Below are 279850 nucleotides of genomic sequence, written 5' to 3' on the forward strand. Positions count from 1 at the left end.
TTGCCTCATCACCTCATGTCTCGGATGGATGCATTTAAATTGATGGGAGTCCTGTGCCCGACATGTGCCTATGAATATTATGCTGGGAGCTCATATGCTGCGGGACTTCGTCTCGGCAGCTCTACTGACGTTAATAAGTGCGCGGTTGGTTGAGTCAGGTTGACCTGCTTAGGTTCCGATCTGGCCACTGGATGGATCAGAGCAGGTCTCGCGGCACACCGGCACGTGACGTGAAGCAAGGCGCGCAGAGTCTCGCACCAGGTGGGCTGATATCACTAGCTGGACGGTCAATCCACGTGGTTTGTTCATTGCCTCGGAACGGATGTTCATCCGACTGTGCAGACTTGGTGGTGGTGGCTCACCTGCTTCTCCTGCTCGAGCGTACGTTTCAACGCCAACTCATTGCCGCGGTTGCGTCAAAATGATGAAGCGAAATGTGCTTGACGCATTGTTCATCAGCTCATCGCAGTAGTCGGCAAGAGAAATCTCAGTACTCCAACTCCCCGAAATGCTTGTTCTATAGTCTAGAGTAGTAATCTTGTGATTTGTTCATGACACAACTTGACACGGTTTGGGTTTGCCACAGGAGAAGTTTCTGTTTTGGCAGACTTGAGACAAGCTCGATCAACCACTAAAATACAACAGTAAAGTATTGGATAACGGAGTATTACTAAAATACTAGTACGCTGTACACGGCATTATTTCCCTGGAGATGGAGCACCGTGGCCGGTGCAACCGACGCACGCACGCACGGTGACGCCCCTCCCTGCGTCGCAATGAATTGAGGGCTCATGGGCTTGGGGATCTCCAACCTGTCACGGTGGGTGACGGGGTGGTCGGTCGCGAGCGCACGAGGAGGCGGCCCTCTCATACGCACGCCGTTTCTCCCATCCCCCGCAACTCCGCAAGCATTCCTCCCTCCCATCCACCACCCGCCTCCGCGCGCCGCGTGCCCTCAGCCTCCCTGTATATTTACCACGCACCAGTGCACCACGCCGAGCAGGCCAACGCCCAGCTACACCACGCAGTCACATCCGCCTCAACGCACCAAGCTCTTCCCGTGCGCGTGTGGTAGGCAGAACGTGCGCGGCGATCTCGACGAAATGGACGTCGCGGCAGACGCGACAGCTTGGCCGCCGGGGTGGTCGCTGGTCCGCGGCTACTTCTCCCCGGCGACGCTTTTCCTCCTGCTCAACGTGGTCATCGGCACCATCGCGCTCACCTCCCGCGCGTCCCACCGCCGCCGCCAACACCACCACGACGAGCACTACAAGGCACAGCACCACCATGACCACCATGATGAGCCGCAGCGCTGCCATGATCAGTACGCTCCACCGCCACCCGCGCCGCTCGAGCGCACGTCGTCGGTCATGGAGCGGCTGCGCTCCTTCGGCCTCTACCGCTTCCGCTCCGGCGACTTCCCTCCCGAGTACAACCTCTCCGCCGCCGGCGCCAACGCCATCTGCGACGAGAGCGAGAAGCAGCAGGCGCAGTACACCCGGAGCCGGTCGGAGCCTGCTGCTCGGCCCGCGCCGCCGCCGGTGGAGAAGAGAGGCAAGGCGGAGAACGCTGCCGCCGCCGGCGCCGCCAGAGCGAAGGTGGCGGTCAAGAAGTCGTCGAGCTCGGAGGTGAGGAAGCTGGAGCGCGCCCCGGCGCAGGCACAGCGGCAGGTACTGCAAGTGCAACGCGCGCAGCCGCCGCCGCCGAGGGCGCCGGCCCCGGCACCGGCACGCGCCGTGATGTCGGCGGCGAGGGAGGAGGTGGAGACCGCGCAGGTTGGGCTCGCCACCGCGAGCAGCGTGGACGCGAGGGCGGACGACTTCATCAACAAGTTCCGGGAGCAGCTGCAGCTGCAGCGGCTCAACTCGCTGCTCAACTACAACGAGATGCTCAACCGCGGCACGTAGCTCGATCGCGCGCGCGCGCTCTCAAACCGCGGCGCCGGTGCAGATGCAAAAGGCGGCTCGGCGACCCATGCGTTTAGAGTGGTCACTGTGTACGCGTTGTTTGTAAACGGCAATTAGTTTTCAATTTTGGGTGTTTTTGAAGTTCATTTATGTCGTGTATGTTCGACTCAGGTAGTACTCGAATTTGCCCGACTCGAGAGTCGTGGTAACGAGGCTCTCAGCGTCTGAATCTGTTCCGTGTATAATTCAAAGCGGAAAGTCTAGATTAAAGTCTCACTGAAACAATCAAGTATGGGATGTGTTTGGCAGAACAGCCCGTTCCCCTCTTTTGGTTAAGGCTTCAGAACGTCGTCTTCTATCTGTTTGGGCCCTTTCACCGTTTTCACGTACGCTTGATGTACCTGGGTTCAGAACTCGGATGACTAAAACCGAAAGCAAAAATAAAAGGCTGGACCATCCTCCATAAACTTTGGTAGTGAGTTAGTGGCTGCGGCCAATCGCTGGTTAGGCAGGACAGGAAAGCAGGCGAGACTCGAGAGGAAACTGAAGAGGAAGGTTTTCGTTGGGGTCGGAGTAGAAAACTCCGAACCCCTTGCACCCAGTTCCCTAGCCTATCCAGTTCAACAAACGGCCCAATCGTTCTCATGGTCCAAATAACGGCAGCCCATCTTTCGGGCTGCATTGCTTGTCACCGAAATAACCGGGCCGCATAAATAGCTTGGATTGGGATAATCGTTCAGCTACAGGCAGAGTGCAGTTTCTCATAAATCGCGGGTAAACGGAAGCCGGAGGAGCTCCGGCGGATGAGGCGGCGGGGAACAGATGCTGCGACCTGCTGGCTGCTGCTATCTGGTGACCCATGGAAGCGATCCAACTCGGACTAATCTTGATACGGGTCCAGAGCTTTTCCATGTCCCGGCTTGGTCGACGCGAGCTTTTGCCACGGAAAGGAGTTGTACGAGCTGTTGGATGAACGGTTTGTGTTGCGTAGGACATTTTTTTCCAAACAGGGAGCTGTATCATATATCATCATTCACCAGCGTGAGCGCGACTAGTAACCAAGGCCCGCTCCGGCTGCTTGCATGCAAATTCAGTGTACCTGTTCGGATTTGTCCTTTAGAACCAAATTGAAACGATCATTATCGTCTCTCGGTTTCCACTTCGAATCTTCAACACGAGCTTGCTCAATTGTATGGTTCGTGACTAGTACGATCGATGAACATCCAGTCACGAACGCATCTGACATACGGTTCAAATTCGCATCTACTCGCCGGGCCGGCGAAAGCCGGCAGAGTTTTATTAAGAAAGGGAGAGTATATAGTGCAAGGCACAGATTACAACTTACTTAGTTAGCCACATCTCTGTCCGAAACAACACAATTCGCATCTCTACTCGATCGAGTATATATGGTATGGGCTCGTCTGAATAATTGTTGAAATCTCTACCAACTATACAGTGGCTGCTGAGTGCTGACGTCCTCGTTCTCATATTTCCGGCACCAATCTCGCCGTGGCGACAGCAAGCAAATTAGCAAAAGACCATCGTCCTTGATCAACTCCGGCGGTAGGTACGGGCCTGCGGCCAATTCAGGGAGGCGAGACTCGAGAGGAATCGTAGGCTAGGCAGTCAGACGAGAGAAAGCTCGGAAATATGGTTTTGGCGGAGTTCGGAGAATAAAACTCCGAACCCCCTGGAACCATACCAATTGTTGTTCCTAACCTCCATTGGTTGTCTCTGATATAACTGCACCGGCATAAAAAGCCTATAATGCTATCAAGGATGGTAATTCCGGCACATCTCGATCGCCTGGATTGGATCAGTACAGACGGTTCAATTCCCAGACCCTAGAGTCTCACTATGGTGCTCTCTACTACTACTACTGGTAGTAGAAAAAAACTCATCGGTTGATCTCATTTGATCAAAGGATTTAAATCTATTTGTACTACCACCCAATTAGCGGTAGAAGAAATGTGAAGAGACATTATTGTAAAAAGAAAATGTGAAGGGGTATAATTGTCATTTAGTAGCGATGGACATTTTCTCTCTTTTTTAAGCTTTTTCGATGGAATATGACCGATGCCAGTGGAATGGATGACCACAAATTGATCTAGATGAAATGTAAATGACAAAAATTACCCCTAATCACTCTATTGGTAAATTACTAATTTATCCTTAATAACAAACGGTTTAGATCATTTCTACTTGCAGTATAATACTAGCATAATATAATTTTATTTTGTTTCAGTAGCATGTTTGCCTAAACTATCCTGGAAACGGAATGCAGTCACTATGGGGCTAGCTCTATCAGCTAGTACTGATTTGGACCAAAGACCTGAAGGTAGTATTTTTAAGCAGATTCAGGAGGTGTATAATCAGTTTGATTCTTGTTCAATCTCGGTCTACACAAGATCATGTCACAAGGTAGCAAATTGTTTTGCTGCTTTATGGTGTTAATGTGCTGCCGGTTAACGCACGGGAGTTCTGGTGCAATACACACCAAAGATTTGTAACGGTCCAAGTAGTTAATTGAAGCCTCATTTCAAAAAAGAAAGAAAGAAAGAAGTTTGCCTAAAAGATCTTGAGAAAGAAAAAGGAACTCATCCGAGGAGAAAAACTTGACCAGGAGGCTCAATAAAATGAGTGATACAATGTGGGAGAAATTGGCGGCTCGCCGATTCGTTAAAAAAAAATGTGGGAGAAATATCGTAATCATGGCATCACCTTTTCTATCTTGCTGTCTTTCTTTACATTGGATCTTACACCACTAGAAGGCAAAGTAGTCAAGAAAGGAGGTCACGCATTCCCTTCTTTCTCATAAACAAACAAACATCTCTTTTTGTGCAGGAGTATATTTTTGTTTATGTTTCATCTTCCATCTGGACTAACATAAATTTGCTGGACCAATGGTCGGTAGGCCTCGAAGGCTAGATATGCATAATTGCATATCAAGATCTGGATCTTATTAGCAAAGTGACGAAAGATCAGATCAGTCCAAGATCTTCCCCTGTCATCTGCTTTCTGCGTCGCAACAGATTTCCTGTATTATTAATCGAACCAATGCATGCTTCCTGCATCATCGCAGAATGTGATTCGAAGCAAAGTTATGGCTGTCATGGATTGGTCAATCAAGGGAAAGGAGATGGCTGTCGTCGAACCTTTGGCTGGCCCTTCCCCGGACCAACTGCAGCAGCCGAATCAAATTGCTGTCATTCATGCACTACAAGTAGTACTAGGCACTACTGCTGGTGTAGGGTATCTCGTACTGTTTTGTGCCAAGTTGATGTTCCTAGAATTGCATCTTCTGATCAAGTATAGATAGCAGGAATCTTGCAGAAAATTCTCCGCAATTTCATAATTAACAAACAGCCCAAATCTTTGCAGGAACTAGTAGTAATCTGGATAGCTTCTTGCATCCACATTATTTGCAGCTTATAGATTATTCGATCATGAGCAACACTGGAGCCTGCACAGCCTGAAGCCCGAACAGATCGAACATTGTGTCATTGAGTATCGATCTCAGCCTGTGGAATCATGAAACTTCATCCAGGCAGAACAAATCTAGCGTGTTAATTAGGTGTACTCGTTTGCATCTTATCCCCTTCAAGAGAATAAGACTAACATTATGTCACTCGACTAATGTTTGGTTATTACTTATTAGTGTTAGTAACGTCACCGATATCGACGTGAAAGAAATTGTCTTGTTAAGCCATAGGTCCGGCCAAAGGTGGTTCAATCGAGTACTATAGACTACTAGTACGATAGACAGCTCTTGGGGAGGACGGAGGATACTCTGTCAAATGTCAATGGAGGGATGATCCATGTTACTATGTCGTGGTCTTACAACTCACCGGTTTGATACGTGTCAGAAACAGACAAAGGAGATGACAATGAGCAAGCAACGCTCAATGTTGCCATCGTGTCTTCTGGCGCCAAATGACGCCGTAATACGGCGGGAAATTTCAAAGTAGACACTGTTTTGCTGAACTCACCAGTCTCCCTAGACCAATACGGACATGGATTGACAATTTCTCTCGATTCCCGAAGAAGTGAAGAGAGAACACGTTTTACACATGTACTAGAAGAACACATCACCTCCTCATATCTCAATTTTATCTCCATACCTGAAGCAACATGGATCGCCAAACCGGCAAATTAAGCCATATCCAACCACGTGAATCACACCATTGTTTGAGATGAGCAACGCAAATCGTGATCACAAGGGAAAAAAATTGCTACGTGGTGTGATTCGCTCAGCCGCGGTAGTGTTGCAGCAGCCGGTTAGCCTCGCGCACGCCGCTCAGGTACGCGGCGTGCGTCGTTGAGTAGTGCGTGCGGTGCGTCGCCTCGCCGGCGAACAGCAGTCGCGGCGACGGCGGCCGCTCGTCGGCGGCGGCGTCTGGCCCACGTGGCAGCGGCTCGGCCATGCGATCGAGGTCGTCGCCGCTCGATCCGACGGCCACGTAGCTGTATGACCCGAGGAAGAGCGGGTCCGTGGCCCACCCGCTCCGCTTGATCCTCCTCACCCTCCACCGTGGCGCCGCCGGGAGGAAGGAGTCCAGCGTGGCGTGGGCCCCGCGGATGACGTCGTCGTCGGGGAGGGACTCGAGGTGCGCCGCCTCCCGGCCGGCGAACCACGCCAGCGCCACGGTGGAGCCCGCGTGGACGGGGCAGATCGACTCCGTGCCGCGCATCCACCACGGGATCTTGGACACGTGTCCCCGGAATGCCATGTGCAGGAACGGGAAGCCCGCCGCCGCCGGCTGCACGCCGGCGACGTCCTCCGGTTCCGATGGCGCCACGGCCTCCACCTCCATGAACAGCTTGTTCACGACGCCGAAGCCGAGGCGCGCGACGGCCTCGCGCTTGAAAGGCGGGAGCGGCGGGTCGAAGGCGATGGCGGCCGCGCCAACGCCGGCGGTGTCCTTGTTGCCGAGGCTGGCCTTGAGGACGCCCAGCGAGACCGTGAGGATGACGTGGTCGGCGGTGAGCGGCGGCGCGCCATCCGCGAAGTGGAGGCGGACAGGGGTTCCGCCCCACTTGAGACGGCGGAGACGGAGTCCGAGGCGGACGGTGCCGGGCGGGAGCGCGGCGGCGAGGCGCTCGACCACGCGGGAGTAGCCGCCGGGAATCGTGACGTGTTCGCCGGGGAAGTCGCGGTACTCGCCCTCGGCGGTGAGGTCGAGGTCGCCGAGGTCGTCGGCGGAGGTGTCGGTCCGCTCCCGGTTGATGTGCATGGCGAGCAGCGCCTCGTCCACCTCCTCAAGCTCCTTGCCGCCGCCGCCGCCGCCGGCGGCAGACCGCGCCGCCTGGTACGCCCGTAGGCCACGGCGCAGGTACTCCTCCACGCCGCCTCCACCACCAGCCTCGCCGGCGCGTGCGACCTCCATCATGCCCCTGTACAGCTCCTCGATCGGGCCAGCCACCGTGTCCGCGTCGACGACCTCGCCGCCCTCTGCGACGGTCAGCACGCGGTCGGGGAAGCCGTCCATGCGCTCGTACGGGAGACCACCACCCTCCTCCCCGAGCGCACCGGCGTCGCGCGCCAGCGCGTACACGGGGCTCCCGACGACGCCCTGCACCCACGTGGCGCCCATCTCGACCCGGTGGCCGGCGAACTCGGACGTGAGGATCCGGCCGCCGACTCGGTCGCCGGCCTCCACCACCGCCACCTCGAACCTGTCCCCGCCCGCGCCGCACAGCCGGTGCGCCGCCGCGAGGCCCGATATCCCCGCGCCCACCACCACAACCCTCGGCTTCTTCGCCACCATCGCGAACGAAACCGCGCGCACGGGTGTGCGGCTACGCCTTCTTCGTCGTAGCAAAACCCAACCGCCTGCGCGCGTCGATGCAGCCAGAGCCAACCAACACTCCAGCTGTTATAAACGAGGAGCAGACAGAAGAGTGGAGCAACGCAAGCAAGTTGACACTTGACATAGCTTAGGTGCGCAACAGCCAACAGCGCAAGCAACGTGACGGTCCGGCTGCATTTGAGCGCAAAGTGTCGTGTTAGCGCGCGCGTCGCGCACGAGTCGTGGCGTACGTTCGTGCGCGCGCGCGGTTGGGCCATGGAATCGGATGCGGTTGTGTTGCTTTCGAATGGGATCTTCATTCTTAAGCTGCTGCGAATCTGCGAGTTGTGGTTTCCTGATTAGTGACTGCTACGGCGGATAGCAATCCGCATACCGGCCGGTTTCTCTGTTAAAATGCTCAATGATGCATGGTTACGTTAGACACACATGCACCGGGGCCCTGTGGCGGCTTTAATTTCGTCCTAGTGGAGTCGCCGTGTACCGAGCCGGGCACCGCCGCTCGTGCAACAACGACTCCACGAATCCATGGCTGGTTGGCGACCGGGCGGCCGGCTGGATGATCCTAGCGGACTCGCGGTAATCGAGCTACAATGTGCAGGTGCATAGTGAAGACCTGCTGTTTAGATCCAGTGACACAAGGACCGAAGGACGGACGGTTTGTCTACTTGTCTTCGTCATGGTCATGCATGCTTACTTTCTCATCGACGGCTAGACTTGCGTACGCCAGCTATAAAAGACTCAGCCTCCGAGGCTCCGAGCCTTCGGTCATATTTAAACTTGCTAAGCTACGGAGTGGAGTACTCCGTATATATGTAGACTGTTCTTACATCTTGTACGACATGAGTAAATCTGCTGCCAATTATTAAGAACATGTCTTATTCTTCACATGTCACCACAGAACAAATTACTCCTACTTACTGTAAGGACTAAATCTGATGCCGATTCTGAAAAGAAGAGGGGAAAAGTAGGAACATGTCGCACTGTTCACCTCATCGCGTTGTCACTCGCTGCTGAACCAGTGTTGCATGATACTTACAGTTATAGCTAAGTTATTGACGTTGTTTGCATGTACAGTAAGTATATGCCGGGCACGGCGGCTGACAAAGTTGCTAGCTCTCGGCTCTCGCATCAAAAGAAACGACGTCGACCTTCTTTGTCGTTTAAGAAGCCTACAACACCCATCTGTGTCGGATGCTCTACTCGATTTACCTACTCGCTGCTTCTTAACTTGCTTAATTACCCTGCAACAAATTAATTACTCCGTAGTCTGTGATGATAAGTTTGTTTAGTTATAGTATAATCGTACGTAAACACATTTTAAATTAAGCAGCTTGAAATGCACAATGCTTTGTCTTTTATCCAAGTGGCGCTTCTGATTTTTTGAAGAAAAAAAAACATAATCGACATTTGTAAGTATAGGAGCCCTATCCAAAATGTGGAACTAGCGCGTACTAGTACAAAGTAGTACTACTCGGTAAAAAAAAAAAAAGTACTACTGCCTTTGTACCTAAATAAGTACAGCTTAGGCCGAGTTTAGTTTCAAATTTTTTTCTTTAAACTTCTAACTTTTCTGTCACATCGTTCCAATTTCATTCAAACTTTCAATTTTAACGTGAACTAAACACATTTTTATTAACGTTGTTTGCATGTACAGTAAGTTATAGCTAAGTTACTATTGTTACTGTTACTTTACATTTTTTATTATCATATAAGATCAAGTAAATTAAACTCGAAACATCCCTGCAAGGCATGCATATGTATTACATTGTTCATACTGTAAATTACAAGCATTATAGTAAGAGAAATTTTACAATCCTTGAGAAAAGTATCTTAAGATACCTAAATTTTACACAAAAAATTTGTTACATTGAGGTATTTAGTATCTAGATATATCAAATTTTACACTAAAAAATATGATACCTCTATGTATCTTTTCAAAGATGGTAAAATTACCCTTATACTAATGTACTAAACTTTGTTGAATGAACAGCACAACAAACTAATGCTGCAGTGTATGCAGACCTAAAAAAATAATGGGCCATGCAAGTTTTTAACTTAAAGCATGTCGCGTTGGCTGGCGCTGGTGGGTTGGCACATATGAGTGGATCTAACGTACGTGCAGAGAACCTCAGGTCCTCGATAGTCCATACTCCACTGGATCCCTGTGAGGAAGTGAAGAGGTGGAAGGGGAAAGAAGGGAAAGGTAAAGAAGAGTAGGGGTTTGAAGGAGAAAGAAGAAAATGAGCCTTCTCTAACCTGATGCTACTCCTACTATACTAAGGCTGTGTTTAGTTCGTGTGTCAATTTTTTTTAAAGTATATAGACACACATTTAAAGTATTAAACGTAGACTAATAACTAAACAGATTACATATTCTGCCTGTAAACTGCGAGACGAATCTATTAAGCCTAATTAATCTATCATTAGCAAATGTTTACTGTAGCATCATATTGTCAAATCATGGCGTAATTAGGCTAAAAGATCCGTCTCACGATTTACATGCAAAATGTGCAATTGATTTTTTTTCTGTTCACATTTAATGCTCCATGCATGTTTCTAAACATTTAATGTGACGGAAAAATTAAAAGTTTGAAGAAAAGAGTTTGAATCATAACACGGCCTAACCTGATGCTACTCGTGATTGTCAGTGGCTCAGTGTGACAGTGTGTCCTGGTCACCGTTTTCGCAGAAGGGAAAAAAAATAAGGAAAGATGAGACCTGGGTACTGTTCCTTCCTGAAGATCCGAACAAATACTTGCTGGCACGAATTAAGAAAAACACACGCACGTGTGGTCGACAGCGCTGCATATAGCATAGCAGTGGCTCGCAACAAACTAGATTTGACTTGACTTGGCTCGGTTAGGGAAACAAGCTAAAACTTGAGCTCAGCTCAGCTCGTTTTCTGGCTCGCGCCAGTCTAAGCTGGCTTGCAAGCCTTTCTGGTTGAAATACTTCTTCATATATATTTTATAATCATTAAAAAAATAAAAGTAAAATTTAAATAAGTTTATACATTCAATTCTTCAAAATCTTAATGATAAATTGTATGTTGACAAATAATAACTCTATAACCAAATAAAATAATCCATATAAACACATAATCGCCTAGACACATGAGCCAAACAAGCTGCTCACGAGCCAGCTTGGACTCGGTCAATTCAGCAATGAGCTGAAAAAGAGGCTTGGGCTTACCAGCCCACCGAGCCAACCAAGCTCGAGCCAAGCCTGAGTTGAGCTCACGAGCCCAAGCTTTTTTCCACCCCCAGCTGCAAACCCCCGTAAAAATCATGCCTGCCGTTCCCCCAGCATCTCTGGTTCGCCTTCGGTCCAGTACATTGATCGCGCTGTCATGATCGCGCTCTCATCGAAAAAAGAGTGCAAGGATCAACCATTCAAGGAGCACGATGAAACGCCCGTGCAACTTACAGAAAATTCAATGCTGAAAAATCAAAGAAAATTCAGTGCTGGGCCACGCGGCCAAAGTACTCCAGTGAGTAGTGACCGGTCGACGCGCATGCATCAGAGCGAAAGCGGACCGCTTTTGGAAATTTCCAAAATTTCAGACCCATCGGCAAATCAATATATCGACCAAAATTTTTGAATTTTGTCAAATGTTTATTGAATCTGATGAAAGTAGAGTGTGAACCTAAATGGCTATCTTCTACTGAAAAGAGTGAAATCTTGTGTTGTCAGCATTAATTGTTCGGTTATGCTGCAGACCAATATTTAAAATTACCGATGCATGCATGGTTATTTGAAGTAACAGGTGTGTTTATGACAATTTGAGAAACAAGTGTTAGAAGGCCAAATCTACCTGTTGAATCGAGCAACCTGTATTGACATTTCGAGAAGTCCACTTCATCCAAAACTGTCAATAATAACGATAAGTCAATAAGTAATGGACATAAAAGAATCAAAATGCTGAAAGTCACATCTATCATATATTCCATACAAAACAGTTTTACCTTGATTTCTTTGCGTAGATCCTCAAGACTCTCTAGTATATGGTGGATTCACATTTAGAAACCTCTAGTATAATGAATTCAGAACAACGGATCAAGATTTGCTTGTAATACAAAACAAAAATTGGAAACAGGGGAGAAACCTACCTCACAAACAGAAGGATGAAACACGTGGAGCCAAATAGTAATGATCAGAGTGATCAATCCAGCACCTATAGGGAGAATAATGTCCGGGGCACATTCCCAAACACCTGGATCAGGGCAAATGCCGATGCCACGGTATACAGGGAAAGGACAAGTACTGTAGCTGAAACGATGTTAAACCAAACCCATTCCCTTGAAACGGAATGAGCTAGTGCAGCTGTTGGCAGTGCATACAAGAAGAACGCGCAGGCATTCACAGCGAGATATCTCCTGGTAAATTCAGGGATATCAAGCGTGTTTGCTGATACAGCGACAAAGGAAGCAGAGAGTAGATCACCCATAGCATAGTTACAGACGTGCCTCATAAATTCCAGCTGGTCCTGAAACAGGAATAAGAAGACCATGATAATGTCAGATAAATAACACTTTATGTGGTGACTGGTAAAGTACATCAGGTCTTTAGTTTAATTCTCTTATCTCTTCCTGTTATCTGCTGTAAGTAATATGACATCTTTAGTAATATGACTCTGTTATAGCTTTGACATGTATCAGTAAATTGGTGAGCTATAAATACATAGCACCCCACCAAAGGGTTGTCAACAGGAACAGTAGTTTTTTCATTGACAGTAACAGAGAAACTAACCCTCTCTCTGTTAGTGAAGTCAGGGACTTCCTCAGGTTGCACCAGTGCCTGCGCCATTGTTCTTTGAATAGTCTAGAGAGAGAAACAAGGAACAACATATTAAGCAGTTGCAGTTGAGCAAAATCTACTGAAATCATATTCCTAGTGGTACACCATGCAAACAACATATTGTCCAAGAGCAATGCATTATATGAGAACAAAGCACTCTATCAACTGAAAAGAGAGTATATGATCGCACAAATGCATAGTACATCATCAGTTGATCAGAAAAAAAATAGACCGAGTACATCATTGGGAAAATAGGCAGTATATCAACTGGAACTGGAAGAAAGCACATACAACATCAAATTCCTTATTGATGAAGCAATTACCAGAAACTTTGGATTGCTAATCTTCCATCCAATGTGGGGTGGCAGCGTGAGAGGTTGTATGACATGAATAAATTTTGAAGTGCAGGACCTAGGTACCAGATAATGAAAATACTTTTGTAAATTTGAATTTCAACAAAGATACACGGGAACTAAGGTTCTTATTGACACAGGATCACATCTATCCATTTACTTTTTTGAACTAACTCTAAGATCCATACAGTTGAAAAGCTATTGTCATCACCAAATTCTGAACCTGCAACTATTATCACAACATCAACTACCGATCAATCCGTAATTCAGTAGTTTCATAGCATCTAGTGAAAAAGAAGAAGAAAAAATGTACACCAGAACCAATTCAACAAACTGTCCACAGTTTCTCCCCCAATTACACGAAACCCTAGTGATTTATCACATCAATCCATTCAAAACTACCATATCCACATCAGCATGGAAAATCACACCGGAAGGGAGGAACGCGGTGAGGAGGAAATCATAGAATAGAACCAAATGGTTGGAGAAGGAAGATGGAGAGGGATGAGACGAACCTGGGGAGAGTCGGTAGCGCAGGGGTGTGGATGCGAGCGTCGCGAGCTGCCACGCGGGGAGGTTGTCGAATGGTGAGAGAACTCCTCCAGTCCTCCTATCGACGGGGGGTATGAGAAGAAGTTGAGGTTAAACCCTATTCGGAGGATGAGGAGAGGGAGTAGAGAAGAGAAAGGAAGAAAACCTGCGTGTCCGACCGAGGAACGAGGCGGCGCCCGTTTACCTCTCGCGCGACGGTGGAGGAAGGCCGGCGCCGGAGCCGGAGACGGAGCCGGCGGCGAAGGCGGCGGCGGCCGTCACGCGACGGGAGGATGGCGGCGCAAGCAGAGTATGTCGCGTGCAGCGCAACGCTGCGTCTGGGTGGGGTCGAGGAATATTCCCACCCCGGCCAACCAAACATATGAGGATATCAATAGGCCGTAAGGGAATTCCAGTTTGGAATAAGTTCACCTTAGGTCCCTTAATTTGTCATCTAGTCTGGATTTTGTCCTTGAATCGAAAAACTAGATATAACCTATCCCGCAACTTACAAACCAGTGCACACGAGCTCTCTCGGCTGTATTGTCCCCGGTTGATGTGGCACCTATGTGACTAATTTTAACTAGGTCTTTGTCCCACATGGCATCAACGTGGCAATTTGAACTGGAAGATAACAAAAACCGTGGGCCTATATGTCAGTTACACCCAAAAAATAAAATAGTGGGCCCACGTGGGCCCTACATTTCATTCTCACTCCCCTCCTTTTCTCTCTCCTGGGCGGTCTTCTTCCTCCTCTCTCTCTTCTCCACTCTCGTGCACTCGCTTCGACCAGTCACTCAACTCCCGCCGGCCCCCGCGCGCCGCTCTACTCTCGCCCTATCGCCGAAGGAGCCAAGGAGCTGTGCAGCGGTGGGGGCGGCGAAGATGACCTTGACGGGGTCTAGCTCTCCCGCCCTATCTCTTCAAGGAGATAGAGTGAGGGGGAGGAAGTGGGACCCATTTGATATGTGGGTCCCACTTTTTTATCTAGTTCGACTCATATTTGGGCCTCTATGTTTTGTTTTAATTCTATAGTTTTCAATTTTGCTCCTTTTATTTTCTTTTAGAATTAAACTGTCACGTAAGCTACATTAATGTCACGTTTTACGAAAACTTAGTCAAAAGAGCCACATAGGCGCCATGTTAATTAAAATCAGAGAGACTTCGTTTGCACTGGTTTTGTAAGTTGGAGGATGGAATATGGATTGTATTTGGATTTTCGGTTCAAGGATGAAAATCAAACAAGGTGAAAATTGAGGGACCAATGTGAACTTATTCCTTCCAATTTTGGTCAAGAACGGGATGATAACACGTGTACTCGATACCGGGCCAAACGAACGAGCCTAGCAATCTCTATTCCTTCCCCTTTTAACTCTCTGCGCTGAAAAAACATGCTAACCAGTTCGTTTGCACTGGTAAGTTGAGATGGAATATGGATTGTATTTGGATTTTCGGTTTAAAGATGAAAATCAAACAAGGTGAAAATTGAGGGACCAACGTGAACTTATTCCTTCCAATTTTGGTCAAGAACGGGATGATAACACGTGTACTCGATATCAGGCCAAACGAACGAGCCTAGCAATCTCTATTCCTTGATTCCTTCCCCTTTTAACTCTCAGCGCTGAAAAAACGTGCTAACCAGTTCACCCGGTTCAACTCTTGACACGAATGTATAACATTTACCACATTGTCATGACTTCATCAATTTTGGAATATATGTTTTTTCTTTTAAAAAAATAACATGGTATTCCTGCCATTAAGGTAAAACTTACTACTTGCTCGTGTTTTTTTGGCGGAAAAAGTACACCGAAGGTCCCTTAACTTTTCACCGAATTATAAAATCATCCTCCAACCGCAAAACCAAATACAAGACATCCTTTAACTTACAAAATCGTTCATTTTAGGTCCCTCAGTGGTTTTGATCCCGGTTTCGTTCGACGTGGCAGCTGAGTCAGCGTTGGACCACGTGGGCTCCACATGTCAAGCTGCCACGTCATCATCCTCTCCCTTGCCACCGGCACGACGCTGCTCGCGCTCTCCCTCGCGCGCGCCACGGAGGAAGCGGCAGCGGCGACCGTCTAGGCCGCGCTCGATGCCCTCCGGACGCTCACCCTGTCCTCCGCGCGTACCTCCGCGGGTCTGCTTCCGACAGGTGGCAGCCCAACCCTCGCCTTCCCCTCCACCGGCGCGCCGCCCCCGCTCGCGCTCGAGCTCCTCCCCGTGCCGGAATCCGCCCCCGACTTCCCCTCCCACCTCGAGCACGAGCTCAACCGCAACCCATGGGCCGCCGCCGCTGCAACCGCAACCGCGTCCAAACATGATGACACTCTCTCTCGTGGCTCGATCTTCTGGTGAGGGGGATAACTCTCGCTTTAATCGAGTGCGACGTTTGCGACGTGGCTACCAACCAGAACAAGTCCAGGACATCGTGCAATCGCTACACCACAAACGATGTCATACCAACCGTGACGCGCGGTTGATGATCCCTGCAATGCAAACGAGAGAACACTGCAAGAACAAGATAAGATGCAATCTAAATATTGCGAATAGGTAATTAAGCACAAATGAATAGTTGCGATTGAAGTGGTAGATTTAATCGACCCGGCAAATCAACACACCAACTATTGGGGGCTCTGAATCAATAGTCGCCGACTAATCGAACGAGGACTAGAGACAAGGTGAATGGCACTTGGCAAAATTCAACTAAACAAAACCCAATTGTTTTTGAGGATGTACAAAGCTATTTATAGAGGAAAATAAAGCTAGGGTTAAGTGCTAATTCGTGGAGGTGGAGGGAGACACTTCCGAGATGGGTCTAGTCTATTGCAAGGCCCAAGACCTAAGTTCGGTTTCAGCAACAGCACTGTTTTGTTTTGGCGATTCCCGTTGACTCGAGATGAATTTGGACATGAGACCGGATGCGTTTGAAAGGTAGCGAGATAAGCTTTCCACGAAGTCTAAGATCACCCAAATCGGAGTTGGCATGAAGGCGCTAGGTCCGTTTGAAGTCAGTGCTGTCTCCGGAGGCCGAACTGGACCTGGACTTGGAATTATCATTGGAACGTGTGAAGTTATGTGCGTATCCGATGAAGTGATGTCCTCATCAGAACACGAGCTCGACGAGCCACCGGTGCTCTTCGCCACGCTCTACGAGCTGCCGCCGCCAGCGGTGGGGGGTTAGCACTGTTTGTCCGGATCCACATGGCCACGTGCGACCGCGCGGTGTCTGCCTCACTGATGAGGGAGCTCGTCGCGCTGCTGTCCGGCGATGGCACCGACGCCATGTCCGGGTGAATCCGAGGACGCGGCGGTGCACGCGGCGCTGGAGGAGAGGATACCGCAGAGGGACTCGTGGAAGCCATTCTAGGCAAGGGGGATCGACGACCTAGACAGCCTGTGCCCTCTCCTCTTTTCTTCCCAAGCCGACGGCGATGGCGGTGGCACACGTGCTGGTGTTCCCGGTCCCGACGCAGGAACGCCTCGCCGCCGCCGCCATATCTCCGCGGCTCTGTTTCCGGCCCCGGCGCAGGGCCGCCTCGGCGTCTTAGCCACCACTGCCGCCGCCATATCGCCGCGGCTCCGTTTCCGGCCCCGGCGCAAGGCCGCCTCGGCACCTTAGCCACCGCCGCCGCCGCCATATCGCCGCGGCTCCGTTTACGGCCCCTGCGCAGGGCCGCCTCGACGCCTTAGCCGCCGCCGCCGCCATATCGTTGCGGCTCCGTTTCCTTTCCATGCCCGACGGCCTCCCCGACGATGACCTGCGCCTCGTCGATGGCCTCACGGAGCTCATGGACGGCCTGCGGACGACCGGCAGCACCACGTACTGGCCTTGGAGATGTGGTCCGCCGCCGCCGCGCTCGCCTCGGAGCATGGAGGGGGAGAGCTCGCCGGCCTCCCCACCCCCCTCTCAAACGGCCTCGCTTTTTCCTCTCCCCCTCGGCGGGACTCGACGAGGATGCGGAGGTGGCGTTCTCCCTTCTCCCGCGTCGTCGTCGCCACCGCCGCCACTGCGAGCCGACTCCCTTCTCCAGCGTCGCCGCCACCGCCGCCGAATGTCCTCTCCCACCTCGCCCCGACGACCTCCCCACCCGTCGGGCATCCTGCAGAGAGGAGAAAAGTGAGTGAGAGAGTAAGAGAGGAGGAGGAAGGGAGAGAGGGGGAAAGAGAGAGTGTGCTGACTGTACATCCTAACATGTGGGGCCCACGTGAGTCCCACGCTGACTCAGCCGCCACGTCAGACAAAACCGGGGTCAAAACCACCGAAGAACCTAAAGTGAACGGTTTTGTAAGTTGAGGGATGTCTTGTATCTGGTTTTGCGGTTGGAGGATGATTTTGTAATTCGATGACAAGTTAAGGGACCTTCGGTGTACTTTTTCCTTTTTTGGCAGTTGAGGGCCTTTGAGGCCCATTAAGGCGCATCGTGGTAAAAATGTAAAATGATGTCTTCTATCTAAACAGCTTGTGTGTGCTCATCCTGTCTGGTTACCAAAACTTATTGCTTGCTCGTGTTTCTGTGCAGTTCAGAGTAGAAATTAAAATGGATTATCCTGTCGAAGCAATCCCTTGACCGTTCGATGTGGGCTAAACTGGCCGCATAAGTTCACTATTTAGAACATACTATGCGCATACTAACGCTATGGCGATATAGTAGAACCCATGTTATTAAAATTTTATTTCATTAAAAATACTCAGTTAATTTAATTTAGGTTTGCTTTTGTGATTTTTTTAAGCAAGATTGCCATATTGATTAGTTGGCAGTTATAGTTAATCTTGCTCCTTTTTTTTTTCAAAACTAAAGCATCAGATGTCAAAGGTCCAGATAGCTGAAATATATGGGAGCTAGCTCATGATATGATACAAAAGCAGAAATCTAATTTTATATATGCATTATATATTGACTTCATATATCATATATTAGTTATACATTGCAATATGACCAAAGTTATGGATCACATCAATCACCACATTTAGCACTGACAAAACAAATGTAGAAAGTTACTCCCTCTGTCCTATAAAATACCAATCTAGTATCAGATATGACATATCCTAATACTACGAATCTTATACACGGAGATCAGTATTGTAGTATTAAGTTGTGTCACATCTGGTACTAGATTAGTTTTTTATGGGATAGAGAGAGTAGAAACGATTCAGTTTACAAAACCAATTGGCCTTGACTTTTAGGCTAGTAAAAAACTATTGTAAAAAGAATATGATACAACACCAAGTCAATACTTCTACGATTGCCGCTTGAGGCCAATCTCACCAATAAATACGCGGTAGACCTCTTGGAGCTCAACCTCCGTGGCAGTTCCAACACCGTCCCTCCTCAACAGTGCCCCCAAGTAATAATATGATTCAAAAGAAATTAGAGTATTATACTCAAATTTCTGAAGAAAGTGCAGGATAAAATAGGGAATGCATAGTGAAAATAAACATATGATTCCTATATATAAACAATTTCAGTGATACATCAATGCTGAAAGTTCGACATAAAATAGAAACAAGTACAAAAATATTTCAGAGTTTAGTGTGGTGATTACGTTTAAACTTTGCATGCTCCAAGATAACAAAGAAAGTGTGTATACACTAATCAACCTGTACACATACTGTGACATGAAAGCTCTATGACTTTAGTGGGTTGATTCTTCCATGGATCCTGCATGCACAAATAAAGCAAGAATAAGTGATTAGGAGCTGAATGCAAACATCAAGCATACCAGCAAAATAAAACTAATTAATCATATAATCCTAAAGGCAAGCAAACTACATCCAGCGCACCAGGATTAATGCATACACCTAGCAGTACCAGGCCATCAAGATTGATATCTTGCAAATTGTATACCTAATGTGGTTACAAGTTCGTCTGAATTAAAGAAATTTTACGTTGTGATTTAAACATATATACCAGTTGCAAAGTGAAATGTTCTAACCGGGAAGAAAAAGACTAATTGAAATGAGAAACAGATGTGAAAAACTCGATCTGATGTTGAGGAGGCTAGACGCTGGTAGCAACATTCTGAGATTAAATTCAACAGCAATATATGAATTAGTTGATTCAACCGTAACTGTTGTCATACAGATTTAGTTTATTACTCTCTCCGTTTTAGACTATAAGTCGTTTTGACTTGATCAAAGTCAAACTACTTTATATTTTATGTTTGATCAAGTTTGTAAAAAAAGGTACCATTTTTAGGAGTTGGCTTGTTGTTTTGGTTGTGCTCTCAGTCCTTGTGAAAGTCTAGCTATCTCTATCTCAGGCTGAGCTCCTGCTTTTGTTCTTTGATTTAGAGTTGTTTTAGAGCTGGTACTTAGAATCCTGAGTTTTATTCTGAAGGTCTGAGGCTGTGCCCTCTCTGTGCTGTAAAACTGTGACTGGGTTTTACCCAGCGCACCCCCCGTTTGGGCTTTCAATATAAGCTGGGTATCTGACCTTTCTCTAAAAAAACTTTGACCGAAGTTAAACGACTTATAATCTGAAACAGAGGAAGTAGTGTTTAAGTATGAAATGTTAGTTGACAGAAACGTGCCACACATCCTACTTAACTGGTGATATTTACTCTCCAACATCAAAAGAATCAACACATTACGAGGGAGAAAGCAGAAACCACATGAAACTCACCACAAAAGAACCATGAAGCATCATATGACTAATATAAACACACAAAGTTGCTTTAAGATATATTATAATAGAATACACCTCTAAATCCAAAAGTTATCTAAAGAAGACGGTAGCCAGAAGTGCCCTATTTCTAAAGTGGGCACAATTTTGATAAACTTGAAGAACCCTTCTTAGCATACTTTGTTCAGGCTAGGGCTGACATCCTTCCTGTTGGAATTCTGTTGACGTTATTACTTTCATCAGGGAGTCCCATCGCATATTTCACAATTGCTACAGTCCTAAGGAATGGTGTTGCTATCCACATCAATATGAAGAAGGGCTGCATGACTACAATTATGGACAGTGCCACCAACAATTCGTACTCCTTGAGCGCAGTAACTATGCCAAAAATGTAGAGAAGCACCGTCGTAGCCATGTATAAAGTCTGCAAAGAAAGAAATAACAGGTAAAGTGAGCGACCATTCACTGGGACTCCAAGATAAGAAAATCAAAGAAAATTATACATGATTGAGGTACAAACTAAACAACTACTACTAAATAACAAGGGAAAATTGGTTCTATCACATCAAAGATTATAGAAATATGATGATAACCAAACTTCATGGTGCACTATAATAATAGCACCGAAAGATGATGAAATTTACTAGTAGCATTCTGCCATTCCATCTGCTGACCTAAACATTGGAGTGAGTGTATGCAGAAATAAGAATAACATGGTGTATTTGACAATAACTCCAACGATTAAACTACCAACAAAATAAGGTAGCACTGCCACAGGGTGAGATAACAAAATGAATCAGCAAATGACAATGGAAATGAACCAATCACCAGCTCGCTGAATAGTTACACAGCACACGCCAGAACTCACTAGCAGCTGAAAAAGTAGCAATCAATTCCCACATAGACACTAAAGAAAGGAAATTTGAAAACTCCATTTTTCTCCTTGAGTCGATCCAATGATCCTCCGATGAAACAAAGCCAGAACCAAAAATGTAATCATGCAACAGCATACATATTGCAAGGAGGAAACAAAACACTTACGTAAACAACTCGGATCAGGGCAGCCAGTAGAGCGTTGTTGACGACCAGGCCATCTGGCGGAGCGTAGCGTAACCCGCCCAATATGCGGACCTTCGTCGGCTTGCCAGACTTCATCTCCGGCCGCCGGCTTATTCCTTGTTTCTTTCCAACACTCTGCTTCCTCTCTTCTGCTCTCCTCTTCTCGCTGTGTCGCGAAGGATGTGGTGTGGTGTGTGGGTGGGGATCCGATCGATCTATATCAAAGATACGGAGAATAACAGAAACGGACACGGATGCCGGATCCGAAACGGAGTTTCTCTTCATCTCCTCTCCCAGCTCGGTAAACCGTCGATGGCAGCAAGGAATCCAAAACGGCATGGAGAATCACACGGGAGGAAGAGGAAGGGGAGAGAGAACGAGGCAGCAGCAGCGTTGCCTTTCTCTCTCGCGCGAGCGCGACGGAGGAGGAATGCCGGCGCCGGCGCCGGCGCCGGAAGGAAGGCGGCGCGAGCAGTATGCCGTGGGCCGTGGGCCGTGGGGTTGGGTTGGAAGGAGGAAGGAATAAGTTCACCTAAGGTCCCTTAACTTGTCAAAGAATCCGATTTTCATCCTCCAACCGGAAAAAATACAACAGGTCCGTCAACTGTAAAAACCAGTGCAGATGAGGTCCCTCGGCGGTTTTGGTTCGGTGTTCATTTGACGTGGCATTGACATGGCGCTAACGTGGCAATTCGATCTAAGAAAAATAATAAACCCCGTAGAACCCACATATCATTTTCATGCACAAATTATAAAAAAAAATGGTGGGATCCACGTGGACCCCACATGCCATTCTCACCCCTCCTCTTCATCCTCCTACTCCCCATCTCCCCTCTCCTCTCTCTCAGGCGCGACGGAGAGGGAGCAGCGCGCGGTGGCGCCGGCAGGAGAGGAAGGAGCGGCGCACGCCATGTGTGAGATCACGTCGGCGGTCAGCTCTTGGAACTGCTCTCCGACCTCCACCTGCACCATCCGCTCGCCGTCGGCCGCAGCCGCCGTGGCACGAGCCTCCCACGCCCGGATCTCGCACATGTGCATACTCCGCCATCGTCTTGGTCATCATCTTGAGCTTGTCCATGGCGAACACCGAGTGCACGATACGGCGGTGGCGCGCCCAGTCGTCGCCGTTGATGAAGGCAAGGCCGTTGCCGAACAGCGCCAGGATGCTCGCCCCGGGGTCTGGCTTGGCGTACAGCCCCGTCCGGTCGGCGAGGATCTCCTTCACCATGGCGTAGTCGCCGACGCAGAGCGCCGGGAAGGGGCCAGTCCACGAGACGAACACCTTGCTGTAGCGCAACATCCAGGCGTGGTAGTGCGGCAGCACGCGCGGAACGACGTCGTGGCAGCGCCGATCGAGCACATCACCGCTCGCCGCCGCGCGCATCGCATTCGCTTCGCCGATGTTGCCGACCAAGAACTGGTATGCCGGCCCGCGGACACCCTGTTGCCCGAGCGCCCTCCCCACCGCATACGGCCTCCACACCAGCTGTGCCATCACCGTCCACAGCAACGTCGAGACGACAACCACCACCAGGTCCACCACCGCGACGGCGACGATGACGACTGGCCTGGTAGATGCGTCCATGGTCGCCATGGGAACCAATGCGCCAAGCTTGGAGCTCAGCTTTGTGGCAAGAAGAACAAATGAACAAACGGTGTATATATAATACTCCCTCCGTTTCATAGTCAACCTTGGCTCACGAGAGCGTTGCCCATGGCGGCGCGGTGTGTCCACCTTGCCCATCGAGTCGAGGTGCGCAATCTCCTTCGACGTCGAGGACATCAGCTCGCCCAGCTCCCCCGACGCCATCGACGGTGGTGTCAGCCCCCTCGGCGTCCCTGCTGCGGCTGTTTTCCCGACCTCGCCGTTCGCCGCACGGCGCCGGGAAATGGCGGTGCAAACCAAGAGTAGCACCAGAGCCAGTAGAGCCGCAGCCTCGCCGCCTACGGTAATGGCCGCGACCACCGCGCCGGAGAGGGGATCCCGCCGGCCATCACCACAGTCGGCTGCGGCGAGCTTCCTGCCCCTCTGCTCTACCCCGCCGCTCCACCCGCAGCCCGCGGCTGCCCCACTCCGCTGACAGCAGCGACTGGGGAGCATCGGACAGCCTGGCGACGCTGACGGCGCCCGACGGGAGCAACGCCTGGAGAGAGATGAAGAGGGGAGATGGAGAGAGAGGGAGGAGGAAGAAGACGATGGGTCAGAATGACATGTGGGGCCCATGGCCTTACCATTTTTAATTAATTTGTCTGTGAAATTGAGATGTGGGTTCCAACGGGTTTATTATTTTTCTCAGCTCGAATTGCCACGTAAGCGCACGTCAATGCCATGTCAAATAAAGACCGAGTCAAATTAGCCACGTAGGCACTACGTCAGCCAAAACCGTCGAGGGACCTCACCCGCACTGGTTTTGACAGTTATGGATCCACTTTATCTGGTTTTCCGGTTGGAGGACGAAAATCGGATTTGTTGACAAGTTAAGGGACCTCAGGTGAGCTTATTCCGAGAAGGAATATTTAGAATAAGTTTATTTAAGGTCCCTTAACTTTACACCAAATCCGATTTTCGTCCTTAAACCAAAAAACCAGATACAACTGGTCCCTGAACTGTCAAAACATGTGCAAATGAGGTCTCTCGGCGGTTTTAACTGACATGGCGCTTACGTGATTGGTTTGACTAAGTCTTCGTCCCATATGACATTGACGTGACATTACGTGATTGGTTTGACTAAGTCTTCGTCCCATATGACATTGACGTGACATTTACGTGGCAATTTGATCCCGAGAAATTCCGTACGAGAAAATAATGAAAACTACAAACCCACATGACAGCTAAAAAAAATAGTAAGACCCACGTGGATCCACATGTTATCCTCAGTTCCTCACTCCTCCTTACCTCCCTCTCTCCTCTTCCTTTTCTGGGAAATTTAACTATTTGCCGTGATATGGCAATTAACAATTTGGCACTCACTGTTTATAATATGTGGACCCTTGCGTGCATAAGGAACATGCTCGTCAATTCCGATGTTCTTCAAGGCAGTGTCCAGTTGGCGTAAGAACTTCGGAACACCTTTCCATATTGTCTCATGAAAGTAACTCATACCAGCCCTCATTTCATCTTGAGGAGTTGGCTGGGTTGTTCGGATCTTATCAGTTCTAAAGCCTGCTTGAATCTGAAAAAATAAGAACATATTCTGATTTATCTCATTAATGCATCTAACTTTTACCAGTAAAGTTGTGAAGTAAGTCATCTACATCTTAGGCTACTGGAGCTAGCTTATGTTCAACATATACGGTGATGGTGAAGCCAACAGATAGGGTAACAGATGCAGTTTATAGAATCACCTTGATATGGCTTAGGATATCTTGTTTGAAAGCCTAAATCCCAGTGACGCTGACCTATTTTTAACATCAAAATCATGAGGAAAACAGGAATCCCCAAATAATCAATACATAGTTAGATATGGCAGGGACCAATCAGCGATCGTTTCCGCTACACGTACATGTAGAAAAATCACCCTTAGAAGAGTGAACATTTAACATCAATCAACCATGGAAAACAGGATTTCATGTATTTTCATCCAAACTAAACAGCAATTTGGATGGAGTAAATCACTTATATATGTGAAAGAAGATAAGCGCTGAATGATTAAGAGATCAAATTTCGCCCTGACAGAAAAATATATTACTTTGATTCATATGGCATGAAAAGAAAATAAGAGAAGGTCTGAAAACTGGATCGATCTGTAAGATATGGAAACTATTTCTTGGACTGAGAAACAGCCCCAATGCTTTTGAGACTTTCACCGGTTTGTAATATCACAGAAATCATTAAGCTGTTGCATTATACTCCATCGTTCTGTGTCGACCTACTGTATCTATCCTATAGCTATTCGACCTACTGTATCTATCCTATAGCTAGCCAACGAAAATTAGTAGCAGTTAACTGTTGAGCGTAGTAAGCAATGGAGGTGATGCCATGGTGCCCAATTCTGAACGTTCAAGCTTTGAACAGGAGAATCTAGTTTTCCCAATCGATCTTAAAACTAATAACAAACTGCATCCATTTTATATCGGACAAACATCCGTGTGCTCAATACCATATCACACTGGCATGGAAGAAACCTATGAAACGGCACAAACGATTTTCTGTTTGCCTTTTCTAAATGGTGACAGACTGTCGACGATGCCACAGCGGGACGGGGTGGTGGCAGGCCGGGATTCAGGAGGTGGTGGAGGCGCGGAGGAGACCGGGCAGGAGGCAAGCGACTGACGTTGATCTGGCAGCGCGCCGCAGAGGGATGGGCGAGTGGACGGGATGGGCGTCAGTGTCCCGGCGTCACGGTTCGGTGGCGGCGGTGGCTGAGAGGGCTGAGGAGATCACGGCGGTGGGGAATCGGCGCAGAGGGGCCCCCGCTTGAGACGAGGAAGGCAGGCGGCGATTACGGCGCTGGGTCAGGGGGCGGCGTGAGAGATCGAGGCGGAGAGGAGGGATTGAGGGCGTGAATGGCTGGCAGTTGCGGAGAACGGGGAACGCGAGGCGTGGGGGTGCAGCGAAGAGGAGGATGGCGCGGCGATGGGGGCGCCGGCGGTGGAGGCGCGGCAGGGCGCTGCAAGAGGTGGGAGGCGCGGCGAAGGATGAGGGGGATCGGGAGCGGCGTCGGCGGTTGGATGGCAAGCGCGAGCGACGCGGGGAGGAAAGCGAATCGCGGAGGAGGAAAACCAGAAAAGCGACGCGTGCGATGCGATCGATATCTCAACACCGTCCGATGTCCCGATCCGATGGCTCACGTTCCGCGTGTCTGTCAGGGTTGAAGTAATTTTTAAGTAGTAGAGATATGGTGGTGTTGTTTCTTCTAAGGACAACTTCCTGTTTCGTCTTATTCTAAAAGGAAAAATGAGATGCTGCACTTTTAGTTTCTGATATGATTCGCTGCATGTTCTGTTCTTGACTCTTGAGTAGTGTTCAATCAACGGTTCCAGAGCTGGTTCGCACGTTCAGTAAGTGGAAGATCAAGAGTTGATTTTTTACACCGTGTCAATAGACTCCATCGTTTCGCTTATCTTTAGCTTATTCATTCATATAAATTATTAGCAAATAAAATATAATTAATTTATATGTAAAATTTATTTCTTAGCGATGAAAAAAACACAGAAAATCAATTTAAAAATTTAAATTTTAATCAATAAGCATAGCATAATCATCTTGCCGATCTTGAATAATGCTTTACTTTTGCTGATGAAACAAACATTGGCAATTTTTTGGAAATTTTCTGTTTGAGCAATTTTTTGGAGAACTCATGGTGGAAGTTTCTGGAATTTGATGACAAATGCATTGTGATCCCAGGGACACCATCTCCCTTGGCCCATGTAATATTTTCCCTTTTCTCTTTCGTAGAGGCGATGGTCGATGGATAACCGATGACAACATTTCCCAGATTGAGATTAATTTAATTATATCGTTACTACTACGGATGCTTTTACCTTTTTGCTTAGTGAGGTGATTAGCATGTGTATACTTGTAGACTTTCAGTTAGGACTAGGAGTCATGAGTATACAGTAATAGGCTACTATATGGTAGGATGATATTTTCTGTCCAGACTAATATTTATTATCATCTTGTTTGAGATATTTATGAGCTTTGCCAACAGCCCCTGGAATCTAAACAAGGCCTCAGTCTCTGTTCTGTCATACAGTAACTACTATGGCTAAACGTAATTAATTATAAGTTCACAATTTATAGGTTCAATATTTCCTATGTATCAAGTATACGAGTATTTTTCAAATATCTCCTACCTTTAACATACTAGCATTAATCTATAAAGCCAATCCAATTGCATGTGATGTTTGTGTATACATGAGAGAGAATCCTCCACCCATTTACACCAATGGGGATTATCTGTAGTACTGCATATGCAGTAGCTGCCACTGACATGTGGGACCGGGTCCACCTGTCAGTGGTAGCTACTGGCCTACTACATGTGCAGTACTGCAGAGGATTCATATCTCATTTACACACCATATCTCTATTCGTAGTTTCATATAAGAGACTTCTCCATATAAACATTATAGATATAAATCTGGTACTTTAGGTTAATTGATGCCATTTTAAACCATACTATTTTTTAAAAAAGTTGTTAAAAATATATATCCATTTAGTTTTTTTACCAAACTTTAATAGATACATAAGATATCCTGTCAAAACTTCGCAATACTGCCAAATTGGTAAGGTTTATTTTGGCTAATACAATCTAAACAATCCCTTAATCACCTCAAAATTTTGTATTTTTTATCCTAATAAAATGTTGTATCATCGTCTGCCATATAACGTATCAGCTATTGATAAAATCTGAATTTAAAATTTTAATTTTAGAGTTAAGTTTATAATATTATAATATAGTTTTTTTTATATTGACTTTTAAATCATTAAAAACATGTATATCAGCTCTTAGCTAATCGATAGGGTTATCACAGTTTTCTCATGATTAATTAAGTATTTATTTTTTAAAAAAAATGGATTAGTATGGCTTTTTAAAAATAACTTTCGTAGAGAATTTTTTTTTAAAAAAAGACATACTCCATCTGTTTCAGATTATAAGATGTGTTGACTTTGGTTAGAGTCACTACTTTAAGTTTGACTAATTTTGTAGAAAAAGGTAGTAATATTTTTAATCAAAAACTAATATATTATAAAAATTTATTTAATTATAGATTTAATGAAACTATGCTGGTGTTGTAAATATTACTATTTTTTCTATAGAGTTAGTTAAATTTAGAGTAGTTTGATTTTGACTAAAGTCAAAACGACTTATGACCTGTACGGAGAAAGTACCATTTGATAATTTAAAAAACGTGTGTGCAGAAAACTGAGGGAGATGAACTTTGAACTTATATCGGAAAGAACACAGCCGGCGGCAAAGCAGATGGAAATCTCCGGCACAAGCAGAAAACAGAGCCATCCGCGCTTGACTTGGCGCCTTGTGCAATCTGGGCCAGCCGGCCAGGCGGCCAGCTCATCAACACAGGGATCAGAAGTTCAGAACAAAACTATCATCAAATTGCAGTTGCAGGGTATCCTTCCGCCTTAGAACACTAGGCGGACATTACTACAACCCAATATTGGTATGCGGAAGATGACACTAACGGTTGGTAGTGGACTAACGCTTCAGATGATACTACTACAACTCAATATTAGCACGTCCCACCTTCTGTGTATTACTGACGTTAAATGGAACTTCAGCAAAGAAGGAAGGCAAAATTTACTATAGGACACGTAAAAATTATGTAATTAGCTGAGGGACATCGCGAAAACGTGGCACTGCCCCAAAATACTACAAAAACTGTGCAATTTGCTGTAGGACACTAGACACATTATTTTATCATTTTCCAGCTGAAAGTGGTGAGAATATTTTTGAAATGTCCAGATTGCCACCGCACGTCACCACACACACAAAAAAAAAATCTCTATTAGGATGGCCGGAGGGGTGCGGCGAGCAGCCGGAGGGCCGGCGCGAGCGGCGGGGCACGGCCTGGCGGCGGCAGTGCCGGTGTGACGGGGGCGCGGCCGAGAGGAGGAAGAGCTCGACCCTGGCATTGGCTCCGGGCACGGCGGACCGAGGATGGCACGGCGACGTGGCGCAATGTGGCTGAACGTGCTGATGAAGCCTAGAGGGGGGGGGGGGTGAATAGGCTGTCCCTGAAAACTTAAAAACAAATCGCAATGGTAAAATTCAAACAGACCCGGAACTTCCTGGTAAGGAACACCGGAACTTCCGGTCTGCCAGGCCCGGAACTTCCGATGTTCTTAGGACATGAAATTCCGGGTAACAGAACAAGGATGAAATTCAAATTTCGAAACAAGAGACTAAGCCAATCTTCACAAGATGAAGCACAGGTGTTCTAAGCAGAGGATAGATCACAGAAACATCCATAGAAACATCACAGAAAAGACAAGAGCGATTTTTTCCCGAAGTTCGGATCTTGCGATCCTACTCTCCGTTGAGGAGCTCCAAAGAGCTGGGTCTCGATTAACCTCTTGCCTCACTTGTGCAAAAACCCCAGAGGAAATCCGCAGCTTTCAACCCCAAACACTCCTAGGCAAATTTCTAGAATTGAGTGACCACCAAGATCGAACTCAACCAACTTCTAGAAATCCGCCACAAGTGTGGGTTGCTCTACTTGGAAAGCCTCTAGAATCTCAGCACAAGAACTTCATTAACTTACCTCGTTCCCTATCGGAGGAGAGGAGATCCTTCACAAACTTACCCGGGACATCCACAATATGCAACGGATTCTCGCGGGCGACACCTAACCGTCTAGGAGATCATCTCCAAGAGTAATAAGCACCGAGATGACAGCCCACGAGATATTCCAAGTGCTCACCCAAGATCCTAGTCTTCACACCTCTCCAAATCTTCTTCTCTCCCTCTCAATCTCTCCTTCTCACAAGAATTAGGCTCAAGATTGAGTGGAGAAGGCAAGAAACACTTGGGAGAGGCTAGCAACAGCTCTAGGGTCCAAAAGTGAAAGTGGAATGGCCAAAGAACGAGCTGGATATGTATAACGGCTAGGTGACGTCATCTAGCCGTTACTCACAATTTTGAATTGGAAACTAGACAGGAAGTTCCGGACCTAGAAGACAGGAACTTCCGGACTACACTTAGGAAAATCTTTTTCACAAGACAGGAACTTCTGGACCTAGAAGACAGGAAGTTCCGGACTTGCATTTTTGGACAGAGGGAGTATTTGCAAAAATAACTCCTAGGGAAACTTGTCACTTGGTTCAACCTAAGAGCACTTGACATATCTCAGAGCACCACCTGGAACCCCCTCTTAATAGTATGGTTTTTCCTAAAAACTCGATTGCAATAAATAAACTATCCTATGCACTCCTCGAGTTCCGGTCCGCTTTGATTTTATACTTTTGGGGGGTCTCCAAGCATCCATCTTCCACACCTTGGACTAATGCACCTGAAAGTAGCTCAATAAACTCATTAGTCCCTTAACCACATTTGTCATTAATCACCAAAACCCACTAGGGGGATTAATGCACTTTCAATCTCCCCCTTTTTGGTGATTGATGACAACATGGTTAAAGCTTACAAAAAATTGATATAAATTTTGTTTTGAATGGTTAGAGGTGAATGAAACTCCCCCTTAGTGTATGCATATGGAAGATATGAGTGAAACTCATATGCATATATAAAAGGGATCAACCATGGAGAGTTTCCTTCAACCCTACTCATTCGTGGGATGCAAATACACAGAAGAGTAAATATGATGTGCAAATGATATGACAAGGTAAGCACTCAAAAAGAATAAAATCAACATCACATCACAAACATGAAAATAAGACACTCATAGCATAACGGAAATGTAATATATATAAAGAGCAGCTAAGAGCATCTAACAGTCATTACATAGGTCCAAACACATAGGAAGAAAATATTACATGTCCATAAGTCCATAAGAGAGATAAATAGAGCAAGGAGGCAAAGAGCTGCCAGGTCCGGAACTTCCTGGTAAAAATATCCGGAACTTCCGGATAACCAGATAGAGCAGGTAGCAAGCAGCAAAAACAAAAATGTGACCCCCTTCGATTGTAATTTTCTCCCCCTTTGGCATCAAAGCACCAAAAAGGGGCAAAACCACAAGGGAAGAAGAGGATCAAGCCTCATCATCATCGCCATCGAAAGCAATGATCTCGGTGTCGCCGGAGTGAGGTGAGTCAATGTCTTGCTCGGCGGTATCCACTGCTTCATCTATATCAGTGGGAACTTCCTCAGTGGGTGCATCTGACTCAGGCTCAGGCACATCATCACCACCATCATCACTGCTGTCCTCAGAGTGGGAGGACTGCTCATTGAAGGAGTGAGCAGTGCCAGAAGGACCCTCACCACTAGCAATGTCTCTCGCAGCCTCGTAAGCAGCAAAGGGGTCAACAAACTCCTCATCATCTAAAATATCAGAGACCTCCTTGCCTGCCTCAATCCGGTCCTCCTTCTGACGCCTTTCTATCTTCTTTACCTTCTTTGCTGTCTTGGCACACATGCAGAAGATATCCTGAAGAGCCTTCTTTATGAGAGAAGACCCAGAGCGCTGTGGTGCAGCAGAGGAAGAAGGAGCAGCCGAGGATGAAGCACGAGTCGCCCTGGCAGAAGGAATAGCTGGTGTAGAGGGAGCATGAGGACAGAAACACTTGTGCTGGTTGTCCTTGAAGTAACAAATCCCAGTCTTTGCCTCAATCATCTTCATGATATAAGAAGCATAGATGCAACCCCTCTTTGGCTCACACACTGTCTCATAGATCTCATTCCAGATAAGCTTCATGATGCTGAAATTAGGCTTGTTGTAGCGCATGCGACTGAGGAGAAGCACATGCCTACCCGGAAGAGCTGTAGCATCTCCCACCTTGGGGAGCAAGGACCATCTGAAGATAGAATATAGCACTCTATAGGATGGAAGCAACCCACGAGTAGTCCCCAAACAATCCTTGGGAGCATCCTTCTCATGCATGAACGTAGTGCTGGTCACTGACAAGGCATCCTCTTCAAAGATATGTGGACGACTCAGGTCATCATCATCTAGCTCCAAAGCTGCAGCAAACTGAGCCATAGAGACCTTGTACTGCTGCCCCTGAATGGTCCACTTCACAAAATGAATTCCTTTCTTGGTGGTGCCGAAGAAAGCGGTGGAGTAGAACTGACCAATCACTTCCTCATTCCAGGAATACTGCAAAGCTATCAGATCTGCCACATGCTTGCGCTCACACACCCTTCGCACCTCATTGAATACAGAGTTGTTCTTTGAGGACATGTATTGTCAGTTAAGCCACTTCATCTCTACCACTGGATGAGATCTTCCCATAATAACTGAATTGTACCAATCAACCTGCACCAAGGTCCTGAATCTGTCATCCTGAGAGTCAGCAGTCATTGTATCAGGACTCACCATTCTATCCTTTGCACACTTGAGCAAATTCTTCAGATAGTTCACCCTCGGACGCCTAGGATCAGGATCAACAGCCCTCTTCTTGTAAAGCCTCAAAGGATTGCTCTCAGAACCAGGCTCATTCTCATTGCCACCATCATCTGACTCAGATGCAGCTGGAGAGGGAGAGCGGGGAGCATCATGAATGACAATGCTACCAGCCCTCCTGGAATGAATCAGAATCTGACTCCCACTGTAAAAATCTCCAACTTTTTCTTTGCCCAATCTCCCCCTAGGACCACGAACCGGAGGACTCGAGTCAGTGGGAACATCTTGTGACAGCTTCTGTCTCTTCTCACGAGGCATACTGACCACTGCAACAAGGATCAACAAGGTTGGAGTGCAATGGTTAAAAAAAAAGGTGGAATCAATGATTGCAGGCTGGCTGGACAGAGACCGGAAGTTCCGGGCTCAAGAACACCGGAACTTCCGGCCTGCAAATAGGATGAATAGCGGTCTCAAACAGGCCAATGCATGTGATCAAATCCAACAGATCGATGATCTACAAGGTAGCAGGAACAATTATATCGAAAAGGTTTTCTCCCTAGGTTCACATATTTAGAGATCGGGGCAAAAACATGATGAACCAAAAGAGAAGATCAAAAGTGCTACCTTGAGTTGAGGAAATCGCAAATCGATCGCGGGATGAACCTTCTAGCCACCAATGTGGTTGATTCCACGGAGAGGAATCAGATTTCCACGGTTGGAAGTGAAAATCACCGAAAGGAGCACTGTAGTGGCGGCTAGGGTTTGGGAGTCGGGGTGGAGAATAAGTGAGGAGAGAGATGGAGGTCTCGGGCTCCCCCTAGGTATATATAGCCCCGACCCCCGGAAGTTCTGGACTGGGGTGACCGGAACTTCTGGATTGACAAAACAGTGGGCAGACAGTCCCAATTACAAAGGATAGATGAGAATTCAACGATTAGAATTAGAAACCTATGGACATATAGAGACTTATGATGCATATGACCAGCCAACAATCAACAAAACATAACAATGGTCAATATACATCACAAGAGGGGGATAAAAACCAAATTTTCGCAAGAAAAACACACACAAGAATTTTCACAAAATTTTCACAAAAGGGTTTTTGGAAATTTGGGGAAATGTTTGAGCTTTATTCCTGGTATCAAGACCAACTTCTACACAAGAAGTGATCTCAAGACACAAAAGCTCCTTTTTTTTTAATTTACATTTTAGTGATACATGTTTGGCTATGTATTAGCCAACCACCTATCACCTAATATTGCGAGAATCTAAGATATTGAGCTCACTCCTAAGCTCACAAAATCTTTTCTCATCTAAAGGCTTGGTGAAAATTTCGGCTAATTGGCTTTCGGTTCTCACATGGGTAAGGCATATGTCTCCTTTAGTCTCATGATCTCTCAAGAAGTGGTGGCGAATGTCTATGTGCTTAGTTCTTGAGTGTTGAACGGGGTTGTTGGCTATTTTGATGGCACTCTCATTGTCACATAGGAGTGGAATCTTGGAGAAGTTATAGCCAAAATCTTTTAGGGTTTGTTTCATCCAAAGGAGTTGGGCACAACAAAAACCGGCGGCAACATATTCAGCTTCGGTGGTGGATAAGGCAATGGAATTTTGCTTCTTAGAGGACCAAGAAACAAGGGACCGCCCAAGGAATTGACAAGTCCCGGTTGTGCTTTTTCTATCAACCTTACACCCGGCATAATCCGAATCGGAATAGCCCAAAAGCTCAAAGTCACAACCCTTAGGATACCACAAGCCAAGATTAGGAGTATGAACTAAATATCTTAGAATTCTCTTGACGGCAATCAAATGGCACTCTTTAGGCTCCGCTTGAAAACGGGCACACATACAAACACTAAGCATGATGTCGGGACGAGATGCACATAAGTAAAGCAAAGATCCTATCATGGAGCGATATACCTTTTGGTCCACACATTTACCATTATCGTCGAGGTCTAGGTGGCCATTAGTAGGCATGGGCGTCTTGATAGGTTTGGCATCCTCCATCCCAAACTTCTTGAGTATGTCTTTCACGTACTTGGTTTGAGAGATGAAGGTGCCCTCTTGTGATTGCTTCACTTGTAGCCCGAGGAAGAAGGTCAACTCGCCCATCATAGACATCTCGAACCTTTTAGTCATGATACTACTAAATTCTTCACAAAAAGAGGCATTAGTAGAACCAAAAATTATGTCATTGACATAAATTTGGCAAATGAATAAATCCTTTTCAAACTTTTTAGTGAAGAGAGTAGTGTCCGCCTTTCCAATTTCAAAACCATTTTTCAAAAGAAAATCTCGGAGACATTCATACCAAGCTCTAGGGGCTTGTTTAAGCCCATAGAGCGCTTTGTGGAACTTGTACACATGATGTGGGAATTTTGGATCCTCGAATCCCGGTGGTTGCTCCACGAATACTAACTCCGAGATGGGTCCATTGAGAAAGGCGCTCTTGACATCAATTTGATATAACCTGAAATCATGGTGAGCGGCATAGGCTAAAAGGATTCGAATTGACTCAAGGCGAGCAACGGGTGCGAAGGTTTCACCAAAATCGAGACCCTCGACTTGGGTGAACCCTTGCGCAACTAACCGGGCTTTGTTCCTTACAACCACCCCATGTTCATCTTGCTTGTTGCGAAAGATCCACTTGGTGCCGATGACATTTTGCTTGGGTCTCTCCACCAAAGTCCATACTTGGTTGCAAGTAAAGTTATTCAACTCCTCTTGCATAGCCATAACCCAATCCGATTCACCAAGCGCATCTTCCACCTTAGTTGGTTCCAAAGAAGAGACAAACGAGTAGTGTTGACAAAAACTTGCGACACGAGAGCGAGTAGTTACCCCTTTTCTTATGTCACCAAGTATGTTGTCGACGGGATGATCTCTTTGGACAGTGTGATGTATCCTTGGATGGTGCACTAGGCGGACCTGAGCCTGATCAGTATGCTCTAAAGTGCCCGCAGCATCGATCCCATCCACTTACGCCGTTGGCACGTCTTCACTACCACTGGTCCGGAGGTTCCTGACTAGAGAACCCGGAACTTCCGAGCCTGGAGATGTCCGGAGGTTCCGGTCAATAGGACCCGGAACTTCCGGCTCAGTAGACACAGCACTTGTAGGGCTATTGGATGTTGATGACGGAGGTTGATCCCTATCTTCTTGGTCATCCTGCGTCTCGACTGGTCGTATGTCTCCAATAGCCTTAGTACCTATAGCTTAACTTGGATCCACATCAGCTACAACATGTACAACAACTTGCTCTCCTTGGGAGCCATTAGATTCATCAAATGTCACATCCCTAGTGACTTCAACAATACCGGAGGTTTTGTTGAAGACACGATAGGCATGTGCATTTGATTCATAGCCAAGTAAGAATCCCTCATCCACCTTAGGTGAGAACTTAGATGAGCGAGGCCTCTTACTCAAAATAAAGCATTTGCTCCCAAAGACACGAAAATATGAAACATTAGGCTTCTTACCACTCAAGAGCTCATATGAAGTTTTCTTTAGGATCTTGTGGAGGTACAAGCGGTTGATGGCATGACATGCGGTACTCACGGCCTCCGCCCAAAAGACATCCGAAGTCTTGTACTCATCAAGCATTGTCCTTGCGGTTTCAATGAGGGTTCGGGTCTTTCTCTCAACAATGCCATTTTGAGGAGGATCATAGGGAGCGGAGAACTCGTGCTTGATGCCTTCTTCATCTAGAAATTCCTCCACTTGAGTGTTCTTGAATTCTCCACCATTGTCGCTTCGCACCCTCTTGATAGTGAGATCATAGAGGTTTTGGGCTTGCTTTGCGAAACGCTTGAAGACGTCTTGAGCTTCGCTTTTGTCATGGAGAAAGTACACCCAAGTGAAGCGGGAAAAATCATCAACGATGACAAAACCATACTTGTTACCTCCAATGCTTATGTAGGCCACGGGACCAAATAAGTCCATATGAAGAAGCTCGAGTGGTCGTGTTGTAGTCATGATGTTTTTGATAGGATGCGGACTCCCAACTTGCTTCCCGGCTTGACAAGCACTACACACACGATCCTTCTCAAAAGAAACATTAGATAGACCAAGAATATGTTCCCCTTTTAGAAGAGATGCCAAATTCCTCATTCCAACATGGGCTAGCCTACGGTGCCATAGCCAACCCAAAAAGGATTTAGCAATCAAGCATGCCTCCGGATTCACTCTATCCACGTCGAAATCAACGAGATAGAGATCACCCTTTAGAACACCCTTGAATGCTATGGATGAGTCATCTCGCCTAAAAACGGTCACATCCACATCGGTAAACAAGCAATTAAATCCTAACTTACACAATTGAGAAACGGATAGTAAATTGTAGCTCAATGAATTGATAAGGAGGACATTAGATAAAGATTGATTCTTGGAAATGGCAATCTTACCGAGACCCATTACCTTTCCTTTACCATCATCTCCAAAGACAATATTTTCACGACTTCCACCCTCCTCATCAAGACTTGTAAACATACTCCTTTCTCCCGTCATATGATTGGTGCAGCCACTGTCCACAACCCAACTTGAACCACCAGAGGAGTATGCCTACAAAAAGAAATCAAGCTTGGGATTTAGGAACCCAAACTTGTCTAAGTTTGGGTCCCTTGATGTTAGTTACCAAAGCCTTAGGCACCCACACACAAGTTCGGTACTCATCATTGTAATTCCCATTAAAGTAAGCAACCACTTTGTCCTCTGAATTTTTGGAAATTACATATGAATCATAGTAAAGACCCTCTGGCCGAAACTTCCTGGTATTATACCCGGAACTCCCGGTCAGCCCCTTCGGCCTATCAGAAGCCCGGAACTTCCTGTCAAAATGTCCGGAACTTCCGGGTGTCTGACCAGTGAAGGGACAAGTCTCCTCACTTGCTTGTGGAGCTTTACCTTCTCTCACAAACATCAAGCATTCTTTCTCATTTACCACCACACGTTTAGACACAGGACTTCCACCCGAAAACCCGAGTCCGTGTCCATCCTTATTAGGATGAGCGGTGATGGTCTTGTAAAGGGCATCTTTTGAATGGTATGTCTTTTTCATGCATCCATATTTCACCAATGTGCCCAACCTCTCATTCTCTTTCTTAAGAGCTTGCATAGCATCAACATTAGTAGCATAAGAATTCAAATCAATATTATAACTCCTAGCACAACCATTGCTAGTAGAAGGGTTGGAAGGATTAGAAACCACATTTGGTTGAGAGGTACTATTCCAAAGAGTGTCAAATCGAACTTCAAGATCTTTATGACTTTTGTCTAAATTAGCAAATTTCTCTTGAAGAGTTTCATTGACATCCCTAAGGCTAGCTAAAGAACCATTAGCCAAATTAAGCTCATTTTTAGCACATTCTTTAGCTAAGCTCTCCTCTAAGGAAAGGTTTCTTTTCTTCTCAAGAATAAGCAATTCTTCTTGCCTTTCGAGTGATTGTTCTTTACTATCCAAAGCTCTCATTAATTTAGCCAAATGTTGCATAACGAGTTTGCCAAAGCTCTTAAGCACATCATCTAATTCATTATCACTTTCTTCATCACTAGAATCATCATCAAGAGAAGTGTGAGAGGGCTTTTGAGTCATCACCTTGCGGCCTTGGGCCATGAAACATGAGTAGTGGTAGGAATCGTCGTCGTCATCACTCAAGTTGTTGAAGAGACGCTCCTTGCTTAAAGAGGATGACTTGAAGGCGACGGTAGCAACACCACCCTCTCCTTCAACCTTGTCTTTTGGCTTGGGCTTGGGCTTGGCCTCGGAAGCTTCTTCATCTTCGGAGTACTACACTTCCGCCATGTGTGCCTCCGCCACATGAGCACGCTCCGGCTTCTTCTTGCCTCCCTTAGCCTTAGCTTCATTTGACTTGGGGCAATCGGCAATGAAGTGGCCATATTCGCCACAATTGAAGCAAGCTCTCTTTGATTGCCTCTTTCCCTTGTCATCATCCTTCCTTCCTTTCCCATAGCCACTCTTGCGAAGAAAATGCTTGAATCTCTTGACAATAAGAGCCATCTCTTCATCTTCACTTTCTTCACAACTTGACTCTTCTTCTTGTTTTGCCTTCAAAGCCACTTCTTGATTTTTGATCATGGCGGCATTCTTCACCATTTGCCTCACTTCACGAGTTTCCTCTTCTTGCATCTCATGAGACACAATTCTTCCAAGAATGTCACTAGGGGTGAGCCTCTTGAAGTCTTTCCTCTCATGTATCATTGATACAAGAGTGGGGTTCCTTGGACCAAAAGCACGGAGAAGTCTCTTGACCACAAAGTGATTTGTCATATCCTCACTTCCAAGTCATTTAATCTTGTTGACAAGAATTCATCCTATCATACATCTCTTGTGGTGTCTCCTTGTCATCCATCACAAATCTTCCTAGCCTTCCTTCCAACAATTCAATCTTGGCCTCACGAACGGCGGGTGATCTCTCATGAGCCAATTGCAAAGTGTCCCATATCTCCTTGGCCTCCTCAAGTCCATCCACTTTGTTGAACTCCTCCGGACTCAAGGCGGAGAGAATTGCATTGGAAGCTTGAGCATTGCGGTGGATGAGTTGCTCTTGCTTCGAAGTGAGCTCCATGTCATCATGGGGTACATCAATACCTGTACAAACAACTTTCCAAATACTTGGATGCAAAGAGATTAAATGCCACTTCATCTTGTGCTTCCAAGCGGCATAGTGTGTCCCATCAAAATGAGGTGCATGCCCGGAAGGCACGGAGACGAAGTTATGAGAAGGAACATTAAGTTTGTTGTAATCAAAGTGAATAGTAGCCCCCTTTGATGCAGTCTCCTTGGTGCTGGAAGCGTCTCCCTTGTCCCCTTCATCCATCTCTCTATTTCCCTCTTGATGCGACATCGGATCACTCCAAGCGGTGAAGCTTGAATCAGGAGCAAAAGGCTCTAATACCAATTGAACGTGCTGATGAAGCCTAGAGGGGGGGTGAATAGGCTGTCCCTGAAAACTTAAAAACAAATCGCAGCGATAAAATTCAAACAGACCCAGAACTTCCTGGTAAGGAACACCGGAACTTCCGGTCTGCCAGGCCCGGAACTTCCGGGTAACAGAACAAGGATGAAATTCAAATTTCGAAACAAGAGACTAAGCCAATCTTCACAAGATGAAGCACAGGTATTCTAAGCAGAGGATAGATCACAGAAACATCCATAGAAACATCACAGAAAAGACAAGAGCGATTTTTTCCCGAAGTTCGGATCTTGCGATCCTACTATCCGTTGAGGAGCTCCAAAGAGCTGGGTCTCGATTAACCTCTTGCCTCACTTGTGCAAAAACCCCAGAGGAAATCCACAGCTTTCAACCCCAAACACTCCTAGGCAAATTTCTAGAATTGAGTGACCACCAAGATCGAACTCAACCAACTTCTAGAAATCCGCCACAAGTGTGGGTTGCTCTACTTGGAAAGCCTCTAGAATCTCAGCACAAGAACTTCATTAACTTACCTCGTTCCCTATCGGAGGAGAGGAGATCCTTCACAAACTTACCCGGGACATCCACAATATGCAACGGATTCTCGCGGGCGACACCTAACCGTCTAGGAGATCATCTCCAAGAGTAATAAGCACCGAGATGACAGCCCACGAGATATTCCAAGTGCTCACCCAAGATCCTAGTCTTCACATCTCTCCAAATCTTCTTCTCTCCCTCTCAATCTCTCTTTCTCACAAGAATTAGGCTCAAGATTGAGTGGAGAAGGCAAGAAACACTTGGGAGAGGATAGCAACAGCTCTAGGGTCCAAAAGTGAAAGTGGAATGGCCAAAGAACGAGCTGGATATGTATAACGGCTAGGTGACGTCATCTAGCCGTTACTCACAATTTTGAATTGGAAACTAGACAGGAAGTTCCGGACCTGGAAGACAGGAACTTCCGGACTACACTTAGGAAAATCTTTTTCACAAGACAGGAACTTCCGGACCTGGAAGACAGGAAGTTCCGAACTTGCATTTTTGTACAGATGGAGTATTTGCAAAAATAACTCCTAGGGAAACTTGTCACTTGGTTCAACCTAAGAGCACTTGACATATCTCAGAGCACCACCTGGAACCCCTCTTAATAGTATGGTTTTTCCTAAAAACTCGATTGCAATAAATAAACTATCCTATGCACTCCTCGAGTTCCGGTCCACTTTGATTTTATACTTTTGGGGGGTCTCCAAGCATCCATCTTCCAAACCTTGGACTAATGCACCTGAAAGTAGCTCAATAAACTCATTAGTCCCTTAACCACATTTGCCATTAATCACCAAAACCCACTAGGGGGATTAATGCACTTTCAGTGGCTACGCCGGCGGCTGGACGGAGGTAGTTCGGCGTTCGCAGCATGGACCCGAAGGCGACGACATTGACATCGAGGGCATGGCGTTGCTATAGCCCTGCTTCTGGGGCACGCGGTGGCAGCCGTCGGAGGAGGAGGCGGCCAGCCGGCACGACGAGCCGCCGATGCTCGCGCGCGGACAGGCTGGACACGCTCCGGCCGTACGTGACGAGCACCGCCGCCGGCAATGACGCCCTGCGGATCGACCCTCCCGCCGAGGATGTGTCGTTGCTTCCATGCTGCTGCACGCTGGTTGCCGTCGCCGAGAAGGACATACTGAGTGAACGCGGCCGCCAGTACACAGCCCAGCTTCGCGGCGGCGGTGGTGGGCGCGAGGTGACGTTGGTGAGTCGGAGGGCGAGAACCACTACTTCCACCTGTACCGGCTGGCGCGCGCTAGCACCTGATGGATCGTGTCGCGGAGTTCATCTCGCCGGCCAGTTGCCTTCAGACGGAGGAGCTTCATCTCCATGGCGGCCGCCGCCGCATTTTTGCATCATTTCCCCGGCGATGGCAACACTCCGGCGGCATCATCAGGTGTTCCCACATATCAGCTCGTCCTGTCAGGGGTGCTCTGGCGTGAGGCGGTACATCCTGCGCCACAGGAAGACGCAGCAGGCCCCGACCCCTGCGCACGACCGTGCAACGCCGCCCCAGCTGAGGTGCCGCACTGGCCCGCGCCTCGCTGCGCCGGTGCCCTCGGTTGAAGAAAATGCAACGAGAAAGAGAGAAAGAATGAGAGAAAGAGAAAAGATAAGGAAGAAAAAAGAAAAAAAAATTGAAGGGTAGAACTGTACTTACATAGGTGTTTCTCTCTCCAATTCCTCCAGATATAATAAAATAATCTGACAGGTGTCCAACAACTAATTACTGGGTTTTTGTGGTGTCCTTTAGCAAATTCACGTTCTTGCGAGTCCACCAGCTAATTACACATATTTTGGATATCCTGTAGCAAATTTTGCCAAGAAGGAAAGGGGCAAAGGGACAACCTTCACTTCCCCTTCTTGTCTGTAGTCTATAGAGTCATGCATCTTACTCGTTTCATTAACGTGGCGCTTAGTTTCTTGAAAGAGAAAAGACGCGGCACTCGCGCTTCTAGCACAAAAGATAACTTGTATGCAGGGAACTGGATAGAGTGACAGATAACGTTATATGGTGGAGTAAGGGTCCTCTGCAGTACTGCAACGAGGATTTGAATTGTATAAGGTGTGTGCAGCACAAAAGTATTTGTTTTTATGAGCAGTATGGTTGGATATTATGAAGTGGAGGCTATATTTTTTTAGAGAACGTATAGTGGTAGATATCACCCATGGGCATCAAAGTAGGTTTAATAATATCGTCAACTTGCTAGCTGTAAAACATCCACATCATCTATAGTCTGTTAGTATAGGCTGCTCATATAACAATGGTCTTTATTACTATCATTTACGATAACAACTGATATATTTTTTTAATTGATATGGGTCTCACTAATTACTGCATTCTTCACTGTTGTTCCAAGCATGAGCCAATCTCCATCAGACTTATTTATTTCTTCATTGTACAGCGTGCTGCAGCCGGGCGATAATTATATCGTCAGCTCGCATTCTCTCTACCATTCTCTCCTCTAGCACAGCAGTGAAGCCAACGTGTCGTGCTATCGCCAGCCCAGGTTGGTCTATTAGACATACTCTCACATATCGTTAGACAACGTAAGACACGATGACGATAACATAAATATCTGAAAGGTTTTTGAAACCTTATCTGGAAGGGAAAAATTGGTGTGCTCAGTTTATGCTTCTATCATACATGTTTAGGTAGAAGGCTGTTTTAAACAGAAATTATATCTAGGAGACAAGGCACACTTAAAAGATACTGGATATGAAAGGAGGGGTCACATATCGATATATATTGAGATGTGGTGAGGCTCGAACCTAGTCGACTAACCCACCAACTTATGATGCCAGGACTCATTTTATTCTTTCTCAAGAGACACTAAAAGCAGAAAGGAAAAATACTACTTTCTCCTAACAAAACAACTCATTTTATTCCAAAGAAAAACCGATAAATGCCGTTGTTGTAATCTAGCTCGCTCCCAACTCCCAAGCTCCAGCTACTTCACAAGCATATCAGTTCGACGCCACCGCTCTCGAGTCTTTTTCTGATGTGGTCTTCAACAACTCACGCAGCTCCGGCTTTACATGTATCAGGCCTAGAAAGACAACCAATGACACACTTGAAAGATCAGTGTATTGGAGTTAGATAAACTCAATTTTCTGAAGATGATTGTGTGTCTGTGTTTTTACTTTCTGTATTTTCATTGGACCCAACAAATCACTCTTCAGCCAACAATCATCAAATTTATGTCTTTTTTTTAAAAGAAAGCTAGCGTGATTTTAACAAAGCTCGGCGCACTTAGCCCCATTATTCTTTTCAGGTTCTTTTCTGATTTTTGTCACGGATTATCTGCTTCACGCTTCTTAAAAATACAATTTCTTTTAAAAGAAACTCTTAGAGCATTATTTAAGCCACTTGTTTTAAGTTATTTACAAAGTTTTTTAAAAAATATTAATTTATCATGTTAATCAAGTAAAGCAAAAATTAGTTTCAAATACTATGAATTCATACATAATGCAACGCGCCGAGACAGAGAGCTAAAAGTAAACAATATTAATTTTCTATCGTTCATACATACTATCCTAAAAAGGAATCTAGGACTGTATGTGACACACTCTAGTACAATGAATCTGGACTGAGGTATATGTAATATTAGGATGTGTCACATCCAATATTAAGTAGGTTGGTTTTTATGGTACGAAGAGAGTACTAGATTGCCACTGAATTTGCTTGTTCTTGCTCCTGCCAGCCTATTTTCATGTCACTAGTCAATTTATTTTCAAAGGAAGCCAATTTACCAATAAATTTAAAAGAGAAACTAGCATTACTTTTATGACATTTGAAAGTTCTTATTGTATTTCGCGATAATTTCGCATTTCAGAGTAACATGGAGTACACGTGACTACTTACAATATAGAGCGTCATCTGCGCTCATATACTTCATTTTACTTCAGATTATATCGCATATGATTCACTATTACAATTTTTTTTCTTATACAAACTTTTCTCGCCTATAATAATTAACCACATTGCTGTAAAGCCTGTAATAGCATCATGCATCATCACTTCTATTGATATGTAACAGACTATTATTTACCACAATTGCAAAAGTAAATGGTTTGATCATGTAATAAATTCACTTACACACAAAGCAGTTGATCAATCAATCCAGACAGAAGCTTAGACCCTTTGCCCGTCTTCTTACCCTCCTTGGCATTGCTGGAGGTGGCCACGGCAGCGACGTCGTCGTCGATGATCTTCCCGGTCACCACCGGTGGCACGGGCAGGTTCTCCTCTGCGGGCCCCTCGAGCTGCCATTCCCCGTTCTGGCCGAGCACCATGCCTTTGTTCCTCTCCACCCACCATGACTCCGGCACAAGGTTGCTGTCCTTGAGGAAGCCGCTCGACTTGTTCACCAGCGCGACGCTGCGCTTCACCTGGAGCTTGAACTCGCCGTCCTTCCCGTCCCAGCCGGCCACCGTGTGCAGGATCCCCTGCAGGTTGTGGTAGTCGCCTGGGCTGGTGTCTCGCTTCACGTAGGGCGACTTCTTGGAGTCGACCTGGAGGGTTTTGCCGACGTTGGCGTAGCCGAGGAGGCCGCTCGGGTAGAGCGGGATGAGGTCGGGCATGTTCCTGACGTGCAGCGCCCGCAGGTTGGGCTGCTCCTCGAACTGCTTCTTGAACTCCGGGTTCCCGATCTGCGGGCTCCCGAACACCACGGCGGTCACCGGGATGTGCGCGCCGTCGCCGACCTTGGAAACGCCGTTGACGACGATATCGAACGCGCAGAGCGTGGCGAGCGACGCGCCGAGGCTGTGCCCCGTGCAGACGACGCTGAGGCTCTCGTTCCTGTACCTCGCCACCAGCTCGCGCACGGCGGCGAGCATCTGGTCGCGGGCGCTGTACTTGGAGAAAGGGGAGCGCTCGTCGGTGGAGCTGTAGATGAGGTACCACCCCTTCATGACGCGCGACCGGCCGCGCCCCGGGTGCCCCTCGGGGAGGATGTCGTCGTGGTCGACCAGGTCCGGCTTGAGCACGTCGACCCACTCCAGCGACCGGATGGTGCCGCGCCACGCGACGTAGATGACGCGCTGGCCCGAGGCGGCCGCCGCGGAGTCGTTGGACACGGCGACGTAGCCGATCCAGTTGGACTCCTTGCTCCACGCCTCGCGCGACATCGAGTACACCATGCTCCCCGGGAACGCCGTGGCGTCGGAGGTGGCGTAGAGGTAGGCGGCGACGGAGAGGTCGCCGGCGGCCGGGAACTGCGTACGGTCGAGGAGCGTGGCCCTGGAGAAGCGGCAGGAGCCGCAGTACCTGGAGTGGGAGTCGGAGTTGAAGGAGTCGTAGGTGACCTGGCAGAGGTCGCCGCAGAGCAGGATGAGGCGGCGCAGCGTGAGGTCGAGCGGGTCGAGGAGGCCGTCCCAGTGGGCGGAGCCGAGCAGCTCCGGCCACGGCCGGGAGCCGGCCCCGACGTTGCTGGACAGTAGGACTCCCTGGCTCTTGTCCATGTTCGTAGCAGCAGCGTGCTGATCCGCCGCTCGGTAGGGTGTCGGGGTGTGAGTGACTGTGTGAGGAGAAGAAGATTAGGTGGAGTGTGTGTACTGGGTTGAGTGACTCGCGCGGGAGCGGATATAGCGAGCGGAGACTGGACAACTGGAGGAGAGTGACCGCGTGAGTGGACTGGTGGGCGCGGGAGAGGTGCAGCGTGTGATTAAAACCATTCGTGTAAACTGTACGCGGCGGCATGGCATTAACGTTGGCCGGTGACAGTTCGGGCCCAAGGCCCGCACAGCGCTTTCATTGCACCGATGTAAGTATAGTAAAATTGAGTTTACTATAACAAATGTACTGACATGGACATATTTAAACTTTGTAAATTTGATTTAACTCATGAATATAAAATTTGAGTTCATGGTTCTTCTTCTTCTTCTTGCTGGGCACAAACCGCACATACTTCTAAAACAGTGCTACTGCTTTCTCTGTCTGGAATCTTTGGCGATCTTTCGAGTTCCGACTTCCAACTATAGCAGTACATTGATTTACACGAGTTGCTCGCCTCCAAATTACTCCCTCCGTCCTATAATATAAGAGATTTTAAGTTTTTGCTTGCACTGTTTGACCACTCGTCTTATTCAAAAAATTTTGAAATTATTATTATTTTTTACTTAGGTACTTTAAGCACAACTTTTTGTTTTTTATATTTGCACAAATTTTTTAAATAAGACGAGTGGTCAAACAATACAAACAAAAACTCAAAATCCCTTATATTATGGGACGGTGGGAGTAAGTCCAAACGAGATGGGTCCTTTACCAGACAACGATGAGGTATCTGAACTATAGCAGTACTATTCTTCGGAGGCAAAATCCTATCAAAACCGATGTGTGGCTTCCCCTAGTTCAGTATCTGAACGCCCATTATCAGCCGTAGGACAGTTCCAACTTGCCACAGACAGCGATGAGGTAACCCCACAGACAGCGATGAGGTAACCCCGGACGATCGACCAGGATCAATGTTACACACTAACGACCCTAGGAGCACTATTATTAAGTCTCATCCACACTGTCACTATGGCCTAATGGACAATTATATAGAGAGCAGTTTGAAAGCAATCAAACAAGTGAAGTGATCAGAGACCTAGAAGAATCTTGTCCTGCCGTGTCCTTCAATGAGTTCAATTACCAACGGATTAATCGGAGTTGTAAAGTGAGTCCCAGCCGGTTGACACCAGACAGACAGAATAATCAGAAAATATGCACGCAGAGAAACCGTATAAAACTCTATGTGCATATGGGCCTAAGGCCCAAAATGGTGGTTAATGTTGGGCTTCAAGCCCAACCAAAAGCCGAGGAGGACTCCGACTAGGCCTTGGCCATGCTGGACGGCGGTGCACGTTGGCCAGCGTGCCCAGACGCTTCGACAAGGTGGGGCCCGCAGGAACAAATCACGCTGTCACGCCGATCTGGGCCGTCCGATCCCGCCACGTGGACGACGGAAACCCCCTGGTCTCTCGAACATGGCGGATCAAATCGGGGACGAGACGACGACGCAAAAACAAAAGGCCGCTAATCTGACAGGAAACCCAGATCGCCTGATTCGCTGGGGGTGGGGCGACGAAACTTGCGCGATCTCCCCTCTCCTCTCCTCCGCTCGAATCTGCGGTACGCACGCCTCCCTCCTCCTCCTCCTCCTCCTCCTCACTCCTTCCGGCCCCGATCCTATAGCTCCTCCGCTCGCCGCGGGGATCTGCCTACGACGAGGCCCGGCACCCCCGCCGCCGCCGGATCGTGATTTGGCGCTTCAGACCCGTGCGTAGCGTGTAGGATCAATTGGCGCTCCACGTTCCCCGATGTTGCCGAATTTTCAGAGTTTGTTGGGTAGATTGACCCCCGCTACCTCCACTGTGGAGGTATGCAGAGCTGCCCGTGCGAGGAGATCGGGTTTGTCGATTAGTGTTCTGTCGAGAGAGCTAGGACTAGGATCTTCGTAGTGTTGTTGTTTAAGAAGTGATACAGTACAAAGCTCGTTTCTGCCTCAGTTCTTCTAGGGAGCTTACATGTAATGATCAATGTGTCTGAAACATGATTTTTTTTTTCAGAGATGTAGGGTTGGTTTTTGGACTAGAAAGGGTTCTGGTGAAGTACATATGATCCAATTGGCGATGTTCTATCACTGCCTTTTATGTTTTTACTGCTTACTAGAATAGTAGCTCATGGAGCTAGATCCTTCTAGTATTTCCAGAAAATTGGAACAACATAATCTTTCTAGAGTTAATCTTTTGCTAATTCGAATAGCAGGATAGTGTTTGCCTATTTGGCATATCTACTAACTATAAATTTCACCTTGTAGTTGATATCAGCTTTAGCTTTGTCAGCATCTGATTGATTTTAGATTGGCAAAGTATCTGGCCTTTGTTGCTGGTAACTTAGGAAATATAGAAGTGACAGTTAATGCCATGAATTTGTTGTTTTAATTTCTAATCTAAATCGCAAAACTAAAAGAGAAGATAAGTATGCGGCCAGTGAAGAAAGGGTTTAATGGTGATGCATACCCCATTTATCTAGGGAACTTGAGAAAACAGATACACGACAGATTGTCCATAGAATATTCTTCTGAGTATATTTTATTGACTCAATTACTTACCTACAGCAGGCTTCTTCTACAATCTCAAACATGGTTGTTGCAAATGGTAATGTCGACACGGAGGAAGGAACTCTTGAGATTGGGATGGGTATGGATCTTCTGCTTGATTCACAATAACCATATATGGACTGAGTCTAGCTTGTAAGTAGCCTAGTATTGATATTGTCGAACTACTCACACTTTGTAAGTTTTTCTTTTAAAAATGCAGAGTACAGGACAGTCTCTGGAGTTGCTGGTCCTCTAGTCATTCTTGATAAAGTGAAGGTAATCATATCTTGTGATGGCTATTTCATATTGTTTTACATGCAAATATAATTTTGATTATTTCAGATCACATTCACATTCCATATAATGTGTTGGTATTTCAGGGTCCTAAATACCAAGAAATTGTCAATATACGATTAGGAGATGGCACAACTAGGCGTGGTCAAGTGCTTGAAGTCGATGGGGAGAAAGCTGTTGTTCAGGTATGTACATATTTGTTTCATAGTGGCAATAAATAATTAAGATAGCATGCATTCTTTTAACATGTTGCCAATTCATTCGTGTGGTTATATTGTTATTAAAAAAAGTTGATTCCTTCTTCATCACTTATTAATATAACTGTTTTTCAAAATTCTATTAGTATATTATGACAATTTGATTGGAAAGCAGATGGTGTACACTGTTTATGCAATCTTTTAATCATTTTACAGATAATTAGCTGAATTGCCTGTATTTTGTCAGAACCATCTTAGATGGCAGTGATACAAGTATGTGATGCCTAACACAAATATTAAGTTTACAATTTTTATATTTCTTATGGTAGTATAAGCATCACCGAGCAGTTGTCTTCGTCTTTACTTTTGTCTTCAGGTTGCCTCAAACTTTTGAGAGTAATGTGAATGTCAGTCTAGATGTTATTGTGCAGTTGTTACCTACCTCTCTTTCACTCATGAAACTTTTGAAATCACTGGCAGGTTTTCGAAGGAACATCTGGTATTGACAACAAATACACAACTGTACAATTCACCGGTGAGGTAATATTCTTTTTCCCCGTGAATTTGTGCTAGTATGTAGTGTCACTGTTTAAAATAGTGACCAGGATCTCTGGCATTCACTAAATAAAGTTGTCAATCCTTGGATTAGAAACCGGCTGGCCCCCCACCATTAGCCATTGGCTTGTTCCCACATACAGTGTTTTAGTCATTGAAATTTTCGAAGTGATTCACTCTGAATTTTGTTCATTCTACTTTCCTCGTGAACTTTTTTCAGGTTCTAAAAACTCCAGTGTCACTGGATATGCTTGGACGTGTCTTCAATGGTTCTGGGAAACCTATAGATAATGGCCCACCGATTTTACCAGAGGCTTACTTGGATATTTCTGGTAGGTGCTAGCTGCTTTTGATTATTCATAAGATTTGATTATGGTGTAAATCAAATGCTTAGATTTTGACATCGGGTTTGCTGGTGCAGGAAGTTCTATCAATCCCAGTGAACGAACATACCCTGAAGAAATGATTCAGACTGGGATATCTACAATTGATGTTATGAATTCTATTGCCCGTGGTCAGAAGATCCCTCTGTTTTCCGCTGCTGGTCTCCCACACAATGAAATTGCCGCTCAGATTTGCCGTCAGGCTGGTCTGGTAAAGTGTTTAGAGAAGAGTGACAATATCTTGGAGGTATTTTTGTCTAAACTACATAATATTCATCATACCTAACTGGAGTATCATTTCCATGTTGCATTCTGGGTACTGTAGCAAGTTATAGGCATTACTTCTTACTTAGTTCTTGCAGTAAGTAGCCATAGATAATTGACAAAAAGCTTGTGATCTTTGTTTCTAATTTATAAGAAGTGACTAAATATATTTGATGCATACTTAGTTTGTCCTACATGGTGAAGCTAGCTACAAAAAGATTGTTATCAGTCATTGCAATTTAGTGCAGTTTTCTATTCTGTTATTGCTGTATGCTGAATAACATTTTGACATTCACACTTCTTCCTTAATGTTATCTATCTAATATAACAATTTATTATAGAGTTCCGAGGATGAAAATTTTGCGATTGTCTTTGCTGCTATGGGAGTAAACATGGAGACAGCACAATTTTTCAAGCGTGATTTTGAGGAAAATGGTTCAATGGAGAGAGTTACCTTATTTCTTAATCTGGTATATCTGCATTACCTTTGTTCTTTCTTTTCCTTCACTATGCTGCTCTAAGGAATTTGCAAGATCTATAACTTACTCCTTGATTTTGTATTTTTTGTTCATAGGCAAATGATCCAACTATCGAGCGTATTATCACCCCAAGAATTGCTCTCACCACAGCAGAATACTTGGCATATGAGTGCGGGAAGCATGTTCTTGTCATCCTGACTGACATGAGCTCATATGCCGATGCGCTTCGTGAAGTAAGGGCCTTTATCTTGCTGTATGCTATTTCCTAGTGTTTACATTAGAAACATGGTGGGAATTCTCTGCTATCACTTTGAGCTAAAATGGACGTTTTGAAAGATGATAATTCTGAAAAATGTTGTCTTGCCTTACCTGTTTGAAGGGGGAAAACGAGCACAACATAGGTTTATACAGAGAACCTAGATGGTTAGATCTAAGCAAGTTATGATCTGTTGTTTGTTGGGCTCTAGACTATTTTGTCTGTCATCGATGATCGGTAGCTAGGTATCGTATAATTACATTAACACAGATACAGAGTTATTCTATTCACTATTGCAGGTCTGCAGCTATACTAGTTATATGCTTTAAACAACAACTCGTTGTAAATTTCGATTCAGAAATATTGGTTTGAGCTAATTTGAATAATTAAATAATATTGTATTGAATAAATGCTTTAATATTGTTTTTCTACATATGCTTGCTCCTTTTTTTTTTTTGAAATCTAGTCCTTTTAATACCACGGTTTATGCTGATTTCTTAAGTATTATATCATCCAAGTCACCTCTACTTACCTTTTCTCTGTCTTTCCTCACATCAGGTTTCTGCAGCTCGAGAGGAAGTACCTGGACGGCGTGGTTATCCTGGTTATATGTATACTGATTTGGCAACTATCTATGAGCGTGCTGGTCGAATAGAAGGAAGAAAAGGATCAATTACGCAGATACCCATTTTAACCATGCCTAATGATGGTTAGTTATTTAAATGTGCTTACATTTTATGATAAATCATTTTGCGAACTTGCACTTTTTCCTTTTTTAATTTGAAGTATGTATGTTAATTGCACAGAAAAACATAGTGAATCAGTTTTATTAATAGAATAAATGTTACATGGATAACTGATATTAGATGCTGCCGGCAACTTTCTGACTCATTAAGTCGTGCTGTTGTAGATATTACACATCCAACTCCTGATCTTACTGGTTATATCACTGAGGGACAGATCTACATTGACAGGCAACTACATAATCGACAGGTATTCCACATTTTCACAGTTTCCTGCTAAACTTTGTTTGATGACTTCTAAACCGAAAATTTGGATTCCTGATTACAACAAAAGAACAAGAGAAGACTTAATTAGCTATTTATAGTAAAAGCATAAATAGTTGGCATATCAAAAGTTCTCTCTGATCTTATTGCTGATTTCAATTTGGCAGATCTATCCACCGATTAATGTCCTTCCTTCACTCTCCCGGCTCATGAAGGTAAGGTTTTTGGCAATAAAGAAAGCTGCCGCACTCTACATCCTACTTTAGAGTATCGTCAATATAAGGTTGATAATTTGCTTATAACTTGACCGGATCTCTTGCAGAGTGCTATTGGTGAAGGCATGACTCGCAGGGATCATTCTGATGTTTCGAACCAGGTCGGTTGGGCGTTCATAGCCTATGTTCTGCACAAACTACCTTAACCGAGTATATATATGGAGTATTTACTCGGATGTGTTTGTTTCAGCTGTATGCCAATTACGCCATAGGCAAGGACGTACAGGCGATGAAGGCAGTGGTTGGAGAGGAAGCGTTGTCATCAGAGGACCTGGTAACCCTCATGCATGACCTGACACTGTTATTCTTAAATTCCTTAATTATTTTAAGTTTTAACCTCCTAATCAACTGATCTATGAAAAAAAATGACAGCTGTACCTCGAGTTTCTTGACAAGTTCGAGCGGAAGTTCGTGACACAAGGAGCATATGACACACGCAACATCTTCCAGTCGCTTGACCTCGCCTGGTCACTACTGCGCATCTTTCCCCGAGAGCTGCTTCACCGTATACCAGCGAAAACCCTTGACCAGTATTATAGCCGTGATGCCTCCCACTGATCTGCAAAGGGTCGTGTGTAATAAGAAAAAAAACCATCCCGGACTCCCACTTCTTCTCTTTCATTTTTGCCACCAATGCATTCATTATTTTTTGTGTAAAAAACACGAATTATCTAGTGATGTGGGCTTCCATCATTGTTGTCCCAAGCACACCATGTATCATATTTATCTTCATTTTTGGAAGAAAATGTATTATTTTCTTGCCGTGGAAAAATGAATAAGTGAGGACGAGTGAGCTAGGGATTTGGTTAATGTAAGAACACAATGAAATAAGCCATTTGCCTCATGGTTTTCGCCTGTCAATTGAGTTTCAGACCCTCTTGGCTTTGTGTCTTTGTGCTCAGAGTTGTTTGTGGTTTAGCCCGTTAAGATCCATCCATGTGAACTTTGTTTCATGTGCGCCCAGCTAAAAAGATGAGTAAATTTCATAAAACTACAACTATAGCATAAAAACGATATAGTTCCTAGATCTTACTACAATGATAATATGGAAAATTATCACAATACTATATGGGAAATTGTTACAAAACTACAACTTTTATGTCATATGTTGCTACAGAACATGTAGGTGACAACAGTAAGTTTGGGCTACGTAAAAGTTACAGTTTTATAAAAATTTCTCACTATATTATTGTAGCAAACTAAAACAGGTCGCTAATGTTTGTTTGCAGTAAACTAGTAGTTTTGTCAATGTAATTGCGGTTTTCTGAAATTTACTCAGAAAAGAAAGATCTCGTGTATGAACTGTGGCGCTCTATTTGCCCCGAATAATTCCAAACAGGGACTCTAAGGACTAAGATTTGCCATGTGCATGCTCAATGTTTAAGGCGCAGTGTAGTCATAAGGTAGGGTTCCTAGATCTTACTACATGTTCCACAATGCTGGATGGTCATACTGACTTTAAGGTGGACCCCATATGTTGATAGAAAAAATATTTAATCATTTGTTTTATATTATAATTTAGTATATAGAAGTACTCCCTTCGTTTTTTAATAGATGACGCCGTTGACTTTTTCTCACATGTTTGACCATTCGTCTTATTCAAAAAATTTACGTAATTATAATTTATTTTGTTATGAGTTGTTTTATCACTCATAGTACTTTAAGTGTGATTTATATCTTATACATTTGCATAAAATTTTTGAATAAGACGAATGGTCAAACATGTAAGAAAAAGTCAACGGCGTCATCTATTAAAAAAGGGAGGTAGTATAAATTAAGATTGTAGATTCTTTAATCTCTACTATTATAAAAATTGAAGATGTTTTTGCCGGTGTTTTGGTACGTCATCCGTGTATTGGTCGGTTTTTAAGTTCGTTTGTTTTTTAAATACATATCCGTATTTGAGTCGGTTTTTAAGATTGTTCACTTTTGTTAATACAAAAGGAATCATATAAGAAATCTGTTTAAAAAAACTCGCATGCTAACTTGAGACGATCGGACTCCTAACTGCAGCTCGTGATTTTCGTATATATATATATATACCCAATTCATACTCATTTAAATTGGGTATATACTCAATTTCAACAATGGTGCCCGGGCACCATGGAGCACCAAACAAATTTACTATATATATATATATATATATATATATATATATATATATATATCTCCAAGCGAACTCCCACAGTGAATTTCATTTTAACTAAACCATACAACAATAATAAGATTAAAATAGACTTCACCCGTTGCAACGCACGGGCATTTTTTCTAGTGATAAAAAGTCATTAAAATAAAATGATATTTATGTATTTTTTTAATCTATGATATTATAAAAATTGAAGATGTTTCCGTGATCCGTCATCCGTGTTTGAGTCGGTTATAAAAATTGAAGATGTTTTCGTGGTTCGTTATCTGTGTTTGAGTCGGTTTTAATTTTATGTTTTGGTTTTAATCTATATCTCTTCTCTTCTCTATCTCTATCTCTTCTCTACTATTATAGAAAATAAAGATGTTTTTGTCGTATTTTGGTACGTCATCCGTGTATTAGTCGGTTTTTAAGTTTGCTTGCTTTTAAAAATACAAGAGGAAGTTTACAATAATTTTGCAAGCATACGGCATACTGCTCCGCATGGAACAAATGGACACATATTTACGATGGAGCTTGCACACACACAAGCTAGCAATACCGGGAATCAGTGACAAATGGATGGGAAGATGGAGAAGAATGCAGACTTCTTATTAGCTTATTCCTGCCCTTCTTTTGCTTTAGTACGTCGTTTATATATGAGCCGGTTTTTAAGTTTGTTTGTTTTTAGAAATACATATAAATCGTTCACTTTTGGTAATACATAAGGAATTATATAAAAAATCTGTTTTAAAAAAAACTCGCATGCTAACTTGAGACGATTAGACTGCAGCTCATAATTTTCTAAAAATATATATACCCAAACGAACTCCCACGGTGACTTCACCCGTTGCAATGCACGGGTATTTTTTCTAGTAAGATAAATGGTTAAACCTTATATGTGAAACCAGAGAGAATATATGGCACCAATCTATAAATCCTAAGTCGTCAAATATTGGTAAAAATAGAGGTCCCAAGTCGTCTAAAGGTCGGCAAAAATATGGGCAAGGAGGTTGTAGTTCCTAATGAAGTCGATTTTGAAGCATCGTTCTTAGTCTTACTTATGGACGAGATACCTCATTTATATTTTGTTTCATTCTTCTTATAGTATTTTGGTATATGTAGCCTACGACGAATCGACGATTCTTTGCTTAAAAACAGCTTTGCCGAACCAAAGCAGTAAAGCACAAACTCTGTTTTCGACTCTGCTTCTTTTATTATTACTTTTTATTTTATTTTTTTTTTTAAAAAGAAACTCCGTTCCTTCTAAACCCATCGAGACTTTGATATTTTCCTCCGCTAGCTTTCCGCCCTTTGCCCCCTTCCCCCGCCGCAAGAATAATCGGGAGGAGAAACCCAAACCCCCTCCTCCTCGGCGGCGGCGGCGGGCGGCGGCGCGAGCACGGTTGGGGAAATCCATCGAGCACATGGCGGCCACCTCCGTCGTGCGATCGAAGCGCAGGCTCGCCCTGCCCTACCTCCACCGCCTCCTCCACTCCGGCCCCGCGACCCCTTCCCCCAACCGCTTCCTCCGCCACGCCTCGCCGGTGCCCCGCGACCCCGACCACTCCCCCTTCCTCCGCCTCCCCGACGCGCGCGTCTCCACGCTCCCCACGGGCCTCCGCGTCGTCACGCAGGCCTACCCGGCCGCCACGCGGATGGCCTCCGTCGGCGTCTGGGTCGACGCCGGCAGCCGGTTCGAGCTGCCCGGCACCAACGGCACGGCGCACTTCCTCGAGCACATGGCCTTCAAGGGCACCACGCGCCGGCCCACCGCGAACGCGCTCGAGGTGGAGATCGAGAACATGGGCGCGCGCCTCAACGCCTACACCTCCCGCGAGCAGACCACCTACTTCGCCGATGTGCAGGGGCGGGACGTGCCCATCGCGCTCGACGTCCTAAGCGATATCCTCCAGTACCCGTGCTTCCCCGCGAATGCCCTCCAGCGCGAGCGCGGCGTCATCCTCCGCGAGATGGAAGAGGTGAGCTGTCGCACCCTTTCGCTGCTTTGTCCCCTTCCTTGCCGTCTAATGCAATTCCTTAATTTAATAGTCGATGTGAAACTTGATATCCTTGTCGCACGAGTGTAGAACACCCTTATTTGTAGGTGGCAAATGTTTTTCTTCTGCATTTTTGGTATTGTTCTCGGCTATTGCAGCAAAGGAAGTGCATTTGGTTTGGATAGTATCTACTATAACTCTCAGGTTGCACGTTATGGGTATGGATGATTGTATATTTCACTATTTCAGCATTGTTTTGCAGTGTACATGTAGAGGTTGGTGTCTTTAGGCACAATTATTTTTTTTTTCCTTAAAGAAAATATGTTTCCTGCTCTGATAGTGTGATGGTTGGTATTGTTTATATTAGCCTTGTGGTGTTGGCCAAGATGATAAGTATGCTTGAACACTGATTGTCTGAATGTAGCGGTTCCTAGTTTTTAAATAACTTCCTGAATGCATACTGTGGTTTAGTGCAATTAGCTTATCAAATCCATGCTTGATCCCGTGCAATTAGCTTATCAGATCTAATATACAATATATATATTGTGTTTCGTGGATGCTTGATCTGTGCTTACATGTGTTTATGGTTAGACAGGTGCAAGGAATGATGGACGAGGTGATATTTGATCACTTGCATGCCGCAGCATTCCAAGGTCATCCGCTGGGTGACACAATACTAGGTCCTGTAGAGAATATTAAATCGATCTCTAAGAAAGATTTGGAGCAATACATTACAACTCACTATACCTGTCCTCGAATGGTACTTGTCAGCCAGTTCTGAAATTTACAGGCATTGATTTGTTATCACCGAGCATCTCTAGTGCTGAATGTTTTATTTTGCCTGGTTGGTTTAGGTTGTGTCTGCTGCTGGAGCTGTCAATCACGATGAGGTTGTTGATCAAGTGAGAGAATTTTTTACAGGATTCTCTACTGACCCAACTACTGTAGATCAACTTGTTGAAGCAAATCCAGCTATTTTTACTGGATCTGAGGTCCATTTTCAGCTGTCAAGATGTTATTAGTCATTTTTAGCCTTTTTGGATTGATTTTATCTTTTGGACTTATTCCCTACTTTTCTATATCATCCTTAGGTCCGTGTGGAGCAACCAGAGATGCCTCTAACGCACTTTGCAATTGCTTTCAAGGGTTCATCATGGGCTAACCCTAGCTCAATTCCTCTTATGGTGATCCAAAGCATATTGGGAACTTGGAATAGGAGCGTTGGGGTTGGGAACTGCTCAGGGTGAGAAGATTTGCATTGATTGATTATGCTTAGTTGATCAACAATTTTCTTGCCTTGTTGTGTTGTTGCTAATCTGCTGCATAAGGCTCATATGATCTATTGGAACTGCAAGGTCTGCTTTAGCTCGTGGTATCAGCAACGGTAATTTAGCTGAGAGCATGATTGCATTCAACACTAACTACCGAGATACAGGATTGTTTGGCATCTGCACTATTGCTCAGGTAAATTTGGTTTATCAATCTTTTCAATTGTTCAGCTAGCTGGAACATTAAATTAGTTTTAGTAAAGTATGCTACATTTTCCTTATTTCTTGATGCCAATCAGTAATAATACTAGCTATGTTCACTATTAATTTCACATACATTATAAAAAAACTGAGGTACGCACTGGATCAAAAATTCCCTTTTATAATGTTTTCTTACATTTTGTGAAATATGATTGCAGCCGGATTCCCTATATGACCTATCACAGTTAATAATGCAAGAATTTAGAAGACTTGCATTTGAAGTGTCGGAAACAGAGGTTGCTCGTGCTCGTAATCAGGTTGCTTATCCATCTCAAGTTGCTAATTCAGAGTTTTTACCCATTGAGTCATTTCTACTGTGAATTTGTGGTGTTAGACAACATTTTTCTAGAAGGCAAATCAGACAGTAGATTCTCCTACATTATTAGTAGGCAAAATTTTGCCTTTTTAATATTCCTAGACTCTTTCCTTTTTGTTTTTTCAATAACTCATCTTCATTTTCACTAGACAATACCATGATATCTGCTATGCTCATGTTGCTCTGATGTAGGACAATAGCAAGAAAGTTGATTTCAACCTGATGATCAGTCGTTGTAACTTCACTAGACCTGTTTCACTTTCCCTTAAATGACACTGATAGTTAATGGTTAGTTTTATATTTATATGTATGATATGTCTTTATGCAGTACGAGTAATCATTAAGTACGAACTCTGCATAGTTTCATGGCTGATACATGTTTTTTTATAATATATGCCAATTAACTTGCATCTAGAAATATTTATGTTATACTAATTGTGAAGTGGTGAATTATTTCCTACATTTTAGCACCAACCTAAAAGCCAGGTCTGGTGCCTTGGTAGTTTTTCTGTTTTATCTTTCTTGGCCTGTCTGTAAGCTATGTATTGTATCTGTTAAGGAGAACTGCATTCAGTGAAGCGGATGGATAACAGCTAACATTTATTTAATTTCAGTTGAAATCTGCTCTTTTACTTCACATTGACGGATCCACTGCTGTTTCTGAAAATAACGGCCGTCAGGTATGTTGAATGAAATATTTTCTTAAGTGCCCATGTTGCAATTGCTACTATTTTTCCTAACTATGTATATTCCCTCGACCATCTGGATCAGATGCTAACGTATGGGCGAGTAATGCCATTCTTAGAGCTTTTTGCTCGCATTGATGCTGTTGACCGTGATACAGTAATGGAAACAGCTAAGGATTTCATAATTGACAAGGTAAAACTCGGCATCTTCCTAGTAATAATCTGGAGTGCATCTTTGCTATTGCTGTCTCAACAAGCTATACGGAAGATTCATGCACTCACATGACTTGTTTGACAATCTTCAGGATATCGCCCTAGCTGCAGTGGGACCGCTCACGAATTTGCCGGAGCTTAGTTGGTTTCGCTCACATACATACTCGGATGATGAATTTAGTTCAAGAACGTTCTTGCAGGATGCACAGAATAATTGAAGCTCCGGTCCTGGTAGTGTTGTTGTAGTAACTCAAGCTCACCCAAGAAATATTCGATCGTAGGAAGCATCAAGCATTTTAGTTATTTGTTAGATGTTCTCTATTTATTTGATGCTATTTTGCAAATAACTCCCTTCGTTCGGATTGTAAACTCCTTCCGTTCACCTTTTACTTTCTTAGCATACAATTGCGTCAAAATTCTAAATATAAAAAAGAAAAGAAACTTGACATAACCAAAAGGCCAGACAAAAGAGGTACAGCTGAACACAACACATTTAAGTACACCTGCAGTGTTAACTAAAAAATGTTCTGTTCTCTCTCGACCTAAAATAAACCAATTTTATATAAGTATGTTTAGATTCATTTATAAAAATTAGTTTATTTTAGAACAGAGAGTAACATTTATTTTGTTGATTGGTTTATTTTAGAATAAAAGGAGTAGCAATGTGGCATTCATTTTTGCTGATGTGGACTAGAGAGAGAGAGAGAGAGAAGATTGTTTGAAAAAAAAATTACGCTGTTGGTTGTGTAATATCTATTCTTGAAACCTAAATTGCAACTTCGTTTTTCCACATCATTAGAAAAATATGGATCATAGGATGCAACAAAACATATAATACCTGCCGTTAGATATAAAGAAGGCAGTAAAACTATAAAGGAGTGGTCAAAGGTGATTCTTCCACATATCCTCTTGGATATTTACTGGGCCATCGTTGTCAGAAAGCCCCAACCCGCATATTCGTTTTCCAACTAAAAACGTATTTTAGCGCTAAATTAAAGTACGATATAACAAATATTACACACAACAACGCCGCACATTGCGAAAATACATGTATTCCAGTGACTTCCCCCCTCCCTCCCTCCACCCCTCCACATGGTTTCCTTTTCTGGTACCGCATTACTTTTGTATTTTAGTAAATTTATACACATAAAGTTTATACACCTCAAGTTTACACATCTAAAGTTTAGAGACCAAAAGTTTATAAGTCAAAAGTTTATATATCCGATTCAAATTTGAATTTGAATTCAAATATTTTTTTTATATATAGTATTTCTATACATCTAAAGTTTATACACCTAAAGTTTATAGACCTAAAGTTTATAAGTCAAAAGTTTACATACCCGTTTCAAATTTGAATTTGAATCATATCCGATTCAAATTTGAATTTGAATTCAAATATTTTCTATATATAGTATTTCTATACATCTAAAGTTTATACACCTAAAATTTATAGACCCAAAGTTTATAAGTCAAAAGTTTACATACCCGATTCAAATTTGAATTTGGATTCAATTTTGAATTCAAATTCAAATTTGAATTCAAATATTTTCTATATATAGTATTTCTATACATCTAAAAGTTTATACATCTAAAGTTTATAGACCCAAAGTTTATAAGTCAAAAGTTTACATACCCGATTCAAATTTGAATTTGAATTCAATTTTTTTATATATAGTATTTCTATACATAAATTTTTCTAACTTTTTGTTTTTTTAAAAAAAATTTGTGTGGTGTACTGTAATAGGAAGAGAAGAAGAGGAGGAGGAAGGAGGGAGAAGAGGGAGGAGTATAGGGGGAGGGGGGGGCGAACTGATCACCCAGCGCGATCGCTGGCGATCGATCACCCATTAGAAGGGCCCTGTTCGATGAGTTAAGTTCCCACATTGTAGAGACCGGGTTAGGATTGCATAAGGGTAACTTATGCAATTGCAATGTAATAACTTATACCTCCTTCATACTCATACAGAAAGTCGTTTAGGACAATGTTTAAGTCAAACCTTGGGAATATAAATCATGAATAACTCTCAAATTGTTGAGTTTGAATATGTAAAAATTATATGAATAGATTTGTCTTGAAAAATACTTTCATAAAAGTATACATATATCACTTCTCAATAAATATTTTTATAGAAACAAGAAGTCAAAGTTATGTTTTGGAGACCGTGTCGCTGTCCAAAACGACTTCCTTTATAAGTATGGAGGGAGTACAAAATTTTCACATAATTATAAAAAATGCATAAGGGTACATGTGATTAGTGAGGCATGTGAATGGGACGTCGGGGGTTTAATTCCCATGCGCGCACGGTAAATTTTACTCCTCCCGCGCTTCCTCTTGACAAATATTTAGCAACTATAAAAATTTAATTGGTTTTTTTACTTTAAAATGTGAATGAAAAGTTTGCATTAAATTACCTTAAGTGTTTTTTTGTCATAATAATATTGTTTATTACATATCAAAATTAATATACTTTTGGAAAAGTGCCGGTATTGTGGTGGTGGGATGCATGACTCCAGTTACTACTACTAATCAAATCTTGGTACCATGACCATAAATATTACACACATAGGGATACGAGTACACTTTGAATTGAAACCACCTCTTTAAGTGTATCTTAAGGGTGTGTGAATATAGAGCAGTGATATGTGCTCACACGTGTTTTTCATGTAATAATAAAGAGAATAGATTTTTTATTCTATCTAGACTTCCTGCTGATTTTATTTTCTACCATTGACTTTCCGTCTTTCCTTAGCCATGTTCTTTGTTTACATTGTTATTTTTATTATAAATTTTGTCTAATAATTACTATATATGTAAACATTTATATATTTAATAAAGTGATATTCTATCCGTAAAAAAAAGTCAACCTCGTACTATGTCTAGATTTGTTGTACTATGTTGCCTTTTTTTTAAGAACGGAGCGAGTAGTTATAGTCGCGTGAAATGCATAATGTACTAGTATTGTATATTGAATATTAAGCTATTTCTCTCTCTACAAGTTTATGGGAATGTTATATGTCTAAGGGCCCCTTTAAATCGTAGGAATGAAAAAAACGGAGGAATAAGAAAAACATAGGATTCTGATATGAATGTAAATGTAAAACAGATGATTGCAAAACACATGAATGATCGTTTGATTGGACCACAGGAAAAACATAGGAATCGGATAAGAGAGATATACTCAAAGAATTTTTACCAAGAGGTTGGACCTCTTACTAAGTTTCCTCCTAAACCTATATGCAACAAGCCATTCCATAGGAATTTTGTAGGATTTGGAAAACTTCAATCCTTTGAATCAAAGGGCTACATAGGAAAATTTCGTGTAGCATTTCAATCCTATAAAATTCCGTCATAATTCCTCTGATTCAAAGGGCCCTTAATATTTGTGCATGCCCTGAAGCTGCTGCTAACTGCAGGAAGCCAGGAAGGCCCCCAGCTGAAGGCCAGACCAATGAGACCAGTGAGCCAACATATGGTGACAGAAAAAAATTACTCCTTTTCCCCAAGTAAATTAAATATACATGGGGCAGAGGCGCAGAGCCATGCAGCAGCAGCATCGCCCGGCCGCCCGGCCATGTTCCGCTCGCTCGTTCAGACTGACGCTCGGATAAGCAAAACAAGCACCGATCACCCACACCCATCTCCCGGCCATTTCTGCTCGCTCTCTCAGATACTACATGCAAAACAAGCACCGATAACCCAGTAGGAAACGCTGAAGAATTAGGTTTTGCTTCGTTGCTGCAATTAATGGCAGAAAAGACACGAGCGCTACCGGCTTTAAGCAGAAACATCCGTACGCGACTCCGGTGAAGGAAACTGTGAATGCGTGAAATCCTTTGGCTCCCGTCTCCTTGACAGTAAAAACCAAGCACGGGCCGGTGCGCACGGGTGCGCAAATGGGCTCACGCCGCACGCGACGCGTTCCCGCGCCCTCCTCTCCGTCTCCTCTCCCTCTCCCGCAGTCTCTTCCCCACGCAGCCACGCGCGCGCCCATTAATCGCTCACGCACTTGCACGTTGCACCATCAACTCCTCTGCTCCCAGCTTGCTGGATACACGAACAAAGTCCCGTTTGCTTCTGGGTCGAACACAACAATGGCGCTGCGTTCTTCTGCTGCATACTACATGAACAACTAATTTGCTTCTCCCTTCCGTTCTGTTTGCATCATCTGCCTTGCACACACGCACAACAAAATGGCGCTGCGCGTGCTCTTCTTGATGCTGTCAGCGTTCCCCGCGAGCTGCCTCGCCGTCGCTGCTCCGATCAGTCCCGACGCCGTGCCATTGCTCGCCTTCAAGTCGGCGTGCGCCGACCCTGCCGCCGCGCTCGTCTCCTGGACGGAGGCCTCCGACCCCTGCTCCGACAGGTGGCGTGGCATCACTTGCCGGAAGCCTTCGCCGCCGACGTCGCCGTCGCCGTCGTCGTCACCTCCTCGCGTCCGTCGCGTTGTTCTCGAAGGCCTCCGCCTCGGCGGGGATGCTGGAGCCGTCGCCGCGCTCGCTGGCCTCCCTATGCTCTCGTTCCTTAGCCTCAAGAACAACTCGTTTACGGGCTCTCTCGGTGACGTCGACTTCTCCACCTTGGCGCCGCACCTCAAGCTCCTCTATCTCTCCGGCAATGGCTTCTCCGGGCGGTTTCCGGAGTCCGTGCTACGGCTTCGCCATCTGCGCCGTCTCGATCTCTCTGGCAATCGGCTTACCGGCACGATTCCGCCGGAGATAGGACACCGGCTCCCTTCCCTCCTGACGCTGCATCTCGCGCGCAACTCGCTCGTCGGGCCCTTGCCGGCCTCGCTGGGAGCAATGTCCAGGCTTGCGAAGCTCAACGTCTCCGGTAACCACCTCCAGGGGCGGATCCCCAAGCGCCTCGCCGCCGTCTTCCCCGCGTCTTCTTTCGCCGGCAACCCTGAACTTTGCGGTGCCCCGCTGCGCCGCCGGTGCAATGGGCAGCACCACATGGTGTACGGCGGCGGCGGCGGCGGCGGCGGCGCTGACACGTCTCACGAACCGAAGAGAGGGAGGACGAGGAGCAATGACCGGTGGATGGTGGCGATGATCATGGCGGCGGTGGGCGCAGCAGTGGCATCGCTGGTCGCCGCGGCACTCTGCGGCGTACTGTGGCTGAAGGACAAGAAGCCGGAGAGGCCGCGCGCCAGCTCACGCACCAGCTCGATGGCGCGGGAGGAGACGGTGCGCTTCGACGGCTGCTGCGTGGAGTTCGACGTGTGCACGCTCATGCGGGGCGCCGCGGAGATGCTGGGCAAGGGCGCGACGGCGACGACGTACCGCGTGGCCATGGGAGGCGACGACGTCATCGTGGACGACGCCGGCGTCGTCGAGGAGGGCAAGGCTGGCGAGGTGGTGGTGGTGAAGAGGATGCGGCGGAGGGAAGGCGCGACCCGGGAGGACGAGCGGCGGAAGCGGGAGCTCGCGCGGGAGATGGGCACGTGGCGGCACGCCAACGTCGTCAGCCTTCGCGCCTTCTACGCGTCGGCAGACGAGCTCCTCCTCGTCTTCGACTACGTTCCCAATGGCAGCCTCCACAGCCTCCTCCATGGTCAGTAACCTCTCTCCTGACTCCTCTCTCATGGCTTCTTCTCATCAATGTCTAAATGATGACGATGGCAATGGATTCTTTCAGAGAACCGAGGACCGGCGCGTGTTCCACTGGAGTGGCAGACGAGGCTGAAGCTGGCGCAGGACGCGGCGCAGGGGCTCGCCTACCTCCACGGCGTCTCCGGCGGCAAGCTCGCCCACCGGCACCTCACCTCCTCCAACATCCTCGTCGACGCCGGCGGCAACACGCGCGTCTCCGACTTCGCCCTGCTGCAGCTGCTCGTCCCGGCCCCGGCGGCGGACGAGGCCGCGCAGAAGCAGGACGTGAACGCGTTCGGGGTCGTCCTGCTTGAGATCCTGACGGGGCGGTCGCCGGAGGACGGCAACGTGGACCTGGCGCTGTGGGCGCGCACGGTGGTGCGCGAGGAGTGGACCTCGGAGGTGTTCGACGTGGAGCTGCTTCCGAGCAGGGGCGGCGCGGAGGATGAGATGGTGGCGCTCCTCCATGTGGCGCTGCTGTGCGTCGCTGACGACCCCGGCGAGCGGCCGAGGATGGCGGTGGTGGCCAAGATGATCGAGGACATCAGGGACAGGGGGAGCAAGAGGAGCAGGTACTCGGCGTCGCCGTCGCAGGTTGGCCACTCCTACGAGTCATCCCCTTCCATCTCGGAGGACACCACTAGGTCCACCAATGCCTCAAGCTCTTGAAGCTGTAATGACATAGTTTCCAGCTTTCCTTCCCAAAAAATCCAATGGATGTTGTTAGCAAGAGGTGCTGCCGTTTAGATGTTAGTTTTCTGCCATCATGATTCTGTGGCATGTGACATGTCAGGTACCTGTGATCAATGGAAATTATCAACTCCTTTTGTTTTCTGTCCAACGAACGTAGACAGGGCCAAATTTTTATTACAATTCAAACATGCAGGGAATAAGTTCAATTTAGGTCCTTGCATTTGTTGCCGAGTTTGAAATTCATCCTGAACTATAATAACAGATATAACGTGTCCCTCAATTTACAAAACCAGTGTACCCGAGATCCTAGGCAGAACAATGCCCAGTTTCAGTTGATGTGGCGGCTGAGTCAGCATGGGACCCACATGTCAAGGCAATTCAATCTAAATTTTTTAAAAATTGGTGGACCTCACATGTTAGTAACATATCATCTCCTTCTTCTCACTGTTTCACTCCCTTTTTCTCGGCGGGAGCAGGACGTCAGCGTAGAAGGAGGGCGTCGACGACGTGGAAGTAGGCACTGCAAGCAACGCACGAAGACAAAAGGTGTGGGCGGCAGCGACTGGTAGTGGCATGAAGGAGGAAGTCAGCGTCAGCGGCGGAGGTCGTCATCGCCCAAGGAGCCCATGGCCACTGCGTGCGCGTGCACTTGCCTGCCCCTTCGAGACGGCCCTCTTGGCGGCAACGTGGTCAAGGACCTAGCTGAAGTGCTCCGTAGGAGATGCCTGCCTCAGTGCCGAATGAGTGGCGAGTAGGCGGAGGGCCTCCCGCAAGTTACCTTCCTTGCAAAGCTACCTTAGGGAGGGCCCGACGTTGGCAGGTGGGAGCTTCCAATGAGGGATTGGATGGAAGGGAAACACCTTGTTGGTTCTCAAAGGCGAGCACCCAGTCATGGTGGAACGACAATATCTGTCGCCGGAGTGCATCCGACCACCACCAATGACTGAATCTGAGTAGCTGGAGTCAGCCCTTGTTGCCCGAGGAGTTGCGACAAAAGAGCAGCGGAGAGGGCATCGTCGTTCCGAGCGGATGGACGTGTCACGATAAGGTCATCATGGGGACCCTCAATACCAGGATCCCCCTGCCCCTCAACTAGAAAGGGATCTCTCTCGTCATGAACCACATCAGCTGAAACCGTCATTCAAACCGTCTTAAGACCTTATTTATACCTGTTTTGAAAGTTGAGGAACACGTTATATGTGGTATTGCGGTTTAGGGACAATTTTGAGACTCGACGACAACCTAAGAGACCTAAAGTGAACTTGTTCTAACATTCAGCCTTCTTCTACGACACATTTGGCCGCTCCGAGTGGTGCGGCAAATAGAGACTTCGTTAATATGGTTCCCGTACAGGCTACACCTTCAAAAGCCCTCCGTGACCGGCGAAGAAAAGTTATCCGTTGAATGCCTTCGGCGAAATGGTCACTTACGTCTTGCTCCCACTCCCAGACTCCCAGTAGTCTGGATGAAGCGCCAATCCGCGCGGCGCGCCCGTGCATTAGCGAAGACAGGAGTGGCAAACTGGCAGCGCGTGCGCGCGAGCGATTCGTCCAGAGTATCAGTTTCAACCCCGGCCCAAAAGTTTAGCTGCGTCGCTCAAGGCCATGCGCGGCAGGGCTGTGAGGGAGAGAGACGTGACGAGAAGCCCGGATCCGCCTGGCACGTTTTGGGCCCGAAATTTCCCCTGCCTCACACTCGTGTCAGTCACACCACACACCTGCCGGGGTCCGGTGTGACACAGGCGCACGTCCAGCCAGGCTTATCCTCCTCACGGTGGCAACCAAACAGCCTCAGAATCCCTGCAACGATTGTGATTTATGAACTTGCGTTTTCATAGCTCGACCGCCTTGTAATTTGTTGGCCACTCGAGCTCAAGTTAGATCACCAACTATGGTCAGTTGCATGCGTAACCGGGTAGCGAGCAGATCCAGCGGAAAGAGAGAATATCTGTCTCAAGATGCTGATCATGTTGCAACAAAAATTTCAGCTTAATTTCTTATGATCGGTTCGATTTGTAATATGTGAGTATTTTTCAGTTGTTCCTATATCGATCACTTGTCCATTCAGTAGCTGCAGCCTGCAAGTTCTGATGAACTCGATGCATTTATGCATGTATGAGAATATTCTGTCCCCCAGCGTGGAATAGGATTCACTCGCATTGATCATTAATTTGATCCACATCTTTGACGATTAGACCTTACTGAGTACCTGAAGATACGTATGTGATAGTTGAGCTAATGATATTTGACACATGGAACTCAATAGAAAATACTTGAACCTGAAAATTCCTTTTTGGAACGATAAGACTCCAGGAAAATCTAGCCAAATATTTGTGTAGGTTCTACAGATGCTAGACGAAGAAAAATCTTCCCACGAAGTATGGTTACCATACATGTTGTTTTCATCTCGTCCATAATTATCTGAGGCCAAGCACTATTTTTCCCCCTTCCTCGTTTTTATTGAGAATCATATCACTCCACTTGGTTAGTGCAATCTTTTCTTGTTATTATGTGATTTTCTTTAGTTTTTTTGTGTGCCATGGCTTCTCGCTTTGTGACACCACTAGGTACAGTGGTACACTACTGGGCAAAGTTGTTTGTTTGTTCCATAAATAACTTTGTGGCAGCACTTGATACTCTCAGTCCCACTGACCATATTGTTTATTTGTTTGTTTGTTCCATTAACAAATGGACATGCTATGCGCACAAACCACTTGCATTGCGTAGTACATGGTCTCTGCAGAAACAAGGACGGACAACGGCCGGGGAGTCGGGGACCATGAAATGAAACTAGGTTATAATGTATATTTGGTTTTAGTTGAAAAAAATAGTTCCTCAAGTGGTGTCTAGATACATTTTTAAAAAATACATAAAAAAATTTATAGGATATGCTCAAATGCTCAATATATAATATCCCCTGGGTTATAAAGCAGACCTATGCATTAAATAAGGCAATTGCTACAATGAATTAGGTATATAGTAAGCGTGTGTTTAGTTCACGAAAAGAAATTTTTTTTGTCACATCGGACGTTTAACCGGATATCGGAAGGGGTTTTCGGACACGAATGAAAAAACTAATTTCATAACTCGCATGAAAATTACCGTGAGACGAATTTATTAAGTCTAATTAATCCGTCATTAGCACATGTGGGTTACTACAGCACTTATGGCTAATCATGGATTAATTAGGCTCAAAAGATTCGTCTCGCGATTTTCCATGCAAACTATGTAATTAGTTTTTTTTATCTATATTTAATGCTCCATGCATGTGTCCAAAGATTCGATGTTGATGTTTTTGGGCAAAATTTTTTTGGAACTAAACAAGGCCTAAGAGAAGACATTAGCTTTAGTCCCACTCAGTTAGGAACCAATGAAGCAATGAGGGAGAGGGGGGGGGGGGGGAGAGAGAGAGAGTGAAATTATCATTATTTATTTCTTAAAGCCAAGTTTTATATATACTAGTAATCGTGCACGTGCAAGGCACGTTTTAGAAAGATAAAATGTTGACATAAAATCTTTTATAATATAAGCTTACACGAAGATGAACTCTTTGACGATTCTTTCAGATCAAATCACATATGTTGCTGAATTCCATAACTCTATTTCTAAGTGATTAAGAACTGTCGGGAATAAACAGTGTCCACCCTAGAGAAGCATGCACTGAAGATGTGCAATATTAGTCACAACATCTGCAGTTGGCCTTAGTATATTATCATCATCCAATAATTATTTTTCCTGGTACAAAAGGAGTAGATGAAGACAAGAAACTAATTACCAGAGATAACCACCTTAGTAAATTATCCTGGAAACTCTTAAATCCAAACGATTATAGATAAATGAACATAGTAATAATGTTATAGGCTTTTCAACCATGTACATCCTCAGTTTTCCTATGCAGCTGGTCGTTAATAATTAATAAAACATGTGAATCGACAAAAAGCATCATACCAAAAGATTCTATAAATGTGCAAAAAGTCAACATGGTGAAAGAAAGAGTATAAACTCACATGCCACATTCCATACATGGTGAAAGCAAGACTATAAACTCACCTATGCCACATTTCTTGCTAGGAGCATATGCTCTGTTCATATATCATGAGAGAATGGTCAGTACTCAGTAGTACAAATAACAACCAATCCCATAGAATAATTCTATGTTCATGCATCAGTGTAACTTCAGTTTTACATTCAATAAGGAATACTTATCTAAAATGAGGACTAAAATGAGAGGATTAGGGTTATACTCATCATTTACTTTCTGGTAAACAAAAAATTGTAAATATCCAGTTGGATACATATGTTTTTCTCAAGGGAACAACTAATGATGCCATGAAAACTTTTTCCTCACACTTTCCTCCCTCTGAAGATAACACCCCCCAGGCCCGATCTGAGCAGTTAATATTGCTAATAAAAGAATGCATGGGCCATGGTTCCAATGTTATACGGAAACATTAACATAAACTATTGAAACTGAATGGTGAGCTATTTCTGCAGTATAAAATTCACATTTATATGTGCATAGATGAATGAACAGTACATATTTGAAAGCATGAATGTTACATGTGAAGCAATTGCAGAGCAGTAAATTGAGTGCTTTGCAAATAAATTTCCTGCAAAAAGAAGAAAAGTAGCAACTGAACACCCATATCAAAAAGAGTTATGGGTTGAACCATATCACTCTTACATCAAAATTATGTGGAGAAAGCATACCTTTTGACCCAAAATTCTTAGTATTTGTTTTAGGTAACTTATTAATGCCCATACAAACTAAACTGAAGGAAGTTCTTTTTACCTGGTGAGCTTATCAACCACCCCAAATATCATTTTTCAGAGTTCTTGCCCCAATAGAGAGAAACAATATGAAAGTATATTTACAATGACTAATGTTACATATTGGAAAAGGAATCGAATGGCAATGCACATGCATATATCTATATCAAAATCATTGCACGGAGATATATCAAAATATTCATACTAAAACGAGCAACAAAAATAATTTGTGTGAATTAAAATAAAAAAGTGGTTTAGATAGTTAATTGTGGATTGAAGAAATAAATATAAGGATGCAATGGCATCACATATTCATTTTATATCTTCTATTATTCAGCATAGGAATGGTTTCAGATTTTTCAGGTTTTACAGATAGAAGCAATAACAATATTCCAATATAAACACAAGAGGAACACTCTTACTTGTTGGTGACATCTATAAACGGGAGGCACCAGGGTGTCAATTTAGCTTTCTAGCGTTCATGTCCTGCTTATAAAAATCATCCCAGCATTGTTGTTTGCCTGAATTAGCTGTAGAAAATATTATTGAATGGATACACAAATTATCTCTAGAAAAAGTCTGCACTACAAAACATAGAAACATGATGTAGTATATCAATTTTAACATATAGAATCAATAAATCACACTAATCTGCTCTGCTTGCTGTGCCTCACAGCTCATAACGACAACAACCGCACATTTCTTCGGAAGTTTGATCATTGCAAACATGTCATATGCTCTCTGTAAATGTAATGTGCATGGGTGTCATATCAGGTTGCCATTCAAAATTCATATAACAAAAATTATACTGCACCACTGTGAGTTTATGACTTACATATTTATGCTAACTGTATCCAAATGAGATTATAAATCATTTTCAGCTTACCTCTAATAGTAGTAGAGGCAGACCAATTTATTGCTCCATATGCTTCCTTTCTTCTGCTAGGACCGCTACCTGTACTCTCAATTCTTTTGAAGCACTCATTCCTTTTGTCAGCAGTGAGGGAGGGATACTTCTTTCTAGCATGTTTTCTACTTAATTTGAGTCAACTTAAATTTTAGTTTCTACATGATGATATTCCATACCTTTTTTTTGGGGAGGAGGAGAGGTGTGGTAAGCAGAACAGAACAGAACATGACCGAAGAGGGAAAAGATCAGCTATAGGAAAGCATATTACCAGTGACATAATTGCAGGAGGCTGACTTGACCAGCCTCCTTTTCTGCCTCCACCAATTGTTATTTAAATGCATTCTTTTATCAGCAAGCACCCATTGATCTTGCAATTCATGCATTAGAAAACAAAATTAACTACTACTCAAATACAGCTGACAATAACAAATTAGCTAGCTGCATATTATATTTTCTAGCTCTTCGGCTCCTGACCATTATGCATGAACCATGCTTGCGCCCTTGCGCAGAATAAAGGCTTACATTTTTGCATAGCAGAAAGGCATGATTCTTTGCCTCAATTATTTTTTCACATCATGATTAGTGGCAAGCAATATTAAACAGTAAAGGAAAATATTCACATTGTTCACAGTGACTAATACAGTATCAAGTTTGAAAGAAATACAAAGAAATCTCCTAGAGAAAACTCACATAGATTACATAAGCAACCTGTACCACTAATGAAAACATCCAATAACACTTAGAGCAAAACATTGGTTATAATTAGCAGTTATTCAGTCAAATTGTCCCAATATTTCTGGATTGGTCTTTAGATGAAAAATCACATGTTACTCGTAATGTAGCAGCAAGCAACTTGACTGCAGCTTCTCCATACTTTTCACCATTTCTACAACTTGACTGCCTGGTGCTGTTTGACAGCTTCCAACTCTTGGAGAATCCCTCGTGATTTAGCATCAAGCATGACATAACATGAATAGTATCAGCAGTCACCGCAGCATCGTGGTACCATGGCCACCTGTGGGCGACAGCAATTATAAGCAAAATCGTGGCAAATTTGTAGAAGATTTGCAATCAAAATTGACACTAAACCAAGAGATTGTTAGGGTAAATACCTAGGGTTGATGAACGTCTCTGTGACGACAATCAGGCAGAAGTCAAGGGCCACAATATGGTGTTGAAGAAGGTGGTGGTCTGGCAACCTGGACGTTGGCCTCGGCAGTGAAGCTACAAAGGGGCACAGGACAGCGACTACACGGTGGAGTGGACTGCGATCTGGCGGTGAGGGGCCCATGCGGTGAACACAACAATGGAGCCTGCTGCAGACTCATGGCGGAAGGGCTTAGGGTTGGAGGGCCTCGGCGGCGGAGCAGCCAGATCCACATGATCTCGGGGTGGTGGCCTTGGCAGTGGAGCGGCTGGATCGGGCCATTTGGCAATCAAGCGTTGATCGCTGAAGTCCGCTGCTTTGCATCGAGCGAGGGAGATCGCGATTGAGGTCTGAGCACATAGAAACATATCAAACTTCAACAAAAATGGAAAATTATGGTCACTTGTTTTTAGATCGTGTTCGTACGGAGAAGATTAGGGATTAGGGAAAGAGACAGGATTTGAAGGACTTACTTGATGAGGGGCCGAGGCCTGCTCCGGCGGCGGCTCCGAGTGAGAGTTCGGCGGAGCTCCGGCAGAGCTCCGGCGAGGATGCGGCGGAGTGGCGGCAGCGAGGAGGAGGCGTGAGCGAAGAGGTCGGCCGTGTCGGTGGGGATGGGGAAGAAGCAGGACCCGGAGGTGGGGAAGAAGAAGGACCCGCCGGCGGCTACGGCGTGGCGCGGAGGAGCGGCGGCAGCGGGGAGGAGCTCCTGCCAGGACGCGGGGAGGAGGAGGAGCGAGCGAGGAGGAGAAGCGTGGTCTTCGGGGCTGCGGGTGGATGAGGAGCGATGTCTTCGCGCGTGCAATCCTCGGGTGCCAAATCGTGCGATGGAAAAAGTTGCGCGCGGATGGACGGCTCAGATTAATCCGGGTGATTTGGCCTGTAGCATTGGAGGGGGCAACTCCTCCTTTTTATATTAGTATAGATATAGATGAATAGCTTATCATAGAAACTACTATATGATAACTTTTATAATGATGAGGCATGACATATAGAGTTATATGGATAACTTTTTATAGATATTGTGGATGCCCTTATATTTTAAAATGGACGAAGTATTTTGTATTGGAAGGAATCACACAACTATAATACACAACATTCCTGATGAAAAAGGTTTAAAATGATCCACCCAACAATCGCCACGCTAGACAATTATGAGCCTACTAGAAAAATGGTAGTAAACAATGCCACAATCATAGCTCAAATTCTACACGAATATGAAACAAATATTTGAATTTGGTTGTGCTTTTTCTAGGGCACCTGCGAGGTAAGTATTTTTAGGTGAGAAATATAAAAGTACTTAAGCAAATGCCAAACAGTTACTGTGCTAGCTATAATTGACCAATTTCCATCCTACAATAGTAAGTGTATCCTAATATTTAGATGCGATTCATCCCATCAGGGATGGAAAACAATTGATTCTATTAATGCTTTCCTTCAGTGGCAATGACTTTTTCGTAGAATAGCTTGCTTCTTAAACCGCGCTATTGTGGTCTGGTTGAATTTTGCTCCTTTTACTTTGTAGCCAAGGGAGGAACTCAAACGGAAAGAGAAAGATCACCTACAAGTAAGGCTGGCCTGACCATAGTTGTACTAAAAAAATGCACTTCTATACGCAGTATTGCCAATTAAATTTAGCAAAGAAAAACGGTTTTTCTATGTACGAGCAACTGAGCAGCCGGAAGGAGGTTTGGTGGAACAGCGACATCCGGCCTCCCACCCCACGGGTTCCGAGAGATTCTTTGGCGGTAGGTGATCCCAACCAACGTCGTCCTGGCCCCACGCCCCAGATCCACCAAACCACACACGGCCGTCGCTGACTCACCGATGCACCATCGCCAACCGTACTCAGCGACCCCGCGCGTCAGTGGGCGGATCGGACCGACGAGCCGCGCTGCTGTGTGCACTGTGCAGCGCCCACCCCCGCGACCCACGTGTTCCCGTCCCCGCCCATGCTTGAATCTGGTTACGCTAGATCCCTCCCTCCGTCCGCGGTCGCGGTCGCTAGCGCCGCGCTGTTTTGGCGACTAGTTCCGTCGTACCGGGCGTTTGCCGCTGCCACGCCGAGGTGAGGTGGAGTCCCCGACCCCCGGTGGAACGGACGCCGCAAAAAATGCGTCCTCGCGCGCGCGCTGCCGATTTCCCTGCGCGCACAAATTTTCTGCGGGGAAAGCGATAAGGCTCCCGCCGCACCGGCGGAGCGGAGCTCGCCCGCGCGTCGTGCCCGCAGCTCTCCCTCTCCCTCGAGTCACCCCCTGATACCGCTCCTCCCCGCATGTTCCCACGGGCGCCACGAGCGACGTGCCCGATTCTGTGGCGGGGCCTTATATACCGGCACCGGCTCGCCTCCTCGTCCATCCAAACGCCATCCGCTTCCTCCGCCTCCCGTTGCAAATAACTGTGTCAGCGCCCACGTCATCACCGGTCGGAGGGGGAAAACATCTCCCGTGTTGTCCACCTCACTCCACAATAACTTGGCGGCTGCTCGTCACCGGAGAAAGAAAGAAAAACGCCTGTTTTTTCCCCCCTCTCACAAAGCGCCGATATATATTAGCCAACCAAATCACTCCGTAACCGAGCACCCAAACCACACAGCCGCTCTTCTCGGCAGGAGTGGAGGCCCTCGCCGGGGGACTTCCATTTCCACCTCCAATCTCAGGATGGAGCGCGCACGCCGCCTCGCCAACCGCGCGCTGCTGCGCCGCCTCCTCGCGGCGGCGGCGTCCACCACGTCCCCGGCCCCGTCCCGCGGCATCTCGACCCTGGCCAAGGCGCCCGGGGCGGGGTCGCGCCCGCGCGCCCCGCGCCCGGCGCCCCACCAGTACACCACGGGGCGGCCCGTGTCGGCGTCGGCGCTGCAGCCGAGCGACACGTTCCCGCGGAGGCACAACTCGGCCACGCCGGCGGAGCAGGCGGCGATGGCGTCGGAGTGCGGGTTCAACACCCTCGACGCGCTCATCGACGCCACCGTCCCGGCCGCCATCCGCGCGCCGACGATGCACTTCTCCGGGAAGTTCGACGCCGGGTTTACCGAGTCCCAGATGATCGACCACATGCAGCGCCTGGCGGCCATGAACAAGGCCTACAAGTCGTTCATCGGGATGGGGTACTACAACACCCACGTCCCCGCGGTGATACTGCGCAACCTCATGGAGAACCCCGCGTGGTACACGCAGTACACGCCGTACCAGGCGGAGATCGCGCAGGGCCGCCTCGAGTCGCTGCTCAACTACCAGACCATGGTCGCCGACCTCACCGGCCTGCCCATGTCCAACGCCTCGCTCCTTGACGAGGCCACCGCCGCCGCCGAGGCCATGGCCATGTGCAACGGCATCCTGAAATCCAAGAAGAAGACCTTCCTCATCGCCTCCAACTGCCACCCGCAGACCATCGACGTCTGCCAGACGCGCGCCGCTGGGTTCGACCTCAACGTCATCGTCGCGGACGCCAAGGACTTCGACTACAGCAGCGGTGATGTGTGCGGAGTGCTCGTGCAGTACCCCGGCACGGAGGGGGAGGTGCTGGACTACGCGGAGTTCGTCAAGGACGCGCACGCGCACGGCGTCAAGGTGGTCATGGCCACCGACCTGCTCGCGCTCACCTCGCTGCGCCCGCCCGGTGAGATCGGCGCCGACATCGCCGTCGGCTCCGCGCAGCGGTTCGGCGTGCCCATGGGGTACGGAGGCCCGCACGCCGCGTTCTTGGCCACTTCCCAGGAGTACAAGCGCCTCATGCCCGGCCGTATCATCGGCGTGAGCGTCGATTCCAGCGGCAAGCCCGCGCTCCGGATGGCGATGCAGACCCGGGAGCAGCACATCCGCCGCGACAAGGCCACCAGCAACATCTGCACTGCCCAGGTACACGCACGCAACGCACGCCACCCGTTCACCAAATTGCCAGATAGCGACAGAGACGATAAGAGATACGATGAATTTAGTAAACAAGCACTTTTTCGTAGAGGAGTCAGTAGTGATAAAGATGCCTGTGGTTTATACTCTGTAGGCCTTGCTCGCCAACATGGCAGCGATGTATGCTGTCTACCATGGTCCCGAGGGGCTAAAGGCAATTGCCGACCGTGTACACGGCCTGGCTGGTACCTTTGCCCATGGACTGAAGAAGCTCGGAACAGTGACTGTGCAGGAACTGCCGTTCTTTGACACTGTCAAGGTCAAGGTCGCTGATGCGAATGCGATTGCCCAGGAGGCCTGCAAGAACGAGATGAACCTTCGTGTTGTTGATGCAACCACGGTTCGCTTTCTGTCGACATTTTCCGTTCTATTGCAACCGAGTTAGTTGATGTTGAGTGTTGAGCATTAAATTCAAGCTGTGATGTTGCAGATAACCGTGGCCTTTGATGAGACCACAACCTTAGAGGATGTCGACAAGCTGTTCAAGGTGTTCAATGGTGGCAAGCCAGTAAGTAATCATTCAATCGGCGCAAAATTTGTGTGCTTGATGTGAAATTGGATCACAATATTAAAACATCGTGTCGTTATAATCATTTTTAGGTGAACTTCACTGCTGAATCCCTCGCATCAGAGGTGTCAAGCTCAATTCCGAGTAGCCTTGTGCGCAAGAGCCCTTACTTAACACACCCGATCTTTAACATGTATGTGATGTTAAAAGGCATGCTGCTTTTCTTCACTGATTTCTTGCGGTGTTAAGATAAAACTGAACTTATGTTGTGGGCTTCCAGGTACCATACAGAGCATGAGCTTCTCCGATACCTGCACAAGTTGCAATCCAAGGATCTTTCACTGTGCCACAGTATGATCCCTCTTGGTTCTTGCACTATGAAACTAAATGCTACAGTGGAGATGATGCCCGTCACCTACCCCAGCTTTGCAAACATGCACCCATTTGCACCTACTGAACAAGCCGCAGGATATCATGTGAGGGGAATTCACCATTTATTTAGTTTCTAAATGCAAACTGTTCATCAGATGATCTGAAATGGCTTGTTTTGTGATGAAGGAAATGTTTGATGACTTGGGCGATCTGCTGTGCAAGATCACTGGCTTTGATTCTTTCTCTTTGCAACCAAATGCTGGTGCTTCAGGGGAGTATGCCGGATTGATGGTTATCCGTGCTTACCACAGGGTAAGTCATCATAAATAAGCTGGCATAGCTCTCCTGTTTTGTTTCACATTTTATATTTACAAACCATGTTATAAAAACTGCAGGCAAGAGGAGACTACCACCGGGACGTCTGTATCATTCCTGTGTCAGCCCATGGTACAAATCCTGCAAGTGCTGCTATGTGTGGAATGAAGATCGTTGCTGTTGGAACTGATTCCAAAGGTAACATTAACATCGAGGAGTTGAGGAAAGCTGCTGAAGCAAACAAGGACAACTTGGCTGCTCTTATGGTACTGTTCCTTTTGCTCTGTAAATGTTATCATTTATCAGGTCTTCTGGTAGTAATGTGGAATGCCTATGGTCTTTCTGGTCAACTATTCACTGTGTTAGAGCTAGTTTTCTAATACTATACTATCACTGCATCACCTTTTCGCTATATTTAGTGTGTTGCTTAAAGTCATAAGGCTATTTCTGTACTTTTTGTTGCTTCTAATATATATTAAGATAGAAACCAGATAGCTGCTCCATAACATGGTCCCTATAGTGGCTGTATAAATTCAATAATTTGAAGTTAATTGACATATATAATAGAAACAAATCCCCGGTTAGTTTAGTTTATCTATTTCCATATAGGCTAGAGCCCGCAGGTGATTTGTGAATAAGATTTTTATTATGGGCATAGAAACATAATAGTTCACTCAGGATGATTTGATTTATAAAACAAGTTTTTGAAATATGTTGGCCTTGTGCATAGAGTAACGGAATGTTGCGTGGTTGCTCTGTTCATCAGGTTACCTATCCTTCGACCCATGGAGTCTATGAAGAAGGCATTGATGAGATATGCAGGATAATTCATGAGAACGGTGGACAGGTATACATGGATGGGGCTAACATGAATGCTCAGGTTAGTTCTTTGCAGTTTATCATGCCAGCAGTCTAGCACGCTCTTTCTGAAATTGCTCTCTTCAAGTCTTTTTACAATTTTGATGGATTGGAACGCATTGTGGTGAGGCTCTATAAATTGTATAGATGGCTTTTTGACATGGTGATGATTAAAAAAAAAACCAATTAGTTGTGCCTATGAATTATACTAAACATGTTTAGTAACAAGTCTATTTTAATTCAGTTCCAAACACAAGTATACCTTGTTTTGAAACAAACACATAAGTACCAACTTTCATTTTCATGTTTATCTTTCAATAATGGTGATTGAATGACCCTTATCCAATTAATTATGCTGAGCTATGTTATCTTCAATAAAATATGATAAGCTTTCTCCAAGTTCATCTGATCCCAATTGAGAACTTCTGTTATAGTAATTTCAAACAACCCCATCTGTCGAGCCAAAAATATTCAATACACTCCCTAACTTACAGAAGTTGTCTTTTTACAGGTCGGATTGACAAGCCCTGGCTTTATTGGAGCAGATGTTTGCCACCTTAACCTTCACAAGACATTCTGCATTCCACATGGTGGGGGTGGTCCTGGAATGGGTCCTATTGGTGTTAAGAAGCACTTAGCACCATTTTTACCATCTCATCCAGTGGTAGGTGCTCTGAATTCAATCTGCTGATAATCTAAACAGACTAATGCTCAATGCCCAACTCTTACCTTGAAATATTAGACAAGATTGATACAGCACATAATGCCAGGCGACCGTAGAAAATTTCCATCTTTACTTTCTTACAGAATTAGGCAAATTATACGAAATCATGTTACACTCTACAACGAGTCTTTTATATTTTTCAGAGGATTCCACACAAACATACATTTCCCTATGTCATCAACAATGCTGTGTTGATCTTTAAAAAGTAGTTTATTTGTAATCCTAACTCCTGCAACTCGAGAACTATTGCTGGTTTTATTTTCTCGCTTTCTTGGTGCCACATTAGCTTAGGTGGGTATGCTAAGTGCCACCTTATTTTCATTTCATATTAACCTAAACTCCTGAAGCAAGAGTTGCCTGCATCATTTTCATATCAAAAGCATAGTAGGGTGATATTATGTAAAAACTGCGGTAGAAGTTTTTGTTGATGATAAAACTACAAAACCACATTTGGTACTAAAACCAGAAGAGTTCGTTCATAATCCCATCATTCTTTTTAACCAAAAAGCAGATGCTGCTTCATTAACCAGACTAATTCTGTAATTATCAGATCACCACTGGTGGCTTCCCTCTCCCTGAGAAAACCGACCCTCTTGGTACCATTTCTGCTGCCCCATGGGGATCAGCGTTGATTCTGCCAATTTCCTACACATACATAGCCATGATGGGTTCTAAGGGTCTCACTGATGCTTCAAAGATTGCAATCTTGAATGCAAACTACATGGCAAAGCGTCTGGAGGTATATTTGTTACTCGTGATCACTTACCCATTGCTACCTAGTTTGATTGTGTTTGAACTAGTTTTCTAAGTTTTACCATGTTACTTGTACAGAAACACTACCCAGTTCTTTTCCGTGGAGTCAATGGAACTGTTGCCCATGAGTTCATCATTGATTTAAGAGGATTTAAGGTATCCAACATAGTTACGTTGGCATTTGGACATTGAGTTATGCATTTCAATTTTGTTAATTGGATATTGAAACCTTTTGCAGACGACTGCTGGTATAGAGCCAGAGGATGTTGCAAAGCGTTTGATGGACTATGGATTCCATGCACCTACTATGTCATGGCCTGTTCCAGGCACACTTATGATTGAACCCACTGAAAGTGAAAGCAAGGTAAAACACTAAAACACCTATTATATTCCTTGCCATTGTACCAACCATTCTTTTATATGAGCTTAATGTCACATTATTTATCTCGCAGGCCGAACTAGACAGGTTCTGTGATGCTCTAATCTCAATCAGGGAGGAAATTGCAGAGATCGAAAGTGGCAAAGCAGATGTGAACAACAATGTCCTCAAGGTAAAATACCAGTATACTGCTATCTGTTTTCATATATTAGATTGTAAGTTCGTAACACCTATCTATCTATATACGGGCAATTGTATTCTTACCCCCAATTCTTATAGGTTATATAAGATGTTAGTAGACCCTGTTCAATCCTAGTCCTCATGCTGTTTGCAATTTTGGAGATGCATACATTAGCATGGTCTAAACTCAACTTCAAACATGAGGCGGCTGCATAGCTCTTGCATCACCAGGATGTTGACATGTGATTCTTGTTTTGTTTCGTTGTTTTGCAGAGTGCTCCTCACCCGCCCCAACTTCTGATGAGCGACTCATGGACTAAGCCGTACTCCAGGGAGTACGCTGCGTTCCCTGCAGCGTGGCTTCGGGGCGCCAAGTTCTGGCCAACAACATGTACTTGCTTGCTTCTGTGTCTCCAAAAGATCGCTCTTTGCTCAACACAATTTGACACCAACCTAATCTCTATTCTACCGTGTCTGCGCTCTTACCAGGTCGCGTGGACAATGTGTACGGGGATCGCAACCTCATCTGCACTCTGCAACAGGGATCCCAAGTCGCAGAAGAAGCTGCAGCTGCTACCGCATGATCTTCCAATAATCACCCAGATTTGTAAAACAGCACCAAGAAGTCATAATGCTTCCTGTAGGAGGGAAGCATGTTCTCTTCTCGTTCAGCTTCTGAACTTGTATATAGCTTTGTGAGTTGTGACAGCTCCTGATTCTCTCCTCAGCTGCCACCTTCTCCTGTAATTCTGTACTTCATTGCTTCCCCATTCCCGTTCAAAGGTGAAATTAGCTTTATTGACTAGCATTGCTACACTGCTGAATACAGGAAAAAAAAGTTATGATCCATCTTGCGCATGCGCTCTATCCATATAGGGAAATAAAAAGAAAAATAGGAAAGAAAATGGTGGCTATTACTCTATTAGCTTATGTATTCATCCATAAGAATATTTATGAATATTTAGGGATGAGTGATGACATTTCCTATTGAACGGAGAATGAGTGGCACCAGTTGAGGCAGTTCTGTCATATGGGCCTATTTATGCTTCATCTTTACAGAGGAAGCAGAAGTGTTAGAACTAAACAGCAGGATTGTGTTACTCATCAAGATGCTACTGAATAGTTGTGTTACAGAGATAGTACTGAATAGTTGTGTTACAGAGATAGCACTAGACGTCTCCTATCACCTCCTACTCGTTTGTACTTGATTCCATCTGTTTCACAGTATAAATACAAGTCTACCAAACCAGAAATTAAGAATACAAGAATTGACTCTCATTTGATTTCTTTAAGATGTTCATATGTTTTGAGACTTCAACTTGGTCATACTTGAAAATCGATCAGCTCTACGCATTAGTACTGTTTGATCCTTATTTGAAAATATTTTCATGGCAGTTTTTTTAGACATACTAACTTTGTACTCCTTCCAACTAAGAAAAAAATAGTTCTTCCGACATCAAATATTATTTGACTAGAGGGAATAGTTAGCACCAACATATTGAGAAAACAACAACCCTCCAAATTTGAAGTAGGAATTTCTAACGGCATTTGATTTATACAAAACGCTCAAATATTTGAAAGGAAAGAAATATGATTCTCCAAAACAAAGTCCGGATAGGATGGGATACATCGGGCCATTTTGGTTTTGCTACTTTACCAAATTATTGATAGCGATAAATCTTGGACAAATTTTGTTACTATCAAATTTTGATAGGATAAGGTTGTCTTATCTCAATTGATTTGGCAATGTTGGCTTTAATCCAAACGATTAGAAGCTATTAAGGCAAGTTTTGGTATAAATCCAAACAAGAAATTGGACATTCTGCCACTTCCAAGAGTGGATTTCGCCACAATGCCATTTCACGGAATGGAGTGGTTAAAATGCCACCCACAAGAGATGCCAAATATTTGTTTTGCCATTTGGGCCAATTATTACCATTTCCACCTAATTTTGCACCCGGTCTTACCAAAATGCCCTTCGGTCGGTTATACCAAACTGAGTTGGTTGAGTCATTCCGACTCACCGCCGCCTTGGCCTCGCCTCGGCGTTGGGATGCGGCCGTGGTGCGCTGCGCAGATGATGGGGAGAACGATGCGGCCGTGGAGCGGGTGGGTGACGACGACAAGGTTCTTCGGGCGCGTGGCAGCCTCCCCGCTCGCGTCGTGGTGACGGCGTCGGCAAGGTAGGTTGGAGCATCGAGATCGTCATGCTCAAGTGTTTTTCCGCTTTGATTTGCTTTGCTGAGTTCGTTTGAAACCGATGTGTGTGCTTGCGCGTGCGTGCGCTGTGTTTGCAGGTCTTGAAGCGGAGGGGCATCGTCCTGCCCGTCGGCCGTTACGGCTCCGGTGGCGACGCGGCGAGAGTGCGCAGGGCGACCGCACCGGCGCCGGCGCCGACACAGGACGCCGCCTCCAGCAAGAATGGAGCGCTTCTCATCGTCGCCGACGACGACACACCTGTCTCACAGAACAGATCGGTCGTTACCGGCGTAGACAAACCTGCCACCGCCGCCGCCTCCACGCCGCTGGTGACCATACCGAAGCTCCCAACGCCAGACTCCCCCGTGATCCTTCCATCCGTAGATAGGCCGCAGCCGGAATTCGTCATCCCAGACGCGGCGTATCTAGGAGCTCCAGCGCCGCCGCTCTCCTCTCCTCGCCGATGGCCGCGAGTAGCGTCGACAGGGGCACAGCAGTGGCAAGGCTGTCACGCTGCGTGGCTATCTCCCGTCGCGCCGCTCTCCTCCTTCTTGTCGGCTGCCGTCGCTCTCCTCCTTGTCGGCGGCCGTTGGGCTAGGAGCTCCTGCGGGGTCTACTTCATCGGATTTTTCTAGAGCGGGGGCAGCGATGTCAACGACCCTTGCGTCGGCGCAAAAGGAGGCAGGCGGCGGCGAGCACCCGGATGGCGATAGTCACTCGGAGGGGTATTTTGGGAAGGCTAAGTGCGAAAAATGATGAAAATCCTGTGAAATGGTGAATATGGCAAAGCAGCGGTTTGGTATTGGTTCAAAGTGGCATTTTAACGACTCCATTTCGTGGAATGGCATTACGCCGAAACCCACTCTTGGAAGTGGCAGAATGTCCAATTTCTCAATCCAAACTGGCTTCATGTTTATCTCTGGGCCTGTTCACTTTGATGCTATTTTCAACTATACCATTTTTTAGCAAAGTTGAAAAAAAAATTTTACGTTTAGTTTGTTGCCAAATTTGGTCAATACATAATAAATTCAACCACAATTTTGACAATATTACCATCTTGATTTATTTTGGCTATAATTTGAACAGGACCTCCATTTTCTCTTAGTTTCGACCATTTGCCATTGACTCTGTCCTTTTCTAGTCTTCTTAATGCATTGATCCCCTGTCCTCTTGCCAAAAGATGGCAGTGCTCGGAGAGTATATTTATTAGAGCAAGTTTAATAGTATAGCTAACTATTAGCTCTAATTTATCTATAACCAATCTAATAGTTCATTCATACCATAGTTACATACTACACTATTAATATCTGGTCCCACCTATCATACGCACACGGTGTTTTGGAGTCCGTGCTACAGCTGGCTACAGATCTGTAATCCGCTGCTTTTCTCTCTCCTTATTTATCGCCTGCTGTTGTACATCCTCTTAGGGCAGTCCCAACTCATAGTGTTCATAAGCAGTGTCTATGGTGCATGTCAATAAGACATCACAATAGAAACTACACTCTACAACCCATGGTTTCTTAAAGTGGACCATTAATAAATACATCATCTCTCTTCTCTACCAATCATATTTATTCTTCATCTATTATGAAGACACTATTCTCTCCCAATGCAAAACTTGATAGTGTCTAGTGCATAGGTTCTCGTGTTGAAGCTGTGTCTTGTATGAGACCCAGTTTCTTCCTCTCTTCACTCTCTCTCTCTTAATTAATATAGTGTCACATAAGGTAAAAGTTCTACATGATAATGTAGTTAAGCCATAGACACCATGTTAGGTGGTGGGTTGGGATTGTCCTTAAGCAGGTGTGCAAGGAGTCGAAGGTCATGCGTAGACCAACCAACCAAATTAAAACCGGTGAGCCAATCATTTTGCAGCGAGGGCGTGTTGCCACGGTGGATCTGTGAATGATTGATTGGATGACGCCAAGCGGTAAATCGTATCGAACCCACTCACGCATCTGCCGGAACTTGATCCATCCACAGCAATTTCACGGACACCCCAGACCCGCCAATCCGGCAATTCCCCACTTCGACGGCATTACCGCACCCACCGCGCCGCCGCGAGCTGCAAGGACGTACGCCGAGGAGGCAGGCCCCCGCCACTCGATGGTTCGCCGCCGGCGGCACGGCCGATGGACTCCTCCCGCTCCTCCAACTCTCTCGTAAGTCGTAGTAGCGCGCCCCCCGCGGCTCGCCGCCGCAGCATTTCATCTGGGTCTTCTGTTTTCCCCTCTTGTGGGTCTCGTGCTCGTTCTGATCTGTTTACGTCCTCGTCTGCGGAATTGCGGATTTGGTAGGATTCGAGGAGCTCTCTGACGCTGGGGGAGCTCGCGTGCGCGGCGCTGATTCCGGTGCTCGCCCTGGTGGACGCGGTCGTGTTCGCGGCGGCGCAATGCTTCCAGAAGCGCCCGCCGGGGCTGCTGCCCGCTACCCTCGCCGCCCGCGCGCGCCGCCGCGCCGGTGGCCGCCTCACCTTCCGTGAGCTCGCCGTCCTCGCCGACGAGTCCCGCTGCTGTAAGTACAGGGCCCGAGGGCCTGCCCACCCCTGTCCAGCTTCTGCGTTTTCATCTGTCTCAAATGGTATCGGCTTGTGATCGCCGGCAGTCTCGGTGAACGAGGTGGAGGCACTGTACGAGCTCTACAAGAAGATAAGCTGCTCCATCGTCGATGACGGCCTGATCCATAAGGTTAATTTCTAGGCCATGAGAGCGAACGTAGAGGCTCATTTTTCTATTCCTTTAATAATATAATAGATGATAAACTATTCTTCTTCTTTTACAGCACATTTGGTGAGACGTGTACTCCTTTGATTCTTTTTAGCCCATTGGTTCAGTTTGGTCGATCCATACTGCAGAATTGAAACTATGGTTACGATGCTAGTAGATTTCGGTTTACTAAAGTCTGTAACTCTTCTACTTGCTAAAAGGAAAAGGACACTGGAATTCTTCATTTTAGTTATTCAACAAGGAAAAAGAATAAACTAACAAGTCTTCTGAACCAATTAGGACGGGTTAACCAGGTTGCAATCCAGTAGTTTAGTATGGTGCCCTCATTCATGTTGAAAAGGACTTGCTAGTTAGTAATTTACGGAGAGCAGAAAAGGAAAATTGACCGAAATGTCAAATGTTTACATGGAGAGTAGACATGTAAAACATCAGAGATAATCAATCCTAGAAAGATATGCCGCAACTAGCCCCAATAGAATTTCTATAATTGTACGCTTGTAACTGGATGATATCTTCCAGGTGAAGATTTTACAGTGGAAAATGTTAGTGTTACCTTTTTTTGGTCACTAACTGTGAATGTTTGTACTTGTTTTTTCAGGAAGAGCTGCAGTTAGCCTTGTTTAGAACACCGGCTGGAAAGAATCTTTTTCTAGATAGAGTAAGTGAAAAAGGCTTGTTCTCGAACTCCTCTCCACTCAAATACCGCCCTTTTTACCTATTTGGGCATTTGGCTACTGAAGCATTTTGTTTTGAGTTTCCTAGGATGACCAACTAATTGACAGACTCTCATAGTTTTATCCGTATCAAATGCTTTATCGAGATTCTTTCACGAGATCTAGGGTTTTGCTCTTGCTAAGAAGGGTATCATTTTACTTGCTTTGAACACATACTTTGAGCTCTACGTATGATGCAAAGAATTAAATAGGGAATGATGTTCCTCGCAAAGTAAAGATCTTAATTCAAACCCGTTGTTCTTGTTACCTACTGTATTATTTGTTAGGCAATGCTTTGTGGTAATGTCAAGACACAAGCTCTGATTACATATTATGATTAAAACAAATTCAATTTCTGAATTTTTTTTTTGCTACCATTTGAGTTAGCTTTTCTTCTCCATTTAGGTTTTTGATCTGTTTGATGAAAAGAAAAATTCTGTTATTGAATTTGAAGAGTTTATCCACGCAATAAGTGTATTTCATCCTAATGCTCCTCTTGAAGACAAAATTGATTGTAAGTGTGCTTCATCTTGGTGATCATCAAGAATTTCTTTATATGTTGAATTATATATCAACCATTAATTCTTTTGGGGGTTTTGTGCTTCTTTCAGTTTCATTCAGATTATATGATTTGAGGCAAACCGGTTTCATTGAACGTGAAGAGGTATGCTCTATTGTTTTGGAAATACATCAGTTTGACTTTTGAACAGATATGTTAAGCCATTGATTAATCTTGTATGAAGTTTATTGTGTGAGAACTTTTGGTACTCAAGACTTTTCCATATCAGTGTCAGTCTTTCTATCCCCCAGCTTGGAGGTAGCATCATTTGATCATTTCTGTTCGCATGTTTGCCAATTGCTAAATAATTGGAATCCTTCGAGTTTCATATTGAACCTTTTCACGAATTACTGAAACTGGTGACAGCTTTTGTCATCTTCAGGAACCACGCTATCATCTTGTAATTCTTGTAGTTTCCTTGTGAAACTTGATGAACAAACTATATAAAGTCACGACATGAAATAAATCATAATTAGTCTTGACTCTTAAATGTAAGGAATTCTGAAATGTAGACAAGCCAGCTCTGCAGCATATGCTTCCAGTGTGAAGTTAAAACTAATCACAAAGCTCCTCCTTTTCTTTTCGCGTTCAGGTAAAACAAATGGTTGTTGCTACCTTATTGGAGTCAGAGGTGCAGTTGTCTGATGATCTTGTGGAAGCCATACTAGACAAGGTATTAACATTTTCTTCTCCTTGAGCCCTTTTTTGTTTATTCACCTAGCACTAGGAATCTCTAATTGAGTTATTCTGCAGACATTTGAGGATGCTGACACTGACAAGGATAACAGGATTAGCAAAGAAGAGTGGAAAGCTTTTGTACTGAAGCACCCGTCTGTTATAAAGAAGATGACCCTGCCTACCCTGAAGTAAGGATACTGCTTTTGGTTCCTGCTTTTTCATCAATTTTTCTTATTTTCATGCAATATGGTTTGCCTTGCACTATGCTAAAATAGCCAACGATACATCGCCATGGTATAAAGAAGCATTCTGATTTAGTTTTGCCTGGCAGGGATACTACAGCGGCGTTCCCCAGCTTCGTTTTCAATACACAAGTTGAAGACTAGGGGTGAATAAGGTGACACACACGTTGGTTGTTCAGCAACATAAAGATGATAGGGTGTCAGGTGGGAAAAAAGACAGCTCCGCAAAATCATGTGGTTCTCTCAAGTTCTCAACAAAAGAGAGACTGAGGCATGCATTGGATTTGGATATATCACCAAGACACCAACCAGGGTGCTCACTGCTCAGTCAGTCGGTCAGCCACCATTTCAGTGCTAGAACAGTAGGCAAGCTGTTAGCGGAGAGGTCAATTTCAACACTCTCCGAAGTCTGTTTATAAAAGTCGACATGTGTATCACATTATATTCATTCGTTCCATGATACATTCACATTGTGCAAATCTGACAGCGACATATCCACATCCACAGTGGTTCATTGTGTTAAATGGACGTGTTGCTATTTATTTCAACTTGTAGCCCGAATTGGCCAATTCATCGAAGGTCACGATTTTTTTTCTCTAAACAATTCCAGCAAGATCACTCCCATTTTTAAAGGAATAGAACCAATTCCATCATGATCATCAGTTCATCACGATGCACTTGAAATCAAGGAAAGGTTCATCACCGTTCTAACCATCTGAAAATTCTACACACAATTTAAAGAACAATAGAACACCGACCAACCGTCAACATAATTAAAAAAATTATGAAGCTATCTAAATTAAAAAAATTATGAAGCTAAAATTACTCAACTTCTAGAAATCTTGGAACTGGAGTTGTGCTAGAGAGCAGCCTAACCAGCTCCAGCCTCAAGCTGTCGGCATGGCCGTCCATCTCCACCGCCGCGCGAGCGAACGGACGGCTGAATCTCCCGCCACGGCAAGAAACAAGCGGCTCCGCCTATCACTGGCACATGGAGGCCTCCTTGCCAAGCTGGATGGAAAACGGTGGAACCCCTCTTCCAGCAGCAACAGCAAGAAACGTGCAAGTCCGCAATCCGGCGTGTGCGCTTACCATTTGCGCCGCCCATCGCGTCCAGCTAGCGCCTGGCGCGGCTGCAGATGCAGCTGCTGAGCTGCAGGTGCATGCACCTTTCCCACCCCACACCACACCTCCCTCTCTCCCCTTCGTCTTCCTCTATAGCCCGCGCCTCCCTGTCCCCGAGTCCGAAGCCCGAATCCGAAGCGAAGTGAGCTCAGCCCCGAGTCCCCCCTCCCTCGCCGGATCGCGCGGGCCGCCTACCTCCTCCCGTCGCACCAGCTACCGCGGTGAGTTGCTCCCCTCTCGATCTCTGCTCTGTTAGGTTCGGTTGGTTCGTGGCCGTGCTGGCTGCGGCAGTGTTGGGGAAGGACGGGGTTTACGATTCGATTTTCCCTCTGTTGTGTTTGTGTTTTTCTTTTCCCAGCGAGGATGAAACTGTTACACATGTGTGGTTATGTGGTATCGAAGCAGATCGAATAATTGATCCGGAATGTATAGGAGTAGTACTTTTGTTCGAATCGACATAGGCGTTTACTAGTTTGTGCGGTTGGGTGCAAACAAATTTTGTAATGGCTAATAAGGTTCTCGCCGCGGCGGTAACTCTGCCCCTTGCGTGAGCTGAGCTCAGAAGATGATGCCACCAAGTGCACTAATGACTCATGTATTCTTGATGATCTTTGTTGAAGTAGTTTACTATTTGGGGTAGTATAAAGTCTAAAACTGCCATTTGGTGCTAATCAGGGCCGTTGTAGCTGTTTCTTTTTTCATTTTTATGCCTTGATGCTCTCCTTGAGAATTGAGATACTACAATAATTGTACTAGCCAAAAAGGGATTAGGAGTTTGAAAGATGATGAACTGGGGAAGGACTAAAGTTTGTAATGAATGGCCGCATAGGTAATGATTTGATCTGTGGAGAATTTGCAAAGGAAGTTAACAAAGTTTGTTCTATTCAAGAAATTGTTTTGCTCTCATCTCTTTTTCCATATTCAACATCTTTTATTAGATTTTATTGTGACATGACATTTTGTTTGTGTATTTGTCATAACAGAGGTACCAAACTGGATATATGATTGAGTCTTCATCTATTACTTTTTGTCGTGAAGTATGGGGGCCTAAATTTTTGTCATTAATTTCAGGGAATGTGAAGATCTTGCGATGGAAGCTAGTCAAATCTGATTTCGTTTAAGTACAAGTAACATCAATGGCACCAAACAAAATTTCCTCAATGGATGCTGGAGCAGCTTTTGATGACGAAGATGCTAGTTCCAGCAATTCACTGCAGGAGTTGTGGCCAGTTGGCGAGATAGATCCTAAGAGAGCAAGATTTCCTTGTTGCATTGTTTGGACTCCTCTTCCTATTGTCTCGTGGCTTGCTCCTTACATAGGGCATGCTGGAATCTGTCGAGAGGATGGGACTGTCTTGGATTTTGCTGGTTCAAATCTGGTGAGCATGGATAATTTTGCATATGGTTCTATTGCGAGGTATCTCCAGCTTGACAGAAAGAAGGTATGCATGATTCGAATATTTTTCATTTCTTCATTTGGAATGGTGTACATAATTCAACCTACTTGATAGTAGTTTATTCATCCAAAATGGCAACCCTCATAGCTATAGGATCCATGAAAACCCTTGTTGACTTAAAAAACACACACTACTAGTATGTTATTTCGACATTTACTTCCTGTGTCAATAGCTTCAAAATGATTTGTGTTGCTGTTGCAAGAAAACAATCTGAACTTCCTCTCTACTTAAGTTGCTTGAAACAAATTTTTCATGATCTTACTGTTCTTTAAAGAGAACATTTTCCAAGCTAATTCCTAAATATAGAAATCTTTAAACAGTGGGCTATTTAAGTAATGATAAAACATATTTTAAAATTTCCATGCTTGAGAAAAAAGTGAAAGAAATATAAAAATCATGAGTTGGGGACACTGAACCTGGGGCTTCAGCCAGAGCCAGGTTTCACAGACTGATCATGACAGTACATGGTTAGAACAAGGGCAATTGGGCAAAGGCTGAATATTACTAGCGTTTGCTCATGAAAATCTGTTGATCAATTCCAATGTTTATTTAATGATAGCAGTGTTAGTGTGTTATTTACAAATAACTAGTCAAAAACATCAAATATGTGCTGAAGTTGCATAAGATGTTTTTGTATCATCTTAATCCATAGATAAACTTCTTGTCAATTGTCATTTCATTAAAAAAAATAGTAGTGTCATTTCAAATAGGTTAGTTTTCTTGACACTCTGTATGTTCTTTTTTTCTCTTGACTAGTGTTGCTTTCCTGTTAATCTCGCGACACATGTATGTGAGCGGTCCTACAAGCATGCAGAAGCAGGAACGGCGATTTCCTGGGACGACGCTCTGCAACTGGGCATGAGAAGTTTCGAGCACAAGTTCTATAATCTGTTCACCTGCAATTGCTACTCATTTGTGGCAAACTGCTTGAATCGGCTTGCCTACAATGGCTCCGTGAAGTGGAATGTGTTGAATGTGGCTGCTCTTGTTTGGTTGCGTGGCCAATGGGTGGATAAAATGTCTGTTGTTCGTTCATTCTTTCCTTTTCTAACTGTGACATGCGTTGGCATTTTAATGGCTGGCTGGCCTTTCCTAATAGGGATGGCAGCCTTCTCTTCTCTCTTGATTGGATGGTTTGTATTTGCTGTATACTGCATGAAGGATCTAGTGTGCTGACTCTTTTAAAGAACATTGGCACTGAATCCTGTGATGAATTATGGAACGAACCAAGAACTTACTGAAATGATTCATTCTCATGATTATCATGGAATAAATCACTCCTTCTATTGAACTTGAAAGAAAACACCTGTTACCTACGCTACGATGTGCTACATGTTATGATGTCCTCTGTTTTTGGTGATCCTAGATCTAGTTGGTTGCATCTTGCAAATGGTGCACTCTCCTTGTTCTTATTAGGTTTTTTTTTTTTTACGGAATTGCTAAAGTTCCGTCGACAGAAAATCTAACCTCAAATCTTGCAAATTTTGGATCACAGGATATGCAAATATGGCGAGCAAATATTTTTATTACTATTATAAAAGTTTCAAAATATGATTTTTTATTTGTTTACAAAGTTTATGAATGGAATTTTTTAGGTTATGCATACAGTTTATGAATGAAAACATTTTATATATAAAGTTTATAAATGGAATTTTTTATTTATGCATAAACTTTGTGAATGGAAATTTTTTATGTAAAAGTTTATGGATGGATTTTTTATTTATGCATAACCTTTATGAATGGAAATATTTTATGTATAAACTTACTGAATATTTTTTTTATTTATGCATGCCTAAAATTTTTGAATAGAAATATTTTTAGGGTTAATTGGATCCATGCCACTGTAAATGTGGCAAATTAGAAAAATACCACTACTATTTACGATATCGGTTAGGTGCCACTAGAATTTTGGAACATTGGATCCATGCCACCCCCGTCGCCTTTTCCGTCGTTCCCCCGTTAATTTCCTAACTCCGTGGTCTGTGCCGCCGTGGGAGCTGCCGGGACTCGACGCCACCACCGGGACATCGTCTTCGTTGCCGTCGAACCGGAGCACGCCGGAGCAAGCCATGGCGCCACCGTCGTCGCCTTGATGTCCTCTTCAAGAAGCCTCAAGAACCTCAGTCGGAGACACGAGGAATGGGGAGATCGGCCTTCATCTTCTTCACCTCCGGTGCCGTTCCCATCGTTGATTTCTGCAACGCCGGTTGCCGCAGCTGCGGACCTCGTTCCTCGCGCGGTTGCCACCGCGCATCACCACCTTTCTTGCCGGACGCCGTTGAGGAAGAGGAGCTCATCCTCGCCGTGCATCTCCATGTCCTCCACGAGCAGCTCCTCGTCCTCCATGGATTGCGTGCGTAGCGGCTTGGTCGGGGAGAGCCCTGCCGACGAGCTGCTCTGGTGGCTTGCCGCCTCGGCTCCCCCGGCGACCACCATTTATGGCGGCAGCGGTACACACAACAGCAGCAGCAGCAGCACAAGGCCGCCGCGACGCAGCCCCCCCCCCCCCCAACGACGGCGCGGCAGTTGACGACTCGGGGGCGGCGCGGCGGGTCGCGGGCGGCACTCCGGCGCCCGCCGGGAGCGGGAGCGGGAGAAGCAGCAACGGAACCCCGCAGCGGCACTCTGGCAGTGGCGGCGGCACGGGGAGCGGGAGCAGCAGCGGGCGAACGCCGTGCCGTCGCTGCCAAGCTCGGCGCGGACGCTGCATTGTACACGCACGGCGACGTCATCGTCAAGGAGGATGTTGCCGCGGCCGTTGACCTCGCCATTGCCCGCCATGGCCGCCTCGACGTCCTCTACAGCAACGCCGGATCATAGGAGCACAGGCTCCGGCCTCGCTCGGCGTGCTCGACATCGACGAGTACGACCGCGTCATGGCTATCAATGCCAGGTCCATGTTCGCATGCCTCTGTCATGGCGGCATGGCGGCGTGGATCCAGCCTCTGCACGATCAGCACGGTGGCGTGGCGGCCACGACGCCGGCCGGCAACTCCGCCGCTCCGCCTCCTCGACCCGTAGGCTCCGCCGTCCATGACTTCGGCAAGCTGTTGTTCGACCACTCGGCGTCGGTCTCCATCCTCGCCGGCCGTGGCCGCAGCCGCGCCAGCTCCCTGACCTCCGCGACCTCCCTGCGACCGTCCTTGGCGGCGGCGACTGCGCCCGCTCCCCGCTCCCGTCCTCGCTGGCAGCCCCCGCGCCCTCCGCGACCGTACTCACCGGCGGCGGCCGCGGTCGCACCTGCTCCCCGCGCTCGCTACGTCCTCGCCGGCGGCCACCTCGTCTTCTTGCCCTCGCCGTGCCGACGTGAGATTAGAGGATGACGACGTGAGAGAGAACGACGGAAATAGTGACGGAGTGGCATGGCTTCAATTTTAAAAATTTGTAGTGGCACCTAGCCAATAACACAAATAGTAGTGGTATTTTTCTGATTTGTCATATTTGCAGTGGCATGGATCCAATTAACCCTATTTTTTATGTATAAAGTTTATGAATGGAATTTTTTCGTTTACGTAAAAAGTTTCTAATGATAACTTTTTATTAATACATAATCCAAAATACAAAGTTTTACATTTTTAGTATACTTGTATTTGAAAGAACAGGTGTCTAACAATCTAAGAAGATGTTTTGTGAGAATAATTAAAGTTTCAATATCAAATACTAGAAAATTGGATTTTCTATATAGTTTTTTCAATATAATAATTTTTTTCGTAATATTTACTAGTGTTATTTAGTAATATAATGGAGGCAAAGCTAATACTCGTGTGGAATCATGCGGAATAACCAATTTTACATCCTCAAATTAATCATGCAAAAAACGTCAGAAACTGTAATCATGCACGCATGCAGGAGCTTTTTCTCGATAATGATACAATCCGGTCTACCGGGCGGGGGAGCAAAAATCAGGCGCTCCCCCCGCCCCCACCCCCGCGCGCGGTGCATACCGCTGGGCCCTACCACAGTGTCTGTCCCCTTATGCAACAAATCAATCATATATTTGGGAAACACTTTATTAAGGTAATTTGGTTTATTTTTTGTTCCACTACAAATGTTTCGCCTAGTATACTCACAATGTTTCACGTTTCACTATGTATATATCTAATGTTACAGTGAACTGAAATATTCCATTCCAACAAAAAAAAACCCACATATTTTAGAAACCCCCTATTAAAGGAATTTGTTTTATATTCTGTTCCACCGAAAAATATTTCACCTAGTGTACTTATAATGTTTTACTATGTATGGATCAAATATTACAGTGAACTGAAACATTCTTTCGCTATTTGCTGAAACATTGTTTTTATATAAGGTGAAACAACACCCGATTTAAACGAGTGAAACATTTTCGATCTACTTAGTGAAACAATTCCGATATACCTAGTGAAACATCTTGCAACATTTAGAAATAATTCAATAATAAGCTAATTTTTTTTCGTCGGAATATATCCATGTGTGGTCTTATTTTAAAGATTTAATTGCAATGAATTTAATGGTGTAATTGGATCATAATTTGAATAAGTAATTTAAAAGAAAAATTAGTTTAAAATAGTTTTGCACGTAAATCGGACGCTGAAGTCATCGCCCGAACCGTAGAGTCGTCCGCTTTTTCTGTATCGAATTGTTACGGCTGGCTTCGGAAAGTTGTGCTCCCTCTGCCCGGGTGCCGAAACACGCGGTGCTAATTACATGCACATGCATGTGCAGCCGAGCGAGCGACAGCTATATATATCGGACTGCGCTCACGACGAGCGAACACTCGCGACCAGGGTTTACGATTTAGACCTACCCTTCCGTTTCGGGCACCGGCGAAATTTAGAATTTCGTAAAATCCGGTAGAAAACCGGTAAATTCCGAACAAATTTTATAAACCAAAATTTAAATATAAATTCTCTGAGTTTGTTGATAATTTCTCGAAAATAGATCGGTTTTGGCGAAATTCCGATCAAAATCATTGAAATTTCTATCAGTAATATGTAATTTGGACCAACTACTAACTAACCTAATACATGCAATCCGGCCCATGTAAGTGTTTTCCTTTTTTTCTTTCCTGATGTAAGTTTCAGTAAATGCAGACAATACATCATTTATTTCGAATATTTATATTCCAATAGGTTCTATAAATATCATAGTATTTATAAGATTTTATTTGTTTTTTCTTTTTTTTATCAATTCAAATTTGAATTTAGATGAAACTCCTCGAAATCTCAGACGGTTTCTACTTTCGAGCCTCGTTGGAATGTCGAAATTGTGTGTGTGGCTAATGGGCGATCGATCGCTCCCCATCCCCCTATACGCTCTCTTCTCCCTTCCTACCTCCTTCCCTTCTTCTCTTCCTACTACACCATAAATTTTTAAAAAAAAAATAAAGTTGGAAAAAATTATGTAAGAAGTACTATATATAAAAAAATATTTGAATTTAAATTTAAATTTGAAACTGGTATGTAAACTTTTGACTTATAAACTTTGGTCTATAAACTAATATTTGAATTCAAATTCAAATTTGAATCAGGTATGTAAACTTTTGACTTGTAAACTTTGGGTCTATAAACTTTAAGTGTATAAACTTTAGATGCATAGAAATACTATATATAAAAAATATTTGAATTCAAATTCAAATTTGAATCGGGTATATAAACTTTTGACTTATAAACTTTGGGTCTAAGATGTATAAAATACTATATAAAAAAAATATTTGAATTTAAATTCAAATTTAAATCGGATATATAAACTTTTGATTTATAAACTTTGGGTGTATAAAATTTACTAAAATAGAAAAGTAATACGGTACCAACAAAGCAAATCGCGTGGAGGAGAGGGGGGCGATCGCTAGGGGCAATCGATCGCCCTTAGCAATCTCGCCTTTCGACACGTACGTTTTGAAACAAAGGAGCTCTACCATCCAGTCCATCCTTCCTCCTGTGACGACAACGCCGGCGGCTGCCAAAAGGCGTCAGCGACGTGCAATCCCCAGCGCTGCAAGATCTTTGTCGTTAACCTGCTATATGAATTCACCAATTTCATTTTCATATTCCTATGCTTGTAATGTATCACGCGTTGTACGACTTCCCATCCGAGTTTTCCGTCCAGATGACCAGATCACGGCCACGGCCACCCGCGACCTCGACGACGCGGCGCTGGCGGCTCCGACGATCATCTCCCCTGCCATCGACGTCACACTTCACGTCAACAACCGGCGGGGCACGGCGAGATGCTACCGCGGCGGCGAGGCGGCGGTGAGCTACGAGGGCTTCACCGTCGCGTCCGGCACCGTGCCGGGCTTCTGCGTGCCGGGGAAGAGGGCACGGGAGATGCCGTTCCTGGCGTCGGCCGACGGCGTGGGTCTACCTCAGCGGCTTCGCGACCGCATGGCGGTGGAGAGGCGTATCGGCGCCATGCAGCTGGAGGTCGAGGTGAAGCTGTTCGGGCGCGACGACGGCGGCACGGCGCCCAGGCATGTCGTGCGGGCTGAGGATGGATGAAGCGCAGCTGCCGGACACGGCACATTGCACGGTGTTGGCTTTTGCAGAATTGGTTCTCTCAACCCTTGTTCGGATAACTCAAGATTAGGATCAATCTTTTACAGTGGTCAAAGGGAAATTAAACTCAAAAATCTCTGCCGATCTATAAAGGGATCGCCAAAGGGATTTCCTCTGGTTCAAGAGAATACCGCATGCAGGTGTTCCAATTGGTTAGCGTATTTCTTGTATCAGACAGTAATTGCATTAATAATTACTTCAGCTTGGTCGATCGGAAATTAGTAAGGCAGCTTCAACAAAGATTTGGTCGTGCACGCTATTTTTCTATTATGTGTTAATTAAACCATAATTTATACGAAAGACAAATGTGTAACACCGATCGTGCCGAATATCTTCAACACCCGTATAAAAATAAACAAGAAAAAAAATGTAGCATGCATGACATGTGCAGTGGCGTATCTTAGAATTTTTATATGAATAATCCAACTTTTACATGTGCCTGTGTGTTAGATATCCTGAATATTTTTCTTGGTCTCTTGACCAGCACAACATTCACGTGGCCGTATCTCAGCCATCATTAAATGATTGGATGGCTACGGAAGTGTTGTTAGTTAAAGAGCAAACTGTACATGCGCATTGGATAGATTTTACCCAAAGAAAAATAAGTACTCTCTTCGTATGAATTTTGAACAAGCACCTGGTCAAACTAATGCCAGGAGTACGGAGTACCGTTGTCTTAAATATTGTGATTGATTACGTGAAAATCAATTTTAGTTACAACAGAAATAAATGACAATAAGGTACAAATGCACGATAACAAACTGACAATTTTTTTCGAGGACCGAGAACTTATTATTAAGGGGCCCCATCGTTTGGACATAAGCTGATAATATGCCATATGACGTATTAGAAAAAAAATATGAGTAAAACTTTTATATGTGTCCTTAGTGAGTTAAAAGTCAATGTTAAAAAAACAAACTTTGAAGAAAAAACTTTACAATCAACTTCAAATTTAAGTTTTAAAATTTAAATTTTGACATTGGTTGATTCTATGTAGGGGCAAACGAGGTGGAGTGCAAGCCAGGGCGGATGTATCCATTAGGCAGGGTGGGTCGACCAACCCAGCTACGATACGTGTCGCCTTACCCCCCTCCCCCCTCTCCCAAAGACCCCCCCTACCCCCTTATAGTAAGTCTTGGGCCATCAAAATTAGGTATATAAGGTGTGAACGTCCAACAGATTAGCTTATCTCTTCACAATGCACGCATGCCACAAACAATGATCGAGGCAATTATGCGATTGAACTATAAATACGGATGTGTTGTGTTTAATTGCTCTTATCGAGTGAACATCTCCATTCTACGCCCTATATATATTTGAAAGCTACATCCGCCCGACAAAGATTGTACATAGTGACAATAATGATGACACTATAGTTTTGACCAGCCGAGCATAATATATGGCAACAATAGGAGAAAATAAAAAAACACACGTAGAAAAGTGAATCCACCACTAATAACTTGATACAAATCAACTTAGTAGTTGCATATCCTTCACTCCACTTTTGACTTCTGAGAACTAAGATAAAAAAAAAATACTATTGCTGCTTGCACTCCCAGGTCGCTCACCCTGCAATCTAGCAACTCTGCCAGCCTTCCGTTCAAAATAGAGGGATAACAATGGATATAAAAGCATCTAACGTTCTAATACCCCAGTAGAAGAAACGACACTAGAATGCTTTATGCTTCTTCATCACTATATTCATCGTCATCATCCTCTTTATCATCCACCCAAGAAACACCATAATCCTCGTCTTGAACAGCCTCTCCAGTGAACCAAGAAACAGCATGTGGTATGATCTTGTCCCTGAGAGTAGATCTGGCAACATGGGCAAGCTAATTTATAACCAGATAATATATACGGGAAGTATGTTGTTTCATAAATAATTTGAAGAATTGTGTATTTCAGTATAACGTATCATGCATAATAACACAATAGTATCGCTTCTCCTTTAGTAAAAAAAACAACTCTAATCGGTTAAGAATGCAGTGGAGCATAATAACTTACGCAATGTCATAATCTCGTTCCATTTGATTCTGCAATTCTTCAGCCTGTTAAGCAGCAGCAGTGAAAAAGGCCATAAGTTTGGGCATAATGTTTCAGGAATCAATGTATACAGAATAATTACTTGTTCAACTTACGGTATTTTCGTCAATTTTTGCATCATCCTCTGGAACTTGAGGGGGGCTGAAGAAGTTAAAGAAGCTCTCATATTCTTCAGTCTTTGTTATAGGTTTAGTGCTCTCTGAACTCTCCTTCGTTAGCACCTCCTGTGTCAAACAATTTCCTGGATGCCATTCGATTTCAGTCCTAAGAAATAAAGCGGTCAGGGAATATTTCAAATAGGAAATGCACGAGAGATTCTTTTTCATCCTAATAAAAACACAAATTTGCAGAAATAAAATGATATATACCCAATTGCTTTCTCTAGGATGGGTTCATCATCTTCATCGATCATGTGGTATGTTTTAGTCAGCACTTGATTTTTAAAGAAGGGATTTGTATCGAAAAAGAATTCGAACTTAAAACCCTTTGGATCATCAATTCTGCACCATTTGATGTCCTTAAGGTACTTTAGAGCTTCCTCATCGCTCTCATGGATCTGGCAATGGAAAAGGAAAAAAATATCCATTACAAGAATCATTGGCACTTCATTATCTAAAAAAAATGGCACTAAGCAAATCAGCACACTGAACAAATAAATAAGCTTAAGTTCTAATGAGACCATGAGAACATAAACATTGATAAATTGGAAAGTGGGAATTTACAAACTAGAAAAGCCTCTCACCTCCTCAGCAAGAATCTCATTGTTCTTCATTGCTTTGAGCCAAAAATCTGGAACACCCTTTTCCTCTGCATGGAACCATCGTGAGATTATAGAAAAAACTAAAAGGGTACCCAATCTATCAATAACCCCAGACGTGCCCAGAACACCTATAGTATGAATAAGAATGATATATCACCTCTTTCTTCAGTCTCGCCCTCTACTTCAAGAACACCACTCACAATTTCAAAACGCTGGAAATTTGCAAGCACAAAAAAGTATTGAAAACTCAGAAACATAATTCAAGATATCTTTCTTAAAGAAGAGCTGCTTGTACACAAAACAGACAACTCTTTTTGAAAAGAAAGATAAGTGGGGTAAGGCTAGATTACGCTACATTGCAACAAAAAAGTATGTGTTATACCTTTGAGTACAATGGTCCATAAAGCTTATGATATTTAGCTTCTAGAGCAGATTTTTCCTCCAAGAACTTCGCTTCTAGTTCATCATGTTGGCTCTGAAATATTTAACATATTTTAGAAATTTTAGATATGTGGAATAAAGTTTGTAACAAATATAACACTATCAACTACATAACAGTAAAAGGCTAAGGTAAAAAAAATCTTTTTACGAAATCAATGGATATCGCTAGCATACGAGCATAATTTGTACTTTCTTAGAGAATAGAAGCAACTAAGGATAATAAAGGATAAAGCATCTAATCCAACCGTTTTATACCTGTGAACATAACAGTACTAAAATATGCATAAGCAAGCTTCTGCAACAGAGGGAATTAATCACGCAAAAACTCTAGTCAATCTCACATTTCATTGAGGATATTGTCACTATGTACGTCGCAATGGGTTTGCATAATAAACAGTACGATGAACGAAAATATGCCGTGAACATCACCACCTCGAAGCTCTCTCTAGTCTTAGCAGTTCTGTTTTTACCTGAATCTCTATGAGCACATCGACGCGCTTCCTGACCACGGGCGCCAGGCTTTCGAGCACGTCAACATGTTGCTCCGCCAACGCCTGCAGCTTGTTCTGCACAGATGACACGCATATCACCGAATCAACAAAAACCACCATTGCACGATCGCTCCGATTGAAACCCAGCAAAGCACACCGAAAAAAAAGAGATCATCACAGCGAGAGAGGAAGAGGTTATACCTTCAGTGTCTCCACGAGGCTGGCCTTTTCCTCTGACGAGAGCTCTACATCAGAAACCCGCCGCCGCAAACAGTTAGCCGTAAACCCAATCACAGAATCACCCAAAGAAAACAACAACAATGCAACAAAAAGCGAAGCAGGGGAGAGGTGAGTGCTCACCGATCCCGCTCATGGCTTCTGCGATGGCAGATGGCGGTGATGAACTGATGATGCTCTCCGGCGTGAGGCGGCGAGTTCTCGAGCGAGGCTTCGGATTAGTCGAGCGAGGCGTGGGCGGCGTAAGCCGCGGAAGGTGGTGATAAAGGGTGGGGGAAGTGACAGAGCGGACGGCCCAGATCTCGCGGGAGGGAGACATGGCCGAACGGGATGCGGGTTCGCGCTCGTGTGGAGTTTGGACTTGCCGCCGCGAGTTCGATTAGGGCCGTTCGGGCCTTTTTCTCTGGTGGATTGTGTGCCTTGTGTGCCTAATAAGCCCGCGGATTTTGTATTTTTGTGCCCGCCGCGCCAGGAGACTACTCGTAGCGGATGAGATCAGTTACCGTGGTATTCGGCCGAGGTTTCCCATGCGTACCGGACTACCAGGCCTTGCTTCTTCCGTAGCTTACGTGTAAACGACGACCACCCCCTGTGCCAAATCAATCCCCGGTTGGGATGAATGTATTACAGTAGATTTGTTTTTCTGGGATGCATATATCTTCTTTTCTGTCATACGTCTCGTGCAATCGTATCGTATCAGAAATCCTGTTCTAACCGATATGTTCGGCACTTTGCATGGATTTTGCTATATCTCCTGTCAAGATCTCAATAGCTTCCACCTTCCCTAGATCTTGATCGACCATCAAACTGAATTTCGGACGAAGAAAATCAGTCAGCCATGGACAGCGAGGAGGACCCTTTGTTGAGGTTAATGAACAAAGTCAGCTTCCTGTTCTGGATGACACTGTTACCAGTTTTTCTGCTAGGGATCTTCGTCGGCGCCCTTCTTTCCAAAGAATGCGAGAAGGCCAAGTACACCATGGATCTCGCCGCCGTCGAGGGGATGGACGTCGCCGCCGTCAGCACGGTTGTCTCCCCCGCGTTCAACCTCAAGCTGCGCGCCGAGAACCCGCGCGCCTTCCGGCCATGGTGTCTCGACCGCGGGGACGTGGTGGTGTCCTACTCCGGCGTTGCACTCGCGTGGGGGCGCGTCCCGGGCTTCTGCGTGAGGAGGAGGGCGATGGCCGAGCTCACGGTGGTGCCCTGGGGCAAGGACGTCCGCTTGTCGGAGGATCTACGCGACCTTCTTGTCTCAGAGTTGCAGCATGGCACAGCGAAGGTTTCCGTCGAGATGAAGCTGCACTACTACGCTAATTTCGGCATGGCTGCCTTCGCGCCCAGCTCTGGGACGACGTCGATTTCACAGGAGCTTCTCCTGGACTCCTGGGAGGACAACATGAATAGCAGTTTGCTCAAGACGAAGGCTGGTCTCCCGGGAAGACAAGATGAATAATATAGTTTATTCAAGATGACTCCCTGATGAGTTATTCTTTCTTTGTTGCGTTTTCTTTTGTGAACCCAGCTTAATTTTTGCTTCTTCTAATTATTCCCTCTATCCCAAAATATAAACATTTTTATCTATAAATCTGGATAACTGTGTGTCTAGATTCGTAGCCAAAAGTTGTTACTACCTCCGTTTTTTAATAGATGACGCCGTTGACTTTTTTTCACATGTTTGACCATTCGTCTTATTTAAAAATTTTATGCAAATGTATAAGATATAAATCACACTTAAAAGACTATGAGTGATAAAACAACTCATAACAAAATAAATTATAATTACGTAAATTTTTTGAATGAGACGAATGGTCAAACATGTGAGAAAAAGTCAACGGCGTTATCTATTAAAAAATGGAGGGAGTATATTTTAGGACGGAGGTAGTAATATATTCTTCTAATTATTCCCTCTATCCCAAAATATAAGCATTTTTATCTATGAATCTGGATAACTGTGTGTCTAGATTCGTAGCCAAAAGTTGTTATATTTTAGGACGGAGGTAGTAATATATTACCTTTCATGTTATAAGTTATTTTATTTTTTAAGTCAAATTTTATATTGATCAAATGTATAAAAAAATATAGCAGCGTTTTTTTACACAAAACAAATATATTAAATGTTATTTTTAAAGAAACTAGTTTGATGTTGTAGATGCTAAATTTCGATGTAAACTCATTCAAACTTAAACGACTTATAATATGAACGGAGGAAGTATTTCGTATGCGCAACATGTTTTTTTAAGTAAATTAAGTCAACATTATTCCTCGGCAAGGAAGTAGTATTAGAGATCAGAAAAGTTGCTGTGAGCATGTATAACACAACACGTTGACAATAAAGTTTGCCTAAGGGCGCCACCATGGTTTGCCTAATCCACTAAAAATTGAGCTATTTACCATCCTCTTGGTGCCTCCTGGGTCTAAATAAAACATGTTCAGCGAGGTTTAAACGTTGAAGGGTATATTTTTTTTTTGAGGAGTTTTACAATTTTTGAGGGGAGGGGTGCTGCACTGCCCTTCCGGTGGATGAAAACAGGAGCGGCGGCAACCTCCGCCTCCACCACCACTAAACTCGTTGGCAACCTCCGCCTCCCTAGCTGCCCTCCTCCCTATCTCGGCGGTATAGCCACCACCTCCCACAGCCCTACCTGCCCTCCCACCCAAGCTTGTCAAGCTGATTTGAGCTGTCCGGTGACCTTTGCCTCCCATAAGCTTCCAAGTTCGTTGCCCGGATTCTAGCTCGCCAATGCTAGCGAATTTCACCTCTTGCGCAGCCTTCCTCCCAAGCTTGTAAGTTGGATCTGAGCTAACCGATGACCTTCTGCTTGTTGAGTTGTGATTCAAATTCATTTGCATTTAATAAAGGCCAGCTTTACATATATATCTATTATAAGCCGCCGTGCGGCGTTGTAACCTCACCCCCGATATAGTGAAGATATTTTACTGGCTGACGCCTGTGATTTTTTTCTCTCCTATTTTGGGAGGGTTTTCCATGTTAAATCTCGTGTCTTCTGTGATTAATATATTGTTATTTATCGTTTGTTTGCCTATCGTTTCCTAACACTGCTAGGCCCACCTCATGTCGGACAAATGCGATGAATGGGCAAAGGATGTGATTCCCATCGTATGTCTTGGGAAGGGAAGGACCTCTCCACAACTGCATCAAGTTATTCCCCATCGTGCCCTATTAATTAAACAGTTAGATTTTATTTGGTACTCTCTCCGTCCCAAAATATAACAACTTTTAGCCATCGGGATTTGTCCCAAAATATAACACTTCTCCACCAACATTCTCTTCTCAACCAATCACAACTCTCAACTATTCACTTTTCCCACCTAACTTCACTACTCATCCAATCACAACCCTCCACCATTCACTTATATCTATTTTCTTAATAACCGTGTCTAATTCTAAAACTTCTTATATTATAGGACGGAGGGAGTACATGACAACAATACCACCTGAAGGATTGTAAAAATTCTTGATTTTCTATACAATGTATGTACACACTCTCTTTGTCCCTCTCTCTTGGCTGGTGGTTGCCAATGAAAATAATTGCAGAGGATCCAGCTAAAGAGGAGCACAGGAAGTTGTTGCTGATGGAGGGATAGGCAGCCAAGAATGAGCCGGATGTAGCGTTGAACTCATTTATGCCCTTGACTTGGACGACTTCCACCTCCCATGAGCCAAGCACCTATCCTAGCTGCTCGCTAGGTCTCGTGTGATCCCAGCTACTCACAAGGCCTCCGTTGTCCCCGTGGTAGACCCCGTTGGTCTCTCGCTCCCCCTATTGCTCATGAAGCCCTTGCCATCCCCTAACTCTTTCAACACCCGATGCTCCTGCGGTCCCTGATCTGCCATCCCTTTGTATGTCCCAGCCGCTTGATTTACCATTACTCTATCGTGGATTAAGGACAGCAGAGTGAGAGTGGAGATGCCTGTCATTGGAGGTGGAGTAGAGAAAGATAATAGCAGAGTCAATGCCACTCATCAGAGATGAGGAAGAGGAGAATCTATTGTGAGAGGAAAAACAAATTATCAATATGGCGAAACCAGGTACTCTCAAAGATGATAGAAAATCTCTTTTATAAAAATATTAAAATGTCAAATTGTTGTTAGAGGTCAGGTGATGGTATTTTCTAGATGCCAAAGCGTATAATTTCATAAGAAACGAGGAATAGCTGTGGTGCATTCATCAATAACTGTTCAATTCATCAAAATTTGATCTCAATAGAATATAATGATCATAATGATGATTTTCCACGTATAAGGTAACATAAACAGCATCCATTTTGGTCAGTGGACAATGGCACAATAATTTAATTTACCTAATAAAAATAATAAACTAAAAAAATACACAAGGGACTAGTAAACTAATGATGTTGGCCCTTGGGCTAAACTTTGAGGGTTTGGCCCATATTCAGCCATCCAAATCGACGATCCAGTAGTAGGACTCCCAACCGGGCCAGCCCAGCTGCAAGGCGATATCCAGCTGAGCCACGCCTAGCCTTCGTTCCGCCGACATGAGCCGGAACAGCTCCTCCGGCACACCCACCCCATCGCTCGTCGCGTTCACCGCCACCGTCGCGGAACTCCTCGCCCCCAAGCGGAAGCCGGGGGTGCTCCCGTGCGCCAGGGGGACGCCGGCGTAGGAGACCTTGACGCTGCCGCCCTCTCGGTACTGGTCGCCGCAGGCGTCCCCGTTGTCGAGACGCAGGAGTAGATCGAAAGCCGGCGATGCCGCCGCTCCTGGGGCCAGAGATGGCTCCAGTCCCCTGACGCCGACGAGCTCGACCGAGCTACTGATTGGCTTGTTGAAGATAACAGCGGTGTCGATTGCTTGGCTGGCCTTGTAGGTTATCCGCATGACAAGAAAAGCAAAAGCGCCATGGCTAGCTTGTAGCCTAGAGTGGGTTTACATACGTCGACGGCACCGTGAGAATCATCAGTTTCTTCGTGATCCTTAGCCGGCGCCATGGCGGATAGGTCGGAGGTCAAACGGTGAAACTTGCTTTGGAGCCGAACGAAAAAGTTGTGGTTGGTATCGTCTGGCCGGCGTGAAATTTAAGCCAGCTGTAAACATGTTGCGACTTGCGACGGGCTCAAGAGTCCAAACTCCACACCTACCCGGTCATGTACAGGGCTCTATAATATCATATCGTTGGAGAACCGATGGGCAATTGGTCCGTCCAATACATGAATACAACAAAATTTACCAAAACAAAGGACGTGAAAATAGAGGCGTGGGGAGGTCGTGTGGAAGTGGGATGACTTAAAAAATATTCGAGGCGCCTAGAAATTGGATGCCCGATTTTTTCAAAAATCGGGCGCTGTTTTATCAAGCAGATCGAGTATGTTTCAGTAAATAGATCGAAAATGTTTCAGTCTTTTGAAAAGCTGAAACACAACCAAATCACCTCATGAAACATTTTACTACAACGTATGAAACAATGGTTTCTAAAAAATCAAACGTTGTTTCACCCTATAAAAAACAATGTTTCAGCAAATAGCGTAAAAATATTTCAATTCTTAGAAAAAGTAAAACACGGTCAGATCGTTAGATGAAACAATTTGGTTCAATGTATGCAACAAACGACTTGAAGCTATTGCAACACTTAAACCCTGTGTACATCAACAACCCACGTGTCCATCAAATTAAAATTATTAAAACAATATCGAAATCCACTGCAATATTTGATCCATGCATAGTGAAACATCACGAGTACATTAGCTGAAATATTGTTAGTGGAATAAAAAATAAAACAGATCCCCCTTAATAGGGTGTTTATGTTATATTCGAGTAACTGTTGCAACGGGGTGCGCTGTGGTGGGGACGCGCGGGTGCGCGTGGTGGCGGCACGTGGGTGGCGGGCGCGCGCGATGCCTGATTTTGTTGGTGCACGTAGGGCGCCCGATCTCGGGCGTTTTCCAAAAATATTTTCAATCCCTTTTATATATGTTAATTTCATGAGCGTCTTCTTTACAGGTTAATTAATTATGGTTTAATTAATGCATAACAAAGAAAGCAGTGTGCATGACCAAATCTTTTTGAAGCTGCATTACTAAGGATGTGTTTGGATGGAGGGATAGGATCGGATAGGATCTGGCCGCCCAAATTTTGAGGTTGTTTGGATGGAGGGCAGCAGTGGGATATGGCCACCACATAGGGAATATTCCCTTTGGATACCGGCTCTGTGCATCCGGCCGATTCAGCCGGATGGGGTGGCCCAGGCTCGAGCGACTCGCGCCTCCGCATGCGCTCACCTCCTCTCCATCCCTTTCCCTCTTTTCTTTCCTCTTTCTCACTGATTTCTTCCGGCAGCACACCAGGCGGACTCGAGGGCGGAGTGGGAGACGGGCGGCGAGTTTGGGCGACCGTGGGCTGCGACTCCCAGCGGCTCGGGCGGCGATTCCGGGTGGCCGCAGGCGGCGAATCCCGGCGGCGGCGCCGGATGCGAGCTCGGCGGCGGCGGCGGGAGGCGAGCTCCACGGTGGCACTGGATGCGACGGCTAGCCCGGCGCGTGCCGGAAACCTTTTTTTTTCCTATTTCTTTGTTATTTTTCTTTTTTTTTCTCTATGTTGATTTGTATATAAATATATATTATATGAATTTGTGATTTGTTTAGGAATTTGTGATTTGTTTTGGAATTTGTGATTTGTAGTATATATGAATTTGATGGGGGTATACTCACCCTCTCTACAGTGAAAGGTGACTACACCTGCTCATCCACCTACTCCCTTCAACCAAACAAAAAATTGTATCACCAAATCCAACTTTATCCCTACGACCAAACAAAAAACTGGATCGCCATATTCACTTAACCAAACAAAAAACTGGATCGCCATATCAAACAAAATATGGACCGCCATATCCCATCCAACCTTGACCGTGAACCAAACACACCCTAAATATTCCGACCAAGCTGGAGTAAAATTATCAATGCCATTAATGTCTGATACAAGAAAGAGTGCTATTGAAAACTTGAAATCATGTAACTAGCTAACTAATTGGAACACCTGCGGTATTATCATGAAACAGACGAAATTAATCCCTTTGGCGATCCCTTAACCCGTAAAAGATTGATCTGAATGTTCTATTATCCGAACAAGGGTTGAGAGAACCAATTCTGCAAAGCCAACACCGAGCAATGCGCCGTTTTCGGCAGCTGCGATTCATCCATCCTCAGCCCGCACGACATCCACGTCGGCCTGGGCGCCGTGCCGCCGTCGCGCCCGAACAGCTTCACCTCGACCTCCAGCTGCATGGCGCCGATACGCCGCTCCAGGGCCATGCGCCCGCGAAGCTGCTGAGGCAGACCCACGCCGTCGGCCGACGCCAGGAACGGCACCTCCCGTGCCCTCTTTCCCGGCACGCAGAAGCCCGGCACGGTGCCGGACGCGACGGTGAAGCCCTCGTAGCTCACCACCGCCTCGCCGCCGCGGTAGCATCTCGCCGTGCCGCGCCGGTTGTTGACGTGAAGTGTGACGTCGATGGCAGGGGAGATGATCGTCGTGCCGGCGGCGCTGGCTCCGGCCGGCGCCGCGTCGAGGCCGTGGATGGCCGTGACTGGACGGAGAACTCGGACGGGAAGTCGTACAACGCGTGATACAAGCATAGGAACATGAAAGCGAAAAACATGAGTTCATATAGCAGGTTCACGATGAGGATCTTGTGGCGCTGGCGGTTGCACGCCACGGACGTCTTTTGGCAGCTGCCGGCGTCGTCGTCGCAGGAGGAAGGAGGGTGGAGCTCCATGGTTTCAAACCGTACTAGTACGTAATAACGTGAATACGTGATGGCTTTTTCCTATGGTGGATCCTTGTGTGCGCGTAAAATACGCCCGCGGCTTTTGTGCCCGCTGTGCCACGAGACTAGTCGGAGCGTATGAGAGTTGCCGTGGTATTCGGCCAAGGTTTTCCCATGCGTACCGGGCCGAGTCTTCTCCCGTCCTACGTGTAAACGACGTCACGACGATCGACCCCCCTGGGCCCTGGCCCCTGTGCCTATCGCTGGATAGGGTAACCACAATTTATAAAATGTTAGCCTTAAAAAATTAAATGTTATAACTTTAGCTATTGTGGGAGCACACATTAAGATCCATGCAATCCAAAAGAGTCTTAAGCTTAAGATGTGATCACACAAAAATATAAAATTATTTTTTCACTGTTATATTCATTTCTCTAGCTTTCTGCCTTGCATGGGATGGTTAGGAATTGATTTTTTTTTTCTTTGGTGGGATTCAGTGGGACCCATCTTATATTCTACCAAAGACTTAAACATTGTAGGCATTGCCATAACTATTACTTCTTATGGTGGGTCTCACTCTTATTGTCAATGCAACCATAGATACCCTTACAGTAAATTTGAAATGCACCTCGTTCTATTTGAGATGCATATCTTCCTTTCAAGATACTAGCTCGTGCTTATAGTCGTGAAGGATTTATTTACTACTTTGGATGGTGACATTTTGCTCACGTTTATAATCTTGGTGTATTTATAGTGAGTTTTGCGTTCTCTTTACACTGCTTTGAGCTAGTGCTAATTGGCAGATCCAATTACCTTTTTAATGGTGTATCCAATACTATTGACATTACTAGATCGGTGTGAAAATATGTTATAATAATATGTACTAATTTTTATTTTAAATATATAATATATGTAACTGTCTATTATTGTATTATAAAGCTAGATAGCTCCACCACATCTGTTCTAGAAGCTAGAAATTTTTACATTAATCGAGAGAGATTTTGACCATTATATTATAGTGGTCTAAATTGTAGCGGTATGATCGATCAATATAGACATATAGTTGTATACATCAAATCCAATTCTCCCTAAGGTATGTATAATGGTGTTTATTAACGTCTCTCTCCGTTGCCATGTAAGTAACTTTGGAAACATGGAAGAGAGAGATAATAGGAAGCAGAATATCGTTCCTACGCATGACAACAGCTCAAAGTCTACGCTTAGCATTTATTAAAGAAAATTTTGTTGCACGTGTGTAGAGAAAATGAAAGGAGTAATAAAAAAACATTTTGGTGTACTAATGGTTAAGAGGTTTTGTTGTGTTAACTAGTGTAGAAGGATAGTCTCTAAACGAGTATATATTAACTAAGAGATAATATTAGATTCTATGTTGTATATGTCCTAAATTTGCGTATAAAAGTTAGCTAGTTTTTAACTAATAAATTAATAGTACATGTTTTCTTATAGAAGAGTCAAAGTTACACCTTATTCTCTCTCAAAAGAAAGTTAGGTCTTATCTTAGGACTATATCATTGTCCTAGGCGGTGGTAGATGGTATAGAGATGGAAAACTATTCTACACTCTTGTGAGGACGTCAAATTATTATTTGTGTATCACTTAAATATTATAAAAAATTAATATATGATAGATCATTGTACAAACATGCATGCAATGTCAAATCTAGCTTCTACATGTTACAACAGAAAAAACAAATTTGACTATGAATATACGTTAGTTGTAGTTTAATTTGTTTTTTATTGCAATTTGTGAAACTTAAATTTTAACTTGTATATTTGTGGAGTGATATATTAAAGAAAATCATAACTATTTAAGTGATATGCAAACAATGAGAAGATATCTTCTCAAGAGTTTAAAAACCACTCTCTTATAGACATAGGGCATCGAACGTTTGAACACCTGCATGAAGTATTAAATATAGGTTAAAAAATAACTAATTGCACATGTTGCGACTAATTTGCGAGACGAATCTTTTAAGCCTAATTGCTCCATGATTTGACAATGTGGTGCTGCAGTAAACATGTGCTAATGATAGATTAATCTCACGGTTTACTAACGGATTTTGTAATTAGTTTTTTTATTAGTGCCCGGACACCCTATATGACACCCTATATAATACCCGATGTGATACGCCAAAACTTTACACCCCTAAATCTAAACACCCTACAGTATAGGAACATTTTGAGAAACAACAGTGACAGAAAAGGAGAGAGGAAACGACCATTTGGGGATGTGTGGCCAACATGTGGGGTAGGACTTACGATAGCAAAGGTGTTGCAGAAATATTGAAGCAAGATCTCTAAGTATTTTGTTAAGAATGATAAAATTGCCTTAAAGCAATCTACGCCATCTAAAAGTGATGGATAGGTAATTAATAAAATTGAAAAGAAAAAACGATAATTCACATCTAGACAATTCTGTAATTGGAACATTGCAATGATATTGGCAGGGGGATAACACAACCATATAAATCTCATTACCACGTCTATCGAGAACTAAAACTATTAAAATGAAAATCTGATCGAGAAAGATACTACTATTTGCCATGGCATTGGCATGGCCACATATAAACCATATAAAGTTACTGCATCCAACGAGGTGCAATGTCTGATACCCAATTCTGGGTAGCGAACACTCTGCACGGTGTCACGTCTGACGGCTCCGCTCCCTGCGTCGTCACCTTGCACCACATCCACGTCGGCATCTCGCTCTCGCGGTCGAACAACTTCACGTCGACCTCGAGCTCCACGAAGCCGGCGCGCTGCTCTGCCGCCATGCGATCGTGTACCTCATTGGGCAGCGTCACGCCGTCCGCCCACGCCACGACCGGCACGTCGAGCGCGTCCCTGGCGCCGACGCAGAAGACGCGCGTCCGGCTCGCCGCGACGGTGAAGCCGGCGTAACGCACCGCCGCCTCGCCGTGGCGGTAGCATCGGCCCGGCGCGCGCCGGTTGCTGGCGTGCAGGGTCATGTTGACGATGGTGGAGAGGGGCTGCGCCGCCGCCGCCGCCGCCGCGTCGAGGCCCTCGGCGCTGTTGATCTGGAGGGAGAACTTGGGAGGGAGGTCGAAGAAGATGTAGTACAAAAACGGTGTCGAGGCCAGAGCGAGCAGGACGTACAAGACCTTGAGCATCTCACGCCTTGATGCCTTCGCCGCCCTCGACTTCTTGGCGACGCCATCTCCTTGGATGGGAGGAGGCTGAGGCTTCATAGCTGACCGGCCGGTGACGATATGATATTGAATTATTGATGGCTCGCTCTCGTGTTCACGACGACCCCCGTGCCAAGCGCCGATCAAAATCTGTTTATTTTTTCTTTTGTTCTGATGATCTTCCATCTCGTTTCTATTTGAGATGCATATGTCTTCCCTTCTGTCGTATGTCTCGTACGAACGTATCGTATCCTACCCAAAATCCTGTTCTAACTGATACGTCCGGCACATGAATACATCTCTTCGGTTCGGGCGTTCGGCCCTTTTATCATGCGTGAAACAGAGTCTGCGCGTAGGCACGCCAAAATCCCTGTCAAGATCTCTATAGCTTCCACGCTTCCTAGCTCTTGACCATCAAGCTGAATCGATCTCCGACGAAGAAATTAGCCGGACATGGCGAGAACAGCCCTCTACGGCAGCAAAGAGGTGGACCCCTTGTTGGTGCTACAGACCAAAGTCATGATCCTGTTCTATGGTACGGTGACGATAGTTTTAGTGCTGGGGATCCCGGCCGCTGCCCTTCTTTCTAACGCCGCCGAGAAGGTCAAGTACACCTTGGATCTCGCCGCCGTCGAGGGGATGGACGTCGCCGCCGCCACCACGGCCGGCGGCGGCGGCAGTACGGTCATCTCGCCCGCATTCAACCTCACGCTGCGTGTAGAGAACCCACGCACCTTCCGGCCATGGTGTCTCGACCGCGGGGACGTGGTGGTGTCCTACTCCGGCGTAGCACTCGCGTGGGGGCGCGTCCCGGGATTCTGCGTGCAGAAGAGGTCGACGGCCAAGCTCACGGTGGTGCCCTGGGGCAAGAACGTCCACTTGTCGCAGGAGCTACGCGAACGCTTTGTCTCAGAGCTGCAGGAGGGGACGGCTAAGGTCTACGTCGAGATGAAGCTGCACTACTACGCTAATTTCTGTATGACTGCCTTCTCGCCTAGCACTGGGATGGTGGGGATTTCACAGGAGCTTACGCTGGGAGGACGAGATGAATAACAGTTTGGTCAAGGGTGAAGACTGATAGATTGTTGTTTCTTCGTTGTTTACGTTTTCTTGTTTGGTATCAGCATAACTTTTTTTTTCCTTTTCTAAATTTGAACATATTAATTCATATTTTTAGCATGTAATCTCCAAAGTAAATAGAATGGAAAACATTATTCTTTGGCAAGGATATGGAGTAATAACAATTTGATTTATAGCATTGAAGGTTTTCGTTTTTTAATTTTGTTGCATCGAAAGTTGTCAGTTAACTTTGGTAACACCCATATCTCGCTCTCCATTCAATCGAACTCACCTCGTCTTCTTTGAACGTGATTCACTTAGCCAGACACTGCCAATTGACCATCTTACCTTTCATATGAGAATATTACGTAATCCCTCCGTCTCTTAAGCGCAACATGAGTTCCGTGTCCAACTTTAATTATTTGTCTTATTTAATTTTTTTTATAATTAGTATTTTTATTGTTATTAGATTATAAAACATTATTAGTGACTCATATTTTTTAGTTTTCTCCAAAAAAAAATTAAATAAAACGAATAATCAAAGTTGGACAAAAAACTTATGGCTGCGCTTATTTTGAGACGGAGTAAGTAGTAATCAATTGATCTCCCTCCCACCTAGTTACACCTTACAAATTATCTAGACTAATATAAAAAAACACGAGTTGTTTAATGCAATTAACACCACCGATTGTAATTAGCGCTGGATTAACCTGCGGTTGCAATTAGCACCGGATTAACACACGTCTCGCTCCGAAAAAGAAACTGCACGCCAAAAAGAACGAAAAATAATAACGCACGCAAAAGAGGATAACCTCCGCCGCCGGAACCGGATCCTCTCACGTTAGGAAACCAACGTCAGAGGACAGTAGTTCTTGCTTTTGCTTCATTGTAGGGTGCCGCAGTCTCTGTTCTCTGGCGCGTGAAGGGGATTGGTTCATCGAGGCGGCGAGCGAGGAAGCGCCAAGCAAACGAATCCTGAGACAAATCAACCTGAAACTTTATTCGATCGACCCAAGAAACTCAAGATCAACGAATACATAAGCTATCTGCGCTACTCCAACCTTGACAACAATAAATCATAAATGGCATTAAGCTAGTGCAGAGCAGAAAAAAAATCATAATAATGTGTGAGCTCGACGGCTTTAATTAATTAGTTCCTCGCCGGCGAGTGGTACGGGCTCGGCGTTCCGTACGACGGGTCAGCATCGGCGTTGGGTGCGGCGGCTGGCCAGGGTGCGGCTTGGGCGCCGGCTTGGTCGACGACGCGGCTGGCAGATGGGCTTGCAGATGGTCGCCGACGCGCACACCGGCGACGCGCAGTGGGTCTTGCCGGCGACGGCAACGAAGGTTCTCTCCGACAGCTGCATGATCCTCGACGGCTCCTGATCGGGGCATGCCGCGTTATGTTTCGCCGCGCTGTGGAGCTGAGCCACGCTGTCGGCGCCGCGGAGGTCGGCGGCGAGCGGCACGCTGAATGCGCCGGCGCCGTCGAGCTTCCCGGCTGCTTCATGTCGTACTCGCCGTCAGCGCTGTTCTTGCACTTGATCGCCACACGGAGACCTGCACACAAATATATACACTTGACTTAACAATGGCAAATCGAACAAGATCGGGCTGTTGTCGTCTTCGTAGGCTGCGTTAATCCGGTTTGGATGTGAAGGACGAAAATTCGACTCGGCGACAGTGACCGCTTCCTTGATAGCCGTCTCGATGAATCGATCACCTTCGCGCGCGAGAGAACAGAGGTTGCGGCACCCCACAATGAAGCAAAAGCAAGAGAGGCGTTGGATGCTTCAGGGACGGTGGATGAAGAAACTACTGCCCTCTGACGTTGGTTCCCTAACGTCAGAGGATCCGGTTCCCCGCCGCCCGCCTCACCAGCCACGCCGCCGCGCCGGCGTGACTTCCCACCTCGCCTCACCCGACCACCCCGCCTCCTCCTTTCGCCGCCTCGGCAGCGCCCCTCCACTGTCGCCGACCAGGGCACCGCCGCGCGCCGCCTCCGCATGGCCAAGCCGGCCGCACGAGCGCCGCCTCCGCCGTCGTCTCCCGCCGGTCTCCCGGGACCCTGGGACAACATCGGCAGAGCTCCCTCTTTCCGCCTCCTCCTCTGCTCGTTGCTCGGCTGGAGAGCCACCGAAGCCACCGCCTGGTCCTCCTTCCCGGCCACCGATTCCCGGCTCCGGCTCCTTCGCCCCTCCGGCCTCCGCCATCGCTGCGCCGGCCGCCGTCCCGCGCCCCGCACCCCTCGCCGCGCCTCGCCCTCCACTCGTGCGCGCGTGAAGAAGAAAGAGGAACGAGAAGAGGAGAAATCGAGAAGAGAAGAAAAGGGACACTGTCAGGTGGGACCCATGTTTCTTTAATTAATCTTGCACAGTAATCATCCTCTTAATCCTGCCTTATTATCTCATTGACATGTGGGTCTGGTTGCACAAATTCTTGATTAAATCCATATCTATACTCTATACCAATAATCTACTGATATAAAAAGTACCAGTTCATTACCAATCCCGCAATCTTTTAGACCCACTCTCGCGTGGGTCTCACCTATCATCCCTAAGAAAGAAACCGCACCGCGCACAAAAAAAAAAAGAATCGCTGCGAAAGAAAGAAACCGCACCACACCTCGCCATCCCCATGCCGCGCCGCCCACCGGAACGAATGCACGCCGCCGCTCCGCCCGCCTTATCTCACCGGCAAATCAATCCACTGCATCCACCGGTCGCCGCCGCCGGTGCCGTGATCCCAGAAGATTATGTGGCGCCGCCACATCCATCCCCGACAACATGTTCTTCTCCCACATCTTCATAAACCTCCCAGTAACATCCCTCGCACGTTTCAAGGCAGTTTGTTGCTCGTGGCACGCCGCCGTCGACGACCCCGCCTTGGTCCGCTGCCACCTTGAGCGGTCACGCGCGAGGCAGCCGCCAACATCGTCCTTGCTCGCCGTCGCGAGCACGAAAGATATATGGGACGATGAAGCGCTCTCCAACTCCGAGGTTGTCAGCTTCCACCAGCTAAGGCTTACCCTGCGAGCGGCGGCTAGACCGGGAGCGAGAATGGTGGCTGCGCCGCCGCTAGACATCACCGCCGAGACTGATCCGATGCTCCACAAGTCTATCCCTAACGGCGGCCGTATCACCCGCCATATCATCCCCATCCACTTCGACGGCCTTGTCGCCTTCGCCACCAACGGCAAGGCCATGTTCGTGTGCAACCCGGCCACCCAGGAGCTCGTCGTGCTGTCGCCCGGCAGCGGCAGCGGCCCATGCCCACGGTCTACAGAATCAATGGCAGCGGTCGGCTTCGACCTGTGGCGGAACAGGTACATCGTCGTCAGGTGCTTCTACCGCAAGTCCCACAACGATCCGCCGGTCTACGACATCAGACACGAGATCTTCACGCTCGGCGCAGGCGCCGGCGATGGATGGCAGCGCATGCAAGACCCGTCGCGTGCCATCAGTCCCGGCGGGAGGAGACCCGCCGCCTGCACGCGCGGGGGTTCCTTCTACTGGTTCATCAAGGAGTCTTAGCTGTGCGCGCTGCTGTGGTTCAGCCTGCGAGACGAGGCGTTCGACGCGGTCCCGACCTCTCCGGGCTGCACGGCTTGCGACAACGACGACCGTCTCGCGGACCTCGCCGGTGAGCTGCGCTACGTGCATCGCGTCCGCACGAGCGTGGCCACCCACGAAGTTTGGATGGCGGCGGTGGTTGATGACGATGACCAGGAGTGGTGGCTGCGATACCGAGTGGACCTGTGGCACAACCCGTGGGGCGTGCGCCGCCGCCGCAGCGGCGGCGGCAACGGCCAACGCTGGTTCCACAGCTTCGGCGCCACGGTGGCCGGCAACGTTGGTGGCCATGTTGTACAAGGAGCTGTGGTGGCACATGGAGCGGCGCAAACCGGTGGTGAAAGACGTGAAGGTGCAGGGGAGTCGGTACAGCTGTGAGTCGGCTCATCTTGAAAATAACTTACACACGTTGACATGTTTAGTCAGTGTTTGTTACTGCTTCAGACATATGCAAAAGGAAAAATGTCAGTGTACGGAAGAAAAAATGGCATAGAGAAAGGCATGGGGGTAGGGGGTTTATTTTTACAAATTCAAAATAAATTTGATCAAACAAGAAATCTTTAAGTACATACAGAACCTCAAATTGATATGGTAAGCTCGCCAACATGTGAAAAGATAACCAATAAGGATTGATATGAGACTTACTATCAACATCTTCAGGATTACAATAAGATTACATTGCCAGAACATAGTTTTTTTTATGATTTATGTTATCACATACTAACCCTCATGATTGATTTAGACGATAGATGTATATGGTCAATATATGTCGACGTGCCTTGCACGTGCACGCTCACTAGTCAAAAAAAAAAAAAAGTCACACCGTACTAGACACAAAAAAACTCCCGTCCTCAAGTGTTGGAGGCATCTTGGGCACCCTTCATCCCTACCGCAGCTGGCGGCGTCGCTACATCTGTCCATCCCCGGATGCCCCCATCATTAGCGGTGAAATCACCTTAGGTCCTTAGCGCATCACTTGATAAGCCCCACGGCCCTGCTCTCGTGAAGATGCGTTCTAATCTCTCAATGAATATACTACCCCTTTTCTTGCATGTCAATGAAATGGTTATAAAACTTTTTAAAAAATCGATAACATAAATTAATATGCAATATATCACTGCACAAATATGCAAGTACAAATTTGACTTCTGTAAATTATAGAAAAATAAAAAATTAAACTCTAACTAGTATATGTATATTCACAGTTAAATTTGTTATTTTTGTTACAATTTGTAGAATACAAATCCGAATTTGCATGTTTGTCGAGTGATGTATTACATATTAATTTATCTTGTCATTTTTAAAATTTTTTTATAACTATTTAGTTCACCTGGGTGCTTAAATACTAAGTATTTCATTCATCCAAAATCTCTTATATTTTAGGACGAAGGGAGTATGTCTGATTTAGGCCTAGTCCTTTCTTCAACTACAATTACAACTTCCTCATTTACCGTTAGCACGCTTTTCAAGCTGTTAAATGATATGTTTTTTTAAAAAACTTTTTATATAAAAGTTTCTTTAAAAATAAAAAAACTATTTTTAAATGTATGATAGTTAATACTTAATTAATCATGTGTTAATGAGCTTTCTCGCGGTTGAAAAGCTTCTCCAACGTGAGCAAAGGAATGGGGCCTTAGACTTAGAATTGTGCGAGGATTTCGAGGCAGGGGGCGCTTGTTCACATATATTGTGTCGCTTACAGCAAGTTTAATAGTGTAGCCAACTATTATCTTTAAAAATTAGATGTCTTTCATGATCTATGGATGAAACAGTTACGTATGAATATGAACTATCTCATTATTAATATCTGACCCAACTCTCATACATACACAATGTCTCAAGGCAGTATTGTAGCTCCCTCTTCTCTTCTATTCTCCTCTTATTTATCTAAACACAAATATGATGTGATGATTTTAAAAGCACGTTTACATCACTTTTTATACTTGTTTTTTCCAAAAAAATACTAGGGATCGGGTACCCGATACGGCGTAAAAAAAATCAGGCACACCCCACGCGCGCCTCCGCCTCGCCTCCCACGCGTCCCTACCACTCACGCCTCGTTGCAACTAATCTCCCACATATCAAGGAAACGCCCTATTAAGGAAATCCGTTTCATTTTTTGTTCCACCAATAATGTTTCAGCTAGTATACTCATGATATTTCACTATGTATGGATAAAATGTTGCAGTGGATTTTTATACTGTTTCATAATTTCATCTTAATGAATACGTGGTTTGTTGATTTACACATGGTTTAAGTGTTTCAATGGCTTTAAATCATTTGTTTTATACGTTGAACCAAATTGTTTCATTGATCTTACCGTGTTTCACTTTTTTAAGAATTGAAACATTCTTTCGCTATTTGCTAAAACATTATTTTTTAATAAGGTGAAACAGCGCCCGATTTTTTGGAAACTGTTATTTCATACGTTATAGCAAAATGTTTCATGAGGTGATTTGGTTGTGTTTCAGTTTTTTACAAGATTGAAACATTTTGGATCTACTTAGTGAAATATGTTTGATCTACTTGGTGAAACGCAAAATCTATTTTGAGAGCGCTCTCGGTTTAGCTCTATAGCGCGACGCATCTCAGAGCCGTCTAACTATGCACGTCGTCATGATGTCCATCCACGTGGGTGTCTTTTTTCCTTTCAAATAAAGTTCACGTGGGTGTCTTTTTCCTATTCAAATAAAGTTTCCTCTCAAATTACTTATCTGAGCTACAATCCGATTACACAATTGTGTTCGTTACAATTAAATCTTCACAACAAGATCTTACATGATTATGTTACGATGAAAAAATATTTATATTTGTAAATTACTTTTATTATATACATAAGTTACTTTTATCATATATATATAAGTTACTTTTAGATTTGACTAAATTACTTCTTAGACATATAAAAGTAAATTCAATAAAGTCTAAAAGTAATTTACATATATTCTAAAAGTAACTTAAAACAAAACGGAAGTAACTTTGTCACGACATTAGAAGTAAATTCGTTGTATGGATAAAATATGACTTTTTAGTTAATTCCATAATTTGTGCTGATTAATTTAATTTCTAGATAGAATCATGTTTTTATCTCTACAACGGATTTACTTCAAATGACATGCCAAAGTTACATTCATTTTGTTCTAAGTTACTTCTATAATATATATAAATTATTTTTAGACTTACTGAATTTACTTTTATAGTTTATAGTTTAAGAAGTAACTTAGTGAAATATAAAAGTAATTTAAACATATCATAAAAGTAATTTGTGATTTTTCATAAAAAATATAATCATGTGAGATCTTGTTGTAAAGATTTAATTGCAACGAACACAACAGCGTAATCGGACTATAAATCGGATAAGTAATTTAAGTTTCTAGAAGAAATAGCTTCAGCGTGAATAGTAAAAGCAAGTATTGATTGCTACTACGCATAATAATATTCTCGATCGAAGGGACAGAGGCGACGAGTGTCGAGAAGGGAAGGATTTTCAATCATTTAGCCGCTCCATAGACTTTTAAGCTTAGTATGGAATTGGCTGGATTAGATCCTAATTGTCCTTGAAGAAGAAGGCGGAAGACTTAAACCCTTCATTTCCTAATTTTTGGTTCGGCTCTCCTAAAGAATTGACTTCCAAGAGCCACATATTATACAATTTCTTTATGGGACTAACTAAGAAGTTGTCGACAGTTTTTGAGGTCCAAAACTTTCAAATTTTTTGACTATAGAATTTGTCATCAATGGTTATAGGGGAACAATCCACACTAGTACAAACCATGAATTTTAGTGTCCAAGCTGATTGAACAACAAGAAATTGGCCTACATGTAGAAAGGAAAAAAACTTTCAAATTCAAAAGTAATATGCGCTCCTAAAAAAATTGCAAATCATAATTTTATACAATGTAACTACCCTATAACTATCGTGTAACTACTCTATAACTAGTGTGTAAGTGCTATGTAACTAGGGTGTAAGTGTTATGTAACTACTCTATAATTAAGATATAAGTGATATATAACTAGGGTGTAAGTGATATATAATAAAAAAGAGTTATTGCTAATAAGAAGGTGCATGGCTTAGCTTAACGTGTGCATTATGTTCGATGACTGCCTTGCCCATGCGATTTTTTTTTATTCTGGGTGTATATGTTGCACGAATCCTAGAGCGCATCTAATGGCTAGAAAATCGAAAGTTTTCCAAACAAAAAACTGTCAACAGTTTTTTAGCAAGAAACTTCTCTAAGAAGGAAAAAAAATACATAGATATTGAGTGTACTAGTAGCTTTTTTTTGGAAAGAATGATGTCTCTATTTAGCACTATTCAGCTAGCACTCTCGGTGTAGTCGCGTCCTTGCTGAAACTATTTTTAAAATTTGCAGGCGCCTCGATGCCTTTTCCGTTGTTTGGCTCGTAGCCTCGTACGTGTGCAGAGTAATTACCTTTTTTTTAATCTATAAACACCCATAACTTTCTGCTTAAATAACAGATAACCTTAACTATGAGCTTAAATAACATAACCTTTGGAAAAAAAAAGGTTGTTGCTGTGAGGAAACGCTATCCATGAATAAAAAGTTCTCTAGGAAATTTATTCGTAAGGAACTAAATTCAAACTCAGGACTTCCCATCTTTCTTTTCTTTTCCTTTTCTTTTTTGGCGAGGATCCATCATTATTAGCCTTTTGTTATCTAAGCACTAATCACCCTACATATCGTCGTCAGCAACAACGACGATCCCAACTTGCGGCCCATCGAAATCACAAATCCACACTCCAGGAGTACGACTCCCGGCCTGGCCCGCCCAGCTGCATGCCGATCTCCAGCTGCGCCACGCCCATCCTTTGCTCCGCCGCCATGAGCCGAAGCAGATCCTCCGGCACGCCCGCCGCCTCGCTCGTCGCGTTCACCGCCACCGTCAAGGCCTCCCTCGCCCCGAGTCGGAAGCTGGGTATGCTCCCGTACGCCAGCGGGACGCCGGCGTAGGAGACCTTGACGCTGCCGCCCTCTCGGTGCCGGTCGAGGATGTGGTCGTTGTCGATGCGCACGAGCAGATTGAACGCCGGCCGCGAGGCAACTCCTGGACCTGGAGCCAGAGCCAGCACTGGCACCAGCCCGCTGACGCCGACAAGCTCGATGGAGCTCTCGATCGGCTTGTCGATGTTAACAACAGCGCCGAATGCGCCGAATGCCTGGTAGATTATCCAAAAACCAAGAAAAAACCAGAAGCTAAGCAGGAAGTAATTGGACGGGAACAGCACCGCCATGGCTACCTCGTACCATAGACTCGGCTCGCATTCGTCCACCCCGTGAGATGTATCAGCTGCGTCGTGGTCCTTAGCCGCCATGGCGATAGATCGGGGAACCTGATAACCGAACAAAACGGTGTAGGGCTTATTAATTACTGTCTGTTCTAACATGCAGTTTCCTTTATTAAGGCCAACTTTTGAGATGGATTAGGCCCAGAACTCCGTCAGATCACACGCGTAAGGTTCCGTAACACGTGTGACCTATCTCTCTGATAGGGAGATAGGGAGATTTACGCTGATACTACGAGACCTACGACTACGAGGAATCTATCCAATATTGATCGGTTCTTATGTTCACTGGACGAGTACTCCAATTCTTCATCCTGGAAGGAGCATCTCGGGAGTAAATTGTCGACAAGATGAGAAAAGTTTCAGGTGATCTTGATTCAACTACGACGGTACTGAACAAATAAATAAATAAATTTCATAAAACTACAAATACTTTGATCAAACTATCACAAAGCTGCTATGTGTTAATGTGGTTTATTGCAAGGCAAGCAGACACACAAGCAGACAAGCGGAGACTCTGCCAGATCTGTCTACATATTTACGTTTCGAAAGTGACCAGTAGAAAAATTGCCATCACGTTGTGCATTACACAAAATCTGTATAGAACCTATGATATTAATCAAGCTATTCTCTTTCTGGACCGGACAACATACATCGGGTCTGTTCGTCCAGGATTAGGAGATATATCAACAGCCTGTAAAGAAAACAAAAACCGTTCATGCCATGGCTCTAGTTTGTGCGCAGAGAATCAGCAATTATAGAACTATAAATACGGTTGATGGTTTATCTATCATTGAAATGTGAATGCTTAACTTGGTTTGCAATGCTTAGCTGGCCATTTCAGTTCTTGCTACGAACACACTTGTTGAAAGGACAAGTAAATATAAGGAGTACTTTTGGATGCCCTTTTAACTATTCAAGTGTGGAAAAATGATTTCAGTAAGTAAATGCTTTACCTCAGGAGGTTCAAAATCTCCAGCATAATGGAAGTAAGCCCCAACTATCCAAGCGTGATCAGCATCACCGGTTGACGTCCATATAGATATAGCCTTTGTCCAAAAGCAGCGATTTGAAAAACTACACCCGAAGTTAAAAAAAAGTTCAGGATTGTTTTTATATAAACATCTAGTAAAGAGGATTATATAAAAGAAACAAGGGATACTAGTAAATCACATTAATCATGATAATGAAGTTACTATATGTATTACCTCATTATGGCCAATCCACTTGGTTTAAGTATTCGTCTCATTTCCTTGAAAACATCAATTGGTTTTGTCAAGTAGTCTACACTAACCTATAACCCACACACACAAACTATGCTGTCAGATCATAGAAGCAATCCAATAGGCGCCAAAATATAATATTAGTTGGCTACTTGTGCCATATGGGCTATAGCATTTTGAAATAATAAAAAATTGTTCATTTATCAAGGCTGAACTTATCATGTAAAAGAAATAGTACCACGTTGGTTATAACATCAAATGTGTTATCCTCAAAAGGAAGCTTCGGGTTCACATTGAGGTCTTGCACAACGTACTCTGTTAACACCTATTTTCAGAGTGAAACAAAAAGAAACCATTGTCAAAAATGGAATATATCTAGATGATCCAACTCTGTAAGTAGAGGATGAACCGCTGCTATCAATGATCACTAGTTCTATGTAGATTAAACATGCCGGATACACTATCACTTTTCAGAAAAACAAACCTCAATTTGCTAAAGGCACATACCGGATTCCTTTTCAATTCATCTTCATTCATACCCATCCCCACAATCTTCTCTTGTTTGTACCCAGGTGGATAATGGCTCACCTTTATAAGGTATAACTAAACTGTAAGAATTGCAGGGGACATTGCAAAGAAAAATGTTAACTTGAGACACCAAAAGTCCTACCCAGCTGCTGCACATGTCCAGGATGGCCACCCCAGGAGTGTTGCTTGGAGGAAGAACTTCTGAGTAGTATTTCGTGAGAGCCTCGATTGCTTGGTCATCAATGTGAGTCACATAACGGGGAGCCGAGTAGAACAGAGCGTCTGATGATCTGCCAAGTGATCACAATGCATCAATTCAGGCATCCACTAGCTGCCCAATCTATTTACCTGGTTACAGTGCTGCACATATGAGAAGTTGGTAATAGTAGGAACACCACCAATTGGCTACCCGAATACTGAAAAGATTTGACTTGAGCTGCATGAATGCTCTGCTCTGAGCTAGAGCTACTCACTCATCGAAGCGGCTGAAGTCTTCGGCCTTGAATGGGAACTCATCCGGCCACTCAACATTCTTCAAAATCTACAAGCAGCACGCCGTGATTGACATCAGTAGACCTCACACGCGATCGCAAGGGGAAAAAATTGCAATAAATGGACTATGGAATACGACCTGTTCGACCGGGGAAACCCCCTGCCTCGGCCGAGCTGAGGCCACGAACGAGCGTGACGGGGCGCCGCCGGAGGCCATGCGGGCGAGCTGGTCGACGAAAGCGGCGCCGAGGCCCAGGAAGACGCGCCGCGGCCGCGCGGCCTGCGGGGCCACGGGAGCGCCACGGGCACGGTGGGCGGAGGCGCGGGCTCGGGGCGTCCTAAGACGGGGCCTTCTCAGGGCGAGGAGTTCATGGGGGCGTGGCGCGAGCGTGGCCATGGAGGTGGGCGGCGGCCGCGGCGGTTAGGAAAGGGAACACGAGGCGAGGTCGCCATGGGTTTATGCTCGCGCGCGCAGGGAGCGCTTCGTGGCGCCACGCGCGTCGCAGAGACGCGGATCAGCGGATGCATCGTTGGTGGATTGGGGTTGGTCTGGTTCATTGGCTCCTGTGAGCTGCTGCCATGTGGGCCCTGCCCTGTCCGTGAGACTGTTCTCCCATAAACCGAGCGATGAGTGTGTTTGCCTTCCCAATTGGCCAACTTCTTATGCATTCCGTTCAGTTATGCGCAATCTAACATGATAGTCGTATCCCTTTTAGAAAATGATAGTACTCCATCCATAGGTTACAATGCGTTTTTGACTTTGGCCAAAGTCAAATTTTTTAAAGTTTAATGTTTATAGACAATTATAGTAATATTTATAATATTAAATTAGTTTCATCAAATCAATAATCGAATATATTTTCATAATAAATTTATCTTCGGTTAAAAATGTTACTACTTTTTTCTACAAACTTGGTCAAAGTTAGAGCAGTTTGATTTTGACAAAAGTCAAAACGTCTTGTAACCTGAAATGGAGAGAGTGGTAGGTTAGTCCCTCTGTCTTAAAATAAACAAGTCTTATATAACACAAATATATCGAAACTTGTAATACTTAATGATCTATTCTTTTTCTTTTTGTCCTAGTAGTAGTTGACTAAATCTCGGCAGTACCCACAATTAACCATGTCTTATACGGAATCCGACCTCGGGTATGGAGGGAATTCCGGATAAGGAAATATAAATAGAGTTCTACATGGAAACGACAAAGACTACTCGGATTATATCCATATTGGTTTCCCTAGTTCTACTTGAACAAGGGGACACCTATGGGTATAAATACAAGGCCTCTTAGGAGGAGAGGGGACACGGAACGATAGATCAAGACACAAGATCAACATACAAGGCAACATGCGCCAAGACAAGACGCCGGATATTGACTTCAGAGATAAGCATGGCTAGTCCCCTATGGTGTCCGCAGATACTGTCAGGAGATACATAGCGCTGTCTTTGATCTCGCCGGATGCGGATTCGAGGAGGAAGGCTACCCTGTTGTCGATTACGAGTCAGCATTTCAGACCGCTAAGTTGACAACAGTTAGATATGCTACCCTAAATATTGTACTAGTGTGATTATGGTGAATAAAAGTAACGACCGGCTTCGGCCAACAGGAGTAGGGTTATTATCTGACAATTCAGGGGCCCGAACCTGTATAAAAATCCTCGTCCCCATCTCTTTTATTATAATCTCGCATATATTCTAGTACCAACGATTCTCATACTATGCAAATACTGAAATCGCGACATCAAACGTCGACACTAGGATCGTTTAATTTTTTGGAAAAAAAGAGAGTAGACCATTATAACAGTAAAATGCTAGTGCTACTGACCAACCACGGCTTACATAAAAATTAGAAAAAGGGTTTGTTGGAACCATGCCACTCTAATTTTGTAAAATTTGAGATATGTCACCCGTATCTCAATGACATATAGGACCCACATGAGTTAATGACATGTGGGTCAGGGTGGCATATCACAAATTTTATAAAATTTATGTGGCATGGTTCAAATTTTCCCTAAAAATTATGGGTAGTAATTACTGCCTTATTGCCACTTTGCCAGTAATTAGTAAAATGATTGGTTGTGAAATGGTACCTTGCGGCTGCGAGAGTGCGGGACTGAACAACCCAAGCTTACATAAAGAGGTTATTGCCACTGGTACAGCAAACCAGAGCAAATTACATTATAGGTTTCTTCTATGCTCTGAAAAGACTGATCTCATTTTAATTGACCATCAGCTAAAAACTTCGTATCTGTCGGTTTCTGCTTATGGCAGCTTGAATATTCTGATATTTGAAAAAGGTAATTGCTGCATATATAAAACTTATGTTGTAGACAAACATGATCATGTATGATTGGTTTGTTATCTGTTATTCTAGCAATCTAGCATACTAGTAATCTGCAGATGATTGATGCTTCGATTTATGGTAGTAATCTGCAGGTGTTTAAAGGTCATGTTGGTAGAGGCGCGGCCCTGTTTTGTTCAGAAGAACATACTGTAGTTCATAGTAACTGAAGATGGTCACTTCCCCCAGAGAAATGTTTACCATGGTAATACAACTCTACAAGGGCACTCTGTAGTATGTTCCTGTAAACTTATTTTAAAATCCCGAACTTATACAAGGATACTCTGATAACTGAAGATGGTAGACATGAAATCAACTGAACTTATGCTCCAGTGTATGCATGCTGATATTTGCTAGAGCAAGATTTCCCATTTCAAACAAGATCAGCATGTCCTGTCTGCATAAGTATAGTTTGGGCATTTGGTAACTAGAACAGCTTATCATACTTGGCCCTTGGGTCCCCCCCCCCCCCCCCCCCCCTCCCTCGGTGAAACAACTGAATTCATACCTGGTTAAGTGGTGATGCTGCTAGCTTGTTAAGTTGTACCTGGTTAAGTTGTACTCAACTTTCAGTGTATCATTGCTTGATGCATTTCAGTACCAACCACCAAGGAGCACAGCACATTCGTTGGCTACCCATCAGAAAGAAAAGAAAGGGTGCGGCACAGCACAGCCATGCAAACGCCACAAGGTGTGAAATCTTGGGACCTACTGTACTATCAGTTCCAATAAACCAAAAAAAATGCTGATGCCAACTGCGATGCCGACGCACATGATTGCGAGACCTCTGTCCGGCCACACATAGGGTGTGCAAGGCACGGCAAGGCAGTGTACTTTTAAGCCGTTTCTCTGCTGTCTTTTTTCTCCTCCCAGACAAGATGAATATGTTACTTGATGCACTGAACTACCCCCTTTGAACCGTTCATGGGTACGAGATAGACAACCCAGGATAGCAGCTCATGACCTTGTAAGCGATGATTATGCGTCAGGATTACTATTTATATTGGATGTGACAGCTGATTAGATCAGAGACTGCGATTAGTTTAGTATAGTAGCTGCTTGCATTACAAAAATTGCAGAACAACCGACACGGGATATCGCCTTCCAGATCTGTCCCTGGAATCCATGGAAGTAGCTCCAACTCTTGCCTCAAGTTTAGTTGTTGTCTCTTCTGAGAAATTTACCTGGCCACATCTTCTTTCTTCTTCTACTGCATATGTTGCGTTTACTCTGTGCTCCGATGCATTCTCAGCGAGGCAAAAACAAATCGGTCAGGCTAATTTCGCGTTGGTTGCAGAGCTTGCTCAAGCTGTCGAGCACAAGCTAGCTCGCGTAACCATCGGAAAGCGACTAGTTTGGACGCAAGGTTGGTATAGTAACCTAATCAAACTATGATGGAATCGCGGTCAGAATTTTGCAGCTGCTTTTTTATTAAGACCTAAGTGACTGATATTACTACTACCCTGTCATGGACCATCCTTTTCTATGTCTAGGTTGCTGTTTTCCCTGGTACACTTCATTTAAGAAGCAAGAGGGGCCAGCATATAATTCAAGGTTGGCATGCACACGAAATTTCCTGCCAGAAAATAACGCAAGAAAATGCTTATATAAGACAGTCTTGACCATAATTTCGTAATTGCACTTGCATTATCTAATTAAAAGAGAAGAAGGATAGGTTTCATTGTTTTTGACTAAATGATTTTTTAGGGGTAATATCTTGTCCAGAACAGGTTAAATGTCCACCATTGCTTTATTCTGTGGGCAACTAACTACTTTAAATTCAGCCCCACAAGAAAAGTTCATAAAGCTATCACTTATGTGTGTTTGAGGCTTGCAAGAAAGAAGAACCAGCTTGCATGATTGGATAATCAGTAGTGACCACAGCATGTCCCACTGTAGTGTAGGTCCAGCCATTTTTTTTTCTCATGGTAATTATTAGCCTATCTTGTGTAACTCATGCAGAAACAAGATGTAAGAGATGTAAACTTCCAGCAAGAGACGGCGAAAGACAAACAAATTGCTTCCAAGATACTCCTAACTTCCAAGATAAATACATGCGTCACTCTAGTACAGTTCTACTTGTACACTGGCAATTTATATTTTTTTATTTTTCTCCTTAAATACACATAACAGAGGAGTATTAATCACTCTGAACAAGTGGATCCTGATTGTCAGTGTCCACCAGCTAATCACCCAGTGACCCAACTACACAAGGTTATTTTCTTATCGTTTTATTCTTAACTTCTTTTTTTATGAACATTATCTCGTTCCAAACCTCACCTCCTACACTCCCTCCCCACCCACCACGGGGATCAGGGATGCGCATCATGCATCGGACGGTGTATAATTGTACACGTGGAAGGTGGCCTGTGGGGCCACCGCGGCCAGGAAGATCCTGGCCGTCGCTTCCTGCGACACCAACGCCGCTTCCTTCTCCACGAGCGCCGCCGCCACCACGTCTCCGGCGGCGCCGCCCCCGGCGGCCACCATCCCTATGATGGCCGCCTGCACGGGGCCTAGTGTCGGATTATACGCCGCGGACTCCAGGCATCCTCCGGCGTACACCTTCCCTTCGCCGTCCGCCACGGCGAATCCCGACGGGCACTCGCTATACGGCGCATGCGCCGCCCGCGCGGCCGCCTCCGCTGCCTCCCTTAGGCGCGCCTCTAGGTCACCGTGGGCGAAGCCATTGGCGACGGCGGCGGGTTCGCCGAGAGGGTTGTCGTGCGGTTCGAGGACGAGGGGGACGTGCTTGGGGAGGAGATCATGGGGCCCGAAGGGGCGCGGGAGGAGGGACGCCACCGTGCGCCACTCGGGGGCGCAGCCGTCCTCGGTGTCGGAGGTGACAATGATTCGGATCCCACCGGCGCCGCGGATCTCCTGGAGGAACTGGCGGCAGTGGCCGCAGGGCATGTGGGAGACGGCGACGGCGCGCAGCTCCGACTCCCCCGCGGCGGCCGCGTTGACGACGAGGAACTGCTCGGCGTGGACGGAATGGGACAGCGGGAGGCCCCGGAACTCGAGGTTGACGCCGGCGTAGACGCGGCCGCTCGCGCCAAGGCCCACGGCGCCCACGGGGAACCGCGAGATCGGGGCACGCGCGCGCCGCATCGCGGAAGGGACGAGCAGCGGCAGCAGGTCCTCCACCGTCTCCACCCCGGCCGCCGCCGCGGCGCGCTCGGCCTCCTCCGCGCTCATCACGAACCCCAGCAACTCCACCGCCGGGGCAGCGTCAGACTTCGGCGCCACTTTCTCCTCCCCCATTGCTTGAGATCTATCTCTAATCCGTGCAATTTAGTGTACGATTTCGCTGCCTTCTAATCGCGTTTAGCACTTGTGCTTAGACGTTTCCTCAAAGTGTGGAGGAGATGAGAGAAGAGGAGGGGAGGGGGAGGCTTACTGGCCGTGGCGTGAGGGTATTTATAAAGGACACGAGCGAATTGTTTTCTGCTCTCTCTCTCTCTCTCTCTCTTTTTTATGCAGCTTTCGAGAGGAAAACGATGCACAGCGATAAATCTCACCCGCTAGGTTGCAGTCGACGTGTCACGGTGCGGTCTGACCACTCTGCCATGTTGGCAGCCAGAATGATATGGTTGCTAGACAACCAAACAAGTGTTGGTGAGGGGACTGGAAAATATGAGACAAAAAACATTTCATCAAATGGCTTATACAAGTTTGGTACTACCAGAATTCCCATCGATTGTGCAAATAAATTGCGTTCAATTATGTCTGCCAAACTTGGCCGGTGATATTTAATCAGACGGTCCAAATGATCGTCCGTTTGCTACCTACCTAATCAGACGAGAAATGCACGGTGCGATCCGAAAATACAAAGACGGTCCGTTTCAAAGAAGAAAAGAAAAACTAAGACGTCGCTGCTTTCGCGGTCCTTTCCTTGCAAATGTGCGGCTTACAGTTACAGTAGCATGGATGTTGATGGGGGAGGTCTGGTCCATAATACTTCTACGTATATAATTGAAACAGCTCTCATCATGGAATTGTTAAATTTCCTGGGTATCATGCTGCATTTGGTTGCCAGCCTCGTATGATTCACGTTCTCGTGTAAACTATTGTTATGCGGGGCATGTCCATGCAGATCCGATTGCGCCGTCTCGCGTCCAATCTGATCGCTTTCTTCCTCCGAGCGAAAACGATGCCGTGTGACCATTAGACGAAGAAGAAACCAGGGCACGCTTTGCACGCCCGGTGAGTGTCTCACTGTTTGGAATGATCAGCAGCTAATGAAACTACGACACGATGTGTTAAATGCTGTCTGATCAATGAGAAATAAAACGTGCTCGGTTAAGCGAGGTGAAAGAGATGGGTTGCATTTGGGGATTGGAAAGAAAATCAACCGCTTGACAGGAACAACTACTGAAGAAAACTTTGTAACTCAGGAAAGGGAAAGGGCTGTTTAAGAATTAATCACGGTTGCATTATCTCGATGAATGTCCGGATGAATGCAACGTCTCATCGTGTTCAAGTTAGGGCATGGTGTTGACGGGGGAGTATGTGTGTCATCAGTGTACGTGTGCTTTCGAACAAAGCTGTCATTGACAGGGACGCCTCACTCTCTCAGCACACAGAGATTGCAAGAAAGCCAGTGAACCGTGCATCGGACTTGCACTAAGCTGATGCAACAAAAGGGCAATGCACTTGGCAAAGCAAGCGCGCACATTGGGAGACGTGGATTTGTGGCATGTGACTCTTCGCCGTGAGATTGCTTAGCCCTGCGTGCAAGCAAAGCAGAGCAGGGCCCTGTTTTGAGAATTGTTAGATCGTCTAAAATAACAGAGCAATTGAAGATTTGTAGATGTGCTCGCCGATCCGTAAAGACTAGTAGCGTTCGAGAAATTTTCATAGGTTAGAGGGTATTAGCACCTCACTCTTACTCTTTGGTACTCTGACCCATAGAACACATTGTATAATTGGTTGGGAGAAAATGAACTTATCATAGTACTACATAATTCCTACACCAATCAAAAAAAAAAAGAATTGTTTAACGTGCTATCAGATTTATATAGCCCAACCTGCAACCTCTTCTTGAAAACCACCTTCTTCTTTGAGTTCAAAGCGTGACACGTTATGCTCTAGTAATTTTTGCCATTCCGCCACCCACTGTAATCCATCTAGTGATTGGTTGCCAACGAGAGGAAAAAAGGTCAGGTTTCAACAAACTGATGGGTGAAAATGCCCAGATGGTACAGTTTTACGGTATCAAATCCTTAAGAATCTTAAAGTTGTTCTTGGGAAGCTTTTTTAAACCTTAAGGAATGTCCCCTCATTTACCTAAAACCATTCAAATAGTTATGAAAAATTCTTTTAAAAAACTTACAAAATTTATACAACATACATATATCATTCCACAAAATTTTAAGTCAAACTCAACAGACACATTGAGATAAAAAAAGACTAGCTATATTGGGCTTTTAAAGGAGTAAAGATATTCAGATATGAATAGTAGTGGTATAATTCATATCTGGATTTGTTTTTTTTCTCAATGTGTATGTCGAATTTGTACTTCAATTTTGTGAAATACTATATGCCATTGTCTCTACATTATCAAAATATTTTAAATTTTTTATAACTATTTATATTGAATTTGAAAGAAAAAGATATGAGACGTCCTCCACTCACGTTATTCTTTTGACATTCTTCGTAGTTCCTCTTGCTTCGAATCCCACCCATATAATGCAAGTGTGCGAGCAACCAAACAGGCCTACAGTTTCTCATTGATAACTAGCATCTCGTTAATACCTTCCATATGAGCATTGGACCATGAAGTTGCATTCCGGGATTCAGACTGCTCGAGGCACCCATAACAATCAAATAAAGATATCACGATGGCACAAAATATTCCTGCTTATCTGCGTTTTGAAGACACCCTCTCTGCCGGATAAGTTATTATTCTCTGTTCCGGCCTGAAATTTATCTATACTTTTTCCCATTAATACCTGATCTGATCTTTTCGTTCTCAATCCGAGAAGGATAAAGAGATTCGCCGATATGATGTATGCACGATCGGTCACTCCGTCCTTCCTTCGTCGTGCCGTCTTATCTCTCATCTCGACGCAGCGTTCGCCGAAAGCTAGCCCCGGCCGCCGGTTAGCCAGTTGCTAGTTGCTACGCCGAGCCGGCGAGGTGCTGTGTTTTTCTTTTTCCTTTTTTTTTTCTTCTGAAGCCGCGCGCAACGTCTCGCACCATAAAACCTCCGGGTTCCGCCGTTCCGATCGGTGCGTGGGTCGGTGGCGATCGCATCTGGGATCAAACGCCCGGCACGCAGCGCAGGCACACTTGCACATCGGAGCGAGCAACCGAGCAAGTGCATGGATGCGTTCTTCCGCTACTCTTATACACCGGAAACTGTATTCTGGTTACCGTGATATTGCGGCTTCTCTTTCGAGCCGTCGTTCTCGCAGTAGAACAAGAATCCGTGCCCGGTCGATCGGTGAACCTGGGTATCAAGACGGAGGTAGTTGTAGATTCCAGATTTCCTGAATCCCGATGTTGGGTATCCTGTTCGCCCACTATTTGTACGGTCCGCTGTCCGCAGCCGTTCACTGGCAATTGGCGTGCACTTGTCATGCTTAGCAGTCTGCCTCGCATGGCACTGGTGATAGCAGAAAACTTCTCCTACAGCGTACTAGTTCTGAGCCAGGACCAGCGCGATACCACGGTAGAATATTAAGGGATCGGGAGATATGGGAGCATGTTCTTTTGCCACGTCAGAAGGACTGACGTGGTAAAAAGGTTCACATTCTAAAAATAAGTTTTCGAAGGTTTTATTGCTAAAACCAAAGAAATAAAAAGGTTGAAAAAATTAAAAAAAATCTCACAATTACAACTACCGTCTTTTTTTTTTACCCTAAGAACTTAGTCGTCTGCTTGACTGATTTTGAATTTTACAATTTGATTTTAGAATTAATTTCTTTGTCACTATCGGTGCCCACCATCTTTTCATGTTTACGAATGATACAAATAAAAATCCAGTTAAATTTGTCTTTCAAAGTCAAAATTCAAAATCACTTTTCACTATAATCCAAATATAATGCTCAGTTTGGAACACGATCAAATGTCCTGTGCGTGAAATTGTCGTAGTCACATTTCTTGCCCCTCTCCAATACCATTTGTTTATGCTTTCTTAATGCGTGTATAATGGGGCACAGGTAGGTAGTTCCATAGTGTCGTGGAAGTGGTAACTATAAGTTATGATTTACAGCTGTTGCAGGTATAAGAAAAATATTTTCCGGTTCTTTGACACGAGAACCACGTTGTTTTTATTAACCTCCTCCATTCTTTATCCTAACTACGTTTAATTTGTGAATCAGTAAAAATATCCTTTTGGCTCTCTGTGAAAGACTTCAAGTCAGTCGCAACAGATACTTAAAATGAAAAAGGAAAAGTCGCAACAATTAGCTGGTTTTGATTACTTCCAACTTCCAAGAAGGCAATAACCAAAATTTTTCTCCCATGGCCCTGCTAGTTAGCTGCCACGCAAAGTAGAAAACACAACACTATACACAAAAAACATACTACTAAACAGAGCATCTCCCATGGCCCTGCTAGTTAGCTGCCACGCAAAGTAGAAAACACAACCCTATACACAAAAACATAGTAAACAGAGCATGTAACTCTTGTTTCCATTGACACTCCCTATTTGACACAATCTAGAACTGCATACTGACAAGATGGTTTATTTACCTTGCATCAGGTTCCGGCACATTCAGCACCAAGCAACAAGCCACAAGCGAACGTACGTATGAAATGCAACGGATGCAGAGTGCAGACGTTTTTAGTTCTTGATTTAATGATTTCCCGCCCATTCTAAAAGAATCTTTTGCCTTGACGGCTTCACCTGATCACCTCCTAATTCCTACACCTCAATCCCAGACACCAGCATCGGAATAGGAACGGTGGAAGCGATGCGACGGCCTGATCCGGCGACTGGCTTGCGCTTTGCGGCCGTCTCGCTGATCCTGTGCACGGCCAACATCTGTGCGGTGGCCAGACGGTCGTCGTACGCGCTCCTGCTCGACGACGAGGAGGACGGCGGCGGAGGCGGTGACGGCTCGGCGTCCTTCTCCTTCTTCCCGCAGACGCAGCCGCGCGGGCTGGTGTACGGGTTCTACGACGAGAGTTGCCCCGACGCCGAGGGGATCGTGTCGTCCACCATGCGGGAGCTCTACCTCGCCAACCCCAACGTCGCCGCCGCGCTCGTCCGCCTCTTCTTCCACGACTGCTTCATCCACGTACGCGTGCTCCGCGCGTCGCGTCTCATTCACAGTCATGGTGTCCTTTCTACACTCGCACGCTTGACACAACCAAGGTGTTCCCTTCCCCGTGACGCGCGTGCAGGGCTGCGACGCCTCGGTGCTCCTGGACCGCATCAACGGCGACAAGTCGGAGAGGGAAGCGGCCCCGAACCAGTCGCTGAGAGGCTTCGGCGCCGTCGACAAGATCAAGGCGAGGCTGGAGGCGGCGTGCCCGCGGACCGTCTCCTGCGCCGACATCCTGGTCCTCGCCGCGCGGGACAGCCTCGTCCTAGCGGGCGGGCCGAGCTATCCCGTGCTCACCGGACGCAGCGACAGCGCCAGGGCCTTCTACGACGAGGTGGGCGCGCGCATCCCGTCGCCGAACGCCACCTACACCGTGACGCTCGATGCGTTCGCCCGCCGCGGCTTCACCGAGCGCGAGACCGTCGCGCTCTTAGGTCCGTCCCGTTCGTCCCTCCGTCTGTCCATTGGCGCTCGCGCGCATGCATATGCATTTGATTTTTGTTGGCGCTGTAGCAGGAGCACATAGCATCGGGAAGGTGCATTGCAGATTCTTCAAGGACAGGATCGACAACTTCGCCGGGACAGGCGAGCCTGACGACACCATCGACGCCGACATGGTCGAAGAGATGCGCGCGGTGTGCGACGGCGACGGCGCCGCGCCGATGGAGATGGGGTACTACCGGCAGGGGAGGGAGGTGGGTTTCGGCGCGCACTACTACGCGAAGCTTCTCGGTGGACGGGGCATCCTGCGGTCGGACCAGCAGCTCACGGCGGGGAGTACCGTGCGGTGGGTGCGCGTGTACGCGGCCGGGGAGCGCGGCGAGGAGGTGTTCCGCGAGGACTTCGCGCACGCAATGGTTAAGCTTGCCGCGCTTGAGCCGCTCACCGGGTCGCCCGGCCACGTCCGGATCCGCTGCTCCAAACCCGTGGAGTAGTTCAGACTTCAGAAGTTCAGAGCTTTGGCTGTAGGTACTACTCCAAGGTAGTACTGCTGGACTAGTGTTGACATTCAACCTCGCTCTTGTTCAGAACAGCAGGACTACAGGACACCTGATCAGTGATCACTAATATTTTGTATAGTACTCCAGTATTTATGCTGGCCTAGAAACACGACTTCCAAAATACAGGACACGGCGTCTACTCTTATTTCTACCCTTTTATTCATAAAGTGATTTATGAAAACCCTGTATCTTGAGGAGTAAAAAAACACCGGGCATTCACATTTTACAAGAAAAAGCCTCTCTCAAAACAAGCACCCGCAACGTCATGTTACAAGCTTGGCATATAATGTTATACTCTCTCCATCTACTTTTGATAGTCATAATTCCAAATCTGAAAATTTTATTTTTATAAGCATATTTCAATCCAACAACTTATCATCTTAATGATTTTCTCGAATTTAATGCATGACTCTCCATTCTTTCACACATGATTGGCTATATGGGCTTTGAGAAATGTAAATATTAATGAATCGTTTGTTTACGAGGAATGACTAGTAGCATGCTTAAATGAATGATAAGTAGAACTACTTATCCTTGGTCTGTGTGTCAAGATGAAATATGACTATCAAAAGTAGATGGAGGGAGTATTTTTTAAAAAAAGAATGCAAGGGCATATAATGTTATAATAACAGCTCTAAATATACGGCTGGAATCAGCTAAAACAGAGAGGTTATTTTTCTGTCCACCTCGGTTCTCGATTCAAATGGTGAGATCTACTAATAATCCAAATGCATGAAACGGAGCATAGGTATAGATCAACTATTCCCCCAATAAGATGTGAAAAACTGAAAAATTCTGCCTAATTAACCCTACATTGTTTGAGTTTTGACCGTATGAAATGCTATGTGATTAAAAAAATAGATAAAACGAACTGCTCTGCCATAACTTTCCTCCAATGTTTTTGAACGAAAAAAATATTCTTGAAACTTTCCTCCAATGTTCAGTCTTACTCTTACAGTAACTGGGAAAACCAGTTCTGCAAAGCCAGCACAGTGCACGGTGCCGTGTCGGGTGGCTGCGCTTCATCCATCCTCAGCCCGCAGGATATCCACGTCGGCCTGGGCGCCGAGCCGCCGCCGCGCCCCAACAGCTTCACCTCGACATCCAGCTGCATGGCGCCGAGTCCGCTCTATGGCCGTGCGGTCACGAAGCTGCTCGGGAAGGCCAACGCCGTCAGCCCACGCCAGGAACGGCATCTTTCGGACCCCTTTCCCCGGCACGCAGAAGCCCGGCGCGCGGCCGGACGCGACGGTGAAGCCCGCTGCGGTAGCATCTCTCCGTGCCGTGCCGGTTGTTGGCGTGCAGTGTGACGTTGAAGACAGGGGAGATGGTGGACGCGCCACCAGCGGCGGCGGCCGGCGTGGCGAGACCGCGCACAGCCGTGAGTTGGACGGAAAACTCGGACGGGCGGCTGTAGAAGACGTAGTAGAAGGGGAGCACGATGGCGAAGACCATAAGGCCTTGTTCAGTTACGTCCGGATTCAATCTGGAATGACAAGTATATCAAGAAATTTATGATAAATATAATGAGATATTGGGATTTATTCTGGGTCGGGAATCAATTTACTTATGATAGAGAACAACAAAATATCCGGATTAGTTCCACACCTCTTGACTAGTGGATTGATTATCGGTCTCTTCCTATCTCTATCATGAGTAAATTGGTTCCCGGTCCACAATAAATCCCGGCCTCTCATTGTATCTATATAAATTTTTTACTATACTTGTCATTCCCGACCCGAATTAAATCCGGGCGTAATCGAACAAGACCTAAAGGAGCAATCTCTTATCAAGCTCGAGATGATGATCCTGTCACGAGTGCGCTATTTTGCACTTGCCGTCTTCGTCAGAAGATTGGCGGTGCTCCGTAGTATTTGGCTCGAGATCACGTGAAGCTCTTCTCATCTTGTCGACGATTTACCCCGGGATATTTCCCCGGAAATTGTAGATTTGTAGTATCATCCTGGGAATACATGAAAACGGATCAATATGGGATAGATTGCTCGTTGGTCTCGTATCTGCGTAAAATCTCTCTACGCTGGTGCCCACGTGTTACGGGATCAGTTATGTGCCGTATGGTGGAGACTCTCCTATGCCGGCATCCCCCTGGCGTATGGGAGCACTCCCAACTTCCGGCTTGGGGCGAGGAAGGCTTTGACGGTGGCGGTGAACGCGATGGGCGAGGGGGCCGGCGTGCCCGACGATCTGCTTCGGCTCATGTCGGCGGAGCGAAGGCTTGGCGTGGCGCAGGCGCGCAGCTTGAGATCAACCTGCGGCTGGGCTGGCCCGGTTGGGAGTTGTACGGCTGGGAGCGTTGATTTTGATGGGCCGCGCGGTGGGAGTTTCGCGGTTTAGAGCAAGTTTAATAGTACAGCCCACTACTAGCTCCAATTTATCTATAGCTAATCTAATAATCAATTCATACAATAGTTGCTTACTATACTATTAATATATGGTCCCACCTGTCATACACACATTGTGTCTTGGAGTCCGTGCTGCTACTGGCAACATATATGTAGCCCGCTACTCTTCTCTCTCATCTTTTATCTCGTTAAAATATGTTTACAGTTAGCTAATAGCCTGCTATTGTACCTGCTCTTACGGCTCGGGTTGTGGTTGTTAGAGCAGGTACAATAAACCCTACAAGCCGGCGACAGCATGCACACCCTGGCAAAAAAGAGTGAGCTGGACAAAAAAACGGAGCAGAGGCAGCGTGAGCCGGCGACTATTTAGTTGCCGACTGCACACGCACTTCAAGAAATGCAAAGCACCAACGACTGGCCTCCGAAATGGCTAGACACTATGTGAAGCAGAAAATGCTACATGTTGGAAAGATGGTGGGTCCCATAAAAAATAAAATATTTATGTTATAGTATTTCCTATTGTATAGGCATTAGCTACAACGTTTACTATAGATGACATGGCTATTTTTTGAAGCCAACAGTGGGCTGCATTATTGACCTTGCTCTTACTGATGTGTTCTCCCCCATTTTCCCAACCCACCTATCACGTTTTTCGCGCGCACATTTTTCAAACTACTAAATGTTGTGATTTATGCAAAAGCTTTCTAATTAAAGTTGTTTTAAAAAAATCATATTAATATATTTTTTTAAAAAAGTTAAGAAACTGTCTATTCATTTGTCGGTGATTTCGTAGACTAATTAGTCCAGGCCTATCAACTTTCACGATGGACTAATTAGTTCACGTTAAAATTGGAAGTTTGATTGAATTTGAAACGATGTGATGGAAAAGTTAAAAGTTTATGTGTGTAGGAAAATTTTGATGTGATGAAAAAGTTGAAAGTTTGAAGAAAAGTTAGCAACTAAACCAAGCCGTTATCTGGTTTCTCTCTTAAATAAGATGCACTGCAGTAGGTTGTAAACGATCACACTTTGTCAATTTTCTTTTGTGCGTTGTACTATTCTTTTTCTTGTTCGGGTTAAGATCTACTGCAACTACGTTCAAAATTGTACCCGATCAAAACTTTACAATTTATATATATATATTTTAGAAAATTATAGTGTGACTTTTGGTCATTACATGAAGAAAGAATGCGCACGGCCATAATTTTAGGCACGAGCTAGGATGTGATCCTAGATTGACAGAGTTACATAACCACGAGTGGCGGAGGCAGGGCCTGGCCAGCACGGGCAGCTGCCCGGGCTCCATGCCATCGCAACACACATTGCTCCACAGCATAAATATCATTTACTCATTAATTGCTTACATAATTACCTTGCTTCCTGGTTCCAAGGAAGGTTAATTAGATGACTAGCAAACAAACAAGCAAAGCAAGGGCAAAATCTTCATATTGCTAAATATAAAGCCCAAGCAAAGAGTTGTACCACATTCCTAATCTTGCTTTCCTAATCTATAGTAGCCCCGTACTCTTAACTCATTGACAATAAACAACCAACATTTCATTGATAAATTGTAACTTGGCAACAATCAACTTTAAGTCTATGATAAACGTACAATTTTCTATATATAGTTTTTATCTCTTGTTAGGCTTGCCCAGGCTCAAGAAAATTTCTGGCTCCACCACTGACCACGACTTAACCGCAACAACTAGCTAGTACTATCTTCAGTGTGAAAGTTTTGTGACGTTGAGTGTTCATTTTACTAGGAAGTGATCTCTGATCTAGTTTTTGTTAGTACAATGTGTCAACTTTCGAAAATGCTCATTATGGAGAGACCGAGGCGGAGGGGCTTCTATCGGGCGGCTGCTGACCACTCACTCGCCATACGCAGCGCAGAAACTAAAAGGGTTACCATTTCCCCCATCTCCCCTATCTCTGCCCTACCATGGACTTCTCCGGCGGTAGCACCAATGGCGGCGGAGTCGCGTCCAGGAGGATGCAGGCCGAGCGGTGGCTGGATATTGCGGGGAAACTCCTCGCGGCGTGGGACCTTGTCGGCTGCAAGCGGTTCATAGAGCAGACGGTGGAGACGAGCTCCTCGCCGTCACCAATGTCCTCTTCTCCTCCCAGTCGCTCCTCCACTCGAGCCACGCTGACCCGCTCGCCATCCTCAGCTTCCCCCGACACCAACCACGCCGACCACGCCGCAGTATCCTGCGCCTACCGCCGCCTCGCGCTCCTCTCCTCAGGCAGGGCAGCAACCCACCCGGGCACCGACGTCGCCCTCAGTCTCATCCACGACGCGTACGCCATCCTCTCTGATCCCAACCACCACCCGTGGCCCCCCTCTGCTGCCCTCGTCCCCCACCCTCATGTTACCTCGTCCTAGCCAGCCGTCGTGACCAAATCCCGGAGTTCTAGACGGCGTGCCCCTTCTGCTACTACGTCTACCAGTACCAGCACGAGCTCGTGGGTTGCTAACCACCAGAGTGGAGGTAGATCTAGATTTTCCTCTTAATTTTTTAATGTTTCACTCTATGTACCATGATGTTTCATCAGTTTAGATTGAAATGTTGCAGTGTTCGATGGTGTTTTGTTCTTTTTTTTATGTACTCAGATTTATTCATGTTTCAATACATTCGAAAACATTGTTTTATACGTTGTAGCAAAATGTTTCATTGTGTGTTTTGATTGTGTTTCAGCATTTATAGCATTGAAACATTTTTAAATTCGTTGGTATTTCATTCTTTTTCTCGATGTACTCGGATTTGTTTCATGTTTTAATACATTTGAAACGTTGTTTTATACATTGCAACAAAATGTTTCATGGTATGATTTGATTGTGTTTCAGCATTTTAAGAGATAGAAACATTTTCGATCTACTTGATGAAACAACGCCCGATTTTTGACAAACAAATCGGGTGCCCGATTTGTAGGGGGTGCGGTCAACTTCTGTTGTTAAAATGTATTTCGGTTTAAACCATATATGGTGTTAGTGTCTCATTGGTTGCTCTAAAAAGTCAATGCCAAAAATTTAAATTTTCAAACTTAATTTAAAATTTGATTTTAAGATATTTTTAATGTAGTTTTTTTAGCATTGGCTTTTAAGATGTATAAAAGTTTTACCTATAAATTATTATTTATTCCCTAAAGTTTTTAGACGCTAAGCACACATATATAAAAGTTTTATCTATAAATTAATTTTAATTTTTACCTACTCAAGCTCAACAAGAACTATTCGGATCATATCTAAACTTGCCTCATTGGACAAGGGAGCACCCGATGGTATAAATACAAGACCCCTTATAAGTAGAGGGAACACATGTAGACAGAACATGTAAGACAAGGCAATATAGATCTAGATAAGCACAATGTAGAAAATACAATGGCCGACATGAAGGATATAGAGACAATTCCAATCTCGCCGAGTTCATATCCGCGAAAGTTTGACTAGCAGCTAGCCATCAACCACATGTGAGAGCTCCATGCCACCACTAAGCCGCCAGAGACTAGATTAGGTTAGCTCAAATATTGTACTCGTGTGATGCTGATATATAAATGTAATACCATCTTCGACCAACAACAGTATAGGTATTACCTATCAGATAAAAGGCCCGAACATGTATAAAAAATCATGCCCACCGTCATTTTTAACTTGTCACGTATACCTTGGCACCAACGACCTCCATACTCTACAAATATCATAGGCCAGGGGCGGATCTACAGTAGAAGGGCCGGTGTCAGGCGACACCGACGACTTTCGGCAAAACTTATAACAAAACTGCTATCTATTTATTATAACACCATGATCTAAATATAATTAGCATACTACAACACTGATAGACATGTCATGACACCAACGAATTGATTTTCTGGATCCGCCACAGTCGTAGGCGGGTATAACCTGTCGACAATCATCTTGGTGACAATAGTAATAGCGAAAGACTTCACGTTTCATTCAGTCGGGGAAATTCTTTTCAGCCTTGTTTGAATTGTACATTAGCCTTGTTTGAATGACTTGCTCTAATTAAACTACACTTAGCTAAACTTAATGTTTAATTTATTTTAAATGCTGAAATATCCGATCGATCATTCATTAAAAAAAAAAAGCAAAGCCTAAGTTGATGTAACGGGGCCTAGCTAGAACAGGCCAGAGCGCGGTGCTTGACTAGTTGACTGCGCTGAGACTTCTACCCACGCACAGATAACTGCCCCTGAACATGCACAAGAGTGGATTTTGAACTCTTGACAACAGTTCTCTCGTTGTAAATAGTTATATTTTTTTAAAAAAATATATATATTAACATGTGATATATGTGGAGATTATGGATACCCCATATCTACATGACAGTTATAATTTAGTCGGATATACGGTACCAAATATAGATAGAATATCTCTATGAGGACTCGGGTTAGATTCTAAACTTGTATGTCAAGGAAATACCCGAGATCTTAGTCGGTTACGATTGTATTTTATCTATAATCCCATATTCCGTTAGGATATGGACTGTATTTTGTAAAGCGGACCTCTTCTCCTATATAAGGAGGGGTATGTGTGCCTCTCGGGGCAAGATTCTTTTTTCCAGTTTATACAATCAATAACATACTCGGCGGAATCATCCCCGGACAGGAGTATGGTATTACTTCTTAAATAAGAAGGCTTGAACCTGTATAAAATTCCTTGTCTCCAAACCCAGCCACTTTCCTAGCTTGATAGCCACCCCCTTTTATTATTGCCGAAATCTTGTTTCGACAGTTGGCGCGCCAGGTAGGGGAAGCGTCAAGTTTTTGCTGACTAAGTGCGATGGGTTCTGTCTCCGGCATCGACGACTTTGCCTTCCCTCCCGGGCAGGCGTTCCGGTTCGGCAGCCTCAACTTCATCACCAACGACTTCGGCAAGATCTCTCTCCTTGACTTGGATTCGAACCAGTCGGGAAGAGATCAGGTCCCCACGCCGTTCGGTATTCCGAACTCGGCCGAGGCCTACTCCAAGATCATCTCTCCCGAGTCGGCTTCAAACCACTCGGACAAGATCCAATCTACTCCTCCGCGACCAGATCAAGACGACGGGTCCTATCCCTCAATCCTGATGAAACTTCCTGATGATTTGGCTGCTGTCTTCACAGCTAAGACATCTCCCACTCGAAGATCTAGGCGAGCTCCGGCTTCGGCCCCGATCCAATCTAGATCCAGGGAGGTTGGCGTTATACTTCAACCTCTTGGGACAGTCTCGACGGAAGAGTTGGATAGCTACCTCAGCTCCCCTGGCGTCAGTTCTCGACCAACCGAGATCCTCGACTACGACGACTTCGGCTACCACTACGACCACGGCGACCTCGACAACTTCGACGACAGCTATGAGGATAACTACACGCCCCTCTTCTTCAGCGTATTCATGGCTGACAACGAAACGGAGGAACAACGCCGAGCCCGAGAAGCGGACCAAGATCGCGCACGGCAAGAAGCTGAACGTCGCCGACTGGAGGAAGAGCGACAGCGACAGGAGTGAGAACGAGTACAGCGTGAGCAACAAGATCGCGAACGGATTGCAAAGGAGACTGAAGATCGACGGCAACGCGCCTTGGAATCTGGGCGCCGAGCGAGAGAGCTCATTGGGCAACAAGACGTCGACGGAACAGCGGTCTTTCGCACCCCCAGCAGAACGCGGTTGCAGCAATCACTCTCCTCGACGCCCTCCTCAAGGAAGACACACTTAACCAAGCTGATCATGTTGTCAACATCTTGAACCAGACGAAGACCATGATCGCTGCCTCGGTTCCAACCAACTCTGCAAGCACCCGCACACCGACTGGTAGCCGAGTCCCTCATCTTCGATCTCAAGACTATCACCAGCCAAGCCTCAGCATTGCCGGCGCCGGATCTAGTCGCAGGAGCAGGGGACACGATGAACGGTCTGTTCGTTCGCCTCCCGAACGATATAGGGAGCGTCGAGTTGAACGACCACACTCCCCACATCGAAGGCGCCCCATCGATCTTCGCGACACCATCAATCAGTGCTGCGCAGCAAGAGGCCATCATTCACCGGATCGCTACGACGACGATGTGGACGGAGTTGCTGCCTTCACAAGCGATCTGCGTCGAGTGGATTGGCCAGCCGGCTGGAATCGAGAAATATGACGGCACCACCAATCCTGAGTCTTGGCTCACCGTCTATGGTCTTGCAATCCGCGCAGCAGGAGGAGACAGCAAAGCCATGGTGAATTATCTACCTGTGGCCTTAGCGGATTCTGCCCGGTCATGGCTCCACGGGCTACCCCGCGGCACGATTGGATCATAGGCAGAGCTACGCGACCACTTCATCGCCAACTTCCAAGGCACTTTTGAACGGCCTGGTACACACTTCGATCTCTACAACATCATTCAGAAGTCTGGAGAGTCTCTTCGAGATTACATTCGACGCTTCTCTGAGCAACGCAACAAGATCTCCGACATCACCGACGACGTCATCATTGCCTCCTTTACTAAAGGCATTCGGCACGAGGACCTAGTCGGCAAGTTCGGACGCAAACCTCCCAAGACGGTCAAGCAGATGTTTGAAAAAGCCAATGAGTATGCCAAAGCCGAAGATGCTATCACGGCGTCCAAGCAGTCGGGCACCACTTGGAAGCCAAAGAAGGATACGCCGACCGCAAGAGGGAGTGGAAGTAACAACCACAAGGATCGCAAGCGTAAGCCCGAAGAACTTGTGGCAACAACCTCTCCGTCTTCCCGACAACGTTCCCGCGTCAACACCTTCGACAAGATAATGAACTCCCAATGTCCGCATCATCCCAACTCCAACCACGTGGCCAAAGATTGCTTCGTCTATAAACAGTTTGCGGAGCAATACGTCAAGAACGCACGTAAGCCCTCAGACGGAGATCAAGGCACATCAAAGAAGAAAGATGATGAAGACGATGCCCCGACTGGTTTTCAAGATCATCGCAAAGAACTCAATCACATCTTCGGCGGACCCCTGGCTTATGAATCTAAGAGAAGGTAGAAGCTAACAGAACGGGAGATCAATGCGGTTCAGCCTAACACGTCCCAATACTTTCGGTGGTCAGAGATAGCAATTAAGTTCGACCGCTCGGATCATCCCGACCGAGTGGTCCACCCGGGGCGGTACCCTCTGGTACTAGACCCAGTGGTTCGCAATGTCAAGCTCCGACGGACTCTCATCGATGGTAGCAGTGCACTCAACATCCTTTTCGCTAAGACCCTGGACGATATGCAGATTCCTCGCACAGAATTAAAGCCGAGTAATGCACCCTTCCATGGTGTTATCCCAGGATTGTCAGCTACACCACTCGGCCAGATCACTCTTCCTGTTACCTTCGGCACTCGGGAGAATTTTCGCACAGAAAACGTTTGTTTCGAAGTTGCTGATTTCGAGACAGCATACCATGCTATACTCGGACGACCGGCTCTAGCCAAATTCATGGCTGTCCCACACTACACCTACATGATGATGAAGATGCCTGGTCCTCGAGGGGTCATATCACTACGAAGCGACATTAAGCAAGCCGTCACATGTGACAAAGAAAGTTGCGAGATGGCCCAAACCCACGAGATCACTCTCGCTCGCGAAGAGATCCGACTGGCTGCCACCACGGCAAGCGAAGGAGAGATGCCTGCGACCAAGCTGACGAAGACCGAAGAAAGCGATGCTAAGACGAAAAAGATCCCCTTAGATCCCTCTGATCCTGATAAGACTGCTGTAATAGGCACTGAGTTAGATTGTAAATAGGAAAGCGCGCTCATCACCTTTCTTCAAAATAATAAAGATATCTTTGCATGGAAACCATCCGATATGCCTGGTATTCCTAGAGAGGTGATTGAGCACTCTTTACATGTTAAAGAAGACGCCAAACCCATCAAGCAACGACTCCGCCGTTTTGCACAGGACAGGAAGGATGCGATCAAGGAGGAATTAACCAAGCTGTTAGCAGCGGGCTTCATTAAAGAAGTCCTTCATCCCGACTGGCTGGCTAACCCAGTCCTGGTTCGGAAAAAGACGGGGCAATGGCGCATGTGTGTCGATTATACTGACCTCAACAAGTCTTGTCCCAAAGATCCTTTTGGGTTACCTCGCATTGACCAGGTAGTTGACTCAACGGCCGGCTGCGAGCTACTTAGCTTTTTGGATTGTTACTCGGGATATCATCAGATCCGACTAAAAGAATCCGACTGCTTGAAGACCTCATTTATTACGCCCTTTGGGGCCTACTGCTACATCACCATGCCCTTTGGATTGAAGAACGCAGGAGCAACCTATCAACGCATGATTCAGAGATGTTTCTCAACTCAGATCGGCCGTAATGTTGAAGCTTATGTTGATAATGTAGTCGTCAAGACCAAGCAGAAGGATGACCTGATCGCGGATTTAGAAGAAACTTTTGCAAGCATTCGTGCTTTCAGGATGAAACTAAACCCTGAAAAGTGCATCTTCGGAGTACCGTCAGGAAGTTGCTCGGATTTATGATATCTAAAAGAGGCATACAGGCCAACCCGGAGAAAATCAACGCCATCCTCAACATGAAACCGCCAAGCTCCTAAAAAGACGTCCAAAAGCTGACTGGTTGCATGGCGACGCTCAGCCGGTTCGTCTCACGACTCGGTGAGCGGGGGATGCCCTTTTTCAAGCTGCTGAAGAAGACTGACAATTTGCAGTGGGGACCCGAAGCACAAAAAGCCTTTGAAGACTTCAAAAAACTTCTCACCACTCCACCAGTTTTGGCCTCGCCACATCCACAAGAGCCGCTACTGTTATATGTGTTGGCGACCTCTCAGGTTGTGAGCACGGTCCTGGTTGTCGAGCGTGAAGAGGAAGGCCATGTTCAAAAAGTCCAATGACCAGTCTACTTCATTAGCGAGGTTCTAGCCGACTCCAAGACAAGATATCCACAGGTTCAAAAGTTATTATATGGTGTCTTAATTACCGTCAGGAAATTATCTCACTACTTTCAAAGTCACTCGGTCACGGTGGTCACATCGTTTCCACTCGGGGATATACTTCATAACCGTGAAGCAAACGGACGGATTGTGAAGTGGGCCTTAAAATTGATGTCTTTGGACATATCGTTCAAGCCACGAACTTCGATCAAGTCACAAGCTTTAGCTGATTTCCTTGCCGAGTGGACCGAGCGCCAAGAAGACATGCCAGAGGAAAAGATGGAATATTGGACTATGCATTTTGATGGGTCGAAGAGGCTTACAGGCACTGGAGCTGGGGTTGTTTTAATTTCCCCGACTGGAGAAAGATTGAGCTACGTATTGTGGATACATTTTTCTGCGTCCCATAACGTGGCGGAATACGAGGCACTACTCCATGGATTAAGGATTGCCATCTCTCTAGGCATTCGCCGATTAATCGTCCGTGGAGACTCTCAGTTGGTTGTTAATCAAGTCATGAAAGAGTGGTCCTGTTTAGATGATAATATGACCGCTTATCGACAAGAGGTACGCAAGTTGGAAGATAAATTCGATGGACTCGAGCTCACCCATGTCCTCCGACATAACAATGAGGCAGCCGATAGACTGGCCAATTTTGGTTCAAAACGGGAAGCAGCCCCTTCAGATGTGTTCGTCGAACATCTTTACGAACCAACCGTGCCCAGAAAAGAAACAATTGAAGCCATGGACACTCAAGGTGTAAGCATGATCGAAGCCGACTGGAGAGAACCTTTCATAAGATTTTTGACCAAACAAGAACTCCCTCAAGACAAAAGTAAAGCCGAGCGGATTTCCAGGCGCAGCAGACTTTACATTATTCACGAGACTGAGCTGTACAAGAAAAGTCCATCAGAAATACTGCAGCGCTGTGTGTCTTTGGAAGAAGGGAGACAATTGTTGAAGGATATACATTCTGGTATTTGTGATAATCATGTTGCTGCACGGACTATTGTCGGCAAAGCTTACCGGCGAGGTTTTTTCTGGCCTACAGCTGTGTCTGATGCTGACAAGATTGTGCGGACATGCGAAGGTTGTCAATTTTTTGCCTGACAAATTCATCTGCCAGCCCAAGAGTTGCAAACCATCTCGTTGTCCTGGCCGTTTGCGGTCCGGGGGCTTGACATGGTCGGCCCGTTTAAAAGGGCAGTCGGCGGCTACACGCATCTCTTTGTGGCTATCGACAAATTCTCCAAGTGGATTGAGGCTAAACCGGTCATCACGATCACAGCAGATAAAGATAGGGATTTTTTCATCAACATTGTGCATCGGTTTGGGGTACCTAATCGGATCATCACTAATAATGGCACTCAATTCACTGGCGGAGCATTTAAAGACTTTTGTGAAGACTTCGGCATTAAAATTTGTTATGCCTCCGTGGCACACCCCATGAGTAACGGACAAGTCAAGCGCGCTAATGGCATGATACTTCAAGGGATCAAAGCATAAGTTTTCGACCGACTACGTCCCTATGCTGGCAAGTGGGTAGATCAGCTGTCGTCCGTACTTTGGTCTTTACGCACTCCCAGTCGGGCTACCGGCCAGTCGCCGTTCTTTTTGGTTTATGGTGCAGAAGCAATGTTGCCAAGTGAAGTGGAATTTGAATCACTACGAATTCAGAACTTCAACAAGGAGTGTTATGAAGAGGGCCGAGTAGACGACATCAATCGACTAGAAGAAGCCCGTGAAGCAGCTTTAATTCAGTCGACTGGGTATTTGCAAGGGTTGCGCCGTTATCATAATCGGAATGTTCGATCGCGAGCCTTTTTAGTCGGCGACCTGGTTCTGAGGAAAATTCAAACCACACAGAATCGGCATAAATTATCTCCCTTATGGGAAGGACCGTTCATAATTACTGAAGTCACTCGGCCAGGTTCTTATCAACTCAAGCGCGAAGATGGTACTCTCATCAACAATTCTTGGAATATTGAACACCTTCGTCAATTTTATGCTTAGGCATTTCGTTTGTATCTTTCCTCTTTGACTGCTAACTTCAATTTTTTCCTTGAAGTTTTCAGTCGGGGGGCTACTATGATAATAATGGAGTGTGATTTTTATCAATTCAATTTGCTTACTTGATTCATCATTGCCCTGTTTGGTCTTTCGACTTAGTCAATGACGACTGAAGATTTTTAATAGCTTTTGCGGGTTTTAGGCTCAATAAGGCTTGACAAAGGCTTTTAAGAAATCAGAAGCTAAGTATGGAACACCAAGCATAGCATAAATTCATCAGTATTGTACAAATTGAGCCTCCATCATCATTAATCATCAAAATCATTGTTATATCAATCAGTATCAGTTTTTTCATCATCAGAATTATCAGACCCGGTCGGCCGAAGGTCGACATCTTGGAATCTCTCAACCACGTCAGCAGCAATCTTGTCAGCGGCTTTTTGCGCATCATTGATGAGGTCAAGAGCAGCTTCTTTGCTCGTCCCGTCTGCAAAGCCATCAATGGCATCAATGTCAACTCTTGGATAAAAGGATTTGGTCATCACCAATGCCAGACTTGCTCCCATACTTCCAGCTTCTTTGATGTTCTTGAAGTAAGTATCCGGAGCGACTCTCAGCTTGTCGAAGATTTCGGCAGCATCAAGTGTACTCGGACCGGCGTTATTGAAGAACATGGCTTGGATGAGTGGAGTAGCGGCATTAGCGACTTTGTCCCTGGCCCCTTCAAGCCTATTGATCTTGTCAACTAAGACATCAAACTGTGCCTGGGACTTGATCTTGCAGTCTGCATCAACAGATTCACATTAACGAATCAGCATATAGAAGATAATGGCTTTTGAGGTATTGATTATTGGTACCTTCAACCTCCTTTAAAGCTGAGTCCCTCTGTCTTGCCAGTTCTGCCTTATCATTTTCCAGAGTTTGAATCTGCTTCTCCAGTTGAGACATCTTGGCAGCTTGCACTACATTGACTCTGGTTAATCAAGATTACAAAGATAACAACATAAGTTAGTTGGGCAGAGTTTGTGCGTACCTTTTGATGAGCCGCTCAGTTCAAAATTGGATTCCTGGAGCTCAGCAATCCGATCCCTCAGATCATGTTCATTCTTCCTGGCAAGTTCTTTTGTCTCGTGCAGTTGATTCCTGGTGGCTTCGAGGGCCCCGAGATGAGGGACTAACCTCTCTAAGGTTGCCGTTTTAGCTTCGTTCCTAAGATGAATCCTCTGCAAGACAGTTTAATTAGCCCTTGAACTAAATGGCAAACGAGATGGTTGAGATCATGCGCCAAAGAGCTTACATTTATAATGCGGGTTGCCTGACCAAGCGCCTTTTTCAGTAGGCATAACTCTTCGTCCTCTTTTTGCTTATTTATCACAATTCCTTGAGGCTGCATGTTGTCATCCCACCACTTGACCAGAATAGGAGGGCGCGAATCCTCAGCTGATCGTATCCGGAGGATCTCTTCTTCATCACCAATCATTGGCCCTAGTGTATCCATGAATAAATATGAAGCAATCAAATAAAGTCTGTTGCATCGAGATGATTTCAGATAGCGTGTTTACCTGTGATGATTCCCGGTCGGGGACGAGTGGACTCTTGTGTCTTCACAGGAGATCTGGTTTCTGGGTCATTGTCAGCATCCTTTCCAGGAGGACTGTTTGTTTGAGCTTCAACCTCGGGAATCTTTTGGTTTGGCCTTGTATCCGACTGGTTTCCAATCGGGGACTCCTGGTTAACTCCGACTCTAGCTTCGGCCGACTGGCTTGCAGTCGTGGGTTCGTCGCTGGGTTCTACATTGTCGCTGGCCTGCGGATTATCACTCGGGTGATGTTTTGCAGTCGGCCCGGTTTCTTTTGAGGAATCCGCTTCCATGTTAGTTGGGTCAGAGTCTTTCTCAGAAGGATCTATGTCAGATGGTTTCCTACAAGTTTTGCCATCAGTGTTATTTTCATGATGAGAGAATATTAATACAAGGAAGATTGTTATATGATTTGTACCTAGAAGACTTTCTGATTTTTGGTACAGGACGACTGGAGGTTTTCTTCTTTGGATTAGTTGGCTTCGGAGGTCTTCCGGTCGCTCCTTTATCTCTGAGCTTTCCGGTATCATCGGCTTCGTCGTCACTTAGAACCAGCTTCCTCTTGCGAGAGTCTGACTGGCCGACTGGATCAGAAGCACTTGGTTGAGTTTCAGACCGAATTTTTGGTCCTCCGCTTCCCTGACTAGTTTGGCGGCGAGGTGATTTGTGCTGGGAGATTGGAGGATCAGACTTCATCAATGCGAACTCCTGAGCATAAATGTCAAGCAATTTAACAAGAGACGAAATCATGTTTTTAAGGAAGGTTGGAACGTTTGAATACATACCGGTGGAGGAGGATTGAATGCATTGAACGGTATGACTGGCAGCAAGTGTGAATAGCTGACAACGATAGCATTTGAGAAGATCTTATACATCATTTCCTTCATGACCTTGAAGTTAAAAGAATCTGGATCTTCACGGTTTGGGTCGTGCTTGCCGTCAAATTCGAAGGCTGTGCGAGATCTCTCTTTGATTGGAGCTAACCGACACTTGATAAAGTGCCGGGTGATCTGTTCTCCTTGAAGGCCTTGTTCTTTTAGCTTTATCATCCTCTCCATCAGTTCCACTGCTTGTGCAGCTTCATCTCCCATTGGCAGTGAGTTCCAAGTATCCCGATAAATTGGAGGAAGACAAGAGTACTCGGGGAGAGCAGGCTCAGGGTTTTGAACATAAAACCAATTTGTGTGCCAGCCTTTGTTTTAGGTTTTGAAGAGCATAGAGAAGTATTTTTGGCTTAAGGTTCCCCTGAGTTGGAAACCAGCCCCCCCAACAACACATGGTTTACTCTTGTCTGGCTGCGGTTTAAGGAAGAACATGCAGCGGAACAAGGCGAAATGTGGCCTAATACCTAAAAAGGCTTCGCAGGCATGAATGAAATTGGCGATGTGAACTATGGAGTTTGGGTTCAGATGATGCAGGCTGATTCCATAGAAATTCAGAATTCCCCGAAAAAATCTTGAGGTTGGAAGGGAGAAGCCGCCATAGAAGAAATGAGCAAATACCACGATTTCATGCGTATCCAGGGTTAGGAATGCTTCGCCGAATGCCGGTCGCCACCCGATGATCTCCTTCGCTGGAAGAACGCCGTGCGCCACCATCTCCTTCAGATTATCTTCCGTCACATCGGAGGGTGCCCACTGACTCTCGAAGCTTTCTCTTTCTTCCGCCATGAATGTGAACTGGATGGTTTGATTTGGTCCGAGATACGGCTGGAAAGGGATGGGGAATCAGAGCGGTGGACGCAGGAAGAAATTTCGTGAAGTTTTTAGGGATGGATTGGAGCGGATTGATGAACCCTAGTTTGGCCGGCGCAATTTTGTACTGTAGCAGGAAATGGGGAAAAAGGCGAGAGTCTCGGCGGGGAAGACGAAGAGACGTTTTATTTCACTTCGGTGCTATTAGGGTATTGGGAGTGCTAACAGGCCTAGGCCTGCACAGTACTTCAGCCCAATTTTATTTCCAGCGTGGCCCGTTGTGATCCTTAGGGACTTAGGCATTTTTTGCTTTAGCAATTTGTGCTCACAATGATGTGGCCCGATGCTGTTAATATCCTTTTAAATGCGGTTTGATAATTCTTTGGAATTAACACGATGCAAACAAAAGGTGCCCGACAGAAAGGTGTTATACCGCTTTTGTAAGCTTTATTAGGCTGCAAAAGCTGTTTGGGTTGATTTGAGATGACTGGTTTATTAATAGTCATTCTCTTAGCATGTTATATGCTTAATTTGGTTATGGTGAGAGTCATAGCTTAGGCTATTAGACTCGTTGATTACCATGATTTTTTATCATGTTTGGTGGATCATTTTAAGAGTTTCTTACTCGGATTCCTATCAAATATGCCTATTTTTGGACCTTTTGAGTGTTCATCACTCGGCCCTTTTTGTATTTTTTATCCTTGATATGTTCGAGTTGAGAAGCAGTCGGCTGGGTATTTTACTAAGTACCATGCATGCTTCACTATAAAACCACTCGATTCTTGACTATATGTTTAGTTTTTCAACTAATCACATAGTCGGGGGCTACACCTTATTAGGTGCATCTACTCGATGCACCATGTTTTATTTTCGCCCTTCGCAGTCTTTGATTTTAGCACTCGGCAAGCTGGAGCAAGTTGAATTGAAGCACTCCGACTACTGTTTTTTGAAGGCTATTTTGTCAACTGCGAAGGTCTTGGGGGCTACTGTGGAGATTATGGATACCCCATATCTATATGACAGTTATAATTTAGTCGGATATACGGTACCAAATATAGATAGAATATCTCTATGAGGACTCGGGTTAGATTCTAAACTTGTATGTCAAGGAAATACCCGGGATCTTAGTCGGTTACGATTGTATTTTATCTATAATCCCATATTCCGTAGGATATAGACTGTATTTTGTAAAGCGGACCTCTTCCCCTATATAAGGAGGGGTCTGTGTGCCTCTCGGGGTGAGATTCTTTTTTCCAGTTTATACAATCAATAACATACTCGGCGGAATCATCCCCGGACAGGAGTAGGGTATTACTTCTTAAATAAGAAGGCCTGAACCTGTATAAAATTCCTTGTCTCCAAACCCATCCACTTTCCTAGCTTGATAGCCACCCCCTTTATTATTGCCGAAATCTTGTTTCGACAATATATCATAAACATGTTAAGTTAAAATTCAATTTCTACATGTCGCAACGAAAAGAACAAATTTGATACGTTAATTAGATGTAGTTTTTATTTTTTGCAAGATATATAAGTTGAATTTAAACTTGTTTGTGGAGCGGTATAGTACATATTAATACATATTCTCATATTTTGTTTTCCAATTTTTTTATAATTATTTAAGTGACATATAAATAATGAGGGGATATCCCTTTCGGAGTTTAGAATAGTTCCATTATCTTTAAAAAAAGAGAGTTTAGAATAGTTTCTCCACATGCACGGATGCACTATTGCACCAGTCCACTTCCCTGCACATGCACCAAACCACCAATTGCGCCACCAGTCTGTCCAGCACGGCAGCACCTCGTCGGCCGGCTGCGCGGCGCGCGCGACCTTTCGTTTGTGCGCATCAGCACATGCCCGCGTTGCACGTACAAGCAAGCAACAAGTCGCAGCAAGCAAACGAATAGCAGACGGCGACGTCGATATATCGATGCCGCTAATCAAATGAGCCCGTGGGAGAGGGGTCGTCAGCGGTCAACGGGTACGCACCGGAATTCCACAAGCCGGACAACGGGACAAGCTAAGCTTAATTGGCTCTTTGTAGCGCATGTGCGTTCTAGCGGCCAAGTTTTTCCAAGCGAGCACGACTCGTAGACGTACGATACGACGCGACGACCTAGCGTATGGGTCCTTCGCTTGGTTAGGCCGCCTGACCAGATCGCGACCCCTCGCATTCAGGTACGTATAGCAGGAGTAGCTAGCTGTAGTCCAGCAGCTGCCGGCCGGCTGGCTGGCCGGGCCGGGAATGCAAGTTGCTGGCCCGTCAGTCAAGCACGCTTGGCTGCGTAGTGCGTTGGTGGACTAGCTAGTGGTGGAAATTGTAACTCGATCGATAAGCTAGCTAGTTCATCGAGGACGTGCGAATCGGGGAACGGGATGTGCCAAACTGGAGTCTGGATAGTGCTAGGAGCTTGCATGTGTAGGAACGAGTGTGTGTGGGTGAAGGCAAATGGTTGGTACATTGCAGGAAAGTTGTCCAATAAATTAGATGCATTTGTACGTTAGCGTACGGCGTACCGCTTATATATAGAGTAGTGATGGTCCTCTCAGTTGCAAATAAGGCGGATATGGCTAAGATGGGTTTCGCTCCCATGCTTTCAGTGGCCGTGCTCCTTGGAACCTTGGCAGCATTTCCTGCAGGTAATGCAACTAATTAAGATGTCTCTCTGCAGACTGCAGCCATTTAGCATTCCCCTATATATATACTACTACGTACAGCGCCACGTACAGGCTTGCGCATATGTACTGTCCATTGGGAGCCTAAAATTGACTGAACTAATTATTGGGTCTTTGTTGCACACTTGCATCTGTTTCTCGACAGCGGTACACTCCATCGGCGTGTGTTACGGCGTGGTCGCCAACAACCTGCCCGGGCCGAGCGAAGTCGTGCAGCTGTACAGATCCAAGGGGATCGATTCGATGCGCATCTACTTCGCGGACGCCGCCGCCCTCAATGCACTCAGCGGCTCGAACATCGGTCTCATCATGGACGTCGGCAACGGCAACCTCTCGAGCTTAGCTTCCAGCCCCTCCGCCGCAGCCGGTTGGGTCAGGGACAACATCCAGGCCTACCCGGGCGTCTCCTTCCGCTACATCGCCGTCGGCAACGAGGTTCAAGGCAGCGACACCGCGAACATCCTCCCGGCCATGCGGAACGTCAACAGCGCGCTGGTGGCGGCCGGCCTCGGCAACATCAAGGTATCCACGTCGGTCAGGTTCGACGCGTTCGCCGACACCTTCCCGCCCTCCAGCGGCAGGTTCAGGGACGACTACATGACCCCGATCGCGAGGTTCTTGGCCACCACCGGCGCGCCGCTGCTGGCGAACGTGTACCCCTACTTCGCCTACAAAGACGACCAGGAAAGCGGGCAGAAAAACATCATGCTCAACTACGCCACCTTCCAGCCGGGCACGACGGTGGTGGACAACGGGAACAGGCTGACCTACACGTGCCTCTTCGACGCGATGGTCGACTCCATCTACGCCGCGCTGGAGAAGGCCGGCACACCGAGCGTCAGCGTCGTCGTGTCCGAGAGCGGGTGGCCGTCCGCCGGAGGGAAGGTTGGGGCCAGCGTGAACAACGCGCAGACATACAACCAGGGGCTGATCAACCATGTCCGAGGCGGCACGCCCAAGAAGCGCAGGGCGTTGGAGACTTACATATTTGCTATGTTCGACGAGAACGGCAAGCCTGGGGATGAGATCGAGAAGCACTTTGGGCTGTTCAACCCCAATAAGTCGCCATCGTACAGCATTAGTTTCTAAGGGGATCGTACAGACTGATATATATTTTTATATGGAATAAGTTGCTCCCGTGATAGGCCAAACGCAAGCATGGGAAGCAAGCATAGTGCCGTGTGGTGTCCATGCATCTTTCCCAATTTGTGAAATATATACTCCCAGTGAATTTTAAGCGATACTGTTCGCGTCCAGCGAACATCCGCGGAAAGGCTAGCGGGCGTCGGGCGAACGTCCGCCCGCTAGCCTTTCCGGAGGACGCACCAAAGACTGTCATGTCACGCGGATCAAATGCTTCGTGTACGTACGTATCGGTACAACTTCATCTCCGCCAGCACCTGAGCCGTTCCGTTCTTCACGTGAGGCGCCGGCGCGCGTACATCCTCCGGTAAGCCGACTCCCCTGCGGCCCTGCACCACGGCACTACCGTGAACTCCGCTGCCGACCTCCTCCGCGCGCAGAACCCCGGCACTTTTCCCCCACGCGAGCGCCACGCCGGACTACCGGAGTAGTAGACCGCCACCTCCCCGCTGTTGGCGCACCACCGCCGGAAGTAGCGCGTGGGTTCTCGACGCGCACCGCGAGGTTAAACGCGGGCGAAACCGTGTGCCCGACAACCGTTTTCGCGTCCATGTATCCAGCCCGTCTGCGGCGTCGAAGGAGGCGAGATCCATGGTGATCGTGGTCACTTTCTCCCCGTCGGAGAGACCAGCGCCATGCATGGTGCCGCTGCCATTGCCGTCACGTACGCCATCGCGATCGGTCGTCTTTTGGGACGCGCGTCTCGCCACCGGATCGTTGCCGTACGTCCCATACGAAGGCCGGTTTGGGGCGTCGTCATCGTCGTCGATGGCTTTTTTCTCCATGGACTATCGGGAGTTAGGCAAGAGAATTTGTGAGATCGATCGAACGTGTCTTGGGGAGGTAATTAAGTTATCCTGGCGGCCGGCCCCGGCGGTGGTCTAGTTCTTTAAGTAGATTCTTTCGTCCATCTCATCGTAACCCAATCTATCTATCTATCTATCTATATATCTTAAATAATTAAAAGATTTGGATTTTTCCAATCATCACCTAATTTTTTCCATATACGCGCTATTTTTTCGTCTGTATATACTTAAAAAAAATTACTCCGTGCTTGTGTCCGCCTTGCTCATGATCCCCTTCGTCCCCTGCACAACTTTCGTCCCTCTCTCCGTGAGAAACGGATCGAATCAGATACAAGCACGGACACATGAACAAATCAACCCAAATTCCCTACCCAAAACCCAATCATATAAAAAAAATCGGAACAAAAACTTCTTGAAAAATCAAGATCAAGAAGAAAATAAAGATAAATGGAGTCGGAGAAGAGAAAAAATAAATTGTACACCGATCAGGTAGAAGGGGAAAATCGCTCTGTTCTTTGGGGTGGACGCACAGGGAGTGCCCTCGCTCGATCCGTGCCATCAGCACCCAATCCGGGCTTGATCCACGTCGCCCCCGTCCAATCCGATCTTCTCCAATCTCCACAAACACGCCTCTTATTCAGAACTCCAACTGGCACCAACAAGCTCCAGCTGCCAGATCCGGCCACAAGAGCTCAAGGTTGGCTAAGTCCAGAAGGTAGGAAGAGGGCGGGGAGAGAGGAGAGCTCGAGGAGATTACCAAATCTGAAAGCTCGAGACGCCGCCGTGTCACGCCCGGAATTTCTATCCAAAATTCCAAACGCTTACATGTGTGTGAACCCTCGTCCAGGAATCAGCCGAGGCATACAATAACAAATTGATAATAGACTACAATTATTACTCTAATTAATAAGCGAATAAAATGTCATTACAGAGGTAGATAGTTCCTCTCAATCAATAAAGATCTAAGCAGCGGAAAAAAAAAGAAATAAACAGCGCAGACGACTCCACTCCACAGGCAGCTTGACCAGGGCTACACCTAATCCTCCACACCATCAGCATCACTGTAGAACTCCTCCTCTGATGAATGATTGCAAGGTGAGTATATGACATACTCAGCAAGCCACGCAGCAATTATGCAAGTGCACAGGATAACAAAGGATGGCATAGTAGGGTTTCATTTGCATAAACAGCATTTTTTTAAAAAAAACATTTCAGAATTTAATAAAACAGTTAAGTAATAATTAAACAATATTAATCCAACGCTATACAACATACCCTGTTGCATAGGCCCAACCATTCTGAACAACCATCCCGGCTGCACAGTTCTTTCTCCAAACCAGGAATATACCATTCCAAACCAGGAACTAATCAAATTATTACCAGTCATAGTATCTTTTATTATGATGAGAGGTGTGAGACTAATCACGAAAGACATTGTTAGACCCGCCCATAACCGCGGGCACGGCTATTCGAATAGTTTTACTCTGACCAGAGGTGTACCACTGTACCCACAAGGCACAGCCCCACGACATGTCACCATGCGCCTTGATACCACCACGGTACCTCAGAAAGGAGCTGTGACAGTACCCCTCGCACAACACAATCCACCACAGCGCACCGTTCCTGGATCATAATCACCCCCTTATAAATAAGGCATGGACTCCCCAGCGACCCACGTGGGTTTATCTCCGCCACTTCTCAGTCTGGTGCCCCGCAATGAACCATGCTATACAAAAGGTAAAGCCGTTGCCCACGCTGGCTTGTGGTTGGCACGGTTAATGTTTCACAACCGAAACTCGTGAACCGGTCCTTAATTGTCATGAGCACGACCATCAAAACCATGTGCTCACAACCCACCATTATCAGGTTTTAGTTGGCAAATTAATTAATTAACCAATCATGATTAACCATCATGAGTCATCATTAAGCCATCATTAAATAATAGTGAGTCATAAGTTATCCCAATAGTGTGCTAAAGTTTCTAAGCATGGCTAAGCAATCACATCTAATATCTAGCTGAACCAATATATAAAGCTCAACTAGTCAGTTTATAATAACCCAAGGTATCAAGGAATAAAGTAATCAAGAACAAAAGGGCTATAACAAACAATAGGTTAATTCCACCCAATGACATTCGAAAATAATTACAATAGTTGAATAGAAACAATAGCTTTAAACGGGATCAACATGCTCAAAGGGTTGTTGGGAATCTGTGTGACTTGCCTTGCTGGCCTTGGAACTCTTCAAATTCTTCTCCTGCGAAAACGGACTCTCCGGAAACGTCGGAATCTAAACAGAAAAGAGCAAAACACCAAAACAGCACATAAACAAGCATGAACAGTACATGTGGATATTTTTAACATGTAGATCTCAATTTTAGAAAAATTTAGAGACTTGAACCAACTAAATCCGAGCTAAGATGAATTAGTTATGAATTTTTAAAGATTAAATCGGATTAAAACACTTATATGGATTTTAATTGAATTATGACGCAATAATGAATTATTTTTGAAAAGGAAAAGAGGATTTATTGCGTCAGCGGCTAGGGTTTGCGGTGGACCGGGTGCACGGCGACGGTTCACGAGATTGGACGGCCGAGATCGATCCATCCAAAACGAACGGCCGAGATCGACCGGTCCACGGCCGGACCACGGCGGACGGCATCGATGGCGTCAGCGGTGACGTCATCTCCGGCGGCGGCTCGGGCGCGCAAGCTCGCCGGCGAACGACGGCGCGACGACGCGAACGGAGAGCACCTACGGGTAGCGGACGGCACGGCGAACTCACCGGTGACCAAAGAAGCGGCGGAAGAACAATGGATGGCGACAGCGGCGAAGAAGAAGCGGCGGCGACCTCCGGCTTGATGACGGCGACGGTGTTCCGGCGGTCGATAGCGACGGCGGAGGGGCGGACGAGGACCACGACGGCGGCCTCCCCGAGCGACGGCGACGACTGGAGCGACGGCGGCGCACGGCTGGAGCGGCGGCGATGACGGCGGCGCGAGGACTCATGGCGCTAGGGCTCTACGGACGACGAGAGGCGAAGGCGAGGGTGGCGGCGGGCAGCGGAGACACCGGGGATCCTTTTATAGGGGCAAGGACATGGCGGCGAAGGCTCACGGCGGCCGGCGACGAGAAGGAAAGTCTAGGGTTTGGAGGAGAGAGATGAATCCGATTCGACCTCGAATCCACGAATTTCCAAACGATTTTAGCCGATAATTCCAAAAGAGAAAAGATAGAGGAGATCGAGAAGATCATTTCCCCTCTATCGATTTCATCGGAAACGGAAAGGATCGGTCGGATTTGGAAGGAGACGGCGGCGGCGCGGCGCTAGGGTTTCGGGCGACGGCGGCGCGAGGAAGACGAAGAGTCCGACAGGTGGGCCCCACCTGTCAGCGAGCGGGAGCGCGCGCGCGAGCGGCGACTCGGCAGCGGACTGCGCCGGCTTGGGCCAGAGAGAGAGAGAGAGAGGGTTTTGGGCCGACTTTCGGCCCAAAGCCAAAAGAGACTTTTTAAAACTTTTTCCAATTTAAATTATTCATGAAATGCAATTCCATTTATTAAAAATACTTCCTTAGCTCAAATAAATCCCAGAAAAATCTAGGAATTATAGAATTAAGCAAAGTATTTAATAAAATTTTATCTGGCCCCATTTTATATTGGAATTTATTATTTTAAAAAAATTAGATCTTCTCTTCTAGGCTTTTAAAATCATTTCTAATAATTCCAATTAAACAACAATTTATATTTTTAGGATTTTTAGGATGTGACACGCCGTCGCCGCAATAATCTTCCTCCTCTTTTCCTGTTGTTACCGGCGTCGTCTTCTCACAGGCCGCCCCACCGCCTCCCTGCACAAGCTCCGAGAATCCCATGCACCCTCTCCTCCCTCCGGCTGCCAGATCGGCTGGCCACGAATCCAAAGTCACCAAGCAACGCAGATGGATGCATTAGTGGCGGCGGGCTGAGGGGAATATCGGTGGCGATGAGGACGAGAAAAGAGGAAGAGGGGAAAGAACGGCTCACACGGATAAATTATCGGAGCGGCGATTCTGTTTCTTTTTTCCTTTTTTTTCTTTTCTCTAACCACTCACGCTCACGCGGATAAGGACGGGGGCAGCGAGCTGACGGGAATCACACCAGCGAAGAAACGACGCTCCTTTTTTTTTATTTTTTCTTTTCTCTTTTTTTTTCTTTTTTTCTTTTCTCTTAGGAAAAAGTACGAATTACCCCCCAAACTATCGTGGTCGTCCGAATTACCCCCCTGAACCACAAAACCGGATATTCTTCACCCCTAACTATGCAAACCGGACGAATTACCCCCCTCGACCCAATCCGCGGTGGTTTTGGTCTACGTGGCGTACGCGTGGCAGTCCAGTCAGCAATTTATTTATTTAAAAAATATGGGACCCACTTGTCATACTCCTATTTCACTTTTTTTCTCTCTCTCTCTTCTCTCTCTCTTTCACTCTTCCTCTCTCTCTTCTCTCACTCTATCTCACGTGCACAGCGGCAGGCGGGGGGCGGCGGTGGCGGGAGCTCGCGCTGCTCGAGCGAGGCGAGGCGGCGGTGGCGGAGGAGGCGAGCGGTGGCGGGGTACGGCGGAGGAGGCGAGTGGCGGGGAGGACGGCGGCGGGGTGCGGCAAAGAAGGGGGAGCTCGCGCTGCTCGAGCGAAGCGAGGCGGCGGCGGGCGTCCTCCAGCGCGCGCTCCGCCGCCGCGGCTTCCTCGCGCGCCCGCTCCCGCGCCGCGTCCGCCTTCTCCAGCGCACGCCTCACCTCTTCCCGCTGCTCCTCCTCCTCCCCTCCTACTGCCGCGGCCGCGGCGCCGCTGTCGGACGCCGCGACGACGACGACAGCAGGGCCGATGAAGAGCTGCAGCTTCGTCGTCGTCATCGTCGTCGCGTGTTGCTCATGGGAGGAGGAGCCGGTGGTCGTGGAGTTGGACGAGAACGCGGCGGCCAACGGCGCCGTGGTGGACGCCGGGAGGAGCTGCAGCTCAGGCGGCGGCGGCGGATGATGATGATGATGTCGCAGCGCCGCGGGACGGATGACCGGCAGCGTCGTCACCACGGGCATGACCTCGCCGCTCACCCGTCCAGAGTTACACGCATCCTGGTGCTCTATGAAGCTCTCCACCCTGCAACCACACACACACAACCACCCCCAAACCAAACCACCGCCATTAGCGCACACTAACCATACCACTTAACCACCATCTCATCACCAAACACAACAAAAATACGGCAATCGATCCGATCGACTGATCGATCATCTGTACATGTAGATCGATCGAAAGCAACGCATCAATCGAACACGACACACACTAACCGATCGCCTCGTCCCCTCTCCGCCGCCTCGCCTCCTCCGCCGCCGCCTCGCCTCGCTCGAGCAGCGTGAGCTCCCACCGCCACCTTGCCTCGTCGCCGCCGCTGCACCCCGCCGCCGCTCACCGCCTCATCCCTCGCCACCGCTCGCCGCCTCCCGCCTGCCGCTGTGTGCGTGAGACGGAGAGGGAGAGAAGAGAGAGAGAGGAAGAGTGAGAGAGAAGAGAGAGAACGGGGAAAAGTGCAATATGAGTATGACAAGTGGGGTCCACCTATTTTTTAATAAATAAATTGCTGACTGGACTGCCACGCGTACGCCACGTAGACCAAAACCACCGCTGATTGGGTCGAGGGGGGTAATTCATCCGGTTTGCATAGTTGGGGGTGAAGAATGTCCGGTTTTGTGGTTCAGGGGGTAATTCGGATGACCGCGATAGTTTGGGGGGGGGGTAATTCGTACTTTTTCCTTTCTCTTACTGCTTACAGTATAATTGTGACATATGAACATTAGATTAATTCGTGGATTAGTACTTTTCAGAAAAATCTTTTGTTACGGCATGTTTGCGTGTACAAGAATACTTCTAATTGACTAATTCAAATGTTAATATGATATTTTATATGATAGTGTAGAGATAACTCACCTAACTAAGTAAAAGGTGCTCATACACAAATCCATAAAACCAAACAAACAAAATATCTTCCAGACCGTTTCTCTTATGGAAGGAACCAAATAAAATGTTTCTCTTATGGAAGTAACCAAATAAAATGGTATATTAGCTAGACTAAATAAATACAAGCAACCAAATAAAGGAGGCATGCATATCCTCTTGGCCATATCAAACTCAGGCTAATAAATACAAGCAACCAAATAAAGGAGGCATGCGTATCCTCTTAGCCATGTTAAACTCGGGTTGTATAAGGGAGATAAGCCAGGCTAAGGAGATATGAACTACCAAACACACAGGAAGGACGGGGTAGCTTTTGTTGATGATGCTGATGGTTCTTCATTCAAGGATGTTCTGGTCGAGTATTGCTTGACGAACTTCTATTCCACCCTACTGTAAAAAACATATTTTTTCAACTGTCACGCTTTATTTTGTTTGTCGGCTACGTGGACCACGTTGAATCGTGCGCTTGAGTCATCCAACGCATTAAATCACTTCGGTAAGGACCCCGAAAGTTAGAAGGAATTAACCCACCTTGCTATCCACTTACCAATTCGATCCAATCGTTCACCATGCACACACCTGCTCCACCCTTATCCCTTATTCGTTTCTCCCATCTCTCAGTCGATGATGGGTAGGTACTGGCGCCTGCTGGTCCCCTCCCTCGATCACCTATCCCTCGTTTACGCGTGACACGATCGGTATGCACATGATTTCGCGTACGGTTTTAGAAATGCTACATAATAGTTGAGAAAGGGCGAGTAGTTTTTATCCATCCTATTATTATTGATATTCTGATCAATACTTAGCCTAATAAATAATTTATCTGTCTTTTATCTATAGCTCCGTAGCGAAGCACAGGCATTTTGCTAGTATATACCTATATATCTATATCTATACCTATATATACCTAATTAAAAAATACGCAAGGTTTCTGGTAGTAAATTTTGTCCGTCCTCCGGTTTATCAACGCGAACGATCCGTTTTGACCGTGCATTTGACGAGTCCGATTGGAAGTTGCCTCACTAAAAATATTCATATTATTAAATTTTATCAACACCCTATGACACAAGCATCACAATTCCCAGTTGGTTAGCCAACGAAGCTTTCTGAATGGTAGGTTTGGAGTTCGACTCCCACCACCCCTTAGTTTTCTGCTGCTTATCCTCTCTCCTATTTTTCCTTTTTCTCTCCTAAGCTGATTATATTTTTTTAAAGTACATCCATATATTTAAAATTCATATTAAACCAACAATATATGTAATTTCTTATTGTGCTTTTCTACACTTTATCATCTCCTCTTATTAATTTTTTTTTAAAAGTATGTCCTATTTTTTCACTACTAAAAAAATCATTTGTTGCCACGAAAAAAATTGTGGCATCAATACTAAAATTGTGGCAATAGATACATGTTGCCACAATTTTAAAATCGTTGCTAGCCGTGGTAATAAATAGCGTGGTAATAGGTTATTGCAACGATTTTTATTTAGTGGTAATAAATTTAGATCTTGCCACACTCATATTGCAACACTTCACATCGTTGTGATAAACATTATTGCCACCGCTCCATATGTGGCATTAGTTTTACGTACCAAATTAAAACTTCAAATATTAATCTAGCATCCTATCTATTTATCTATTTATTTTTTTATATCGTGTCTTGGCTAGAATTCGAACCCCAGACCTATCCTTCATGCGTGCTCTCCTTTATCAACTCACCTAGGCATCAATTCTGTTGGAAAATGTATATCGTTCCATTTGAGCCTACCTAACTGAGATTTGAATCATAAATTTGAATATCTAAAAGATTTCAAATGAAAAAGTTATCACCTACAAAATTGTAGATATCGTTGAGAGCTATAATTTCCATATAAAATTTGTCTCAATCCTTGTCCATATGAAAAAATTAAGTTAAATTATGAGACGACAATTTTTTATTGCAACGAATTTGTTGATCGTGGCAACAAAAAATAGTGAAAAGTACCAAGTACTATGTTAATTGCCACAAAAATTAAAATTGTGACGATAGATCATGTTTTTTTGCAACAGCACGATTTTTTGTGGCGACATCTTACTTTCTATTGCTACAAAAGTACTAAATAAAACATCGATTGTAGATCGTTGCAATAAAATATAATTATTTGTCACAGAAAAATTATCATTGCAATAGTGCAATATATTGCTACGAATTATTTTTTGTTGTAATAATTTGGTGGCAATAACTCAATTATCTTGTAGTGTTTTTTCTCTCTTCTAAGCTTGATTATTTTTTTTAAAAGTACATCCATATGTTTAAAATTAATATTAAACCAGCAATATTTTTAATTTCCCACTGTGTTTTTTTACCACCTCCTCTTATTAATTCATTTTGAAAAGTACGTCCATGTGATTGCAATTAATATGAAACCAGTAATATATATAATTTCCTACTGTGTTTTTTTATATTTTATCACCAACTTTGTATTTTTTTTTATTGATAACCTAAGGAATATCTTTCAAATGTCATGATGAAATTCATGTTAAACCGGCATATATATATATATATATATATATATATATATATATATATATATATATATTTCTACTATATTTTTCTATACATTATCATCTTTTTTATAAAAAAAACCTAGCATTTTATCATCGATAACACAAAGAATAGTTCTTACAATTTGAAGGAACCTATTCTTCCAATTTGATGAAAATTCTAATGCAATTTTTTTAAAGGTATACATATAATAGCATACATTTTTTAAATATGTATGATCAAATTAGATTTATGATTGGCTACAATGCAATCCTGATCGAATTAGAATACAGATCTGGTGGCTTGTCTTTCTCAATGCCTAGGTGGATCCTTGGTTATCTTCATATTAGTGTTATCATTAACAAATTTGAATTGATATCATGTTTCTCCTCACGTGATAAATCATATTCAGCTTTAGTAACACACCATTTATTAGTTCGAAGAGATATTTGCAATTAAGTGAAGCAAGCGCTAGAAGATAGCTTGCCATGTGGGTCAACATCATGATCCATGATATCAAAATACTACACATGCAAGACGTCATGAAACTAAACAATTAGTTTCACGGGCATTTTTTCTTCTAGTATAATAAAAAAATACGTAAGGTTTTCGTATTTTTTTTCGTCCGTAAAAAAAATTTCGCCCGAGGTTAAAAATAATTGTCCGTCTCCGATTTTTTATCTGTTGTCCTCGCGCGAAAAAAAAAAATCATCCGTTCACACGCACGCGCTCGCTCGGAGTTGGGTCCGCGTTAAGCGTTTCCTCTGCACCCAGCGTCGCTGCTGATCTTTTCTCTGGGCCAGCTGGGCCATCTGCCCACAGCCCCCAACTGCAAGTCTAGCACACCTCCTCAACCGGCACCAACATGAGCCAAACTGCCCTAGCCATCACAAAGCTTGTGCATGACGCGATTATCAGTGCATGCACATGCGTGAACACGGTGAAATAATATTCATTAGATGATTTCAAAAATAAAATTCTATACTTTTTCTATTTTTATTTTTTTTCATAATGTAATACAAATCTTTTCACCCAATATCTCAGACCATATGAAAATTGGCTCTTCTCTGAGCATAGTGCTGATTCTTCCTATCATCAAGGTTTACTCTAAATTCTCTTGTTCATTCTTAGTCACCAGACCATCGGATCCAACCACCTAGCGCAGGTAAGCCACGAGACGAGTAACAAGGCAAGGTGAGCGGCTCAGCGAAGTGGTATGAGAAGCTAGCCGAGGCGATGCTACGTTGTTTGTTTTTACTTTTTTTTATTTTCTATACTCTGGTTTTACTAACTTATCATGGTAAAAATAAATTTAATGAGATATTCTACATGATGTAAGTAGATTTTATAAAATTTATCGACCCGTGCATTTTTTTTATATAACTTTTGTGTTGTGCTTTCTTTTCCTGAAGCACTTTTAGCTATTAATTGATTGTTTTTCACTGATTCACTGGTTGTGTATGTAATAGATTTTATTAAAATTTAGATAATAAAATAGTACACATCTTTTTATTAAAACCAACAAGGGTGGGTTTAATTCACCATCCCAGGCTTATCAGGTCCATGGAGTGATTTCAGCCAATTCCTTGTAGTGAATACGAATCATTAGACCAAGTAACAGTACGTAAATTGACCTTCAGATCTCTATCATATGTTTCATCTATCATGTGTACTAGACCCACATAAACATTTTTAAAATAAATATCCCCAAATCCCATGTCAATCATCTGTCTCACCACTATTGTATAAGTAAAGAAAAAAAACAAATCATGCAATAAATAGGAGTAATATACATATAATTTGGATATCCCATTGCAAGGCACAGGCATATTTGCTAGTCTATTATTATATTATTAAAACAGCCTTAAAAGGAGGCACCACGTTCGTTGTGGGGGCTAAAAATTCCCACATTAATCGGAGAAAAAGAAAAGGAGAGTCCAAGTAGAAATACAATTTAAAAATAGCTGAAATTCGGAATTAAAAATAAGGAACATTAAAATAAGAGTCCATATAAGAATTCAATACGAAATTAATTAAAATTTGAAATAAAAATAAAATAAAATCCGAAATTATAAAATAAAAGGAGAGTCCAAATAGGAATACAATCTAAAAGTAACTAAAATTCAGAACTAAAAATAAGGAATATTGAGATAAGAGTCCATATAGGAACCCAATATGAGATTAATCAAAATTCGAAATAAAAATAAAATAAAAATCCGAAATTAGCAAAAAAAAAGAAGAGTCCAAGTAGGAATACAATTTAAAAATTAATGAAATTTGAAATTAAAAATAAGGAATATTGAAAGAAGAGTCCATAAAAGAATCCAATACGAGATTAATTAAAATTCGGAATAAAAAATAAAAAAATCGAAATTATAAAAAGGAAAATAAAATAAGAGTTCAAGTAGGACTACAATTTAAAATTAACTAAAACTCAAAATTAAATATAAGAAATATTGAAATAAGAGTACATATAATAACCAAATAGTATATTAATTAAAATTCGGAATAAAAATAAAATAAAATACAAAATTAGGCAAATTAAAAAGAGAATTAAAGTAGGAATACAATTTTGAAACAACTGGAATTGAAAATAAAAAAATAAAAATATCAAAATAACAAAGTACGAAAAATAAAATAAATTCTAAAATCAGAAAAAGAAAAATAAGATTTCAACTAGGAATACAATTTATAAATAACTATAAAAAAATTAAGACTATTGAAAGAAAAGACCATCTAAAACACATAACGAGATTATTTAAGTAAGAGGCCTATAGAGGAGCAGAGTGTTGGCGGTTGATGAGACATCTAAAAACTATTAATAAAACACCAATTAAAAGACGATTAAAAGGAAAGACAAAGCAATCGATCAAGGCGGTTGGTGGGGATTTCTAGAAAGTAAAAAAAATAACCCCAATGATAATCATATTTGATTTTTAAAATCTCAAATACAATAAAAATAAGAGTCAGCAGGCGGGTCGTATAGGAGTACAATGGCAGAGTCGCCGATGGTTGGTGGGTCTTCTAGAAAGTAAAAAATAAATTCCAACGATAGTTATGTTCGATTTTTACAATCCTAATGACAATAAAGAGTATGCGGCGGACGGGTCGTAGAGGAGTACAGTGGCAGCATTTGACGGGATTTCTATAAGTTATAAAAAACATGAAACCCAACGAGAGAATAAACTCAAAAAACTATAAGGTCCAATTTTTAAAGGCCCGGGCTTCTAAAAAGTAAATAAATAAATAAATAAACCCCAATAATAATCATGTTTGATTTTAAAATCTCAATGACAATAAAGAAGAGCGGCAGCAGACGAGCTATACAGGAGTACAATAACAAAGTCACTGACATTTTGGCGGAACTTCTAGAAAGTAAAAAAAAATGAACTTAAACGATAATTATGTTTGATTTTTAAAATAGCAATGACAATAAAAGAGAAGATGCAGTGGATGGTCATAGAGGAGTATAATGACAGTGTTTGACGGGACTTCTATAAATTATAAAAAAGAAGCCCAACATGATAATAAACTCTAAAAACTATAAGTTTTTAGATCCAATTTTAAAGGTTCCAAGGAGAATGAACAGAAACAGTGGTAGATCAAGCAAGCTAATAAAGAATAATATGACAGAAGTAAGAGGTAGCAACTGGTGTGACTTTTAAAAATTATAAAATTAAAAACAAGGGGATAATAAGGTTTGGTCTTTCAAAAGACCGAGATAACTATTTAATAAATTTTAAGTAAAATCATATTATAAAATATATAATTTTATATGGGTGCTAGCTGCGCAATTGCGCGGGCCACCCAACTAGTTTGGATTAAAGCTACCACAAAATTTGGGTATCGTTGGGTTAACCCTAACCGTCAATCTTACAGTACTACTAGAGATATCCAGTTCCATAAGGCTGAGGCCATGTTTCTTTCAGCTTAGAATTATTATAATCCAGATTATTGAGAGTAAGCTGAAAGAAACATACAACTTATTAAAGTAGCTTATTATAATCTGGAGCCCAGCTTATTATAATCTGATAAGCTCATTTAGGTGAGCTTTTCCCAGATTATTGAGTGAAAAATTACCCACCATGCCACCCTACTCCCTCTTTAGACTTGCAAACCCAATAATCTAGACTCTAATAATCTAGGAAAGAAACAAATAACCGCTTATTCTACTACAGATTATAACAATCTAGCTTATAGTAATCTGACTCAATAATTTAGATTATAATAATCCCAAGCTGAAAGAAACAGAGCCTGAGTGCTGACGACTTATTATCAATACTGGACTGGGCTAGTCCACAGTGCGTGTCACGTTGTGTTGGGCTTAAAAGGGCCCAACAGCCCAGCTATATATGGGCTTGTGCGGCAGCTACGATGTCACGCGAGTTGCGATAAAATTTCGTGTAGAGCAATTAGGAACGAACAGAAAACCGGTGACCACTCTGTGATTTTGTCGATCACAACACCGCGTGAATTCATGAGATGTACACTACTCTCACACAATGCCATTGCCACACCGTTGCTTCTGCGCGTAGACCAAATCGAGTTAGCAACAATACACATACTCCATTGCTTCATGTCAATTACTCCTATATGCACCAACGACCAAGACAGATGACGTGTTCTATAAATGCTGGGGATAGATCAGGTGAGCAAACACACGTATATATAGTTCCACACATACTCTGTCTCTGTGCGTGACTTCGCTCCTGCCGTGGCAATGCCCCAACCCCTCTTGATGCTTTCTACTCCAGAGTCCACTACAGAATAGCGCCTTTTGTGCATGGGAACAAGGAGCCACACGCCTGTGCAGCCAAAACAATGGCTCTGCTTTTGAGATTGTAGCTACTACATTGGCGGTGGGAGTGGGCAAGCACATTTCAGCTACTAGCAGTACTCTCCCATACTCCTACCACACATGAGGTATGCGTAATGACTTGGCATTTCGAGTTTTTTTTTGGACTTTCCGTATTTATTGTGGGCGGCAAACCATTGTGCACGCATTAGTAGAAAAATAATACTACTGCCTCCGTTTCATATTATAAAACTTTTTAACATTATCCATATTTATATATATGTTAATGAATCTATATATATGTATGCTTAGATTTATTAATATTTATATGTATGTGGACAATGCTAAAAAATCTTATAACCTGAAACCGATGAAATACTACTGTAATTGATGCGGAAGACCCAATAGTCAAAACTCAAACTGAAAGCGTCTAATTCACGTTCTTGCCCCTTCTTTTCACAAGTCGACACAACACTGAACTAGCAAAACGTATACATAACTAGTAGGTACAAGTCATATAGCTCTCTTTCTACCATTTTCTCTGATCAATAATTTGTGATTTGTGAGTTATAGTGTAAGCTTTCTTCGTATATTTAGGATTTGAAGTGTCAAAGACCATCTATATATTCTCCATGTTCATATTCAACTTACCAATAGTTAGGTAGGCATTTATCTATTACTCCATCCGTTCCAAAATTTAAGTCACAACCACACTTAATCGAAAGACTAAGAAACAATTATTATCACCTCCTAATTTAAATCACCCTAATAAATAAAATACATGCACCCAATAGAATTAGAGATCTTGAGGGTCAATAATTTAAAAAAAATCATAATTTAATCTAGAAGAGGTACTAATTAATTGTATGCATACATGCACGCCTTAGGGCAGTCTCAACCCATAGTGTCCATAAGTAGTGTCTATGGTGCCATGTCAATAAGACATCATAATAGAAACTACACTCTACAACCCATGGTTTCTTAAAGTGGGCCATTAATAAATACATCATCTCTTTTCTCTACCAATCATATTTATTCTTCATATATTATGAAGACACTATTCTCTCTCAATACAAAACTTGATAGTGTCTAGTGCATAGGTTCTCGTGTTGAAGCTGTGTCTTGCATGAGACCCAGTTTCTTCCTCTCTTCACTCTCCCTCTTAATTAATATAGTGCCACATAAGCTAAAAGTCCTACATGGCAATGTAGTTAATGCCATAGACACCATCCTAGGTGGAGGGTTGGGACTGCCCTTATATTATGAAACATCTAAAAAAAAGTAGTTGTGCCTTATACTCCATCCATCTCAAAATATAAGGTATTACCACTCAACATAAAGACCAAGAAAACATTTAATCTTCTTCTTGATTAGATCACATTGATACATGCAAGCAATGTGATTGGGAAGTTTGATGGTATAAGATTTAAAACAAATCAATTTTATAGGACCAATAGATGCTAGTTAATGTATGTATGCATGCACACCTTTTATTATACACCTTTTATTATGAGATATGAGAGAAAAGTGGTTGTGCCTAATATTTTTGGATGGAGGAAGTATTATGGAACAGAAGGAGTACTTGGTATGAATACAGCGTATTTTGGCTTCTACTAGTACTCTTAATGATGAAAGTAGTCCCAACAAAATAAATGGTCCTACTTACATATTCTTTTTTTTTTTAAAAAAAGAGAATGCTCGAACGGCATAGTCAAAAGTTAACAACATTATATTAAAAACTAAAGGTATTATAAGCATGTTTAGATATTTTGAAAGTACAGACTAAGAATATATTATATTTTGAAATAAAGATAATATAAGCATTTTTTTAGTTTTTTAGTACAAACAAGAAAAGAAAACTATGATGCCTTTTATTAAATAAGAATGGTTGTAAAGGGGGAGATGGAGAAAGTAATACTCTGTGAATACTTATATTTTTATAAAAAAATAAAAATGCTTATAGTTTAAAACGATGGAAATAGTGTTCAATGTGCGTGGTTATTTTAAATATTTAGGGGCAACAGTAAATGTGCGCGCCTTAAAGCAGGTACAATAGAGACTATAAGCCAGCTATAAATATATTTTAAAGAGATAAGGGAAAAGAGAGAAGAGCAGCGAGCTACAGATTTGTAGTCAGCTGCAGTACAGACTCCAAAACGTAATGTGTGTATAATAGGTAGGACCAAGTATTAATACTATAGTAAGCAATTATTATATGAATTGACTATTATATTAGCTATAAATAATTTGGAGCTAGTAGTTGGTTATATTATTAAACTTCTTATTATCAAGCTAATGGCTCTCGATTGTAGAGGGCGCAATACAACATCAATGGAGCATGAGATTTTGTTCTACAGCTTTTAAGTTAAATCCATCTTGTTTACAGATAAAAAGAAGTGCAAGGGGCTAATTTTGGCGACCCCTCCCCCATCTTTCAAGCCTCACCGCAACATCCCACCAGTGAATCGCCAGAGCGCGCGCGGGCGGCAGTGAACCGAAACCACCAAGCGCATGGGAGGGAGGGAGGGATCAGCAGAGCGCCACCGAGCGGTCAGGCCCAAATCAACCCAAGCGCAAGCGGCAGTAGCAGCCAGCGCGCGCGTAGCCGCCCACGCACGCAGCAGCAGCAGCCACCCGATCGACCGGATTCAAAACTCGAAACGGGAAGAGTCGAGACGAGAGAGAGAGAGAGAGAGAGAGAGAGAGAGAGAGAGAGAGGGAGAGCCATTCGGCGCGGCGCCCGCAGGGAATCCCGATGCGGGGGGAGGAGAGATGGCAGGAGCAGCCAGCCCTCGCCTCCCACCCGTCGCGTGCCACCTTGCGCCCGCGCGGTTGGCCGCGCCTCGGCCTCGCCCCGACGGGCGTTGGCTCCTCCTGCCCACCTGCACCCGCCTCAGAGCTCGCACGCCACTTGGCGCGCCGCGCCCCCGTCTCCGCGTCTCCGCCCGTCCTCCCTCCTATAAAAGACCAGGGAGCGCGGCCCCCAACCCTAGCCGCCTCCGCCGCCGCAGCGTCCTCGCCTCCTCCTCCTCCTCCTCCTCCTCCAATTCCTCCTCTTCCTCCCTCCACCTCGACCTCCGCCGCCCGTCCCACCGACATGGCCGGGGTCACCAGCAAGCGCCGATCCTCCTCCGCCTCCACCTCCTCCTCCTCCGGCGACGGCGCCGCCGTCTCCGACCGGCCGCGGGGGGTGACCCGGAAGCGCAGGTCCGGCGGCCGTTGCCCCCGCCCCGCCGCCTCCCTGAGGCCGGCCGCGCCCCGACCCTCCTCAGTGAGTGCCTCGGAATTCACGGCCTCTCCTCCTGTTCCGCGGTTTTGCTTGGTTTCTCCGTATATGCGTGGAGATGGTGGGCCGTTGGTGTTGTCGGGGAGGCGCCGTGGGCTGGAGGCCCAGGCGAGAGAGGGGCGATCGTCGGCTCGTTCCACTGGTCCCAACGTCGCCGGATTATAAAATTTTGGTTGGAAGAAGCTCGCAGATGTGTTGATCTTCCTGGGCGATTTGGAGCCCTGATTTGCTCGATTGGGGAAATCTGATCAACGAATTTCCTCGATTCCAGTAGCTGACTCGAATACCATGATCAGATTTGAGCGATCTATGTGTACGGTGTTTGATCAATCGACATTTTTTTTAGGAAAAACTTGGCTCTCGTTTTTGCTTCAGGCGTGATCCGTATTGCTTAAGTCATAGGTTATGGCAAGGAATAATTGGGGCGGTTCTTTGTCGGATTCCTGACAGCGATAGCTCGTTCCAGGGTAGTTTCTTTTTTTGTCAGTGATGATTAGTATAAGTGTATAACATCCATGTTCCTGGGTCAATCAGAGATGGATTTCGTGGTCCACGTGCCGTGTCACGTGACACATGAATAGACGATTTGCTGTGGCGCCCTGTGGGCTTAATCTTTGCCCTTTTCAGGGTAGTAACAATCGCATAATCAGTGGATCGTCTTCGTCAATTTGTTGATTTAGTTATGTTAAGTATTTTGGGGTGTTCGGTGCTCTTTTTGTTGTATTTATATGTTAGGAATGCTGAAAAGTTGGTAGAAATTGTCGGTATTTGTGTATGCTCTCAGCAGCTTGCTGCATCACAAAGTTGGTAGGAGTTGGCAGTACATGCCATGCCATGTCAACTCGCCATGGTTTGCCGTACAAGTGAATCTTCGATGGGAACTGATACATTCTGGCCAGAACATGGAGCATAGAAGTGATTACATTAGTCATCACACTAGCTGATACATGAAAGTGCCAGTATAGTATAAGGTTTACATTTTGGACCTTAGGTTAGTTCTTGACCTCTAATGTCCAGGTAACCCTCCATTTTAGATAAATGCTTGTTTTTGTCTCCATGTTTTATGTCAACACTGGACCATATGAAATCTCTACTTCTTAAAAAAAAACTGTGGGGGAATTTTCTTCCCTGTTTGTAAAGAGCGATGCACGTGCAAGAACTAGGCACAAATCGGGGATATGTGTTCTTAGTGGAGTAATTTCTATTACTAATGGTGGGTATAACTGGTGTAGGAAGGTATGGATAGTACGGTAATGAAATGTTAGTTATACATACTGACAAACACTTTTCTGATTATTTTAACCTGGTCATCATGCAAGCAAGTGTGGTGAAACCATTTGCAAATAGAAAAGGGGGTTGACTGTGTATGGTCCATGAATTCAAATCTGCCACACTTCATGTATTCTGCCTAAATGGACTTCATCTTCTGATGATAGGTAAACATGTTGGATTTGAATAGAGCTATCCTTGATTCAGATGTAAGATTTATGCAGAAAACAGAGTGACTATTTCTTTTCTTCATGGAAAAGGGCAGATTTATTCGAACGTAATTCACATTTCTGAATTGCAAGCTTCTCCAATGTTTATGTAGCACCACACTGCTGGATTGAGAGTAATTCTGCAAAAGGAACTACGGTACAGCGACGTAAGCCAGCTAGGGAGAATTGTTCTCCCGAAGGTCTGTTCTGATGCAAACCTATGACATGTTCCTTTTTTGGGGGGGTATTTGCTTCAGTACACCTCTTAATAATTATGTGAATCTTTAATGTCTATTAATGATAAAAGTGAACCATCTTAATCAAGAACCAGTTAGGTGAACATCATTGGTTTTTGGTGGCAGCATGGATGGTAAAATCATGTAGGATTTCTGGTGGCATCCAATAAGAAAATAGAGAACAAGGATCAAAAGTGCAAACATTAGTTCTTGAATAAAATGAGCTTCTCTTGACGTGAATAGCATGAATATACTGGTAAATACTTGGGGATGATGAATCTGTAAATTAGCACTACTTGTCACAGATCAAATGTTTGTGCTATAAGCAGAAAGAATATGCTGATAAGTACTTGGAGATGACAGATCTATATAATATTATATTCCCTATAGGTTGACAGCATTAGGTCTTTGTTTTAAACCATAGAGATCAAATCTAATTTTTATTCAGATTCATCCCTTTGTTAGTAAAACTAATGTTTCTTCATATTCACAAACTCTTCTCATATAGGATTACTGAAGCAAACCTGTCTTTTTATACACCTGACACTTGTCTCTGATGAATGAATTCCTCAGAAAGAGGCAGAGGCTTACCTACCAATTCTGACATCAAAGGATGGCAAGAAAAGTTTATGTATGCATGATTTGCAAAATGCACAACTCTGGACCTTCAAGTACAGGTTGAACAGTTTGTCTATTTGGCTTTAAATTTGTTGTTACCATGGCTTCCTCTGCCAATAACCATCTGAGTCATACTTTATTTTCAATGATGCATTAATTTCAACTTTATTGTATGTATGAATTCTCTTAACGCTTTGATATTAGGTTGTTTCCTCTTAATGAAATGTATTTTCTTTAGTGTGTTTGCGCCTATTTTGCCATATCCAACAAGAAATTAGTTCTTCTATATTGGGTAGACTTTGAAAAATAATACGGTTGCAACATGTATATGGATTCTGTTAGGAATGTTGTTGTTTTATATACCATCCTCATCTCTTTGAATTTACTCACATTTATTTGTTGAGCTTTTTATGTCCTTGGGAAGGTAGCAAACCTAACTCTGTACATTTTGAATGATGGTTTTTTTAGATAATGGAATAAAATTCCAGCATTTGCTCACAGAGCTAGAACCAATTATTACAAAAATTGGGAACAAACCGATCACATCACAACGAAATATGAAGGACACAACCAAACTGATAGAGGCATACACCAGCATAAAAAACCACAACTTATTGAATTCTATTTGTGATCCTCCAGCCGAAGTTTGTGAAAAGTTACATAACCATTGACTCAAGATGGCGACATGCAACTTTTATTAACTTGATATCTTCATCACACTTTTGTAGTGGAACCTAGGACCGGACCGGCCAATATGTTGCCTGAAAAGCACCTGCATATAAAATTCAGATGGTATTTTATCAAAAACTATATCATTTATGCTCAACTATAGAGTCCAACATAAAGCAGATGCTCCTACAAGAATGAGTTTTTTTGGTTTTTTTATCAACCCTCACAAGCCAATTTTCAAAAATATGAGAAATACTATGAGGAATATATAAACCAGAAGAAAACTGCGATGCTCTCCAAAGGAATTTTGCATAGTGACACTCCACGAAAAGATGATGGATAGTCTCATTTTTCATGCAAAAGCAACATCTCATACTACCATTCCAATTCCTCTTACCAAATTGTTCTTAGTCAAAACCACCCCTTTTAAGTTTTAACAAGTACCACATAAAAATCTTAATCTTAAGAGGCATTTTAAGTTTCTAGATAATCTTCAAAAAATGTTTTTTTCTGTTCACTAAAAAATGTCCCCTTTTTTTCTGTTTATACTAAAAAAAAGTTATTTCCGCAGTAAGTTGCACATGTATAGCGTCACAATGAATCATCTCCTATACAGGTATTGGCCCAACAACAAGAGCAGGATGTATGTACTTGAGAATACCGGTGAGTACCTCATTTCATTTTTTTCCTTTTTCTGTTAAACGTTATAGAACAATGTTCTTATATTCCTTCCCTCCTTTTAAACACCAGGGGATTATGTCAGAACCCATGATCTTCAACTAGGAGACTCCATTGTGATATACAAAGATGATGAGAATAACCGATTTGTAATCACCTTCTCTCATAATTATTTAATCAGCCTACTCTTTTATGCTCATTACATATGATAATTTATAACTTGTGAAGGTCATCGGAGCAAAGAAGGCAGGTGATCAACAAGCTGCCACTGTGCCACAAGTTGACGAGCATATCTCTACCCTCTTCCCCATTTTTCCAATTGCACAAGTCGATGACTATCTCTCTCCCATGGCACCACAAGTTGATATCTCTGCCTTCGTGCCACATGCTGATGAGAACCATGAGATATTTGACGGGATACTGAATTCTCTGCCAGAGATACCAGTAGCCAATGTGAGGTATTCTGACTTCTTCGACCCATTCGATGATGGTATGGACATGGCAAACACTCTGAACGCCAACGCCAACCAGTCTGCTAGTCTGCATGTCACTGATGATAAGTCTGGGCATTCCTTGATTCCCAACCCAAAGTCTGGGCCTCACATGTGAGACTGACAGGGAAGTGGTATTTCATACCATGGTCAGTTTGTATGAAGCTCAGAAACCCCTTCCCTGGCGCCATTGTTGTACATCCAAATAATTGGTGTCCTTATTTTGACGCTGTATATGCTAACTGCTACATGCAGTTTTATGTGTAAAATATTTTGTTCACAACCCAACTGGAGGTTTAATCAGATGAAACATTGTAACTCTGTTCAGTTCAGCTCAGAAATGTAATTGTTTCTTTCAGTATGTCCATTGATTTGCTGGAGCTAGAACTGTAGGAACCTAAAGCGCCAAGTTTCTTTCTAGATTTACTGGATTTACTGATCACCAAATCGATCGGCTGTTTGGTTTTCCTTGCTACATGTGAATCATAGTACGCACGAAGTCTTTGCTCCACGCACTCCTAGCCTAGTAGTTATGTTCTTAGCATTCCAAATATTGCAAACGCTGTGTGTTAATTTCCCCTTCCTTCAGTTCGAATGCGTCACACACCGGTTAGTACATCGAATTCAAAAGATTTAATAGAGACCTGAGAGCGCTGTTGCTCGTCAATTATTTTCAGAAATAAAACTGGAAATGTGTTCGTTCATCGCACGAGTAGTTATTTTGATGGCAAATTTTGGTATAGAAAAGTAATTTCCCCTGACTCTTTATATGGCAAATTTTGATTTTACTACAACACCTTTAAAATTTATGTAATTTGCTGATAGGCATAAAAAATGTCATAGTTGAAGGGAAAAAACTGGTAATTTGCTAGATGACATTTTTGGATCCATTGGGGAGAGAAAAAAATATTAAAAAGAGGAGAATGCGCTTAGGTCCACAAGTTTTGAACGATGTTGGAGTAAAAATATTGAAATTATGCGACTCTCATTTTTTGCCATCACATAAATGCATTGTTAGCAAGCATCATATTCTGTCTTCAGTATTCACTCTAGTGTTATAGTCTCGTGGGTTGGGAACTAATCCTTTTATGAAAAACAAAACTACGGATTGCCACATGATTAATTAAGTACTAGCTAAAAGAACTCGAAAATGATTTTTTTAGTGAAAATTCAAAAATGAAGCAATATGATTTTTTAAAGCAATTTCCTATAGAAAAACTTTGCACACGCGCACACTCATCCCTATGAACACACGCACGCAACCCTACCCCTATGAGAATGCCGTTGAATCCTAGAAAATTCGCTCTCATGGAAAGTCGAACCTAGAACATAAGGTGCTATTGAGACTCTTGTAACCACTAGGCTACATGCCTTTTTGTATAGATAAACGAAGGTCACATATAATCTTATCTTTAAAATGAATAGAAAAAATGTTCGTTAAAGATAAAACTATAGGACACAACCCATCATCACAGTTGAGATCTTATTTGTGATAGACTGATAGGTTAAAGTACAAACTGATAGAGAATAACTATGTCGACTCGAGACCTTAACACCCGTTAAAGACGAAAAGTCATTTGTGATAGGTGTAATTTAACCACCCATCGAATATTACTCGAGTCACCTTTGATTGGTTGTTATGTGTGACAGGTGCACCCTCACAGGTGTAGAGACCGGGGTTAATATAAATCCATTATTTTTAAAAAAATGTGTGACATGCGTCTCCACCCTACCCCCTCCCCCCGCCTCCTAACTTCTCTTGTTTCCCTTATCACCATTCTTGACACAGGCTCCATTGTTTTCGTCCTTCCATATGGCTTATACGTCGGTCCTCCATTCATCGCCGGTCCTCTGTCGGCCGTGACCATCCCATAAGCCTAGGGGAACCCTCTTCCCCCCACCTCTCCCCTACCACCTTCCTCCAACTCTAACCCCAAACCCTAATGGGTTGGGGACATCACCGTCTCATCGGACTTGCGCAACTCATTGGCGTTAGAGGAGAAAAAGATTTGTATGAATCTTGGTGTGGATCCGACGATCCAAAATTTGATAGAAATCCTTCCTTTCCTCTAAAATTCTGTCATATGAAGATTAGCAATTTTGTAATTTCTTACAGGTTCACAACCTGCTAGGTAAAATGTAATGGTCCATGCATAATAGTTCCAACACCTAAATTTAACTCTAGGAGTAAGTCTGTAGTAGAGTTGTAGAACATCTTAAACCTAGCTCCACCTCTTTAGTTTATTTTGTGAGAGCGCTTCACCCAGTTTTACTCTTATTTTAGGTAGACCTAAAACTATTTGGCTGGGCTCTAGCTCTAAAAAATGTAGAGCTGGAGCTGGAGTCGTACCAAATAGGCACTATATCTTGTAATATGTGAAAAGAAAATTAAGCAACTCAGAGATTGCAAGTGTTGCATACATTACATAGAAGTAGCAGATAATGATTTGCCTACCATCACATTGCCTTTCTTCAATAACTAGATTTATACTACTTGCAAAATGTTAAAGCAAGCTGCAACCTTGATGTAGGGATTATTTACTTTATAGCCAAAATTAACTCTACTAAGTTTTGACTTTACTCAAATTTAGGAATGTAACCATCTAAACGTTGTTAAAATTTGTTTACACTGTCTGGTAATTCTAGAATCTTTTCTACCCAAAATATTGACAAAATTAATAAACTGAAAAAACTTACACTTCTCAACCTTACTGACAACACCAACTTTTGAAAGGCTGATTTAGGGCATCAACACTAAGGCTATATTTGGATAATGGAAAATGAGAGGTGGGATTGAGATTGGAAAATGAATGAAAGGTTAGAATTAAATGAAAGAGAAAGAATGAATGGTTAGGATTTAAATATATCTTTTGGTGGGTGAGAAATTATTTCCTTAACCCATTAGCCAAACAAGGCCTAAGGACGAAAACGTCTAGAAGATCGGATCTTGTCCTCGCCCATCAGGCCTTCCTCTGTAATATCTCGTAACTTGAGGGATCCCTACAGATAAATCCCAGCATTCCCAAACCCCAAATGCTAGCCCCACCTGTCATACGCAAACAGATGGCATTCCTCCACAATATCTCACAGCTCGAGGGACTATTCCGCATAAATCTGCACAATCCCCAAATAAACCCAAAACCCCCTGTGTTCGCTGTTCGCCTCTCCCCTCGCCTCCCGCGCGCCGCCGCCTCATATCCCTCGTGACCTCGTCGCCGATCACCGCCGTCTCTTCCCTCGACGGCGAGCACATCCAATCGGCAAAACCAGCTCGACGGACACCACTACCTCCGCCAGCTCAATCCATCAAACCCTAGAGCATGGTGTCGGAGGGCGATGCGAGTGCCCCGGTGGCGGCGGCGGAGGGGAGGAAGCCCCGTCACAAGGGGAAGCACGACAAGCCGAAGCCGTGGGACGATGACCCCAACATTGACCACTGGAAGATCGAGGAGTTCGACCCCTCCTGGAACGAGGGCGGCATGCTCGAAGTCACCTCCTTCTCCACGCTCTTCCCCCAGTACCGAGGCAAGTCACCTCACCCCACACACCCATCCGCGCTCTCCTGGTTTCTTCCGCGATCGGCGATCGATTGGTTTTGCCTGGTTGTTAGTGAGGCGAAATCGAAGTCCATATGATGTTTGGATTGACGAGGTTTTTCTTGTTCGGATGCAGAGAAGTACCTGCAGGAGGCGTGGCCGATTGTGAAAGGCGCACTGAAGGAGTTTGGGGTCGCTTGCGAGCTCAATCTGGTAGACGGTCAATGATTAGACCTGTTTGGTGAGGTCTCCAGTTCATTCTGTGGTAAAGATTTGAGACATCTCTTGATGTTGTACAGGTGGAGGGATCTATGACCGTTTCAACCACAAGGAAGACCAAGGATCCCTACATCATCATTAAGGCCAATGAACTGATAAAATTGCTATCGAGGAGTGTCCCTGCTCCTCAGGTATTATTCTCTTTGTATCCACTGCACTGAGTCCTTTAGGTTATAAGAAAATGTTGTTGAAAATGTGAGAGCTAACTTAGATCTCTATTCAGTATACTATGCCATTCCCGCATGCTACTAATATTGTGTTTCTCACCCATTGATTGCTTTGTGTGAGACTTGTTACCTCGCTAAGCCTCTACTGAATTTTGCAGGAAATTAAAATACTCAATGGTGAGATGAGCTGTGCTATTATTAAGATTGGTAGTATCATACGGAACAAGGTAGACTTCCTCTCATGGTTTAACATCAATTTGCCTTCTAATACTAACTATGACCAAGTCATGGTTCCTACTGTAAACTTCTGTCTGTTGTCAGTTGCAAATATCCCCACTCAACATAGCCTGTAAAGACTAGCTTTTGTTAGTCATGAAACACAAGTGCATAAGGGTGTTGGAGAACCTTCTCAACTCAATCGCTGTTTCGAAATAGCAACAGCATGTTACTGAATGATTCGCACGATGCAATTTGTCAAGAGGGTCACCTTGTAGTTTGTAGCATTGTATTTTCATATTAGGACTCCGTTCCTTGACACAACATCTAGCTATTATGATGTTTATGGATTTGCTAGTTATATAAAAAATACATGATCTGAAGCCCTGCATCACATATTCACATCATAGGTTCTGTGCTAACTTGTCTGTATTGTCTTGCAAATACAAAAATGCAAACTGGTCTGAGGAGCTAAAACCTAGGTTTCTTTAATTAGTCTGATTTAACTTAATGTGTAATTTTTTACATGCTTATAGCGTGTCATCTAGTAAACAACATAATCATCGTCTCTTCATGCTATTTTGTTGATCACTCTGTCTTGCTGAATTTAGTTTACTCTACAGCCTGCTAATAATGTGCCATCTGTAGGAAAGATTTGTTAAAAGGAGAGAACGTCTTCTGGGGCCTAATTTATCTACTCTCAGGGTAAACTTCTTGTCATATGTTCAATTTTGATATATCTCATTATTGGAAGGTTAAAAAAGTTAAAGAAAAAACATTCCTTTGTTTACGTACTGTTTTATGTACTGCAGGCCATAGAGATTTTGACTGGCTGCTACATCTTAGTTCAGGTTTTCCAACTTTTTTATTTTATGTGCTAATTGTGGGATATCCTTTTTACTCTATACCTCAAAGGATTTGACTACTATTGTTATGCTGTTTTCATCATTAAAAGGGAAACACTGCTGCTGCTATGGGTTACTGGAAGGGATTGAAACAAGTTGTGAGGGTTGTGGAGGACTGCATAAAGAATGTCAAGCATCCTGTGTACCACATCAAGGTGGCTGGTTTCGTTTCTCAGATGTTTGATTGAAGGATGTTCCTACAGAACTATTGTTGATTAGTGATTACTTACAATTGTTATTTATCTACATAGGAACTCCTAATTAAACGTGAGCTGGCCAAAAATCCTGCGCTAGCCCATGAAAGCTGGGACAAGTTTCTCCCGAAATTTAAGAAGTAAGGAACTTGCATCCTCTTCATTAAGGGGGTTAGTGCCCCTGATAGTTATTTCACATGTCTTGTACATCATTATTTTTGCTTTTCCTCAGGAAAAATGTCAAGCAAAAGAAACCGTTAACCAAGGAGAAGAAACAATACACACCCTTTCCACCTCCTCAGCAACCTAGCAAGGTGAAGTAATTTCTTTTATTTAAACTTGTTTGTAGTGTCATTCTTGTACTGTTTGTTGTACTGGTTTTCACCAGCTTATGAGTTGCGGTGATTAGCAGTCCATGGATTCCTGCAACTTACGTATTTATGCATGTTGCTCCCCTCACATCATTGTATTTGTATAGAAGATACTAGCATTTCATATTTTGCTACATGATAATTTGGAGAAAACAGCATCCATGGGCTATGTATTTTTTTCCCATATTATCTGATGATATGGTGTAGTGCAAATGTAGCTTCTGCTGGATATTTTCTTTTGTGTATTGCAATACCATTTTACTGAACTTTTCATCCTGGGTGTTGTAGATTGACCTTGAACTTGAGAGTGGTGAGTATTTCATGAGTGACAAAAAGAAGTCAGCAAAGGAATGGCAAGAGAAGCTGGAAAAGCAATCGCAGAAAGCTGAAGAGAACAAAAGAAAGAGAGAAGCTGCATTTGTTCATCCAAATGTTAGATATTTGTGTTTGTCAATTTGTGTATTCTCAGGATTATCTTCCTAATTTTACTTCTAAATAATAACAATTTGTTTCAGGAGGACATTGCAACTCCGTATGAATCTGCCAAGTCCATCATCAACAATGGCGAAATTGCTGATATGGCAAAGTCCTTAAAGGTAAACATTGTTTTGTGCTTATTAATTTCTTCGGAGTGTAGCTTGTTTACTGTAACTAGAATGGTCATCTCATAATTGTGAATCTGCTCGCTTTGCAGAAGAAAGCAAAGGAATTTAGAAAGAATGAAGAACAGGAAAATGTGAGACTCGAGTCTTATGTTGCAAGTAGTGAAGGATCACGCCCAAAAAAGAAGCACAAATTGTCCAAGTATTCGCAACCTGAATGAACCATAACCCCCTGTTAGTGCGATAACTTTATTCTATTCGTATCATGCCCATTAGCTTCTCATTCGAAGTTTAGGATGGCGACTGAAGTTGGAAAAACAAAATTTGTGCCTTTTGGCTGTCTGCTGCTTGTAAAAGTAGCTCTGATCTATTAGAAGTATAATCTTGTTGTTTTAGTTTCAGCATGTTTATTTGTATGGTAGTAGCTGAGTAGAAGTCACATGTGTGTTGCATGGCGTGATTGCTAGCTTAGTGGTTGTGCTGCATGGCTTAGTGAGTAGAGAGATTGGCAGTGAGTAGTGGCTGATCGTGTTGCCAGGAGGTGAGAGTACATCTAGCTAATTAGTTAGCCATGCATGCAAATGTGGTGAAGGGATCAGCACACGTCCAGGAGCAGGAAGCGGTCGAACGCTGCATGCACGTATCGGCGATTGACCAGGAGAATTCTGTTAGACGTGGGTGAGTTTATTATCTAGGATTCTTGCATTTCTTTAGGCTTAAGCAGGTAATGTGCATCTTTAAAAAGAGATCAATGTAATCAGTTTCAAAACAAAAAAGAGTGCTACGCACTTGCAAACTCTCCGTCTCTCTGTCTTCTAAAGTTCTTGTGAGATTCAGTGAGTGAATAGCTTTGATTTCCAACATGATCTGCCTGGGTTGTGTAACTGTTTGTGCGCAACTGATATCAGGCGTCAAACTCCATCATAGGAACATATGAGCACAATTTTGGCATACCCTATTACTACTGTCAGTCTGTCACTACCTTTTGGTTATACATCAGGAACATCTTGGACTACACATATCTATACTACTTTAAATGCTAGTAATGCCTCTAACACTGACGTGGGCTCCTCAATGTTGGGTAAAACTCTTGCTCCCTAATTCAAATGCTCTCAATCTCCAATCCCCAGTCGGACCTTTGATTTTGTGGTAACGCACGAGCAAATCAGCTAGTTTTCCTCATATAATTCATCACAGTTGTACGAGGATGAGGAGCATATGCTGCTTTCTTGCTGTGTATTTCATTCCCCCGGATCGTTAATTACATGAGATCCTATTTTAGGACGCCTCTCCGTATACAATTGTAGAAAAAAGAGTAAAATGCACCAGCGGTCCTTAAACTTGTCAAGAGGTTTCACTTAGGTCCACGAACTTGCAAAGAGCACATCGAGGTCCCTAAACTTGGTTTATTGTATCATCCCAGTCCAAAGCCGCGTTTGACCGTGGTCTTGCCTACGTGGCACGCCACGTGGACGATGACATGGAATTTTTTTATTTTTTCTCCCTTCTCCCTTCTTTTTTCTCTTTCTTCCTTGTCTAAAAGACGAAAATGCCTCGTACACATCATCGTCCGTGTCATCGTCTTTCAATAAAAGAGAAAAAAGAAGGAAGAAGGGAGAAAAAAATAAAAAAAATTTCATGTCATCGTCCACGTGGCGTGCCACGTAGGCAAAACCACGGTCAAAAGTGGCTTTGGACCTGGATGATATGTGCGCTTTGCAAGTTCGTGGACCTAAGTGAAATCTCCTGATAAGTTTAAGGACCACTGGTGCATTTTACTCTAGAAAAAATATGAATAGTTTGCAAGCAAATATATACTTCCTTTGCCCTAAAATAACTTTATTTCTAGCATATGCACCATTTATCTTAAAAATAAGTTTACTTCTATCCCTTTACTTATCATCCGCAAGTCGATGAGTTTTATTCCTTAATATTCATTACCTACCATATACATATAATCACTCATAAATACTGTTTTTTTCTATTAATGTCTTTTCTCCACCTTGTTTTGAACACCCAAGACTAGATATGGAGTTATTTCGGGATAGAGGGAGTAAAATATTTATGGAGTTATTTCGGGATAGAGGGAGTAAAATATTTTTTTTACCATGACACCAATAATTAGCATAGTGCTATTGTATTGCATTGTTTTGTAACTTAAAAAAAAGTACAGGATTGAGGTAAACAACTAATATAAAAGTGCTTTGGAAAATGTGCCCGCCCTATATTCTTAGGAAAAATAAAGCCTTAAATTTTTAAAGTGCGTGAAGTCAGTCCTGTTCTTTCTACCCGATGAGCGCTTTGCCTGTGTTAGCTTATTTGGCTGCATGCATCGGTTGAGTCAGGCTAGTCTAGCCTTGGGTCGAGCCTTGTGCTCTAGTGAGTTGGGTACTAATTATATATCATAGGCTTAATACATATGTGCATTACAAGAATACATTTGCATATCAAGAATTAGTGATGATATCCTGATATTCGTGATGATACCTACAGTTATCAGTTATGATGCTTGTCAGGTACCAGGTACCGATGAAGATTCAGCGGTGATCAGTGATGATACCTTACGTATCCGTGATTAAAAAAAATGATACTTACGGGTACCAATAAATGTTATAGAAGTTAACTTCTATCCAAAGGAAGAAAATGTCTGATTGATGCGCCGATTTTGATGAGGTGTCATGCCTGTGGTTGTATCATGACATATCTTCATGGTACAAGGTATCATCTCACCTTTGTGGTACTTGGAGGTGTCACGAGTTATTTTACTTGGGGCCTGTTCACTTTGATGCTAAAAAAATCTTACCAAATTTTGGCAATGTTGCTAAAATTTTAGTAGAATTTCTTATATAGTTACTAAAATTTGGCAGCAAACTAAATGTAGCCACTTTTTTGGCAACTTTATCAAAATTTGGTAAGGTTGAAAATGACATCAAAGTAAACATGCCCTTGATGTGTAATTGTATTTGTTGGAACAAAATCTAACATGCATGGCAAGGGTTCCTGTCTTCATTGGGAAGAGCCCTAACTTAAATACCGGGAAGAAGGGGAGAGGATCAAAGTGAGGTTAACAGTGGATGGAATGGATCCCGCCATCACTTTGCCCTTGGAGGGCATTTTATTCATAAGCGACGAAAAATTACGTTATTACCCTTGTCCGGTTACATAAGAGTAAAGTCATCCTGGAGCGTTTTAGTCATTTATTACATTAGTTAACCAAACACCCTAACTCCCTAAGAGTGGGGTTTATCCCCCAATAGGCCAATAGTCTTGAAGAACAAGAGAACTATTTAGGCTTAGCATAGATCAAACAAACCCATCATCGAGAGGGCTAGGTATCAAAGGGTGTGCCATCGCAAGAACAAGGCGTTTTGCGACGTGGATTGGCACACGGTAGAGCGTGGGATAGAGGCACCGATGCATCATAAATCCCCTAGTGGCCCTCCTAGAAATGCAGCACTAAAAATTGAGTAATCCCATATCAAAGAATATAAGTATTTATTGGTTGTGTAGCAAAAGTTAAGGTTTTAAAAAAGGTTTGGTGCTCCCTAGTTAGATGTTGGGTGAGATGGGAAGAAATTTGAGGGAAGCGATTAATGAGTCAAGTAATAGTGTTAGAAGTACTTACATATTTTGGTACAAATTTCAAATGCTAAGTGATTTTATTTCGGAACAGAGTGAGATATCTTCTCTTATTGAAAATTTGATGATCTCCTGCAGATTGAAATGAATCAACGCCGTATATCTTTAAAAAACCAGCCAACCACAACCATTATTCTATACCAGCAGAGCGATGCGATTCATTTTCTTTAATCATTTACAACACATGTACAGCTTCACTAATTACAGCAAAACCTCCTAAGCTCTATGCTTACACAAAGGCGTTTTGCCCCTTGGCCCCTTAGTATACAAGCCCAAAAAGAATTGCAAAGAAACAATGCAAGGAAAAAGTGAACACAAATATACAACCAACGAACCAATCAATAAAAATCAGAAACCTATAACCTCCCCTAGCAATCTACTCTTCAATGGCCTGCTATCTGGTATAAAAATGAATTATGCGAACTGTACACCCTATCCTACGGATAGGAACAACTGATTTATCCACAACTTGCAAGGCTCCATGGTGAGAAAAGTTAACTGTTCCCCCTTTGCAATAAAAACGCAAAGCTTGGGTTTTCACGAACAAAAGGTAGCAAATCATCTTCAGCCACCTCAATGATTGGCATTGTCTTTGCAATATCATCAAGTGAAAAAGGTATGCTGCATTAAGTAACGAAGCAAGTAAAACTATGAGCCATCAGAACTCTGGTCCTAAACTGAAAAGCTACTAATTCATTCATTCAAATGTAACAGACAGCTGACCATGAATCATCATCTAGCAGTATGGAAAAGGTTGTGACTGTATTTGATTCCTCGCGTACTGCACTTTTCAAGCTTGATGTGAACTGTAGATAGAACGGAAATAATTAATCAGTAAATGATTCATGTCTGAATGAAAACAAACAAAACGGGGGCAAGCCCGCAAGATCATATAGTGCATAATGAAGCTCATCATCTAACCTCTGCTGAGATAGTGTTTGAACCATTGATGTCATCCCAGTACATACCAACTATGCGCTCAAGCTGTTGTATGCTGAGTGCCTGAAGAGATCGTAAAAACATTAGCAAGACAACTTATTGAGCAAGGATTGCATGTGGAAAAATCTTAGTAAATAGTAGTAGAGCACTTACAGGGCACACATCAGTGCGTATCTCTTTCAGTGTCCTCATTGGTTTGAGGGAAATCACCTGACAAAAGGAGTTGGGCATGGCATGCATTTATTATTAAACGGTATCAAGCATCAAATTTGAATTGTAAAAGGAAAAGAAACAGTTTTTTTTCAAAGAACACGCACCAAGAAATCAACAGCCTGTCTGATATGCTTCAGTGCATCCCAGGCTGAACCTGCAAACTGTATCAGACAAAAACGCATTAGGCGGTAGCTTCAGAAAATCCATATAAAAACAGGGAAGTGAATAACCTCTCGAGTAGCATTGTCTGACCAATGTTTTAGTTCAGCTAGTCCAACTTTCACATATTCCCCATTGCTAAATGAACAACACTCCCGCCGCAAAAGGAGTCTATTTCAACGGGAATGAGGATTAGAGACTCTCACATATGTCAAGACAAAACATTAGGATGGCGCGTTTACCTGTTAAATAGTTGAACATCAATCAGCGAAAATATCTGTGTGAATAGCTTGTGCACCAAAATTGATGGAACCTGCAAATTCAACCAAATAGTCAAGTGCATTCAGAGCCTTCTGCCAATCGATGCTATTTGTCCATAACAATTGGTCACCTACATGGTTTGCCCTTAGAACATCCAAATAGTTGGTGAGGACCTTTACAATGGCCAACCAATGTCCAAGCTGATTTTTTTGCCCCAAGCCATTTGCATGTCCTTTTGCTGGACTGTGAGAAGTTCGTGGATCCTGAGGATATTCAAATTTAGACATCTTTCAATTTGGTTCACTCTTTTTTACCAAACAAGGAGCATGTGGCGGCTACCTGGATACACAATTCAAGCAATGGATTTAGTTCCTTCTTCACACTGTCACTTATCATACCATAAACCTTCTCAATTAGATCCACAAGCTGTTGCTTGAAGAGCAAAGCTGGATATTTTGCCTCAACTTGGGGTAATCCAGCAGCTCCAACAACTGGTTGGCCACTGAGATAAGCAAGCCCAGCATTTGAAGTTTGACTTGCATGAAAGATCCTCTCAGATGAAAATCTTCGCCTTTGTGGGGTTGAGATTGCTGTCCTAGTAGTTTTGAATGATCGCTGGAGGAGAACTGTTAATGTAGACAAGTTGGATAACCAATAGGCCAATGCTCTTGTATCATTTTGGGCCTTCAAGGGAGGGAAAGCTACCATCAGGACATTGCATGATGTAGACTTGCAAGGAAGATATACTACATAAGTTATTGCGATGTGATTCCTTTTGTTTTCATGTTTTGCCAACATTTCAACGTTTCCACAGTAACTGTGAATTAATCTTACCTTTCCTGAATTTTATGTACATGTTAGATGTTGTAAACTATGAAATTGGATAGACAAGATTCTCTGTAGTTCTGTAGAAATTTGCAACACAAAAGTGTGCTCTATGAAAATCAGTACTATATGAGAAAGATAAGGATACTATAAAATTTAAAAACTAAGTGCTAGGAACCTCGGTTGCTGAATTTATAGCCTGTAGGATGCTGTCAAAGACACCAGTCTTCATTGCTTCAAATGATCTCCAATGAGAGAGACATTGATATATAAGAAGCGCAGCAACAGGCTTGCTCCCGGAAAATCCAAGATATTGTGAAATGCAAGTGAGTAACCACTGCTGATCGTCCTGAGGCTGCTGACTCTGAGGAGACTTAGAAAAAAATAATATCATTATAAAAATAAGTTCAAGGCTTAAAGCTCCAATTCAATATGCAGCATAAATACTAGCAGAATACCTGGTATTTCTGATTAAGTACTTTTTGTAGTTTCTCTCCTTGTTCAACATGTTTTTCATTATTCAAGTCAGGAGGATTGCCCTATAATGCATTTTCAAGTGAAAAGTCACAGGATCAATTATTTTTAAGACATTGTTCATAAATTATATGCAGCCATATAATTGGTATAACTCACTATTGAAGGTATCGTTTCTGATGTGCCAGTTGAGGGCTTTATTTCAGCTTGTCTTGTGTCACCATTCAAGATATGTCCATTCTCTGGGCTTCTCTGTTAAAATACATAAAACAGTCAGTCTTCAGCAGCAAACAATCCTGCAAAGAATATGTAAAACGGGTTCACCAAAGATACATTACATGAATCCTAGTGATCTTTGAGCGTGAAGCTGAAGATTTGGCTGTTGATGGTGGAGTTGCAGTTGCTTGTTGACGGAGAACTTGGTTCTCAGCTTCTAAGTTCGTTGATTTTCCTTCCAGCCTGTTTATGGAAGGATGGAAAAGAGTTATTTAATTGAAGTTGACAATGATAGAGTGAGCCTGATACCATCATGACAAATAGGTAAAAATAAGAAATAAAAATTGCATATGCACCTTTGTAAGTTCTCTTGAAGTTGAGTAATAGTTTTGCTAGACTCTTCAATTTTCTTAATCAAGTCATCATTCCGTTTGAGGAGGTCCTCATTTCTCTTCAGTAGATCTTCGTTTCTTTCACGAGCTTCAGTAAGAGCTCTCTTGGCTGCATCACTTTCTTGTTTTTCCATAACAAAGGAAGACAATCTTGAAATGGCATCAACTTGAAGCCTGGTTTCAGATAAGAAATTAGTGTTGTAAAGCAATAAACATTTCTTAAATAACAGATAAAATAAATGGTTAGTGGTGATCCTATTGTAGTCTGCCTCTCAGCAGCAGCACACCGAAGTTTGAGAAAATATACAGGATACAGATACTAACTTTTGTGCTGTGTCTTGGAGTAGGTGGATCCTGTATTCATTATCACTAATTTTCCTGAGTAACTCTTCATTTTTCTCTTGAGCTTCAGCAAGAGATTTCCTGATTGTGTCGTTTTCTTCCCTTGCAGCTTCCAAAGAAATATCTTTTGCTTCTATATCTCCTTCAAGCCTGTTTTGTTGGCAAGCATGCCATTACAAGATCAGTTAATTGAGAACCAGAAATAACTCATAATATATTAAATACCAAAATAAAACATCATAAGCTGGCAGTGTGTGAAAGAATGTATGAACTTGTATTGGTCTAGAGTAAATCCAAAAAGAATTAGTGGAGGTACAAACTTGATTATGGCATTCTGAAGATGTTCGATTTTTTTATCAGTGTCTTCAATTTTCATTAGTAACTCTTCATTTCTCTCTCCAGCTTCAACAAGTTCTTTCTTAATTGCATCCTTCTCTTGTCTCTCTGATAGCAACAAAGCATCCTTTGTCGTCGAATTTTCTCCGATCCTGAATCATGATGAAAAAATAAATACAAAACATTAACATCTCATAAATGAATATATTGAGCAATACCATGCGAAGTACCTTTCTATGGTATCTTGAAGAAGATCAATTTTCCTGTCAACATCCACAAATCTCTTTAGTAATTGTTCATTTCTTTCTTGACTCTCAATCTGAGCCTTTGTTGTTGCATCATTTTGTTCCCTTTCTCTCAACAACAAGTTCTCTTTTGCAGCTGTATTTTCTTCAAGCCTGTATTGGCAGAAGAAAATATTTGAGGAATAGCATATGTTTAATGATAATAGGTAATATAGCAACTGCAAAATTGAATGAGTAGGATCTCAGCATAAGCATATATGTTGAAATAAAAACTTGAAGATAAATATAATGGACCTCTGTATAGTAAACTGAAGCTCAAGTATATGTTTATCATCATCATGAATTTTCTTGAGGAGTTCCTCATTTTTTTCCAAAGCTTCAGTGAGAGTCATCCTTGTTGCCTCATGTGCTTGCTTTTCTGTTAATAGTAAAGCCTCCTTGGCAATCCCATCTTCTTCCAGCCTGTGGATGTGAATAAAAGAACACCAATGTAACACAAGTTATGGCATTTGCAAACATGGAAGTCAAATTTGGCATATGTGATCCCAACTAGCACTGATTGTGCACTATCTGTCTGACCTTTTTATGGTACTCTGAAGGCTATCAGATTTTCTATCTGAGTCTTCAAGTTTCCTTATTAATTCATCAATTTCCAAATGTGCTTCAGCAAGCAATTTTAAGGTTGAAGCATTCTGTTCCCTTTCAGTTAGCAACAAAGACTCCTTTGCTCCCACATTTTCCTCTAGTCTATCCACACAAGAAATGGGAACAACGCGTAGGGTTATGTCATTGAAGATAAAATATAAGGCTAGCGCTCTAAGTCAGTAAGAGAAGCATGACTTGATCCTATGAGAGATAACAGACCTCCTAATTGTGTCCTCATGTTCTGCTATACTTGCAACATTGTCTTGCATTTCATCCAGTAATTCCTCAATCTCTTTCTGAGCATCAGCTAATTCTTTCTTGGTCTCGTTGTTTTCACGTCTTTCTATGGCCAATAAGGAATCTATGTACGCTATTCTTTCTTCAAGTCTATGGTCAAACAAGAGAGATATTACTAATAATTAGTTTTAATCTTACAAATACTTGAAAGCAAAGAGACTAAACCTTTTTACTGAATCCTCAAGCAGCATAATTTTCTTATTTGAATCCTCTACTCCGTTCATTAACTCCAGGTTTCTCTCCTGAACTTCAAGTAGCTCTTTTATGGTGTCATCATGGCTTTGCTTTGTCATAAGCAGCAAAGAATCTCTTGCTGTTGCATCTTTTTCAAGTCTATACTTGATGGAATTAAGGAAATCAATGTTAGTACACAAAGGGGAACTCTAGTACCAGTTAGTGCACAAATCTTGAACTTTGCTGCTAGTTATGATAGGCTACCAATAAGTTAGAATAATGAGAAACAGACCTTTCCACATTTTCCCGAAGCTGTTCTATGTTTTTCTCAGCTTCTTCAATTTTCCTATATAATTGTTGATTTATTTCTTGAGCTTCAGAAAATGCTTTCTTGGTTTGATCATGCTCTTGTCTTTCTGTTAAGTAGAGAGCATCTGTTGTTGTTGCCCCCTCTTCTAACCTATGTTCAGGATTAAATTATAACAGCCGCAATCTATAAAATCGATGGAGAAAATATATAGTCAAGCCGGACGCTACACCACACAAGGTTTTCCAGGTTACACCCATTCAAAATGGGAAGCTACTTAGCATCTCCTGTGATAAGTCTCAAACTACAACCACTCGTGATTGCACAACTTAAATCAAATATCATAATGCTTAATTCCATTCACCCACTTTAAAACTTCAGAAACATTGAATTCTTCTTTCCTATGTGTACATCATTTATCAACAAGTTCCAGGTGATGGTGAGAAGGTCACCAGGCCTTCAACAGAGCAAGTGAACAAGGTCACCTGCTCCATATATTCACACTAATGTTCGAAGCTATACTTCTACCCCATACCAAAAAATATGCAGGTTATCCGCTGATAAATACTGAAAATTCCTATTACAACTAATGTACTTCTTTAACAATACTAGTCATCACATCCCACAAAAGAGGAAGTATAAGGAAGAGACGAGCACCACACAAAACTTCATGACAAAATCTATAACTACTGTTTTAAAAATCTATACATCAGGATGTTTTGAAGGTACATGAAAACACATGCAAGTAAATTCCTGGTACTAAGTTTAGGCAACAAACAATGCTTCCATGAAAAAAAAAAACAACAAACCTTTCTATAGTTTTTTGAAGTAGGTCGGTTTTTTTATTAGCAGAAGAAATTTCCTCCAGTAATCCTTCAATCTTTGCTTGCGCCTCTGCTAGTGCTTTGGATGTTGTCTCCTTTTCCTGACGCTCTGTTAGCAGATCTGCCTCTCTTGCAGATGCATTTTGTTCAAGTCTATGCCCATGGATTAAAAAAAAGGTAAAAAACTAAAGCCACACAAACAGGTTTCATCAATGGTTTCTATTTTGGAGTAAACGGACCTTTGGATGTTATCTTGAAGCTGATACACACTGTTTTTAGCACACTCGACCTCCTTAACTAATTCCTCAATTTGATCCAGAGCTTCAGTTAGTGTTTTTGTGGTCACTTCATTTTCTTGCCTTTCAGCTACCAATAAAGCCTCACTTGTGGTAGCATCTTCGACAAGTCTATGAAGTATTGAAAAAATGCATCATAACTACCTAATAACAACATTAATGATCTATAACCAAATACTTGAATCTTCTACATTGAAGGTATAGCAGATTTAGATTCAACGAGCATGTCTGTCAAGCTACTAATAACACTCTTCTGTCAATGAAACAAGTCTGCATAGTTTATCCTGAAGCAGATTAATTTTCTTAAGAATATATGCTACTCCTTATTGAGGCACTACCTTTTCTGGATCTCTTGCAACTAAAGAATATCCAGTCTCATCCTCTTCTTTTTTTTTTTTCATTTTTGTGCCAGCCATCCCTTAAGGCATGACTAAGGTTGTGTTCTTACCCTAGGTTTCCCAACTCATCTCCCTCGTTTTCCACGCACACGCTTTTCAAACTGCTAAATGGTGCGTTTTTTGCAAAAAGTTTCTATACAAAAGTCCCTTAAAAAAATCATATTGATCCATTTTTGAAAAAAAATTAGCTACTCCCTCCGTCCCAAAATATAAGCATTTTTAGCTATGAATCTGGACAACTGTGTGTCCAAATTCATAGCCAAAAGTTGTTATATTTTGGGACGAAGGTAGTAATACTTAATTAATCACACGCTAATGGATCGCTCCATTTTCCGTGCACACTGTTCCGGTTGGGAACAAGCTCCAGCGAACACAGCCTAAGTGTTGAGAAGGCAAAACGCTGAACCCCTTCTTAAAGCTAGGAACCAGGGTCATCACATTAAGCAGTTCATATGACCCTAATTGAAAAAAATATGATGAAGTCTTTTAGATATGTCAAGAACTTCCCAAGTTTTTTAGAGCAAGTTTTATAGTGAAGGTGGATGCTACCTCTAATTTGAGCCATGTCATCTACTCATTATTTAAAGGTGGCAAGTACAACATATCGCCTCTAATACACAAACCCCAATCATTTCTTTTATTAGTTCACTCTGACATCATCTTACACTTCTCTTGGAGATTGTGTAGAGGTTGCCCCTTGCATGAGGGGTGGCTTATCCTCTCTCTTCTAACTTCTCTCCTCCACCTCATCACCTTATCCTATGTGGCAAATTTAGAGGCAGGGTCTAGAGGCTTATAGTACTTGAGCAAGTTTAATACTCTCTCTGTCCACAAATATTGCTTTTGCCCGGATGTGATACATCCTAGTACAACTGTCGGTGAAATGGGCCCGGGGGTACGCACAGTAGAGGGAAGTATCCTTCCCATCTAGTCGCGTGGCTACGCGGCCTTGCCTCCCCCCGCCCCTTGGGTAGCGCTGAGGTGGCCAGGGGGCCTCGGGGTGCCACGTCGCACCCCTCGGGCTTTCAGGGCGTGCTACCCCGAGGCCCTCGTGCAACCACCACGTGGCGGGGAGAGCGGGCGGGGCGAAAGACACTGCTCCGCGCCTTCAATGCGCGGTGCCCCAACTGCCCCACGCCGCATTAGATGTGCGGCGCCGCTCGATTGACCCATGTCAATCGAGCTTGACCGGCCTGTGACCGGTCACAGGCGACGGGACGGGGGCAGTGCCCCCACGTTCCGCCCTGTGTCAGGCGGAGTAGGCGACGGGACGGGGGTAGTGCCCCCACGTTCCGCCCTGTGTCAGGCGGAGTGGGGGCAGGTATGCCCTGTCCCATCGGCACGCTGCCAGGGGCGCCCCACGTGCGTGGTGAGCCGCCGAAGTCTTCATACAATTAATAGGGAATGACAGGGATGTCCCCCGTGTCAGGCGGGGGGCGTTTCTGGGCCCCACCTGGAGCTAGGCGACCATGTGATTAGGGCCATGTGCCCCCCCCCCCCTCCGATGGAGGGGTAGGTACAAACGGTGCATGTGGTATCCCCTTGGACTATAAAAGGAGGACCTCGTCCACCAAGAAAGGGGACGACTCTCAGAGAACTTGAGCTCGGAGGAAGAACAGCTAGGTTTCCCTTAGAGCTCAAAACCTCTTGTAAAAATTCACCATAATCCTATACACAGGAGTAGGCATTAAGCTCAATAGCGGCCCGAACCTGTATAATCCTTGAGCTCCCACACAGCCACGAGAGCGATCTAGCGATTAGACCGCAAGCGGAAGTAGGCCCTTGATCATCGCACAATTTCCCCTGGCCGAACTCACAAAGAGGGGTCTCACGACCACCCGCTAGAGAGGATCGCTCCACGACAATAACAAATCTGGACAGACTCTCTGTCCAAATTCGTCGTACTAGGATGTCACATCCAACCAAAAAACCTTATATTTGCGGACAGAGGGAGTAATATAGCCAACTGTCAGCTCTAAAAATTGACACATTATCTACAGCCACTCTAATAGCCTACCCATACAATAATTTTATATAAATATATATTGCATCATTAATACTTGGCCCACCTCTCATACACACACAATATTTTGGAACCCATGCTGCAGCTGGCTACAAATCTTTAGCCCGCTTTTCTTCTCTCTCCTCTCCTCTCCTCTCTCCTCCACATATGTCTGTAGCTAACCTATAGCATGCTATTATACTTGCTCTTATATATCCTTCATCTGTGTCCATTCTTTTACAACAGAATTCCATTACTGCTTTACATATTGCATGATGTCTCGGAACTTCTAAGAGAAGGTGGTTAATTGGGAGCAAAAGCACCTCGTTTCGCCAATCAGAGGGCTGCTACTCAGGGTGTGTTTGGATAATGGGAAATGGGGGGTGAGATTGGGATTAGGAAATGAAGCAAGGGTTAGGATTAAATGGAAGAGGGAGAATGAATGGTTAGGATTTAAAAGTGTCTTTTGGTGGGTGGGAAATCATTTCCCTATCCCATTAGCCAAACACTGCCTCACTGATAGAAGGATACTTACCTATGCTAGATGTGACTAAATGCATGTAGTAGAATATTGACAAATACCAATATTGATGGTGCAAGATAATACCGAATCAAGTACATAATCTAAGGTAAGAAAGGAACCTCTGTAAAGAATCTTGAAGCTGATTGTTTCTCCTATCAGCATCTTCAAGGTTTCTTTGTAGCTCCCCAATTTCTACCTGAGCATCAGCTAGTTGTTTCATGATTGCACCATTATGCTGTCTCTCAGCTTTCAATGAATTCTCTACTGCTGTCACATTTTCCTCAAGTCTGATCAATGGGGAACAAATAATCAGCTGCGTCAATGTTTACTTATAGAGGTGATCTCCAACAGCAAGATCATTAATAAAGCACAAAATTAGTAACCAGAATTTAAATGGGTAGAAAATAAATCCGAAACAAACTGCCCTAGAATATAAAAATAAGTCAATGCAAACATCAAACAGCAGACCTTTGGGTGGTGTCGTGATAGTGAGCAATGCTTTTATCAGCATCTTCAATTTTTTTGAGTAGTTCCTCATTTTTATACTGTGCTTCGCTTAGTAATTTCTTAGTTGCTTCAGTTTCTTGCCTTTCTGTAGTCAATAAAGCATCCTTCTCTGTTAAACTTTCTTCAAGCCTATGTTCACAAAAAGAAGAAAGAACTGTTATTGAGATAGTAGAACAGATTTTGTAAAATACATATGGTTGCAAAAGAAAATGACTTCATGATTGATCAAAAGTTTCCATGCATGTCGAGCAATGGCCATGTAACTTGTAAAGAATCTAAAAACCTTTGCATAGTAGTCTCAAGTTGAGTAGATTTTTCATCAGTATCCCCAGCTTCTCTCAGAAGTTCATCAATTTTAGCTTGTGCTTCAGCTAATTGTACCACAGTTTCCTCATGTTGTTGCTTTTCAATAGTCACTGAAGATTGTAATTTTGTAATGGCCTCCTCAAATCTACATATAGAAATAGATTGCAAGCCATCAGACATCATAGTAAAGGAAGATGGAAAGATATTTATGACCAAACAATAGAATATCAGTTCACAAGAACTTTCTAGGACGAACCTTTGAACTGTTTCCTGAAGCAGATCGATTTGTTTCTCAGCATCTTCAAGCTTGCTTGCAAATGCTTCATTTCTTGCTTGAGATTCAGCTATTACGGCACTAGCTTCTTCCTTTTCCTGTCTTTCTGCTAGCAAAAGGGCCTCCCTTTCTTGTATAGTCTCCTCTAGTCTGTATTGAAAAAGAATGGGAGTGCATTTTAATGCTATTAGAGCCGAAATGGTATGTGCCCATTACAGTAAACTATCGGTTGCACATAAATGAATCTAAGGGAACAATGGAAGCAAAAGAATACCATGAATTTCTGAATTGACATAAATGTCCCTCAAATCATTTAAAGAGGCATCTGATTTTCATAATGAAAACATGTAGTTATAAAAGAAATACACCAGCAAATACACTTTCTAGATCTGGCACCAGTCAAACAAAATGTCCAGAAATTACAGTGGTCAGAAGTGGTTAACTACCAAATGAGAAAATTGTGGGTTTTATACAACATGGAGATTTATTGGAATTTACTATAAAAGAGTGCTTTTCTGGGGAGGCTAGAAGAGATGGAAGGGGGGTATTTAGGAGGGAGGAGGTGCAGTGAGATCCAATGAATAAAATGATCTAAAGTTGAGAATTCGAGTGACACAGGTGTTTCTAGAACTGCAAGAAACATAAAGCGTGCACCATCTTATGTATGAACATGCATGTCTATGTCTGTTATGTGCAGGCATTAGAATGTAGAGTTATGTATGATGCTCTTTTTATTTTGGGAGAATGCATGTTCTAGTCAACTGTTTTCTGGTTTAGCTTCCACAATCAACAAGAAATAATACTGAACACTCAGGCAATTAAGAAAAAAGACAAACCTCTGCACAGTATCGCTAAGCTGCTTGATTTTTCCATCTGCATCCTCGACTTCCTTGCTCAATTCTTCATTTCTTTCTTGAGCATTAGCATGTGCTTTCTTAGTTAAATCATTTTCCTCTTGTTCTGCTACTAGAAGCGCCTGTCATAATAGTGCACTCACTGAATATCAAAATATTTCATACCATGCCTAAATGAGCTAAAACAGGCCAGAAATAAATATCATGATTGCTTCTACTCCCTCCGTTTCACAATGTAAGTCATTCTAGCATTTTCCACATTCATATTAATGCTAATGAATCTAGACATATATACCTATCTAGATTCATTAACATCAATATGAATGTGGGAAATGCTAGAATGACTTACATTGTGAAACGGAGGAAGTAGAAAAATTACAACTGTACACTGCTGACTCTTTTTAATATAAACATATATACAACAGTAAATTGCTATTGTAAACCATTTTATCAAATGTTAATAGAGACCCTCCCTAGTGGTTCAATGTACCTTGAGTCCTTCGATTTCAGAAGTCAATGAACTGATCTTTTCTCTTTCTTGCTCAAGAGCTTCCTCAACAGCCTTTTTAGCTGATTCTCTTTCCTGCATTGCTGTGACGTCTTGCATTCGCTGTTCCATTTCATTAAGAGCGGCCTGCAATTTAGAAACTTCTGCTACTTTGGACTTCTCCAGATCTGTCTGCAAATCAAATACACATACATGACCAATAGTTTCTATGTCAATACGGATACAACCTGCAGTGCCAACGTAAGTCAGTGCAGTTGAACCATATCTGCAGTAATTTAATTGTACTCAAGACCAGGAATTAACCCTTAATTTCTTTTCCAGGCCCAACCGGTTTGTTAGCTCCTCCACACGTTCCTCCAATTTCTCTTTTGCCACCTTAAGAGCTTGTGTATCTCTTGCAGCCTAGAATATTTGTGCATGAGAAAATTTGCTTTAGTAAAGGAAAAAAAATCCATCAGTTACAAATCAAAAGGTGTTCATTTACCATTCTGAGCTGTCTCAGCTCCCTTCTGGCAACCCTTCTTCTCCAAGCACATTGATAAGTCAATGCTGCTCTCTTCAGTTTTAGATAGTTAGAGTTATCTCTGTGGCAACGCCACTGGGTCTGCAGATACACATGTCCAAATGATGGTCTAAACATAAGCAAATGAAGATGAATGGCACATACAACCAGGAGCTTGATGTCCATCTACAGTTGAACATGGAAAGTAACAGTGAAGTGTATACAAGAACAGCTAGCCTACCTGGATATGGGTAGTAGCCTTGTTTTGCTTTCTAAACATGAATTCCTTGAGAGCTGCCATGGTCCTTAACCCTGTCTGCAATGTAATGGCTGACAAACGCAGTTGAGAATAAGTTCTCCATGCAAAATAACAGCGGATATTTTTCTGAATTTTTATTGCTGCTGCTTCTCGTCTCAGGCATTCATGCAGTTTACAAGCCAATCTTGCTGCAATCAGAAGAAAAGCTCTCAATATATGTATACAGGTCCATCTATATACTACACAAAAACATTTTCAGATACCATCTGAAAAGCACTTTACCTCTAACAAAGGATTGCAAGCAAACAGATGCATTACGCAGTATCAGGAACTGCTCACGAGCAACATGAGTACGAAACTGACCCTGAACACCTCTTGCTGCATTATTCCGCACCTCTGTTCTTCTAGCATCTAATTCAGCCATCTGACCAGCTCTCAGGAATACTTTGGTTCTTCCAATCTGTAAGTTGCAATTAATTTTTCAACTATAGGACTAACTAAGCAAACTTCCAAAGCATTATATTTTCCTAGACACTAAACAAAAGCAACCAAAAGGACAACATGCGTTGTGAATCATCTGCTTGCAAGGAGTCAAGTCAGAACCTTCTAATATGTTTTCAACAGTATAATCCTACTATTAAATCATATCAAGAGAGAAAAATATAACTCATAAAGAACAGCTAAATGGTGGTGGGCCAAGTCCAAGGCCCAAAATCATTGGTAGTCTCTTCAATAAATACATAGTTGGTACCAACCACATCAAACCCCACTATAAGCAAACCCTATACTTCAGTGGTTCAACCCACCCTAGGTACCTCTAGCCCTTTCTGATGAGCTCAGTATTTTATTCTTTTCGTATTTTTTTTTATAATTTATGTCGTCCACATACAGCAACCCAGTTTGTTGGAATACACACAAAAATAATTTCAACTTCTTGGTTTAGAACACAATCTAACCCAGAACCCGATTGAAAACCGAACCAGACCATCCTTTTATTTCAATGCTGTTTAGACTCACAAGGCAAACATGTATGCATTTATTCTCAAAGTGGCAAAGTCTCACCCATTTCAGACAATGTTTATCTGGCCAGTAACCACCTACTTTAAAAGATATAAGTTGTCCCTACTCATTAAGAACATTCCCATGGCATACATGCCATTTTGGTGAAGATGTACATGTCATATGGCCATATGGGGCCATGCCTATGGTAGCCAAACAATAAATGCATGCGATGGCTAGTAAAACATATTTCACCTGGTAACCCTGCAGCCCCATTTTATCCAAAACCTTTTGGCAGGTGACCTTTTCATCATTTCTACAGAAAAGCATGTGGACCATTTATTAATACAAACCAGAAATGAAAGGGTAAAATTTATTAGACAAAATGAAGACACTAAATTGTTGAGGCATTGATACTCACTTCTCTTTCACAATTTCAGGAGCAAGAATGCGAAAGCGATGAAGAAAATCATGAAATAATTTCCTTGTGGGATATCCAGCACAGCTGATTCTAATCGCTTCAAGAACACCCTTAAGGATGAAAAACAATTATCAGAAGGCACTATGAAACTGTACTCACGAAATTTCAAAAAAGGAAATATAATATCTACTTACCGAACATCGAAGTTGCTGCAGAACATTCGTGTTCTCAAATATAGCAGGTTTAAGAACACTATTTGGTTTTACACATCTAATGTAATGAGGCTCTGTAGAGCTCAACGTCTCCATCAGTTCATGAAGTTGCACCTGGAAATTAAACTCAATCAAATGAGAGGTGTTTCTATATCAAAGCACAGCTAAAGAAAAGTAAACACCACAATCCCACTCTTTATTAAAAACTTCAATTGTTATTATACTAATCTGTCAAATAAAATCCCTAAAGTTATATACTACGTATTTAGATTCAGCTTAGGTCCTTTCTGCTATATCATGCCATGAATCTCTGGCATAGGACATAGTAGCAGAAAAAATGTAATGATTATGCAGTATGCCAACACATTAGTCTAATATCGTGTCGCAAGCGAGATTCTCCCATGCTGTTTTACCTAAAAAATAGCGAGATTCTCCCATGACATTTAATTCATATCACTAGTTTGGTGATGTGACATCGGTCTAATAACATGGCATGGAAAAATAATAAGCTCAGATTACAAGCTATGTAAGGGTCCACTAAACATATTTAAGTTTCTACCATTAGTAGGAAACAAAAGTTGAATTCATAACCCACATAGTATAAAATAGTGACATAATAAACAAGTCTAATATAGCAGAGAGTTACCTTAAAGCGAGTGGCAATTGAGGACTTTGATGATTTTGTGTTCTCTTCTGATGCCGGGGGGAACAATGCAGACACAAAAGAGCATCTGGAAGCATTCAGTAATTCCTGATGCTCTGCTACCACGTAATCTTTGTTTTTGTCCAGAAAATGATCAGATTGATATATCACCTGGAGATATATTTAAAAAGTGTGACATTCTCAGACAAATTTATGAATAAAGATAAGAGCAGTACACTGAAAATGCTTACATCTCCAGCATAATGTTGGATAGTAAACGCAGTACGAGAAAGTTTTGGTTTGGTAAATCTTTTGTGATTCTTGAACTTTTCGTACAGCTTCTGGGAAAATGTCTCGTGTGTCGACTTTGGGAACATGCTGGTTGATATAGACAATAAAAGAAAAAATATCAGAGACATTAGAAATGTCATGCGGTGCAAAAAATGCACACCCCTAAGTAAAAACAAGAATGACATGTGTTGCTTGGGAATGAACATCAGGTGTCCACTTCAGCATATTATGAAAAATAGGATCTGGCAATCCACATAACATATATTGTTCCTAACTAAACAATTGATCAAAATCCACTTCTCTACATAAGGCATGCATCAGCGTAGTAATACACATATGTAGACTTTTTTTTCTTAATATGTCCCAGTAAAATTGGAACATGCAGTGAAAAACAAAGGAAAAATGGGAACTTACCAAGCTTCATCAAGAAGTGCAATAATGCCACCTGGTTTCTGGACACAGAAACGTGATAACTAAATATTAGAACATAAAAGATAAAAAAAAGGTGGTGGTAATGTACAACAGGAACATAGACGTGTTTTGAAACTACAATCATCTGTGGAAGGCGCTGTAGCAATTAAGTATGGTATCATCTACTGGTTTAAAGAAGCTCAAGATCAGGTAGACCAATGTTTTCCCATAGCTTACGTTGGTTTTATTCGATACTATTGAATTGCATGCACCGACCAGTTCAACCCCAAAGCTTAAGCTGATGAGGAAAGGCAGACAATTCACTTGTACTCCAACACTCCCCTCCCGCAAGCCCCAAGCGTGGAATAGAAGTGGCTGCAATTTTTTATTTGATTGCGTGCCAGCCTGGATTCGAACTCGAGAACTCTAGCTCTGGCACCAACCAGTTCAATCCAAAAGCTTAAGCTGATGAGGAAAGACATACAATTCACTTATACTCCAACAAATACTGATCAACTCAAAGGAAGATAAGATTGGCATAATATTGGTGTATAATATGGAACTTTGTCTAAAAATACTGAGGCCTTAAGTCAAATCAATCTTCAAATTCATTATGAGATTTTGTCTAAAAAATCGTGCTGAAATCAGTTTATATCACTAATCACTATTGCTGCTCCTACAGGTAAAAGGTACAATCCCAGAATATGGATCCTATTCAAGTTAGCACATCCACCGAAGTCAGCTTCAGGCCCAAAGTCTGTGGCTTGAGCTTGGCTAGTCTTTTACTTGAGCAGATGAAAAAGCTCAAGCAATCCATATAGATAGGCTTTTGCTTATTTTTCCCCTAGCTCCCTGGGTATCCTTTGAAACTACACCAGCTATCAATAGTTGGATATGAAGTAAGTGAAGAGCGAAGTCATTAAGAAAGGAAAAGGGGTTTATAGTATTTCAGTGAATAAGCTCGAATTGGTCAAGACTGTTTATGGGCCCTTCTATATGATACCAGTTTGTGGTTTCATTGAATATGCTTCAGGCTCGCGATTCAACTTTGGTTGTTATGGATTGATACCAAAAAGGCATTCAGCTGGACATGGGAGGCAGCAACTGTTAGCACATGGCAACAGCACAGTTTCTATAGGCATCTCAGGGTTACACGACTGCATAATATGGGCCTATGTATCTGACACAGTAGAACATTGTCTAGCTAAGTTGAGGATTAACATGTTACTTGGTCATCTATCTTATCTGTTGCAGTAAAATTATTGTTAGCTTCATAAGCCGTGTATCTTATCTATTGGTTACTTAGCTTCATAAAGGAGCTGCCATCTACTTCCTCTGTCCCAAAATTAAGAGGTTTAGCAAAGAAACACACAGGTTCTTCCCACACTCCGGTTTTCCCTCTCCCCACAAACTGTCGATTCCACCCAGCTATAGTCTGGGTTTACTCATTGTGATCTGCGGATCATAACAGGACCTAACTGCATTAGCACTTGGGGAAAACAAATTACAACAGCGTAGTTAACCAATACCTTCTCGATCAAATCAAGTACATCTTGGTTATCTACAAACTCTATGTAACTCCAGTTAATCTGCTCCCTTGTATACTCCTCCTGCTCCATTTTGAATACATTCTGCAAAAACAAGCATCCATGGTTGCTTGGCACAGGAAGCAAGAGAATAACAGTCTACTAACATGATGAGTTGTACAGGTACCTGGTTAAAATGTTGCTGAAGTTTTTCATTTGTGAAATTGATACATAATTGCTCAAAACTGTATAGCAGCAGAATACAATAGAAGGACTTAGCAAACTCATATAGTGTCTTCGATAGCATAAATTAACTATTCTTTCTGCACCTAGCTAGTTACCTGTTAGTTTTAAAACTTTCAAAGCCATATATGTCAAGTACCCCAATCAATTTGTCCGAATTTGGGTCTTGCCCAATCGATGCATTAATTCTATTTACAAGCCTGCAATAGTACAACTGTACATACTTAGAAAGGATATGTGCATAAAAAGTATGGAATGAGTTGTCCCTAGTCAACTCTATTACCAGTCAAATAATCGAGAGTATATTTGTTTTGCTAAGCCATCCCTGCTAACAGTAGCAGAACTAGGACCAACTGTAGTAGTAATCACTCCTTCTGGTGTATTTATTTCCCTTTTTATCAAGGCATTCTCCAACTTCTTGCAGTCACACCTGTAATGAGCATTTCACAATGTATTGTAGATTGTAAATATTTAAATATTGGAAAGATGGCACTAAAATTACAAAGAGAAGTGAAGAACTTAAAACGTCAGGCATACATCAAGAGCTCTGCGGCTGTATTAAGATGGAATCTAGATTTGTCATCCTTTATAACAGATGAATCTACCTCACTCCCCTTTGCAAAATTAATATTTCCAAGATGCAGCACAGCAGCAACAACCCGGAATATAGCTTCCTGTAGAAAATGTCGTTTGATAAAATGCATCCCCAGTAAAACAATTCAATACTTTAAGGGGGCAGATTTTAAAACCTGTTCTTGCTCAATGATGCCAACTGTATCCATAGCATTTCTAGTTACAAGATACTCTTCAGCATCGTTGATACCATCAACTCTAATGCAAGACGACTGATTGAGGTAGTGAAATGAAGATGGATCCCCCAGCTTATACCTTTTTATATCCTGCAACCACAATTTTGGCATAAAAAGTAGCACATGTAACAGGTTGAAAAGAAAGATTCTACATGCAAACTGAGACCACAAACAGGGAAAAAAAGTACCTCTGGTGGCGCAGCACAGAGGAAGTAAAAGCAATGGTAGTTTCGCTCTGGACTATTGATTTGGCAGACTCGAGATCTCTCAAGCAAGTAAGTTCTAATAGCAGCGCCAGATATCTTCCCACTCTTGTCAAATTGGATTTCAACGAACTTACCAAATCGACTTCAGTATGTTAAGAAAAATTAACATTCATGTAAGTATCACATAATCGTAGTATGAACAAGAATGAGGGAATGAACTACTAAAGTTAATATTTGATTATTTTACTGTCTGTGTGAGCTAAATGTCGTGAATACAAAATAGAACCAGTTAGTTTTGATCTTAGATATTGAGAGGCTAAAATAGTTATATGTTTATCCTTCATGGCCTGCTGACCCATACGCGATCAGAGCCAAAACGATTTGCATTGGTAATCTTCTTGAAAAGCAAAATGGTTGCTTGAATCTAGCAGGTGGGACCAGTTCAAATATTTGGCAAAATACTAACATTAGCAGCCATTGAACTTTTGTTTTTTCTTTCAAGAGAGTTCTAAGTTCTAACCTAACTTTGTTTTCTCGAAAATGCAGGACTGCGTTTCATTTCATTAAGAAGAAAGAAACTAAATACAAAATGAGGGGGCTAAACTGACACACACCCAAGAACACGCCCACACACACAACACCTAAGGTTGACACACGACCAGAACAAGCAAACACAAACTAATTGCCCGGGGTAAGCGACCTACAGAGAAGCTCTTGGAGAGCGTAAGCTCCAGGCCTCCAGCTAAACTCCACAAGCTAAAATCATTTTCTATAGCCTGCAATACCATTTTCCAGCTACACTCAGTTCTAGCTTAACTTTGTACTCAGTACATAATTGCAATACCATATGACCAACCAAGCTCCATGCCTCAAGGTTCTACATATGTGAAAGCTACGGTCCAAATTATTTTATCGAGACTTTACTTCGAAACAAAAAACATTTCATATTGTAAGATCAAGACCTTCCTGAAATAATCTATACAGGATCATGCCAGTGAAGCGCTAATGATCAGAATACGTTCACAGAATAGTAATTTTTGCTTTTGTAGCATGTTATTTTTAGCAACACACAGTTATTCCGCAAGTGATACCATAATAAACTCTGCTGCTCCTTCACACCTTTGATTATGATGTATACAACACAACTGTACTACCATTTTGTTTGTGTTACTCTGAACTCTAAAGCTGCAAACAGTATAGATTTCACTATCTTCTTATTTCCATGTTATGATATGCATACCTTGAATTGTTGTTCCGAACAGTTTTTGCATTCCCAAAAGCTTCAAGGACTGGGTTTGACTGGATCCAAAACACAAGTGAGAAAGCAAAACAGCAAAGAAAAATAAGGAAATTGATACATTGGAAAACACTATATCTTTTGAACTAATGGAACTCCAGTGATATCAGAAAGATGTGTTAAAAACATAGGAATCTTTCCAACTTACTTCTAAAACCTGCTGTTCAACCGTCCTTCCTCCTGTTCCAGACCGCCCACCCAAATATGCAAGATATCTCATCAGCAGTTTCGTCGTTTCAGTCTTACCAGCTCCACTTTCACCACTGACCAAAATGGAATTGTTCCTTCCTTCATTCATCATTTGCCTGTTTCCTTATTCAGACAAACGCAAAATGGTTTCATCAATATAGGAGGAGCACTTCCACACTTAGGTCAGTAATAAGATGAGGTGCTAGTACTATAAAAATTCACCTGTAAGAGACATCAGCTATTGCAAATACATGAGGATCTAGATCCCCAAGGTTTGCACCTTTGTATTTTTCCATAGTTCGGACATCAACAAGATTAGGCAGCCTTTGGAACGGATTTATGGCAATCAGGATATTGCCGGTATAGGTCTGGAACTCAAGAAAATATCATTAGGGGAAAAACAATGGACTAGTGTTAATGGTTGTTCTTTTGACATTACAATGAAATGATCACTCACATAGATTAGATTTCTTGCATATCTGACAGCCAGATTATCTAAAACACCAGGCTCGTGCAAGTATGATAACCTTGTCATGTCATCGACTCCATCAGGTGGTGCTTCTGTGTCTTTAGGATGTATATCTGATACATTTGCAATAACCTAGAGGCAAAAAATAACAATTACCATTTACATACAAAAAACAACATGCTATAGAAACTGAGTACCGTAGATAATGTCATACTTATAAAAGTCTTATCAAGCACATCATTGACATCAATATACACTCATTGTAGTCGATTTTCTCGAATCACTTATACACAGGTAGAGCTAAATGAAAGCCACAAATTAAACCACGCTAGCTAATGTATTTTGCTGCTCTGAGAGGCTACAAAATGTGCAATGGGAGTTAGACATCAACTGCTTTGGATGATTTTAGAAAGAGATACCACAAATCTTAGATGTTAAAGTATTGTTAGATGGTTCAAACACCTCACTAGCCTTTTTGATACAACTTATTACCATGGGGCTGTAAGTTTCCTACAAATGATTTTTCTGCTAACTATTTTCCTCTAAATGAACACAGCAGTCAATACTTGCTTAGTCAAAAACTAGAAAGTGGCAGACATGCAGAAAAACTGAAGTCGTAAACTCTCTCGAACAAAAAATTGAACTCAAAAGCCATTACGACTCAAAATTCATAGTAATATAATACAAAATTACAACTCAAAGCATACCGTCTTTCCCTTGGTTGTGCGAACATGGGCATTTTTACCATCAATCCGGAAGACCTCACCATCAACCCAAGCTGAATTTTTATCTTCCACCCAGACATGAGAGCCTATAACAATGTTTAACATAGAAGCCTGCATTTGTGCCAAGCAAAAAAGTAAGAGTATCAAACAAACTGAAATGACATGCAAATGGGTAGGCTATACATTGTGATTTGAAATTTAACATCTGGCTATATATTTGCATTAGATTAATGTATTGTCAGAAGATGATATAGCATTTAGTTCTGCTTTTGTATTGAGTAAAAATTTGTCTCAATTTTACTACTTTGCATACATTTAAAATCATCCCACATAGTTCATAAGGTACATACATGATTCTAGTTTACAGTATATATCAATTTTAACATATGATCAACAGATGAATTTCACCCAGAGCTTATACGGTTGGTAATTCATGCGATCTGCCTTCATTCCATTAAACTATACCAGAAGCGTTCCTTCTAAAAAAAAATATATATACCAAAAGCGAAAAAGTTTCCTCCAGAGTTTAGCTAATCTCTCGTACAAGACTGAACTCCAATCCATATGTCACATATCTAGCAAACAAGTTCAACTGAGTTCGGATGCAAGTGAAATGGCTAGATATTCAGCTAGAGCGCATCCTGACATATCACTGGTGATTCCCGCAAAGTGCTAAAAACCACAAAAGAGCTACTTATTGCTACTGTTTAGTTCCTAGGATTTAGTTTATCCAACATGCTTTCTAGAAGAACCCAATGAATTCATACGCAGAGTAAATGGAATATCCCAAATTCCGCAAAAGGGCAACTACAATCCACTTAACTTTCCCTGTGCTCCCAAACACGAGCTCGCTCCAAAACCACACAAATTATCCCCCAAACCCAGCCAAAAAGCAAAAGCGCAACAGAAGTAGACAAAACCGCACGCCGACACGAGCAGCACATCGCATCGCGCACCGGGGAACCAAAAACAAAAACAGGAAGCATCGACAAGTAAGAAAGAGGCTTAGAGCAGACACGAACCATGTCTCATCTGCCGCAATCGCGCCCGTCCCGTCCCGTCCCGAGAGAAGTGGCGCACACTGAAGCCCCAGGAAGCCCCGCGATCGGACGGGAGGAGACGCGGCTCGGCGGGGCCGGGGGGGCGCCGACGGGCGATCTCCTCCCCTCCCCCGGGCCGCTCGCCGATCGCCTCGCGTCGGCGCGATCCGCGCACGGCTGCGGCGGCGGCGAGCGGGGTCCGCGGGTGGTGGAACCGTCGAGGGCGACCGCGACGAGAGGTGAGCACAGGGGCACAGCGGCGCGCCTGGAGAGAAGAGGAGAGGAGGTGGTGGTGGTGGTGGTGGTGGTGGGAAGCCAACCTGACTCGACTCCCCTAGGCAACCAAAAAAAAAATGGCGAATAACCAATCAATCAATCTCGGTGCGCGACGCGAGGCGGAACTGTTCCGTTCGTCCGCCCCGCCCCGCCCGCCCGCCGGGCCACCACCAACGTGCGGTCGGGTCACCACCTCACCTCGCCCGCGTGGTGCGACATTTTCCAAAAGAGGCCGGTGGGCGAAAGGCGAGGGAAAGAGAAAGAGAGAGAGAGAGAGGAAGGTGGCGGCCGGTGCGCGGCGAGGGTTAAAAGCCGAGGTGCGCGAGCGCGACGGCGACCGGGCGGGTGGTGGGGGAAAGGTGGCGGCAGCGGATTCCGAACCGGGATGCGCGACCAGAGCTTGGGTTAGCGCAGGTAAACCCTCGATTTTGATCGTGTTTGCTCGTGGAAAAAAAGCGTTTACACCAGGGGGGGCGATTTGGCAGGTGGGTTAGTATGCTGACATGTGCGGGGAGAGACAGACAGACAGCCGGGGCGGGAGGAGGGCGTGGGAGCCACCTGGCCGACAGTTAGGCAGCGTGTCGTCATTGGGCGATCCATAGAGAAAAAAAAGGGAAAAACTCGATAGCTTTCGGCGAAGCACGCACACTTGCCACAGCGGAAAAAGTGCACGACACTGCTAGTCTACTACCACCAGCTCCATGTACTCCAGGATCGATCGGAGCTTCATGTTAACCACCCAACTGCTGTTACGGTTCACGTACGTACGCTGTGCATGCAATTGCAATGCATCCGTCATAGTACGTCAACATCACTACGTACATCTACGTTAGTAGAGTCGAATGGTACACGTACTCGATCGGTACTCTTCCAACCGAGGCGATCCATCGATCGATCACCTGAGCAGCTTGTGCTTTTTCTCTCGTCCGTATAGCTAGTTTCGTACTCGTGCAGAGACTTGGTATAACTGCTAATATAGGAGTAACTTTTATTCAGATGCAGGTGAGGTACTCAGCTGCTTTTGTGTAGAACTCTGTGATGCCACGACTGCGTGATAGTTAAGGGGGTGTTTAGATGGGGCTAAAATTTTTTTAGCCCATGTCATATTGGATGTTTGTATGCTAATTTAGAGTATTAAATATAGACTAATAAAAAAACTAATTTCATAAATAAGTGCTAATCCGCGAGACGAATTTTTTAAGCCTAATTAATCCATAATTATCAAAAGTTTACTATAGCATCACATTGTCAAAATCATAGCGTAATTAGACTCAAAAGATTCGTCTCGCGAATTAGTCCAATATTATGAAATGGTTTTTGTAATTAGTGTATGTTTAATACTCTAAATTAGTGTCAAAACATCCGATATGACATAGAATTGAAATAAGTCCCTGTAAATCAAACAGCCCCTGAGTTCCATGAAAGCAACATTTTGTTAGCTAGCTTCACGCCTCTGGTCCAAGCGAAAATTACAGCGTAGCTGACGCCTGGCTGACCAGCTGGGGTCGAACAGTTCTTTTGGGTAACACGCAGTTGTATCATACTAGCAGTCATGCGAAGATACAGCAGATCAACTTATTCATTGTGTTATTCTGCAGCGTGTTTCTGAGACATATTAAAATATGAGGAGGAAAATCTCTGTACCAGTTTCCTACGGAATATATGTTGAGCTAACTCATCCCCCAAATCATCATGTTCTGTTCAAAAACAGAGAGAACGCTTCAATGGAAAAGGTGCATTGACTGTGTTTGAGGAGAAGGGGATTGAGGAGATTGGGAAGATACGCAAAACGAGATGAGCTATTAGCTCATGATTAATTGAGTATTAACTACTTTAAATTTTAAAAATAGATTAATATCATTTTTTAAAACAACTTTCATATAGAAAAATTTTTTAAAAAAGCACTGTTTAATTTGAGAAACGTGCGCGCGGAAAATGAAACAAACAAACTCACTCTCTCACCCTTTCGAACGCTGCCTTAACCGGCAGGCCCGTTGCTTGCAACAACTGGAAGAACTATCCTATCAGACGCAACGTAAGCAAGATCTACTCATCTCCGAGCATTGATCAACTGTAGCTACTACTAGTGTTCCGATTGCCATGGACCCCAATGTGGCAAAGTGAAGAAAATTGAAGATTGGTGATCTATTGTACATAACTGTACAAATCATCGATTCAGATTCTTAATGACCTGTTTGCTATTGAGAGACTCCGGTTAGCACTAATGATTTCCAGCTCGCAAAGGCAGTTGGGTACCCATCAATCAACGCCAGAGACCGATCGTGCTGGTACGTACGTACGCCTTGCCAGCTAAGGAAATCCTGAGACGGCATCATGATCATCAGCACATTCCTCTGTTCAACTCTGAGCTCTGATCGAAATCTAAAGAAAATAATACACGCCGTCATGCCATCTCCAGGTATCAACAAGATCAGCGACATGTTTATTACCAGAACGTGCGCACAAGCACGCACGGACGCAACGACTTCCTTTGGAGTAGTAGTATAAAACAAGCAGAGGAATGTACTGTTTCAGTAGCAAATAATAGAGATTTGTCACGGGTATGGAACAGATAACAGAAAGTTGTACTCGTGATTCGTACTAAGTATCTTGTTCATTCAAATCTATCTGCTCGTGATTCGTACTTGCTGCTACTGCTAGTATGAGCAGCGGAAAAAGGTGGATGCAGAAGGTAAGAAATCAACCTACCACGACGAATGAATGATGGCGGTGATGCGCAACCACCGCGGTAATGTGGCGTGCCGTCCATTTCAACCTACAAGGATTATATAAGAAAATGTTTTTTTTTGTTTTTCTGAAATCGTAAAAACAGAATACAATCTGAAGTTCTCAACAAGACTTTCAAAAGAAATAATTTTCTTGACGTTTTCAGGATTCGGAAAGTTGCAGCTGTGATTTTTCCAACCTGAAGAAATATTCTTAGGTGCGTTCCACTTCATGGTACATGTTAGTGCCAAATACCATTTCAAAGCAGCAAATTAGAGATTTTTTAAGGCGTTTGCGAAGTATTTAGAGATACTTAAAGGTGGATCAATGTGAACCGTTGATCATAAGAGGGATAAGAGGGGTAAGATACGGAATAAAATTATTGTAACATGATGGCCGTGAAGTAATTAACTAGTAATTTCTAGGTATTTAATGTGAATTGAATACATGGTTCTATTGACCGGTATCGTTGTACAGATCGATACCATTATAGAGAAATAAAAACATAAATCATGGTTACCCCGTTAATTTAGTGATTGATTCAACTTGTATCGGAGAGAGAAAAAAAATCAAAGATCATATCCTTTCTTCTTACCTTCAAAGATATCCATGACTTATTTACGCAGTTAATTAGTTATTTATATAGTTGAGGAAGAAGTTATATGTTTTTGAAACACGATACAAATTTCTTCTAGTAAAAAAGATATAAATCTCAAAAGAATTAAACATAGGGGTTTTGACGTCTTCCTGAGAACATAAAGTAAATGAAAACTTTCACTCCAATATCGTTTTCTTCAAAACAAAACGTAAATATAAAAAAAAATCATGCAAATGAGAATATCAAAGAACACAGCATAAATCCATAGAAAATCATGAAAATGAGAACAGCTAGTACCGGACAAATCACTTAACTGGTACCTATGCGGTACCAATAAAAATTTAGGGACAATTCTACCCTTTCTCTCAAGTAGTATATTTATATTTTTACCCTTGGTATCTAAGTATCTATACCAATACTTAAATACCTTTCACATGGTACCTGTTATTGAGAAGCATTGGATTTTTATCTTGTTTAGAATGCAAACACCTAAAAGTTCTCAGCAAATTAAGCTCAAATGTACTCCCTCCGTCCCAAAAAAACTTAACCTATTACCAGATGTGACACATTCTAGTACTATGAATCTAGACATAAGAATGTGTTACATCCGATTCTAGATTCGGGCCTGTTCACTTTGATGCCATTTTCATCCTTACCAAATTCTAGTAAAGTTGCCAAAAAAGTGACTACATTTAGTTTGCTACCAAATTTTGGTAACTATATAAGAAATCCTGCCAAAATTTTATCAAGTTGCTAAAATTTTGGCAACTATGCCAAAATTTTGGTAATGCCAAAATTTAGTAAGATCAAAGTGAACAACCCCTTTATTTTTTATGGGACGGAGGGAGTATCAAATTAGGATGCAAGTGGTATGGAGTACTACATCACAGACATGTGGACCCCACAGACACTCGGACCCCCACATGCAGTGAGCAATACTGGAGTAGATCCCAATTCCAAATTGATCAAATTAGCCATAGGGACTACCTCTAGACCAGTAAAAACCACGCTGATTATCTACGTGTACTGCCGGCTGGTTAGCAAGGTCTTTTCTGCTGCTTCATATGGCTCCATGCTAACCCAAGTTTTGGAGGAGGGGTCCATTCCATCATCGCTAATGCATCCTACAATTAGCTTTGGATGGCCCATGACCTATCGTTCACAGGGCGAGATTCCATGGATTTCTCTTCCCCATGTGCAGATGTGCAATGACTCTTGTGCGTTGTCTCCTGAGACGCACAATGCGCCAGAGACCCCTTCTGGCTTTCCTTTTCCCCAACTCAGCTGTGCGTACAAGTTCCTTAAACAAAGCGGTGCCCATCGTAACTGACCGAGATTTGGGACATCATGGGCGCCCTCAGCGAATCATTACATCCACAGGGTCTTACCAGTGCGCTTATTAGTTATTACCCGCTCAAAAATCAATCGCGACAGCGCTGCCAATCGTTCCATCAGCACGGGGGAGATGATGTTTGCATTCCCCAGTTAAAGAGTATTTAGTGCATTCATCTAAATATATAGCATGTTTAATTGATGAGATAGTCTACATTTTCCACAGGATGACAAGAACTAATCTCCTGGAATTTATCTGAACATATTGCCATAGAATACATTACTGTAGTTATCTGAAAATAGAACTGCATAACCAGTGTTATGACAGCAAACATGACAGAAATGGGTATAAAATCCGTTAAAAGACTGGCCAAATGAATGCTAGAACCACTACATACATGAGAAGGCTGTAGTATTGCTATTGCGCCTTCACAGGCAAAAAGCCACTATTTCAATTGTAACAAGAAAAGGAGAAATACCAGTTTCTCAGTACAGCCAAGTACAAGGAGAAAAGGAGCACAACCGATCGGAAGCATGTGCATGTACCTGGATGGTTCAAGGTGTATCAAGAAAAAGGAACTAAATTTACATTAACAGTCCACTAGAAGTATTCCAGTGAGGACAAGGTTCCAGATAAATAGACTCTTCCCTGAACAGATTCATCCAAGACAGCAAATCACAAGAGCTAAATACTGATAATTGCCAAGCCATCACCTAAATCGCTTTTCTTTTTGAAGGAGGATATTTGGGTTCCTTTTAGGTCCAGCTAACTCGCCCCATCTGGTTCCAGCTCCATGTACGCGTGAAGAAATGCTCCAAAGGGTGTCTCCTGACTGACCAGCTGCCTCTTTAGTTGGCTTCGCAATAGCTTTGGATTTCATCAGGGGATGCTTATTGCCCTTACCCATGCCAGCTGCAAGCAGCCATCTTGATCCCGATTGTTGCTGTGTTTGATTACCCCATGATTTTGTCTTCTCAGGCTCGCTCTTGAAACCAGCTACATGCACTTCTGCGACTTTAAATTGTGGAACAGAATCTTCTTCTTCCTCAATCTTTTCTTCCTTGACCAAAGCTTTTTCTAGTACCTCTTCAGTCTTGGGCTCCTCATCATCATGCTCACTGTTACCTTTATCTGTGACAGTACTGTATATCTTAGGCTTTGGGGGAACGAAGACCCTTTCCACTTGAATTAAAGCAAGCATCGGCGTGCCAACTGGCTCATAGTTACGTAGTGGGTCACGCAGTTGAACCATGAGAGCAACAGTAAAGTTGTTCCCTAACAAACCCCATCTTCTACCAGACCTCCTGTTCTTTTTGTCCACATTCTGGTTTTCAGCAACTAATTCCATTGATTTGGCATGGTGAGCAGCAAGTATCTTTGACGTCCGGTCAGTGAACTGCTCATCTTCATCTACTATGCCAGAATCAAGCCTCATCCACTCATCAAGAGTGATTGACAACCCCATTAGTCCATCGACATCACCACCACTTTGTTTGACATCCAGGAGTTGTAACCCTGCGGTTCCTTCTAAACCAAGGGAGAGGGTATTCCCTGCACATTTTCCTTGCAGAGAGGAAAATTCCCCAATAGGCTGGGCACTGATATTGGAGGGTGCATCCTCTTCTGACATGCCAGATTGTATCCTCAGACCCTCAATGGAAAGGGCTTCAATCTTTTCCATGGCTAATGGTGCAAGATCCTCAAGTGAAACATATTCTGAAGTGCTTTCCCTACCTAATGATGATGACAGATTAGTACATCTCCCTTTCTTACTCTTGCCAAAGGTAGCATTGCCAATCCCTCCAGCTAAAGCATCCATGGTATGATTATCCAATAGGTCATATCTGAATTGGTAAAGAGGAGAAACTTTAATAAATGAAATAAGATGAAGTAGATAAACGGCAGAAAATATATGGCAAGAAAGGCCGACCTTTCAGAAGACTCTAAAGCTGGAGAAGCCTCCCAAGCAATCTGCTGCATCATTTTGCCATTGACATCTTCTAAGGGCATAAGTTTATTTGCTTGCATTGATAACTTTTCGATTCCAACTGAGGCCAGACCATGCAGAATCTCCATAATCCCAGAGCCCATCTCTGCTGGTAGTACAATTGGTGAAGAAGCCTGCATGACCAAGCTGCAATTGTTTTTCGCATTTTTGAACAGGACTGGATTCATCGAGCGCAGAAATCCTCCATCTTTTGTCTGAACAAATGGACCCAAGCCATCGGCCAAAGGTGGTAGCTCAATGGGTGACTCAGGTGGAAGGTCAATGGGGCTACCAAACCCACTTCTACTTCCGGGTGGAGAAGATTGGAAAGACTTCTCATTTAACCCAAATTGCCGCATCAAGGCTTCAGTTTCTTCATCTTCCAGTGATTTAGCTCGAAATATGTTATCTATGGGCTGAATCGCGTTCTGAAGCTCAAGTTCTGCTTCACGTATGATTGTAGAGAGATCAAAATCATGTGCAAAATCTTCACACCTGGGTTCTTCCGCATCATCTTCATAACTAAGTTCTTCCGCTTCATCTTCAAAGTCCAAACCAAGAATACCATTCCCAGATGCTAGAGCTTCCTTTTCAAACTGCTTCCAAAGCCGCTCTCTTGGTGACTCCGAATCACTACCTGAGGTTGCTCCCAATGGACTATGCTCTATCCCAAGCATATTCAAAAACTCACTAGCAACAAAATCGGACGAGGCATCCATGCTGCGTGATCTGATCATCCTACTAGCAGAATTACAGCCTTCTGTCACACCCACACAGCTCAACCGCCTAGAACGTTTACCTTCTACAATTGGTGAGTCAAATTGTTCTGGCTCGACCACAGAGAGGCTATTGATTAGACACCCCAGATCTTCCAATTCTGCATCCAGCTGATCCTCCCCATCCAATTCTACGGTAGGCAATGAAACCGCTTTGACCATTGAATCCTTCTTCTCTCCCGCATCCTCGCTTTCAAAACAAACATCACTGAACACCTCTTCTGGCTTCCCTCCAACACTCTCCTCAGCACAGGCATCACCTACTGACACAGCCTTGGCCTCTCCCTCATTTTCTCCAACTTCGTCCCTAAAGTCCTCATTTCCATCAGCTACATTATCAGTCCCCACAGATTTTAGCTGTTCTGGATCCTCAAGGGCAATCTCAACTCCCTGTTCGATCACACTGAACTCTGCAGCATCACAATTGCCCTCTGGATGTGCCAAGTCCACATTTCTCACCTCAACGGATGTGCAATGCTTCGATTGTGGCGACTCATTCTCCTCAGATTCTACTGTTGGCACCTCCTCCTTCCTCACATCGAGGCCTGCATCACCAAAAAACGGCAGAGCCTTGACAGTCCTCCCGCTTGGCAACACCTCGTGTAACACTCTCACATCCCGGCTCCGTGCCGGCACTGGTGTAGGGGTCTGCACTGACACCTGCCGCGCCATCGAGCCACGCCTCAGCCCCGCCACCTCACCTCCCTTCTGCTGCTCCCCGGCGGCGCCTACCAGCGTGCACGAGAAGGTGACATTGAGCCGCGCGCCGCGGGCGGGGCCGGACAGCCGGAAGCTCGTGCTCCACTTCCCGAACCCGGAGCCGCCGCCCTCCTCGAGATCGTCGAAGGAGAGTGGGAGCAATCGGGTGAGGTCAACCTCGTGCTTCCCGAGCTCGAGCGCCGAGGTGGCGGCGACGACGACGAACGGTCGGGGCTCATACTTGACTGCGGCCTTGGCGCCGCGGGAGAAGTAGACGGGCGAGCGCTGCGTCAACACCTCCTCGAACGAGGCGGCTCCGAGGGCGGCCGCGACGGGGCGGGTGGACGCGCACAGGGACATCCGGCGGAAGTGGACGGAGATCGGGGAGCCATCGAGCGCGGCGGGGAGGCCGTCCACAGAGTGCACGTGGAGGGCGAACGCGCAGTCGAGGCGGCGCCGCCCTAGGTGCGAGATGGCCGTCAGAGACTTCTTCCAGAAGGACGAGCTCGAGGAGGTGGAGGCCGCCGCCGCCGCCGCCGCCGAGGAGGAGGAGGACGATGAGGCGGACGGCAGGAGCTTGCGCGTGGAGGAGGAAGGCTTCAGCCTGGGCTTGTGGCGGGCCTGGTCGGCGACGGACGGGGCGGGGAGCGGGAGCGAGCGGCGGCGGCGGGAGGAGGCGGAGTGGTCAAGGGAGAGCGCCTTGTGGAGCGTGACGATGTCGCGCGCGAGGGCCGCGTCCCCGGCGTCGCCCCCCGCCCGGTCGGCGGCCCCCGGCGGCGGCACGAGGTAGCGGGACGACATGGACGGATAGCAGCAGAGGAGGGTTTGAGTTTTGGAATTTTGGGGTGGGGATTTTTGGGGGAGGGAGGGCGCGGCCGGCGTGAGGGGGCAGGGGAGCGGAGCGGATGCCTTGCTTGGCGTTGGCTTTGGTTGCCTTGCCCCGCTGGTTTCCTGCGTCGTGTTGCTGCAGCTACTGTGCGGCGGGCTCGCCGGCTCGGTGCTTTGGCCTTGCTCAGTCAGCTGGATCTGGGATCTGAGGAGGACAGAATTCTTGTCTCGTGGTGGAGTGGAAACCCATGGAAGAAGTCGTGGAACTCGCGGAGGAGAAGGTTTGGTGGATGGATGTTGGGGTCGTATTGAAGGGTTTGGAACTTGGGAAGGGGCAGAAGATCGTTTGGTGTGATCGCGTTCTGATATGGGTTGTTCTTGTTCCTGCGATTGATACATTCCCTTCCTGAACTCGACAGATTGGGGTGGAAAGATGTACCTGTCAAAAATTTGTGTAGGTAGATTGAATTCAGGGATTCATGTATTCGAATTTTAAAAATGGCAGGGGTCCTGATTTCCTGTATGTTTTGGTGTACTAGGAAGGTATTTAATGGCATGTACCTGGATGAAGCGGTGGCATAATTGGTATAAGTGGAAGTAAATCGAGCAACTTCCAACCATCCCCATTTTTTTTTTTGATAGAAATACGCTCACTTTATTCAGATAGCATGGCGATCAGTGGAATCACGATCTACCAAAATGTTCACAAATTCTGGGAGGGGAATAGACCAAACATTTGGTTGTTCCGGGTCCCTATCCAAACACATGTGAGCAAGTGCATCCGCACAGGCATTACAAGATCGATGGACATGCCTGATATCCGTTACTACGAAATACATAGACAAAATAAGACGTAATTCCCTGAAAACGATACCTCCAGAACTTCTATCAAACTCATCAGTTTTGAGAGCAGAAACAAGATTGAGACAATCCGATTCAATAATCACCCGGGAAATGCCATGATCTATTGCAGCTTCAAGTGCAGCTAAACAAGCCTCTGCCATCAGTGCGTCTGAAACCATCGGCAAACGCCCTAATCCAGCTAGCACTCCCCGTCCATTTTCACCTCTGATCACAAAACCCCAAGCTCCATCCCTGGACATCTCCCGATAAGCTCCATCAAAGTTTATTTTTAGAATACCTGGTGGAGGTGCCTTCCATGTGTTGCCCTTTCTCACAGATCGGCCAGACTGAACTGTATTCTGTATTCTGTAAGACAGGGTTTTCCAGATACGCTGCAGTATTCTGAACATGATGCTCAATCTCGCCCTGGGACAACATCTCCTCCCCGATGTTTGCTTTATTCCTTGCACTCCACCATACCCACAGTAAATGGAATATAGTCGTTTTGACCTTGTCACTTTTCTGCATGATTTTGGCCACAAATTCACTAGCCGACTGCATTTGGACCAGCTCCAGTCTACACTCTTCCAGGTCCAAGCTCTGCCAGCATTTCCTCATAAGTTTGCACTTCAAAAAATAGTGGCCACCATCCTCATTCTGCCTGTGACATACTGGACATCTAGTATCAATCTGCATACCACGCTTCTGAATACTCATGCGAAAGGGCAAGCTGTTATGTGCAAGGCGCCATATGAAGTGCTTAACTTTAGGGAGATATGGAAGTTTCCAAATCTGTTGCCAGCACAACTTTTCCATGTTTGTTTGGCCGCTGCTGGATGCTCCGTCCTGCTTCGGTTTATGTCGACGTCTCTCATCCTCCAAAACATGATACGCAGACTTGACTGAAAAAATTCCCCTATTATCAAAATGCCAAGCCAACCCATCCTCCACACATGCCCTAATTGGTATTGTTAGGATTTGCTTGACATCTTCTTCCCAAAACAGACCTTCAATGAGCTCCTTGTCCCATTTTCCAGTAGTCGGATCGATGAGATCAGCGACCTTGTTCACCACAGTTCTCCCCCGGGGTGTAATAGGCCGTCTGGTAATTCCACTCGGTAACCAAGGATCGTGCCATATATCAATATTTGTGCCATCTCCCACTCTCCAAATCAAACCTTTCTTCAGCGCTTGAATTCCCCGAACGATGCTCCTCCAAGAATATGATATCCCCGGTTTCTCTTTCATAGCCATTAAGTCTCCCGTCGGGAAGTATTTTGCTCGGAGAACTTGTGCACATAGCGACATTGGCTCCATGATTAGCCGCCATCCTTGCCGCGCTAACATAGCTAAATTGAACAAATGCAGGTCCCGGTAACCTATCCCCCCTTGCTCCTTGCGCCTGCATAACAGCTCCCATGACACCCAATGGACTTTGTTCTCATTTTCCTGCTGTGCCCACCAAAACCGGCACACAAGCGAACCCAACTCGTCACATAAAGTTTTGGTAAGATCAAAACATGACATTGCATGGAATGGATTGTACAACTGATTTTATCAGGATCTCTTTGCCGGCCTTAGAAAGTAACCTTTCTTTCCACCCTTGTAGCCATTTCCAGACTCTATCTTTCAGATATGAGAAAGTTTGACTCCTCGATCTACCCATATAAATTGGTAATCCCAAATATTTCTCATTTCTAGCCTCCGACTGGATCCCCAGTCCTGCCATCACATTCTCTTTCTCCACAGTGGTGCTGTTTTTACTGAACATGATCGTTGATTTATCCTTGTTGATAGTCTGTCCCGAACAATCCTCATAAAGTGATAGCACATTCTGCAGATGAGCTGAACTCTGGTTGTTAATTTTGAAGAGTAGCAGCGAGTCGTCTGCAAAAAGAAGGTGATTTATGATCGGGGCCCCCTGACACACACGCACTCCTTCAATATCACCCCTGTCTTCCGCTGAATTGAGTAGGCAAGAGAACGCTTCAGCACATAGCAAAAACAAATAGGGCAATAGTGGATCACCTTGCCTCAATCCTCTCTGGGGTATTATCTACTCTGTTTAGTCACCATTAACCTTGATACAATACGAGACCGTAGAAACAAAGCCCATGACTATATTAATCCACTCCTGACAGAATCCCAACTTCCCCATCATTCTCCTAACAAACTCCCACTCCACCTTGTCATATGCCTTGCTCATATCAAGTTTTAATGCTGCAAACTTATCCGAACCCCTCCTTTTATTCTGTAAGAAATGAGTAAGTTCATAAGCGAGCAACACATTATCCGTGATCATCCTTCCCGACACAAAGGCACTTTGATTCAGAGATATAATTTCTGGGAGAATCCTCTTCAGTCGGTTTGCAACGGCCTTGGAAGCAATTTTATATACAACGTTGCAGAGACTAATAGGTCTAAGATCCTTAAGTCTCTCCGGATTTGGAATTTTTGGGATCAAGACAACTACTGTTTCATTCTAGTGCGCCGGCATCTCTGATCCATTCAATAAAGATTTCACTTCCTTCCCCACATCCAGCCCCACTGTCTCCCAAAAATTCTTGTAAAACAAGGCCGGCATGCCATCCGGTCCCGGCGCCTTGAGATCACCCATGCTAAACAAAGCGTTTTTTATCTCCTCATCACTATAGGGCTTCATCAATACCATATTCATGGCATTAGTGACCTTTGTTGGAACTTGCTGTAGCAGCTCATCGTACCGGGTACCTTGCTGAGAGGTAAAAAGAGTCCGGTAATAATCAGTCACCAACGAGCACATCCCATCCTGATTCACAACTGCACTGCCATCCTCCTTTACTAGTTTGCGAATCCTGTTGGCCCTCTTCCTTTCCGAAGCGAATTGGTGGAAAAACCGTGTGTTACGGTCGCCATACTGTAGCCAGTGTGTCTTCGCGCGCTGGTGCCAATACAGATCACATTGATCTTCTAGTTTTTCCAGCTTGCACTGAAGCATCTGCTCTCTATGTACACTGGCACCGTCCAAGCCTCCTCTCCTGCAAGCCTCCAAATCCTTCTTTACCTTCTTAATTCTTTTCTCCAAATCCCCTAGAATATTTCTACTCCAATCCCACAAATCCCCCGCCACGTCCCTAACTGCATCAGCCACACGACCGGTTCCAATATTCATAGATAATCTCCATGCATTCGACACCACTGCTTCACAGTTCTCCTCATGCACCCATTCAGCTTCAAATCTGAAGCCAGCACTTCCATTCCGCACTTGCCCCGCCACACCTTCCCCAAACGTAACAATTACAGGCCGATGATCTGAATGGTGTGGATCACCGTTCTTGACACGGAAGTCAGGAAAATGGTTTTGCCACGCCCTGTCCGCCACCGCCCTATCCAACCTTTCCCAAATGTACTGCTGGCTGGACTTACAATTATTTCTCCATGTGAACATGTCGCCTGTGTAGCCCAGATCTTCCAAACCGCATTCATCCAAAGCACCCTTAAACCGGTTCATACAAATCTAAGATCTTGGATGGCCACCCTCCTTCTCCCCATTCATCAAAATTTCATTAAAATCACCCATGCATAACCACGGGTTCTGTCCAGCTGCGTTCAGCGCCCTGAGAGCTTTCCAAGACACCTCCCGCTGATCCGACTTCGGCTCACCATAGAAGCCCGTAAACCGCCAAGTGAGCCCATTTGTACCAACCACATCGCCATCAATGTACAAACGAGACACTGCCCGCAGAGTGAAAGCAATACCTATGCGCCAAAAGATCGCGAGACCACCACTTCGCCCTTCGCAATCCTTCACCACCACATTAAGCAAACCTAACTTCCACCTCAAACCTTCTATTTTTGTCTTGTTCATCTTAGTCTCAGACAAAAAAAGAATATCGGGGTCAATCTCCTTCTGAAGACTCAGAAGGCCTTTCCCCAACCCCCGGCAATTCCACGCCACAACTCTCATTGGGTCTCGCAGGGCTGTTCCGACAGCCCCGCGTCACAATCTGGTGCACCGATCTTCGCCTTCTTGCTATCCCCATCCTCCATCACAACATCCTCTCTCTCGCGTTTCCTCTCTAACGTCACCACCGGAGCGCGCGCCACTGCTTGGCCCTCCCCCCTTGACCTCCTCTTGTATTTGGCTCGTCCCCCGGTCTTAGACTCCCCCAACACCTCTCCCTTTTTCCCAAGACTTCCCCCAATGCCCCCAACATCATTTTGCATGGATTGCATGACACTGTGCTCAGTCACTATACTGGAGCCATCCTCCTTTCCCCCATCATTGGTCTGCCCACTAGACGCCTTCAGCGCATTAACCACCAAATCTTCTAGGACAAGATCATGCACTTCTTTCTCTAGAACCAGCGCTCAACCAACATTGGGCCTCACAGCAAGCTTCTCAACTACTTTGATAGGACTAGTAACTTCCTTCTACCCCACCTTAGCTGATTTCCACCCCCCAATTTTATGATCAGACTTCCTCCACGACGGCACATCACTACCCAGTTTCCCCGATCCACTTCTACTTCTAGATCCACCAAAACTCTCCCTACTTCCGCCACTACCGGCTCTCCATCCCAACTGGAGTCTCCCACCAACGCCACGATCGCCATACCTATCATCACTCCTCTTCTTGCTCGGTATACACCGTAACTGTTTATTGAAAGGGGGTAGTTCACCTTTCATCACTTCCTTCTCACAAACCTTATTGGTATGACCAATAATCCCACAATTGTAACAAAAATCCGGCAGGAATTCATACTCTAACGAACACCATAAAGCCTTCTCCTCCTTCCCAACCATCACCATGACACCCCGCATCAATGGCTTTCTAATATCCAACCGGATTTTGATACATAAAAATCTTCCCACAACAGTACTATTCTCATCCATATCCATCTCCAAAAATGTTCCTACCTCATCCCCTATCGCCTTCCCCGTACACCTATTCATCATACCACAAGGCAACTTCATCACTCAAATCCAGATAGGAATAGACACAAACTCTATCTCCTCAATTGTTTTGATTCTTCTAGATCTATCAACACCACCAAATCCTTCCCAAACATCCATGGGCCATCATCCAACGCCCTCTTCTTCCCTGACCCCTGAAGGAAGGTGAACAAAAAATGGTTCTCACCAAGATCCTTACACAGAACTCCCTTGATCGGGCACCATATCCTTCCCAGCATTTGGGCAAGACCATCCGCTCCCACTAACTTCTCTGCTAGCACCTTCCCAACCGCCTGTGGAGCAGCCAGCCGACTACCTGAACCCTCCGCCTGAACCCTAATGCCCTTCTTCTCCGCCATCGATAACTTCATCCGCTCCATCATCCCCTCCACCACCTCCATCCCCAAAACCTTGAGAACTCCTCCACCCGAAGAACCAGAAAGGTTTGCCAACGCCGATCCGCAAAAACCGGATCAGCACCAGCAAAATTAGGGCTAGCAGAATGGCTGGGCTCCAAAAGGAGAAAAGTACGTGGACACGAATAAGGGAATGGAACGTGGCTGGGTGCAATGTAGAGGAAGAAGGCACAGGGAGAACGAAGCCGAAACCCTAACGCGAGAAACCAAACCTCGAGTCACCTAGAACCCTATGCGCCGAGGACTTTGTGGCTAACCATCCCGATTTAACATGCAAGTGATTTGTAAATTGTAATTTTGGATTATGCCAATTATGCCATATACATAGCTATGCTGTGTTTTTTTTCACGTGCACGTTTTTCAAACCGCTAAACGATGTGTTTTTTACAAAATAATTCTATACAAGAGTTGTTTTATAAAATTATATTAATCTTTTTTTAAAAAAAAGTACTTAATTAATCATGCAATAACACGTGCTTCGTTTTGCGTACCGGTCCCCTCCTCCCGAGTAGAGAAGCCATTACCAACTTTTAGCACCGTGTATCTTAGAGCAGGTACAATAATAGACTGTATGTCAGCTATAAGCATATTTTAAGCGGCGAAGCTAATTGGCGCGGACGCGCACGCGTCGGCGCCTTTTTTTTTTTTTACTTTTTTTCCATTTAGCTCTAATTTCGTTGGTTTTAGCGTATAAAAAATCCAATAGTTAAGATAATTAAGATAAGATTTGTTTATTTCTAAAGATTTTTTTTAAAGTAACAGATTGAAAAGAAATTTATACGTGAAGTCAAATTCTAAAAACTTTTAACTTAGATTTGAAAATTTTTAACCCAAGTTTGAAACCTTTCAATCCAGATTTGAAAACTTTCAACTCGAAATTTGATTTTTTAAGTCAAATTTTGAAAACTTTCAACTTTTCATCTTGAAAAACTTTCAGCTCAAATTTAAAACTTTCAACTAGATTTGAAAACTTTCAACTCAAATTTAAAACTTTCAACCAGATTTGAAAACTTTCAACTCAAATTTAAAAACTTTTAACCCATATTTGAAAACTTTCAACTCAAATTAAAAACTTTCAACACAAATTTTGAAAACTTTCAAGTCAAGATTTAAAATCTTTCAAGTCAAAATTAAAAACTTTCAATTCAACATTTGTAAAGAGGTGTACAGATTGAAAAAAAACCGGAAAGAAACGGCGAAAAAGAACACCATGCCAAAATCGAAAAAAAAATGCGAAGAAAAGGAAAAGAGCTTAGGAAAAAAAAAGGTGCCGGAAGGGGGCCTAGCGCGCGCCAGCAATTTTGCTGGCCCGTGTGCGCTCTAGGAGCACCCAATTTTAAGGAGTTAAAAGAGCAGCGAGCTACAGATTTATAGACAGCTGCAGCATAGAGTCCAAAATATATGTGTGTATGATAGGTGGGACCAGACATTAATTATGTAGTACCTGTTATAGGTAACTATTGTATAAATTAGCTATTAAATTGATTATAGATAATTTAGAGCCAATAGGTGGCTATACTATTAAACTTGCTCTTATTATGTTAATGTATAGCAGCTGTTTTGAAATTCCAAACCCTTTTCTCCCCAAAACAATTCACACACTTTTATGGACAGTGTCGTTCCCCACGGATTTCGCTAGGATGTATAGGTCGGCGTCATGAAGACGCCACTGCTCAGAAAACGCCGGAACATACGGCGTTCTTGTGAATTTCAAAGCGCATATCCGTAATCCGTGGAGAAGTTTATAGAACAGTGCATATTTGCTCTGGCATTGACATGAAGGAACGCGAAGGAAATTCTATGAGCTTGAGGGTTTGTTTGGTTCCGTGCTACTAAAATATCAGTGTTAAAACCTAAGTAATTTTTAATTTTTAAAGTAACTAGAAAAAATATCGGGTAAGATGACATTTACTGTGGCCTCATCTTTTACTGTAGGTAGAGGAGCGACGACTTTGCCCAACGCTGCTTTAGAGCCGTAGCTATATGCACGCGCGCGAGTGACGAATTTGCTTTAGTATTTTATGATAAGTCTATAACCACGTTGTTATAGTCATCCGGCCTCGTCTTTCCGCTTACGCTTATACTCACGATTATTAGCCAAAATTTAAATTTTTAATCTTAAATTAAGTAGATTTTAGGGTTTTTACATCGAAGTTTATTTTTTACATTTATAAATTATTTTTGGCCCGATCATCATGAAGGTTGTTGTTACGAAATATCTGCACTACCGTAATTATATTGTGAAAGAGAGAGGAAGTACATTATATTGTTTTGTGAATGTCTCCAAGTTTGTGAGTGTGTGTTTTAACAACCCGTACAAGAGTGTGCGGCATTTGTACTGATATAGCATAAAAAATAGAAGTTTGAGTGGCTATAGTCAGGAAAAAGAAAAAACAACCACACTAAACCACACTATGGACGTCTGATCCTAATTGCTGAATGCAAAACAAACACATAAGAGGTTTAAGGAAAGAATGTTTTTAAATATATGAAGCTATTGATTTTTGGATATGTCGTTTTATTATATTATAAAAAGGCTACTACGTAAATAGAGTGAACACGCTCCAAAGTCGAAAAGGCTAATCGGCGATCAGTCGCGCGCACCCTCTCCCGCATGACTGGACTGCAGAGGGGGCGGCGGACGGCGCCGCGTGGGATTTCCATTTTTTTTGGTTTCTCTCCTTTTTTTTGGTTCTGTTCTGGTTTGGTTTTCTTCGGTTTTTTCGGTTATCTTCTGTTATGGTTTTCTACGGTTTTTTTTAAGTTTCTCTTCCTTTTTGTTCGGTTCTTTCTGTTTTGGTTTTCTTCGTTGTCTCTTCCTTTTTTCGGTTTTTCTAAGATGTACGTATGCAAAGTTTATATTCGTATGTATACCAAGTTTTGTATTTGTACGTATAATTTTGTATTCGTGTTTTTTTCTCTCGGTTTTAATATGTACATATACAAAGTTTGTATATGCGTATGCAAAGTTTGTATACGCATATACAAACTTTGCATACGCGTATATAAAGTTTATATACATGTATATTTTTTATACGTCAATTCTTTGGTACACATAAAAATTATATATACGTATGTATACATATATATATATATATATATATATATATATATATATATATATATATATATATATATATATATATATATATATATATATATATATATATATATATATAGTAGTATAGGCTAGAGGAGGATATAGTAGTATACAGACTAAGGGGGGAGAGGGGGGCAGCTGATTGCGAGGCGCTGCGCGCGCGCGACTAATCGCGTATCAGCGCCCCCCTCCAAAGTCCATAGACAAACCCAGTGGCTGTGGAACGGCCAGTTCGAATTTGAATGTTTCGTGACGGAATAAGTACACTTTATGATCCTCAAAAGCGATCGAAATCTAATCCGTGACCCTAAACTACAAAACTGGATATCTTAACCCCCTAACTCTTAAAATCGGTATAATTTGACCCTCTCAGCGGTTTCGGATGGCGGTTTTGCTGACGTGGTGTCCACGTGGCATCCCAGTCATCAAATAATTTTTTTAAAAAGTAGGGCCCACCTGTCGGTGACTCCCCTCCTATATTCTCTCCTTCTTCGTTGTCAGCGGTGACGGGAGGACAAGGGGAGCGGCGGCGGCTGGTGGCATCGGGGCGCGGCGGAACCGAGGGCGGCGGTCGGTGACTCAGGCGCGGAGGCTAATGGCAATGAGAGGACGAGGGGAACGGCGGCGGTGGCCCACGCTGCTGCTCGTCGTCCTTGCCTTCACGGTTATCGGCGTGGTCTTCGACGGCTCGCGAGTCGCTGGACCACATCTCCATCAACTGCACCGGCGGGATTGGGGCCACCTCCGGCTGCCGCTCCGTCTACTCGCGCCGTTTAGCACCGACGAGGAGGGCGGCGAGGAGGCCGAGGCTAGGAGGGCAAGGCTCACCGCGTGCGCTGACTCCATCTCCACGTGTGCCAAGATGGCTTCGCTGGCAGGGTCCACGCCGATGTGCGATGGAACGGCAGCGGCGGCGGGTGCGCAAGGGCCGGAGCGCCGGCATTGGCGGCGACAGTCGGGAGGACGGGAGCTGGAGCGGCGGCAGTCAGGAGGACGGGCAGCAACGCTATAGATGCCGAGGGAGCCCTCCCCGACGCGCTCCTGCCGAGCACCAGATGGCCGGTGCAGACGAGCTCCCAGGCGGCGCAGGTGCGACAGCAGATGGCCGGGCCGCTGCCGAGCAACATCGCCACTGTTTGGATCGGGACACGCGAGGAGGCCATGCCACGGTCCCACCACACGGAGCGTCGCCCCGGCCGTGGCCGCTAGCCTCCGCGTCGCGCCCGAGGCCCTCGAGGACCGCCTTCGCGCGCGGAGAACGCCGCATGCGCCGCCCCCTCCTCTTGACGTCTACCCACCGCCACGGCCCATTGACGACTTCCGGCGAGGAAGCCGCTCGGCCGACCACTCCGCCACCAGCGTCGGGGTGAAAAGGGCCAAGGTGTGAGGAGAGCCCCGCCACCGCCCATCATCATCCCGGTGCTGTCACGCCGAGAAGAAAGGGGGCGAGAGAGAGGGTTGACCGGATGAGAAGTGAGATAGGAAGATGACAGGTGGGCCCGTTTTATTCTTTTTAATTTATTTGATGACTGGAATGCCACGTGGACCATCAGCAAAACCACCATCAAAACCGCTGAGGGGTCTACCGGTTTTAAGAGTTGGGGGAATGGGGATCAAGATATCCGGTTTGATGGTTTAGGGTCACGGATTAGATTTCAATCACTTTTGAGGGTTACAAAGTGAACTTATTCCTTTCGTGACACAATCAGCTAAAAAACATAGTTTAGTGACACAGTTAGGACTGTGAATTGTACTCCTACCAATTGTGGGCCAATGTTGTACAACTAGGCCTCTCGTGATGTTACATGTGGGCTCGGCCACGTGCTTCCCGGACAAGACAAACAGGCCGGACATCTGGAATGCTGCGGCTCTTTACTCTACTCTTGGGCCTCATGGGATCAGGAAATATCTTACTTATTTTTTAATTGTATTCGTCGTTTTAGCAAAATCTCACACTAGGAAATTTGGTAAATTAAATTGCTACTCTTTTTACATCATAACAATATTTTCGACGTGAGAGCACTAATACTAGTACGGTTGCATTAATGTTGGAAGAAAAAAACACCTTTACAAGTGGTTTGAGATATAAAAACGATAAGTATTTTAATAAAAATTTTAAATATTAGAACGGCAAATAAATTGAAACCGGTGAATACCTACTATTTAATGAAGTACCAGCTACACATTCTTCTCTGTTCTCACCTTATTTTATTCAAACTCTCCACTCATTTCTACGTCCCAATCTCACCTCTTATAAGTTAGGGTGAATAGTCAATCTAGTCCCTCAAGTTTCACCGAATGCTTAATTTTGACTATATAGGTTATCTAAATATTTGTTTTGACTTAAAATCATCCTTTAACCTACTTAATATGTCACATGGCCATTTATAGTCAATATTCTATTAGAAACTGTTCCTTTTGCCATTAATTTGCATACACCAGAAAAGAGAAAAACAAGATGAATAAATGGCACGCAAATGTAATTCCCATTATTTTAACATTATCTATTGTATACACTTAGAACTACATAATTATTGTTGTTTTACATAAGTTATTATGCATTATATATATATATATATATAAAACGTCATGTATGTTCAAAAGGAAGTTGAGAATTTAGGGGGTTCTTGTCATACAGTTTCATTGAATGGTAAAGCCTTTTTGTTTTTTTTCTCTTATATATGTCAATGAGGCAGGAGGTATAAGATCGTTTATCAAAAGAGCTGTTGGTTCTGTTAAGACATGTGGCTTTTAAGTGGCTCCAAGGATAAGCTTGATCTCAAATGTAAACTTAAAGGACCAGTAATATAAATAGATTGAAACATTAAGGATCAAACTGAGCCTTACATGAAAATCGGAGTACCATTTTGGCTATTTACACTATAATTATAACCCATTTGGCAAATAAGATATCAGTACTCTATGCTCTCTGTTAACAAAAAACAGAAAGGAAGAACTAAGCATGGGTTTAGATTTCAGATGGTGTTTCAGCAACGAAAAACGTGTAGACAACTTTTCAATAAAAACTTGAAAAAAATGCATTTTTACTCTCTCAAACTACTATTTTATTATATCACTAAAACCCTTTAACTATTTTTGGTTTATTTTACCCTGAAGCTATTTATAATGGTTCACTTTACTCCATAATAACTTTTTTTAATCTTTTTTCACTTTAATGATCAGTATTTCAAGAGCCACAAATGACACCCCTATCAACGTTCAAAAATATTTTCAATCTTTCACGACTATTTGATTGACTTTTTAAATCTTGTTGTGTAAATTAGTTTTAGTGCTTCCAACCTATATAAAAATGACAACTTCATTTTTTTAAAAAAAAATAGACGTAAGTTGTTTTACATCTGTTATCATCCTATAGTGCAAAATATAACTTATATAAGAAGAAATAAAAAAATATTTAGGAAGTAAAGTGAATCATTTTCAATAGTTTGATGTGTGAAATGAGAAAAAAAAAGTTTAGGGAGTTATGTGCTATGTTAAAATACTTTGAAGTGTAAAATATATTTTTCCCAAATTTAAGGTATGGACATTTGTGCCACCATTTTGCTCGCGTGCACACGTGCCCTTCCTTTAGATGGTTGAAATATTGTTGGAACATCAAACACCCTCGCAGACATATAAATTGTCAGGTTCAAGGCCTAAATTTGATACGGGATGCTCGTATTTTGCAGCTAATCATTTTTTACGCTAGATAATATAATCATCGACAACAAGACATCTGTGGTAATTTTATCAATCTCAAAATATACCAGCTCAGTCTTTCGGTGGTGTTTATAGAGATAGGGTATGCGCGTTGTGAGCGCCTGTATTTGTACGGTGTTTCTAAAAAAAATTGCCACGCACATTTGTATTCACAGGACCTTTTCAAATGCAGGAATGGTGAAACACATATATAGGAAAAACAGGATTTTAGTATTAGTGTATGTATAAAAAGAGGATTAGAAAGCATAAAAAAGGAAATAAATAGCTACTTGGATAGCATAAGGGAAAAAACTTGGAATTGGATGAGTTATGAGATATGATCAAAAGAAAATTTTCATGAGGTCTTCAAAATCTTCATGCATTGAGTCATTCCAATCAGGGGCAGACAGGAAGCTCGTGTCTCGTTAGCTCATTCGGCTCGTGACAAGCTCTGCTCGGCTTGTTTGATTTTCCTAACGAGCTGAGCTGGCATTTTAGCTCGTTAGAAATAACGAGCCAGCTTGAGCCGGCTCGCGAGCCTTAACGAGCCAGGGCACATGAGCTGTGGGCCTTTGGAATTGGATTTTGGCAGAGAATGGAGACCCAACAGCCCAACTCGACAGCCAAAAAAAAAACCCTAGTGCGCGTGGCCGATCCATCCCCTTCTCTCGTTCTCGTCTCAACTCCTCCCCGCTGCCAGCCCGCACCATCGCGTCCCACCCGCACCACTCTCCCCAGTGAGGCAGAGCCGCCGCCCGCGCCACTCTCCCGATCTCCCCCAGCGCTCGATGCGGCCGCGGACACCGCCACCCGCGCCGTTCTCCCCTAGCGAGGCAGCGACCGCCGCCACCGCCCGCGCCACTCTTCCCTGGCGCTCGGCACCGTCGTGAATGTCGCCGCCCGCGTCGCTCTTCCCCGGCGCCCGGCGCCGCCGTGGATGTCGCCGCCCGCGCCGCTCCCCAGGCGCCTCTCCTCCCCTTTTCGCTTTCTCCCCAAAGCTCACGAGCTAAACGAGCTAGCTCGAGCTTGCAGACAAGCCGAGCCGAGCTTGGTTTCTAACTCGTTAGGATAACGAGCCAGACCGAGCCGAGCCGAGCCAACTCGACATCCACCCCTAATTCCAATGGAGTTTCATGTAATTTTGAAAGCTCCAATCCTTTGGTCCAAAAAACCAACTAGGAAAATTTTCTACATGAGTTAAATGCTACATTTCCCCCCACAAAATCCTTTGTTCCAAAATTGGTGGACAGAAGTACCGAGCCCAAGATACGAACATTAGTGAGCAATGTGCATAACAGCACCCCTCTTCTCCTCTTCTGTATTTCAAACGCCCATATTTCTTTGTTTTACATCCACTTTGTTTTGATTTTTCTAGATTTTCTTTTTTGTTATTTTTGTCTTCATGTTATCCGAACCGGCCATTTTGTTTCCCTTATGGCATATTAGCAAACAAAAAATAATTGGTAAATAAAATTTTTATATATGTGTTTCTAGTGATCTAAAAATAAATGCTGAAAAATAAACTTTAATAAAAAAACTAAAAAATAACTTTAAATTTAATATTAAAAATTTAAATGTTATCTAATAAATATGAGTATAAGCGAAAAGATAGCCCGTATGGCGAGCACCTTCACGGAAGAAACCAAAGGGCGACTTTAGCAGAAGAAGGTCAAGACACTCTTCTGTTCCGTCACGGCGACTGTAACACCCCAGGAAATTGCTCTGTACTACTTGCTAGCACGTTTCCCGTAACTTCGAAGAAATTTCGCAAACGGTTCACACTCCACGAAGTTATAACGGCGTAAAATTCATCTTCCTCCTCTGGGGCTGCTGAGCTGACTCCATCGATCCATGCTGCGGCAGCAAAACCTCATGAGCCAAATTAGCCCATGATAACCATCGATCTCCATCACTCACCTGAATTCACGCATCTGATGGACCTCAGCTGCTCCGGATCCTTTCTGCAAGCTGATCGCTGCCCCAACACAGGCACTAACATAACTGATTAACTGGAATACTGGATCTCTATTCTCCTCGGTCTCCGTTAGGTTCCCGTCAAAACAGACAATATCATTCCCCACACCACAAGGCCTCAAGTAATTCACAGTTTTCTGCAGCCGACGGCCGCTGTCACTGTCCCAGTGTCCGCCCACGCTCCATGAACCCATAAAACGTGCCGGGGGAAACCCGCAGTCCTCGCGCCTCTGTCCCCGTTCGCTGGCCGAAGCTCCGCCGTCAGACATGACGCCTCTGCTATGCGGGTTTGCCCGTGGGATTCCGGCGTCGCTGATCGTCCTTCCAGTTCCCGGAGTACTACGCATCACATCCCATGATCCAGAGAGGCTCATGCTGTCAAATTGTCACGGTCATTTCTGCTCGCCTCCCTGTAACGGCGACGACGCGCGATGCCCGGTCAAACGCGTATTCCCGGGGAAAAAAAAAATGAAACAAACACTTTCCCGGAAAAGAGAACGCGGAAACAATCATGTTCTATTATGCAGAGTAAAGACTTATATATGCAGAGGCATGATGCCTGCTGGGCACTCTCTGAACTCCAAACATCAGTAAGCTAGATATCCCTTCCTACGCCGAAGGCAGAAGCGTCGACGATGTCGAGTCTCCGCAGGGAAGCTCCACCGATCTCTGACTACGAGGCACTAGATGGTTCCGGCAAATGCACCGACGAACCATCATGCTCCTCGGATCCTAGCAAAGACAGCTCGTCGTGTACATCGGCCTTCGCCTTCACCATCCTTGCTATCAACTGCGGCGCAGCTATCTACCATTCGCGGCGTGACCCCTGGTCAGTCGCGTTTGTGCTGGCCGCCTTCCTCATGCTCATCTCGCTCTTCTGCGCGCTCCGCTTGTTCGAGAGCTTGCCTCGCAGCTCCCCCCGCAGATCCCATGTCAAAGCCGGTGTTTGGGTCCTTTCCACGGTGCTCACAATCTTGTTCACCTACAGAGTAGCTGCGCTTATGCCTTTCCCAGTCGCCGTTGTCGTGTGGGCTATGTCCGTCTTCACAATTCTTGCAGGATTCTACATGTTCTTCGTTTGCAGCGACGAGGTCAAGGCGGCGCCAGAGGAGAGGCCGGCAAAAGTGTCTGACATGGCTTGAGCCCTGGGGCCCTGGCTGTGCAACCCCTCTGGAAACGTCAGTGCTCCACTGCTGGGACCCGAGACGGAGACGCCGGCAACATCATAATTCCCCAGCAGTGTGTCCCGATTGCACAACCGGAACAAAAGGGATTGTGAAAAGATCGATTCCTCAGCTGTGATTGCAAGTGCTCCTCCACCCTGCGCAGCTGTATGGTTTTGACCGAGCTTCAGGACCAAAAACGGTTCCTCCACCCTGTGCTGATTCACCGGTAGTTCCTGTTGATACAGTATCTTCCAAAGCCTCTGGTTTTCAGAATGATCAAAGGAACCACAGAAGATACACTAGGGCTCGGATTACAGTACAACCTGTAACTTTCCAGTTTCGGCCACAAATTGTTCCGAATGATGTCATATGTAATATCCTGAAAAAATATTTGAAGTCAATAAGTACTTTCGATGTACCTGTTCCTTTCTAGTGTCAACTTGGGTGGTCCGTGCGATTGCGTGCCTAGCACCCATACAAAATTATCTATATTTTAATATGATTTTACTTAAAATTTATTAAGTAGTTATCTCATTGTCTTAAAACTTTGAAAGACCAATCCTTATCATTCCCGTATTTCTAATTTTATATTTTTACTAAAAGTCACACCAGTTGCTACGCCACTTTTGCCACCCCTTCTTTATTTGCATGCTTGAACTATCACTGTTTCTATTCATTCTTCTTAGAACCTTTAAAATTGGACCTTATATTGTCACATTGGTTTTGTTTTTATAATTTCGAGAAGTCCCGTCAAATACTGTTATTATAAACCTCTATGACCCGTCTACTGCCTTATCTCTTTATTATCATTGGGATTTTTAAAAAGCGAACATAATTATCGTTTGGGTCCTTGTTTTTACTTTCTAGAAGTCCCGCCAAACCGTCAGCGGCTTTGCCACCGTATTACTCTATGGCTTGCCCGTTGCCTCCTCTCTTTATTGTCATTGGGATTTTAAAATCGAACATGATTATCGTTGAATTTTAAAATTAGATCTTGTAGTTTTGAGAGTTTATTATCTTGTTGGGTTTTATTTTTATAATTCTTAGAAGTCCCATCAAACACTGACACTATACTTCTCTACGGTCCAACCGCTGCCTCATTTCTTTATTGTCACTGGGATTTTAAAAATCAAACATAACTATCGTGTGGGTCAATTTTTTTACTTTCTAGAAGTCCCGCCAAACCATCTGGGGCTTTGCCACTGTACTGCTTTACAACTCATCTGTTGCTTCCCCTCTTTACTGTCATTAAGATTTCAAAATCAGACATGATTATAATTGGGTGTTTACCTTTTACTTTTTAGAAGTCCTGCCAACCGCCATGACCGTATTGCTTAACAACATGTCCGCCGTCCCTCCTTTTAATAGTCTTTGGAATTCAATTTGGGGTTTTGTTAATACTTTTTAGATGTCCCATCAACCATCACCATTCTACTCCTTTACAGAACTATTACTTATCTCTTCTTTAATGTCATTTGTCATCTGTGTTCTAGATGTTTTTTTTTTTGAAAATTCCATATTTTTCATTCGATATTTTTTATTTATAAATTATTTTTCTACTTGAACTCCTATAATTATTTATTTTTTTCTAAATTTGTTTTATTTGTTATTCATAATTTATTTTATTTTCAGAATTATTTTGTTGCTGTCTGGGCAGTAACAGGCTGCATGTACGGGGTACGCCTAATGGGCCCCACCCCTCCCCTACCTCCGTCGCTCCCTCCTCTCCCCCCTTCCTCCTCTCTTTTTTCTCTTTCTACTACACCATAAATATTTAAATTTAAATTCAGAATTGAAATGGGTATGTAAACTTTTGACTTATAAACTTTGGGTCTATAAACTAATATTTAAATTCAAATTCAAATTTAAATCGGTTATATAAACTTTTGACTTATAAATTTTGGGTCTATAAACTTTAGATGTATTGAAATACTATATATAAAAAATATTTGAATTCAAATTCAAATTTGAATCGGGTATGTAAACTTTTGACTTATAAACTTCGGGTCTATAAACTTTAGGTGTATAAACTTTAGATGTATAGAAATAATATATATATATATATATATATATATATATATATATAATATTTGAATTCAAATTCAAATTTGAATCGGATATATTTCAAATTTAAATTTGAATCGGGTATATAAACTTTTAACTTATAAACTTCGGGTCTATAAACTTTAGATGTATAAAAATACTATATATAAAAAATATTTAAATTCAAATTTAAATTTGAATCGGATATATAAACTTTTGATTTATAAACTTTGGGTCTCTAAACTTTGGGTCTATAAACTTTAGGTGTATAAACTTTAGGTGCATAAATTTATTAAAATAGGAAAGTAATGCAGTGCCAAAAAAGAAAACGTAGAGGGAGGGAGGGAGGAGGGGGGAGGCGATCGCTACCCCATAGCCAGGGGGATCGATCGCAGAGTTTCCGGCATGTACATGCCAACTTTGATGCCCTTTATCAACCATCAATCAACCAAACTAATAATATATATATCCTCAGTCCACCATATATATTTATCCATAAACGTATATACAGATGAGGCCTTGTGTTACTGTTGTATTCGTGGTGTCTGACTATCTGTATACGTGTACCATAGATATTATTAAGAAAAACGTATACTATATAAAGAAATACATGTAGTAGTAGCGAGACCTTGTCCGATTGAGTGTCCGGACATAACTCCAACATGATTTCTGTTTTGTTGCGTACAGTAGCAAACTTTTTCTACCAAGTCTGAGTAGGATTAATTTCTCTAGATAGTTTCCTTTACTATAGATATCTAATCAATCTCAACGTTATAAAACAGGCACATCATGATCTAACGGTTCAGATTTTTCTCTTTTTCTTCGATTAATGTGGAAATTTCTAGCCTTCTCAGTGAACGTGGTGTATTCTTTTAAAGCTGTCATAATAATATAATAGAATAGATAGATAAATAGATATATGAACCTTACAAGTATATAACAATAACATAGATCACAGTGCAGTAAAACTTTTCAATAAATCGTCTATTTCACAACAAATTTCAATGCTAATTCAGTAAGATCAACTTTATGTTGATTAAACCATCTTTGTATTAAGGAGGAGATAGTCCTAACATCCGGCCATACTAACATACCGCCCAAAGAAAAATTACACGGATTCCTCCCAACCACCTTTGTGACCTAGCAGAGCTACCGCGCTTAAACTACCAGCTGGAGGCAGCTCGATCCCTGCAGCGACCCAAATCCGTGCTTCTTCGATGATTGAGTTGATTAGTAACGGCCAGCTTCGGGGTTCGTTCTTGAAGACACGACTGTTGTGGCCAGCTTTGGCCAGAATATTAATTATGTACACATCTGCTAACAAAAAGGATATCACACCTGAAAAGCCTACTTCCTCCGTCCTAAACAAAGACAAACCGTAAGTTCCCGTACCAACGTTTGACTGTCCGTTTTATATGAAATTTTTTTATAATTAGTATTTTTATTGTTGTTAGATGATAAAACATGATTAATACTTTATGCGTGACTTATCTTTTTAATTTTTTTCATAATTTTTTCAAATAAGACATACGGTCAAACGTTGGACACGGAAACAAATGTTTGTTTTTTTTGGACGGAGGGAGTATTCCTGTACCCACATGTGTACTGTCACAGCTGACAGCACCTGCAATCCTAGATATATATCTGACTGATCCGAATAAGGTAAATGGAGCATTAAATATGGACGAAAAAAATCCAATTACACAGTTCGCATATAAATTATGAGACGAATCTTTTAAGCCTAATTGTGCCATAATTTAACAATATGGTGCTACAGTAAATATTTTCTATTGATAAATTAATTAGGATTAATAGATTCGTCTCGCAGTTTAAAGACGGAATCTGTAATTTTTTTCGTTATTAGTCTACGTTTAATACTTCAAATGTGTATCCGTATATGTCAAAAAAAAAATTTTTGACAATGAACTAAACACGGCCGTAACCTATTCCTGTGTAACCCCTTTATTCCATTCCCACAAAGCAAGTAGGAACAGCTCTATGTTATATAATCCTATTCCCACCTTAAATCTACGAATTAAAGACCTGCACACCAAATATCTAAAGGCTGAACCCACTTATCATCATGGGAGCATGTTTTGATTGTGGAAGCACATAAATGCTTGTGTTTTTTTGAGGGCACTCCTTCCAGGGTGCTGGACGTTCTCCGGATGAAAACTGAGGAGGCCCATCTGTGGTGATTGGCTGGGTCTAAAGTCCTCCCAACTATAGGTTAACTATGTCACCGGAGGTCATTCTTTGTTTGTTCCAGCCTTCCAGGCTCGTGTAAATTAGTGTGTGAAGGTTGTGTGGTGTGTGTGTTTTTGCAATTCAGCTCTCCTGCATGTTCAAGAGAAGAAGAAAAACCACAGAGAAAATGCACCATCTATCTAAAACAAGGCCCAAATCTCCTAAGCAGTAGACAGTCAAACAAGCCAAACCGTTGAAGAACATTTGTATATATAATTTTCACAACATGGATATACCTTGCTAGCAGGACGTGGCCGAACAGCATAGGACAGAGCCAGAGGCACCTCCAAGGCACCAAGTGTGTCCTCGGATCGATTCTCCTACAAACACAAAAATTAAATTTTATACAAAAGGATAAGTGGTTTTACAACTTATGAAAAAAAAAACACAAGCGACACTGTCCTCTCAACAAGTTCAAAAATCCCAAACTTGTAGCTTCCTGCCTCTACACTTATGAGCAGAAAAGCAGATATGACAATAAGTAGAATAACGATAGAAGGTGCACTGTTTCTTTTTACCCCTCGAACGAGCATGAGAACTTATAGATGGCCAAAAGGCATGAGGCCTGACGGCCCGGCCCAAGCACAGCACGGCGCACGGGCTCGGCCCGACCACCGGGCCATGCCTGGGCCCCTCCACCTGCACGGTATGATGGGCCGGCAGCCAGGCCCGATACACAAAAAAAATAGGGGAGTAAAAATAGGCATATTATATGCCATGGATGAAAGAATAGGGATGTAAAATAGACTTATTTTATCTATACATATGTCAGCCCAAAGAGGAGGGATGGAAAATAGACTTATTTTAACTATACATATGTAACAGCCCAAAGAGGAGGGATGAAAAATAGACTTATTTAAAAAAATAGCTCGATGGGCCACCCGTGCCTTCGAGCCGGCACGGCACGGCCCGACAGCTGGTGTGCTGTGCCTGGGCGGGAGGTGCAGCCCATGGGCCAGCACGGCCCGGCACGAAGTGCCGATCAGGCCGTGCTGGCCCGATGGCTGGTGGGCCGTGCCTAGCCGTGCCTTGCCGGGCAGGCTTTTTGGCCATCTATATGAGAAATAGGCATCATTAAATCGTTAACAACAAGGAAAGAGTGCATTTTTTTTCAACTAGAGAAACATGGTGAGCTGTGAAGTTGAATGGTAGAAAACTAAAATAGAACAATACAACTAATGGCCCCTAAATTATAATAGGTCTGAAGAAACTTATTATTTTACACAGGCTGACAGTCTCTCTTTTTAAAATGGGAGTCACTACTGTGAGCTATTCATTTTGATAATAAAGGTTAAAGCAATTCAAAATACCTAGGACCAACATGGTCTCTGAAGGCTGTTCGTTGTATACATGCCATCGGAAGAATTACTATGTTTGGGCGTCCCACTCGGTGAAATGTGCAATGCAAGGAACCATGCAACATATTTCTTCCGTCCCAAAATATAAGAGATTTTGGCTGGATGTGATATATCTGGGAGCCTGTCCAGATTCGTAATGCATGCCACATCCAGCCAAAATCTCTTATATTTTTATGGAGGGAATAGTTTGCAACTGATTCCCTAAGGCACAAAATATGTCATTAAGTAGCTGATGAGTTACAGGATAATAAAAGGATTTAGACTTCAAGACAGCCTTAGTCTGGATAATATGTTGTTAAATTGATGTAGAATGGATCCTGTGGCTGAGATCTGGGTCACTGAAGGATGTCGCAGTTATGCATGATATTGCTCCAGGCATGATCCAGGGCATTCTCAAGTAACTGCAAGTCCGGAACTTTGTAACCACATAATTTTCTCCCCTTTATCTTCTATGATAAAATGCACTGGTGTATTAGTGGATAAAAACATAAAGGAATAAATCTAATAACAAAGGATACAGGAAGTAAAAAAAAAAAGAAGATATGCTTCATCAACTATCTGCAATTACCCTATATCATTATGGCATGAGATGAAGATATGCTTCCTATGTTGAAAGTACAATCGTAGAAGCCGCATCACGCAGGGGTTGGAGAATCTATGCAATTTTACATTCCCAAAAGTGGCATATCGGCATAATAGAAAAAAGAGGCAAAAAGCTTCATTTCGAGACTTGAGTTCAATTTGTCTATGCAGATGTTTATGGAAACAGGAGCGATTGAAAACTAGAAAAGAAGGCTTTGATGAAACCAATTATGGGGATAAATCTATCTTTTAGATCCAAAATTTATTTGGTGGTCATCGATGTAGTTAGATATGCCTGGTAACATACCAGTATGCTTTTCTGGAAGCTGTAGGAAGGTAGACTATGGAGACTACATAGCTAGACTTAAAAGGATCATTAGTGTTGAGATATCTCTTTGTCTAAAAGATAACTTTTGATATGGAGTTTAGTTCAGGAAAAAGCGAGAATAACACCACATATGATAAGCTGGAAATCTTGGCTCATATTCAAAACATTGTTGAAGGAAGTGTTCAATTGCTGCACTATGCCTTAAGTTGCCAGTGAAGAGGTCATATGGAGATATGGATATCAGAATTAGCAATTGGAATGAAAAAGAGAAAGATATTGACCGTTCAACCGTGACGGATCTAAAATATAATGGTGTAGATCAATTAATATAGTTGTATTGAAAATATAATTGTGTTATTTATATTAATGGAAAAGAAGCTAAGAGCTATAGCTATGAATTCCAATCATACTTCTACAAACAAATGTATAGAAAATACAATTATATATATGGAAAAAATATGCTAAGAGTTGTATGCCAATTCCAATTCGAATTTTAAAATCCATTGTTTATAGATTACAATTATACTTTTGGAATCAAATGTTAATAGTTGTATGCCAAATTAAATTCTACTTTAGTCTAGCCCCGTGCAAATTGACGCAGAACAATATGCTAGTTTTAACAACCCCAGTACATACATGGTCCCTCTTAACCATAAAAATACCCCAAATCATTGTTCTGTCCACACTCATTACCAAAACTAACCATGAGTCTTTTTGTTTGTTTTCCCCAAATAGTTCCACAACAATTCAAACATGACGCCTTGAGAGTTATTTCGAGCATGGCACCTTTTGGCTTTAGCAGTGATGTAACTATCCAAATCAAGTTGTATAAGTACCCAAGCAAATTTATTGTACTATCACAAACCAAAAAAAATGGCAAATCACACGATGAATACCGAAACCAGCTTGCCCGACGAAAAAAACCAATACACTCAGTACATATGCAATCTCAACATAGGGGAAGTTCACCGCACGATAGAGGATTATTTCCTCGAATCACGTCGGAATGTCGGATCAGCTCTGAATGGTGAATATATCAATAATTGCGTCGGATACTCGGATCTACTCTGAAAGCTGAATAAATCAACCAAAACCATCGAGTAAACCAAGATATGAGGCAAATTGTGACACCTAAAGTACGTATTGGGAAACTCCCAAATCACCACGATCAATTCCGAGTCCTGCTTCCACTATCTGATTCAGCAGGATGCAAAATTCCACAAGACCACCAAGGAAAACAAAGATCTAATAACTTTTTTTAAAAAATAAATCTAATTAATCGATCCTATCTCATGAACACGACTTTAATGAGGCAAAATCAACAGAAGGGAAGAAAAGGAGAAGGGAATCGCGGGAGCGGATTGTACCTGGACCCTGGATCCTGGTTGCTGCATCCCCTCTCGGTCCGTCGATCCCCAATCGCGTATCGGACGGAGGCTTCGAGTAAATCCGGAACCTTGCACGAATCGGAGGTTTAATGTGTGGCCGGAGATGCTCCCCATGGCGAAAAGCAGAAAATTGCAATTATAGTACTCCAAACAATGCGCTTCGTAGTTACAGGACTCTAATCGTCGACTTCGCTAAAACGACCCTTGAAACGTTGGCACTTTATTTTATATGACATTTGGTCCTTTTAATCACTTTTCTCAACTAAAATACATGTATTTTGCCCTAAAGTGACCGTATTGCCCTTCTGCCTTCTGCATACTTGATCGATTGTATCTTTTCATATCGTCCAAGTCCACCGTCGTCGTTCCTCCTTCCCTCCCCACGCCGCCGTTCCTCCTTCCCTCCCCACGCCCTCGGCTCCCATGGATGGAGTGCCGCCGCCCGAAGATGGAGATGGACTCCCGATCGCCATGGAAGGCCAAGCAGCTGAGGACCTAGCGGCTTCTGCCCTAGCCGCTCGGGGTCTGGTCACGCCGCCTGGTGACCTGGGCTTTGATGCCTTGGCTGTGGTAGACGATGGCCATGTATAGCAGAACGCCAACGCTAGTGCTCTAGCCGCTGCTAGAACATTGCTGCCCAATGCTCCTCTTCCGGCGGCAATGGAGTTCAACCTTCCTGTTCTTCAAGTGCAAAGGTATTGGCTGCACTGGATTTCTGGTTTTTTTACCACGATAGTAGTACACAGTAGTAAAACTTGATTGAGATCTCCTTATAATTGCGTATGGATCATCTTTGATCATCTTTCATTTATTCATTGGGTTAGTGCTACAATTTTTGTGCATGATTGACCATGTACAGTATGATATTTGGGACATATGCAGCTGGCAGCTGCAGCAAGTTCAAGAGCGGCTAGCAGCTTACCAGCCATCCCAGGCAAGCCAGTGCTCTAGCCATGGACAGGCGCCGGCCGGCCAGCCATCACAGGCTGCGTCCAGCCAGCCAGGCGACCAGCTAGCAGCGTGGGAGCACGTCAATTGAAGCCCTGAGGGCAATACAGTCACATCAAGATAAAATACATGTATTTTAGTTGAGAAAGTGATTAAAAGGACCAAATGTCATGTAAAACAGAGTGCCTACGTTTCAAGTGTCGTTTTAGCGAAGTCGACGATTAGAGTCCTATAACTGCGAAGTGTATTATTTGGAGTTCTATAATTGCAATTTTCTCGGCGAAAAGCATCGCCCATGGGTTGGTGATGGAGTACTCGAACATCGAATTGGCTTCTTTGGGCAGATGGGATAGCTCATAGCTGTAGAAGATTCCGAGCAATTAAGGCGTTTGTGCTTGTTTGCAATCGTTGCATTTGCTATTTTCGTTGGATTGATAACAACTGCCAAGTAGGACTGATCGATGTCGTGGACGAATAGGAATAGGGAGAAAAGATTTTGGGGTTCAGGACGAATGAGGACTAGGAGGAAAGGTGTGGTTTTTTTTTAAAAAAAAAAACTAAAAGGTGTGTTTGGTAAAAGTAGTCCATATAGATGGGACCCACATATATGGATTTTATGTAACTTTCAAAATATATATAGATAGCAAATAGTATTATGGGTAGCTTATTAGGAGGAAAGAAGAAGTAGAGACAAATAATATATTTTATTCTCTATGGATAGATCATATGCTTATGGATAGTTTTTGTTATTTTTTTACTATAGACTAGTTCCACAGTGTTACTAGGTGGTTGAATGAAATATTATATTGATTATAGACCACTTTTGGACTATATTGTGGATGCCCTTAGCCTGAATGGGAGATGGCCACCGATTTTTTCTGTTTGGTGGATTGGGCCGTCCGGAATAGGGAATATTCCTTCAATATACTGGATGAGTGCATCTGGCCGATTTGGCTGAATGAAGCCATTGAGTTTTGATCTGGGTGATGTGTATTGACTGTGGTTGGTTTGATTCTCTGTTAAATAAGCTCCAAATGATTTTTCTCTCCTAAACCGTTTATCTATGATTTGATTACACAATTATATTTGTAACAATTAAATCTTGTATGATTATATTTTGATAAAATAAAAAATATATATGACAAATGGGTCCCAGTAACTTTTGACTTTTCCCATCCATGCTAATATCCCTCTAACCAAACAAGAAATTTGGTTATTCTATCCATACAAACCAAACAAAAAATTGGATCATCGTATCTAACAAAATATGGATGGTCACATCCCATCCATGCATGACCGTGAACCAAACACACCCTATCAGAACCGGTAATTTTGGATGTTATAAATCCAAAAATGTGAACTTTGAATTTTATGGAACCAATTTTATCATTGATATACAAAGTGAGCATAGGTCAATTGGTGAAGTTTCTTGTGGTGAAACTAGCACACTTAGATTCAAGTCATAGACTAAGCCGGTGCTCGTATTTATAGCTAATAATTCTTTTAATGGTGGGGGGCGTACTCATCGACAGCTAGACACATGTGGTGACTTTGTCCGTTGTAACCGTTAACATTTATACTGTGTTTCTAAAATAATGCCTTTGATATAATATTTTTCATAGAAAGTAGTTAAATCGTAGTTGCATTATAAATTATCTACATTTACAATGTATTTATATATTATAAATTTTAAAAATCATATTATGATTAATTGTAAATTTTAATATTACATTGTAATTTTTGTAATAAACGACAAAAGATAAAAAAAATGAGTAAGCAACGACGAACAAAAACACATGCATGTTGCAAACCACAGGGCGTAAGATCAGGCATGTCGCACAGTCGCAGGCTCGCAGCACAAATCAAGGGCCAAAAAATCGACTGTTTTAGGTGAGGAAAAACATGAGACACAATCATAGCAATTCTGTCTATTTTTTAAGTAATAGATATAAAAATCAAGCATATATAACATTATCTAAAAAAAATCAAACATATATAAGCTCTAGCTTTTTCTTCTGTTCCTTTTTTTTTCTTTGCTGGACTCGAGTTTCTCGCAAAGAGGGCCTACTTGTGCCTCGTTACACCCTTTATCCCTGTTTGCGTCTTTGCGATGGTTAGTTTGGTCGTCACGTTGTGTAAAAGCCCTCAAATTTCGTTAAGGATTTTGCACGTTCGTGAAAAATTCAAATTTTGACAACTTACGAGTCGTAGGGCAATAGATGAGGCCTTAGTAGCTCATACCAGGGATTGCAAAACCGTGTAGTTATCACGTGGGTTAACCTTCTCAATTTTTAAACCATGGTATATCTCAAAATAACCGCTAAATCGTGGGGTAACGGTAACCCCGCCCAAAACGGTTTGGTAAACCCTGACTCAGATCTGTGCTATACAGTACTATAGGTCAATAAGATGAAATATCCATACAATTAATCACTCACTAATGCTATATTATTATCATCCATTTTAAAAAATACTCTCATACTATTTTTTATTTTAAATATAATAAGAAACTATATATGTTCTCATGGTCTTTCATATTGTTAGAGATTACCCAAGAAAGTAAAAGCAGCGCATACTTTTGATGAAGGGAATTGCAACGGGTAACTGGTATAACTGTTTCAACATCTAAAACACACAAAGTACTAGCTTTGCCCAAATTTGGCTTGAAATTGAAGTACACAATCGACAAATTAATTGGCAACACGGACATTTTTTGGGCGTTTTGCCAAACACTGACCTAGGGACGGAGAGTAACACGAAAGGGAACTTGTTATTTTTGCTAAAAGTGAGCAAACCTAGCTAATGTCACCATGTATGTCAGTCGTCCCTCCGCCAAATTTTTTGAAGGGATTTCTTTTTTTTGAAGGGAATCCCTCCGCCAAATTGAGTCTAACTCTAAGAAATTAATTAAAATCAATAGGCAAACATTAACAACATATAAGTATAACCCGCTTCAAATAACTGAACCGTACAGCCCATACAATAACTAGAGCTGCACATCAAGCTAAGCCACAGCTGGGCCGGCAAAGCATATCCTAGCTTAATTAAGGTCTGGGTGACTGATCCCGGCGACGAAAAAGCGGCCGGAGGCGGCGTCCTGCGCGGCGTAGTAGACAGTGCCGGGGCACACGTGGTTGTGGATCCCCTCGTACATCGTCACCACGTACCGCGGGTCGTTCTTGTCTCTCTCCACCCTCTTCTTCACGTTGCACCCCTCCGTCGAGCACCGGTAGTAGTTCCTGCAATAGATTCAAGTCACCATGAAATTAAATTAGTACTCTTTCGTAACAAAATATAAATATTTTTAAACTCTAATACGGTCTCTTAGATGATACTTTAACCAATGACCAAACATTATTATAATAGTTTAAAATAAACAATATTAAGATGTTTAAATAAAAAGAGTAACATATTATGATAGTTTGTTGAATGATAAATCTATACTAGTAACATCAATTTTACATGATTGATATTTTTTATATTTTTGCTATTACTAGAAAAAAATGCCCGTGCGTTATAACAGGTGAAGTCTATTTTAATCTTATTATTGTTATATGGTTTAATTAAGATAAAATTCATTGTGTGAGTTCGCTTAGATTTATAATTTTTTAGAAAATCATGAGCCGCAGTTAGTAGTCCGATCATCTCAAGTTAGCATGCGAGTTTTTTTAAACAGATTTCTTATATGATTCTTTCTGTATTACTAAAAGTGTATGATCTTCAAAACCGACTCAAATATAGATATGTATTTTTAAAAGCAACCGAACTTAAAAACCGACTCATACACGAATGACGTATCAAAATACCTGAAAAACATCTTCAATTTTTATAATAGTAGAGAATGGTTAAAATTTAAAATGTTTGACTTGTTATTATGCTAACAATATTTATATTTTGGGACGGAGGGATTACTACATATTATGCATATGCCTAGACTGAACTGAATTGATTCCGTAGGCTAAGCTGTTGATAATTGGTACTACTCCTCATTATAGTATGCATTATAGTATGGTTATTATTGTTAGCTAGGCAGTACAGTACGTAACATTTTGTACCTCGGATTAGGGCTGTTCTTAACGGACTTTTTCCCGTACTTCCTCCACTTATACCCGTCGTCGAGTATCTCATCGTCCGACCTCGTCCGGAATGCGATCTTGTCCGTCGTCGTCCGATCTCTTCCCTCGCCGGCCACAGCCGCCGCCGCCGCAGCCACGCTCCTGAGATGTCGTTGTTAAGTTCCCCAATCCGATATTCGATCAAAAAAATCCGCACTCCGATCGAGCAAAAATTAATTTTACACGCGCCCATACAGCAAATGGAACATGTACGCGTGTGGCGTGGCTAAGAAGCGCACCTCGGATAGCCGCCGGCGGCGGCAACAGCATCCGGCACGACCGGTTCAGCGGGGGCCATCGCCGGCGCCGGCGTCACGTACGACGCGCTGGGCACAGCCGCTGGTGGTGGCGCCGGAACGCCCTGATCGTCGGACAGGTAGTCGAGGAGGTCGAGATGCTGCTGCCTAAACGCCGCGCCGAAGGTGGGAGCAACGTACGAGGCGGCGCCGTAGCCGCTGCCGGAGGCGCCGCCACCGTGCGGCGCCGCGGAGGGGCGGCGCGCCATCCAGCTGCCGCTGAAGACGGCGTCGTACTCGGCGTGCGAGCCGTGGCGGCAAAAATTGAAGGGTGTGCTTGCTCCCGCAGCCGCCGCCGCCATGTACATCGGTACACGTGCATGTGGGTTGGCCGACTCTCTTACGTGACACGCGCCGAAGAGCCGTCTACTTATAGAGCGCGTGGGCGGGCGGGCGACGTCGGTGGGCTTCGCACCGAGCTTCCTGGCTCGAGTCGTTGGATGAAGCTTCGGCGCGCGCGACCGTGCGCGAGCCGCCCCGTTTCGAATTGTTTTGCTTTGATGCCCCGCACGGCCCTGCCACTTACAGCAACTTGGGGTGTGTCATGACATGGACTCGTGGACGTCGCCTTTTGCCTATTTGCCTTTGGTATTTGCCCTCGTGTGGTAAGGTGTTTTGGACTTTGGGGGCGGCGTGGGGCTGGGATGATGGGATCCGGGGCCAGTGGAGCCACGAAAGTTGCAGTAAATCCTAGTAGTTCCCACTGTTCCTGAATTTATGCATGTCTATATGGCTTAACAAATACTCTCTGTTTCAGGTTATAAGACGTTTTGACTTTGGTCAAAGTCAAACTACTTCAAATTTAACTAGGTTTATGCATAAATATAGTAATATTTATAAATAGTTTCATTAAATTAATAATTGAATATATTTTCATAATAAATTTATGTTGAGCTAAAAATATTATTATTATTTTCTATAAATTTGAAGCAGTTTGACTTGAACCAAAGTTAAAACGTCTTATAATTTGAAAGGGAGGGAGTAATAAGGTTAAAGGGTAAGATTCTCACCATTTCAGCGGTCGAAATTCGAATTTTAAATTGCTTGAATTCCTTAAGATTTTAAAATCAAATATGATTATCATTGGGGTTTATAGGCCTACGCTTACTCCATTATAAGCATGTTGCTTCTCCCCTCTTAATTGTCATTTATCATCGATATATTTTAGATGAACCTTTCTTTTTTGAAAATTCCATATTTTTTTTATTTTGAAGATGGGCCAATAATGTTGTATACGAAATAAGCTATACTATATTCGTCTCAGAATATAACAACTTTTAGATATGCATATGGACATATTCTTATCTAGTCAGAAGTTGTTTTATTTTGGGACAAATGTAATATTTGTCAAGAAAAATGAATGATAGTATGCCAAATATAATTTTATTTTAAAACATATTAATTGCACGTAGAACTGTGTGAAAAAATTGCTAGTTATAGTTTATCTATCTATTATATTATTAAAAACAGCTTTGAAAGAAGGCACCACGTTCGCTGTAGGGGATGGAAATTTCCACATTAATCGGAAAAAAAAAAGAAAAGAAGAGTCCAAGTAAAAAATACATTTAAAAATAGCTGAAATTCGGAATTAAAAATAAGCAACATTGAAAGAAGAGCCCATATAAGAACCCAATACAAGATTAATCAAAATTCAAAATAAAAATAAAATGAAAGAAAAAAATAGAAAAGAAAATAAGAGTCCAAGTAGGAATACAATTTAAAAATAACTGAAGGAGGCACCACGTTCATTGTGAGGGCTAGAAATTCTCATATTAATCGGAGAAAAATAAAAGGAGAGTTCAAGTAGAAATACAATTTAAAAAAAATACTGAAATTCGAAACTAAAAATAAGCAATATTGAAATAAGAATCATATAAGAACCCTATACGAGATTAATTAAAATTCATAATAAAAATAAAATAGTATCCAAAATTAGAAAAATTAAAAGAGTGTTCAAGTAGGAATACAATTTTGAAAAAACTGAAATTTAAAAATAAAAATAAAAAAATTAAATGAATACTATACGGTATTAATTAAAATTTGAAAAAAAACATAAATTCTGAAATTAGACAAAGAAAAGACCATCCAAAATACATGACAAGATAATTTAAGTTACAGGTCTATAAAGGAGTAGAGTGGTGGCGGTTGATACAACATATAAAAACTGTTAATAAAACACCAAATAGAATCCTAATAACGATTAAAAGTATGGACGACAAGCAGGCCATGAAGCAAACGGGCAAGGCGGTTGCCGGGACTTCTAGAAAGTAAAAAAATATAATCATATTCGATTTTTAAAATCTCAATGATAATAAAGAGGAGAAGCAGCGGGTGGGTGTATAGGAGTATAGTTGCAGAGCCGCCGACCGTTGGTGGGACTTCTAGAAAATAAAAAATGAATTCCAACGTTAGTTATGTTCAACTTTTAGAATCCCAATGACAATAAAGAGTAGGCGGTGGATAGGCCGTAGAGGAGTATAGTGGCATCGTTTAACGGGACTTCTAAAAATTATAAAAAATGAAATCCAACAAAACAATAAACTCTAAAAACTACAAGGTCCAATTTTTAAAGGTTCAGAACTTCTAAAAAGTAAAAAAAAACAATTATAATCATGTTCGGTTTTAAAATCTCAATAACAATAAAGAATAGAGGCAACGGGTGAGCCATAAAGGAGTATAAAGGGAAAGCCGCTGATGATTTGGCGGGACTTCTAGAAAGTAAAAAATGAACCCGAACGTCAATTATGTTCGATTTTTAAAATCCCAATGACAATAAAGAGAAAAGACAGTGGACGAGCCGTAGAGGAGTATAATAGCAGTGTTTGACATGACTTCTGGAAACTATAAAAATGGAACCCAACGAGACAATAAACTCTAGAAACTATAAGATCCAAATTTTAAAGATTTCAAGGAGAATGAATAGAAATAGAGGTAGATCGAGAAAGCAAATAAAGAAGGATATAACATAATTAAAGGGTAGTAGCTGGTGTGACTTTTAAAAACTATATAATTAGAAATACGGGGATGATAAGGTTTGGTCTTTCAAAGTCTTAAGATAACGAGATAGCTATTTTAATAAATTTTAAGTAAAATCATACAGAAAAATATATGATTTTGTTTGGATGCTAGCCGCGCATTTGCGCGGGCCACCCACAGCTAGTTGCATTTATACCAAAATTATTTATACTGCGCACACACCCATAAAAGAGGGTGTTTTTTAGAAACAATTTGATATCCGTTTCGGTTGTTGTTTTGGCGAAGCCCATGAATCCGATGTCAATTTGACAAAGCCCACCGAAACTGATTACAAATAGTTTTTTTTTAAGAAAAAAAACTCCACACTTACCGGGTTTTTTTCACTATTTGTCAAGTAAAACAGTAAAAAATAACTTCACATTTACGGATGAAAAATAGTAAAAAGGAACTCCGCATTGTAGAAAAACGTACTTAAACTACCTCCGTCCTATAAAGAGTGTAGTTTTGCACTGTTCATATTCAATATATGACTGTCCTTCTTATTTGAAAATTTTGGTATAATTAGTATTTATTATTATTGTTAGATGATAAAATATAAATAATATTTTATGTGTGATTGATTTTTTCATAATTTTTTAAATAAGACGAACTGTCAAACGTTGAATACAGAAATCCAAATCCATAGCCACACTTATATTGTAACGGAGGTAGTATTGAGCTTCTGATCAATTACCCCGGCCCCTCTTTCAGGTCGCTGTCACCAAGAATGAAAATTTACATCTGCTGCATAGGAGTACATAAAGTCATCGACTCATTGCTCATGTAGCCGGTTTTGCTGAGACGTATGCATGGTCCGTAAGTCCGACGCTCTGTTTAATTTAGATTTTAAGATCATCTAATTGATTATATTTAGTATTAAATTAAATAGTTCAAGAAATAAACGTGAAAAATATATTGGGAACCAGGCTGCCGAACACAACCTAAGGCCCCGTTAGTTCTCCAAACCGTTAGTTCTCTCAATTTGGAGAGACATATATTTTCGATGCACATAAAATAAGAAAATTTATTAGCATGTCACTAATTATTTTTTTTTGCGGGGAAGCATGTCATTAATTAAATATTAACTAAATAAATCATGGCTTGTGGCTTGCCTGCTTGGCTGCTCCTCCTGAAGTCCTGATGCTACCGTCCGTGCCCCATGCATGAGTCCAGGACATGTGTGGCTGTCATCTGCTTGTACGAACTGTGATCAATTAATCGTTGAAAAGGAATCGATCTGTGTGATACAAAACTTGATTTGTAGTGTTCCCTAGTTGCCTTGGTAGGCACGCTGCACGCAGGACTTCAATGGTGGCAATTGGCATATTACTAGAGGAGCTTGTCTTGCCATTTCATGCACCCTTTCGATACCGACTTTCGAGCATTAATTAACACTGTGGCAAATACTATAGGAGTAGCTCACAACAAATGACCTGGTTCGAATGATGCTAGCCACTCTCGATGCCGTCCCTGTCGAGTTCGCTGTGCTGCCATATATACACACCGAGTGACAGAGAGCACCGAAGCCACCATGCACTGTAGGTTTAACGCCAACCAAAGTTAATATCGCTGGAACCAGCCAGGAACACAGGTTGGACAACACATGCATGCACAACACTGGAACTGCATGAGTATTGCAATTGCCACAGTAATTAACAACCAGCCAAATCGTGTTTCTAGAATAGTAGTATACGTCGAATACGTACGTAGCTGTAGTTACCACCTTTCACTTGAGCTGATCATATTTTGTTCTTGTCTGTAACCTCGCTGTCTCCTCACCGACGTCTAGGATTAGTCGTCCTAGTGATCCAAGCACGAGGAGTGGCGGCCAATACTCCAGCTCAAAACATTGCATTTTGCAACCTGCAGCTACTGTCTCAATGTATCTGTAGTTTTCAGAGATTAATTTTCCTCCCCCCTTCACTATCCACGTACATCTGCGGATATAATCTGGTGGCCACAAAAGCATCGAGCAGAGATTAATTAAAGAGTTGATTGTTATACTACTTTGAACTCGTTACACGTGGCAATCAGGGGAGATGCATGCCGGCATACTATTCTGGAGCACGCGGTTAACATGCGCTGAAGTTCTTTTGACATAACATGCGCTGAAGTTGACTTGGAACAAATTCAACACCACGAAAACTTCGCATGTAGTAGGGTATGTTTAGTTCATGTGAAAATTGAAAGTTTGGTTGAAATTGAAACGATGTGATGAAAAAGTTAGAAGTTTGTGTGTATAGAAAAAAATTGATGTAATGAAAAAGGCAAAATCTAATTCGCGCGCGCTCTGTTTTGCCTTATCCCACGACACGCTCATCGGCCGTCTGATCCCACAAGCACTGGTGCGTCTGTACATGGCCTGGTGATTCACGGACGTGGCATCAATCAGAGAAATCCAAATTGAAAGCCATGTGATGCTCTACGCTACGCCGGCTTCAAAAATGATTCTCTTAAACTAATCATCCGATCTACGATCCGATTAAACCGGTGTGTTCGTAAGAATTGAATCTTTATAACAAGATCTCACATGATTATATTTTGATGAAAAATTAAAAATTACTTTTATAATATATCTAAATTACTTTTAGATTTCACTAAATTACTTATTAGACCCATAAAAGTAAATTCAATAAAGTCTAAAAGTAATTTACATATATTATAGAAGTAACTTAGAAAAAAAAGAAAGTAACTTTATCACGACATTAAAAGTAAATCCGTTATGGAGGTAAAAACATGAGTCTATATAGAAATTAAATTTAATCAGCACAATTTACATCATTGACTAAAAATGATTATGAAATAAACAACTCACAACATGAATTATAGATTTCTTTTAATGCCGTAACAAGTTACATCACTTTTGTTTTAAATTACTTCTATAATATAGGTAAATTACTTTCAATCTTTATTAAATTACTTTTATGACTAAGAAGTAAATTAATGAAATCTAAAAGTAATTTAGATATATGATAAAAGTAATTTCTATTTTTTCATAAAAATATAGTCATGTGAGATCTTATTATAAAGATTTAATTGTTATGAACACAATGGTGTAATTGAATCGTAAATCGGATGGGTAATCTAAGAGAAAATTCCATAAGAAGAAAAAAATACAAACACTTTTGAGTATACTAGTAGCAACTAGATATGAGATTGAGGTAGCTAGTTATGACCATATAGAGAACGGTCTTGTTATAGATACGTCCAATGAAAAAGTTGGAGGTTTGAAGAAAAATTTTGGAAAGTAAACTTGGCCTAAAAGGCTATCCTTCCGGCCACTACTTTTGCAGAAAGTTCCCATCACCACTGGCCTGGCAAGATCCGGGAAGAAGGTCAAATGTCCCGATTCACAGAAGAAACATAAACTGTCTTTAGGATAGTATAACCAATGCAGAACAACGTGGCGCTGTATGAGATATATACTCCCTCCATCTTGAAGAAAAGAACAACTTTTACACGTGAACCTGAACATAGAACACTATATCCAGACTCTAAATACGAGAAAGTAGTTTTGTTGCTGGATTATATATTGACGTGGATAGTTTATTTGATGAACATGATAAATTAGTTAGTATTTAAAAAATAAACTTTATAGATGGTTTAGAATAGGTGGTCTAATCAATACAATAGAAAAATATGTCTTATGAAATTATATTCAGAAGTATATATAGAGTAAATAATTCATGACAAATCTAGAAGCACAATTGAAAAAAGAGATAATCTATTTTATACCCCTGAGTTTGTTCGAATTCAACAGCGTGCGTTTGCTCAAAGTAGAGAGACAACACAGTTACGGAGATTTGTTTTAACACGTAGTGTCCTCGACAATAACTGGGGTGGTGTCGCACCATGATTTGTCAGCAAGAAAGTTTGTTCCCTCGTGCGATTTGAACAGCCACTCGCAAATAAGCAAACAGCGACCAACCGCCAATAACCGACCTTGCCATCCTCCTATTTACAGACAGTTAGAATGTCAAAGAAACAAGCGCATGCGGTGCCAGATTTGTTTTTAGTGCCAAATGTTTTGAGAAATTTTCACGACTTAACTGGATGGCATGAGAAACAACTACAGCATGTGCTCTCGTGCTAAAGAAAACTTTCCATCAATACGAGCAAGAGGCCTAAAATGCCATGAAAAGAAAAAAACAATAACTCGCATTCTTTGGTTGCAAAGGCAATATCACGGCATCATAATGATTCAGAACACAAAGTTGAACAGTTAACAGTAAGTCATCATAAAATTCGTAACGTTTGAATATTTCAACCAGCAGTATAGCGTTCCAACTTCCAATACTACTGTAGCCAAACACCCTCCAAACAAAAGCAACGAAAATCAAATATGACTATCTCAAACAAAAATTCAACGCCTCGGAGGACAAGTTATAACTGCACGGATATAATAAGTTAAGGCCATGAGATAAACAGCAGATAGGGCATTATTCCAAATTATCAGCCTCTGTACATTCTTATTGCCCAATTGGAGGAAAAGGACTCCGCATGAGTACTCTTGGGCCAAAACAGTAGTGGCTAACTATCGTACAATGACTACAAAAGGGAGTAGAATGGCCGCATAGGAACCTTAGTGTACATCAAAGAATGCACAACATCACTTCAAAAAAATATCACAATCAGTAAGCATAACCTGCAACGGCAATAACTAGCTGCTAGCATGCACATCCACTTCTCTGTTCAGCCTCTGGAACAGGATCTGGAACAACCGTCTGGAAGTAGCTGAAGGCCAGGAAAAATGACGGTGAGTAACCAAAAAAGATCAAGCTAGATCTGTCGAAACAATGTAACGAAACCATAGCAAACACAAGAATGAAAAGGATAGGAATAGACTACAACTATCAGTATTAAAACCAACAATAGAGTTATGTGAAATGCAATGGCATGGATCAACTAGTGGAAGTTTTATCGTTTCATATTGTCTAGATATCTCTATGCCAATCTGTCCACACAGAACACAACTAATATGGTGGACTGTATTTCACTCTTAATCCTCACACATTAACAGAGACATTCTTTACTTATTTCAGTTCAGATATGCCATTGTTAGCAGCACATTTTTTGTACATAAGTTCACCGATAACAGCAACACACAAAAGGGTAGCAACAAAACATTGTATCATTTAATAATAGCCAAGCAGACATAACCTTAATAATTTAAGAACACATGACATATGAAAGTACTAGAAGTGGTGGGCAACTGGAAACGAACGGCACACACAATGATATTTAAGAACTGAAACTACCAGAAATATTTATAAAGAACATCTACACAAGCGACTAAACAAACATTAGCCCATAAGACAATAGCTGGGCGGTGGGTGAGCTGTAAAACCTACCCAACTAAGTAAAAAATAATGTGCTAAATGGGAAAAATCATCTCTAATTAAGAAAGGACCTTAATGCTTAGTTGAAAACATATAAATAAATCAAATGTAACTAAAATGCTAGTATATATAGTAAATTCTTTAACAAAATATTCAAGGAAATTCACATATGCATGACATAAGCTTACACAGTCAATGTTTTCGACAAGACAACAAAGAGAGGAAGATGATTCTACTCACATGTCCTGATCACGCTCATGCTCTAAAGCAAGCTTAGCGACAGACAAGAACGCACTGTCGACATTGCGGTCCTCTTTTGCAGAAGTTTCAAAATAAGGAATATTGCCTTTGGATGAACACCACTCCATTGCTTTTTTCTCAGAAACCTGTGTGAATAGTAAGTATGTAGTCCCACATATAGAGGCAAAAGTTGATAGTATACTTGAGAAACTCACCACTCTGCTTTTCCCTCCATCTACGTCAATCTTGTTCCCAAGTAAGATGAATGGAAAAGTTTTGGGATCTGATGGGCTAGCCTAAAAGGAAATGGAAAAGCATCATGCCAATTAAATTAGTCAATATTTTACAGGATGTTACATGAGATGGAAATGCAATATTACAGCTAATTTGATATCCAGATCAAAAGAAATAATTTAAGCATTAGTCAATTTAGTAAATTGTCCACCCAGAAGTTACATTGAAAATTTAAGTACTAAAAGGTATTATGCCAGCAAAAGTTTGTAACAACCAAAATGTACAGATAGTATCTATGCACTTGGTACATAAAACACATTCCGCAGACAAAGTGAAAAACATTAGTGCTTGGAGAAAGGAGATAGGACCGTAAAATTCTCAATGAGCTCAGCAAGGACTGTAGAATTATGAAAAATCCCAACACTCAAGCCCAATGAGTTTTTTATTGAGTATTACAGGCTTATTCCTCCAAATGGTAACATCCAATTACAGGCTTACAGGTTGCACCTTCAAATAGCAACAAGCACACTTGACTCAGTTGCATAATTTGACATAAATAAATAGCTGAGAGCAAGAAGTCCATCCAAAATTACGACCTCCTGAGAAACATAGTTGTTTTTTTTATTGATATCATTCTACTGATAAGGTTTGACTGATCAGAAGAAAAGTTCTTGCAGTATCATCATAGCTGCCCTTTAATACACAAATCCTTCTATGGAAATCTAAAATGAAATATGCGAAAACCTTTAGAAAATACTGGCTTTGAATTCATCAAGAATATAAGCATCAATATAATACTGCCATTCAATGATATCATTAAAGGATAAGTGGAGGTCAGGACCTCAGTATATCAGTAGTTTTCATTACTTTGAGATCTTCACACATTTGATAGTTATGCACTAAGGTGGACACCTTGCCAGTAACAATTACCAAAGATCTAAACCCTCCTCAACGCCATGCTGTCATTGGTGATCAAGTTAGGCAGCTATGGGCTAGTCAATGTTTAAGACTTCAAGGAGAAAACATAACTTGAAATTCAAAAGGTAAAGCTCATATAAACAGACTGAGTTTCTTCCTTGACGCAACACCAAAGTCATCATACGATACTGACAAGGATGAGTTTCCTTGTCTCTGAGGCGGTCACTCCGCTAGCTATATAGCTGCAGCTTATCCCCTTCTGAGATATCTGATGTCTGAGGACATGGAAGTATTTCTGGCAACTTGGACAGCTTATAACAATGTTCGTCCCGCATATCAGACAAAAGATCAGGTAAAAAATGCTATCTCAATTCATATTTAGCCCCAAGCAATCTACGTTTGTGATCTCATATATTTCGCTTCTCCGACATCTTACTTACTTTCCCCCTCATCTTTTAGCAAAAAGCCGCTCCACAATAGTAAAGTCTCATCTTTTGTATTGGTTGAAGTGACAGTAGTCACATTGAACACTCGAATATGCTCGAAGATCTCAAATTGATCTTCCAGTTCAGAGGAGGCTGTAAGCCTGTAACCATGTATAAGCAACCACGAACTATACATCAACAGAATCAATTAATTTCTTTTTGGCCTTATCTTTACCCCTCTTTTCATTAGATAGTTCCCCATTGGATGCTACCAGTGCAACATTGAGTGATTGTTCAGATCACAAGAATCGTCATCAATAGTTCAATATCAATCAATCGATGAAGAAAAGATGCACCCCATGAACTGAATCACCTGTCACTTGCGGAAATCGCTGTTGAGAGGGGGTGGGAGAGAGAGAAGCATTTTAAATGTGGAGAAATGAGCCGCCCAAACCCTCCAGGCTCCTAAAAAGCTGATCTTTTTTTTTGAGAGAGAGAGGCAACAATGGTCTTGATTTACAGTCATGGAGGTCTGTTTACGATTGCGGTTGTTTGGTTAAATTCCTTACAATGGTCCGTTTATGGGTATGGCGATTCATTTACTGTCACAGGGTTTGTTTATCCTCCTGGTGGCTAATTTACAAGTGCAGGGTCACCAGAGCACAGGGGCACAAGCTGCACAAGGGAAGGGTGCAGTTTAGCTAGATGTTTGAGCAGACACAGCCCCCTGAGCACCCAATAGCAGAAGTATATGCTGTGTTTAGGATTATCATGCACAATCAGCAGAAGCATGCAAATATATGTCAGTTTGCATAATGAAACTGGATGTATTGTTATAGCATAAGCCATCCATAAATAATATATTCTTGGCAACTAGGATTATCATGCAGAAGCTTTGCCAGAACAAACACAGGATAAAAACAAATGTTAAGCAGCTAAGCATGAGCAACTTTCAGAAAGTTAGTGGCAACATCACACTAAGCTATCTTTTTTCGCCAGGCCATACACATCACAAAAAATCATAAATAGCTCTACAGCCATTGTCTACGACCATTGACTAAGCATCACAATGACATGAGATAATAACTTACTTGGTTGAGGAACTCATCATGCCATGTGTTGAGCGTGTCAAATGACCTGTTAGAATTGACGTCATAGACGAGCACACAACAATCTGCTCCTCTGTAAAACGCAACACCAAGACTCTGGAACCTCTCCTGCCCCGCAGTGTCCCAGATCTACAATTTAAGCAATCATGACAGTGACAACATTACAACAGTCACTCTATTTTCTCACTGCAAAAGAGCTGCTAAGGGCTAAGGGATCAAAGTCACCTGCAGAGTCACGAGCCTATCTTCAATGAGGACCTCCTTGGTGACGAAATCCGCACCAATTGTAGCTTTGTACTGCTGGCTAAACTTCTTGTGAACATATCTAACTAAAGTCAAGCATATCAAAGTGCCAACTACTGCCGTGAATCTAACATTTGATAGCAGCCACATTAAGATCCCTCGTTACCTCAAAATCACACCAGAGATACTTCCCTCATTACCTCAAAATCATACCAGAGATTCAATGACACAAACGCACCAATACAAATGAAATTAGCAGCGCAGAAATGCAGCTAAGCACGATTCACAGCAAGCAATCCCAGAACGGCTCACAAATGCTTCAAAAATCGCAACGGAGCAGCACTAGGACGGGTTTGAAGAGAGAGAGAGAGAGAATGAATCAAGAAACGGCTAACTCCGCAGCGATCAAGCGAGATAAAGCTAAAATGCAGCAGCAAGGATACTGGTTCATAAGCGACGTCTTCCCCACCCTGCACAGATCAAACAGGGGTAAATCAAACCAGCACACCACACCTCATACAGGTTACTGCAACCGCATCCAAATCAAGCCACTCGGGAAAAAAAAAACCACGAATCCACCGTCGCCGAGCGGAATCGAGGGGAGGAAGGGGGGGGGGGGGAATGGGCGCTGACCCGCTGTCGCCGAGGACGATGACCTTGAGGAGGGTCCTCCTGCGCGACGTCGACATGGATGACGGCGATCGCGATTCGATCTCCTCGCGGCCCTGTCGTCGCCGTCGTCGTCCCCTCGTCGCGAGGCGCACGAGGAGTTTGGGGGGGAGGCGAAGAAAAAAAAAAAAGAGAATTGAAAAGAGCAAAGGGAGGCGGTGGTGGAGGATTTGATGTGTGATCTGGGATTCTTGGGTGCGGCGTGCGGCCTTTCGATTTGAAGGGGTGAAACGCTGGCTGAGGTGGCCGTGGTGTCTGAAGTCTGTGTACCCTTCGGCCTGTGTTCTAATGTCCAAATTATCGTTATTCACTCGTTTTTCGTATGTACACTTTCCAAATTGCTATGTGATGTGTTTCTTAAAAAAATATCCTATAATAAACAATTATATTAATATAAATTTTTAGATCTTTTAAGATAATGCTTAATTAATATGCAGTCCTGGAAACTTTTCTTCCGAACACAGCCCTCAAGTCCTGGTGAGATGGCCCGGCTCGCTGGGCCCACGGTAACACTCGGGTCTCGTCTCTCTGGGAGAAGCACTGCATTTCAAATGGGGATGTGCAAAATACTGATTCTGTGATTTTTTTTATAGAACAATAAATAAAAGTTCTCGTGATTCTGTGATTCATGTAAGATCCTGTAAAATTCCTAAGTTCCAAAAGGAACTTGAAACTAATCTTTCAGAAGAAACTTAAAAGCTAATCTATACTCCAACATTCAAGTACCGGGTGAACATCGCAATTCGCTGCCCCAAGATCCCCGGCCAACAACCAAAAGTCGAAAAGCAACATCGAAAAGCATCGATCATTGCTGATCCAGCCTAGCCTAGCCAGTTCAGTACGAAAGTAATGATGGGTCAGGATAGAGTCTGAACGGCTCCGACCGGCAAACTGTTGAAGGATCACTCACCCAAGAAAATTGAGGAAAAGGTGTTGATCATCAATTGCTTTACTATATTATTTATGTGATAAAAAAAATATAATTATAAGTACTTTTGAATGCATAATCTAATAACATCAATTTTATGTTAAAAAAACTATATCTGAATAGAGTAACTGTTGGTTGAAATCTTGTTCTAACGAAACAAAATGCATATTATATTTTGTGACAAACTCCAGAGCGCATGCAATTCGGCCCAGAAAAGGGTCTTACTCTGAGTAAATCTTGACATCCTGCAAAATGTAACTGCAGGGGTGACTTATTTTATCAGATCTTTGGAGTGAAATATACAAACGATGGTGAATTTTCACAATAGCCAATAGTCCTCAGAAGTCCACCGTGTGTCATGCCTCAAGAATGTACTGAAAGTCTGAAACCTTTGGCTTTGTATACCACCCTACCAGAGCTGACGATATACAAACAAGCAGAAATGCAAGTATACAATGCAAAAGTAGTGGTGAAAATATACAATGCGAACAGAAACCAACTTGGTCCCGTGCACCAACGTGTATTATATAAGGAAATGAAAGCGACCATCACAAACTTTTCAGCAAACACCATAAGATTGCTATGTGGATTAACATGTATATTTCAATCTTTCTGCTGCCCTATGCTAGCCTTTCTTTTCGGGCATGTACGCCTATTGTGCCCCTTTGCCGAGCAGAAACTACATGAATAAATACCTGAACTATGAACATTATCTTGTTTAACTATATAGCCAGAAGCACCAACCTCAACCTCAACGGTGGTGGATCTGGGACAGTTACGACGGTTGTGCCCCCTTTCACCACATTGGCTGCAGTGCCGAGGTTGTCGTTGACACTCATTCTCTGACTTTGGCTTTCCACATGTTCGGCTATTATGACCCTTTCCCCCACATAATCGGCATCTGAAATGCGCTCTGCCTGAAATTTCTCTCACTGTTGGGCAATAGAAGCTCCTATGACCTTCTTGCCCACATTTGCTGCAGAAGAATTTCACCCCTGCAAAGCATCAGGTGTCAAATGTTCTTCATGTGGACAAGAAGTTCCAACTTGGTAACAAGCAGAATATCCATGCAAAAGTGTACATTGAAGTAAGACTATAATCAATTCTAGTGCTACCAATTGAACTCAAGACAAAGAGAATACATAAACATGCTGGCTAACAATACAAGGACAGGAGCAGCTGGCAACAGAAATGGCCAAACTGTCTAAATGGACATACACTTCGCTAATGAGTAAATGAAAGGTAGATTTACCTTTCATGGCAATGCTTCTCTTAAGCCGATTCTCGGGATTGCTGAAGAATGCCTTTTGAGTTTCAGATGCATGCTTTCTTGCAGCAGCAGTACCTTTTGTTTTCTTCAAGTTCAGATACAAATTAAAAAAAGAGAGGGATAGTTCAGTGTCAATCAGATCATATCTAACAAGAACATATGATTACGACAGTTCTCCTTAAATCTTACTTTGATTGCAGCAACCCTTTGTGCATGCAATTTGGGGTCTTGGTGTATAATCTTCATATGCTTAGTAAACAGTCCTGTTTTAGCATTCAGACTCTGCAATTGTTATTAAGCTTTTTAAAAAGCCATAAGTAAAGATAGCAAAGCATATTGGCAGATAAGGTACAGTTTGGTATTCTGCATGTAAGAAAGCATCATCACTTACTCTTAAAGATCTGCTAATCTTCAGGGCAACTTCAGGGGATGGAGATGGGTAAGTACGCCTTGATCTTTTTGATGTGTTAATCTTTATCTCCAGTTTGTCGACTTCATCATCCTCTTTTACTTTCAAGGGAGAACTGCAAGTTGAAGAAGGGTAGGTAGCATTAAGAACAGGAATCCTAAAGTATTTTTCTCTAGCTATGTTAAAGAGCCATAAATAATTACTTCATTGGTCACAATTTTCCATAAAATTAAATGTCTACAGGAAATAGACAATTCAAATCACAATGAACATCTTAATAGCCTTCAAAGAAGTTTGCAACAACAAATCTTTCTGCAGTTACTCTAATGGGTAAAATGTCTGGCTATAACAAGCAAGTTGGTATAAGACTAAATTAAAAGATGCCGCATTCACCTAGAACGAACTTTCTCCCATGGTTGCTCATCAATAGATTCTTGCCATATAACACACTCTCCAGCACATTGCACACACTCCCTAATGCCCTGATAGACAAGCATAACAATATTTGCATAAGTATATGAAAGAACACATATATTTAGGAATATCATTTTCTTGACGCTGACTTACAGGCTACAGCATATCTGGCAGGCTCACCTTGCCATTGCACATAGGGCAGTCCAAACTGGATCTGTCTATCCCACACTGTTTGCAAGGAGTGTATCCTCTACCTCGACAGCTAGGGCAAGGCAGCTCACGATAGTATTGCCCATTTGGACCAACCCAGGACCTCAGCTTCCCCTTCTCTGCAACTGGAGCAGTATTCCTGCACCAAAAGACTACCCTTTTCAACACGCACTAACAGGGAACCGTTGAAGTCTTCCCTCAGTTCTCAAAGCTTTGATGGCACGTAATACACGATGCTCAGCTCTGTTGAAAGAATGCCATTTGCCATGGACATGATTTTCCTTCACCAAATTCCCTGTGTCTGGCAAGTTAGAAATCCTTTTTTTTTTCACCGGGTTGGCAAAGACCGACTGGAGTATATTAAGAAGGAAGAAAGAAGTTACAGATTTCATGGCACGCCAAGAGAAAAGGCGTGCTACAACAGCAACCCAGAAAGAAACCCTCTATTTACACTACGGCAAGCCCGCTTCCAGCCACGATTTCCACTCATCTTCAATTGACGCACAAAGATTCACCGGAGAGACTGCACGCCCCTCAAAGACTCATTGTGCTCTTTCCAAATTAGCCAAGTCACCAAGATGACGCCGGCATTGAAAGATCTTCTGCAGTTACAAATCCTATTTGAGAGGAAAGAAATTCAACACGCCTCTCTGTTGCAGAACTTGTACGAAAACATGCCAAGTAAGCAGCTAATTTTAGGTGTGATGTTTTATGTTTGCCACAAATTAATCCAACAAATGCATTCTCGGAAGTGATCAAAGGTGGAACCCTTTCTGAGACTGACTAGTACTCTACTTACCTCACCTAAACCTAATTCACCACTCCATAGTGGTGAAAATCAGATGGTACTCCACTATTCACGCATAGAATTGTGCAGTAGCTTACAACCTCACAACAACGCTTCATCTTCTATCTGAACTGTCTGACGATCAGCTAGCTAACACACGATCGAACAGTATGGAAGAGTAAACACGTACTGGGATGAGGTCGGGTCGACGTCTGGTCCAAGGAGGTCGGCCAAAGGATCGTAGTCGTAGTGGAGGGACTGCGGCGGCAACGCCAGGGTCAGAGCTTGGGAATGGCAGAGAACAAAAAGCTTCGAAACGGAAAAAAAAAAATCACCCGAAGCAAGGGATACTCGTACCGGAGAGCTCGGAGCGCCGCTGCCGTCGGCGGACGAAGCGGCGGCGTGCCCTCGGCCGAGACGTGGTGCCGTCCGCGCCGCCCGCCCCGGGGGTCTCCACCGGGCGGCGGCCGCCGGCGCGGGGCCGCGCGCGCACGGAAGACGCAGCAGCATCCTGAACGGGAGCCGACTCGTGTGCTTGTGGAGTTGTGGTTGTGGTCTTGTGGAGCCGACGCGATGAGGTGGGCAGTGGGCTTGGTCCGTGCCAGATCGGTCGTACGGTCCCCGAGCTGCACTGGGTCTGTGGCTCGTGTTGCCGGCCCGCTCTTGTTGGGCCGCCACGGCTTTGGAGGAGCTACGGCCCACGGGCCGGCGCGTGCGCAGCTACTATGCGTGCAGAAGAGTGTGCGGTGTAGGGCGTGTAGCCTTGCAGGTGTGGTACACGGGAGTACGGGACAAATGCCCAAGAGGAGTAATCCCTCCGTTCTTATTTAAAAAATTTATGTAAATATAAAAACTAAAAAATTGTGTTTAAATTACTTTAAATAATAAAGTATGTCACAAATAAAATATATAATAATCCCTTATATGATGGGACCGAGTAGTAAGTAGTAAGCTGTTGCGGTAGCTGACACGTGGGGCCAGCAGTACTGAGCCACCTCGCGCGGACCACGGAAGAGAATCCGGGGGAAGACGAACCGATTCCCTCGGAATGGCGGCATTGGCGGGAGAACACCGCGCCCTTCCGTCTTCCATGATATAAACCGCACACGGCACACACACGCACGTCGCCGCCGCCTGAGAAGTCGTGCCCTTCGAAGCCGCATCCATGGAACAAGAAGCCCCACCGGCGAAGAAGGCGAAGCCATCGCACCCGCAGGACGACGCCTCCGAGGAGGTTGGACCGTCTCAGCGCGCTCGATGACGGCATCGTCCGCGAGATCCTCGCGCGCCTCCCGCTCCGCGACGACGCGATCACCACCGCGCTGTCCAGCCGCTGGCCCCGCGTCTTCTCCACGCTCCCGCGGCTCCGCCTCGGCCCGACCACGTTCAACAGCCGCGCCTCCCTCGACATCGGCTACTGCGACGACGACGACCGCTGGGTCGACGCCCTGGACCGCGTCCTCGACGGCCGCCTCTCGCCGGTCGCCGCGTTCGAGGTCGACGCCGACATGGACCTCCTGGAGGGCTACGACGACTGGTTCTACTCCTTCTTCCGCACGCTCTGCCGGAGCGGCGGCCTGCAGGAGCTCGCGGTGCGGAACGAGCACGTCCACGAGTGCTACGTCGTGCCCTCCCCGGTGTACGCCTGCGCGACGCTCACCTCGCTCGAGCTCGACGCGTGCCACCTCCGCGTGCCGGGCAAGCTCACCGGCCTGCGCGCCGTGCGCTCGCTCGTGCTCCGCCGCGTCGTCGCCACGGACGTCGGCCTCCGGCGCGTCGTCTCGCGTTGCCGGGCCGTGGAGCGGCTCGTGCTCGACGACTGCCACCGGGTGCGGAACGTCGTGATCCGCGGGTCAAGCCTCAAGCAGCTGGAGATCCACTCGTACCGTCCGCTCTGCGTCGCGCTGAAGAAGGCGCCTCACCTGGAGTCGGCGAAGCTGAGCCTCGGCTACGGCGTCGCCGAAGTTTCTTGGAGCATCTACAACAACTCCGATAGCGAGATCGAAAGCAAGCGCGGAAGTCTTCAGCTGTATGAGTTCGAGGCGCAGGAGAGGCGGGAGCAGAGGAAGACGGATGAGGCTACGAACATGGTGACATTTCTCAGCGGATTGAACTGTGCCAAAGAGCTGTATTTGTACTTGCCATATGAGTACGCCAAGGTCAGTGCTTTGCAATTGCAGGTTGTAGCTATGCTTCACCAGAAGTTCGTCTCACCTTATGATTTTTGAAACACAGTCATCTTATGATTTTTGTTTGGTCTGATTTGGTTAGATTAAATCATCACACTAAAATGACAATGAGATATTTACCATGATTGAATCATGCAAACTATGGAGCTAAATTTGGTGTGAAATGTCCTGCTATCAACGTGAAACTCTGGCATCATATTTCCAAGATATGGAAAAACAATTAGAAATTAGAAAGTCACCTCATCACTGTGATATCCTGACCCAATTAGGATGAGGCATGTGTAACCCATGAAAGCTGTGTGCGCATATTTAGTACCATCTTGCTAGTTTAGTTTAGCAAGGGTGAAACCAATTTATAAGACATCTTCCCTCTAACCATATCACTACCGGGTTAACCCTTTTTATATGAAGCGAACACGAAAGCTACGTGATTCGATCATTGTAGATATTAAGAAATTCTGCTGACTGGCTGAGGTCAGGTTATAGTATACTCTCAATCCTTTTACTAGTATTTATCTGTTCATGACTTGTGTCATTCACTGTTTGCAATTATTTATGTTTGTAAGCATGCATAGGTTAGGAATTACAGTGATATTTGGATGAATTCATGTATTTAAACGAGTTTCCTGCTTTGAATAAATTTGGGCATAAGCTGGCGCTCTTGTTCTGTTTGCTTCTCTTATTTGCCATTAAAGATGATTTTGCATATACATTATATATATGATTGAAGTGTAACACTGTAACTTCTGTTGTTCTTAACACTTTAACAAGGTTTTAAGGAATACCAGCATCTCATTACCAATGAGGTTGCCCAAAAAATCCTACTTGCGTGGGCTGCAGAAGCTTATCCTTTATCTGAACACAACGACGGAGCCATTGCTCAAGTGGTGTCGTGCCTCCAGAACAGCTCTCCGAACCTCAAGGTTCTCGAGATCAAGAATGTAAGCACCATGCATGGAGACAAATTACTTAACTAGTTAACTCCGCTAATTTGCATTACTTTCTTATTACTAACTCCTGTCCGTCACCGTGTTTGCTAGGATTTTTTCGATGATCGTCGCGCAAGCACTGACGTGCCGGACTTCTGGGAGAAGAACATGGGTGCAGCTGAATGTGTTCAGAATCATCTATCAACTGTCACCTTCTACCTGAACAGTGAGTGCTTCCAGGGACGCTCCTACATCGACCTCTCAAAGTTGCTGCTGATGCGAGCCAGGGCTCTCGAAAGGTTGAGCATCAAGTATCGGCGCTTGGAGGATCAGGACCGGTACTCCGCTGAGCTGGAGAGTGTCCAAAGCGAGCTCCCTCTGTGGCCTCGGGCTTCTCCGGGCGCGCTGGTGGAGATCCGCGCTGTTGACCGCCTACCTTCGTGGTATTAGATCGGGCTGCTAAAGAAGCACCTGCACCTGAAGACTTGTTCTTTTGATTACCTACTGTGTCATCAGTCATCATGGACTGATTGCACTACTGCAGTGTGCTTCGAACCACCGTATGGTTGTCACCAAAGTTCTTTCGAAGCACTGGTCTACGTCGTCAGTATTACTACTATGAGCCTCTTATTAGTCACATCTTCAGGCTTTTGTGATGGCTGCCTATCAAATGAACCAAGTAACTAGAATGCTCTTTTGTGCTATCATGGCCGGCTTCTGTTGTGAGAAAACTTGGACCCAAGATGACTAAAAAATGGTTTCTTGATTGTTCTGACCATTTTCTTTGCGAGTAGTACTTTGCAAAGGTGGAGGCGTGGAGGATGGATTAGACTGTTTTCAGTGCCTTCTGAATCTGATAAAATGAGCAATTGTTGCGGATATAGGATTATCTTTGGACAGATTGAAGACCTCCGTTTCTGTTAATGGTGAGAATGAGGATGGCACGATTTTTCAATTTATTTTATAAAAGATTTAAAAAATAATTTCTCCATTTCAAAATTTTACAGGAATATACTCATCTCGTCCTACCGTAGGACGGGACATATAAATCACCTTATGATAAAGCAATCTATGTGACATGGCACCAAATGGGGAGGTGTGGCGTGGCAATTTTGTAGTCGCTCCCTTCCCAAGGATTAATCGCTTTAGGGGAGGACGATTTACCATTGGGAAGGAACCATCTGGCAATTAGGGCAGGACGATTTATTGTTGGAAAGGGTCCATTCACAAAATAGGCATGGCACGCCTCATGCATCACCAAACTTTGCATCCCTACGGCACGGGTGATTTATCGCCTGGAAAGGACCATATGCAAAATTGCCATTGCACACCCCTCCCGCGAGGTGCCACATCACATAGATTGCCCTACCGTCGGGGTGATTTATATGTCTCACCCTACGGTAGGGCGGGATGAGTATATTTTTTAAAACTTTGAAACAGTAATAAAAAAATAAAATATAAAAATACAAAAAATAATCAAGATCTCACTGGGGAACCAAGCCTGAGCATTCTATCGGGGAATAAGTTCACCGGAGGTCTCTCAATTTAACAGCGAGATTTTTTAGGTCCCTCAACCACAAAACTAGAAATGTTCGCCCCTAAACTCATTCAAACCTTTCACCGGAGGTCCCTTAGCAGTATACATCGGTGGTTTCGCTGACGTGGCATCCTAGTCAGCAAAAAAAAATTAAAAAAATACGTGGGGCCCACATGTAAGTGAGAAAATGATGTAGGCCCCGCTTTTTTCTCTTCTTCTCTCCTCATGCGGGCGGAGACAGGCGAAGCAACGGTGTTGGCGGGCGAGCGCGGTTGTGACGACAAGCGGCGGGCGAGTGCGGCTGTGGCGGCAAGCGGCAGTCGAGCAGCGGCTTCAGGCACGGGCGAAGTAGGGGACGCGGGGGGTGCGACGGGGCGAGCGGCAGTGGGCGAGCAGATGGGGGAGAGAAGGCCGGCGGCGGGGGAGGGGGAGAGAGGCCACCAGCGCGACGATGGCGGCGGGAGAGGTGGCGGTCGGCACCACGGCGAGCTCGCCCGGCGCGACAGGGCGGACGGCGGTGGGCGAGCAGATGGGGGAGAGAAGGCCAGCGGCGGGGGAGTGGGAGAGTGGCCACCGGCGCGATGGTGGCAGCGAGAGAGGAGGCGGTCAGCACTTCGGCGAGGTCGGTCGGCGCGACAGTGGTGGCGGGAGAGGTGGCGGTCAGCACTACGGCGAGCTCGCCCGACGCGACAGGGTGGGCAGCGGTGGGCGAGCAGATGGGGGAGAGTGTAGGATCAAGGAGGCCGACTAGAGGGGGAGTGAATAGGCGGTTTTAAAACTTAATGGCACTTAAACAAAAATAACCTAAGTTGTTAGGCAAGGTGAGGTGTAAGGTTAACTAAGCAACTAAGTTAAGTTTTGCAAACCTAAGTTTTCCTAATCCCCGTTGAGGCGAGCCCAACTCCATCGCTCAACCACGAAGCCACCGCACGCCCCCTTCGTCAAGGGGTGGGCAAGGCGGGAGCCGGCCCACGGAGAGGACTACCCAAGCCTCGATCACTCGGGGTAGTTCTTCCTTCACTCTGAAGGTGGTGAACTCCAAACCACTCACAAACGGCGTCGGGCCTCCTCCACAATCTCCTCGGAGAGGTCACCGAGCAACATCTCCACAAGCCGTCTAGGAGGCGGCAACATCCAAGAGTAACAAGTCTAGGATGCTTGCCGAGGATGATCAAGTGCCACACTAGCTATAACAATGAAGCAATGCACTTGGATTGGCTTAACTCACTCTCTAACACCTCACTAGATAAACTAAGTGCACAAGGGTGTGAGAGCTCTTGCAAGGGTTCAAGATAATGCAATGGAGTGCCAAAACCTTACCCTTGCTGCTAGGGAGTGGGTATATATATTCCTAACCACCGAAACTAGCCGTTGGAGTCGAAATCTCCAACTCTGTGCTCTGCCGGTCAAACCGCCATAGAATGGCCGGTCAGACCGGACTACTTTGTAACGGCTAGAAAACTAGCCGTTACAGGGAAATCATTGAGCCCACTCAACCTGGCCGGTCTGACCGGGGTGTAGTAGCCGGTCAGACCGTCCACGGCTCGGTCAGACTGCCATCGGCTCGGTCAAACCGCCATCGGCTCGGTCTGACCGGTTGTGGCTCTGGCGGCTCTGTATCGCCACCAAAAACCAGACCATTGCAACAGATCAGTGAGGCCGGTCAGACCGGCCTTACCACGCCAGTTAGACCGGCTAACAGGCCCGGTCAGACCGGCCTAAGGCCCACGGTCAGACCTTAGGTCACTTTTCAGCTCAACCGACCGTTAGTAAAACGGCGATATCTCTTGACTCGGGTCTCGGAATTTGGCGTTCTTGGACTCTATGGAAATATTATTCAAAGGGCCATCCAACCCATGAAAAAACCATCCAAGAAACACAACTTAAGTCAAGGATAAAGGGCTCACACTCCAAAGGATATCCACCGGACATACCCACAAGATGTCACTCACTCCTATTGGACATGCCCACTTCTCTCTTGGTTTAGGACTTGAGAAAACTCATCACACTTGGCTAGACAAGCCCACCAAATGCACCTACATGCATATGAACTAATATGGCACAAGATCATCCACAAGCTCGCTTCATAGACCCCTCTTGATAGTATGGCGCCTATCTAGCAAATCCGGTCTACACCAAACACAAGACCGGGAAAAGACTAAGAAAACATTCTTAGCTACATTATACCTTTGCCTTGCGCCATCCATCTTGGGGTCAAGCTTGAGTCGAGATCAACACTTGTGACCATTTGATTCAACCATGTTTGTACCAAGGTATTTACCATCATTTGTCAAGACTTTCTTCTCATCACAAGCTTGATTTCATTCTTGTCGACACGGCGATGCCCTTGGCTTGGTGACCATCAACCCATGGTGTCATCCATTAGCCTCATCACAATTAGACCTATTGCTTTGCACATCTCAAAGAAGAACATTAGTACCAACAAATCGGTTGTCATCCTCCACTTGGTGACCAACCGGTTGCATATGAAAGATATGGATATGTTTGTTGAGTATTCATTAACATCGCAAGTGTCATATACTCGTATGCAAGCTCAAATGCAAAGATCCAATATAAATAATAGGTGAACAACGTGGATCTAAAACATGCACAATAAATGTATAGGATTTGCTCCCCCTAAATATATGCATACAAATAAATATACAAGAGAGGCAAGTGTATGCATAAGTTATGAAGAACCAATGGGGTTTATCCTATACACATGGAGAAGGCATGTAGCAGTGATAAAGATAAACCAAAAAACACATACCTTCATGATCTCCATGTTCTCAATGTAAAGGAGACTAAATAAGATAAGACTCAAGTAAACATTAGTGTCACACTTATATAACAATAACATGGAAATCATATATATGAACCTATCAAAAAGTAGGAGATAAGAAGTGATACATATCGCTTTATCTCCATGAATTTCATCCTTATCATGATTAAGGTCCATCACCAAAGAATGCATATCTACCACATCTCATTATCGGGAAATAACCTTGTTGAAAACTTATGTAAAAGAGAGGTTAATCCCATAAACATCGGTTTATCATCTATCACCAAAGCAACAATTACACAAATTGTTTAATCCAGGATCTTTCAATCTTTTCTCTCTTCTGTGATAGATAATAATCCGATATAAACAATATAGAGAGATGAGTTGAAAGATGATTTCAAATCAAGATAGAAATCTTATAATAAACAAAATATAGAATAACCTCCCCCTCAAGATGTGCATACATATGGATATAAAGGAACACATATGCACATAATCAATCAAGATCAATGAGGGAGCTCACACTATATTTTGGATCCACAAGAGAGACCAAGTTAGAATATGTGAAGTTTAATACATACCTCTAATCATTTTTACTTTCATATCCAAATGAGACTAGTCAAAAAAAAACTCATAAAAATGTTAGTCTCATATAACTAGATTTGTCATTAATCACCAAAACCAAATTAAGGCACTTGAACTTACAATCTCCCCCTTTTTGGTGATTGATGACAAATCCATTTATAATAACCACATTTGGATATGAGGGATATAAATCAACATTATATTGAAGCTTGGCAATTGATTTATATCCATGCATGTCAATGAGTAAATAGAAATGAAATATATGCCAATGACATGCTTATGCATATGATGCATATGTAATGCTATGATTTATGATCCTAGATTATTTCCCCCCTTTATAGCTATGATCATAAAGAGATCACATATATTCTCTCCCTTTAAGATCAAATGTGGGATCCTCAAATATTCTCACCCTTTTGGCATTAATCACCCAAAAATGAAAAAGGGTAGAAAATAGGAAATTACAAAAGCCCAAAAAGAAATAAAGACTCACAAGGCCAAATAATATTTTTGTGGAAGCACAAAGCAACAAGTTTAGAAATGACCCATTTAGGAAAACTCCCCCTTACTCATAGAGGCTTGTATTTGGATGGGGAATTTGGAATAGATTCCATATGTAGAAGGGGTTAGTTTGAGCACTTGAACTTTCACTTGAGATATTCTCATCAAGTTTTTTTTTAAGAATGTCAAGCACTAAGAGGAGCTTGGTTAAGCATATTGGAAGTATGTTGCTCAAGTGTGTAATATCGGCAAGGAATGGAAATGATGAGCAAGTGTTGGGTTCAAGATGATCATGAGACACTACCATGTGTTGAGAGACCACTTGTGTATAGGAATTTGAATTTGGGATCAAGTATCGATAGTTGGCTTTGGTAGCAAGGATCAACTTGTATTTGGTGGCAAATATTGGAATTTGGAGTCTATCCATGGAGGCTTGGTTTTGAGAAGTCCAAAAATGACTTTTGAGTTTAGATGGTTTCATATATCATGGGCATTTCAAAAACCAAAAGAGTTCAAGCAAGGATCACATCCACAAGAGCTTAAGGATTCATGAGGTTTTCAAAATAGCAAGTGCTCATTACTTGAAACATCTTATATTGCACCACCATGCTCAAATAATCAACAAGAAGTGATATGCACTTTGAAATACATATTTAGCTGAAAAGCATGTAGCAATGATGGTGTCTTTTAGCAATAGAAACATGTGGAACCAAGCTCGGAAAAATATGCCATAAATCCTGGAGCTAGTTCATGAAAGAATGCACAAGTTTCATTTTGGGGTCCTTTCCCATATCTCAACTGAATTGAAGAAACAAATCTCACAAGCTTTCTGCCAACTGAAAATTTCAGACTTTTTCAGATTTTTGGAGACTGAAAATGAGGTTGAAAAGGCATCCAAATGACCACTTAAAATTCTGAGTAAATTTGGAAGTAAACTTCAACTATTGAGGATCAAAAGTCATATTGTGATCTTCTTCAAATTTGCAACCCATTTGGAGATAAAAAATCACAAATCAGCCTAAAAACATGGCTGTTCTGAAAATTTCAGCAAGCTGAGCAAAACAAGAAAAAGTCAAAATCTTTGCAAATCAAATCGAAATGAGTTGAAACCTTGCAGATTTGATCTTTATACTTGTGAGGAACTTTTCCAAAAAGAATTTCTTAAAAATCATTTTTCTATCAAAAGATAAGACAAAAAAAAGCACTTGTACGCAATAGCAAGTGCAGCTCGCGAGAAGTGTTCTCTTCGTGATTGAAAACCCTGCTTACACTCTTTTCCATACCAGCCAAGCAACTAAGATGGTCTGAATCAAATCCCTCCCCCACCCCCTCCCTCCTTTATGGCAGTCACATAGCTGCGTAAACTACCATGCATCAAGCAACAGAAAGCATGTTTAATCTCTACAAATTGAGTGAAAAAACTAGAAATTTACATAATGGTTGTGATCTGCAAACTTAATCAGATAGGCTACCTACAAATCGATGTCCATGGAAAATGTTTATTTATGTCTACTTGTGTGCTTATTACAATAGATCCTGTACACTTTTTAATGTTTCAGGCATTTGTATTTGATTTGGAGGCATTGGTTGACTTATGTTGCTCATCCCTAATAATGAATATGAAATATGGCCTATTTAAAAAAAACTAGGAAGGTAGCCCGCGCGAATGCGCGGGCATGTGTCATATGCTAAGTTTGAGACCCTTATAAGAGCAAAATATTAACCGGTGAACATCTACCACGATTTGTCCATAAATTGTTTTTGTCGACATTAATTTCTTTTATAATTTTCTAACCTATTAGTTTTATATTATATCATATTTAAGTAATATCTATAAGCAATTATTTATAATCTTCTACATCACTTGAAAAGAAGGTAGACTTATTTTCTTTAGAAAACATGTCAACGGAAAGTAAGTGTAAAGTAAAACTAAGCTATTTTTCATTTTTAATTGCATATATATTATCATGGTTTATTCAAGGATTAATTGGGTGGGACATGATGCTCCATTAAATATATGGATTTATATAGGCTAATATGATTGATGTAATTTGAGAGCCGATCCATGTATGAACATTTCATGTAGAGTGGGTCAGAAGTTCCATGCAAGCTAATGTGAAATCAAAATATAATTGCACAATAATATTTTTGAAATGTGATGTACCATGTATACACATCTGGTTTTTCTTATATAAGATAGATCTAACTGTTAGAAATAATGATTCCACTGGTTTAAAAGGCATATAAGTATTCTAAAAATGTAGCTTACAAATTATGGTCGATTTAATATCCAACATTATTGTGAAGTGAACGTAGCTCAACCGGTGTGGTTCGTTGTGATGGAATTTACCCACTCGGGTTCATATCCCAGACTTGACAAATTCTTTCAGTAGTAGGTGACGTACCCGTCGACAGCGAGACATACATAGTGACTTTGTCAATCTCAATATATATCAGCCTAGTCTCTCGAAAGTACTCATAGGAGTATGTGCACGTGCGCGTTCATAGATGTGAGTGTACGCGCGTTGTGAGTGCCCACGTTTCTACTTTGTATTAAAAAATATCAAACTTTATTTATTGTTTCTCTTTTAATTTAATAGATAAAACAATAGGAAGGGGACGACAGTGTTGCGTAGATGTGAGAGTGAGGAGGAGGTGGAGATTTTATTTTTCTAATTTTTCTAAATGATTTAAGTGAAAGCCGATGACAGGGTTTGTACATACCAGGAGAATTTTTTTTCTCAATCTGGTGAATAGTAGTATGCATTGTACATTTGAGATTTTTTTTCACTTTTTTGGGTGAAAGTTACCTATGTACGTGTAACTCGTAACAATTAGGTGGGACCGTGGCATGGCTAATCCTTCTTTTTTCAATCGTAATTACATTTTTTCCTTTTTCTTTAAGCTAGCAAAGTACGGAAGTATGTATATATATACGTACAACTATTCACGTGATTTTTATTATTTGAGCAGGTTAGATGTATGTTAAATAAATCTAATCTAATATTTTAAAATAGTAGGTCAACCAATAAAAATGATTGCATGATTTTTTTTCTCACAATTTGTAAGGTTTTCTATAATTTATTAGAGCACCACGTGGTGGCGTAGAACCGTTCGTAGAAGCGCCAAATGGCTATTTAGAAGCGTTTGTAGAAAGTTTAATAGATTTTTAGTGTCTAAAGTTACCTATTGTATGTCGACCCAATGTGTCATGATGTATTTAAGACCATAATATTACTTTTATACATCATTACTTTATATAATTAAACGAATACAATGGATCATAAATTGGACATACAATTAAAAATAAATTAAAAGATAATATTTAGAGACCGTTGATTTGATATTTGATATTTATATTATAGATCTAGTTTACATGCATGTACTTCTGTATATTATGTACTATTTTATTTTATATTATACAAAATCGTACATTAGACCGTGGTTTTTTCCACCGGTACTAACTACACATTTTTTTTTGGCTTTATCATTTTTTATCGTACGTAGATGTTTATTTCTTTTTCTTCCGCCTAACAGTAGGAAGCTTTATTTGTTTTTTTCTCAATTATACTTGCGTATGGACATTTAGTTTTCTTTCCTTTTCCCAGCCACCACCAGTTGCATATTTTTTTATAAAAACTATCACCTTTTTAATAATAGATCTAATCTAATGGTCTAAATTAACGGGTGCACCAATTTAAGTGAAAATCAATAATGAGATTAGATAGTGCCACGTGGCGGTTTAGGAGTGTTTGTAGGAGCGCCATGTGGCGGCTTAGGAGCGTTTGTAGAAAGTTTAATGGACTTTTAGTATATAATAGATAGATAATAGATAGATTGATAGGTGCAAAATATATTTAATTAATGTAAGCTATCACACACATAGTACAACACATGAAGTTGTTACCTTTGGCATGTCTCTTCTGCTGATTACGTTAAACTAAATTTCCGTATTGGTCCACGTACACGGCTAATCATGATGCAACAATTGAATAATTTAATATTCTTATTAGCTTCGTTGTTTTCATTACAAAGAATGAATAGAAGCAACAACGATAATTTTACCTTTTTTCAGATACTCGAAACTGATATTGCATCCCCTGCTTCTGCCTCGCTGGACATTGGCCATAGAATTAATCAATAGGAAAAGGATTTTTTGGACATACCCCAATATTCTCAAAATGAAACAGCCTGTGGGACACAAGAAGCCGTAAAATGATAATTTTACATGCTACATGCATCGTGATATACAAATGATTTAGATTGAAGTGCAAAGTGTAGTTTTTTTATGAGGTATACTCTTGTCCTTTTTTATTTTTATCAGGTCTTGAGCAAGGCCAAGACTGCAATGCGGAGGATGTTGCCCAAGAAGTGCTACTTGCTTGGGTTGCAGAAGCTTACCCTTATTCTGGATCACAATCATGAAGCCCTTGCCAGATTAGCTTCATGCTTGCTCAACAGTTCTCCAAACCTCAAGGACCTTGAAATCATGGTACGTAAGCCCCGGGGTGAAAAAAGTAACCCACTCTCTAAAACACACTTGTTCCCAGCCCTAACTATCCTTTTGTGTTCATAGGATCCTCTTGATATCCGCTACTCTGATCACTTAGCTGCAGAGTTCTGGGAGAAGCATATAACTGCGGGTTGCATCCTGAATCACCTGTCAGTTGTCGACTTCTACATGCGTGAGACGCTCTTCGAAGGCTACCCTCGCACCAGCCTTTGTCAGTTCCTGGTGATGAACGCTAGGGCTCTCAAAAGAATGAGCATTAAGTATCATTGCTCACTGTACGAGACCGAACATGTCGCAACCGTGCTTGAAGCAGTTCAAAGTGAACTGCATCTCTGGCCGGGGGCTTCTCCGGATGTGCTGCTGGAGTTGTCTGAGGTTGATTGCATCCGATCGATCTATGAAGTCTGGAGGATCCAATGAATGCCTCTCTATGTGAAGTCTGGCCTCTGGATTGGCTCTTGCAACAAGTATTTTGCCCAGTTAGTACTACTATGTAGTACGGGACCTGTTGGAATGAGACTATCCTCCAGAGGCGCTGTCCTCTTATGGTAAAACCTGGCCCCAGGAGGAGACCAGGCATCTATGGATTTCTGGAGCAATTGTCTGCAATTCTGGTTGCTGGTTTATGTAATCCTATTTGCTTTGGGACTCGTCAAAGATTTAGCATGGATTGGTCTCTGAGTTGTTCCGATGGCCGTGATATGCTGATATACCATACCTGATGGTACTATGCACCGGCCGTTCTTTTCTGATATTTGATCAGGTGTGGCAACTTGAGACGGGTTGATTCATGAACATCTTCTCTTCTGCTGAAACACCTAGGCTTCTGCCTTCTCGATAATAATGTGTACTCCCGAATTCATCCTCAATTCCACATGCATTCGAGAACTTCTAATCATAAGAAGATGCAGAGTTTTTTTTTCTCTTTTGCTGAAACTGAGAATTCCTCAACCTGCATAGACTCTCTATTGATTTGCGGAAACTGATAATTTCTTTCTGTCCAACAGTTTACAGTTGCAATTGCGTTGAAGAGATTTAACAAGGTCTATCTACACCCTCCGTTCCCGTTCCCCCAAACGAAAAAGAAAATCGAATTTTGGAATTAATCTGAGGCTCACTGATTGAGCACCATACCGTCGCACTGGCAGGCTGCTCAGCTCAGCTCAGAAGCATCTCATTTGGCCCAACACTATTCACACGCCGAGCAGCCCATCTCAGCTAACACCAGTGGGCCAAGCCTCCTCGCTAATTCGCTATAGAAAAGAGCGCGCCTTTAGCACCCGATTCTGGCGGGAAAACGCGGCCGACGTCATCAACAAAACTGTTCCCACTTCCTCGAATCCCCAAACCGAACACCGGCGACGAAGAGGGCAAGGCCCTCTCCTCCTCCGCAAGCCCATGCCGCGGCCGCGGACGCGGACGCGGTGGATCGGCTCAACGCGCTCGATGACGGCATCCTCGATCGGCTGCCGCTCCGCGACGCGGCGACCACGGCCGCGCTCTCCCGCCGCTGGCCCCGCGTCTTCGCCACGCATTGGCGGAGAAAACGTGAGGGCTGGGGGGTCTTTAGACTCCCTAATGGACCATTAGAGCCCTCGTAATATCTCCCTAAAATTCTAATCCATATATCTATGAGAGGATGGTTAAGATAGATTCTGTCTGACACTATTATAAGACCCAAAAAATCCTCACCCAACCCTAAATCTCCCTCAACCGCTCTTGTCGTAGAGGTGCAGAGAGAGGCGGAGACGCGGAGTGGCAAGGGGGCAGGGGCGGCACCGCGGGTGGCGGCTACAGTTGGCAGACGAGCACGACTGCACGACGCTCCAGGCGGAGCAGCGACGAGTCAATTTAGTTTAGCCCCTACTGTAATTTTATCCTAGCTCCGCCACTGTTGCCACGCTCCCCCGCATACCCCTCAAGCCTGCCACCTTCAACCACCGCGACTTCCTCAATGAAGGCGACGAGTACTACCGCGAGGACACCAAGTGCTAGATGCACTCCCTCGCCTACGTCCTCAACCGCCGCGCGGCGCCGATCGCCGCGTTCGAGGTCCATTTCAAGTACACGGGCTTGTACGACCGTTGGTTCCTCGACTTCTTCCGCGAGCTGTATGGGAGCGGCGGCCTCCTAGAGCTCAAGATCAGGAACACCAAGTGTACCGAATGCTACACGCTGCCAACCCCGGTGTACAACTGCAAAGATGCTCACCTCGCTGGAGCTCTGCAACTGGCGGATCCACGTGCCCGGGAGAGTCACCGGCCTGAGCGCCATGCGGTCGCTTGTGCTCCGCAACGTGGTCGCGACGAACGCCGATCTCCGTCGCATGATCTCACTTTTCCGCGACATGGAGCATCTGGAGATCATGTACATCCACAAGGCCCGGAATATCGTCAACCGCTGTTCCTGGTCGAACTAACAAAGGAGGGCCTCACACTCCCCCGCTAAAGGAGTTTACCCTCCGACAATGCCAAATAGTGCGATAAGAAATATAATTTATTACTGCAGTGTATAGAAATGCATCGTTGCAGCTCTCATCATGAGATTTGCAACTTTTGTTTACTTATCAGTTATCATAAAAGAGGAAAGAGAAGAGCAGTAGGCTATAAATTTGTAGTCAGCTGTAGTACGAACTCCAAGATGTATGTGTGCATGGTAGGTGGGACCATGTATTAATTGTGTAGTATATGTTTATATGCAACCATTATATAAATTGGCTATAAAATTGACTATAAAATTGACTATTAATGATTTGGAGCTGAAGCTGGTAGTTGACTATACTATCAAACTTACTCTTAGGAGAAAAGAGGGAGTAGAGATAAATAATATATTTTATTCTATACGAGTAGTCTATATGTTTATGGGTGACTTCTGCTCTTGTTATGGGTTAATTTAGGTGGCTGAATGAAATATTATATTGGTTATTGACTAGTTTTACACTACGTCGTGATGCCCTAATTAAAGAACACCAAGACCAAAGACATCAACACATCCATCATACTAAAATTAATCTTCATTGATCAAGGTGTTCTATCATTTTGTGTCCAATAAAAATTAATTCACACTTTTAATGTTGTATGGATCGAATCAATAGAGATTAATCTTGATGGGTTGCATATAGGTCATTCCACGATACACATTTAATATTTACACAAATAAAATAAGGACTCTGTTAGATGATAATGATTTAAGAAAATCTAAAAAATATTAGAAGATCATCAAACTGAACGGTTCCATCGTTTCGTTAATTCGGGACATATTTATAAACAAAAAATAATCTGTGAATAAAAATTTTATATACGTGTTATTAGAGATCTAA

At 43.6% G+C, this 279850-nt stretch overlaps 31 protein-coding genes, 2 long non-coding RNA genes and 1 pseudogene across 49 annotated transcripts; 17 read left to right on the forward strand and 17 right to left on the reverse strand.

Moving 5' to 3' along the window:
- The first annotated feature begins 791 nt into the window (after positions 1-791).
- LOC127759824 (pathogen-associated molecular patterns-induced protein A70-like) lies at positions 792-2212 on the forward strand. The gene has a single exon (XM_052284046.1). The coding sequence runs from the start codon at positions 792-794 to the stop codon at positions 1905-1907; it is 1116 nt and encodes a 371-aa protein (XP_052140006.1). The 3' UTR covers positions 1908-2212.
- Positions 2213-5705: 3493 nt separating this feature from the next.
- On the reverse strand, positions 5706-8173 carry LOC127765919 (polyamine oxidase 1). Its single transcript, XM_052290899.1, has one exon. The coding sequence runs from the start codon at positions 7673-7675 to the stop codon at positions 6158-6160; it is 1518 nt and encodes a 505-aa protein (XP_052146859.1). The 5' UTR covers positions 7676-8173; the 3' UTR covers positions 5706-6157.
- A 258-nt stretch (positions 8174-8431) lies between these two features.
- LOC127762894 (uncharacterized) lies at positions 8432-13745 on the reverse strand. Of its 2 annotated transcripts, XR_008015613.1 has the most exons (7): positions 13565-13745; positions 13383-13477; positions 12467-12538; positions 11827-12203; positions 11683-11746; positions 11532-11585; positions 8432-11156 (listed from the first exon to the last, which is right to left on the reverse strand). It is a non-coding gene; the product is annotated as an uncharacterized LOC127762894 (long non-coding RNA). The 2 variants fall into 2 exon arrangements; XR_008015612.1 differs by having other exon boundaries at positions 8434-11585.
- A 6460-nt stretch (positions 13746-20205) lies between these two features.
- On the reverse strand, positions 20206-21176 carry LOC127770107 (uncharacterized). The gene is made up of 2 exons (XM_052295785.1): positions 21063-21176; positions 20206-20445 (listed from the first exon to the last, which is right to left on the reverse strand). Exons 1-2 carry the CDS (start codon positions 21174-21176, stop codon positions 20206-20208), a joined length of 354 nt encoding a protein of 117 aa, XP_052151745.1.
- Positions 21177-21631: 455 nt separating this feature from the next.
- LOC127760232 (uncharacterized) lies at positions 21632-23245 on the reverse strand. The gene has a single exon (XM_052284454.1). The coding sequence runs from the start codon at positions 23179-23181 to the stop codon at positions 21925-21927; it is 1257 nt and encodes a 418-aa protein (XP_052140414.1). The 5' UTR covers positions 23182-23245; the 3' UTR covers positions 21632-21924.
- Positions 23246-42253: 19008 nt separating this feature from the next.
- LOC127760427 (phospholipase A1-II 5) lies at positions 42254-45129 on the reverse strand. Of its 2 annotated transcripts, none has more exons than XM_052284681.1 (2): positions 43696-45129; positions 42254-42585 (listed from the first exon to the last, which is right to left on the reverse strand). In XM_052284681.1, exons 1-2 carry the CDS (start codon positions 44999-45001, stop codon positions 42503-42505), a joined length of 1389 nt encoding a protein of 462 aa, XP_052140641.1. In that variant the 5' UTR covers positions 45002-45129; the 3' UTR covers positions 42254-42502. The 2 variants fall into 2 exon arrangements, with proteins under 2 accessions (XP_052140641.1, XP_052140640.1); XM_052284680.1 differs by having other exon boundaries at positions 43635-45117.
- Positions 45130-46539: 1410 nt separating this feature from the next.
- On the forward strand, positions 46540-52193 carry LOC127758149 (V-type proton ATPase subunit B 2-like). Of its 4 annotated transcripts, none has more exons than XM_052283784.1 (15): positions 46540-46652; positions 47641-47722; positions 47843-47898; positions 48003-48101; positions 48594-48653; positions 48889-49000; positions 49090-49298; positions 49657-49785; positions 49890-50027; positions 50609-50759; positions 50961-51043; positions 51225-51272; positions 51380-51433; positions 51523-51606; positions 51705-52193. In XM_052283784.1, exons 2-15 carry the CDS (start codon positions 47665-47667, stop codon positions 51888-51890), a joined length of 1467 nt encoding a protein of 488 aa, XP_052139744.1. In that variant the 5' UTR covers positions 46540-46652; positions 47641-47664; the 3' UTR covers positions 51891-52193. The 4 variants fall into 4 exon arrangements, with proteins under 4 accessions (XP_052139744.1, XP_052139751.1, XP_052139734.1 ...); XM_052283791.1 differs by having other exon boundaries at positions 46547-46652; positions 47644-47722; XM_052283774.1 differs by lacking the exon at positions 46540-46652 and adding an exon at positions 46684-46900.
- A 2562-nt stretch (positions 52194-54755) lies between these two features.
- LOC127760791 (probable mitochondrial-processing peptidase subunit beta, mitochondrial) lies at positions 54756-58590 on the forward strand. Its single transcript, XM_052285086.1, has 9 exons — positions 54756-55439; positions 56053-56217; positions 56312-56449; positions 56549-56700; positions 56813-56921; positions 57145-57243; positions 57917-57982; positions 58074-58181; positions 58294-58590. Exons 1-9 carry the CDS (start codon positions 54885-54887, stop codon positions 58417-58419), a joined length of 1518 nt encoding a protein of 505 aa, XP_052141046.1. The 5' UTR covers positions 54756-54884; the 3' UTR covers positions 58420-58590.
- Positions 58591-62392: 3802 nt separating this feature from the next.
- On the forward strand, positions 62393-64479 carry LOC127760595 (probably inactive leucine-rich repeat receptor-like protein kinase IMK2). Its single transcript, XM_052284877.1, has 2 exons — positions 62393-63755; positions 63840-64479. Exons 1-2 carry the CDS (start codon positions 62393-62395, stop codon positions 64460-64462), a joined length of 1986 nt encoding a protein of 661 aa, XP_052140837.1. The 3' UTR covers positions 64463-64479.
- Positions 64480-70848: 6369 nt separating this feature from the next.
- LOC127782559 (uncharacterized) lies at positions 70849-72282 on the reverse strand. The gene is made up of 3 exons (XR_008019194.1): positions 71786-72282; positions 71278-71662; positions 70849-71180 (listed from the first exon to the last, which is right to left on the reverse strand). It is a non-coding gene; the product is annotated as an uncharacterized LOC127782559 (long non-coding RNA).
- Positions 72283-73871: 1589 nt separating this feature from the next.
- LOC127782533 (glycine dehydrogenase (decarboxylating), mitochondrial-like) lies at positions 73872-80158 on the forward strand. Its single transcript, XM_052309786.1, has 15 exons — positions 73872-75169; positions 75315-75560; positions 75651-75728; positions 75821-75921; positions 76009-76204; positions 76287-76412; positions 76496-76681; positions 77182-77295; positions 77785-77937; positions 78548-78736; positions 78829-78906; positions 78989-79114; positions 79203-79301; positions 79583-79700; positions 79799-80158. Exons 1-15 carry the CDS (start codon positions 73973-73975, stop codon positions 79891-79893), a joined length of 3102 nt encoding a protein of 1033 aa, XP_052165746.1. The 5' UTR covers positions 73872-73972; the 3' UTR covers positions 79894-80158.
- Positions 80159-83452: 3294 nt separating this feature from the next.
- On the forward strand, positions 83453-86974 carry LOC127782537 (calcineurin B-like protein 10). The gene is made up of 9 exons (XM_052309800.1): positions 83453-83670; positions 83806-84022; positions 84113-84195; positions 84833-84892; positions 85353-85461; positions 85559-85611; positions 86099-86179; positions 86260-86372; positions 86516-86974. Exons 1-9 carry the CDS (start codon positions 83641-83643, stop codon positions 86568-86570), a joined length of 801 nt encoding a protein of 266 aa, XP_052165760.1. The 5' UTR covers positions 83453-83640; the 3' UTR covers positions 86571-86974.
- A 313-nt stretch (positions 86975-87287) lies between these two features.
- Positions 87288-90439, forward strand: LOC127782548 (protein REVERSION-TO-ETHYLENE SENSITIVITY1-like). Its single transcript, XM_052309811.1, has 3 exons — positions 87288-87772; positions 88623-88993; positions 89765-90439. Exons 2-3 carry the CDS (start codon positions 88688-88690, stop codon positions 90182-90184), a joined length of 726 nt encoding a protein of 241 aa, XP_052165771.1. The 5' UTR covers positions 87288-87772; positions 88623-88687; the 3' UTR covers positions 90185-90439.
- A 6508-nt stretch (positions 90440-96947) lies between these two features.
- LOC127759871 (nucleosome assembly protein 1;3) lies at positions 96948-99728 on the reverse strand. The gene is made up of 10 exons (XM_052284086.1): positions 99643-99728; positions 99484-99527; positions 99262-99357; positions 98733-98825; positions 98508-98562; positions 98333-98397; positions 97959-98146; positions 97686-97854; positions 97552-97595; positions 96948-97362 (listed from the first exon to the last, which is right to left on the reverse strand). The coding sequence occupies exons 1-10, from the start codon at positions 99653-99655 to the stop codon at positions 97224-97226; spliced, it is 906 nt and encodes a 301-aa protein (XP_052140046.1). The 5' UTR covers positions 99656-99728; the 3' UTR covers positions 96948-97223.
- Positions 99729-100346: 618 nt separating this feature from the next.
- On the forward strand, positions 100347-100972 carry LOC127766814 (uncharacterized). The gene has a single exon (XM_052291970.1). It carries the CDS (start codon positions 100358-100360, stop codon positions 100970-100972), a length of 615 nt encoding a protein of 204 aa, XP_052147930.1. The 5' UTR covers positions 100347-100357.
- Positions 100973-103788: 2816 nt separating this feature from the next.
- On the reverse strand, positions 103789-104508 carry LOC127760536 (uncharacterized). Its single transcript, XM_052284818.1, has one exon. It carries the CDS (start codon positions 104379-104381, stop codon positions 103935-103937), a length of 447 nt encoding a protein of 148 aa, XP_052140778.1. The 5' UTR covers positions 104382-104508; the 3' UTR covers positions 103789-103934.
- A 5353-nt stretch (positions 104509-109861) lies between these two features.
- LOC127786173 (uncharacterized) lies at positions 109862-110530 on the reverse strand. The gene has a single exon (XM_052313536.1). The coding sequence runs from the start codon at positions 110489-110491 to the stop codon at positions 109862-109864; it is 630 nt and encodes a 209-aa protein (XP_052169496.1). The 5' UTR covers positions 110492-110530.
- Positions 110531-110950: 420 nt separating this feature from the next.
- LOC127771969 (uncharacterized) lies at positions 110951-111484 on the forward strand. Its single transcript, XM_052297934.1, has one exon. The coding sequence runs from the start codon at positions 110951-110953 to the stop codon at positions 111482-111484; it is 534 nt and encodes a 177-aa protein (XP_052153894.1).
- Positions 111485-112390: 906 nt separating this feature from the next.
- Positions 112391-113703, reverse strand: LOC127786266 (uncharacterized; annotated as a pseudogene).
- Positions 113704-114276: 573 nt separating this feature from the next.
- On the forward strand, positions 114277-115440 carry LOC127786341 (uncharacterized). Its single transcript, XM_052313757.1, has 2 exons — positions 114277-114929; positions 115047-115440. Exons 1-2 carry the CDS (start codon positions 114277-114279, stop codon positions 115438-115440), a joined length of 1047 nt encoding a protein of 348 aa, XP_052169717.1.
- Positions 115441-119589: 4149 nt separating this feature from the next.
- LOC127764718 (uncharacterized) lies at positions 119590-123121 on the reverse strand. 3 transcript variants are annotated; one of them, XM_052289642.1, is made up of 9 exons: positions 122747-123119; positions 122589-122656; positions 122258-122405; positions 122095-122175; positions 121826-121912; positions 121573-121658; positions 121321-121441; positions 120327-120412; positions 119853-120238 (listed from the first exon to the last, which is right to left on the reverse strand). In XM_052289642.1, the coding sequence occupies exons 1-9, from the start codon at positions 123002-123004 to the stop codon at positions 119965-119967; spliced, it is 1209 nt and encodes a 402-aa protein (XP_052145602.1). In that variant the 5' UTR covers positions 123005-123119; the 3' UTR covers positions 119853-119964. The 3 variants fall into 3 exon arrangements, with proteins under 3 accessions (XP_052145594.1, XP_052145602.1, XP_052145608.1); XM_052289634.1 differs by having other exon boundaries at positions 119590-120412; positions 122747-123121; XM_052289648.1 differs by lacking the exons at positions 119853-120238; positions 120327-120412 and adding an exon at positions 120760-121058 and having other exon boundaries at positions 122747-123109.
- A 3836-nt stretch (positions 123122-126957) lies between these two features.
- Positions 126958-128370, reverse strand: LOC127762957 (cytidine deaminase 1-like). Its single transcript, XM_052287505.1, has one exon. The coding sequence runs from the start codon at positions 128210-128212 to the stop codon at positions 127274-127276; it is 939 nt and encodes a 312-aa protein (XP_052143465.1). The 5' UTR covers positions 128213-128370; the 3' UTR covers positions 126958-127273.
- Positions 128371-132806: 4436 nt separating this feature from the next.
- Positions 132807-134330, forward strand: LOC127760473 (putative Peroxidase 48). Its single transcript, XM_052284739.1, has 3 exons — positions 132807-133197; positions 133304-133658; positions 133741-134330. The coding sequence occupies exons 1-3, from the start codon at positions 132871-132873 to the stop codon at positions 134157-134159; spliced, it is 1101 nt and encodes a 366-aa protein (XP_052140699.1). The 5' UTR covers positions 132807-132870; the 3' UTR covers positions 134160-134330.
- Positions 134331-138411: 4081 nt separating this feature from the next.
- On the forward strand, positions 138412-139123 carry LOC127760352 (uncharacterized). The gene has a single exon (XM_052284591.1). It carries the CDS (start codon positions 138531-138533, stop codon positions 138972-138974), a length of 444 nt encoding a protein of 147 aa, XP_052140551.1. The 5' UTR covers positions 138412-138530; the 3' UTR covers positions 138975-139123.
- Positions 139124-153255: 14132 nt separating this feature from the next.
- LOC127764051 (glucan endo-1,3-beta-glucosidase GII-like) lies at positions 153256-154685 on the forward strand. The gene is made up of 2 exons (XM_052288879.1): positions 153256-153406; positions 153588-154685. Exons 1-2 carry the CDS (start codon positions 153304-153306, stop codon positions 154529-154531), a joined length of 1047 nt encoding a protein of 348 aa, XP_052144839.1. The 5' UTR covers positions 153256-153303; the 3' UTR covers positions 154532-154685.
- Positions 154686-171362: 16677 nt separating this feature from the next.
- LOC127770906 (B3 domain-containing protein LFL1) lies at positions 171363-176579 on the forward strand. Of its 2 annotated transcripts, XM_052296688.1 has the most exons (7): positions 171363-171970; positions 173422-173463; positions 173577-173663; positions 174273-174376; positions 175603-175649; positions 175737-175813; positions 175893-176579. In XM_052296688.1, the coding sequence occupies exons 1-7, from the start codon at positions 171455-171457 to the stop codon at positions 176271-176273; spliced, it is 1254 nt and encodes a 417-aa protein (XP_052152648.1). In that variant the 5' UTR covers positions 171363-171454; the 3' UTR covers positions 176274-176579. The 2 variants fall into 2 exon arrangements, with proteins under 2 accessions (XP_052152648.1, XP_052152642.1); XM_052296682.1 differs by lacking the exon at positions 173422-173463 and having other exon boundaries at positions 171383-171970.
- Positions 176580-179338: 2759 nt separating this feature from the next.
- LOC127759879 (KRR1 small subunit processome component homolog) lies at positions 179339-183159 on the forward strand. Its single transcript, XM_052284094.1, has 12 exons — positions 179339-179680; positions 179828-179904; positions 179991-180101; positions 180296-180364; positions 181002-181058; positions 181166-181204; positions 181309-181413; positions 181510-181592; positions 181685-181766; positions 182112-182255; positions 182339-182419; positions 182518-183159. The coding sequence occupies exons 1-12, from the start codon at positions 179476-179478 to the stop codon at positions 182644-182646; spliced, it is 1182 nt and encodes a 393-aa protein (XP_052140054.1). The 5' UTR covers positions 179339-179475; the 3' UTR covers positions 182647-183159.
- Positions 183160-186214: 3055 nt separating this feature from the next.
- Positions 186215-209005, reverse strand: LOC127781166 (myosin-17-like). Of its 9 annotated transcripts, none has more exons than XM_052308088.1 (53): positions 208606-209005; positions 207566-207694; positions 206847-206990; positions 206612-206757; positions 206349-206505; positions 206144-206202; positions 204886-205045; positions 204638-204787; positions 204426-204562; positions 204172-204318; positions 203987-204088; positions 203833-203890; positions 203649-203750; positions 202123-202160; positions 201669-201795; positions 201421-201588; positions 200757-200888; positions 200563-200672; positions 200397-200457; positions 199425-199602; positions 199125-199330; positions 198866-198985; positions 198685-198783; positions 198364-198552; positions 197856-197995; positions 197002-197169; positions 196723-196890; positions 196401-196568; positions 196052-196219; positions 192953-193120; positions 192699-192866; positions 191875-192042; positions 191574-191741; positions 191331-191498; positions 191046-191213; positions 190761-190928; positions 190452-190619; positions 190206-190373; positions 189868-190035; positions 189508-189717; positions 189274-189394; positions 189095-189187; positions 188920-189000; positions 188640-188825; positions 187976-188320; positions 187771-187899; positions 187618-187688; positions 187447-187546; positions 187321-187377; positions 187157-187213; positions 186986-187066; positions 186788-186870; positions 186215-186685 (listed from the first exon to the last, which is right to left on the reverse strand). In XM_052308088.1, exons 1-53 carry the CDS (start codon positions 208606-208608, stop codon positions 186559-186561), a joined length of 7155 nt encoding a protein of 2384 aa, XP_052164048.1. In that variant the 5' UTR covers positions 208609-209005; the 3' UTR covers positions 186215-186558. The 9 variants fall into 9 exon arrangements, with proteins under 9 accessions (XP_052164048.1, XP_052164042.1, XP_052164098.1 ...); XM_052308082.1 differs by having other exon boundaries at positions 188640-188834; positions 208606-209002; XM_052308138.1 differs by lacking the exons at positions 192699-192866; positions 192953-193120 and having other exon boundaries at positions 208606-208999.
- A 4985-nt stretch (positions 209006-213990) lies between these two features.
- LOC127781436 (protein PLASTID MOVEMENT IMPAIRED 1-RELATED 1-like) lies at positions 213991-218180 on the reverse strand. Its single transcript, XM_052308393.1, has 2 exons — positions 215488-218180; positions 213991-215401 (listed from the first exon to the last, which is right to left on the reverse strand). Exons 1-2 carry the CDS (start codon positions 217818-217820, stop codon positions 214267-214269), a joined length of 3468 nt encoding a protein of 1155 aa, XP_052164353.1. The 5' UTR covers positions 217821-218180; the 3' UTR covers positions 213991-214266.
- A 15194-nt stretch (positions 218181-233374) lies between these two features.
- On the forward strand, positions 233375-234505 carry LOC127754516 (uncharacterized). The gene has a single exon (XM_052280078.1). It carries the CDS (start codon positions 233450-233452, stop codon positions 233954-233956), a length of 507 nt encoding a protein of 168 aa, XP_052136038.1. The 5' UTR covers positions 233375-233449; the 3' UTR covers positions 233957-234505.
- An 11204-nt stretch (positions 234506-245709) lies between these two features.
- On the reverse strand, positions 245710-247606 carry LOC127760188 (WRKY transcription factor WRKY24-like). Its single transcript, XM_052284411.1, has 3 exons — positions 247229-247606; positions 246930-247091; positions 245710-246113 (listed from the first exon to the last, which is right to left on the reverse strand). Exons 1-3 carry the CDS (start codon positions 247591-247593, stop codon positions 245915-245917), a joined length of 726 nt encoding a protein of 241 aa, XP_052140371.1. The 5' UTR covers positions 247594-247606; the 3' UTR covers positions 245710-245914.
- A 7094-nt stretch (positions 247607-254700) lies between these two features.
- Positions 254701-259668, reverse strand: LOC127760698 (ras-related protein Rab7-like). The gene is made up of 7 exons (XM_052285000.1): positions 259442-259668; positions 259252-259278; positions 258791-258890; positions 258548-258694; positions 256095-256175; positions 255880-256025; positions 254701-255034 (listed from the first exon to the last, which is right to left on the reverse strand). Exons 1-7 carry the CDS (start codon positions 259495-259497, stop codon positions 254968-254970), a joined length of 624 nt encoding a protein of 207 aa, XP_052140960.1. The 5' UTR covers positions 259498-259668; the 3' UTR covers positions 254701-254967.
- A 1190-nt stretch (positions 259669-260858) lies between these two features.
- LOC127760655 (branchpoint-bridging protein) lies at positions 260859-264037 on the reverse strand. The gene is made up of 8 exons (XM_052284947.1): positions 263853-264037; positions 263686-263753; positions 262679-262847; positions 262478-262566; positions 262067-262199; positions 261865-261957; positions 261658-261760; positions 260859-261400 (listed from the first exon to the last, which is right to left on the reverse strand). Exons 1-8 carry the CDS (start codon positions 264003-264005, stop codon positions 261009-261011), a joined length of 1200 nt encoding a protein of 399 aa, XP_052140907.1. The 5' UTR covers positions 264006-264037; the 3' UTR covers positions 260859-261008.
- Positions 264038-264068: 31 nt separating this feature from the next.
- Positions 264069-267196, forward strand: LOC127786424 (putative FBD-associated F-box protein At5g53635). The gene is made up of 4 exons (XM_052277736.1): positions 264069-264089; positions 264671-265654; positions 266464-266625; positions 266725-267196. The coding sequence occupies exons 1-4, from the start codon at positions 264069-264071 to the stop codon at positions 267061-267063; spliced, it is 1506 nt and encodes a 501-aa protein (XP_052133696.1). The 3' UTR covers positions 267064-267196.
- The last annotated feature ends 12654 nt before the right edge of the window (positions 267197-279850 follow it).

This window comes from Oryza glaberrima, chromosome 1, assembly GCF_000147395.1.
Source record: "Oryza glaberrima chromosome 1, OglaRS2, whole genome shotgun sequence".
Lineage (NCBI taxonomy): Eukaryota > Viridiplantae > Streptophyta > Magnoliopsida > Poales > Poaceae > Oryza > Oryza glaberrima.

Bases quoted from the DNA above. Each gene is read 5' to 3' on its own strand.
- LOC127759824 (XM_052284046.1), top strand. From the start codon at position 792: ATGGGCTTGGGGATCTCCAACCTGTCACGGTGGGTGACGGGGTGGTCG.
- LOC127765919 (XM_052290899.1), bottom strand. From the start codon at position 7,675: ATGGTGGCGAAGAAGCCGAGGGTTGTGGTGGTGGGCGCGGGGATATCG.
- LOC127770107 (XM_052295785.1), bottom strand. From the start codon at position 21,176: ATGAAGTCTGGCAAGCCGACGAAGGTCCGCATATTGGGCGGGTTACGC. The intron at 20,446-21,062 runs GTAAGTGTTTTG...CTTTCTTTGCAG, and splicing joins CCCTGATCCGAGTTGTTTAC to ACTTTATACATGGCTACGAC.
- LOC127760232 (XM_052284454.1), bottom strand. From the start codon at position 23,181: ATGCTCCCCAGTCGCTGCTGTCAGCGGAGTGGGGCAGCCGCGGGCTGC.
- LOC127760427 (XM_052284680.1), bottom strand. From the start codon at position 45,001: ATGGACAAGAGCCAGGGAGTCCTACTGTCCAGCAACGTCGGGGCCGGC. The intron at 42,586-43,634 runs GTAAGTGAATTT...TTGTCTTTCTAG, and splicing joins ATTGATCAACTGCTTTGTGT to GCCTGATACATGTAAAGCCG.
- LOC127758149 (XM_052283774.1), top strand. From the start codon at position 46,841: ATGTTGCCGAATTTTCAGAGTTTGTTGGGTAGATTGACCCCCGCTACC. The intron at 50,028-50,608 runs GTAAGGGCCTTT...TCCTCACATCAG, and splicing joins ATGCCGATGCGCTTCGTGAA to GTTTCTGCAGCTCGAGAGGA. The intron at 50,760-50,960 runs GTTAGTTATTTA...GTGCTGTTGTAG, and splicing joins TTTAACCATGCCTAATGATG to ATATTACACATCCAACTCCT.
- LOC127760791 (XM_052285086.1), top strand. From the start codon at position 54,885: ATGGCGGCCACCTCCGTCGTGCGATCGAAGCGCAGGCTCGCCCTGCCC. The intron at 56,450-56,548 runs GTCCATTTTCAG...TATCATCCTTAG, and splicing joins CTATTTTTACTGGATCTGAG to GTCCGTGTGGAGCAACCAGA. The intron at 58,182-58,293 runs GTAAAACTCGGC...GACAATCTTCAG, and splicing joins AGGATTTCATAATTGACAAG to GATATCGCCCTAGCTGCAGT.
- LOC127760595 (XM_052284877.1), top strand. From the start codon at position 62,393: ATGGCGCTGCGCGTGCTCTTCTTGATGCTGTCAGCGTTCCCCGCGAGC. The intron at 63,756-63,839 runs GTCAGTAACCTC...GGATTCTTTCAG, and splicing joins CCTCCACAGCCTCCTCCATG to AGAACCGAGGACCGGCGCGT.
- LOC127782533 (XM_052309786.1), top strand. From the start codon at position 73,973: ATGGAGCGCGCACGCCGCCTCGCCAACCGCGCGCTGCTGCGCCGCCTC. The intron at 76,682-77,181 runs GTACTGTTCCTT...TCTGTTCATCAG, and splicing joins ACAACTTGGCTGCTCTTATG to GTTACCTATCCTTCGACCCA. The intron at 79,302-79,582 runs GTAAAATACCAG...GTTGTTTTGCAG, and splicing joins TGAACAACAATGTCCTCAAG to AGTGCTCCTCACCCGCCCCA.
- LOC127782537 (XM_052309800.1), top strand. From the start codon at position 83,641: ATGGACTCCTCCCGCTCCTCCAACTCTCTC. The intron at 84,023-84,112 runs GTAAGTACAGGG...GATCGCCGGCAG, and splicing joins CGCCGACGAGTCCCGCTGCT to TCTCGGTGAACGAGGTGGAG. The intron at 84,196-84,832 runs GTTAATTTCTAG...TTGTTTTTTCAG, and splicing joins ATGACGGCCTGATCCATAAG to GAAGAGCTGCAGTTAGCCTT.
- LOC127782548 (XM_052309811.1), top strand. From the start codon at position 88,688: ATGGCACCAAACAAAATTTCCTCAATGGATGCTGGAGCAGCTTTTGAT. The intron at 88,994-89,764 runs GTATGCATGATT...TCTCTTGACTAG, and splicing joins TCCAGCTTGACAGAAAGAAG to TGTTGCTTTCCTGTTAATCT.
- LOC127759871 (XM_052284086.1), bottom strand. The intron at 98,826-99,261 runs GTAAAAACAGAA...TAAATATTTCAG, and splicing joins ATGTGCTCATAGAGATTCAG to AGCCAACATGATGAACTAGA. The intron at 97,855-97,958 runs GTATATATCATT...TTTATTTCTTAG, and splicing joins ATCCTAGAGAAAGCAATTGG to GACTGAAATCGAATGGCATC.
- LOC127766814 (XM_052291970.1), top strand. From the start codon at position 100,358: ATGGACAGCGAGGAGGACCCTTTGTTGAGGTTAATGAACAAAGTCAGC.
- LOC127760536 (XM_052284818.1), bottom strand. From the start codon at position 104,381: ATGCGGATAACCTACAAGGCCAGCCAAGCAATCGACACCGCTGTTATC.
- LOC127786173 (XM_052313536.1), bottom strand. From the start codon at position 110,491: ATGAAGCCTCAGCCTCCTCCCATCCAAGGAGATGGCGTCGCCAAGAAG.
- LOC127771969 (XM_052297934.1), top strand. From the start codon at position 110,951: ATGATCCTGTTCTATGGTACGGTGACGATAGTTTTAGTGCTGGGGATC.
- LOC127786341 (XM_052313757.1), top strand. From the start codon at position 114,277: ATGTTCTTCTCCCACATCTTCATAAACCTCCCAGTAACATCCCTCGCA. The intron at 114,930-115,046 runs GCAAGACCCGTC...GCTGTGGTTCAG, and splicing joins GGCGATGGATGGCAGCGCAT to CCTGCGAGACGAGGCGTTCG.
- LOC127764718 (XM_052289634.1), bottom strand. From the start codon at position 123,004: ATGGCCACGCTCGCGCCACGCCCCCATGAACTCCTCGCCCTGAGAAGG. The intron at 122,657-122,746 runs GTCGTATTCCAT...TGCTGCTTGTAG, and splicing joins GGGTTTCCCCGGTCGAACAG to ATTTTGAAGAATGTTGAGTG. The intron at 121,442-121,572 runs GTAATACATATA...CTTCGGGTGTAG, and splicing joins AGTGGATTGGCCATAATGAG to TTTTTCAAATCGCTGCTTTT.
- LOC127762957 (XM_052287505.1), bottom strand. From the start codon at position 128,212: ATGGGGGAGGAGAAAGTGGCGCCGAAGTCTGACGCTGCCCCGGCGGTG.
- LOC127760473 (XM_052284739.1), top strand. From the start codon at position 132,871: ATGCGACGGCCTGATCCGGCGACTGGCTTGCGCTTTGCGGCCGTCTCG. The intron at 133,198-133,303 runs GTACGCGTGCTC...ACGCGCGTGCAG, and splicing joins TCCACGACTGCTTCATCCAC to GGCTGCGACGCCTCGGTGCT. The intron at 133,659-133,740 runs GTCCGTCCCGTT...GCGCTGTAGCAG, and splicing joins CGAGACCGTCGCGCTCTTAG to GAGCACATAGCATCGGGAAG.
- LOC127760352 (XM_052284591.1), top strand. From the start codon at position 138,531: ATGGACTTCTCCGGCGGTAGCACCAATGGCGGCGGAGTCGCGTCCAGG.
- LOC127764051 (XM_052288879.1), top strand. From the start codon at position 153,304: ATGGTCCTCTCAGTTGCAAATAAGGCGGATATGGCTAAGATGGGTTTC. The intron at 153,407-153,587 runs GTAATGCAACTA...GTTTCTCGACAG, and splicing joins CTTGGCAGCATTTCCTGCAG to CGGTACACTCCATCGGCGTG.
- LOC127770906 (XM_052296688.1), top strand. From the start codon at position 171,455: ATGCGGGGGGAGGAGAGATGGCAGGAGCAGCCAGCCCTCGCCTCCCAC. The intron at 171,971-173,421 runs GTGAGTGCCTCG...TTCTGATGATAG, and splicing joins CCGCGCCCCGACCCTCCTCA to GTAAACATGTTGGATTTGAA. The intron at 174,377-175,602 runs GTTGAACAGTTT...TCTCCTATACAG, and splicing joins CTCTGGACCTTCAAGTACAG to GTATTGGCCCAACAACAAGA.
- LOC127759879 (XM_052284094.1), top strand. From the start codon at position 179,476: ATGGTGTCGGAGGGCGATGCGAGTGCCCCGGTGGCGGCGGCGGAGGGG. The intron at 180,365-181,001 runs GTAGACTTCCTC...TGCCATCTGTAG, and splicing joins GTAGTATCATACGGAACAAG to GAAAGATTTGTTAAAAGGAG. The intron at 181,414-181,509 runs GTGGCTGGTTTC...TTATCTACATAG, and splicing joins ATCCTGTGTACCACATCAAG to GAACTCCTAATTAAACGTGA.
- LOC127781166 (XM_052308082.1), bottom strand. The intron at 204,788-204,885 runs GTACTTTTTTTC...TTGTGGTTGCAG, and splicing joins TCTGTGCTGCGCCACCAGAG to GATATAAAAAGGTATAAGCT. The intron at 189,001-189,094 runs GTGAGTTATACC...AATGCATTATAG, and splicing joins CAGAAACGATACCTTCAATA to GGCAATCCTCCTGACTTGAA.
- LOC127781436 (XM_052308393.1), bottom strand. From the start codon at position 217,820: ATGTCGTCCCGCTACCTCGTGCCGCCGCCGGGGGCCGCCGACCGGGCG. The intron at 215,402-215,487 runs GTCGGCCTTTCT...TTACCAATTCAG, and splicing joins GCTTTAGAGTCTTCTGAAAG to ATATGACCTATTGGATAATC.
- LOC127754516 (XM_052280078.1), top strand. From the start codon at position 233,450: ATGTCGAGTCTCCGCAGGGAAGCTCCACCGATCTCTGACTACGAGGCA.
- LOC127760188 (XM_052284411.1), bottom strand. From the start codon at position 247,593: ATGTACATGGCGGCGGCGGCTGCGGGAGCAAGCACACCCTTCAATTTT. The intron at 247,092-247,228 runs GTGCGCTTCTTA...ACGACATCTCAG, and splicing joins GCCGCCGGCGGCTATCCGAG to GAGCGTGGCTGCGGCGGCGG. The intron at 246,114-246,929 runs GTACAAAATGTT...AATCTATTGCAG, and splicing joins AAGAACAGCCCTAATCCGAG to GAACTACTACCGGTGCTCGA.
- LOC127760698 (XM_052285000.1), bottom strand. From the start codon at position 259,497: ATGTCGACGTCGCGCAGGAGGACCCTCCTCAAGGTCATCGTCCTCGGC. The intron at 258,891-259,251 runs GTATCCTTGCTG...GACTTTAGTTAG, and splicing joins AAGACGTCGCTTATGAACCA to ATATGTTCACAAGAAGTTTA. The intron at 258,695-258,790 runs GTGACTTTGATC...CTTAAATTGTAG, and splicing joins ATAGGCTCGTGACTCTGCAG to ATCTGGGACACTGCGGGGCA.
- LOC127760655 (XM_052284947.1), bottom strand. From the start codon at position 264,005: ATGCTGCTGCGTCTTCCGTGCGCGCGCGGCCCCGCGCCGGCGGCCGCC. The intron at 261,958-262,066 runs GTAAGTGATGAT...TAACAATTGCAG, and splicing joins AGATTAGCAGATCTTTAAGA to AGTCTGAATGCTAAAACAGG. The intron at 261,761-261,864 runs GTAAGATTTAAG...CTGAACTTGAAG, and splicing joins AAAGGGTTGCTGCAATCAAA to AAAACAAAAGGTACTGCTGC.
- LOC127786424 (XM_052277736.1), top strand. From the start codon at position 264,069: ATGAGGTGGGCAGTGGGCTTG. The intron at 264,090-264,670 runs GTCCGTGCCAGA...CCATGGAACAAG, and splicing joins TGAGGTGGGCAGTGGGCTTG to AAGCCCCACCGGCGAAGAAG. The intron at 265,655-266,463 runs GTCAGTGCTTTG...CAAGGTTTTAAG, and splicing joins TGCCATATGAGTACGCCAAG to GAATACCAGCATCTCATTAC.